Source organism: Hypanus sabinus, chromosome 4 (assembly GCF_030144855.1).
Source record: "Hypanus sabinus isolate sHypSab1 chromosome 4, sHypSab1.hap1, whole genome shotgun sequence".
Taxonomy (NCBI): Eukaryota; Metazoa; Chordata; class Chondrichthyes; order Myliobatiformes; family Dasyatidae; genus Hypanus; species Hypanus sabinus.
Genome location: NC_082709.1, coordinates 46955538 through 47243895, shown reverse-complemented (window position 1 = coordinate 47243895; position 288358 = coordinate 46955538). Strand labels below are relative to the sequence as shown.

Below are 288358 nucleotides of genomic sequence, written 5' to 3'. Positions count from 1 at the left end.
AACCACTCTGTAAGCTTTAGGTCAACATGGAGGAATGAAAGGGTTACTGTATGAGGAACGTCTGGCAGCTCTCAGCCTGTATTCCCTGGTGTTCAGAAGAATGAGGGGGGGGGGATCTCATAGAAACAATCCAAATGTTAGAAGATTAGATATGGCAAAGTTATTTCCCATGGTAGGGGATTATAGGACAAGAGGGCATGACTTCAGGATTGAAGGACATTCTTTTAGAATCGAGATGTGGAGAAATTACTTTAGTCAGAGGGTGGTAAATCTGTGGAACTTGTTACTGTGGAGGTTAATTGGTTGCAGTTATTGGGGTCATTGGGTGCAGTTAAGGCAGAGATAGACAGGTTCTTGATTAGTCAGGGCATCAAAGGGTACGGGGTGAAGGCAGGGGAGTGGCGATGACCCGAAGAACTGGATCAGCCCACGATTGAATGGCGGAGCAGACTCAATAGGCTGAATGGCATACTTCTGCTCCTATATCTTATGGTCTTATACAAGTGCTGATCTAATATAAAAACCCACATGAATGGATCTCCCACTAATAATTCAGTTGAACAATCTGCCTCAACTCTTGCACACTCTTTGGATGAAACAGCAATCACATGGAACATATGATGAAACTCTGTCAACAGATTTAAAACATGGAAAGTACGGAGATTTCATGTATGGTTTATGATTTAGCATTCTAGAGATGTCTTACAAAACAGGGTGGACATCAGGAATTTGGATAATGAGACTATTGTGTTGTCTGTGATTTTTGTTTTTGTTCAGTTAGCTTTATCAATCTGGATGTCTGGTGCTGACTTGGCCACTTTCAGTTCCCCTGCTTTGTCTCCAGTTAAATGAACCCACAAATACTACCTCATTCCTGGACAATGTTTCCCACCCTCTGCATACATGCCACTTTGGCTGAACAGAGGAGCACTTTTAGTAATAGACGAAGACAACTGCACTGCTCCAAAGAGCACTGTATAAAATCACTCTAACCCTCAGCCATTAGGCTCCACAATGAGTCAACCTATAGCCGGGAAAGTGATGGCCCCCTCCTGTTAGACTGTTCAAGATAACTTATTCTTTATTATTTTTTACTTCTCTTCTAATATTTATATCTGTGCACTGTAAGCCACTGTGACACTGTAATTTCCTTTGGGATCAATAAAATATCAATCTATCTATCCATCTATTATTCCTCTTCAAAGGTTCAAAGGTCCAACTTAATGTCAGAGAGATGTATACAATATACATCCCGAAATGTTTTTTCTTCGCAAAACATCCATGAAAACTGAGAAGTGCCCCAAAGAATGAATGACAGTTAAACGTGAGCACCCCAAAAGACCCACCCAGCTCCCCCCTCCCACGGGTAAGCGGCAGTGAGCAACAATCCCCCTCCCCCCACAAGCAAAAAAAAGCAAGCATCAGCACCAGCACCGAGCACTTGCGTGAGCAAAGACACAGACTTGCAGTTACCCAAGGGCTTTGCGTTTCACCCGACATTTGACATACCACAGGTTCTCTCTCTCCCTAGTAAGGGAGAAAGAGATGTCTCTGTTTTCACAGTGAGCGGGGAGACATAACAAACAACTCACTAGTTTACAATGTTAAAAGTCTTTATGTTGCTTTTTTTGACGCTTTTTGCACTATTTATTTATTTTGTAATTTATAGCAATTGTACTGCTGCTGCAAAACAACAAATTTCTCAACAGATTCAGTGATAATAAACCTGATCCTGATACTGACATGTTATACATTAAGCAGATGTATGAAATTCTTGTGAAAGGATGATATATTTATTCAGATATTGCAGCATTTGTATCCAGTCAATAATTTTTTTTTAAAGCACTCCACCATGGATGATCCCAAGTCCGGCTGAGAAAGGAGGAGGGCTGGGGATGTGGCTTGCAACCTCATCCTGTAAAAGCCCAGAGCTACAGAAATGCCAACAGATGCTCCAAAGACATCATTCCTAGGAGAGGAAGGACCGTCACTTAGAAGAACTATAAAGTCATGTGGTGAAAGCGGAAGCAACTGAGCCAATAAACATTTGGCCCAGGACAGCTGATGTCATTGACCTATGCTCCAGTAGAGGTGATAGGATTAAGCAGTTGAAGACACTTAAACTATCACAACATGGCTAGATGAAACACGGTTAATCAGCCTTTTAGATTGAAAGCTATTTCCCAAGTCACTGGCATGGTTGACTAGTATGCGTCTTACTTTAGAATAAAAGACCAAGAAGCAGGGTATGATTTAAATGTCACAGATAGTAGCAATTAATGGGCCACTTGCTTGCAATACTATATTATACTTCTGGTATTGTTCCTTTATAGCAAGGAACCCAGCAGGGAATCCACACAATTAAATATTTCAAAGACAGCATTGGCATTTCTTCACTAAAGTAAATCAAGGTAATAATGCTATATTCTCTTCAGAGAATCATCAGAAGTTATGCAGCCTTGGTACCACAAACAGCCGAAAATAGCCTACTTCACCAGCCAGAAACATTTTTACTACAGTAAATATAATGGAATGCAATGTTTGCAGGCAAATATCTTTCCAGATTTTTATAATAACTTCCATCCTTGGTTGATTTCAGTGTAATCATCCCACTAACAAATTATTTGTGGTAACACTCTTTTGAAAAGTTGCTTCTAAAGCTTGACAATCCTTTTAAAATTGTCCTCACTTAATAGCTTTCTTTATTGAAATGGATCATGCACTACAAGTTTCCCCCCTTTAGTGCAAGCAACCACCAATTCTTCCATCTTGTAATCCTCACATTGAAAATAGTCTTTCCAAAGTGACACCAATAACCTAACCAATGCACTCTAGTATTTGATTCTCCAATATAACCGCTCATAGCTGGAGTATCACTGGCTGTGCATCTCTTCCTATGTAATACACATAAAATGTTGGGAATCTCATTGGGTCAGGCAGCATCTATGGAGAGGAATAGAATCAACATTTTGGATGGTGACCCTTCATCACTTCGTCACCCCTCCCTTGCCCACCTACCATCCCTCTCTCCTAGCTTCACCTATCATCTGCCATCTTGTAACCCTTCCCCACTCCTCCCCCCACCTTCTCCTTCTAGTCCTGATGAAAGGTCTCAGACTGAAATATTGACTCTTTATTACTCTCCATAGATGTTGCCTCACCTGCTGAGTTCCTCCAGAATTTTGTGTGTATTACTGTGGATTTCCAGCATATGCAGAATCTCTTGTGTTAATGCATCTCTTCCTAGCCTATCCAGAACATCTGGCATCTCATAAGAATCCATTCTTGATATCTTCCTCTTTTGTACACACTACATCATCTTGTGATAACAGGTCAGGTTCCGTTTCTGTACTTGCACGAACCAGCTCTTCACCACCACTACCTCTTTTGACCCTTTTGTAGCTTCTGTATGATATCTAGATTTGGACATTATGTATTTGCCTTTGATCAAACCATTGCAAAACCAAAATGCAGATCTCCAGTTTCCTTTCACATTACTCCGCTACTTTCCATTATTTCAAAACTTCTGTTTGCAGCCATGATGTATCCAGCAGTGACTATGAAACTGCAGGATTATTGTGAAAAAACCCCTCATATTCGCTGATGCATTGTTTCTCTAAAGCCAGTTCACAGACTGGTGATCATCCACAGCATTGTCAACACAGGTTCATGAGAGTAAATAAAAAATATACTTTTAAAGAAAAAATGGCAAAAACTTCTTAGATTTCTGAATTCAATGGTTCATTTATTATAAAAAAAATAACAAATAGGGAAGTTATGGAAACTGTGACAATTAAAGAGGAGGAAGTACTGGTACTTTTAAGGAATATAGAAGTGAATAAATCTCTGGGTCCTGACAGGATATTCCCTAGGACCTTGAAGGAAGTTGGTGTAGAAATAGCAGTGGCTCTGACAGAAATATTTCGAATGTCATTAGAAACGGAGATGGTGCTGGAGGATTGGTGTATTGCACATGTGGTTCCATTGTTTAAAAAGGGTTTTAAGAGTAAACCTAGCAATTATAGGCCTGTCAGTTTGACGTCAGTGGTGGGTAAATTAATGGAAATTATTCTTAGAGATGGTATATATAATTATCTGGATAGACAGGGTCTGATTAGGAATAGTCAACATGGATTTGTGCGTGGAAGGTCATGTTTGACAAATCTTATTGAATTTTTTGAAGAGGTTACGAGGAAAGTTAACAAGGGTAAAGCAGTGGATGTTGTCTATATGGACTTCAGTAAGGCCTTTGACAAGGGTCCGCACGGAAGGTTAGTTAGGAAGGTTCAATCGTTAGGTATTAATATTGAAGTAGTAAAATGGATTCAACAGTGGCTAGATGGGAGATGCCAGAGAGTAGTGGTGGATAACTGTTTGTCAGGTGGGAAGCCGGTGACTAGTGGTGTGCCTCAGGGATCTGTACTGGGTCCAATGTTGTTTGTCATATACATTAATGATCTGGATGATGGGGCAGTAAATTGGATTAGTAAGTATGCAGATGATACTAAGGTAGGTGGTGTTGTGGATAATGAAGTAGGTTTTCAAAGCTTGCAGTGAGATTTAGGCCAGTTAGAAGAGTGGGCTGAACGATGGCAGATAGAGTTTAATGCTGATAAGTGTAAGGTGCTGCATTTTGGTAGGAATAATCCAAATAGGACATACATCATAAATGGTAGGGCATTGAAGAATGCAGTAGAACGGAGTGATATTGGTATAATGGTGCATAGTTCCCTGAAGGTGGAATCTTATGTGGATAGGGTGGTGAAGAAAGCTTTTGGTATGCTGGCCTTTATAATTCAGAGCATTGAGTATAGGAGTTGGGATGTAATGTTAAAATCGTACAAGGCATTGGTAAGGCTGAATTTGGAGTATTGTATACAGTTCTGGTCACCAAGTTATAGGAAAGATATCAACAAAACAGAGAGAGTACAGAGAAGATTTACTAGAATGTTACCTGGGTTTCAGCACCTAAGTTACGGGGAAAGGCTGAACAAGTTAGGTCTTTATTCTTTGGAGCATAGAAGGTTGAGGGGGGGACTTGATAGAGGTATTTAAAATAATGAGGGGGATAGATCGAGTTGACGTGGATAGGCTTTTTCCATTGAGAGTAGGGGAGATTCAAACAAGAGGACATGATTTGAGAGTTGAGGGCAAAAGTTTAAGGGTAACACGAGGGGGAATTTCTTTACTCAGAGAGTGGTAGCTGTGTGGAATGAGCTCCCAGTAGAAGTGGTAGAGGCAGATTCGGTATTGTCATTTAAAGTAAAATTGGATAGGTATATGGACAGGAAAGGAATGGAGGGTTATGGGCTGAGTGCGGGCCAGTGGGACTAGGTGAGAGTAAGCATCGGCACGGACTAGAAGGGCCAAGATGGCCTGCTTCCGTGCTGTAATTATATGGTTATAAAAGTATACAACTTGAAATTCTTCTTCAAATCCCTCCTCCTGCACAAAAAAAAAGCAAAATGGAACAGGCACATCAACCCCCAAATTCCTCCTCCTGCACAAAAAAAGGGGAATGAACAGAACAGGCACATTGACCCCCCCCCCCCCAATCCCTCCTCCTGCATAAAAATCAAACAAACGGAACGGGCACATTGACCCCCAAATCCCTCCTCCCTCACAAAAATAAGAACAAAAACAAACCGGACACATTGACCCCCAAATCCCCTTCCCTGCAGAAAATAAACAAGAAATCATGCATAAAACACAGAATATAATAAACTGTAAGACTGAAAAAAGTTTATAGTCCAATACCACATCCAAAACGCAGAAAACCTATGGAATACACTCTGGGCACAGTGGCAGAAATTTCCCTCTCTATAGCAGCTCAATCAAAAGATGGGCAGGTGGTATTCACCATCTGCCTATGTCTTGATGCTTCAATCTCCCTTGTCGCTTAAATTGGTGAACAGTTGGCAAAATGGAATCAAACATCGGCTTGCACCCCTTCCAAAAGCCTTCTTGCAATGAAGTTCACGCATTTTTCTCTTTTTTCTGGAATCTTCTCAGAGACTGCAGAGCACTGAAACAATCTCCAAGCATCTGCGTTTGCTTCGATGTTTCAATCTTCCTCGTCACTTTAATCAGCGAACAATGGAAGCTTTAATTGGTGAAATGGAGTCGAATATCGGTTTGCAGCCTTCCCACCATGAGGTTCACGGATGCTGCCTCTGTCTCCCAGAATCTTCTTAGAGACTGTAGAGTGCTAGAACACCCAAATGATCTCCAAACTGCAAATCACAGGCTCCAACAGTTCCAGAATCACATCCAAGATGAAAAACAATTTAACAGACATAAAAGAAGTGAAATATATGGTTTCATGATCTATCCAGGAGATTTCAACCAAAAGAGGATTGTACACCAGTGCTGTCTTGATCAGTTTGGAGAATTAAAGAGAATTTCATAAAATCACAAAAATCTCACGGTAAGTTTGCATTCCAACCCATTGCCTGCGTACTTTCGATGTTCCATTTCAAATTGTGTTTGGTAATCTAGATCTAGAGAACTTAGTTACCCATTTACAGTATAGATGAATAATTTCTGGACAGTAAAAACACAGAAATTAGACTACTGTTTATTGACTACAGCTCCACCTTCATAGTTGCAAGCAAACACATCTCCAAATTCCTAAACTTGGGACTCAACACCTCCCTTTGCAGCTGGATTCTTGAATCCCAAAATGGCAATGGCAATATGCGGCGACATTTTGAAGGCAGCTAACAAAACTACTAACTAGTCTACCAATATACCTTTTCTGGACTACAATCATTGTAATCCACAGCCTATAATTTCCCTTTGTGAGTTGTGATTTTGAACAATCTGAACTATCTGGTATTTTTGCAGTATCGACAAACCAGACTCACAAGAATGCAGGCAAGGTCATGGTGGCCATTGCTGGTGTGGACTTTAGGCTATGTAGGAGCCAAGCCTACTTTCTGTCTGTCTGCTTCGTATTTTGCATTACATGTTTTTATTATGGGCTATGGTAATTTGTCACGTGGCTTGGTGGGTGATTGAATCAAGTGAGCATAGTCATGTGTTCATGCTTTGTTAGTTTAAATTAGTTTAATTGAAAGGGGTGAGCCAGAGATGAGTATTTTTTATTGACTACTTATCACTCTTATTCTGCTTATATCATTAATATTGTTAATTTCACTATCAAAAATTTGGATACACTAATTTGATATCACTAATTTTTGATTGCTTGTCTTTGCTGGTCTCGTAATAAAGGATCAAATGTACTTGACTTGGAACTCAGTTACTTGGAAGTGCAGTGTTAATTACCTCACTCAACCTCTCAGCAGTTTTGGTTTGTTTTTCAAATTCAGGCTGGACCAAAACTTTGGGCTGGATTGAAGCAGCAGCAGCCAGGCCCAAGAGCAAAAAACGAACCGATGTTTAGCACCAAGTCAGATTAAAAAGATTAAGGTGTCGAAGACAAGAGGAGCCTACTCTGTATCAGTCAGGATCCATTACCTGAGCCTCAGCACTGAACTGATTCCATGGCTGTGGGACTCAAGAGGCTACAGTTTTTCTTCTGCATATTATTTGTTTACTTTTGTTTTACTGCTTGTACAAATTGTTCCTTTTTCACATATAGGGTGTTTGACTGTCTTTGTTGTGTGAGGGTTTTCATAGATTCTATTGTGTTTTTTTGCCTTGTAGCTGCCTGCAAGAAGATGAATCTCATGGTTCTATGCTTTATACATACTTTGATATAAATGTACTTTGAACATTGACTTCCTGACCAATTTCCTGCCTTCAGTAAAGAGAGACTGCAATACCTCTGCCATTATTATCCATAATACTGGTGCCCCACAATGCTGTGTCCTCAGACCTTTACTCTATTCCATATACACTCACAAATGCATGGCCAAATCCGCTCTAACACTATCAACATATTTTCAAATGGCACCATAGTGGGCCAAACCTCAAGTAACTACGAGTTGGAGTACAGGTAGGAGAAGGAAAAAGCAAGTGACATGGTGTCATCAAAAACCTTTCCCTCAATGTCAGCAAAATAAAAGAGCTGGTCAACACATAAAATGATGGAGGATATCAGCAGGCCAGGCAACATCTATGGAAAAGAGAATGTTTCGAACTGAGTCCCTTCATCAGGACTGGAGAAAAAAGGATGAGAAGTTAGAGTTAGAAAGTGGGGGGAGGAGGGGATATCACCTTGATAGGTGATAGGTGAAACAGAGAGGGGGGAAGGGAGAATGGAATGAGCTGAGAAATGTTGAAAGAGATACAGGGCTGGAAAAGGGGGAATCTGATAGGAGAGGACAGAAGACGTTGGAAGTAAGAAAAGGGGGAGGAGCACCAGAGGGAGGTGATGGACAGGTAAGGAGATACGGTGAGAGGGGTAAAAAGGGAATGGGGAATGGAGTGGGGGGGGGGCATTACCATAAGTTCAAGAAATCCATGTTCATTCCATCAGGTTGGAGACTACACAGCTGGAATATAAGGTGTTGTTCCTCCAACCTGAGTGTGGCCTCATCACGACAGTAGAGGATGTCATGGACTGACATGTCAGAATGGGAAGTGGAATTAAAATGGGTGGCCACATTTTCCGGCAGATGGAGCATAGGTGCTTGGCAAAGTCATCTCCCAATCTATGTCAGGTCTCACCAAAAAACAGGAGGCCACACTGGGAGAACCAGATACTGTAATGACCCCAACAAACTCAGAGGTGAAGTGACGCCTCACCTGGAAGGACTGTTTGGGGCCCAGTGAGGGAGGAGGTGCAGGGGCAGGTGTAGCACTTGTTCCATTTGCAAGGTTAAGTACCAAGAGGGAGATCAGTGGGGAGGGATGAATAGACAAGGGGAGTCATGTAAGGAGTAATCCCTGCAGAATGCAGGAAGTGGGGGGGGGGGGGGGAGGGATTCTCCTAACTTCCGCCATCTCCTACAGGATCCAACCACCAAGCGCATCTTTCCCTCCCCCCTCCACTTTCTGCTTGGTGCCACCTGACATAGATTGGGAGACTGTTTTGTCGAACACCTATGCTCCGCCCATCAGAAAAAGCGGGTTCTCCCAGTGGCCACCCATTCTAATTGCACTTCCCATTCCGACATGTCAGTCCATGGCCTCCTCTACTGTCGTGATGAGGCCACACTCAGGTTGGAAGAACAACACCTTATATTCCATCTGGGTAGCCTCCAACCTGATGGAATGAACATTGATATCTTGAACTTCCGGTAATGCTCCTTTCTCCTTCACCATTTCCCTCTGTCACCTTTTCTCCTTATCTGCCCACTACTACCTTTTGGTGTTCCTCCCCCTTTTCTCTCTTCCTTGGCCTTCTGTTCTCTCCTATCAGATTCCCCCTTCTCCAACCCTGCATCTCTGTCACCAATCAATTTCTCAGTTCTTTACTTCACCCTCCCCCTCCTGTTTTCACCTGTCACCTTGTGTTTTTTCCTCCCCCTCCCACCTTCCAATGCTGACTTCTCATCTTTTATTCTCCAGTCCTGATGAAGGGTCTCAACCTGAAACATCGACTAAACTCTTTTCCATAGATGCTGCCTGGCCTGCTGAGTTCCTCCAGCATTTTGTGTGTGTTGTTTGAACTTCCAGCATCTGCAGAATTTCTTGTTTGTAAAAGAGCTGATAATTGACGTTAGGAAGAGGGTTGGTGCGGAGTTCTGGTGTGTTGAGTTTCAAGCTCAAAGTTCAAAGTTATTATCAAAGTACATAAACACCACCATATATAACCCTGAGATCTGTTTTCTTACAGGCAAACTCAGTAAATCCAAGAACTATAAGAGTATCAACTGCACCAACATGGCAGACAAAAAAACCAATGTGCAAAAGACAAGAAGCTGTACAAGTACAAAAGAAAATACAGTAATAATAAATAAGTAAGCAATAAATTTTGGGAACATGAGAAGAAGAGTCTTTGAAAGTGCATCCATAAGTTTTGGGAACAGTTCAGTGAGGGGGCAGGTGAAGCTGAGTGAAATTATCCCCACTGGTTCAAGAGCCTGATGGTTGAAGGGTATAACTGTTTCTGAATCTGGTGGTGTGAGTCCTGAGGCTCCTCCTGTACCTTCTTTCTGATGGCAGCAGCACAAAGAAAGCATGAACTGCATGGTGGGGGTCCTTGATGATGGATGTTGCTTTCCCATGACAGTGCTCCACGTAGCTGACCTCAGTAGTGGGGAGAGATTTAGCCATGATGGACTGGACCATATCCACTACTTTTTGTAGGATTTTCCATTCAAGGGCATTGGTGTTTCCATAACAGGGTGTAATGCAACCAGTCAATATACTCTCCACCACACTTCTAGAGAAGTGTGTCAAAGTTTTAGATATCATTCTGACCCTTCACAAACTCCTAAAGAAGTTGAGATACTGCCATGCTTTCTTCATAATTTCACTTACGTGTTGGGCCAAGTACATGTCCTCTGAAATGATAATGCTGAAGAATTTAAAGTTGCTGACCCTCTCCACCTCTGATCTGATCAAGAAGCTGAGTTAAGAGGCTGTTGTTATGGCACCACTCAGTCAGATTTTCAATCTCCCTTCAGTATGATGAATCATCACCACCTTTGATTGGGCCTAAGATAGTGGTGTCATCAGCAAAGTTGAATTTGGCATTGAAGCTGTACTTAGCAACACAGTAATAAAGTGTAAAATGCTTATGGAGATTGTGGACGAGCTGTTGTCAATCTGAACTAACTGGGGTCCGCAAGTGAGGAGATCAAGGATCCACTGTACAAGGAGATACTGAGGCCAAGATCTTGAAGCTTATTTATCATTTTTGAGGGTATGATGGTATTGAATGCTGAGCTGTACCTGAACCTAGAACATAGAACAATACAGCACAGTACAGGCCCTTCAGCCTTAAGCCCTCCACCTTAAATTCGCAAGGCTCACTGGTCTATAATTACCCATGACTATCCCTACTACCTTTTTTTGAACAAGGGGACAACATTCGCCTCCCTCCAATCCTCCGGTACCATTCCCTTGGACAACGAGGACATTAAGATCCTAGCCAGAGGCTCAGCAATCTCTTCCCTTGCCTCATGGAGCAGCCTGGGGATATTCCGTCAGGCCCCGGGGACTTATCCATCCTAATGTATCTGAACAACTCCAGTACTTTTTCTCCCTTAATATCAACATGCTCCAGAACATCAACCTCACTCATATTGTCCTCACCATCATCAAGTTCCCTCTCAGTGGTGAATACCGAAGAGGACCTCACTCACTTCCACAGCCTCCAGGCACATCATCACATCTTTATCTCTAATTGGTCCTACCTTCACTCCTGTCATCCTTTTGTTCTTCACATAAATTAAGAAAGAATGCCTTTGGGTTTTCCTTTACCCTACTCGCCAAGGCCTTCTCATGCCCCCTTCTTGCTCTCTTCAGCCCCTTCTTAAGCTGCTGCTTAATATTCCCTGTATTTATTGTTTTTATTCTAGTTTTTCACCATTTGCAGTTTTTGTTAAATTTTCAATCTACCTGACAGTCAATGGTTATGGGGAACAGATAGCAAAATTGGACCAAATTCAAATCGGCCAATATCTTACTGAAAAGCAAGAGACTGCATGAATAACTCCCCATTTATGATATCCTTTTCTGTTAAAAGAATCGTAGCTCTGTTGTTGGTACTGCTGTCTATTTCGAAAGACTGAGTAAAATAAACTCCAACACCTTTCTGTAATGGTGCAGTACTACTACCGGCAAGAGATTGCGCTGCGGCGCGAACCAAAGCAAATACGTCATGGCGTTGAGCCGGTTTCCTTTTTATTGCGCAGGCGCATTCCTCGCAGGCAGTGCGCATGTGCAAATCTCGGCCGGCCTCCCTAGCTGTGGGCATGCGTCGAGCCTGTTGCGGCAATGAGCTTGCGGGATGGGAGTGAGGAGGGCCACCCAGTCAGCGCCTTAAATAAGAGATGCAGGAGTAAGAAGCAGGCCGGGAAGGATGCAGCTGTGAGTGATGGTCGCTCTGTGATAAAGGGCGGGATTGCAAGTCCTTTGGGCAGATTTCACTTCAGTCCCTGTGTTTAAATGGGCCAGCTCCAGGCGCCTGGGTGCTCCGTAGAGGGAACATAAGGTGGAGGTACAGCACAGTCGAAGGGATGAGTTCTGTTTTTAGGGAGTCAGAGGGTGAGGGCAAGGCTGTGCACTGAGACTGGTTGAAGATTCTTTCCACTGATGATGGAGCGGAGTGTATAGACTGCAGTGCAGGCCTTCTCGATCTTCTGAGCTCCAGTGAATGTAAATCTAGTTAACATTAACGTCTCTGCACATGGCAGTCACACCATCCCCGGAATCAATTTCTAGACAGTATGTTATTCTAGGAATATGGGAATATTGAAGCAACATTGATGCAGTGGTAAATGATCAGCCATGATCTTTATGAACAATGGAGCAGGTTTGAGAGGCCATGGGACCTTCTCATTTCTTTTGGGAGTGGGCATCGCTGTTCAGCATCTCATCTGAAAGATGCATCTGAGCGCTGCAGCGCTCTCAGTACTACCCTACCTGCATCGTTCACTTAGTGTATGTGCTCCTGTCTCTGCTGAGAAACTCGTGATTTGAATTGCAGTGATGATGAAGGCTGTGGATTTTAGCAGAGAGATCTGGAATCTGACTGGCAGGTCAAGTGTAGATATAATGTAATTAGGGATGTGTTTTGATAAGATGGGGAAATATTGTAATACTGACAAAAAGCTCTATGTAATAATCCGTTTTGGATCAGAAAATCTATTAAGATTACACATAATCTGAAGAAAGTGCAGAAGAGGTTCACCAAGATCTGGGTTAGATGTGAGAGTATTAGCTATAAAAAGTTGGGCAAACTTGGGATTGTTTTCTCTGGAGCTATGAGGCTGGTGAATTGATAAAATTGTATAAAAATTTTGGAAAGTGTAGATAGAATAGGTTGTTAGGTTCTCTTTCCTGGGGTGGAAATGTCAGGTATATTTGAAGTGATAGTTATATAATCATACTGCAGCGAAACAGGCTATTCAGTCCAGTTTGGTTCATGCTGAACTAGGTGTCTTTTCCAAGCTTGTCCCATCTGCTAGTGTTTGGCCCATAAACTAAACCTTTCCAATTCATGCACCTGTCCAACTGGCTTTTTTAAATATAAATGCACCCTACAACCATCAGACTACTGAACCAATGCGGATAACTTCACTCAGCTCAATGCTGAACTGATTCTACAGGCTCTCTTTCAAGCACTCCACAACTATGTACTCAAGTTTATTTTTATTTGCACTATTTGTCTTTTGCACAGTCTTTGTAGTTTTTCATCATTTCTATTGTATTTCTTTATTTTCCTGTAAATGCCTGCAAGAAAATGAATCTCAAGGTTCTATATGATGACACATATGTGCTTTGATAAGAAACTTACTTTCACTTTGATGTTGAAATGTTGTTGTACTTCCCTCAACCACCTCCTCAGGTAGCTCATTCCACATAGATGACACGTTCGGTGTTATTTTTAAGTTGCCTCTTGAATTAATATTAAATCTTTCTCCTCTCACTTTAAATTTCTGTTTTCTAGTTCTGGGTTCTCTAACCATGATAAAAAGAGTGAGTGTACTTATCCTCCTCTCTAGGGAGAAAGTTGAAGGCAATGTGCTGCCAGGAAAGTGCTAGAAGCAGATATGATAACCACATTTAAAAGACATTTAGAAACACATTCACAGCCAGAGAAGGCACAATGGTGATTGCATGTAGGCAGATGGAATTGTTGAAATTGGCATCATGGTCACCTTAGATAATTTCAGACAAAGTGTCTCTGCTTGTGTAGTACTGTTCTATTAAAGTGTTTTGAATTTGTGATTGCTGTATGTCATTCTTGGCAGAACTAAAAGAACACTTGTTCGTCTTGTTCTGTTGAAGAAAGTAGGGGTTTTCTTCAGACTGTGATTGAATCAGATTAGCATACAGCATAGAAATGGGTACACACCTACACTAATGCCATTTACCTGCACTTTTTCTGTAGTCAGATTTGTTTTGGTGATTCAAGTGCTTGTATAAATACTTGAATGCTGTAAGAATCTCAATTTTTCATCAGAGTGTGTATTCTCAACCCCAACAACCTTGCTTTCTTTTGTATCACCTCTAATTCTCTTGCCCCTTACTACAAACCTATGCTCCCACTTATGGACAACAGAATTTCTCACAGTTTAGTCTACTTCTGCCCATCTTGATTTAATACACCTCTATCCCCACTCCTTTGAGCTTTGTGAGGTGGTTAAAAGGAAACCATGTACAGATAGCCATAAACTTTTCCCATGCCAGCTGTCTAAAAGTGGATTTACCGTGAAGAGTGAGAGGTTTAACAGAGACCTGAGGACGAACTGTTTCACAGGGGTAGTGGTTGAAATCTGGAATGCACTGCCTGATCAGATGGTAAAAGCAGATATTTAAGTATTTAGATAAACATCTAATTCACCATCACATAGAATGAAGTGCTAGTAAATGAGACTAGTATACATTGGTATTTGAGTGGTTAGCATAGATGTGGTGGGCTGAAAGGCCTACTTCTGTGGTTCCATGAATCGTGTGTGTGATATCAGAAAGATAAAATCCAGAATGTTGAAATAAGGCAACTTAAATTGCATAAAACCACCAGGATTTGGATCTAGCACTGCCCATTAAATGCATGTGACCAATTAGCATGCACATCTTTGGAATGTGGAAGGAAAATAGAGCACCCGGAGGAAACCCACACTGTAATAGGGAAAATGTATAAACTCCTTACAGTGGCGGATTTAAACTGCGGACCCTGATGGTGTAATGGTGGTGCATTAAACTCTATGATGCTGTGACACCCCACGACGATAGCCAATCATTTGGAGTTGGGTCAGGGGACGTAATTGAATCTTTCGTCGGTCTTTCTGTCTGTGGATAGCTGATGATTCGGGCAGTGCCAAGATGAGTCAGTGCAAAGGGACTGCTAAATAATAGGTCAGTGAAATGCCAAGGAACAAGGTCTCTTGATACTGGGTATCTTGGTTAGTTAGGGGAACACAAAGGAGGTTCTGTGGACAAGGACCAAGATTCCTGGATGGTATGTTGCCTCCTGCATGTCAGGGTCAACAACACCTCAGGATCAGCACTCTTAAGTGGGAGGGTGACCAGCTAGAGGTTGTGGTCTATGTAGGTACCAATGACATAGATAGAAAGAGGGACGAAGTTCTGCAAAGTAAGTTCAGGGAATTAGGTGCTAAATTAAAAGACAGGACCTTCAGGGTTGAGATCTCAGGATTGCTACCCATGCAGGTGCTAGTGAGGCCAGAAATAGAAAGATCATACAGTTTATCAGGTGGCTAACGAGTAAGAGGGAGAGCGTAAGATTTTTGGATCTTTGGGCACTCTTCCAGGGAAGGTGGGACCTGTGCAGAAGAGAAGGTTTGCATCTAAACTGGAGGGGATCTAATATCCCAGAGGAAGGCTTGTTAGTTTACGTGGGGGTGGTTTAAACCAGAGTTGTAGGGGGATGCGAACCAGAGTGCCAGTGGAGTGGTTGTGGAGACATGTTGTTTAGACTTCAGACAGAGACAGGAAGAAAGTTGAGCGTGGTGTGATTAGTGTCCTGAGCTGCATATATTTCAATGCAAGTAGAATTGTAGGAAAGGCAGATGAGCTCAAGGCATGGATCAACACATGGAATTATATTATAGCCATTAGTGAGACTTGGTTGCAGAGGGACAAATTCAATATTCTGGAGTTCCGTTGTTTTAGATGTGATAGAGTAGGAGGGATTAAAGGGGCAGGTGTGGCATTACTAGTCAGGGAAAATGTCACAGCAGTACTCAGTCAGGACGCACTGGAGAACTCATCTAGTGAGGCTTAGAGGTTGGAGCTAATGAATAAGATAGGTATGACCATGTTATTGAGTCTGTATTATAGACCATCCAACAGTCCATGGGATTTAGAGGAAAAATTTGTAGTGAGGTCTCACACTGTTGCAAGAAATGTAAGGTGGTGATAGTAGATGATTTTAACTTTCCATATATTGACTGGGACTCCCATACTGTAAAGGACTGGATGGGATAGAGTTTGTCAGATGTGTTCTGGAAAGTACATAGAAGTCCCAAAGAGAGTGTACAATATTTGATCTATTAAAGAACGAGATAGGGCAAGTGACAGAAATTTATGTAGGGGAACACTTTGCATCTAGGGTCATAATGCCATTAGTTTCATAGAAAAGGATAGGTATGGTCCTCAGGTTGAGATTCTAAATTGGACAAAAGCCAATTTTGATGGTATCAGAAAGCATTTGACAAGTGTGGATTGCAACAGGCTGTTTTCTGGCAAAGGTGTACTTGGTAAGCGGGAGGCCTTTAAAAGTGAATTTTTGAGAGTACAAAGCTTCAGACTAAAAGATAAAAATAACAAGTGTGGGAACCTTGGTTTTCAAGAGACCCTGGTTAAGGAGAAAAAGGAGGTGCAGAGCATGTAAGATCAAATGAAGAGTATGAGAAATGCAAGAGAACACTAGAGAAAGAAATCAGCAGAGCTAAAAGGCATGAAGTTGCTGTAGCAGATAAGGTGAAGAAGAATCTACAGGTATGTTAAGAGCAGAAAATTGGTCCTCTGGAAGATCAGAGTGGTAATCTATTTGTGCAACCAAAAGAGATGGGGGAGATGGATTTTTTTGCATCTGTATTTACTTGGGCTGCTATGGTGGAGATACATCTCGACCAAAGGAGGTGTAAGGTGCTCCTTCCCTCCACTAATCTGCAGGTTACACTTAGACAAGGTGTAGCACCTGCTTTACCCCCTAATCAGGGTCACATGAAGTCATGGGAGCAGGCGATGGATATCACAAGTTCTGGTTATGTGACCACTGATGCCAGGCAGACAATCCTTGAAGAGTATTGATAATAAGCTGGGGTCATCCGTCTCATAAAGGCAGTGCCCAGGAGAAGGCAATGGTAAACCACTGCTGTGAAAAAAATTGCCAAGAACAGTCATAGTCATGGAGTCCATGATTGCCTACGTCATATGGCATGGCACATAATGATGCTGATGGTGATTCACTCAAGAGATGGACACAGAGTCTATAGAAGTGAGGGAAAACAACAGCAAGGTCATGTACCCTATACAGATTACAGAGGAGGAGGTGTTTGATGTCTTGAGGCAAATAAAGGTGGACAAATCACCACGGTCTTACAAGGTGTTCCCTTGGACCCTGTGGGAGACAGGTGCAGAAATTGCAGGGGCCTTAGCAGAGATAGTTAAATTATCCTTAGCGGTAGGTGAGGTACTGAGGATTGGAGGATAGCCAATGTTGTACCTCTGTTTAAGAAAGACTCTAAAGATAGACCAGTGAGCCTGACATCAGTAGTGGGAAAATTACTGGGAAGTATTCTAAGGGACTGGATCTCTGAGTATTTGGATAGACGTGGACTGATTATGAATATTCTGCATAGCTTTGTGTGTGGTAGTTCATATCCAACCAATCAAGTTCGAAGAACTTACCAAGAAAGTTAATGAAGTCAAGGCAGTGAATATTGTGTACATGACTTAGCAAGGCACTTGACAAGGTCCAGCATGGGAAGTTAGTCATGAAAGTTCAATCACTTAGCATTCAAGATGCAGTAGTAAATTGGATTAGACATTGGCTTTGTGGGAGAAGCCAGAGAGTGGGTAATAGATGATTGCCTCTGACTGGAGGCCTGTGACTAGTGGTGTGCTGCAGGGATCGGTGCTGGATCCATTGTTGTTTGTCATCTCTAGCAGCAATCTGGATGATAATATGATTAACTGGATCTGCAAATTTGCAGATGACTCCAAGATTAGGCTCTAGTGGACAGCAAAGAAGATCGTCAAAGCTTGTAGCGGAATCTGGACCAGCTGGAAAAATGGGCTGAAAAACGGCAGATGGAATTTAATGTAGACAAGTGTGAGGTGTTGCACTTTAGGAGGACCCGCTAGGGTAGGGGCCGTGAGGAGTGCGGTAAAACAAAAGGATCTAGCAATACAGGTCCATTGAAAGTGGTGTCAACAAGTAGATGGGGTTGTGAAGAAAGCTTCTGGCACATCGGCCTTCATAAATCAAAGCATTAAGAACAGGAGTTGGGATGTTATGTTCAATTTGTATAAGACATTGGTGAGGTTTAATTTGGAAGGTTGTGTACAGTTTTGCTTAACTACCTACAGGAAAGATGTAAATAAGATTGAAATAGTACAGAATACATTCACAAGCCCATTGCCTGGACTGGAGGACCTGAGTTATAAGGAAAGATTGAATTGATTAGAAATTTATTCCTCAGGACATAGAAGATTGAGGGGATATTTGATAGAGGTACACAAAGTTATGAAGGGTACAGATAGAGTAAATGCATTTAGGTTTTCTCTACTCAAGTTGGATGAGACTGCAACAAGAGGTTATGGGTTAAGGGTAAAAGGCGAAATGTATAAGAGGAACAGAGGGTGGTGAGAGTGTGAAACAGGCTAACAGCGCAAGTGGTGGATGCAATTTGGATTTCAAAGTTTGAGAGAAGTTTGGATAGGTACATGAATGGGAGGGATATAAAGAGCTATGGTCTGGGTGTAGATTGGTAGGACTAGGCAGTTAAATGGTTTGGCACAGACAAATGGTCAGTAGGGCCTCTTTCTATGCTGAGTTTTCTATGACTCTGAGCCAGTCTGGGAAAAGGGATGAAAGATCATCTATTTAGATGGGGATTTGGGTAGAGAAGCCACACATTAACACAGCTAGACAGATTTATCATTGTCATATTATTAAATTGTCATATGAATAATGTTCCCATCTTTTTTACTGCCTCATTGTATTCTGAGTTGGTTGAACCTCAGCACTTCAACCTGTTACTGAACTGTATTCAGTAGTTAATCAAAATCCTGCTCCCAAGATCCATCATATCTGCAGAACAAGAAGGAAAATACATTACAGAATATGATCTGTGATTGAATGTCCGTGGATTCATTGGAAACAATTTGACATAACATACTCCAGAGGTCAGGAGTAAACCTGAGTTGGATCTATGAGCCTGAAGTTCTATTTAGCTGCACCACTGTGCTATCCTACTTAATTTAATCCAGGAATATGGAGAATGCCACCTTCATTTGGTTTGAATGTAATGCATTGCAAAAATCATTTGATAAGAAAATTACTTTTATGCAGCTGTAACTGTGGCTGTTAACAGAATAAGCAGGTAGATTAATGAGATAGGGGAAAAATGTGCACTGAAAAATATTTTAGAGGTTGAAAGGTAATGGATCAAAACAGTAAAGGTTCTAAGGATTGTGAAACCAGCAGTGAAAAATAGCTGCATATCTTTTTCCTAATACATTAAGTCTCTTCCTCTTTTCAAGTGCTACCTTTCCAGAATTTTCTGTGATTTATGTATCACAGATTTCAAAACTGGGATAATGTATGGCTAAAGGGGTTAATTTTGCACTGTACAATGATACTTTGCAAATGAGTCCCTGTGAATGGATGTATGACGTGTCATAATTCCAGATAAAATCTTTGAATTAGCACAAGTCTACAATATTGACAGATCACACATTCTGTCATTATCAGCACAATGAGTAGTCAAGTGGAGTCACAGAATGATTATAGCATTCAAGGAGGTCATTTGTGATCGTTAATAAACATTATAAAAAAGCAACGGTTTATGGATTTCTGCAGAGTTCCACAATACTCTTTCCTCCAGCTCATAAAACAACCATTCACCATGACCCTCTATTGTCCGTAACACAACCAACTTCATTTCCAAGCTATTAATATCCTTTTCTGAAGTCTTGAACTACAGCTTTGCTGATAAACCTGTTATGTAGCACCTTATTGAAAGTCCTTTGGATGACTACGTACATCATTAGATATATTTTCTTCATCAACTGTATTACTTTATCAAATAATGCTATAGTTTTGATTTGGAAGATTGACGGAAATTGTCAAAAGTAAAAAAAAATGTGAATTGCAGCTATAAATAATTTGGAAATGGTTGTTGACCAGTTTGGGATGTCTATCAAATGTTTAATATCAAAAATTGTTGGAATGATTCAGCATATCTGTTGGCTTCCAGAAGCACCTTATTTTTTCAACTATTAATAAGCTGGTGTGTTGCATTATGTTTCTTAAAGCTAGTTTTTTAAAAAATCCGTTTAAGATAATCATTTTTGTTAGGATTAGCATATACAAGTGGCCCTGAGGTAAATGATCATTCAAAATCTAAGTAGGCACAAGGGGCTCAGTGGTCAATTCTTGCTCCTAATGGTTTGTTCTTATATTTGGTTATCATGGAAATTCTATTTTAGTCAGTGCTATATAACTTGGTGTGAAAATACTACATGCTGCAATAAACTATGCTGGAGCACGTGCACAAACTAGTAATCTGATGGAGTTCTTGCAGTAACTTGTACTTGCAATGATAATGTAGCAAGATTGGTGAAGTTGCTTACAAATTATAGATTAAAGAAAGGGTTGTGTAAGGCCCAGCAGATCTTTATGGATTGTGACAGTTTCTCAATATCTAGCATAGTAATCACTCATTGGTGCTGACAATCGTTCATTTTGATAAAATATTTGGCTTATTTATTTATTATTTATTAAAATGTAATGGATCTTTTTAGTTTTTTCATATGTTATCCTTGTTGATCATATGCTGCTATGTGTACAATGAGATGTGTATTACATATTCTGTACTCCCACATTCTTACAGTTGATTAATTCATAAAATGATGCAGTATAGAGAGACAGTTCAGTTTATTATACTTAAAGTTGGTTATTTGGAAGTGCTGTCCAATAAATCCCACTCCATTGCCTTTTATTCACTCATATATTTATTTCTGTTTACCCTTCAGCTATCTCTTCAACTCCCTTTTCAATGTTGCTGCTGCTTAGCTGTAGCAACTACTCTTTCAGATTTTGATTTCAAGGCTGATACACATGACTGAAAAAGTTCCTCATGTCTCTAGTTGTACTGCTAATCACTTTTAATCTCTGACTGGTTACTTATTTTTACAATCCAAGAGATAGTTTCAATTATGTGTGTGTGTGTGTGTGTGTGTGTGCGCCCTTAACTCCTGGAGGAGTCGTCGGGGCGCCATCATAACAAGCTTTTTGCACCGATCTTTTTGGTGATTGCTCATCGTACAGCGTGTCTTGGGCATCTGAAACCTGGCGAAGTCCATCCCTCTCCAGGTTTTTTTAATCAGCTAAGTCAATTTGCTAGCTCGACACTCAACCCAGTCACTGATGGAGAGCGTGCAAGGGAGCTGGCGGGATTCGAACTCAGGACCTCTTGCCCCCTAGTCCAGCCGGTTCAATTATATCCTCTGTAAAAAAAAAAGTTCTTGATTTTAAATAACTCTAAAAATTTCTCTTCTTGCCTGCTGTGAAGGTGACAACTCTATTTTCTATGATCACTCTACATAGCTGAAGTCCCTCAACCTTCTTATGGACCATTGTTACTGCACTGTATCATTATCACTTCATAAATTGTAATTCCCTCAATTTGAACAAGTTGTTCCTGCTGAGGCCTCACAATATTTTACAAAGATTGAAATCAATTGTCATTTTTTGGAACATTTTTCCTCCTTTAATAAAGCTAAAATTATATTTTTGATCAATCGGGCCAGCCATTAACTTCAAAGCTTGAGATGCTTGCCTGTTTCTCAGTTCCTTTAGAATGTTCAATTTAGTTCATTTATCAATTTAACAAAAACAGGTGTGGCAAGCACACAAAGGGGAGAATATATTAATATTTCAGCTAAGTAAGTAATCCTCCATCAGAATTGGCCAGATTCTCTGACTCAAAGCTTTAGCTACAATATGCTGCTTAACTTGCCTTTTGTTTCACTTTTGCTTTTGTTTTAGTTCACATTGGATGGCATCACACTTTTCTGTGCTAAATTTTACTTACCATCTTTCTGCCCATCTCTAATGTTGACATCATCCTAAAATATGTACAGTTTTTCTGAATGTCTTGTTATATTTCCAATTTTTATATTACCTACAAAATGAAATTGTGTCCCATTTGCACGACCTCACCGAGAACAGCAGTGGCTCTAATTGGAACCTGTGGGAAACACCACTGCACATTCCCTCCAGACTAAGAAATGATTGTTTACTAATACCCCGCCTTCTGTTCTTTGTCCTTGTTATAATCTTGCAATAAAACTTATGGAAATCAATCAGACATAGAGAATCAAAAGCCAAATAGCACAGCAACAAGCCTTTAGTCCATCAAATCTCTGCCAACTATCAAGTACACACTTATACTAATCCAACAATAATCTCATTACAATAAAATATGATAATTCACTCTCTGATTTTAGGAAATCTTGGCAGTTCCTCATCTAGCTACTGATGCTTGCAGTCCCTTTTAATTCACCTGGGCCCTGGTTGTCACAAGCTCTTCCGACTTACTGGGGATTTTATCATATGGTCGTGCAATATCTAAAAGAGAGTATTAAAAGTGTGTTGGAATAACATTCAGTTGTCTGGACAGCCTGCTAGTTCAGCACCACCACAGTGTTCTAGGTTAATCATGTTTAATGGTAATTCTGCCTGCATGCTCATGTGAGGAAACGACTATAAAACACCATTAACCTAGGGCGGGGGTCGGCAACCCGCGGCTCCGGAGCCACATGTGGCTCTTTTACGTCTATGCTGCGGCTCCCTGTTGCTTTGGGAAATAATTGGTTGTGGCGACCCTTTTCCTGGCACATCCAAACCGGCTCACAATTAGATAGCCTACGGGGGTTTGCGAGCACAGAGCTTTGGAGCCTCTGCGCCATGGGGGGGCAGGTTGAGGGAGGCTTAAAAGTGAGGCTGAGGATTTCGAATAAAGTTTTTTCCTTCGACGGCGGTTACCGACTCCGTGTCGTAATTTTAGCACTGCGTGTAGCACACTGCTACATGGTCAGTATTTAATTAAAATGTATTTTATGTTAGTTTGTTAGTTTTTGAAATGTAAATCTAAATTTGAAGATTATGGTGATCTTGTACAATCTAAATAAGACGTTGTGGCGACCCATTTCCTGACACATCCGAACCGGCTCACAATTAGCCAGCGTTCAGGCTAAGGGAGATAGCCTACGGGGGTTTGTGAGTACGTGTCTTTTGCAGCATCCGCGCCCATGGGGGGCGGGTTGAGGGAGGCTTAAAAGCAAGGCTGTTTAGTTCGAATAAAGCTATCTTTGACTGCAGTTTACTGACTGCGTGTAGCACACCGCTACAACGTGTTTTTATCGCTGGCTGTCCAGAGGGGAGGTGCTGAAATGCTTTGTCACGTGTCTGGAAGAAGTGAAAACTTTCCTGGGCAGCAAAGGGCTCAACTTTCCTGAGCTGGAACAGCCAGAGTGGCTGGAAAAGCTACACTTCATGGTAGACATGACAGCGCACCTGAACACGCTGAACACAGCTCTTCAGGGGTAAGGACGTACAGCCCTGCACATGTTGGAGGATGTTTTGGCATTCGAGCGCAAGTTGACGTTGCTTGCCAGAGATTTACAGAAAGGCACATTGTCTCACTTCCACAATTTGAGAGAGTTCAAACAAGGTCACGACATGATAAATTCGGAGTATTTACATTCTGCAATCATCGCAATGCAAACATCGTTTGGGAAACGCTTCTGTGAGTTCAGAGAGGGAAAAAAACACATTATCTTTCCCGGTCACTCCCCTAAGCATCGATCCATCCCTACTGAATACGACTGCATTGTCAGGTGTGAGTCAACCTGAACAAGTATGATAAATATTTTAATTGCCTATTACTTTACATATATTCATATGTTTTCATTGTTCAGTGAAATAGTCCTTTTATTTTTCAGGTTGACAGCTGGCTGACGTTATTTTTGGTTTGCTGCTGGCGGCAAATTTAAGTTTGGCGTTTTTCATAAATACAAGAAGGACTCAAATAGACATTGAGTATTTTACTTAAAAGTAACCTTCAACCCAACCTCTTTTTCGGAGTTCAAAATGTTTTTGTTGCATGCAGAAATGTAATTTCGTTTTCTCTGCAGGAGTTCATCAATTTCATAAATGCAACACATTGTAGTTTGTTTATACATAGCATAAAGGCAAAACAAAACGTTGTATGCGGTGTTATTTCATTTTAAATGTCAAACGGGTTTTGCGGCTCCCAGTGTTTTCTTTTCTGTGGGAAACGGGTCCAAGTGGCTCTTTCAGTGGTAAAGGTTGCTGACCCCTGACCTAGGGAGTCTCTATCACTGCAACACTCCACCCACCCCACCTCTGCCAATACACATAGGGAATGTAGAGAGAGGAAATAGAAGCACCATGGAGAATGTACGAGCTCCACAGAGATGGCACCAGTGATCAGGATTGAATCTGGATTACAGGAACTATGAGACAACTCTAAAAGTAAATTCATAATTATTCTAAAGGGGCCATTTATAGGAAGACAAGCAGGTGCTGTATGGAAATGCTTCGTGTAAGAAGACTAGGTATTCAGTGATCATAAAGTGATTGAATTCTCAGACTAATAATCCCGAGGCTGATCTAACAATCCAGAGACCTCCATCAAATCCCATCACCATCACTTTGGTATTTCAGTTAATAATCAACAATGCCCACAACACAACCAGATTATTGTAAAAACTCACTAATGTCCATTAAGGTTTGAAGGGATGGGGTGTATTCTGCTGTCTTTTCCTTATCTGGTTTGTATTTGACCATATCCACCAGCATGATTGACTCTTAAAGCATCTGTGAAATTGCTTATTAAACCACCACTACAGAATGCTGGTCAATAAATACTGGTCTTGCCCAGATCCTGAAGAATTTTTTTTTAAACTATCTTTGAAAATCTACTGCAGGAATATGCTGATGATAAAAGGGTTGACAGAAATGCAGCAATCTTACTTGCAGTTAATGCAGGCTCTTAGCTTGTATATTTTTAACATTAAATTTTAATGCAAAATAAAGGCTGCCAAAAAGAAACTAGAGCGATATGCAAATAGTGAGCTGTTATTACAATGTGCTTTTTAGGCAAACTTCACTGTATCAAAAAGATTTTACTTCGCTGTTCTCTAATCTGCACTGAACCTGCAGTCTAATTTCAGTGATATTTTGGGTTCTTTTGACTGCATCGCAAGGTCCATACATCAAGCCTTGGTTTTGCAGCTGCCTGTAAAAAATTCGACAAACCATACCATTCAAACCTAATAAAAAACATTGCAAAAGACACACACACACACACACACACACACACACACACACACACTCTCTCACTCAAAATTGACATTCATGTACGTGGGCAGATGTGTATGCTTATTTGCTTTCAGCATTGTGAAGTTGCCCATTTTCACTATCATTATTGATCTTCCTGCAGGTTCAGGGTACAAACGACAGCAGTATTGTCAGCAAGTATTCAATGGTCAATTTGGGCTACTTCACTGATGTATTCCTGAAAGGATTTGTACATAAAACCAATAGAAGAGCTCCACTCATAAATCGGTATGGTACTGTATTATATATTTTTAGTTACATTGCAAAATTATTTTGGCACCCTGAACCTTGCACATTGAGGGTGATGACTTTGGTATAATTATATTTGAGAGTTGCTTTGCTAACAAGTTGGTGCTTTTTAATGATTTCCTCAACCCTCTGAAAGAATTGACTGAGTACGTTCTATTGTGGATCATACCTGACAGAAGCAGCCGTTGCGGAGGTGTGAGTCAGATCAGGTTAGTTTATTATGAAATCCACCAGGATGCAGTGAAATCCCTAGCTTGCATGAAGCTCACAGAGTAAATGGTATACGTATAGTAAATAAATATGGTGCAAAACAATAGAGTGGTGGAAAGATTGTTGACGGCATGTTGTTCTGCTGAACATTGTGGGCATGCTTCAATAACGCCAAAATGTGTGGCTACATTTGTGGGCTGCCCCCACCACATTCTCATTGAGTTGATTGTTAATGCAAATGATAGATTTCACTATATGTTTTGATGTGTGTGTGATTAATAATAAATCTGAAGACTCTTGTGTAGCTCTGAAGTAGTACAAAAGATGCTGAAGTGACAACAGAATAGCCGAGAGAATCAGAGTTAAGAGAATGAGAACACACTAGGAAGGGGGTGTGATTGATCTGATTAGTTCAAACGTCTGATAGAAGAGGAGAAAAAAAACTGCTCTTAAGTCGAGCCATATGATGAGAGCATTAGCATGCTTTTCACAATGTAGTTATATCCCATACGGACTGCAGATAATCCCAGCAGGGAGAAGTGGAGTGGAAACTCAAGATGATTCAGCACATCCCTGTTGAAAGTGCTGAAGCCAGAGTAGAATTTAATGTACAAATTCAGGTGCTACTAGTTAATTCAGCAGAGTCTATGATGGTATAGCTTAGCAAATGCTTTTTAGCATGTCTAGTGAATGAAAAAATTCAAGATTGGTTAATGCCATTTCCTGTACACAAGCGCAAAGGAGAACAAAATAATTGTTACTCCAGACCAAAAGCACACAAAAAACACAAAAGGTAAAGAGCACAATAACAATAATAAAAAAAAACAATAAATATAAGTACAAAAGATAACTTATATACATAGATTGATTGTATGTCCATAAAGTGATGGTAGACACGGGAGTGTCTATACATAAGGAGACTGATAGAAAATAATGAAGTGGTGGAGATTGGGAACTTGGAGAGCTGGGTTATTGAGTGGAGCTGTTGATCAACTTTATTGCCTGTGGAAAGTAACTGTTTTTGAGTCTGGTGGTCCTGGTGTGGATGCTATGTAGCCTCCTTCCTGGTGGGAGTGGGACAAGCAGTCCATGAGCAATGTGGATAGGATCCTTTGTGATGTTACTGGCCCTTTTCCTGCAACTTTTGTGTATTTATGTCCTTGATGGTGGGTAGGCTGGTGCCAGTGATGTGTCAGGCAGGTTTGACTGCCCATTGTAGAGCCTTCCTGTCCGTAATAGTGCAGTGATGCAGCTTGTTAGAATGCTCTCTATGGCTCATTTGTAGAATGACGTAAGTATGGATGTGCATAGTCCAGTTCTTTTCAGCCACCTCAGAAAGTTATTAGTGAGCTTTCTTGACTGTGTAGAATGTGTTCTAGGACCACAAGAGGTTGTGTGAGATGTGACTTCCAGAAGTTTGAAACTGTTTGTAGTTACCACAGCTGTATCACCAATATAAAGGGGAGGGGGGTGTTGCAAGTTTTCATGAAGTCAGTAACCATCTCCTTTGTTTTGTTGACATTCGGAAGAGGTTATTTGCCTGGCACCAAGTCTCAAGCTCTTCCACCTCTTCCTCTACTCTCGTTGTTGTGGGGATGAGCCTCACTACTCTTGTGTCATTGGCAAACTTGACAATGTGATTATTTGAGTGTAATCTATGCCGTTTTAAAGTGAGAGTAAATCTATTCTTTGTAGGAACCAGTTTAAAGAACTATGAACATTAATAAAAACTAACGATATAAATGAAATTAATAATATAAAATTAGGATCCATTGTTAAGCTTTCCTTGTTTGATTTCTGGCCATATATTTTTATTAATGATGAGGACAGGCAGTTTTAGAAGGAAGGTAGTATTAGTCAGTTTAGAAGTCTGTAAGAAGTTAGATGATGCGATACAATGAAGATACATATTGCATTTGTGTCAATATAAGAATTTAGGGCATCTGTAATGTATGTTCTTATGAATGAAATACTTTAGAATACACCACAATATACAAAGCTAGTCATAATGGATTTTGTTTCTCTCTCATGACAATCAAAAGATTCTGCCTAATATTGTCTTTTGACATGATTAGAAATGTGCTAAGATATTCATAGATAATTAGAAGAAAATAAATTAAATTTGTAGCATTGTAACAATGGGTCTTGTCACAACTGTTGGTTATTATGGAGACCTTGAGCTACTTTTAACCTGGTGGTTATTCAGATAAAGTTCTCACTGATAGATGTCAGTCTTCTCCTTGCACTTCTATAGGTAAATTTGGCTGTTCTTGTATCCTGCTAGCCACCTTGTTGGACCACAAAGAACAGAGTCCTTGACATTGTGGCAGTATGTGAAAGCCAGTCACAGAATCTAGATCAAATATAAAGCAGCAAAAAAAAGGCTTCAGATGGGTAGTAATTTTTATGTGTTTTTTAGAACACTGCTAAGGCTGTTAATAACCAAGAAATCATGCAACATTTTGAGAGTTGTGAACCAAGCTGAGAAATGCTTTAAGCAATTAGGGTTGCTAGTTCTGTTTCAGGCTTAATGAATTCAGGCTTGAATGGAAGTTTGACATTTTGCAAGAAATTTTCAAACTGACAAGTGGTAGAGGGAACACCACCCTGGCTCCTGAAAACCACAAAGGATGCCACAGGAAGGAGGCCTTTCTGCCCGCAGAGTCCAAGTCAGCTAAATCTAAAAGATTTAACAATAACAACCTTGGGGAGATGTCTATTCAAATACATTGATATATATTTTTTGCATCACAGTAAATGGAAATTTTTTCTTTCCCTTTAAAGTGGCTACTATGTGAGGGCAAAGGCAGTGGATTATAGTGTGCGTTGCTTCTTAAAACATACCAAAGATTACCCTTACAGACAAGTGAGTACATTGTTTTATTCTATTTTTATTGTGTTTTATCCATGGAAATAACTTATTAAAGCAATATTAACATTATTTAGTTTAGCAATACTAAATGTATTGAGTTGATGAGAGAAAAAGAAGGTGAACCATGTGCAATGTACATTTCTTAATATCATTATGTGGCTCTTCTCACTGAATTAGTTTCTTTCGTCCCTCTCTGTTTCTGTGAGGAAACAACTAGTTTTCTGTTTAGTAGTTCCCTTGGGTAGACTATCCATAGTTGGATGTAAAGGAAACACAAATATAAATCTGCATTTTGTTACGGTAAATAGTACCTCATAGAACTAAAAATATGGTAGCAATTCAGATGTTAAATTATCAAGCTTGTAATCCATACAACCAAGTTCACTTCCCATTGTGGTTGCTGTGGGAATATAATATTTAGTTAATAGTCTGTACTTTAAAAAAATGTAAAAACTGTTGCAAAAGTCCATCTGTTTGACTAATGTCCTTCAAGGGAAAAATCTGTCCTGTTTAGCCTCATGTGACTCCTGGCTTGCAAACATGAATGTCACTTAAAGGCCTCCAAAATGGTCTTACTAACCGCACAGTTCAATGGAAGTTAGGAGACACATGGGACTGCTGATGCTGAAATCCAGAGCAATAAACAGTCTGCTGGAGGGAGTCAGTGGATTGGGCATTATCTGTGAGAGATGAGGCATTGCTGATGCTTTGGGTCAGAAACCAGCATGAATACTGAGCATGGAAGGGGGAGATAGTCATTATAAGTAGGAGAGAGGGAATGGTGAGTTAAGTGCCCAGGGTGGACTGAGGAAGGGTGCAAGATGACAGGTAATTAGCACCAAATAGGAGAGGAGAGAGGGAATGGGTGATTCCCTGAGGAATCACTGAGGAAGGGTGCACAGTGACAGGTGGGTAGCACCAAGCAGGTGACCGGAGAGCTATGATGGTAAGGGAGGAGATATAAGAACAAGTGTAAATTTCCTGTGATTACAAAGGAAAATGTCTTGAGGTCACGGAGCAGTGACTGGTTCAATCCTTCATCCATCTACCATGCTCCTAACTCCGCCTCACCTCCCATCACTACCTGATACAAACTGCTCAATATCTTACACCCCAGCTGAGTCCATCAATCACCTGGAACTCCTGTCTTATCACTTCCCCTCTCCTCTTTATACTGGCAGTCTGCCCTTTCCCTTGTCCACTCTCAGACTAGATGTAGGCCTTTGGCTTAAAATATTGACAGTTCTTTTTCTTTTACTGATGTTACTCAACCTACTGAGTTCTTCCATTACATTGTTTATTACAAAAAGAATGGGCCTTAAATGCTACCCCAAGCATTGATGTCCAGATCTTACAAACTGATTAAGGTGTGACTAGTAACTTGCACAGTATGAGTTTCAAGATCGAATATTCAAAATGTTCTATAATGTGTTGTCCATGCTTATTTTCAGGTACAAGCATCTGCTGCAAATTTATTCTTTTCAAAAGCATAAATGTAACTAAACTGTGAGACTTTGTATACTTAAATCAAAATCGGAGTTGTATGAACATTTGTGTTCTGACAGTGACTAAGGGTAGTACATTAGAGCTTGTTATGTGTTCTGCAGATCCTCTCACTTGGAGCTGGTTGTGATTCCTTGTACTTCCGGCTGAAGGCAAGTGGTGAGCTGAAAAATGTAATTATGTATGAGGTGGATTTTCCAGATGTCGTTCAACGCAAAGCCACTCTGATTAAGAACAAGCAGGAACTTGTGGAGCTTATAGGCTGCACTGACGAAATGGGACTTGCCCAAATGGGTATGATTGATTTGCAAGTACATGCTTCATTGAAAATGCTTGCTGACTTTGGTGCAGCTTTTGACACTGATACAATAGACAAGTTAAATAAGGCCCTCTTGCTAAACAGGTTTATTGTCAGCATAATACAATCACTGAGCTTTGTATTTTTTAAAGGAAAATTGCTTGGTGTGCTTTTTTCAAGTTTCATTATGTTATGTTTATTGGCAAGAGATGCAGAAAATGTTTAAATATAAAATTAACAAAATATGCACAATGAAAGTTCATTTTGTCTTTTATAGATAATGGATACTGATTTGTTCAGTGATGCAATAAACTGAATTAGAACAATTCACATTAAATTACAGTATATTACAAAAAATGTTTTCTTAATGCCTTTGTTTGAATGTCCAACTGTCTGGTGCACTTTATAATTGGATTTCTTTTTAGAAGTTGCAGGTCATCTGTACAGTATGGATTACAAGCTTCTAGGTATTGATCTCACTGAAATAACTAAGTTAGATAACACACTGATGGAAATTGGCCTAAACTATGCTTGCCCAACGCTATTGCTGTCAGAAGTTGTGCTGACATATATGAAAAATGAAAGGTAACTACAATGGATTTGTAAGTTTATTTGAAGGATTTGTCAATGACCATGCAACTATTTTTAGAAGGAGTAAGCAGCAAAGAAGTTTCTCATTAGAAAACTGTGGCAGCTTCTAAGCTACTGGACTGGTATTAAATTGAGAGAAAGTGGAAAAATATAGTTAAGGTGTTTAAACTTTGTAATTGGGTCAGTGGGAGATTTTCAAGCTTAAACTTCAATTAGTAGCTGAGGTTGGTGCTCATTGTTTGTTGAAGTTAATGTATTCCAGATAATTAGAAGCAGGTAGAAAATAATTGCAGTTTGATAAAATTCATTCTCCAAGCACAGCTGAGGAATAGTTTTGAAACTTCAGGAGTTGCAGCCAGCCACTTACACTTTCAATTAAAAGGACTATTGTAGATTCCAGGAAGAGGAACCCAGGTAAATAAAAATGCTATCCATTTCATAGATGTAAGAATGTAATCTTTTGAATGGCAGAGGATTTTGGTTAATTGGACCAATCGTAAATCAAGGTAGCTACTTATTTGGGATAACCCTTAAAGAACAAAAACTAATCAAGAAAATAGGCAGGATTCCCTTTGTTTATTTGGGACACTGCGTGCTTAAATGGGGCTGGAGACTGTTGATAAAGAGTTTCTAACTAGCATCAACCATGTGACTTGCATGGCCATAGACACAACACCATACTTCAAGCAAACAGTTTTTAAATTGCATCAGTTGTCTGCATTTTTGTTAAAAATCAGTGATTTTTGTCACTGATAGTTGGCAAGAATTGAGCAGTAAGACAATTTGGAACTGTTTAGCTCACTGCAGTTTCAAGCATTCTGGCTTGGAGGTGCCAGAAAAGGCCCGGTGTGAAGATGAAGTGATTTCACTACTTCAACAAATTAGAAACTTAAAGAATTTGACAGTCATCTTGAACGTACTATGAAAATGAAAATTTGGAGGATGCAATCACTGGCAGCATTGTATGAAGGCAGTCCATTATCTACACTAATTATATTGATTTTGTTCATTTACAGTTCAAAGAATGCAACACAGCTGAATTCCTCAGTGACAAGTATTGGGAACTAATACATAGTTTTATATTACTGTAGTAGTATCATTAGTCTTCTAATTTGTTTAAAAACATAAGTTGTTACTCAGTTTGTCATTTGTGTACCTTTTTAACTATTTCCATGAATCTTTGGCTAATTGGGATAGTCCCTTAATTGGGACAAAACTACTGGTCCCGAAGTGTCCCAATTAATTGGAATCCACTGTATTATGGTTTTTAAAGTCCTACAAATTTTTTAAATGTGTAAAATGAGCAATAGAAGAATCACAGATGTTAACTGGTATCAATTGCCACTGACAAAAGTCCATATTTCATTTTCTGAGAGAAAGAAAATTACAGTGTTTATCATCTTGGTGTGCCTGAACATCTCTCAGAACAACTTATCATTTGTAGTTGACCTTGACAATTCCAGCTATTTGTTCTTAGAAATTTCAAATCCAAACTCAGAGAAACAGCGGGCAGTTGTGAATGGAATGGTAATCTTTTCTAATAAATCATTTTTTGTATCAAGTTGGGCCATTTTCAGAGGATTGGTGTATTAAATGAAGAGTCTTAGTTTTCTGTTTGCTCACTGACGAAGTTAAACTATTATCTAGCTCTTCAGCTGTAATCCGTTGGGCTGCGGAGCGATTTTCGACAGCAGTGTTTGTTGTCTATGAACAGATACGTCCAAATGATCCCTTTGGTCAAGTGATGCAGCAGCACTTTGTGCAGTTGAACTCCACTCTGCATGCACTTGTTCAGTTCCCTGGAAAGGAGGCTCAGCAGATTCGTTTTTTGAAAGAGGTTAGTGGAGAATTGCACATTTTCCATTTATTATAATTATGACGGTGTAGGTGTTCTAAAACTAAATTTTTCACAGTATGAATCATTGAATTTCTTTAATTTGGTTCAGATGCAGGTGTTTTATTCATCTACAGGTTCTCTAACTAGTAGACGAAGGCATATCTATGACAGTGTGGATTTGTCCATTGTTTTATGTTGAGCAGCCTGTTTCATGTAACAGCAACAATTTCCTCCATGTATTTGTGAACTTCGACTGTTGACAGCAGGCAGTTTCACATAGCATAGTCACACAAATAGTAATGCATTTGTAGCCAGATGGCCTGACATAGTGGTGTTAGTTGAGAAGTAAATATTGGCCAAGACAGCTGGATACTGTTCTCCAAATTAGTGCTTTGGGATCTTCTGTGTCCACTTGAAGGACCAGTGAAGATCGTGGTTTAATGTCTCATGAGAAAGCTGGTGGCTCTGTCAGTATGCTCTCAGCCAATATTTGGTGCTCAGGATTCTGGAGTGGAACTTGAACTTATTGTTTCCTGCACAAAGGGAAAGTGCTGTGATTATTTAGTTAACACTTTGCTTTACTATTTGCTTTGTAAAAGTAGGTTAGATTTCGTTTGAAATTTAATGTAAGAGAAAAGAAAACTTGAGTCTCAGGTAGTTTTGAATTCCTGAACTCTTGGGAGAATTTTCTCTACATTTGGTGTTAGGACATTGGCAACACAAACAAATTGATATTTGGTATTCCAAGACTGTACAAGTCAACCATGTACTTTTGAACTGGAGACATATACCCCAAATCAGGTAGGGCTGACAAGTTCCTTTATGATGGTGTAAGTGGTCGAAAGGGCTGGCCAGTGGTGTAGTGGCATCAGTTCTGTGCTTAGAGGCAGATTGTCCTGAGTTAGAATCCGGCCAGGTCCCAAGCTGGGCAGCAGCAGTATCTGTGCAGAAGAAAGGCCTGGCAGTCTACTTCCGTATCTTGCCACGAAAACCCTATTGACAACTACACTATCTATAGGATCGTCATGAGTGGATGACGACCGAATGACACTCAACAACAAGTGCTCTAAAAGCAAATTTATTGCAGTATGAATCATTGAAGTTCTTTAAGTTGGTTCAGGTGCAGGAGTTTTATTCATCTACAGGTTCTCAAACCAGTAGGAGGCATATCTATGACAGTGCGGATTTGTCCAGGGTACAGTAGACAATTTGTACTTTCTCAGTAACTCAGCGCATTCACAATTTTTTCTCACAGCTGGCTTCCAAGTTATTGTTTTATTGAATTCAGTTAATTGCTGCAATGGGATTCTGACTTATGCACTGCTCAATCAATACAACACATTGATTACAATACCTATAACATGTGCATAATTTAAAATAACAGGTGGGAATGTACAGAGCTGATGAAGGGTCTTTATTGGAAATATTGACTGTTTATTACTCTCCTTGCTGAATTCCTCCAGCATTTTGTGTGTGTTACTCAGGATTTCCAGCATCTGCAGAATTTCTTGTTGTTAATAAACACAGCAGCTACCCATCAGTCAACTTGGGTGGTTGGGAAACCTCTAAAGAAAAAAAAAATAATTGGAGACAGAATTAATTGTTAAGTTCAGCATACTTTATTGAATTCTTTGACAAAGCAACAGAGAGGGTGGGTAATAGTAGTGCAGTTGATTTGTAGATGTGGTTTCATGTAGCATTTGATACCTCAAGTATCGCCTGGTAGACATTAGGAAAATTAATCCCATGGCTGTGTAAATATAATGTTGTCAAAGGGACAGAAAGCAGAGTATTAGGGAGTGGTGCTTTTTTTGTATTACATACAATAGTTTGTGTCTTCAGAATTTATGTCGGGATTAATATGCAGAAGCAGTCTGGTCAAAGTGATAAACTTATTTGTCTGCATTTCTTTATGTGTCTGTTTCAGGGCTGGGAGGAATGCTTTTGTATTGACATGAACGAATTTTATGTCAGATATATTCCAGAGCAAGAGAAGCAAAGGATAGAATTGTTGGAACCTTTTGATGAGTATGAGGTAAATCTAACCTTAGATATATCAACTGTTTGAAAAGATTAGAACTATGCTTTAATTTTCAAATAGACCAGCCTAACTCAAAACTTGTGTGGAAAATATTTGAAAATAAAATTATGAAAGGTGTAGACTGAAAAACTACTTAGTGATTTGTTTTTAAAAGGTATTTCACCCAGAACATTGGATCAGCAGTGGGATGTTTGGGGTCTCGAACTTATTCCATTATTCAGTGTGATCATCACCGATCTGTGGCTAAACTCAGATATTTGCCTTTTTCTTGCATCCCTTAATGTCTCACTTCATTCTTGAAAGGCCTGGCTCTAATTTTGTAGATTATGTCCACATGTCTCAGACTCCTCAGATAGCAAAAATAGTTTCTCTCATTTACCTTTCCTCTATTATCTTTAAAGCATCAGTCAGATCAACTCTTAACCTTCTAAATTCAAGGAAAATAGTCTAATTTATTTAACATGTCCTTGTTACTTTAACCTTTGGAGAGTTATCATCATTTTGATAAATCTGTGCTGCATTCTTTGCAAGACCGTAATATTTTTCCTAAAATGTGTTGCCTATAATCACTTCCAGTAGTCCAGCATGGGTCTAGCCAGGAAGTGCACTCTCATCCATTTTTTTAGCTTTCTGTTTCCTTTACCTTTCTATGACGTTTTAATCATTTTTGTACTTGAATCCTTATGTCACCTTGAATGAACATAAAACATAGAACTGTGCAGCATAGGAACAAGCCCTTCACCCCACAATGATGAATCGAACTAAATAAATGAGTAATCAAATGTCTAACTAATCCCTTCTGCCTATACAATGCCCTTATCCTTCCATTTCTTGTAAATTCATGTACATATAAGAACCTCTTGAATCCCTCTATCATATTTGCCTCCACTGCCACCCTGAGCAGCACATTCAGGCACGTATCACTGAGAAAGACGTTGTCCAGTACATTTCCTCTGAATGTGCCTCCTCTCACCTTAAATGGCATTAGAGGGGCTATTAGACTCAGAATTCAAGAGAAATTAGAAATAAAAGTAAATATATGCTGTTAATAAACACCTGCTAAAATTCACTTTGAAGAGGCCTAACTAATCAATCATTAATATTTATCCACATAAATCAGATAAATAATTCAATCCATATGTACCAGCAAGGATGTGATGGACATAATGGCCCCCTTCTATAAACATCTTTGACACTATTGTTACAGGTTTATTTCACAGAATGTTAAATATTTTAAAAAATAGATATTTTAAAGATTGCTTAACTTGACAAATGTTTCTTTTCATTCTCATCATCTCCTTTTGACCAAGGAATGGCATCTGAAGTGCTCTCACTATATGATTCTGTGTGCATCAAAAGGAGATTTGATAAAGTATCTGCCATTTACTCCTCATCCAGGTAAGGTCGGCAAAATTTCACATGGTAACAAACTAGAAAGGATAATAATTTGGATGTGTTCTTTGGTGCCTAACCATCTTTACTACATGCAGCTGTCAATCATAGAAAATCTGCCAAAGCACCAGCAGCAGTTAAAACGTCTTTCTTTAACTGATGTGTTGTAATATGATCGCCAGATGCCATGCTCCAGGTCTTGCCTGCTTTTAAGTATGTTAAGGGCTTTGAATGCTTCTGAATGTCCCTGATATTGAGAAACGTTTGATGAATGCAAAAACTATTAAAGTTCAGTGATTCAATAAAGAAAGGTTATTAAAACATTTTAACAATTAAAGTGCTAAAAATCATTAAAAATGTGACATTAAGTGCATTATCAACAGCAGACTGTAGGTAAGCAGTGGTCTAATATGTAAAAGAATGTAAAGACTGAAGAAGATACCGTATATTAATGGATCCGATGTTGATATTGGCAGGAGTTGAACCTGAGAAGTGAAATGCATGACATTTTCAGTATCAGGTTTCATGAAAAAAAAATCCACATCTGATGCAGAATTCAGCAAAAGATCTTAGTCTTTTGTGTTTGTGTCTGAGTAAACCTATGTTGTAATGTTCACAATAATTGCATTCCTGTGGGCATGGAATTAAATTTAAAATTGCTGGAAGATTCAACCTGGTGGGTGCCTGTTTGAAACCATGATGTGGAATGGTATTGCCATTCTTTTGAACATTGGTTAAATATTGTTTTCTTTTTCAGTCTATGTACACTTTTGTTTCCTCTTCAGATTTCTGCACCAAGTTAGATACTCTTGATTCATTGCAACTTTCAGTCTCTCTATGTGAGACAGAAACACAGAGCCCTCATCTGAGGAGATTTGCCCATTGCTCTGTACTAGTTGGCCCATATACAGTTGTTACCACTGGAGGATTTGGCAACAGAATTGGTCAGCATGGACGCCTTAAAGATATATCACTTCTGGCTAAAAGTGGGCCAGTTTGGAAATCTACCTCCTTTAGGGATGCAGATGGTTTATTGAGTAAGTTTAAAAATAATAAAATTTGCTTTAAATTATTTTTTGAATTATTGTTATCCATGTTGTACTATGAAAGCTTAAACTGCTAAAAGCAATAGTAATTTCTCTCTCACTCTGTGCTTGATATTAGGGCTTTGATGTTAATTTATCAGAAAAGCAGCAAGAACCATCAAAAGTTAAAAGTCTGTTCATTGTTGTCTCTTTTCATTTGAAGATATTTTCTTGGCTCAGCTTCACAGATGTCTGCAAAACTATGATAGCTTGTTCTTAATCTGCGAGCTCAGGCAATGAATCCCAGAAGCTATTTAGCTTTTGAAACCATTACAGATGAGTTTTTTTCATGATCTAGCCTGATGCCTTGACATTTATCCAACTTGCTAAAGATCTATGGTGATCAGAATCAGGTTTAATATCACCGGCATAGGTTATGAAATTTGTTGACTTTACGGCAGCAATATAACGTAATACATAATAGAGAAAGCAAGTTGTGAATTACAGTAAATATATATAATAGTTAAATTAATTAAGTAGTGCAAAAATAGAAATAAAAAAGTAGTGAGGTTCATGGGTCCATTGAAAAATCAGATAGCAAATGGGAACAAGCTGTTCCTGAATCGTTGAGTATTTATGTGCCTTCATGCTTCTGTACCTCCTTTCTGATGGTAGCAATGAGAACAAGGCATGACCTGGGTGGATGGGAGTCCTAAGTGATGGACACCTCCTTTCTGAGGGCAGTGTTCCTTGAAGACGTCCTGGATACTACAGAGGCTAATGCTCATGATGGAGCTGACAAAGTTTACAATCCTCTGCAGCTTACTTCAATCCTGTGCAGTAGCACCGCCCCCCCCCCCCCCCCCAATACCAGATGAAGAAGCAGCCAGTTAGAATGCTCTCCACGGTATTTTCAAATTTTCAGCTGGTTTGATGACATACCAAATCTTCTCAAGCTCTGAATGAAATTCAGCCAGCGTCGTGCCTTCTTTGTAGCTGCGTCGATACGCTGGAATATGTTATGATCAGAAGAATCATAACATGATTCAGTTGTGACCTTTTTCCTGGAGTGTATTTTTAGAATCCCAAGTATAAACTTGGTGTGCAATGGAAACATATTGAAAAAAATCAGTATATAGGTGATACCTATGTTAAGAGGTTGGGGAGGGATTTGCATTTCTAGAAAATACAGCATATTGCAATTTTCTGTAATATAAAGCCACATCACCTGAACATGCATCAAGAAACACAAATTGGAGAAATACATTTTGTTTTTTTTCACTTAAGTTATGTAAGAGCAATTTTTATTCTATATCTCAACTTTTTTGATCGTTATTTGTGAATTCTGTAAGGGTAGATTCTAAAACCTGAATGGCTATAATGTGAAGTTTGCCTGCACTCCATACATGACTATAATATTAAGTGGCAAAAAACACCTGTTTCTCAACATCATGGTTGCTGTGTTAGCTTAAAGTTGAACACCAATTGCAGATTTGTGTGAACTAACTGTGTGAGAGAGTCTAATCACTTCCCTTTTCCATTCAATAGGATTTCCATCAGAATCACATTCAATCAGTAAGTCCCTCACCATCGATAGCTTAGGAGTTACACTTAACCAGAAGCTGAACTGGACCAGCCACATCAATGCTGTGGCTATTAGAACAAGCCAGAGGCTGTTATCTTGCATTGAGTGACTCATCCCCCTGATACCCGAAGGCCTTTCCACCACCTACAAAGGAGCATTATGTAAAACTCTCCACTTGAATACAGCACCAACAGCATCCAATAAGTTTGATGCTATCCAGGACAAAATAGTCTCCTTGATTGACACCTCATCAACCTCCCTAAGTATTCATTCCAACTATCCCTGGTGCACAATGGCTACAATCTGTACCATCTACAAAATGCTCTGCTGTTAATCTCTTAGTCTTCCTCACCTATAGTTGCTCCCAGTCCTGCAATGTTTACCACCAAGAAAGGTAAGAGCTACATCTGCAATAGGTTCCCCTCCAAGTCGCCCACAATCCTAACTTGGTAACATATTACTGGTACTTCATTATTGAGTCTAAATCCTGGAATTCTCTGCCCAACAGCATTATGAGAGTCTCCTAATTGGAAGGACTGTGATGGTTCAAAGAACAGCCCATTACCACCTAATCATATGCTAGCCTTGGAAATAATACCCAAATCCTGAAAATGAATGTTAAAAGATTTATGGTGTAAATTGGTATGAGCATTTGCTCATAAAATGTACACATTTGTCACTATATTTATACTATAATCTCTAATGCGTGTGTGAATATGTCCTTGTTTGTATTTCTGACTTCCCTATGGGTTAGCAAGTTTATCTTGCTAATAACTGAGCTGTTACTAGGATACACTACTATTTCAGTTTCTGCTCCTCTCAATTTGTTGATGTGAGTGATTTTGGTTCTCCAGTAAATGAAAATCATAAAACTACAAATGGTGGAAACATTCAGCAGGTCAAGCGACATCTGTGGAAAGACAAACAGATTGATAAAATTAATTCTGTTTCTCTTTGCATAAGTACTGCCTGATTCGCTGAACATTTTCAGCAGTTTCTATTTTTAATTCTGGTTCTCCAGTTGGCTGTGTAGATTCCAACTTGGTTTCACTGATCTCTGCTGGAGGCACTTGTATGTGATTGCTGTTGAGAGCTCAGTTGGGCTTGGCTGCATTGCCCCCTGCTGTTAAAGAGACCAATCACTATTTTAAAACAAATTACTGTATTGCTATTTATTTAGTAATTGAACTTAAATGAACAAAACAGTAAAAGCTATTAGTAAACAATTTGGTAAGTAAACTTTAAAAAGTAATTCTTCTTGATAATCATACAATTCAATCCTTGTTTTTCTGTATCCAGTACATAATAGTCTGTTTCTAATATATTCCTAATTACTATTTTTAAAATCAAAAGATAATACAGAGAAACCTATTTAGAAACTGAATGTAAATTTGGTGAATTTTGCTAAAATCTGTCAGCTTTGATGGCACTTAGAGTCTTTATTCTTGATAGGTTAACTAAACATTCTTTTAAACTGCAACCTATTCTGTTTGTGCATTGAACTTGTAATTTTTTTGTTTATTTTCAGCTGAGCGAATGTTTCACAGCATGACCGCACTCAGTGATGGTCGTTGTATAATCATTGGCGGCCGCACGTCTCCACTGAAGCCAGTCACAAGTGTTCTTTGTTTGAGATGTGACACAGGCAATGGTGGCATCTCCAATGTCAGCTTGTCATTAAAGGCGATTGAATGCAGTGGCACCATGCCGTCACCACGCTGGCGGCACACAGCAACAGAAGTGATTTACAGAGGTAAAAATAAAACACCACAAGTCATGTAAAATATAAGGGGCCATTAATTACAAACAACGAAACAAAAGGTTGAAAGATTTCAAATCATTCTGTTTATTTCTCCTCTGATTTATGGTATAGCTTTATAAATGCTCACTGATAAATGGAAAAAAAAACAAAAAGGGGAAAGAAGTCAGCTGTTTAGATAGAAGAAATCTATTAAAATCCCTATTTGGTAATCTGGACAAATTTTAAGATACTGTCCTAGCAGATTAGTGGTAATGTTACTGTATTTAAAATTTGACCTGACACATAAAAAAGGAAAGTTAATTACATAGAAGGAATACTGTATGGAAAGACCCTCAGATTTTGTTTGTAAAATGTTATTAAAGAAAGATTTGAAGTTATATAGTGTGCTACACAAACTCAAGGCTTTATAAATTTCTTTACAGCCAATGAGATATTTTTGAAAAATTGTAATATAGGAAATCTGACACCCAGTTTGCACGATGCAATATCCTATTAAATAAAAACAGATTAACCATATAATCGATTCTTTGAAGTTTTGGTTTAAGAGATTAACATTAGCCAGAATACCAGGATTACTTCTGTATTTGAAATATGGTAGTACCTTAGGATCTATAATGTTTCAGAAAGGAATCCAAAACTTAGATCTCAAATTCCTCTATTTGCATCTGCCTACAAGGTACTTCTGATGGAGGTTTAGTTTTAGAGTCAATTCCTATTAGGGATTGGTGACTGAATTTCAAAATGACAAAGGGTTCTCTGTCGCCAAAAGCCTCCAGATTCTATTTTATTACTTTGATAAGGAACTCTAGAAAATAATAGACCTAAAGAATACATTTTATCTCTAATTGAAGGTCAATGCATTTTCTTTTAAAGACCAGAACTATCTGTTCATTTATGGTGGTCGCTCATCCAAAGAGTTGGTTCTAGATGATTGGCATTTCCTCAATCTGCAAGATTACAGCTGGACAAATGTAAGTTCAGAAATCAAAATGTGAACTGCTGCAAATGTTCAACATTACAGTGAGTTTATGTGGAGTAAACAAGATAATTAACATTTTGGGAATAGACTTTAATGAAAATCCAAGTAAATAACATCTACGGACTCTCCTGTGTCTATTCTGCTTGTTACTTCCTCTAAGAATTCCAACAGATTTGCCAGACAAGATCTCCCCTTAAATACACCATACTGAGTGGAATATTTTATCATGAGCTTCCAAGTAACCTGAAACCTCATCCTTAATAATGGAATTACTGACTGGTGATTCTTGAATGATACCTCCACAGTCTCTTCAGCTACCCCTTTCAAAACCCTGGTGTTTTGTCCATTAGATCCAGGTGACTTTTCCACCATCAGACCTTTCAACATCCTAAGTAGCTTCTCCTTAATAATGGTGACTCTACACACTTCTGCCCCCTGACTCTCAAATTTCTGGCATGTTGCTGGTATGTTCCACAGTAAATATTTACACAAAATACTTCTTCAGTTTATCCACCATTTCTTTGTTCTCCATTACTATTATTTCTCCAGCAACGTGTTCCAGAAGTCCAATGTCCACTCTTGCTTCTCATTTGCTCTTAATATATCTGAAAAAGCCTTTGGATTCCTCTTTTATATCTTAATATTTCATCTTTTCTCACCTGATTAATTTTTGGTGTGCCTTCTGTTGGTTTTTAGAATCCTCCAAATCCTCTGTTTTCCTGTTATTTGTTGTGCTGTTTTGAAGATAAAGTGAGCTTTTTTTTGTCATATGTACATCGAAACATTAAAACATACAGTGAAATGCATCAAACAAGAGAAAATCTACAGATGCTAGAAATCCAAGCAATACACACAAAATGCTGGATGTACTCAGCAGGCCAGGTAGCATCTATGGTAAAAAGTACAGTCAAAGTTTTGGGTCGAGACCCGTCATTAGGACTGGAGATAAAAAGATGAGGAGTCAAAGTTAGAAGGAGGGAGGAGGGGAGGAAGAATCACAAGGTGATAGGTGAAAGCTGAAGGGGGGAAGTAAAGAGCCGTAAAGATGATTGGTGAAAGAGATACAGGGCTGGAGGAGGGGGAATTTGATAGGAGAGGACAGAAGGTCATGGAAGAAAGAAAAGGGGGGAAGGAGCACCAGAGGTTGATGGTTGATGATGGGCGGATAAGGTGAGAGAGCGGGAAGGGAATGCGGAATGGAGAAGGTCTGGTTGGGTGGGGGGGGGGCATTACTGAAAGTTGAAGAAATCGATGTTTGTGTCATCAAGTTGGAGGCTACCCAGACAGAATATAAGGTGTTGCTCCTCCAAGCTGAGTGTGGCCTCATTGCAGCAGTAGAGGAGGCCAGGGACTGATGTATAGGAATGGAAATGGGATGTGGAATTAAAATGGGTGGCCACTGGGAGATCCCGCTTTTTCTTGGGATGGAGTGAAGGTGCTGGGCAAAGCGGTCTCCTAATCTACGTCGGGTCTCACCGATATACAAGAGACCACTCTGAGAGCGCCGGATACAATAGATGACACCAATAGACTCGCAGGTGATGTGTCATTTCACCGGGAAGGATGTTTTGGGGCCCTGAATGGTAGTGAGGGAGGAGGTATAGCACTTGTTCCACTTGCAAGGATAAGTGCCAGGAGGTAGATCAGTGGAGAGGGACCAGGGAGTCTGTAGGGAGCGATCCCTGTGGAAAGCAGAAAGTGGGGGGATGGAAAGATGTGCTTGATGGTGCAATCCTGTTGGAGATGGTGGAATTCATGGAGAATTATGTGCTGAATGTGGAGGCTGGTGGGATGATAGGTGAGGACTAGAGGAACCCTATCCCTGGTGGGGTAGTGAGAGGATGGAGTGAGGGCAGACGTGCACAAAAAGGAAGAGATGCAATTGAGGGTAGTATTGATGGTGGAGGAAGGGTAGCTCCCTTCTTTGAAGAAGGACGACATCTCCTTCATTCTGGAATGAAATGTATAATTTGCCTCAACACAAATCAGCAAGGATTGTGCTGAGCAGGCCACAAATGTCACCCCGCTTCCAACATCAACATAGCATGCCCACAACTCACTAATCCATCTATATGTCTTTGGAATGTGCCCACATGGCCACTGGGAGAATGTTCAAACACCTTACAATCAGTGGCAGGAATCGAACCGCAATCTTTCAGCTACTGCTGTAAAGCGATGTGCTAACTGCTGTGCTGCCGTCTCTTTTGCTTTTATGTTACCTTTGACTTCTCTTGTCACAGTTGCTTCATCCTCCCTTTAGAATGTTTCTTCTTCAGGATTAAAATGAACCTGTATCTTCTGAATCACTCCCAGAAACCCCTGCTTCTTCACCATCACCCTTGAATCAGCTTTGGCCAACTCCTCTGTCATGCCACTGCAGTTGCCTTTAGTCGATTGCAGTGCCTTTCTTCTATCCACTTGTTGCCACCTTCAAGGATTCAGTCTTTAATAAACGTTTCTAAAAATTGATTTATTTTAAGGAAATTAAAAGGGTCCATAAGGTGATATAATCTTACGTGACTAAGGAACGGGTGACATGTAAAATCAAGTCACATTCTTTGCATTTACAAAGGAAACTGGAAAGATGTTTGAGTGAAGGAAGTTATGAAATAAATACAAATGGAATATAGACAGGCTGGAAGTCAACCTAAACTGCTATTGCACACAGCTTGCACAGTATCCTTCAGGCCACTTGGATTTGCTCTGGGTGTGCCAGTTCATTCTCACATCCCAAAGACAAATATGTTGGTAAGTGTATATCTCCTCCACAGTACAGGTGAAAGGCAGAGTGCAGGAAGAGTTGAAGAGACTGATGGGAGAATAAAAACATGTTTAATGTAGGATTTGTGTAAATGAGTGGTTGATGGTTGGTGATGACTCAGTGAGCCAGGGGTTCTCTTTTTATGCTGTATATCACTGATTCTGTACTGCAATCCATTACAATAGACTTTATGTAAGAATACTCATGAAGTGACTAATAGGTATTTGACAATATATGTGGAATCTGGAAGAGGAAAAGTTGATTGGGAAGTTGTTAATATAACGTTGATATTTAAAAGATGACACAGGGATAACCCAATATAGTCTAGGGTAGAAAGTCTAATTCCTTTTGTGGATTAAGTTTGATAAAGCAACCTCAAAGAGAATAATGACATACCTAGACTCATTTACTATGCTGAATATTTCACAAGTGTCATCTATGGGAGCATAAGTATCCATTGGGAAGAACAGTTCACAGTTTGAAATCGGTTGATGTTCATATTCTAAAAACAAATCCAAACAGCCTGCTAATCTATTACACAATGTACGTGCTTTACAGATTCCAGTGGATGGTTCTCCGCCTGAAGGCCGTCATTCCCACAGTGCATGTACATGGAAGAGTGGTGTTGTGATTGCTGGTGGATTGGGAATAGCACAAGTTCCTTTGGGATCTGTTTTCTATCTTAAGCCAACTTTGTCTGGTTTTGTTTGGGAAAGAATACAAATGACTTCTGTCATTCCGCGGTAATAATATGAATTATTTTAATAGCAAAATAATATGAATTAATTTAATAGCAAAAAATGAAATTGCTATTTTCTCCCTCTCCCTCCCCTCTCCCTCTTCCCCTCTCTCTCTCTTCTCCTTCTCCCTCTTGCTGTCTCTGCCCTTCATACTTTTGCCTACATCTTCAGATGATGACAGGTTGATCAGTCTACAACCCACGTTCAGGTCTGAAGACTGGCTAGTGTTATGATATATTTGCTATATATCGTGACTCCAGAATACATCCTGACAGTCTCAAGGCTTTTAACTTCAGATTCTCAGATGAGTAAGATTTATTTTGTGTGGAAGACCTGGAAGGATTATGATGCATGTGAAATTTTACATTTTATGTGCTTTCAAATTGATACTCCACTTATAACTTTTTAATACAGAGTACCCTTTGTCAGAATGGTTAAAACTACAAGAAGTAAGCCTGAGTGTGTTTTTTACATTTTAGGGAACAGCAGTCATTATTCAAGTATCTATCATGTAAGCAAATTAACTGCTTCCTGGTAAATAATACAGTATAGGGGAAAATTGGAAGTTTACACAAATGCGTATGTGATGTGATTTTTAACAGCAGAGATTTTTAGAAACATAGAAAAACCTACAGCACAATACAGGCTCTTCAGCCCACAAAGCTGAGCCAAACATGTACATAAGTTTAAAAATTACATAGGTTTACCCATCGCCCTCTATTTTTCTAAGCTCCATGTATCTATCCAGGAGTCTCTTAAAAGACTCTATCGTTTCCGCCTCCACCACAGTCACCAGCAACCCATTCCATGCACTCACCACTCTCTGCATAAAAATCTTACCCCTGACATCTCCTCTGTACCTATATCGAAGCACCTTAACAATGTGCCCTCCCACATTAGCCATGTCAGCCCTGGGAAAAAGCCTATGACTATCCACACGATCAATGCCTCTCATCATCTTGTACACCTCTATCAGGTCACCTCTCATCCTCCGTCGCTCCAAGGAGAAAAGATCAAGTTCACTCAACCTCTTCTCATAGGGCATGCCCCCAATCCTGGCAACATCCTTGTAAATCTCTGCATCCTTTCTATAGTTTCCACATCCTTGCTGTAGTGAGATGACGAGAACAGTGCTCCAAGTGGGGTCTGACCGGGTCCTATATAGCTGTAACGTTACCTCTCAGCTCTTGAACTCAGTCCCACGGTTGATGAAGGCCAGTACACTGTATGCCTTCTTAACCACATATTCAACCTGCACAGCAACTTTGAGTGTCCTTTAGACTTGGACCCCAAGATCCCTCTGATCCTCCACACTAGTATTACCATTAATGCTATATTCTGCCATCATATTTGACCTACCAAAATGAACCACCTCACACTTACCTGGGTTGAACTCCATCTGCCACTTCTCAGCCCTGTTTTGCATCCTATCAATGTCCCGCTGTAGCCTCTGACAGCCTTCCACACTATCCACAACACCTCCAACCTTTGTGTCATCAGCAAATTTACTAACCCATCCATTCACTTCCTCATCCAGGTCATTTATAAAAATCACGAAGAGTAAGGGTCCCAGAACAAATCCCTGAGGCACGCCACTGGTGACCGACCTCCATGCAGAATTTGACCCATCTACAACCACGCTTTGCCTTCTGTGGGCAAGCCAGTTCTGGATCCACAAAGCAATGTCCCCTTGGGTCCCATGCCTCCTTACTTTCTCAATAAGCCTTGCATGGAGTACCTTATCAAATGCTTTGCTGAAATCCATATACACTAGATCTACTGCTTTTCCTTCATCAATGTGTTTAGTCACATCCTCAAAAAATTCAATCAGGCTCATAAGGCACAACCTGCCTTTGACAAAGCCATGCTGACTATTCCTAATCATATTATTTATCTCCAGATGTTCATAAGTCCTGCCTTTCAGGATCTTCTCTTTTTTGGATAAGAAAATTGGATAATTTTATATCCCCAGGTTTGTTATCACCCTAACACCAGCCATTTCCTGTCAAGAACAGATATAATTTGTCTGGAAGTGGCTGCTTCCCTTTGGAATCTTATATGACTTGCAGCTTCCCACTAGTACTGATGGAACAATATGGAGGAGGTCCTCCTCCTCTTCACCCAGAAAGGAGGCTGGAAATTCACGCCATTGTTATGTTACTATGATTCTGGAGAAAAGTCCAAATTGGTTTGCCTGCTCAAGCCTGGGTTAAAATTTCACTTGAGTTAGGGTCGCAACATTACTGGACCTTAACATACATGTCGAAAGAAGGACTTTCCAGTATCAGAGGGCAGGAGGAACAAGGAGTGGTTGATGAACAGTGACATCGAAATTGCCTTCAAGTTGTTTGCATTTATTTTTCAGATACTCGCACACAGCACATATTCTTGATGATAAACTTATTTTGCTTGGAGGGGTATCAATCCACACTGATTCAAATCCAGAAGTAACTCTTATTGATTTAAAAGCAGAACGGAGTTGTAACTACTACATCAGCACGGCAAGTAATCAGTGTTAGAGCAATATATCTGATAAAAACAAAACACCTGTTGTATTGTGCTCAAGAATTTTCCCCTCCAGCATATTTACGTATTTTACTTCCTGTCGGTAATAATCAAAGGTACAGCACACGAATGACCAAATTATTTCAAAGAAGCTCATTCCCTAAAATGTTGTCATATGACAGTGATATGACTTAACTGTAAACATATTTTTCTAGATTATGTTGAAACGGTGGGTTAGACTGTGAATAATGTATATTTGTATTCTCTTACAGATTTGTTTTATTAATTTTAATGGCTGGAGGAGAAAATGTCTAATTTTTATTCCCTCCTACAGTTGTTGCAATTTTATACCATAGCTTTTTAAATTGTGTTTTTTTTACTGCTAGTAACCTTATTCCTGAGTAGCTCAAATGTCTGGAGTAGAGAGGACAAGGATTTTTTTCCCCAAGATTAGGAATGAACTGTAATGGCAAATTACCCTTTGAAGACTGTGTATCCAGTGACTTTTCTTGTTGATGACAATTACTAGTGAAGGTAAAAGGATGTAGCTCTATATTTCAGAATAAAATAACCTACCTAATCAGAAAGAAAGCAAAAATTTGTCATTTAAGCTCTGTCCCTGCAAGACCTTGATATTGTTCCAGAAGCCCAATTGAAGTACAGATCAATTTGTTATTTTGTTGTAGCTACAGATTTTGGTGAACAGAGACCCTATCAGTATCTTGGTTTGGTATTAAGTGCCTCTTTACCTTTCATGATCCAGCCCATGGTCATTTGGTGGACGCACGAATGTTCAAACTGCCCTTTGTTAACACAAGTCTCTGAGCATGACAGATCAGTGAACAAAAAAATCTCAAATTATTGAGACTAAAAGTAACGATTTATTTGTTACCATTAGCAAGATAATTATATTTCTATAATATTGCTCTGAGTGCTTTAAAGCTGAAGTTTCAATTTATGACTATGCATATTGGAAACCCCAGGGGAAATAAAGGATGAAGCAATAAACCGGAGAAGTAGATAAGAGAGTGAGGAAATTGGGGGAGGAGTCAGGGGTTAAAGGTGAGGTGTAGAGCACAAGAGGAAAAATGTTCAACCATTCAAAGTTCAACCAGTCAAGCCTAAAAAGTTAGATTACCAAGAACATTTTGGAACTTGGTATCTAAAAGTGCATGTGTCTTTGCAGGAGTTCCTAAATGATTAATCTTTACTTAATTTAGTATTAAGTGAATAAGTAAAAGATATTTTTTGCCACTAAAAGTTGTAACCAGAATGACAACAAAATGTTGGCAGTGAATTTTTCATTTAATATATTTATGTCACATTACCCCAAGCACCAAAAAGGGTAAAATGGAAAGAAATTGCATCATATGGCAGACTATTATGTGTCATTAATCTCAAGATATATTGATTTTTTCCTCTATTACAGAACCTTGTGAAGTGGCCACTAATGTTACACAATCACAGTAGTCTGCTGTTGGCAAAGGAACGCCAGGTGCTGGTCATAGGTGGAGGAGGGAACTGCTTCTCATTTGGAACACACCTGAATTACCAACCAGTCTTGTTACAGTTACCAGAGATATACTGACCCAACAAAATATATAACCATATAACAATCACAGCACGGAAACAGGCCATCTTGGCCCTCCTAGTCCGTGCCGAACCCTTAATCTCACCTAGTCCCACCTACCCGCACTTAGCCCATAACCCTCTACTCCTTTCCTGTCCATATACCTATCCAATTTTACCTTAAATGACACAACTGAACTGGCCTCTACTACTTCTACAGGAAGCTCATTCCACACAGCTATCACTCTTTGAGTAAAGAAATACCCCCTCGTGTTTTCCTTAAACTTCTGCCCCCTAACTCTCAAATCATGTCCTCTAGTTTGAATCTCCCCTACTCTCAATGGAAACAGCCTGTTCACGTCAACTCTATCTATCCTTCTCAAAATTTTAAATACCTCGATCAAATCCCCCCTCAACCTTCTACGCTCCAATGAATAGAGACCTAACTTGTTCAACCTTTCTCTGTAACTTAATTGCTGAAACCCAGGTAACATCCTAGTAAATCGTCTCTGCACTCTCTCTAATTTATTGATATCTTTCCTATAATTCGGTGACCAGAACTGCACACAATATTCCAAATTTGGCCTTACCAATGCCTTGTACAACTTTAGCATTACATCCCAACTTCTGTACTCAATGCTTTGATTTATAAAGGCCAGCGTTCCAAAAGCCCTCTTCACCACCCTATCTACATGAGACTCCACTTTCAGGGAACTATGCACAGTTATTCCTAGATCTCTCTGTTCCTCTGCATTCCTCATTGCCCTACCATTGAAATGAAACACAACAGTAAAATCAGAGTACAGTTTGTAGCTTTTATGAAATAATACTTCTCCTGGAAGCCTAAAGCCAACAGCTGAATATCATGAAGGTGACAAATGAAATATTGTGAACTTAATTATCAGTGACCTTGGCTACACCTTGAGACTTTGCCAGATTTATAAGTATTGGTTTTATATTTCATCACAGTTGTCTTATCCTCACTAAATATGAAGGAATGTCAACCTGTAATTGTTTGAGTAATTAGACTTTTAACTGTGTCAACATTCATGATATTATATTTGAGCTACTTTCTAAATTAAATTGTCCATCATTTGGTGGCTGGCATAGATGTAATACACTAATACAGGAGGTACCTCCTGTACCTGATAAAGTCATCACTTAGTGTATGTTCATGTTTTTATGTTGCTGTAGCCCATCCACTTCAAGGTTCAATGTGTTGTGTGTTCAGAGATGCTCTTCTGCACATCACTTTTGTTATGGTTATGGTCGTGGTTACTCGTCTTCCTCTCAACTTGAACCAGTCTGGCCATTCTGCTCTGACCTCTCTCAATAACAAGGCATTCTCACCCACAGAACTGCCGCTCACTGAATGTTTTTTGGTGTTTCTCACACCATTCTCTGTAAAATCTTTCTCAAACCACCCTGTCTGACATCAACAGTCATTTCATGGTCAAAGACACTTAGATCACATTTCTTCCCCATTCTGATGGTTTGACCTGAACAGCAGCTGAATCTCTTGGCCATTATAAGAAGAACAAATAATTTTTACTCCAGATCCGAAGCAACATAAAAGAACAGAAAACATACTGAACAAAGAATAATAGAAAAAAAACACAATAAATATAAATGCATGATACCTTTTATACATAGTGATTTGAGTCCATAAAGTGACATGAGGCTGTACGTAATGTGACTAATGCAAAATAATAAAGCCATGGTGGAGTTAATGGGTGGAGGTGTTGATCAGCCTTACTGCTTGGGGAAAGTAACTGTTTATGCTTTGAGTTGCTGCCACATGCTTGGCTGATTAGATACTTCCATTAATGAGTGTGTGTGTGCGCGCGCGCAGGTGTACCTAATAAAATGGCCACTGAGTATATGTGAATGGTTTGAACCTGTGGATTTGATTTGAACAATGAGCTGTTGTGTTTTCAAGCAAGGTAACTATAACTACTCTCTCATGAACACAAAATTCTTAAAATTTTGCCTTTTGAAAATATATATTTTCTTATCTTTGGATTAATAATGTTATACTCTAACACAGGAACTGTTACCCACAACAGGCTGTTTCAAATTGATGTTAAGAATGTGACCAATTTGTAGGTGTGCAGGTGCAAATATAATTAAGAGAATCTCTTATGATTTTTATCTGTTGATAGCATGTCAGATATTCATTTCTTGACATATATGTCGTACAATTGAATACATACTTGTTAATGACTTGTGATAAATTATTAACTAACCCATCTATTAAAATTTGCATTGCCTTTCAAACAGTTATAATAAATTATTAAATTTAGAGGGAATCATTTCTGTACACATTCAAAGGAATAGATTTTAAAAGTGCTCCACATTGGAGGATATCTTGTACTTCCTTGCATTGTTTATTCTGTTAAGTGAAATTTCATTGGCATGTCGAAACAATACAATATGCCCACAGTAAATGAATGTGTTTTCTTCAAAGGGTCAGACAAATCAGGGTTACCACCATGATGGGCAATAAGTTTGTTTCCCTGAAACCATAAAACAGTGAAATTAGGAGCAGAATTACATCATTCAGCCCATCAAGTCTGCTCCACCATTCAGTCATGGCTGATTTATTTTCCCTCAATCCCATTCTCCTGCCTTCTCTCTGTAAAGCATCACAGTACAGTAATAAGCAAACTGAACCTTTTTTTAAAGTTTTGTTTGACAATTAATTCACCTTTCTTTCCAAAAAGGGACAAAAGTTTTATTTTTAAGGAGCTATGGGAAAACAGACTTTAGACCATAAGACATAGGAGCAGAATTATGCCATCTGGCCCATCGAGTCTGCTCCACCATTCAAGCATGGCTGATTTTTTTTTTCTCCTCCTCAACCCCAGTTCCTGGCCTTCCCCCCATAACGTTTGATGCTATGTCCAATCAAGAACCTATCAATCTCTGCCTTAAATACACCCAATGACCTGGCCTCCACAGCTGCTTGTGGCAACAAATTCCACAAATTCACCACCTTCTGGCTAAAGAAATTTCGCCGCATCTCTGTTTTGAAAGGGTGCCCATCTATCCTGAGGCTGTGCCCTCTTATCCTAGACTCTAGACCATGGAAAACATCCTTTCCACATCTAGGCCTTTCAACATTTGAAAGGTTTCAATGAGATTCCCCCTCATCTTCTGAATTCCAGCGAGTAAAGACCCAGAGCCATCAAACATTCCTCGTATGATAGCCCTTTCATTCCTGGAATCATCCTTGTGAACCTCTTCTGAACCCTTTTAACGTCAGCACATCTTTTCTAAGATGAGGGGACCAAAACTGTTCACAATACTCAAGGTGAAGCCTCACCATTGACGAGGCTTTAGACAATATAACAAATAAATTGGAAAGATTAAGATTTTCGCTTCTGGCAGTATCTTCAAGTATATAGTCTGATCTGTTGGTAATTACCCTGTCCTATCTATTCAGCTTTAACTTGGCCTTTCTTTATATTGCCTGACTTATGCATGAGACAATTGTGTTATCAATAAAGAGCAATGGACATTTCTTGGGCATGACTGAAATTCTGCAACAATAATATAATTAAGGGAGATTAATTTTTGCAAATGAATTGAAAGGAAAGGATTTGTCTATCTTCTGGACCAATTATTCTTCAATTGGGATCTGAAAGAATTGATGTCAAAGTGTAGAGATTGTATGTTCCTATTTGACTAGACTTTGTGTTAATAGCTGTTCTTTGATATAGTTGAGATGGGAGAAGTCCAGTGTTTTCCAATTGGAAACAAGTCATCCATTTTATCTAAGTACGACATGTCAACTATGATTCAATAATAGCATTCTCATCTCCAAAGAAAGCTAAGGGTTTATGTTCCACTTCAGCAATTTGAGCACAAGGTTACGTCAGCGCATCGCTGCAGGACCAAGGTGTGCTGTAGGTATTGTCCTGCAAGCAGAACTCTTACCACTCAGATATGTTTTAAATCTTTCCCCTCTCCCCTTAAATTTTTGCCTTCTCGTTTTAGACTTCCCTATCCTGGGAAGTAAACTGTGACCATTCACATTATCTGTGATCCTGCAAAAGTGAGGATAGGAATAGAATGAGGTGACAGATAATGCATGGCTGAAGAATTGGAGGGGGGACAAGGATTCCGATTTCTGGATAATTGGAACCTCTTCTGGGGCAGGGGTGACCTATACAAAAGGGACGGGTTGCACTTGAATCCGAGGGAAGCCAATATTCTTGCAGGCAGGTTTACTAGAGCTGTTGAGATTGGTTTAAACTAATATGTCAGGGGGATGGGAACCAGGATTATAGAGCAGAGGATGAGCCAGCAGGTTTACAAGTAGATGATGGGTGTAATATGAATGTAAGAAAGGACAAGCCAATGATTGGGTATAACTGCAGACAGAGCAAAGTGTTTAAGTTGTACCACAGAGGCAAAATTCATATTTTGAAGAATGCAGAACTGAAGGTGCTGTATTTCGATGCACATAGCATTCAGAATAAGGTGGACAAACTTGTAGCACAATTAGAAATTAGTTGGTATGGTACTGTAGGCATCACTGAGTCATTGCTGAAAGAAGGTCATAGTTGGGAGTTTACATCAAAGGATATATTTTGTATCAAAAGGACAGGTAGGAAGGTGGTGGTGTGGCTCTTGGTAAGAGATGGAATTACATCTTTAGAAGGAGATGACAGGGTCAGAGAACATTGAATCTTTGTGGGTGAGAAATTGCAAGGGTGAGGCAGCAATGCGATTGCAGAAGGACTTTGACAAATTGGACAAATGGGCAACAAAGTAGCAGATGGAATACAGTGTTGGGAAATGTATGATAATGCATTTTGGCAAAAGGAACGATAATGTGGACTATCATCTAACTGGGGAGAATATTCAAATATCAACGGTACAAAGGGAATTAGTCCTCATGCAAGACTCCCAGAAGGTTAATTCACAGGTTGAGTCTGTGGTAAAGAAGGCAAATGCAATGTTGGCATTCATTTCAAGGGGAATAGAACATAAAAAACAAGGATATAATGCTGAAGCTTTATAAGGTACTAGTCAGGCCACACTTGGAGTATTGTCTCAGAAAGGATGTATTGTTATTGGAGAGAGTCCAGAGAAAGTTCACGAGGATGATTCTGGGAATGAAGGGGTTAACAGTGGGCCTGCACTCACTGGAATTTAGAAGAAAGCATTGGGATCACTTTGAAACCAACCAAATGTTGAAAGGACTAGATAAGGTAAATGTGGAGAAGATGTTTTCTCTGGTGGGGGTATCCAGAACTAGAGGGCACAGCCTCAAAATTGAGGGGAGACCTTTTAGAACAGAAGCAATGAGGAACTCTTTTAGCCAAAGAGTGGTGAATCTGTGGAATGCTCCACTGACTGCGGTGGAGGCCAAATCCATGGGTATATTCAAAGCGGAAGTTGATAGATTCCTGATTGGTCAGGGCATTGAGAGATATGGTGAGAGGGCATTTTGTCTGGGTTTGAATGGGAACTGGGATCGGCCATGATGAAATGGTGGAGTGGGCTTGATGGATTGAATGGCCTAATTCTGCTCCTATGTCTTGTAGACCTGCTTGATGTCATACATGTTTACAATGTCACCTTTCAACTTCCTATGCTCCAGGGAAAAAAATTCCAGCCAATCCAACCTCTTCTAACTCAAGCTTTCCAGTTCTGGTAACACTCTTGTGTATATTTTTCTGCATCCTTTCCAGCTTAGTAATATCCTTCCTATAACTGGGCAATTCGAACTGTACACAATACTCCCAAGAGTGGTCTCAACAGCAGCTTGCATAGTTGAAACATCACATCCTAAATCCTGACTGATGAAAGCAAGCATGCCAAAAACCTTCACCTCTTGTACCATATCATTTCCCTGCACTGTATTCTTAGTGCATTAGGATTAACAATGCATTGTTCTTGTTATTGTTTTACCTTAGTTCAATGCACTGTATAATAATCTCAATGATCTGTATAACAATATGCAAGACAAGTTTTTCATGGGATCTTCGTACAACACCACTGTTTGATCAACTTTCCCAGTGTGTTTAGATTTCATTGCAATCTTAGATAGCCTTCTTCAGTGCCCACTATACCACCACTTTTATTGTCATCTGCAAATTTACTAACCAGGTCAACTACATGCTCATCCAATTTATTAATTAATATGATGAACAATACCCAGCACCAATCCCTGTGGCACGCCACAGATCACAGGCTTTCAATCTGAAAAATAAACTTCCACTACGACCTTCTTACTCCCACATTAAGCCAATTTTATAGCTCACCCTGGATCCCATATGATCACACTTTGCAAGCTAACCCACCATACTGGTCCTTGTCGATGCTTTGCTAAAGTCCATATAGACAACACTTACCACCTTGCTCTCATCAACCAACTGTCACCTCTTCAACAAGTTTAGATTTGTGACACAGGATTTTCCAGCACAAGGCCATGTTGACTATCCCTAATCAATCCTTTCCTTTCCAAGTGCAATTATTGTAGATCTTGTTCCTCAGAATCCCCTCCGGTAACTTTCCCACCTGGTTACTAAGTTAGGCTCACAGACCTGTAGCTCCCTCTTTTGTCCTTGTAACCCTTTTTAGAATAAAGATACTGTATTTGCCATCCTCCTCTTGTGGTATCACACCCATGGCTAAACATGATACAAATGTCTCTATGGGGCCCTGGTATTTCTTTTCTGCCTTCCCACAATGCCCTAGGATACACTTAGTCAAGCCCCAGGGGGTTATCCATCTTAATATAATTTAAGACCAGCAGCACTTTCTCTTTTGTAATGTAGATATGTTCCAAGATTTGTATTATTTCCCTTAGTTCCTTAGTTTCCTGCTCCATGGTAAATGTAGATGAGAAATATTCATTTAAGACTGCCCATCTCTTGTAGCTCCACACATAAATGACCATATCAATACGTAAGAGGAACTATCTTCTCCTTATTATCCCTTTGCCCTCCTGTTTTTCTGCTATCTCTCTTCTACTCAAAGGATTTGCTAAAGGGAGTGTAAGAGATACAGGAGTAGATTATGGGGATTTTGCACTCACTTGGATGGCTCATCCAGGACACTGTGGGATCTAACCTTCCGGATTAGCTAACTAACTGTCTATACCTGTCACATGCCTCCTTTTTCCTAACTAGAGGCCCAATATCCTTTGTCAATCAGGATTCTCCATTCTTGCCAGTCTTGCCATTCATTCTAAAAGGAACTTGCTGTCCCTGAATTCCATCTCATTTTTAAAAGCCTCCCACTTGCCAGGCTTCCACAAACATACTAGAACTAATAGAATCATTGTCACTGGTCCCAAAGTGCTCCCCCAGCCCCAATTTACCAATTTGTGTAGGTGAGTAGTTGAATTTGAGGGGCAGTTGATGAAAATGTGTCCAGTACATCTTACAGGGAAGAATTATTGAGGGAAAAGGTTACTCTGTGAATTGACATAGACAGGATGGTTTGAAGTATCTTAAGGAAATATGAAAGCCAATTTGATAAACAGATCATATCATTAAAATTTCCATATGTGGACTTTGCCATGCACAAATGGCAGCTGCCATTTCTACAATGGGACAATATCTAGTTTGCTGGAAATGGCCCTGTGTGCCCTGAGATTGTTCAAGGTACGATTTTATTCAGATTTTTAAAACTATTACCTTGCCAATTCTGGGATTGAAGATAACGACAATTTACAACAGAGGATAAGAATGTTCTCATGAAGCCGCAGGAGACTGCAGTTGCTGGAAACTGCAGCGACAAACAAGAAACTGGAAGAAATCAATGGGCCAAGCAGCATCCATGGAGATTCTAATGCCCAGCAACTGTATTCTTCACAGACCAGAGGAAGTCTGCAGATGCTGACAGTCTGAGCAACACACACAAAATGGTGGAGGAATGCTGGAGAAATGCTAGCCTGCTGAGTTCCTCCAGCATTTTGTGTGTGTTTAACTGTATTCTTCCACTGCATATGAATGAAGGTTTTTTTCTCATAGTTTATATGTTTCTTATTTATTTTTTTCTCTGGTTTGGAATGCCTGAAGAAACTAATTTACCATAACTCCTGCATTTGCCACTTTGAGTAATTGGTACAAAATTTGATAAAACTATATCAATAACTTAATTAACACAGCAAAGTCAATGCCAAAATGTTCATGTGTCATCCTATCCTTATTTTAATCCCATTTTCGTTTTATCATGACCTATTAATTGATATGTGATGTTTTAAATGGCTGTACAATATGCATCCTACAGGTAAGCTGTATTTTTTTCTATTCCTTGTATTTAAAGAAATGTGGTTGTTGCTCTCCTTGAACTGCTGTGTCATTGTCTTAATGTTGCTCCCTTAGTGTTATGGATATGTATGTCATGATATATTTCTATTAAACCAAATCAGACTTGGTAACCTTTTCTATTCCTGGTAATGATGCTTCCTTGTATCATAAGTTTAAAACAAAAATTAAATGAAATGTTTTAGAAGACAACATTTCAAAACAGACTAATGTAAATGTTTCATGAAATTAACCCTAGAAATTACTGGAAACAATGGAAAGTTACACACAATTTTTTTTTATTTCAGAAGAAATGCTGAACTTCAGAATCATAGAAAAGTACAGCACAGGAACAGGCCATTCGTCCCATCTAGTCCATGCTGAACCATTTGTAACTCCGTATTCGTTTTTTTTATCTACCAGGTTGCTATTGCAAATATCTAATCAGCCAATCATGTGGCAACAACTCAATGTATAAAAGCATAAAGACATGGTCAAGATGTTCAGTTGTTGTTCAGACCAAACATCAGAATGGGGGAAGGAATGTGATCCAAATGACCTTGTCAATGGAATTATTGTTAGTCTCAGATGGGGTTGTTTGAATATCTCAGGAACTCCTTCTCTCCTGGGATTTTCACATACAACGGTCTCTAGAGATTACGAAAATGGTGCAAGAAACATAAAACATGTATTGAGCGACAGTTCTATGAGTGAAAATGCTTTTGTTGATGAGAGGGATCAGAGGAGAATGGCCAGGCTGGTTCAAGCTGACAGGAAGGTGACAGTAACTCAAGTAACCACACATAACAACAGTTGTGTACAGAAGAGCATCTTAGAATGCTCAATGTGGTGAACCTTAAAGTGGCTGGACTACAGCAGCAGAAGACCATGAATGTACACTTACTGACCACTTCAATAGGGACCTGATAATGTGACCTCTGAGCATAGTTCCAGGTAATAAATCTAACTGCAGGAAGACTAGGAAAAGTTCCATTGCTAGCAGTACTTTAAAAAAAAATTATGGAAATCGGTTTACCTGATAATTGCTTTCACATTAACAAACAGAAAGTGCGGGGCTTGTTTCAGAAGATCTATTTTAATTTGAGTAAATGAGGTAGTTCCACAAATTTTCTATTTAACTTATATTAAACACATAATCATTGATGTTAACAGTTGATTGTAATAATGATGTTAATTAAGCATTTATCAGCTGTGCACTTTAAAGCATTGAAACTCCAGTTAATGTAGTTTAATTCTTTTATGCAGCAACTTGAACTTCAGAGTACAGTTGGCATTTGTTTCCACTGGTTATATCAGTACTATCAATTCGCTGAATTTTAAACCCAAGTGTGTTGCAACCAAAACTACTTGAACATAAGTTTTCCACACAATATCACTTGGGACCTCATCCACAAGCCTGAACATGTCTCCTGCATCAAAATATGAAGCCCTGGCAATTGTGTTGTTCCCACGGGCTATACATAGCTACTTAAAATGAATATTTAATTATTAAGTATTTATTTTAAGTAAATATGTATCACATGATTTTAAAGCTGGTTACTCAGAGGTTCATAATCACCTTTGTTGCAGATTCTGATCTGGTAATTACCTGAATCTGCCTGTAAATCATAAAGTGTTTGTGAAGACAGTGCCATTAATTAAATGGTAAAAACAATCCTAATCTCTGTGATCTTGGCCTTGTACAGTTAGTTTTCTGGATCCTTCAAAGGAACATCTCCTTGAAAGAGTGTGGGCTTTTGGTGCTCAAACAAATGCCACAGGTCTACGCTGCTGTATGTTAACTGACTACTTTAACAATGAGGGCATTGTAATATGAGATGATCTTATCAGTCAGTAATGAAGAGCAATGTCTTGTTGTCTTCCTCCTTATCCATCCAGGATACTGCTGGAGGGGAGTGACCTATCAGGCCAATGGCAATGATTTTTTGTGTGGTGTTTTCATCAAACTTGTCTTCTCATGACATTGAACACTGAACGATCAAATGTCATCTGTTCTATTTACCTAGGAAGTTATCATTCGTGATCCTCACTGGAGTTTACATACTGCCAGCGGCCAACTATAATCAAGCACTTGAGATACAGCATGATGCCATTGCCAAACAAGAAACAGTCCACCCCAATGCACTTCAGATCATAGTCAGGGATTTCAATAAGGCTTGTTTGAAGAAATCCCTGCCCAATTACCATCAGCATATAGTCTTTACCATCAGCATTAGGGCCTACTTCTACTGCCCTACTACTACCTGTACACTGGCAGAGGCTGAGCAAGGCTCCAAAGATTCGGACAATGAAAGTAGACACAGGAGGGAGTGCCTATGGGATTGCATTGAGTTGGCTGACTGAGCCGTGTTCAAGCACTCATCTGTGGATCTGAATGAATACACCATGGTTGTCACAGACTTTATAAAAATAGTTGTAGACAAGTGTGTCCACACAAATCCGCAGGATCTCATCAGGAGCCCTGGATGAACCAGAGAGCCCAGATCAGAGGCATTCAAGTTTGGTGACCAGAACGTTACAAAAGGTCCAGGTGCAATCTCTGGAAAGCTATCCTATGGGCAAAGTGGCAATTCTGGACTAAACTTGAATCAACAAAGGATGCTCGGCAGTTGTGGCAGGGTTTAAATACTATTGTCTCTTATAAAGGGAAATCAAGCGACAGAGGCAACAATGCTTCACTTCCAGATGAGCTCAATGCTTCTATACTCATTTTGACCATCAAAATAAGGAGGGACCATCACAAATTCCCACAGCCCCCGATGATCCTGTGACTTAAGTCTCTGAGGCCAACAAGCAGGCATCCTTCAGGAGGGTGAACCCCAAAAAAACCCATCTGGGTCAGAACTAAAGACCTGTGCTGATCAACTGGTCTCACTGATACCTTCAACCTCTCACTTTGGGAGTCTAAGAGGCTTCAATTGTACCGGTACCTAAGAAGTAAGTGGTAACCTGCATCTGTGACTATCATCCAGTTGCACTTACATCCATGGTGATGAAGTGTTTGAGAGGTTGGTGATGGAACATATCAAACTCCTTCCTGAGAATCAACTTGGATCCACTCCTATTTGCCTACAGGTGCAGCAGGTCCACAACAGATGCAATTTCATTGGCTTTTCACTTGACCCTTGAACACCAATATTTATTTATTATTATTATTTCTTCTGTTTGTAGTTGCAGAGTTTTTTCTGTCTTTTGCACAGTGATTGAATGCCTAATTGATTCTATCATGGTTATTATTCTAATTATAATTATGAAACTATTGAGTATGCCCACTGGAAAATTTACCTCAGGGTTGTATATGGTGATATACTGTATATGTACTTTGACAATAAATTTACTTTGAACTTTGAATGTGACCAGCTCTGAGGCTCAGCAGGGAAGGGTAAAGTCAGGCAGCACAGTGTTAATAGGTGACTCGATAGTTAGGGGGACAGACAGCAGATTCTATGCCCATGAAAGAGAAGCCAGGTGCTAGGGTCCAGGATGTCTCAGAGCGGCTGAAGAAGATTCTCAAAGGGAGGGTGAGCAACCAGAGGTCACGGTGCCAATGACTTGGGTAGAATGGGGCAAGTGGTCCTACACTGTGATTGTAGGGAGTTAGGGAGGAGGCTGAAGAGCAGGACCTCCAAGGTAGTAATTTCTGGGTTGCTTCAGCATAACATGTTAGTCAAGTTAGGAATAGGATATAGTACAGTTGATTGAGTGGCTGAGGAAGTGGTGCTGGGGGCAGAATTTCAGACCTCTAGATTATTGGGATTTTTTCTGCAGAAGGTATTACCTGTACAAAAAGGATGGGTTTCACCTGAATCCAAGGGAGGACAATATCCTTGTGGGCAGGTTTGCTAGAGCTGCTGGGGAGGGCTTAAATGAACTTGGCAGGGGGAATAGAAACCAGAGTGAAAGGGCTTTGGATGGGACAGTTCACATACAAGTTGATGCAGTGTGTAGTGAAATTGTGAGGAAGGACAGGCAGATGATATGGTAAATTTGCAGGCAGTGGGATGAGGTGAGGTGTAACATGGGGGCAAAATTGAAAAAGGTGATGGGAACAAGATTGAAGGTCTGAATGCACACAGTTTTTGGAATAAGATAGATGACTTTGTAGCACAGTTAGATATTGGCAGGTATGACGTTGTGTGCATCACTGAGTCACGGCTGAAAGAAGATCATTGTTGGGAGCTTAACATCCACCTTGTATCAAAAGGTCAGGCAGGTGAGCAGAGGGAGTGGGGTGGCTCTGTGGGTAAAAGATGAAATAAAATCCTTAGAAAGAGGTGGCATAAAATCGGAAGATGTAGAATCCTTGTGATGAAATATGGCAGAAATCAGTGGGAAGTTAGAGGATTGGGAGGCTTTTAAAAACCAATAGAAGGCAACTAAAAAAAACCATAAGGAGAGAAAAGATGAAATATAAAAGTAAGCTAGCCAATAATACCAAAGAGGATACCAAAAGTTTTTTCCAGATGTAGTATATAAAGGATAAAGGAAAGGCAAGAATGGATATTGGATCACTGGAAAATTACACTAGAGAGGTTGTGAATTTAAACAGCAAACACGAGGAAATCTGCAGATGCTGGAAATTCAAACAAATTTAGGCTTTTCATTCCAGGACGAAGGAGATATCTTCCTTTTTTAAACAAAGGGGCTTCCCTTCTTCCACCATCAACTCTGCTCTCAAATGCATCTCTCCCATTTCCCGCACATCTTCCCTCACCCCATCCGCCCGCCACCCCACTCGGGATAGGGTTCCCCTTATCCTCACCTACTGCCCCACCAGCCTCCAGGTCCAACATATAATTCTCCGTAACTTCCGCCACCTCCAATGGGATCCCACTACCCAGCACATCTTTCCCTCCTCCCCTCTTTCTGCTTTTCGCAGGGATCGCTCCCTACGCGACTCCCTTGTCCACTCGTCCCCCCATCCCTCCCACCGATCTCCCTCCTGGCACTTATCCTTGTAAACAGAACAAGTGCTGCTCCTGCCCTTACACTTCCTCCCTCACAACCATTCAGGGCCCCAGACAGTCCTTCCAGGTGAGGTGACACTTCACCTGTGAGTCGGCTGGTGTGGTATACTGCGTCCGGTGCTCCCAGTGTGGCTTTTTATATATTGGTGAGACCCGACACAGACTGGGAGACCATTTCGCTGAACACCTACACTTGGTCCGCCAGAGAAAGCAGGATCTCCCAGTGGCCATACATTTTAATTCCATGTCTCATTCCCATTCTGATATGTCTATCCATGGCCTCCTCTACTGTCAAAATGAACCCAAACTCAGGTTGGAGGAACAACACCTTATATACCAGCTGGGTAGCCTCCAACCTGATGGCATGAACATTGACTTCTCTAATTTCCGTTAATGCCCCTCCTTCCCTTCTTTCCCCATCCCTGACATATTTAGTTGTTTTTTTCTCTCTCTCTCTCTCTCTGCCCATCACTGTGCCTGTTCTCTATCTCCCTCTGGTGCTTCTCCCCCTTTCTTTCTCCTGAGGCCTCACGTCCCATGATTTTTTTTTCCTTCTCCAGCTCTGTATCACTTTTGCCAATCACCTTTCCAGCTCTTAGCTTCATCCCACCCCCTCCGGTCTTCTCCTATCATTTCACATTTCCCCCTCCCCCCACTACTTTCAAATCTCTTAGTATCTCTCCTTTCAGTTAGTCCTGACGAAGGGTCTCGACCCGAAACGTCGACAGTGCTTCTCCTTATAGATGCTGCCTGGCCTGCTGTGTCCCACCAGCATTTTGTGTGTGTTGTCTGGAGAGGTAGTAATGGGGGACCAAGAAATGGCGGATGAACTTAAATATTTTGTGTTAGTCTTCACTGCGGAAGACACCAGCAGTATGCCAGAAATCTGAGAGTGTCAGGGGGCAGAAGAGAGTGTAGTTGCTAGTGCTAAGAAGGTGTTTGGGAAGCTAAAAGGTCTGAAGGTCCACCTGGACCAGATAGACTACACCCCAGGGTTCTGAAAGAGATAGCAACAGAGATTGTGGAGGCACTAAAAATGATCTTTCAAGAGCCAGAAGATTCTGGAATGGTTCTGGAGGACTGGAAAATTGTAAATGTCAATCCACTCATTAAGAAGGGAGGGGGGTAGAAAAGAGGAAATTATAGACCAGTTAGCCAGACTCAGTGGTTAGGAAGATATTGGACTCCATTATTAAGGATGAGGTTTCAGCGTACTTGGATGCACATGGTAAATAGGCCAATGTCAGCATGGTTTCCTTAGGTGGAAATCATGCCAGACAAATCTATTGGAATTCTTTGAGAAAGTAACAGGCAGGTTAGACAAAGGAGAGTCAGTGGATATTGTTTACTTGGATTTTTAGAAGGCCTTTGACACAATGCCGCACATAAGGCTGCTTAACGAGATAAAAACCCAAGGTATTACAAGAAAATTACCAGCACATGGACATAAGACTAGAAAAGAGTCAGAATAAAGGAGGCTTAATCTGGTTGGCTGCCTGTGACTCGTAGAGTTCCACATTGGTCGGTATTGGTCCTGCTTCTTTTCAAGTTATACGTCAACGATTTGGGTGACGGAATTGATGGCTTTATGTCCAAGTTTGCGGTTGATACAAAGATAGGTGGAGTGGCAAGTGGTACTGTGGAAGCAGGGAGACTGCAGAAGGTCTTGAACAAATTGACAAAATGAGCAAAGAAGATGGGATATAGTGTAAGGAAGCGTATGGTCATGCACTTTGGCAGAAAGTGTATTCTATTTTCTAAATAGGGAGAAAATTCAATAATCAGAGCCGCAAAGGGACTTGGGTGTCCTTGTGCAGGATTCCCTGAAGGTTGAGGCAGTGGTAAAGAAGGCAAATGTAATGTTAACATTCATTTCGAGAAGACTGGAATAATATATAAGCAAGGATTTAATGCTGAGACTTCATAAGGCATTAGTCAAACAGCACTTGGGAGTATTGTGAGCAGTTTTGGGCCCCTTATCTAAGAAAGGATGTGCTAGCATTGGAGAAGGTTCAGAGGAGGTTCGCAAGAATGATTCAGGGAGTGAAAGGGTAAACATATGAAGGGCATTTGATGCCTCTGGGCCTCTACGTACTTGCTGAAGTTCAGAAGGATGAGAGGGGACCTTGTTGAAACCAATCAAATATTGAAAGGTCCAGATAAGAGTGGATGTGGAAAGGATGTTTTCTATAGCAGGTGTATCTGGGACCAAGGGGCACAGACTCAGAATAGGATATCCCTTTAGAACAAAGATTAGGAGAAATTTTATTGCCCAGAGGGTTGTGAATCTGTGGAGTTCATTGTCACAGATAGTGTAGAGGCCAAGTAATTGGTTATTTTTAAAGCAGAGTTTGATAGGTTCTTGATTAGTAAGTGCATCTAAGGTCACAGGGAGAAGGCAGGAGAATGGGGTTGAGAGAGATAATAAATCAACCATGATGGAATGGTGAAGCAGATTCGAGGAGCCAAATGGATTAATTCTGCTCCTATATCATTGTTTTAATTTGAAATTGTATGCTGTATTTGCAACTGGAAAATGTGAAAAAGCATTTTCTCAAACTCCACTTTTAGTACTAACAAGTTGGGCAAGAAAATAACAGGCTGTCAACTCCTTTATGTGATTATTGCAGAATTAAGTACTGACATATTTAGACAATTCATGCCAGATACTATTGATACATCAAAAAGACCATTATTTAACACTTCAAGTTCCTGTGAAAATACAGAGGTGAAATCGGCAGATATATTTTGGACATACTTACTTCCACCATCTTTGGAATCCTTTTGTGAACAATTGTGTTGCTAAATAAGTGGCGCCTGCTTTCATAGGCTGCAGTGTTTACAAGGAGGAACACTCTTGTTGTGGAAATTCAATTAAAATACTGACTCAGTCCTTTCAAATCCAATCAAGTTTTCTTGAATATTTGATGGAATAACAAAATAATCAGAGTATGAATTCTTCTTAATTGTTTGTTACACTAGCTGGATTAATGTGCATAAATTTTACTTGGTTTGCTGAGTTATTTCAACAAAATAATGCAGGTAATCTGGGAAAGAGTGATTACTGTAGTTTATTCCAACAATATTGCTGAACAACAATAAAATTCTTAACAGATTACCTGCTGGCTTATAGATAAAATTGTCATCAGTCAATTCTTTGTTTCTATTAGCAAGTCTGTTCTAAGTTTCTTGACTTAAAATAAAACAATTTGCCAAGGCAGCCCCGTTAGGGAACGGAACATTGTCCACAATACATAGATTAGTTGACGGAAACCTTAAGTATTGGTGATGAAGTTGAATATTTAATAACTCTACAAATTTATTTAATTGTCATTCCCTTATTTTTATCAGCTGTCATGCTTTAAATTGCCAATTTGGCACTGACCTGGTTTATCAGATAGCATGAGACTCCTAAGGCCCATCATCTATTGTTTCAGCAGGAAGTATAACTTCCAATGGAAATCTCAACTTAGTTTTTGACCATAAGAACATAGGAACAGAATTAGGCCATTCAGCCCATCATCTTCACCATCGTTCCATCATGGCTGATTTATCATCATGCTCAACCCTATTATCCTGCCTGATTTCAATAGGTCTTTGGAAATTGCTTCTTTAACTTCCAGACTGAGGCTCAACCAAAGTATCACCTATTTCTCTCTCTCTTACAAGATTTAGGCATCCATTAACTTGGTTCATTGCTCTGAATTTCTCTAGCTGTTGCTACCAGTTTTTGTAGAAGCTATGGAAATACAAACCTAACTGTTTTACTTACTATTTTTCTAAGTATGATGAAGTGAAAGGGAAGTGCCTGTGACTAACCTCACAGAAATGTACCCACAAAAACCCAGCAACATGAATGATTTTCATGTTGCCTTTCTGATAATTTGTAGACATATATCAGTTCAATGGAATACTTGTGACTCAGCTTGAATTGTGTCATCACACCAGACGACCTACTTTGAAGGATTCTCAGTATTAGAAACCAGGGAGCAAGAAGTCTTCATCTTTATATATATTTAATTCAATTAGAATAAAGGTTGGAACTTGCATTTGGAGGTTAAGATATAAATTGATATGTGATTACTTTAAACTCCTTTATTTTGAAATCTAAAACTATCTACTGCTGTGTGATTAGTATTTTGAGACTGAAGAGTTTGCTAAGCAATAATTTTAGTTTACCATTAAAACTCAAGTAGATGTCATTCAGCAAAGCATGTTTTTTTCTAGGCTTGCTAATAGAAGTTGAAGAGTTGAAGGTTGAATATTTTACATATGGGCCATTATAAATATAATAAATATTGAACTTGTCAATTTTGTCAGAGAAGGCTTTGAATTATACCCAACAGCAGAGCAGGAAGCACTGATTGCAATGTAGATTTACACCTTTAACTGTGCCCGTGTTCTTAAGAGTTTGCTGTCAGATATAGTCCACTGTTAATGAAATCTGAATATCCAAATCTTTTTTTCATGCTTTGTTGCCATATAATTTGGTATGAGTATAAAGATCATTCATATAATCAAGAACTGAATTTAAAAGGGAAGATGAAGGTGACATCCTTGATATCAAAGCAATATTGGGTTGAATGTGGCCTAATAAAACTGATGTCTAAAAGTCAGGGCAAAAATTCTCCACTGGTTGAAGTCATACTGTTGTTTTGGGAAGATATTAATATCAGTCCCAGGATGTTACTGTAGGCACTACTCATAGCTGTGTCCTAGATCAAACCATCTTCACCTGGTTCATCAATAACATTCCCTCCCTCATAAGGCAGAAAGACCAAGTATATGCTGATGATTACATAATATTCAATTCCAATAACCCACAGATGTGTTTTGTGTAGATAAAACTGAGTACGACTCCATATTTGAGAGTTAACATTTTGTATTTTGTTGAAATAATTTGAGCATTCATCTTTAACTTCAATTAATACTGAAACAGTGTTTTGTTTGCATTACAGAATGTTATTCAATATTTACAGTACAGACCAAATATTCACAAAATGACAGTCATCAAACATTACCAATACCAGTTTAAAGGCAAGTGCAGGAAATAGTTCTTTAAGTAAATGTTGAAGAACCTGGACTTCCAAATTGAATAAAAAAAATATTTGGAAGAGAAAGTTCAAAATGTGGTTTGCTGCATCAATGGAACTTGAAAAGACCAAATTTCAACCCCAGCAATAGAAATGATACAATTTCCACATCTGAATGCCAGCCATCAACTATACGGCAATATGCACATGTAGAAGTCAGGTAAAGAATACACCGAGTCTTAACATACAGAATCCACTGGTTTGCTAGTGTGTTGTCAAAGCTCAAGTGTGCCATAGGCACATGGAAAAAGTAACTGTTGACAAGACTGAGAATTGCACAGAGGTAAATTAATGAGAGAAAGAAACTGAAGCTAAAACGATCTCAATTGCTTTAAAAATTAAAAATATATGTGAATCAGCAGAAAAGTGAACAATCATAGGCAAGGATATGTGACAAGAACAGTTTGCTGTGGAATCAAGGGTGTATTCAAGTCACTCAGACCAAAAAAAGAGTTTCAGCAGAAACACATTATATGAGACACTTATTTTTTGTTAATATAAAAAAAATAAACTCAAGGCAAATTGATAATCATAATATCCTAAACTTAAGGAAATACAGTAAAGGCTTTCAAAATTTCCCTTGGAGCACATGGTGTCAAGAATCTAGCCAGACATTAATTCCAAAAAAATTAGCAAAGGTGGATTATGTAGGTAGGGGAAATGGTTCAGAAAGACATAAAAGTACTGAAGTTGTCATGTTAAATATTTTTCCCACATCTGTGTCCATAGCCAGAGGATATGTTCTCAGAGTTCCTCAAATGTAAAGTGAATTTCAATTAGACCCAAGCACAAAGTACAGCATGAATAAAAAAGTAAAACCTCTATGAACTTGTGCAAGCATACTAATGCTCAAAACAATAAACCTTTAAATATAATTAGAAATGTTTTAAAATTGTAGCTTAGTTCTATTTGAAATACAGTTATTAGCACACATTTCTGAATTGTGCCCACTACAACTATGTGTGCTGAGGAAATGAGCCCATTAATTAAATACTGGCCGTGGGCTTATTTCCTCAGCACAGAGCCCAGTAATAACTAAGATGTAGTCTGTTTTGGGGAAGGTATGGGAATAAGACTGTCCAGCTGCTGGCGATGCCCAGTTTGATCCAACCATTCACAGAATTTCTTCTCCACCAGGTTCTGAAACAACCTCCGATGTTCTCTAGAAAACAGGAGAAAATATTAAGGAAGATCTGATAATGTTATAATTTTTCAACTGGGAAAATAATAAAATGAAATCTGTTCCACCCTGACGGATTTAACCCATGCTTGATAGAATATAACCTGCTAATGGTCTTGAATTTAAATCTTTTCTTTTCCTTGAAATACTGGAGTGAAATTCCCATTAAAAAAAGAAATCAATTTAATAGGACACAGTATTCACTATCATTATACTGCAGAGCAAAAATAAATCAATACTTTTGTGCCAACACTCAGAATCTGAATGATTTAGTGATCAAGTTATGGAGCACCTTTGCATTTAAATGGCAGTATTTCAGACAATTTGGCACAAAACATGCAAATTACCTGAGAATAACATCAGGGATAAAGCTAGTTGAAGGCTTAGCCAAGATCAAAATGACTTAATAGCTCTAAATAATTCTACAATATCAACTATTTTTTTAAGAAACGTGCTGGGGTGATTTAATTCCAAAGGACTTGCCAGTGTGAACAAAAATACTTTATCATATGGATGAGTAAAGTATGAACAATTATGATCTTTTTTGGAAAGCTGCAATAAATGGAAAGATGCCAAAATATATTGTGGTTGAAAGCTAAACTCCTCCAATAATTACATAGAAATTCTTAACAGAAGAATTTTACTGAAACGATCACCACTGAATGAGGGACCTTTTCAAAAATGCCCGTTGCCTACAAGTGGTTATTCTCCATTCTCAGATGCACTTAATAACAATCAGAAAAGGAACCAATGATCTGAGACTTTATATTTAAATCTGACAGTTGCACCTGACCACATTACAACTGAAATCAACCTTTCTGTGAGAGAGCCTAGAGTATAGAATTACAGAGATATGAATTACTGAACTCCATTTGTGTCAAGACTCCAGTTCATTATCATTTTATATTGTTAATTGATTTCAGCACTGGTGTTACAAAGAACCTTGTAAAAATAATTCAGCAGAGTACTAAACTATTAAAAACAAACATGTTACATATCCTAAAGATATGATATTAGTAATTTTTATGGTTTTGCAAACAGTCCTGACAAGCATTACCAGGACTAAAATACTGCATTTAGAGTAACATACTTGGGTACTACTGATATACATAAAGCAGTTTTCAGCAAATTGCTACTTTCAAAAGGAACAGAGAAGACCTATGCCATTCTGGAACTAATAATCTGTTTTCAGTATACAAGTACTAACTTGCTAAGTCCTGCTTCCTTAACAGTCTTCTGCCAGTTCTGAATTTTCTGCTCTCTGTGTTTTATGGCCTTTTCATATGGCGGCGGCAGTCCTCCAGGAATCTCCATGGTGTCTCCCTCCATTTCAAATGGAATCACAAATACATAGAAGGCCTTGGGAGGTAATAGCTGATAGACAGGTATTTCATTGTTGTCCACACCAATACAAAATGGCTTATTCCAATAATTGGGAATTGTGGCTATCCCTGTTCGTGCCATGTGATCCTCCAATAAAGGATAATAGGTATGGTATGGGGCAAATGTTAAACTCGAGTTCCCAGACATTATAAGAGGGCAGGTAGTTGTGAGACAGTAGAAGGTACACGAAGATGACGATGAGACTGAAAGTCTGCGGCAGATAGCTATTACTTTCACATCATTACAGCCATGGATGTGGATGGTTGTTTGGACAGGGCCAAGAACAAAGGTGGTGTTTCTGCATTTCTCAATACTGACAGACCTGCAATGAGAAACCAATATACATATGATGTACATAAAACTACAAATCTTTATAACTATTCACCTCATTCCAATCTAGGTTTTCTGCTGAATATACAAAATAACTAAATTCTTTACTGCAAAACACTAGCTTCTATCCTGAGGATGAGCAAGTTACTTTCTTCAAGACCATATCTGGTGCTGTTATCTTGAACACAGTCCAAACTGATTTTGTGTATAGACCCCAATTCGTGCTGCCATCAGTTATCAGCAATAACTCACTATTTGGGGTGAGGTGGGAGTGTAGAGGTGAATTAAAATAGGCTCAAACTAAATTTTACCATGTCATGATATGTACAGTTCTTGTTATCTACCTTCAGGAAAAATATTAATAAGATTGAAAGAGTGCAGACAAAATTCACACGCTGGTGCCAGGACTTGAGGACCCGAGCTACAGGGAAAAGTTGAATAATACAGAATCTTTTCCCAGAGCATAGGAGTAAGAGGAGATTTTACAGAGGTATACAAAATTGTGAGAGGTTTACAACAATTTGGGTGGAAGGGGTATGGAGGGCTATGCTCCAGATGTGGGTCAATGAAACAAGCAGCATAACAGTATAGCATGGACTAGATGGGCCATAGGGCCTGTGTCTGCGCTGTCATGCTCTATGACTCCATGATGTAACATGTTATTGCATCAATTTTCTGTGCAGGGCAACTAATTAAAAATGAATTTTGTGCACATTTGCTGAGTTTTCAGATTGTCTATTTAAACTCAGTACTAATGACTTTTCCAGTAAAATGAAGTATAAAGATCCCTACACTAAAGTAGTTATCATTGACTGAAGACTAATTACCTCATTGACTATTTGCTTTTTTTAAAAAACTTTTTATTCAGACATTGAACCATAACACCAAAAAACTACAATTGCATAAAGTAATATAAATATACTAATGTAGCCAATGAAATTGCTGAATGAATCAGTCTTTTATTGGAATGAGTACAAAAATGTCCTTCTTCAAAACTTTTACTTCAGAAACACTAAACTTACCTTAAAGGAGATAAGAGATATATGAAGCAGTCATTGCAGCGATGAATTTTAACATGAGCTCCATCCAGCTGATCGGAACTCTTCGCCAGGGTCTGTTTGTACACTTGTGTCATTATCACCACCTTGTGGCCTTTAGGTGCTGTGTAAGTATTGCATGAAATCCTCGCCCGCTTTGTTGTACCTTCAACTTAGAAAGAGGGAAAGCAGCTGTTACATATAGATAGTCCAAATGTCTGGATGTCGCAAGTTAGTGATTAGACAGCTAAAGCAAACCTATTTTAATACCATGACACTACAAATTCAACTACAATAACGAAGTTATAAATCCAATCAACTAAATGAATAGCCAAATGAATGTCTGTTTTAAATGTTTCAGAAATATGAACATAATACTGATTCTATTTAATTTGATGAGCACTAGAACTACAGAAATAAAGATGATATTGCCCACTACAAACAATACTTTGCTGTAAGATTATTTCCAATAAGACTTCTGCGCTATTCCAAAAAGAGCATATATGAGGTCATGAGCCATTAGGCTGTACAATAGGTCAACCTATAGCCAGGGAAGTAATGACCTTGCCCCCTCCTGCTAGACTGTTCGAGGAAACTTATTTTTTATTCTTTCTTACTTCTCTTCTAATATTTGGATATCCATGCACGTGTAATTTTCTTTGGAACCAATAAAGTATCTATCTACTCACACATTCGGAAATTCTGCTAAAAAGACACCATCTTTATAAATATTTATTTACTGGGTCCATGCTGGCTCCAAGCAGACTAATCATCCCATTAAATCATTAATCCAAGTTTATTGTCATAGGCACATGGTACAAGTGCCAAGTAAATACATATTTCCAATATTCCTGCAACTTCTTCTATCATGCCTACTAACTCCCTTTTAATTTTTCTGCCACTAATTAACCTTTCCAAGGATCTTTGGTATATTATAATAAATTGGGGGAAACACTGGGGATAGTGTTCATTATTCTCTTAGAGAATAGAACTTCAGCACCTTGTCAAGATTGAATCAAGTTCCGTAGGGTACAACCTACTGTACCAAACCTTGAGGTAACATGCAAACTCCACCAACAGCATCGAAGATCAGAAGCAAACTGCAGCCCCTGGGGCCGTGAAACAGCAACATTAACTACTGTGCTACCACATTACCCAGTTCATTTAAGCTCATTTTCAGGAATTATGATTCGCCAATATGATGCTACATTGTTCCAGAAATGTGGACTATGCCTTCCCTACCACTGAGCACATCTACTGTTTACAGAGCCCTGTCACAGGAAAACAGGAAAGCAGCATCTGTCCTCTAGCCATGTTCTCCTCGCGCTGCTGCCACGGGGGCTTCAAGACACGCACCACCAGGCTCAGGAACAGTTACCCCTCAACCATCAGGTGCTTGAACCAGAGGGGATAACTTCACTCACCCCAGGACTGAACTGCTATCACAACCTACTGACTTACTTTCAATAACTCCATCTCATGTTCTCAATTTTTTTCTTTTTGTATTTGCACAGTTTGTCACCTTTTGTACATTGATTGTTTGTCCATCCTGTTGGGGAGGGGGGGGGGGGCGTCTTTCATTGATTCTATTGTGTTTCTTCTACTTGATGTAATTGCCGATAAGAAAATGAATCACAGGGTTGTGTATGGTGGCATATGTACTTTGATAATAAATTTACTTTGAACTTTATTGAATGTGCTCAGTCAGTGCTGTTCAGCAAGAATGATCATCAGGTTGAAGTAGTTGATGGATATGAGCAAGGTCAATACCTTCTTGAATAAGATAGTTGAGGACTAGCTATTTATTTCCAAATTTGGATGCCCTGTCATGCGGAGGAAAAAAAATATTCCTACACTCCAGCTTTAACTTTCAGCTACATTCTAGCCTTCTAAACTCGGCAGGGTGAGGGGAATAGTTTGATTGTGTTGCTGAAGCAACCTAGAGAAATACAGATATCCATCTGCGTACTGCAATTGAGATGTATCAACTACAAAAGAAGCAAACCAAGAGCGAGGTGGAGAAACAACTTCCGATTACTTTTGATGTGCTGATGCATCAGAATGCTCTGTCTGACATGGCTCCAACACATTTTGAAACTTTTGGAGCTGCACACATCCTGAGGCAGACCCAGTTCACTACAATGGAGACACAAGAGACTTCAGATGCTAGAATAGAGAACAAACAATATGCTGGAGGAACTCAGCTGATCGAACAGCATCTGAAGAGGAAAATAAATTGTTTTCTGTGGAAATCCTGCATCAGGACTTACCTCCAGCAAATTATTTGTTGTATAGTTTATTACAATGCAGGCTTGGGTCTTGTAGGTAGTGAAAAGATCCTGAGGAAGCTTGCTTTGCTGAACACTTAGTCACTTTTCTGCTTTGTAACCAGTTAACATGGACACAATAGTTAGGTTTCTTTAGATTATTGATATTGAGGAATATTTGTAACCAGTTAACATGGACACAATAGTTAGGTCTCTTTAGATTATTGATATTGAGGAATACAATGAGAATAATACCATTACATGTCAAGAAATTACAAGACTCTTATTCGAAGTGCACACAGTATTTAATGCAATAATCAATTAGCTGGAATGTAAATGATATGAGAAAAATTATCAGAAAAATTGTGAATGAAGTAAAAGACTGCAGTCATCAGCAAAATCCATGACCGTTTCTTGAACTTGATAGTATTCTATCCTCAACATCACTGAACTGTCATTATAACATTGCTGTTTAGGAGTTTACTGTACACAAAATAACTTCCATATTTCAAAGTGATCAGACTGCAGAAGTATTTAAATGGCTAAAAAAAACCTAGGACTGCACTGAAGTTGTGCAAGACACTATATAAGTTGTCTTATTATGGAGAAAAGATTATTAATAAATTAACTGGTAATTGTATGCCTACGACATTGTGTCTAAAGAATACCTGGAATAATGTATTTTTGTATTTTTAACTCTGAAAGCCAACAGGTTTTTTTCAGAAATTCATTATACTTAAATTTTAAAATATGTGACTAAATTAAAATAGATTTTCTTGCATATTTAAATACCTCATGCTTTACTGACTATTAGTCAGGTATGCTTGTTTTAAAACCAGAAAAGAATTGACAAGATGAACAGCCAACAATTACATGTTTGAGCACCTTAATCATTCTTGTGGTTCCTAATGATGGAACATGGACATTCAATTATGAAGTTAGATATTAATTATCACTCAAGCAATGTACTTTTCAATGTCCTGTGTGTTACTCAAAATGGCCTCTTTGGTTTGTTACAAGTAGGAATGTTTCTTTGTCGGATGAGTGTTTCTCTCGCCATTGTTTCACTTTAGAATGGCTGATATGGTAATTGTATTCATTTGTTAATCAATGGGGAATGTTATTGTGTCTTGTGATGCTGGGAACTTGGGGGAGGGGTTTTCGCGGGTTTTTTTTGAGGAGGCCGAGGAAGACGCTGAGGAAGGTGGACGTGTGCTGGACTGCTCGTAAGACCACCGGGGTGGTCCCAGGTGCGACGGCCGGATGGGTCGATTGGTTCGTTGATTGAGCTCCAACGAGTGCACTAAACAGACTGAACTTCGATAAGTTGGCGCCTTTTGTTTTTTTCCTTGTGTATATATGTATATATATATTGTATTGCCTACTACTCTTTTAATTTTAGTAAACTCTTTAAAGTGTATTTCATAACGGTATTTGTTGTGGGTTTGATACTGTTGGTGGGTGCGAGGCATAAAACTCGATTCTCACAGCACCTGCGTGTACGGGAGGTGGGTTGGAGAGTGGCTGGATCTCCTTTTTCCCCTAGACATATACCAGCCTGTTGGGTAAGGGTTACATTTGTGGGGTGCTCGTCCCGGATTGGATTGTCAGGGGCTGTGGAGTCGCGCAGGCAGCAGAGCGGAGATGGACAGAGATAAGTTTGTTTGTTGGTGCCAGTTTGAAGGTGTACCAGTACAGTACGCATTCGTAGTGAGCGGAGTGGATTTTCGAGTTTCGGGAGACGCGATAGTGCGGGGTCTAAGTTCGGTGAAGGGTATTGGGCAGGTAGAATTGGTAGCTAGACGGTGTGGTAAAGAGGTAGAGTCTAGCTGGGTGTTGGTTCGTACGAGTGCTGAAGTCAGGACGGTGGAACTGCCGGCGACGGTCAGTGTACCGGGGGAGGAGGGGCCGTGGGGGCTCCACTCCTACAAGGATGAGGCTGAGGAGACATCGGGGGAAGAGCTAGAGCTAGAGGTGGACCCCAAAGAGGTGCCCGGCACTAGTAAAGGGAGGTGGGAGGAGGGAGTCGTGACTAAGCCCCGCTCCCCAGGTAGGGTGGAAGCCTCGGAGCTGGCAGCCGCACTTAATTCCCTGGTGGGGGTGGCCGAGAGGCCACGGCTGAAGCTGGGGGTGTTCTCCGGAGCCAAGCCTACTCCGGATGGGGAGGTGGACTATGAGACCTGGATCGAGCATACGTCTTTGATGTTAGAGGAGTGGCCAGGCTCAGAGGAGGAGAAGAGGCAGCGATTGGTGGGAAGTTTGAGGGGTTTAGCAGCCAAAATCGTCCGGGAGTTGAAAGCTGAGAAGCCTGGGGCCTCAGTGGAGGAATGCCTAGAAGTTTTGGAGGGAGCGTTTGGGTTGTCAGGGGAACCCTGGCTGCTTTTAGCAGAGTTTCAACGCCTGGAACAATGGAGAGGGGAAAAGCTCTCCGAGTACATATTTAGGATGGAGGGGATGCTCTCGGGGCTGCGGCGTCGGGGGGTAGTGAAGGCGACTGACGTGGCTAGCGTGAGGATGAGTCAGCTATTCAGTGGCTCTCTGGAGGAGGACAAGGTGGCGTGGACTATCCGACAGGCTTATAGGAAAGGTCCCCCTCCATCCTTCGGGCAACTGATTAGAGAGGAAGAGAGAGCGTTGGGGCGGAAAAGGGGCACGGGCCTACGGGAGCAATCCTCAGCGATACAGGAAGTGGTGGCTGAGTGGAGGAATGACAATCCCCCGGGGAGGGGAGGGACAGGGGAGGTACCTACTCTCAGGGGCGATCAGTGCAGTGGATTGGGAGCAGGAGCCGTCCTGGGAGAGGAGGGGCGGCCGGCAGTGTGTGCTTTAACTGTGGGAAAGAGGGGCATTTCAGGCGGGACTGTGGAAGGCTGAGGGTGTGCTATAGCTGTGGAGAGGAGGGTCACTTTAGGTGGGATTGTGAGAGACAAGGAGTCCCACAGAGGACAAGCCCCCCTGCGACTAAGAAGGGAGAGGTGTCGGGGAAACTTAGGAGAGGCTCAGTGAGGGAATGGACTGGAGCCTCTGGAGGAACACGTTCCCAGAGATCAGCCGGAAGACCACCGGGTGCCCACGCCTCTTTTCCGGATGGGCTGGTAGGACCCCGTGCCAGTGTGGGTCTATGGATAGAGGGAATTTACGCAAAAGCTGTTCTTGATACGGGATCGCAGGTGACCTTATTGTACCGGTCTTTCTACAATCAATATCTAAAGCATTTGCCCGTAACCCCATTTAACGCCCTGCAGATTTGGGGTGTGGGCGAGGGTGACTACCCGTACGATGGGTACGTATCGGTGAGATTGGAGTTCTTGGAGGGCGATGTGGGAGTGTCAGAAGCTATTGAGACGTTGGTGTTGGTGTGTCCTGACCCGGTGGTGCTGCCCTCCTGGTGGGGACTAACCCCCCAGTTGTGCGACGGCTCCTGGGAGCTTGTAAGGAGAAAGGGGGGGGAAGACTTTCTGGAGACCCTCTCGGTGCATCCAGTGTTTCGAGCAGTGTTCGCAGAAGGGGTTGCCTCCCAAGGGCTGGACCCGGAGTGTAAACGAGGGACGGTGTGGTGTACGCAGGCGAGGCCCAAGGTGATCCGACCCGGGGAGGTAGCCCTAGTGATGGGGACCCCCAGATTCCCAGGAGTGCTGACGGGAGAAGCCCTGTTAGTAGACGCCCCAGACGATCTTGAAGGGGAGACACGATTTCCGGCAGGGGTGCTGGTGAGGCCCGAAGTGCAGAGACCAGGGGTGGTACATGCGAGGCGTATAGCTATAAGTGTCAGGAACACCACGGCAAGAGAAATCACCTTTAAGAGGGGAATGCCGCTGGCACATCTGTTCCCGGTGACGGTAATGTCCAGCGCACCAGTGCGGACCCCTAACGGGGAGGGATCGGAGCATCGAAGGGAGCTGACCGCTTTAACTTCGGGGATTCCCCAGTGTCGCCGGAGTGGAAACGCAGGCTAGTGGAGAAGATGCTGAAGATGGAAGCTGTTTTTTCTCGGGGCGAGTTTGATGTTGGCTGCTCCAAAAGCACTCGCCACACCATCCGGGTGACGGAGGACACCCCGTTCCGAGAGAGATCCCGGCGGCTAGCTCCGGCAGATGTTGAGGACGTGCGACAGCACTTGTGCAAGTTTGAAGGAGGCTGGAATCATAGCTGAGTCTCGAAGTCCTTAGGCGTCCCCAATAGTGGTGGCACGGAAGAAGAATGGGCGAGTGCGCATGTGTGTTGACTACAGGACGTTGAATCGGCGAACTGTCCCTGATCAATATACTGTCCCAAGAGTCGAGGATGCGTTGGCCTGCCTGAGCAGTGCGAAGTGGTTCAGTGTGCTGGATTTAAGAAGTGGGTATTACCAGATCCCGATGAGTGCGGCCGATAAAGAGAAGACCGCTTTTATCTGCCCGCTGGGGTTCTTTCAGTTCGAACGAATGCCCCAAGGCATATCCGGAGCCCCAGCCACCTTCCAGAGGCTCATGGAGAGAACTGTGGGGGATATGAATCTGTTGGAGGTGCTGGTGTACCTGGACGATTTGATAGTGTTTGGATCGACTTTGGAGGAACATGAGGAGAGGCTGTTGAAGGTGTTGGGCCGGCTTAATGAAGAAGGGTTGAAGCTTTCCCTGGACAAATGCCAGTTCTGCAAGTCGTCGGTTAACTACATTGGCCATATCATTTCACGAGAGGGAGTGGCTACTGATCCAACCAAGATAGAGGCCGTGACCACCTGGCCGAGACCCCAGAAAGTGGGTGCTCTGCGCTCATTTTTGGGGTTCTGTGGGTATTACCGGCGATTTGTGAAAGGATACGCCAAAGTGTGTCACCCGTTAACTCAGCTGTTGTGTGGCTATCCCCCGGTGGGGAAGAAGAGGACGGGGAACCAGAGGCAGGATGCTGGAGGATATTGGAACCCGGCGGAACCTTTTGGCTCGAGATGGGATGATCAATGTGAAGAGGCGTTCCGATCTTTGAAAAGGGCACTGACCCAGGCCCCGGTGTTGGCTTTTGCCGATCCCCAGAAGCCATATGTGCTGCACACGGATGCCAGCCGAGAGGGTCTCAGGGCTGTTCTGTACCAGGAGCATGGCAAAGCCTTTGTCAGCCGAAGCTTGTCGCCATCGGAGAGAAACTATCCCACTCACAAGTTAGAGTTCCTGGCGCTGAAGTGGGCGGTGGTGGACAAGCCAGGCGATTACCTGTACGGAGCCAAGTTTGAGGTGAGAACGGATAACAATCCTCTCACTTATATTTTGACTTCGGTGAAGCTGGATGCCACCGGACATCAGTGGCTGGCAGCCTTGTCGGTATATGATTTCAGCCTGAGGTACCGACCCGGAAGCAAGAATGTCGATGCGGATGCATTGTCTCGTCGGGAGCCGGGGGACGAGGAGTGGGAGAATGTCCCTGCCCCTGGAGTGAAGGCGATGTGTCAGTTTGCTATCACTGTGAGGGCCGAGGGAAGAGGGAGGCTGGAACGAGCCGTGGACCATTTGGGGGTTTTTGACGACGCCATACCCCTAGTTTACTATGACCTGACCGCACTGGGGACTAAACAGTTGCCGGAACTGAGTCCGGGGGAAGTGGCAACTGCTCAGCAAAATGACCCGGGCATTGGCACAGTGTGGAGAGCGGTCGAGAAGGGGGATGCGGCGTTGGCTGAGCCGGCGAAACACCCATGCGTGCCTCTGTTGTTGAAGGAGTGGTCTCGGTTGAAGTTAAAGAACAAAATCTTGTACCGGGTAACGACGCCTCCGGACCAACCCTGCTGTTGGCAACTGGTCCTGCCGGAGGAGTATCACCAGACTGTACTCCAGGCCTTACATGATGATTCTGGACACTTGGGGGTGGAAAAGACATATGGATTACTCAAAGACCGGTTCTACTGGCCCTGGATGAGGGGGGACGTCGAAGAATACTGTAGGGGATGCCGTCGTTGCATCCAGAGGAAGACCCTGCCAGCGTTGGCGGCTCCACTGTCGCACTTGCAGAGTGTGGGACCTCTGGACCTGGTATGTATGGATTTCCTGTCGATTGAGCCTGACACCAGCAACACCGCGAATGTATTAGTCATCACCGATCATTACACTCGCTATGCTCAGGCATTTCCCACCAAGGATCAGAAGGCGACGACAGTGGCGAAGGTGTTATGGGAGAAGTATTTTGTGGATTACAGCCTTCCCAGGCGAATCCATAGTGATCAGGGGCGGGACTTTGAGAGCCGCCTTATCCAGGAATTACTGACTATGCTTGGGGTTGAGAAATCCAGGACTACCCCTGGATAGAAATCCAGGGAGACCCTCAGCCAGAGAGATTCAACAGGACCCTGTTGGATATGCTCGGGACGCTGGAGATTGGGCAGAAAAGCAGGTGGAGTCGTCATACTGGACAATTGGTTCACTGTTACAATTGTACTCGCAATGAGGCTACAGGGTATTCACCCTATTATCTGATGTTCGGGCGGGAAGCGAGGTTGCCCATTGACGTGTGTTTTGGAGGTGGAGTGGGTGAATTTCCCGGGAAGTCCCATCTAAAGTACGTGTCCAACATGAAGAGGGAGTTACAGCGGGCGTACGAGTTGGCCGAGGCGGCGGCTACCAAACAACATCAGAAGAATAAGATACGGTATGATCGAAAGGTGAAGTTTGTACAATTATTACCGGGCGACCGGGTCCTTTTACGGAATTTGGGACTCCCTGGTAAGCACAAGTTGGCAGATCGATGGGCGGCCAGCCCCTATGTAATAGAGAGCCAGATGCCGAACCTGCCCGTTTACCGGGTGAAACCTGAGGATGGAAAAGGGCCTATCAAGGTACTCCATAGGAATCACCTGCTGCCACTGGGTCAAGCAGTGCAGGTGGATAAGGAGCCCGAGTGGGAGGTTAAGCCCAGTACAAGGACTCTGCGAGGGCGCGGAGAACAGGAAGAGCCCGCTGCTGAAGAGCGGGGACGGGTCCCTCACCCGGGAATGGCTACCGATTCAGAGGAGGACGACTCAGATGAGTGGGTCCTGTTCCCATTCGCTGGTGCTCCAGTACCAGGAGAGGAGGCTCCTGGCCCTTCCCATACTGAATTGGGTGAGAGGAGGGAAGGTCTTGAGGGTCAGATGGAGAGGCAGCCTACATTGGTGGGAGAGAGGGTGGAACCCGAGCGTGAGCCGGAGAGATCTCAGGTGAGGGAGGACCCCTGTGAGGAAGGGGGTGCGGGTCTGTCAGGTAGACCTGGGGTGTCCGAGACAGTGGGTTCGCAGGTGACGAGGGAGCCCAGTGGGGCAGAAGGGGTATGGAGATTTCAGAGGATTAGACGCCCCCCGGAGCGGTTGACATATGTGGTACCGGGAGAACCGAGTGTGATTTCTACTGCTCTGGGTAGTTATGTCACTGCTTTCTGCACCTGGGTTGGGTTTTGTGTGTTGCAAGAAGCTTTGGGGACCTCTAGTAATGCCATGAGGGCATGACATTTGCTGGTGGGGAGAGAATGTACAATGTCCTGGGTATGTTACTCAAAATGGCCTCTTTGGTTTGTTACAAGTAGGAATGTTTCTTTGTCGGATGAGTGTTTCTCTCGCCATTGTTTCACTTTAGAATGGCTGATATGGTAATTGTATTCATTTGTTAATCAATGGGGAATGTCATTGTGTCTTGTGATGCTGGGAACTTGGGGGAGGGGTTTTCGCGGGGTTTTTTTGAGGAGGCCGAGGAAGACGCTGAGGAAGGTGGACGTGTGCTGGACTGCTCGTAAGACCACCGGGGTGGTCCCAGGTGCGACGGCCGGATGGGTCGATTGGTTCGTTGATTGAGCTCCAACGAGTGCACTAAACAGACTGAACTTCGATAAGTTGGCGCCTTTTGTTTTTTTCCTTGTGTGTGTATGTGTATATATATATTGTATTGCCTACTATTTTTTTAATTTTAGTAAACTCTTTAAAGTGTATTTCATAACGGTATTTGTTGTGGGTTTGATACTGTTGGCGGGCGCGAGGCATAAAACTCGATTCTCACAGCACCTGCGTGTACAGGAGGTGGGTTGGAGAGTGGCTAGATCTCCTTTTTCCCCTAGACATATACCAGCCTGTTGGGTAAGGGTTACATGAAGTTAGATATTAATTATCACTCAAGCAATGTACTTTTAATTATAATTGATTAGCAGCATTTTCTAACAGCACAGAAACTAAATAGCACCCCTTCGGTCAGAGTTGGAAAGCAATTATGGAGTTTTTTTCCTCAGACAATTTCCCACAACACTATATTGACAGTAAATGGTTCCAGCTTTCATATTCCAAATAGAAAAAGTTGAGCTTAATTCTTGTAATTATGTTATAATTACCAGAATCAGCCTTTTTAGTAGGTTAGGGAAATGCTCAAAAAAGAATACATTTTTCAAAAAACAACCTCTGCTTGCTACTAGCACCTAACAGCCCACGTAATCTTAATACTTTTGAAAAAATATACAGTATCTTGTCACAGATTGCAATAAATGAAACATCAAGATCAAGTCCTCAAAAATTACCTTGCTGTGCCCATGCTAATTTCTTTCCTTTTTGGAAACAGAGGGCAGTGCCAAATGGATTGGGTCCAAGCACACTTCTCAGCCAGGCTTCCAGCTTATGGAAATGGAACATCTTGGAAAGCTTGGAGTAGCCAGTTGTACCCAGGATTGGTTGCCAACGAGCCAGTTCATGCACAGGGTATATTGCTTCATTCCGACCAATGCTTCCTTCAAAGAGAAAGTCCAAGGCTCTAACTGCTTCCGCAGATATCATGCTGTCATGGGTTGTGTGGGCCGAAATGGTAAGCTGTTCAGGGTCAAGCAGAAGTTCCAACAACTCTGACAAGTGGCTCAGAACAAATGTTAAATGGTTATGGTCATCCATGTTCTAGATTACACAAAAACAAGAAAAAAGGCTTTGAATGAATATTTCAGTACTAGCAGTTTTTTTAAACATTTTGCTACATAAGACATTGTTATGCAAAGTTAAGTTGCATTGTTTTGTGTACCAATGAATAGATGGTTGTAAAATTGACAGAAAGCAAAGGATGTTTTAAAATAGCTTTGTTTCCCTATTGGATTCCACCATAATGTATGCTGCCATGTCCTTTTCTGCTCTCTACAGTCAAAAATCTGGAGAAGTATGATAACAGCACTGTAAATCATTAACGATAACAAATTGCATGACAAGTCCAACTTTAAAAGTTGGTAGTAGACATAGGAGCAGAATTAAGCCATTTGGCTCAAGTCTGCTGACCTATTATCCCTCTCAACCCCATTCTCCTGCCTTCTCTCCGTAACCTTCAATGCCCTTGTTAATCAAGAACCTATCAATCTCTGCTTCAAAGATACACAATGGTTTGGCCTCCATAGCCATGAGTTTCACAGGTTCACCACCCAGTGGCTGAAGAAATTTCTCATATGTTCTAATGGGACGTCCTGGTATTCTGAGGTTGTACCTTCTGGTCCTAGACTCCCCCACTATAGGAAACACCAGCTCCATGTCCACTCTATCTAAGAGTTTCAACATTCGATAGGTTTTATTAAGATTACCCTCTTTCTTATAAACTCCAGTGAGTACAGGCCCAGAGCCATCAAATGCTCCTCATATGTTAACCCTTCATTCCCAGGATCATTTTTGTGAACCTCCTCTGGACTCTTCTCCAATGCAAGCACATCTTTTGTTAGATAAAGGGCCCAAAACTGCTCACAATTCTTCAAGTATGGTCTGAACAATGCCTTAAAAAGACTCAGCATTACACCCTTGATTTTATTTCCTTGTCCTCTCGAAACAGTGTGTTTGCCTTCCTTACCACCATATCAACCTGCAAGTTAATCTTTAGGGAATCACAAATGGAAATGGAAGTGTATAGACATAAGCATGTGTATTTAAAAAGGACATTCAATTGGAGCATAGAATATAACATGAGCAAGTGTTGTTTGATAACAATAGATGGAAAATTCATGATATCATTCACAGAAGACTCCTTTAAAGCTTCCAACACAAGCAAGTTTTGAAGACCATTCATAAGAATTTAGGACAAGCAATTGGAAGTACTATAACAGGGTTATACAAATACTTAATAAGACTTCACTTGCCAGCTTTATAAAATGCAGTGTTATTGATTCCTTTTAAATAGTTTATTATGAGTCCTGAAAACCATGTGCATTACACTGCAGTGCATTACAATGCAAAAAGTCCATTGTATCTTTGCTGGCTCTTTACAACAACAACACACCAAAATCCATACTTGAGCATCAAGACTTTCTCCCAATTTTTGTGGGGATTGCTTAAAAAGCCACCAGTTATGGTCCATTCCTAACTGCCCATGTGATGACAGGCCATGGTTACCGTACAAATGGATTATTTCCTCAGCCATTTCATGATGTAGTAAGAGCCTGGTCACACCAGAACAACAAAAGCAAAAGATTTATTCTCCTAAAGGCATTTGTCAATGAATTGTGTTTTTTTAATGTAAACCAGTGGTTTGATGGCCATAGTTTAATGGACTTTAAAATAATTAAGCTCTACAGCTGCTATGGTAGGACTTGAACTCTGATCATGGAATTTTTAGTCCAGAATCTTAATTACTAATCTGCTATTTTAAATATTGCAGTATCATGGGGATCTGATTCACATAGATGGTTAGATAGAAATTACAAAAAAAAGCACTGCTTTTAGAGTTGATGGAAAGAAGTTTAACCATATAAACAGGAATCAAGTAGAAAATTTGAGTGTCTAAAGATTGCAGTGACTAACCAAGGAAATAGAACTTCAAAAAGGTAAAAAAAAACACTAACTGCAGGGAAAATTGGCAATCACCAACAAATCATTCTGGATAATTAAAGACCTAGGACTAAAGTGAGCTGAATAAGGATTTCTCTGTAAAGTAGGGCAATAGCAAACTCTCAATGGGTCATACATTTTACTAGTTTTAGGTATATAATCTGCTTTGGAAAATTTTAATTTATATATTTAGAAATAGAACTACAAATTAGTAATGTTTATTTGATGATGATTTAGAATGCAATACATTTTAAATTGGCTCATCATGTTTGATCAAAATTCATATTTTACCTGAACAAACAGCAAACTAATATAATCTTAAATACAGATTTACCAAGTAAATAGCTTTTTCTATGAAATAAGATGCCAAGACTCCTGATTTTTGATTGCAGCTATTGACATTGAAAAACAACTATTTATTTGGACTCAAAATTAATGGAAGATTTCAGCAGTAGAGCCTTTAATTATTTTTTGGAAAGGAAGCTGGAAGAGAACAATCAGCAGGCGATAATTGGAGTTGAATTTTGGCTTGGAATTCCTGTATTTCTATTACTGTTACTGAAATGGGGAAATGAAGAATCGTCTCTTGCCGACTGTGTTACATTTTCTGCTCAAAAGCAAGTAAACAATGCACAATACAGAGGTGAAGTTTACATCCAACATAATAAAGTTAATTGCATTTTCTTTCATTTGGTAGGTGTATAGGCATTTTATTGGTAAGCCTACCTTGCTCTGAGAATTAGATTTTACATCCAGATCAGGAGATCGTGACCTGGGACTTGGCCATTCCTCTCCAATCAAGGATGTCCGTAGAGAAACTTTGTTCAGCTGTTGAACATAAAGAAACAGCAGGAACTGCAGTGTATCCACTGATAGCTGTGCAAAAAAATAAAATTATGTGTTTTAAAACTACACAATTAAAATATTGTACATTTTGTATCACATTTTTGTGTTACACAAGACATTGCAGCCTTTTACAAAACTCATTGTGTCAGTAAAATTATTCCAATATACTTAACTACCTTTTATATCAGAAATATTATCTTCCTTGTATAAAGTTAATGCTGTGAAACTATCTGCTTTGTGCTTTGAAAACTTCTCAACCATTATAGGAAATTAGAACAAAATGTAACAAAGTTCTTGATATTATTTCCTGCTCTTCTCAAAAAATCAGGTTATCAAGCTAAATGAACAAATTATTAATTTTTCATATAATGTTATATTCCTTAGCTTTCTATGCCTGCGCACTTTGCCTTCACTTGGTCCTCCTAACGTAGTAACTCCAAAAGTAGAAAGAGCATCCTAGTTCAAACCCTTACCAGCTTTCATACTTTTTCTAATGAGCATTCTTTGAAATACACTACAATACGAGTACCAATTTGCATGGGACAACTACTAAAGTGTATTTTTACAATCACAATCATTAATGGAAAGTATAAACTAATCAAAATGCATCTGCACTAATCAATGTTTTTCTAAGGTATCAGGTAGTATATGGAGGCAGCTTTAAATAAAGACATTCCCAGAATGTGCCAAGTCAGATAATCTGTCAGAAATTTCTGAGCCTCTGAAATGGACGAGCACAAAAGACTGAAGGAACACAACCATGAATGCCAATTACACTATAAACTGGATATATTGCAAATAATCTTTCTAAAACCATGTCAGTGAAGTAATTTGCAAACTTGCTCCATTATGACTCATCTAACAAGCCTGGTTCTTTAGCTACAGATATAGAATTGGTAAAACTGAAGCCTTTGCATGTCTTCTCCATCAGTTAACTATAAATGCATTTTCAGGAAATAGTAGATTCATTTCCGTACGCCACCAAGAAGAACCTGTACCGAACATTTCCATAGCCAGTGATGAATATAGGTGACTAGGATTTCAACGAGATTATTCTCCACGTTAGTAGGAGTCAAAACTATTAAGTGTTGTGTCACTTTTACTATTCTGCAAAAACGGGGATTTCAAAAGCTGCCTCATAATTCTACATATAACATATATATCCTGATAAGTTCATAAGGCAATAATCTTTGTTGAAGAATCCCAGCTAAATGGTAGACATTATTGAACACCGAAAACTATAACTTTAATTTACCTCTAAAAACAGTAAATAAAACTATGCAAACTTTAAGGTATCACTCAAGCAGCCTGTTACTGCAATCCACAATTATTGTGCCGGTCATACATATTATGACTAAATATTCATGAACAAGGTCTGTGGTAGAGCAGAGGGGAGTTCTATGATTGATTAAAATAATAGACTATAATTTCTCCACTACCAAAAAAGAATTACAAATTCTTAAAAGAAATTCATGCCTTGTTTTTAAGTTTGTCAATTTCTTCTTCCGATCTGCAGCAGGATACCTCTTCAGCCCACTGTAACCTCTCCTCTGCAGTTTTCTCAAGAAGAATGTCAAATGTTTCAAAATACAGCCATGCCAAATTTTCAGCTAGCTGCAACTTTCCACAGGCAATATGCCTCCACATAGGCCAGGAAAGCCTCGGATAACCACCTTCTCCTCCCTTTGTTCGAACGTACGTTGCCATCTTTCGAAGATAGTGCATGCTGAATTTTGATGGAGGTGGGACCTGCAAGATGCCGACAACAAAGGTTTCATATTTTGCCCACAGCCGGACACGTGGTCGCTCCATTTCTGTGTAAATGGAAATATACAGTATTTCACTTCACAGTTCACTTAATGACAAAATAACAAATATTTTTAAATAGTCATTACTCCTTTTGCTTAATTATTAAAAACTTGAACATCTCCCTCCAAGTCACTCACCATCCTGACTTGGAAACATATCACCAATCCTTCATTGTCGTTGGGTCAAACTCATGGAATTTCCTCCTGAACAGCACTGTAGGTGTACCTACACCTCAGGGACTGCAGTGGTTCAAGAAGGCTGCTCATCATCATCTTCTCAAAGGCAACTAAGGATGAGCATTAAATGCTGGCTTAGCTGGTGACACCCACGTCCCGTAAATGAATAAATAAATAAATTAAATATATACTGATTTCATTCAGGTCCAAATGATAAATGCAGTTAATTTGAACTTCCTTTTCTATGGATGTCCTTTTCTTTAGCTCTACCAAAAGATAATCTTCCTGAAACATCCCAAAACAAAAATATACGTAAAGCTGGTCACTTGAATGATCTGAAAAAAATAAATTGTACACCTGCCTAAAACTCAAACTGTACAGCCATTTAGATTACTTCACCCTTCACAAATCATTACCCAAAACTTGGGAGATATGGAAAAAATTCACTCACTGAATTTATGTGAAAAACATAAACAAATCAACACCAAATTTTATCTTTCTCAACTTGAACTTCTTCGCATTATGGAAGATTGTAATACAGTCCCACTTTTTAGTCCAAATAAGGTAGCAGCATTAAACGTGTTACGTGTGAAAAACACTTGTAACACTAGGTGATTTAAACTATGAAGCTTTTTTAAAGAGGAAAACGTAAGCTCAACATGCATTTGCAGCCATATGTAAATATATAAAGATTAATATTTATGGATAAAATGTTCCTAGTTTTTCTCTCACCCCAGTTATTTTCTTTTCTCTCTCTCCCCCACCCCCCCCCCCACTTCTGTCGGGCAGAACTGGCGAAGACAGTATTTGACAGCATCTACCACCACACTCAAGGGCAGCTTCTATCCCACTGATAACTGATCGCTTCTTGCTCGATCTCCTAATCTACCTCATCGACTTTGCATTTTGCCTAACTACTGTACGATTTCCTTTCACACCTCCTCAATCTAGCTAAGGATCAAATGACGTGTCTGGATTGCATGCAAAACAAGCTTTCCACTGTACCTCAGCACACGGGACGCAAATAAACCAATTGTCAGTATTCTAAAGTAAAACATAGCCAATAAAGTTCCTTGTCACTTTTGCGATGCCCTAGCAGTTAGCGGGCCAGGAGATGAGACCAAACAACACCTCCGACACCACGGTTCTCCAGTGACATTTGAACCGCGAGTTCTACGAGTAAATGCATCAGACAGGAGGGCAGAGAGACCGGGGGCCATGGCCTCTGCACCGTAGCAGGAACCCAGAGTGGCACGTATAGCCTGCGTTCCTCTCGCAGATGTGCACCGGGAGATACGCAGTCCTTACCGGCCAAGCCGCCGCCGCCCCCGCCGCCCCCGGCCCCTGAGGGGTCGCCACTCGGCCGCCCGTCGGTTAGCGCCGCCGAGCGCGCGCCAACAACTCGCCGCCCGACGGGAGCCGAGAGGCGCCGATGGGCGGGAGGAGGCGGCGCACAGCCAGCAGCGCCGATGGGCGGGAGGAGGCGGCGCACAGCCAGCAGCGCCGATGGGCGGGAGGAGGCGGCGCACAGCCAGCAGCGCCGCCCTAGTGGCGGCAGAGCAACAGGCCACGGCGGTGGCTCGACTCGGGAGGTCTGACCCCCGCTGCTGAATTCCACCCGCGGACAGAGCGAGACTAGTCCGGGCGTTTAGAAAAGTCCAACGACAAATTAAAATGGAGATCAAGAAACTGCAGATGTTGGATTCTAGAGCAAAAAATAAATCCCAACTGGTATCCTTTCCAGAGCTCAGCAAGTCTGCATTTTGGGACAAGGCTTGATTTTGCATCAGTCTCCTTACTGACACTTATAAGTGTCCCGACTGAGATGGTTTGAGTGGTCTCATTCACGACTTCCATCTCCTAACCATCTTGACACAAAGCTGTGAGTTCTCTGGTGCTAATGTAGGACCTGCGCACGCCGTCACAAAGTAGAGCAGAAGGTGTTTGATGAGACAAATGGGTGGGTAACAGGTTTTAATTATTTTAGGTATCCTGCGTATTCCTGATACATGTACTTGAGGTTCTCTATCAACATGAATGCATCCTTTGGTGATGGTCTAGGCTAGGGTCGAGAGTCAGTGGGGCTGCTACATATTTTCAAGAATGCTTTAAGAACATTCATGAATACTTTTCCTTGTCCACCCACCATGACAGAACTGGAGCTTCAAGAGTCTGATATTGGACACAAAGAAAGATGGCCTTGTAGCGGTGTGCTACACACAACGCTGAAATAACGACACGCAGTCGGTAAGTCATTTCAAGACTAGTTTATTCAAACTTGGCGGCGCTGGCATTTAATCCCTAGCGCCCGCCCTATGATATCAGAGGTGCATTACCAAAGTCTCCCCCTGCGTGCTGGCTATTTGTGAGCCGGTTCGCCTAAATAGAAAGTGGGTCGCCACATTACCCCCCCCCTCCCCAAAACCGGCGATACACCCCCCAGTGTCCACATTCTGGATCAGCCTCTGTTTGGGAGGTCTGCCTCTGCGCCGCGGTGCCTGAACCTCAACCGGCTGCGCCAAGTTCACATGGGCTGGTTTGAGACGGTCCACTGTGAAAACCTCCTCTTTCCCCCAATGTCCAGAACATGCGTGGACCCGTTGTTGTTGATCAGCTTGAACGACCCCTCGTACGGCCGCTGTAGCGGTGCCCGGTGTCCGCCCCTTCGTACAAACACAAACTTACAGTTCTGCAGGTCTTTGGGTACATGGGTCGGGGTCCATCCGTGCTGTGAAGTCGGTATGGGGGCCAAGTTGCCGAGCCTTTCGTGTAGCCTGTCCAGGACTGCTGCGGGTTCTTCCTCTTGCCCCCTTGGGGTTGGTATGAACTCTCCTGGGACGGCCAGGGGCACGCCGTATACCAACTCGGCCGACAAGGCGTGCTGATCCTCTTTGGGCGCTGTACGAATTCCAAGCAGGACCCGGGGAAGCTCGTCCACCCAGTTAGGTCCTCTCAGGCGGGCCATGAGAGCCGACGTCAAGTGTCAGTGGAAGCGTTCCACTAGTCCGTTTGACTGTGGGTGGTAGGCAGTTGTGTGGTGTAGCTGCGTTTCCAACAGGCTGGCCACAGCCGACCACAGGCTGGAGGTGAACTGGGCGCCTCTGTCGGAGGTAATGTGGGCCGGTACCCCGAAGTGTGCTACCCAGATTGTGATCAGTGCTCGGGCGCAGGAATCGGCAGATGTGTCGGTGAGCGGGACCACCTCTGGCCACCTCGTGAACCGGTCTACCATAGTTAGGAGGTACCGGGCTCCTCGGGACACTGGTAGGGGGCCGACGATATCCACATGAATGTGGTTGAACCTCCAGTGGGTGGGTTCGAACTGCTGCGGTGGGGCTTTAGTGTGCTGCTGCACCTTGGCTGTTTGGCACTGTGTGCACGTTCTGGCCCATTCACTGACCTGCTTGCGAAGTCTGTGCCACGCGAACTTGCTGGAGACCAGCCGGACGGTTGTCCTGATAGAAGGGTGCGCCAAACCGTGTATGGAGTCGAAAACTCGTCGCCTCCAGGCTGCCGGGACGATGGGGTGAGGTTGGCCGGTAGTCAAGTCGCACAGGAGGGTCCTACCACCTGGGCCTACGAGAAAGTCTTGCAGCTGCAAACCCGAGACTGTGGTCCTGTAGCTGGGCATCTCGTCGTCTGCCTGCTGCGCCTCCACCAGTGCTGCATAGTCCACCCCCAGAGATAGGGCCTGGACAGCTGGTCTGGAGAGTGCGTCCGCCACAATGTTATCCTTTCCCGAGACATGCTGGATGTCTGTCGTGTATCCGGAGATGTAGGACAGATGTCGCTGCTGGTGAGCCGACCAGAGATTGGACACCTTCATTGTCCGACAGCGTGATGGAGTCCAGGTGTGGGGCAGGCAACTTGGCTTCACCCAGGGAGAATGTCTGGAAAGTCTCGGCATGTACCAGTCTTTTCCCTTGCAAATCGACCAGCAGGCTGTGAGCGCGCAAGAAGTCCGCCCCCAGGAGTGGTTGGGCCATGGCGGCCAGTGTGAAGTCCCACGTGAACCTGCTGGCACTGAACTGCAGCTGCACTGTGCGGGTGCCATAGGTCCATATCGTGCTGCCATTTGCAGCCCTCAGGGTGGGGCCTGGCTTCCTGTTGCGGGTTTCGTACCCCATCGGGGGCAAGACGCTGATCTCCGCTCCAGTGTCGACCAAGAAGCGGCGTCCCGACTGTTTGTCCCAGATGTACAAGAGGCTGTCCTGGTGGCCAGCTGCCATAGTCATTAGCGGCAGCTGGCCCTGGCCCTTGCAGGGCAGGCGACAACGGCGGGCTTTTGTGCCCCACCACTGGTGGTAGAAACACCACTGTTCACTGTCCTCCTCACACCTGCCTCGGTGTTGTGTGCGCCCCCCTGCCGGGCCTGGTCTGGTCCGCTGTTGGGCGCGTGGCCTGGTAATCTGACCGACAGGTGCCATGCTCTCCCTCTTGGCTTTCCACAGCACGTCTGCCCGAGCCACCACCTTCCGGGGGTCACTGAAATCTGTGTCGGCCAGCAGCAGGTGTATGTCCTCGGGCAGTTGCTCTAGGAACGCTTGTTTGAACATGAGGCAGAGCTTGTGTCCGTCAGCCAGGGACAGCATCTCGTTCATCAATGCTGACGGCAGTCTGTCTCCCAAACTGTCCAGGTGAAGCAGGCGGGCACCTCACTCACGCCGTGAGAGGCCAAAGGTCTCAATGAGCAGCGCTTTGAATGCTTCATATTTGCCTCCTTCCGCGACTGCACGAAATCCGCAACCTGGGCGGCCGTCTCCTGGTCAAGGGCGTTCACCACGTGGTAGTAACACATGGAATCAGAGGATATCTGCCAAATCTGGAACTGGGCTTCTGCTTGGCTAAACCACATGCGTGGTCGCAGCGTCCAGAAAGTCAGCAGTTTTAGCGAAACTGCGTGAACAGATGAAGAGTCGGTCATCTTTGGTCCAAATCCCATTTGGACTGTCGGGGTCACCAATGTAGCGATGTGCTACACACAGTCGTTTCGAGACTAGTTTATTCAAACTTCGCGGCGCTGGCACTTAATCACTAGTGCCCGCCCTCTCTGGGCGGAAATGATGTCAGAGGAACATTACCAAAGTCTCTCCCCGCGCACTGGCTATTTGTGAGCCGGTTCGCCTACGCAGAAAGTGGGTCACCACAGTCTATCCATTGGAGCAGAGTCTAAATCAGTTCTTAAGTTGGGGAACCTGGGTGTGGGAAAGGACATTAAAGTTTCAGCACTTATCCAGCTAGTGGATTTGACAGGTTTTATGGAGGCAGCTTGGCTGATGTCTCTCCTGTGTTTTATTGCCTGTTATAAGTAGTGCTATCCCCAAGTATACAGAAAAACATGGATTACAGCTGCTTCAGAATTTAGATCATAATGGGCAGACATCCATGGGACAGTTTAACTGATAGGTCAGATTTATCAAGAAAGGCCACTCTGATGTGAAACTGGAATGGACAGAATTTCACCCTGCATTTAACCTGTTCTAATGAAACATTATTGATCTGAAACACTAACTGTATTTTTTTCTCTTGCCACCTACACTGTCTAGTTGAGTTTTTCCAGCATTTCCAGTGTTCTTTAAAATTTTGATTTCTAACATCTACAATGTTTTAGCTTTTTGATATTGCTGTGTTTTCTGTGTTTTGGTCAGCCCGGTTAATGAATGGGTTCTGTTTTTACAGATGCTCACAAGTTGATTTTTGTCCTGAAGTCAGAAAATACACAAAAATATATCGATATGACAATCCTCACAATGTTGCAAGGAATGGCATCAAAGGCACATAAGACTAAAGAAAGACCAATTACTAAAAAGCCAAGAATGAAACTAGTCCTGCAATTCATAGCAGTGAACGTAGATCAAACTTTTGAATTTAATAAAGATAAGAACTCACCCTTATGTAGGGATTTCCACAAGTTGGGTATTCGTAACCTGGGATGGCCACATGCATCATCAATACATTTATGGTGTTGATGTTGAATTTGAAAGTACTGAATTCAAAATGTTTGCACTGATCCCAAAATCTCCCTGTCCCCACCCACAGGGGGTTTGGGAAAAGTTCATCAGTGAACTTTCTGGAGATTTATAAGGATGATGTGCAATGGGATAGTTACCAGAGTCTAACATGTGATTTACTTACAGAATGCTTGCACAGGGGATGCAAGAATTATATCTCCCTTGATTGGAGAATCTAGAAGCAGGGTTCACAGTCTCAGAATAAGGCCATTAAGGCAGTGATGAGAAGTCACATGTATCAGTATTACAGTGGAGTAAAGGGAATTACAGAGGCACGAGAGAGGAGCTGGCCAGAATTGACTGGAAAAGAACACTGGCAGGAATGATGGCAGAGTAGCAATGGCTGGAATTTCTGGAAGCAATTCGGAAGGCACAGGAGGTAAACATCCCAGAGAGGAAGAAGTATCCTAAAGGAAAGATGACACAACTCTGGCTAACAAGAGGAGCCAAGGTCAACATAAAAGCTAAAGAGAGGGCATATAATAGTGCAAAAATTAAAAATTAGCAGGAAGTTAGAGAATTGCAAAGCTTTTAAAAACCACCAGAAGGCAACTAAAAAAAAGTCATTAAGAAGGTAAAGCTAGAATACAAAAATAAGCTAGTCAATAATATTAAAGAGGATACCAAAAGTTTCTTCAAATACATAAAGTGTAAAAGAGAGGAGAAAGTGGATATTGGACTGCTGGAGAGGTACTAATTGGGGACAACAAAGCAACAGACAAACTGAATAAGTATTTTGCATCAATCTTCACTGTGGAAGACACTAGCAGTATGGTGAAAGTTTCAGGTGTCGGGTGGGGGGGGGGCATGAAGCATGTGAAGTTACCATAACTAGACAGAAGTGTCTTGGGAAACTGAAAGGTCCAAAGGTAAATAAGTCACCTGGACCAGATAGTGTACATCCCAGAGTTCTGAAGGAGCTGGCTGAAAGGATCATGGAGGCATTAGTAATAATCTTTCAAGAATCACTAGATTGTGGAATGGTTCCAGAAGACTGGAAAATTGCAAATGTCACTCCACTTCAAGAAGGGAGAGAGCCAGAAGAAAGGAAACTATAGGCCAGTCAGTCTGACCTCAGTGGTTGGGAAGACGTTGGAGTCAATTTTTAAGAATGAGGGGTGACCTCATTGAAACCTATCAAATGGTGAAAGGCCTTGACAGAGTGGATGTGGAGAGGATATTTCCTGTGGTGGAAGATTCGAAGACTAGAAGATACAGCCTCAGAATAGAGAGGCGTCTTTTTAGTATGGAGATGAGAAGATATTTCTTTAGCCAGATAGTGGTAAATCTGTGGAATTCTTTGCCGTAGGCAGCTGTGGAGATCAAGTCTTTATGTATATTTAAGGCAGAGGTTGATAGATTATTGATTGGTCAGGGCATGAAGCAATACAGGGAAAAGGCAGGAGATTGCAGCTGAGAGGAAATTTGGATCAGCTATGATGAAATGGTGGAGCAGACTTGATGGGCCAAATGGCCTAATTCTCCTTCTATATCTTGTGATCTTTTTCACTCAGTGGATGGTAAGTACTTATAATTCCCTGCCTGGAGCGCTGTGGGAATGTTCAGACATTGAGTTCACTTAATAAAGAGAATGCTATTTTTCTAGATTTTAACGATAATAATGAAAAATAGAATATGTACAGGAAAATAGTGCTGAGACAAAGATCATCGGTAACCAATGTATCGTGGGGTCTATAAAGGGCCAAATGCCTACTCCTGAAACAAATTCATATGTTATCTAATCTCTACCAATTTCAGTCCTCTAAGAGCAGTGAGGCATAAGAAAACACTACTAAAAGCAATACTTTGATAAAATAAGAAAAATCAAAGTCAAGTTTATTGTCATTATACAAGTAAATGTGTACAATGAAAAACTGACCTGCAGCAAGATCATAGGCATATTACATCACAATTGTAAAAATCATCAGGTGTAAAACAGTATGAAATTGATAGCATAAATTCTGGATCTATATTATCAGTATTCCACTAAGGGCCTGCAACGCAAATGGCAAACTTAAGTGTTTTTGAAGATACAGTCAGCCTGCCTAAGCAGGTTGAGGATGTCTCTGACAAACTACCAACAACAGGTCACCTGTGAAACCAAACAAGCTAACACACTCAGTCACTGTTACACTACCATCAGGGTCACTTACCAAGCCATCCCATGCCCACACTTTGGCAAGTCTGATCCCCTGGCTGTACTTCTACACCCAGCATATAGAGAAGGACTGACGATAGCATCACCAGTGGAAGGGACCACAAAGGTTTGGTCAAGGAAAGCGGAAGAGCTTCAGGTTTAAATCAGTAGACTGGACTTGATTCAGGGATTCATCTTCGGATCAAAATGAATATGCTCCAGCTGTCACTGACTTCATCAAGACCTATGTTAATGAGTGTGTGCATTTGTGAACATACCAGGTCCTCCCAAACCAGAATTCCTAGATGCAGTCTGCTGAGAATTAGATCTGCGATTTTGAAGACCAGCAATTCAGAACCCTACAGAAAGTCGTGATATATGTTGGTTCCAACAAAAGGAAGGGGAAAGAGATGAGATACTGAAGAGACAATATAGGGAGCTAGGACCTCAAAGGTAGTAATCTCTCCATTATTGCCTGTGCCATACGCAGTTAGGGTAGGAATAGGATGATTTGACAGTTGAATGTGTGCAGAAGTTTCAGATTTTTGGATCATAGGGATCTCTTTTGGGGAACGTATGACCTACATAAAGGGGATGGATTACACCCGAACTCAAGAGAGACCAACGTCCTTGCGGGCAGGTTTGCTAGAGCTGGTGGGGAGGGCTTAAGCTCGTTTTGGCAGGGGGATGGAAACCAGAGTGATAGGTCAGAGGAGGGGGGACTTGGTGTAAAGGCAGATGCAGTGTGTAGAGAGACTGTGATGAAGGATAGGCCACGGCTAGGGCATAGTTGCAGTCGGATGCATGGGTTGAGACGTGTCTGCTTTAATGCAAGAAATATCTTGAACAAAGTTAACACACACAAAATGCTGGAGGAACTCAGCAGCTCAGGCAAGATGAGTTGACCTTTCAGGCCAAGAAACTTCATGAGGAAGAAGCCAGAATAAGGTGGGGAGAGGGAAAGGAGTACAAGCTAGTAGGTGATAGTTGAAGCCAAATCCTTCAACATCATATTCTGTCTGGGTCGCCTCCAACCCAAACATCAATTTTTACAACTTCCAGTAATTCCCCATACTGGCTCAACCCCACTGGTGCCCCTCCTCTTTCCCTTTCTCCAATGGTCCACTCTGCTCCCCTATCAGATTCCTTCTTCTTCAGCCCTTTACCTTTTCCACTTTTCACATCCCAGCTTCTCACTTCTTCCCCTTTTCCCCACCTAGCTACCTTCCCTCTCACCTGGCTTCACCTATCACCCAGCAGCTTGTAAGTCTTTCCCTCCACCCACCACCTTATTCTGCCATCTTGTCCCTTCATTTCCAGTCCTGGTGAAAGTTATTGGCTTGAAATGTTAACTGTTTATTCCTCTTCATAGCTGCTGCCGGACCTGCTGAGTTTCTCCAGCATTTTGTATGTGCTACCCTGGGTTTCCAGCATCTGAAGAATCGTTTGTTTGGGGTCAGGAATGAGGATGATAAATGCAAGGGAGTGGATTAGTACACAGAACTACAATGTTGTGGCCGTACAGAGACATGGGCAAGAATGGCTGCTGAATGTTCCAGGGTTTAGATGTTTCAAGAGGAGCAGAGAGGGAATTAAAAGAAGTGGGGGAGTGGCAATGTTAATTAAGGATAGTATCAAAGCTGTAGAAAGGGAGAATGTCATGGAGGGATTGTCTACCAAATCAGTGTGAGTGGAAGTCAGAAATAGGAAGGGAGCGATTACTCTATTGGGAGTATTCTATACCCAATAGCACCAGAAGCACTGAGGAGCAGATTGGAAAGCAGATTTTGGAAAGTCGGAAAAAAATAGCAGGGTTGTTGTCATGGGTAACTTCCCTAATATTGATTGGCACCTCCTCATTGCAAAAAGATTTAGATGGGGTGGAATATATGTTAGGTGTGTCCTAGCAAATACGTAGGCAGGCTGACTAGAGAAAAGGTCATACTAGATCTGGTACTAGACAAAGAACCTCATCAGATGACACATCTCTCAGTCAGAGAGCAGTTCAGAGACAGTGAGCACAACTCCCTGACCATTACAATAACCTTTTGAAGCAGAAGGTATGTGGAAGTATTTAATTGAGGGAGGGCAAATTATGATGCTATTAGACAGGAATTTGGGAGCATAAGTTGTGAGCTGATGTGAGCACAATGGTAATGTGGAGGTTGTTTAGAGAGCACTTGTATGGAGTTCTGGATAGGCTTGTCCCATTGAGATAGGGAAAGGATGATGGGGGTGAAGGAATGATGGCTGACGAGTGATGTGGATCATCTAGTCCAGAGGGAGAAAGCTAGTTACTGCCATTATGCTGCTGGCATTTAGGGGAGCACTGAAGGTCCTCCATCTCTGTCTGTCCTTCATTGCTATTTTTGCAATGATTTTTTTTACCAGTCGGGGTTGTTAGCCTGGAGCTGAACCCCCAAACCTGGATGACCGGAGGACCACTCTTTGTCTGACCTCTATTCTTTGACCTATTTGGCAAGGGTGATCCCACCAAGAGTCAAAGCCAACATAGCTCTCTGAGTCATTGAGGCATGCAAGCTTCCAAACCCTACGACAAGGTGTGGTCCTCTTGGAGGAAGAAGAAAAAAGAAGCGTACTTAAGGTTTGGGAAGCAATGATTAGACGGGGCTCTAGAGAGTTACTAGGGAGCCAGGACATAGCTTAATAATGGAATTAGGAGAGCTAGAAGGGTACATGAGAAGGCCTTGGTGAGTAGAATTTAGGAAACCCTCAAGGCATGCTACATGTATATGAAGAACAGGATGATGACTAAATTGAGAGCAGGACTAATCAGGTATAGCAGAGGATTCATGTGATGCACTTTGAAAGTTTGAATTTGAAGGCAGAATACAGGGTTAATTCAAAGTACGTTTATTGTCAACATACATATATGTCACTATATGCCACCCTGATATATGTCCATTTTCTTGTGGGCGTTTGCAGTAAATACAAAGAAACACAGTAGAATCAATGAAGAACCACAAACAACAAAGATGGACAGACAACCAATCTGCAAAAGACAGCAAAACTGCAAATACCCCAAAAAATAGATAAATAAATAAATAAATATGGTGGCATCCATCGGTCTCGAAAAACCATGGATCTGCGCCTGGAGTTTCCAGGGTGCAGGCCTGGGCAGGGTTGAATGGGAGACTGGCAGTTGCCCAAGCTGCAGGCCTTCCCCTCTCCACGTTGTCTCAGGGAAGGGCACTAGGACCCATGCAGCTTGGCACCGGTGACGTCGCAGAGCAATGTGTTGTTAAGTGCCTTGCTCAAGGACAGAAACACGCTGCCTCAGCTGAGGCTCAAACCAGTGACCTTCATGTTACTTGCCCACTAGGCAACACACAAATAAATAAATAGATACGCCATATCAAGTACGTGAGTTGTAGAGTACTTAAAAGTGAGTCCATTGGTTGTTGAATCAGTATAGTGTGTGGGGGGGGGGGCGGTGGGGGGGGGAAATGAAATTATCCCTGACAGTGCTCTGGAGGAACAGAGAGATCATGTCCATATATCCTTCAAAGTTCTATAAAAATTGATAGGGTGGTTAAGAAAGCATTCGATATGTTGGCCCTCATTAGTTAAGAGGACTGAGTTCAAGAGCCGTAAGATAATGTTATGGCTCTTTAAAATTCTGATTAGACCATTCTTTGAGTATTATGTTCAGTCCTGGTTGCCTCATAGAAAGGATGTGGAAACTTTAGAGAGAGTGCAGAGGAGATTTTCCACAATACTACCCGAATTAAAGAGAATGTCTTTTGAGGATAAGTTGAGTGAGCCAAGGCTTTTCTCTTTGGAATGGAGGAAGATGAGAGATGATTTGACACAGTGTACAAGGTGATGAGGGGGAGAGAGAGTGGACAGCCAGAGTTTCTCTCAAGGCTGCAATAGCTAATACGAGGAGGCATAATTTTAAGACGATTAGACAAAAGCATAGGATGGATGACAGAGGAAGGTTTCTTTTTAAATTTTAGTTTCTGAGGAAAATCCAAGCAGCCTTTAGGAGGGTCAACCCAGGAAAATCATCTGCCCCAAATGGGCTACCTGCCCAAGTATTAGAAACCTGTGCTGATTAACTGGCTGGAGTGTTCATTGAGATCTTTAATCACTCGCTTTGGCAGTCTGAGTTATCCACCTGCTTCAAGCAGGCTTCAATCTTTCCTCAGTGGTTGGTAAGTTGATGAGAAGATCCTGAGAGGCAGGATTCACGAACATTTGGAGAGGCATAATATGATTAGGAATAGTCAGCATGGCTTTCTCAAAGGCAGGTTGTGCCTCATGAGCCTGATTGAATTTTTTGAGGATGTGACAAAACACATTGATGAAGGTAGAGCAATAGATGTAGTATGTATGGATTTCAGCAAAGCATTTGATAAGGTACCCCATGCAAGATTTATTGAGAAAGTAAGGAGGCATGGGATCCAAGGGTACCTTGCTTTGTGGATCCAGAATTGGCTTGCCCACAGAAGGCAAAGAGTGGTTGTGGAGGGGGCATATTCAGCATGGAGGCCTGTGACTAGTGGTGTGCCTCAGGGATCTGTTCTGGGACCCCTTCACGTCGTGATTTTTATAAATGACCTGGATGAGGAAGTGGAGGGATGGGTTAGTGAATTTGCTGATGACACAAAGGTAGGAGGTGTTGTGGATAGTGTGGAGGGCTGTCAGAGGTTACAGTGGGACATTGACAGGATGCAAAACTGAGATGAGAAGTGGCAAATGGAGTTCAACCCAGATAAGTGTGAGGTGGTAAATTTTGGTAGGTCAAATATGATGGCAGGATATAGTGTTAATGGTAAGACTCTTGGCAGTGTGGAGGATCAGAGGGATCTTGGCGTCCGTGTCCATAAGATACTCAAAGCTGCCGCACAGATTGACTGTGTGCTTAAGAAGGCACATAGTGCATTGGCCTTCATCAACCATAGGATTGAGTTCAAGAGCCAAGAGGTAATGAACAGCTATATAGGACCCTGGTCAGACCCCACTTGAAGTACTGTGCTCAGTTCTGGTCAACACACTACAGAAGGATGTGGAAACTATAGAAAGGATGCATAGGAGATTTACAGGGATGTTGCCTGGATTGGGGAGCATGCCTTATGAGAATAGGTTGAGTGATCTCGGCCTTTTCTCTTGGAGCGACAGAGGATGAGAGGTGACCTGACAGAGGTGTACAAGATAATGAGAGGCATTGATTGTGTGGATAGTCAGAGGCTTTTTCCCAGGGCTGAAATGGCTAGTAAGAGAGGGCATAGTTTTAAGATGCTTGGAAGAAGGTACAGAGGAGATGTCGGGGCTAAGTTTTTTACACAGAGAGTGGTGAGTGCATGGAATGGGCTGCCGGTGGCAGTGGTGGAGGCGGAAACAATAGGGTATTTTAAGAAACTCCTGGAGGGATACACAGAGCTTAGAAAAATAGAGGGCTATGGGTAAGCCTAGGTAGTTCTAAGGTAAGGACATGTTTGGCACAGCATTGTGGGCTGAAGGGCCTGTATTGTGCTGTAGGATTTCTAATTATACCAGTGCCTAAAAAGGATGTGGTAACCTGAATGCATGAGTATCATCCAGTCACACTTACATCCATAGTGATGAAGAGTTTTGATAGGTTGGTGATGAAACATATAAACTCCTGACTGAGAAGCGACTTGGTTCTGTTCCAATTTACATACCAAAACAATAGATCCACAGCAGATCTCATCTCATTGACTTGTCACTCAACCCTGGAACATGTGGACAACAAAGATGCAAACATCAGGATGCTCTTTATCGACTATAGCTCAGCATTTAATACCACATCTCCTCAAAACTAATCAATAAGCCCCAAAACCTTGGACTCAATACCTCCTTGAGCATTTGGATCCTCAATTTACTCACTTGCAGACCCCGGTCAGTTTGGATTGGCAACAGCATCTCCTCCATGGTCTCCCATCAGCACAGATGCACCACAAGCCTGTGTGCTTAGCCTCCTGCAAAATCAAGGAGCTGATTATTGATTTCAGGTTAAGGTAACCAGAGGTTCATGAGCCAGTCCTCATTGGAGGATCTGAGGTGGAGAGGGTCAGAACTTTAAATTCCTCGGTGTTGTTATTTCGAAGGACCTGTCCTGAGCCCAGCACGTAAGTGCAATTACAAAGAAAGCATGGCAGTGCCTCTGCTTCCATAAGAGTTTGCGATGATTTGGCATGACATCTAAAACTTTGACAAACTTCTATAGAAGTGCAGTGGAGGGTATATTGACTTGTTGCATCACAGCCTGGGATTGAAACACCAATGCCCATAAATGGAAAATCCTACGAAAAGCAGTGGTTATGGCCCAGTACATCATGAGTAAAGCCCACCATCAGCACACCTAGATGAAACATCGTTGCAGAAAAGCAGCATCCATCATCAAGGACTCCCTCCACCCAGGACATGCTCTCTTCTTATTGCTGCCATCAGGAAGAAGGTACAGGAACCTCAAGACTCATGCCACCAAATTTAGGACCAGTTATTGCCCCTCAACCATCAGGGTCTTGAACCAAAAGTGATAACTTCACTCAACTTCACTTGCCTCATCATTGAAATGTTCCCACAATCTATGGACTCACTTTCAAGGACTCTTCATAGACTCATACAGAAACATTCCCTTCAGATTATCTAATCCGTGCTAAACCATTTTAACTGCCTAGCGCTTTCAACCTGCACCCAGACCATAGCCATCCAAAACACTCCTACCATGTACATATTCAAACTTCTCTTAAATGTTGAAATGGAAATCACACCCACCACTCATGCTGGCAGCTCATTCCACACTCTCAACAACATCTGAGTGAAGAAGTTTCCTCTCATGCTCTCCTTAAACATTTCACCTTTCACCCTTAACCCATGGCCTCTAGTTGTAGTCTCATCCAACCTCAGTTGGGAAAACCTGTTTGTATTTACCCTATCTATACCCATCACAATTTTGTATCCCCATATCAAAAATCCCAACCTATTTAATCTTTGTATATAACTCAGGTCTTCCAGTCCCAGCAACATCCTTGTAAATTTTCTCTGTCCTCTTGCAACCTATTTACATCTTTCCTGTAGGTAGGTGACCAAAGCTGCACACAATACTCCAAACTAGCCTTCAGCAATGTCTTGTATAACATAACATCCCATCTCCTGTACTCAATACTTTGATCTATGAAGAAGGCCAATGAGTCAAAAGCTTGCTTTAAGACTCTGTCTACTTGTGACACCACTTTCAATGAATAATGGATCTGTATTCCCATATCCCTTTGCTCTACCACACTCCTCAGTGCCCTAACACTCACTGTAGTTGGTCCTCCTAAAGTGCCACACCTCACACTTGCCTGCATTAAATTCCTGCGTGTTGCCATTTTTCCAGCTGGTTCAGATCCCGCTGCAAGCTTTAATAGTCTTCCTCACTATCCACTACACCCCAGATCTTGGTATCATCCACAAATTTTCTGGATTTGCGGATTCAGTTAATCACATTATCATTCAGATCGTTGATATAGATGACAAACAACAATGGACTCAGCCACTTCTCTGTGGCACTCCAATAGTCATAGGCCTCAAGTCAGAGGCAACCATTTACTACTGCTCTCTGGCTTCTCCCACAAAGCCAATGTCTAATCTAATATACTACCTCAAATTGACCGCCAAGCAACTGAACCTTCTTGACCCCCCCCCCCCCCCCACCACCAATGCAGGACCTTATCAAAAGCCTTGCTGAAGTCCACGTAGACAACATCCACTGCCTTGCCTTCATCAACTGCCCTGGTAACATCCTTGAAATCTCTTTTAGATTGGTTTGACACAACCTACCATGCACAAAACCATGCTGGTTATCCTTAATCAATCCTTGCCTATCCAAATAACCAAATATGATTAACACACATGTCAGACCGGTCAAAGGGTAGAGGACAGACTAGAGTGGTCCACCAGTCTTCCAGGCAGTAAGTAAGGAAGCATCCATCTAGTCCTTTTACAGTATGGGAATCCCAGCCAATATGTGGAAAATTAAAATCACCTACTATCACAACCTCACATTTCTCACAGCAGTCTGCGATCTCTCTACAAATTTGTTCCTCTAAATCCCACATACTGTTGTGATTTAGAGCCAATTAATGTGGTCATACCTTTCTTATTCCTCAGTTCCACCCATTATGCCTCTCTAGACAAGTTCTTTGACTGAACACCACTGTGCCATTTTGCTTGACTAGCAACACCACCCCTCCTTCCCCCTTTTATCCCTAATGCTCATTCACCTCTAAAACAACAGAACCCCAGGATACTGAGTTGCCGTACTGCTTCTCCTGCAAACAAGTTTCACTGATGACTGCAGTATCATAATTCCATGTGTTGATCCATGCCCTGAGCTCATCTGATTTTCCTACAATAGTTCTTGCTTTGATAGATATATATGCAACTCAGAACATTAGTCCCACCATGTTCAGCCCGGGAGGCAACACACCATCTGGGAATCTCATTCTAATCCACAGAACTGCCTTTCTGTTCCCCTAAATAATGAGTCCCCTATCACCACAGCTCACCTTTTCTACCCCCACCCTTCTGAGCCACAGAGCCGGACTCTGTATCAGGGACCTGACCGCTGTGACATCCCTCTCACCCAACAGCAGACAAAGTGGTATACCTTCTGTTGAGGGGGATGGCCACAAGAGTACACTTTCTTCTTTCCCCTTCCTGGCTGTCATCCATTTTTCTGTGTCTTGCACCTTGTGTATAACCACCTCTCTTTATGTCCTGTCTATCACACCCTCAGCCTCCCAGATGATCCGGGGTTCATCCAGTTCCATAACGCAGAGTAGTAGAAGCTGTAACTGGATGCACTACTTGTAGATGAAGTCGTCAGGGATACTGGAGGTCTCCCTGTCTTCCCACATCCCACAAGAGGAGCTTTCAGCTACCCTGCCTGGCATCCCTACTGCTCTAACTGTGCAATTATGAAGAAGGAAACAATAAATAAACTGAGAAAAATCTACCTACAGTATTCTGTTATCGATATTTATTGTTTAATTTAAGGCAGAGATAGGTTCACCTATCTAAGACCTAAGATAGGTTCTTTTTTGGACACGGCATCAAAGGTCATGGGGATAAGGCTGGGAAATGGGGTTGAGGAGGGGAAAGAAGGATCAACCATGATTGAATGGCAGACCAGACTTGATGGGCTGAATGGCCTAATGCTGCTCCTATGTCTTATGATCTTATTATTTATCATTTTTCTTTTATTTTGTATTTGCAGTTTGTTGACTTTTGCACGCTGATTGAATGCCCAAGTTGGAGCAATCCTGATTGAGAATTTGCAGAACCTGGGCTTCTGTACCTCCATCTGCAACTGGATCCTCGACTTCCTAACTGGAAGACCACAGTCTGTGTGAATTGGTGATAACCTATCCTCCTCGCTGACGATCAACACTGGTGCACCTCAGGGGTGTGTGCTTATCCCACTGCTGTACTATACTCATGAATGTGTGGTTAGGCATAGCTCAAATGCCATCTATAAATTTGCTGATGATACAACCATTGTTGGTAGAATCTCAGGTGGTGACGGGAGGGCGTACAGGAGTGAGATATGCCAATTAGTGGAGTCATGCTACAACAACAACGTCAGTAAGACGAAAGAGCTGATTATGGACTTCAGGAAGGGTAAGACAAAGGAACACATACCAATCCTCATAGAGGGATCAGAACTGAAGAGAGTGAGCAGCTTCAAGTTCCTGGGCGTCATTATCTCTGAGGATCTAGCCTGGTATGATGTTGTAGCTATCACTGAGTCATGGCTGTAAGAAGATTATAGTTGATGGCTTAACATACAAGGATACACATTGTATTGAACAGGCAGGAAGACAGAGGGAGTGGTGTAGATCTGTTGGTAAAAAAATGAAATCAAATCCTTAGAAAGAGGTGACATAGGATCAAAAGATGTGGAATCCTTGTGGGCAGAGTTAAGAAAGTGCAAAGGTAAAAAGACCCTGATAGGAGTTATATACAGGCCTCTGAACAAAAGGCAGGATGTGGGCTACATATTACAAAGGGTGATAGAAAAGGCATGTCAAATGGGCAATGTTACGATAGTCATGGGGAATTTTAATATGCAGGTAGATTGGGAAAATCAGGTTGGTGCTGGTTCCCAAGAGAGAGAATTTGTAGAACGCCTACAAGATGGCTTTTTAGAGTAGTTTGTGGTTGAGCCCACGAGGGGTTCAGCTACTCTGGATTGGGTGTTGAAACTATCAGAGATGACAGCAGTACAGTATCGGCTAGTGATTCTGGGGGAAATCCAGAAGGCGCAGGAAAGATACTTCCCAAAGAAGATGTATTCTAAAGGCAGAATGATGCAACTGTGCTGACAAGTGAAGTCAAAGCCAATGTAAAAGCTAATGAGAGGGCATATAATAGAGTAAAAATTATTAGGAAGTTAGAGGATTGGGAAACTTAAAAACTGACAGAAGGCAACTAAAAAGGAGAGGGGGAAAGATGTAAAGGTAAGCAAGCCAACAATATCAAACAGGATACCAAAAGTTTTTTCAGATATATGAAGAGTAAAAGAGAGGCAAGAGTAGATATTAGACTGCTGGAACATGACGCTGGAGAGATAGTAATGGGGACAAGGAAATGGCGGATGAAGTGAATAAATGTTTTCCATCAGTCTTCATCGTGGAAGACACTAGCAGTATGGTTTACAAGCAGAGGCAGTGTGCAGTGAGACTGGCAGATGATAAGTTTGAGAGCATCAGCGGACAGAAGTGAGTGCAGTTGCAAAAGGAAAAAGGTGTTTGGGAAACTGAAAGGTCTGAAGGTAGATTAGTCACCTGGACCAAGTGGACTACACTCCAAAGTTCTGAAAAAGGTAGCTGAAGAGATTATGCAAGCATTACTGATGACCTTTCAAGAATCACTAGATTCTAGAATGGTTCTGGAGGACAGGAGAATTGCAAATGTTACTCCACTCTCCACAGGGAGGAGCTCTGGCCCTCTGTTGTGTGGACATGCCCTGGTATTCATGAACAAGATCCCCAACTATGGGTAGATAGTCCCACTGCTTTGTGGGCAGCCTTGGGAGAAATGAAGGCTAGAGGAGAAAACCCAGACGGCAAATCCAGAGTGGAGTTCCTAAGGCTGCTGGACGTCATTGAACATCCTTCTGGCAGCTCCTGCAGACAGGCTGATACCAAACATGTTGCTTCATAAGCTTTTCTTTGGACTACACTGGTGAAGCCAAAAGGGCAATTTTGATGACTGAACATCTCAGGATCTCCATACCTCCTGCCCAGGCTTGTGATGATGATTATCATCACCCATTGTCCTTCGAGACAGACAGATGCCAACCGCTCCACTCTTCAAGAAGGGATGGAAGCAGAAGAAAGGAAATTAAAGGGCAGTGCCTGACCTCAGTTGTTCGAAAGATGTGGAGTCGATTGTTAAGGTTGTGCTTTTGGGGTACTTGGAGGCACATGGTAAAGTAAGGCCAAAGTCAGCATGGTTTCCTTAAGGGAAATCTTGCCTGACAAATCTGTTAGAATTCTTTGAGGAAATAACAAGCAGGATAGAGAAAGGAGAATTGCTGGTTGTTGTGTATTTTGATTTTCAGAAGGCCTTTGACATGGTGCCACACATGAGGCTGCTTAACAAGATAAGAACCTATGGTATTCCAGAAAAGGGACTAGCATGTTTAGAACATTGGGTGATTGGCAGGAAACAAAGAGATCCTTTTCTGATTGGCTGCTAGTGACTAATGGTGTTCCACAGAAGCTGGTGTTGTGACCACTTTTCTTTATGTTGTATGTCAATGATTTGGGCAATGGAATTGATGGCTTTGTGGCCAGGTTTGTGGACAATATGAAGATAGGTGGAGGGACAGGTAGGTGTGAGGAAGCAGGGAGACTGCAGAAGGATGTGGATACATTAGGAGAATGGGTGATTGCCAACAATCCTGACTGGCTGCATCACTGCCTGGTATGGGAAGCTTCAAAACCAGGACTCTGCTGAGAGTGGCGCAGACAGCCCAGCACATCTGTAGATGTGAACCTCACACTATTCTGGACAGCTATAGGACAGGTGTGTAGAAAGGGCCCGAAGGATCACTGGGGACCCGAGTTGCCCCAACCACAAACTGTTCCAGCTGCTACCATTCAGGAAATGGTACTGCATCATAAAAGCCAGGACCAAAAGGCTCTGGGACAGCTTCTTCCACCAGGCCATCAGACTGATTATTTCATGTTATATCGACTGTCCTGTTGTACATACTATTTATTACAAATTATTATAAATTGCACATTTAGACAGAGACGTAAAGATTTTTACTCCTCATGTATATGAAGGATGTAAGTAATAAAGTCAATTCAATTCAAATGGAATACGGGAAGTGTATGGTCATGCATCTTGGTAAAAGGAATAGAAGCATAGACTATTTTCTAAATGGAGAGAAAACTCAAAAATCCGAGGTGCAAAGGTACTTGGGAATCTTGGTGCACAATGGTTAATTTGCAAGTTGAGTCGATGGTGAGGAAGTACTAGAATATTAAAGCAAAGATGTAATGCTGAGGCATTAAAAGGCACTGGAGAGGTCTCACTTTGAGTATTGTGGGCATTTTTGTGCCTGTCATTTAAGAAAGGATATGCTGACACTGGAGAGGGTTCAGAGGAGGTTCATTAGAATGATTCCAGGAATGAAAGGCTTATTGTATGAAAAGCAATTGATGGCTCTGGGCATTTACTCACTGGAATTTAAAAGAATGAGGGGAATCTCATTGAAACCCAATAAATTTTGGGTTTCCATACAGTGGATGTGGAAAGGATGCTTCCAATGGCGGGGGAGTCTAGAACCAGAGGGTACAGCCTCATAATGGAGATACAAACATTTGGAATGGAAATCAGGAGGGATTCCTTTAGCCAGAGGGTTGTAAATCTGTGGAATTTGTTGCCACAGGTGGCTGTGGAGGTCAGATCTTTGGGTGTATTTAAGGTGGAGGTTGATAGGTTCTTTATTAGTCACTGCATGAAAGGTTACGGGAGAAGGCATGAGAATGGGATTGAGAGGGAAATGGCTCAGCTATATCGAAATGGCACAGCAGATTCAATGTGCTGAATGGCTTAACTCTGCTCCTATATCTTCTGGTTCATTGATTACAGCTCAGTGTTCAACACTGTCATCTTTTCAGTACTAATCAAAAAGCTTCAAAACCTGAGCCTCCATACCTCTGTCTGCAACTGGATCCTTGACTTGCTCGTCAGGAGACCAGTCAGTGCAGATCGATAATAATATCTGCTCCCTGCGCACAATCAACACAATTGTCCCTAAGGATGCATGCTTTGCCCACTGCTCTACTCTGTCTACTCTCAGCTTAAGTGGCATTTATAAATACCCCAATGATTTCACTATGGTTGGCAGAATCTTAGATGATGATGAGGAGGTACATAGCAGTGAAATTAATCAATTGAGTGGTTTTGCAACTACAATCTTGCACTGAATATCAGCAAGACAGAAGTATTGATTGTACACTTCAAGAAAGAGAAGTCAGTATAATATACACTAGTCCTCACTGAGGCATCAGCAGTAGAAAGTGTGACCAAATTCAAGTTCTTAGGTGTCAATATCTCTAAGGAACTGTCCTGGGCCCAATACATTGATGCAAACACAAAGAAGGCACATCAGCAGCTCTACTTCATTAGGAGTTTGAGGAGATTTGGTATGTTAACACAAACTCCTGGGATGGCTTCTTCCCCTCCACCATTAGATTTCTGAACAAGTCATGAACCCATGAGCATTACCTTAGTATTCCTTTTTTTATTGCACTATTTATTGATCATTTATTTCCTTAAGCCCATCACCCTGTAGACCACTGACTGCATCTCACCGGAGTTCTCTGGGATGAGCCCTTTGGAACCTCTGCTGGTGTTTCTGTTGGACTGTGTTTTTACAGGATGGGGATCCTAGCCCCATGCCCAACAATCCTCTTTTTTTTTGCAGCAGGGCATTGGACTATCCATGGTGGAGTTATTGATTATGTAATTATGAGTAATTATGTATCTTTGCACTGTACTGCAAAACAATTAATTTCATGTTATAAGAGAGTGATAATAAATCTGATTCTGAGTAACAGTATCAATTATGTAATTACAGTATAATAAATGGGCGACCCCCTCCTAACTCTCTTCTCCATGGTGCCTGCACTAATTCTTGAACAATCTTGATTTTGCACCTTACACACTTCATAATTTATTCGATTCCCCTTAAATTTCCATTTTCTGATGGTATTTTAAATTTTCCTGAAACAAAGCTTAATCAGGATAAAAGGTCAACCAACAGGCTACAAATATTGTCATTCTCCTATAGTGAACAAGTTATATTTTTGCCTGATTAAGTGAAACTTTTTACGATTCAGCTTGTCACATTAGATATCAGGAAACATTAATTTTGGAACTAAAGCGTAGAAGAAAATCTCTTTTTGGATTATTCGAATTATGCCCCCGCACAATTTCTGAGCACACGAAAGCATTGCTCGCTCCTCAGCCTGACGGAATGGGCGGCGAGGCTCCTCCCCCAGCGGGGGCATAGGCCATGAGGAAGCGGTGATGCTGTTTACGTGCTTCTGCCGGTAGTTGCCGCTCGCAACGAGCAACTTGAGCAGCTGAGGAAGAGAAAACGACAGGGGAAAGAAAAAGTGGGCAAGCATGGCGGTGGGCCTTCGCTCCGTCTGCTTTGTGTTGGTGTGCCTGAGCGGGGAGGTGTTGTCCGGGTGAGTTGGCCCAGGGACGGCGGGGTCTGGGGGAACATTGCCCGGATTGCTGCAGCTTCTACCCCCGCTGAATGGGAATGAATATCGGCGGCCCCGGTGTGACTGCCAGTGGGTGGGGGTCTTGTTCACTTTGTCATTTTTTTTGAGGGAAAACAAAGACTGTTACACGGATTACCGTGGCCCTTTGGGTTTGTCAGTGAGGTAATGGCTTGTTGTGTTAAATTACTCCTGTCTGAATCTTCCTTTTCTTCCCCCGGGAGGACAGGCGGGATTTCTACAAGATCCTGGGGGTTTCTAAAAGCGCCTCGGTGAAGGATATCAAGAAGGCTTATCGTAAGCTGGCCCTGCAGCTACACCCGGACAGAAACCCGGACGATCCGGCGGCACAGGATAAGTTCCAGGATTTGGGGGCTGCTTATGAGGTACGGAGTACGGCGCCGAGGGTCAGGGGCTGAACAGGGTCGAGCGGAGCAGAGGGTAATGGTTGTGTGTAAAAGTAGTGTAACGGTGAAGATGCTTCGCGTTTTCCACGTGAAGTCTCCGAGTCACTTTTTTTTCAGTTCTCGAGTTGTAACGATGACAAGTCAGGGAGAATGTGTGGCTTCTGCTCATTGGCTACGAGGAGGGAGGTGAGAGGGCGCTCACTATAATTTAAACCAACAGAAAGCTGCGGAAGGGTTCTTCCAATATGCATGCCTTAATCACATTTTTTTTTGTTGCTGTCTATAGCAAATGATGGCTTAATACTTGAATAAACTGAAACTCCAATTCTCGAATTCAGTGACTGTTAAATGAAATTCGTTTTCCTAACGTGCATTTTGTAGAGCGTGTCCATTTTTCAAGTCAGTTTATCCTAGTTCAGAAATGGTTGAAGTCTCTGTATGTGGTTGAATGAATACTGAAGGATACTGGTAAGCATAGGCATCAAGCATCTGCCATGTCATCTCCTACTGGGACCCAGAATTCTATTCCTGTGGAAAATGCAGTTTTGCATAGGCTTGGGTCAATATGGTAAGGAAAGAACTTGCATTTGTATAGTAACCTTTCATGACCTTGGGATATCCCGAAATTCTTGCATTTGGCACGAATCTTTATTTAAAAGAAAAATAATGTGTATACTGGAAATTTGAATTAAATACACTATGACAGAGAGTGCAAAACTGTTAATTTCAAAAGTATACCTTTACATCAGAGGTTTTGTATTGCTTATCGTGGGACCTTTTGCATTAGGAAATCTGAACGCATAGTATAACTGCGGAAGACTTCCCTGCTGCTTGTCATTTGGTGTTTGTTTATCTCTCCCATTCTGTACTTCATTTGAACAATGCATGATTAGCATCAACTCAGTGTTCTCAAAGCATTTTGCAGCCCATTTGGCCTTGATCTAATAATGTTAAAGTCAATGTTAGCTGTAGGTGTTGTTTTGTTCAGGGAATGTAGAATTTTACTGAGGAAGTGGATTTTTAAAAATGTTGTGATACCTGTTCAAACATTGGTTTTGTATGCAGAGAAAATCGTACTAGATTCTCAGGCTCATGCAGAATGCGCCACCTGACCTTGCCATTCTTAATTCCCTTCCTCTTTTAACTAGTTTCATGCTATTTTCCTTCATGGTTCTTTTCATGTAGTCATGCTTTTTCTGTCAAATGGTAATATCAGTTTAACATTCTGCACAAAAGTTGTTTTGAATATCTTTTTTTCTTATTTCTACTCTTACAGTTCTGTTATTTTAACTGGTGTTCATATTTTCAAACAAAGATGTTTAAGCTATACCATGTTCAGCTGTTCCTACTTGTTTTCAAATAAAATTTCTTGTAGCTTTGCAGCCCCTTCCATTAAAACATTGGAGTTGAATTGAAGAAACCTTGAGTATTCTCTTCCACTCTCTTTCTTTGCAATACTAATTTAACCGGAGTACTCTGTTCAGTAGATTGATTTGATTTCAATATTGTATCACCCAGTTCGATATACAAGTTTGGAACAAAATCTATGGTGTCTCCAAGTTATCACAGAATTACCTCACTCTTGAGAAACATTTTGAATGTATGCACATAATGATGTGTACAAATCCATGTATTTAATATATTGTTCCACAAGGATGTCGTAAAAATACATTTGTGATTGCATTCCGCAGTACATCTTTGGTACCCAGAACATTTATCAAATGGATCACATCCTGTACCTTAGAGGAGAATAGAAATCATGCCAGCATTTTTTAAAAGTTTACCTTTAGATTTATTGTTTCTCTCATTTAATTTTGTTTGAATACATTCTTAAACATGGTCTCTCTGTTTTAAGAAAGCAACCATAAGGAAATGTGGTTTCAGATAATAATCTTCCACTTTATTGAAAGCAGACGTGGACACAATAACTAAACATGCACAACTCTTAACTGCAGTAACTTGTCATTTCTGTTATCATCTTAATTGGAACAGAGGTTTCCAATTTGAAGGATGTCCATTTACCCACTTTGCATTTTGTTCACTTGTTAGAAGCATGAAAAATTTTGAGATGCATGAATGAATTGAGTAGGTGAAAGCATTTTGTGAATTATGTTATTTAATTTAATAGTGCAGCTAAGAAAATTCAAGGGCTTTCTTTTACCTTGCCAAGTCAAAAATTGTTTATTTTGCTTCATGTAACATCCGTGACCACTTTGTTCTCTTACTTTTTAAAGGTTCATATCTGAAGTTGGGCTATTAATCAGATTGAAAAGTGTACCCTAAAATGATAGTGTGTTGTAACCCAGGAAAACCAAGCTGATGTAATTGGAATCAATAAGTTGTTTTTCCAATCCACCTGTTGCCCTTTCCTTCCTGGAGGGTTTCATGGTTTGAATCTTTGTCTACATTTTTAATCTGGGAAAATTCTTCATTAATGGAAGCAAAAAAAAATCACTTCCTAGGATTGCCTGTTGAGTTTTTAAGGATAGGAGTATTCATGGAAACAAATACCTAGGATGAGTTTTGAATCCCGTTACTTTACACTTTGTAAAAGCTTATTAATAAAGTACAAACTTGGGTGCTAGGCTGCTAGTCACAAAGAATTCACTGAGTTTATTTTTCTCTCAAGCTTCTTGGCATTCGACGATGTGTGCAAGTCCATATGCCAAAGATGGTCTTTGCTTCAGTTTCCATTAACCTGGTGCAGAGTCATTCATAGTTTTATTCTAAGGATTTATGAAATGCTGAAAATACTTATTTTGCAAAAGGCAGATTGGTTAGCATCGATGAGAGGGGTAAAAGAGCACACTTCTATGGTGTATTACTCTTAATACTCTTACAAACCATCCTCACAAATATGAGTAACTGGAACTGCAGTGTTTCTTTTTTTTCCTCTTAAGTAGGCGAGGTAGTAATAAAGCACCTATTGATCAGTGCGATCTATACTTTGAATAGGTTTTGTCTGATGAAGAGAAGAGAAAACAGTATGATATGTATGGTGAAGAGGGCTTAAAGGAAGGTCGGCAAGGTTCTCATGATGACATCTTTTCACAGTAAGTCATATATTTTGCATTCTTAATGTCGGGTTTTGGAATGCAGTCTTGGTCTTGTATCGATAAATCATTCTCCACCTGTCAGATTCAACTCTTACTAATGTGCTTTCTGTCAATCTTTTTGCACATCTGAGATTCAGTTTACTCTGGATTTGAAAAGATATTGAATTAATTTTCACTTGTTATGGGAAAAACTAGCCATAAGAGTAAGTGAGAGTTTTACTCCTGTTACAGTTTAACACTTGACATTAAAGCTAACATTAGAGTTTACTGTATAGTGATATAGTGTTAACGTAGCCACTGAGATCAGGAGTTCTCACATGAGCAAATTTTGAAGTTGAGATCTTTAAGCATGAGAGCTGTGATACAGTTGTGATCCATTTGTGAAGACTGCTTTGACTAAATGGAAACTCATCTGAATATTAAATTTGAAAATGCAGAAACAAAGTACGATTATTTCTTTAACTTTTTGCTGGACAAATCGTTTTATTTTTAACTTGCAGCTTCTTTGGAGACTTTGGTTTTATGTTTGGAGGAAGCCCACGACAGCAGGATCGGAATATTCCTCGAGGAAGCGACATAATAGTGGACCTTGAAGTTACACTGGAAGAAGTATATTCAGGCAATTTTGTAGAAGTAAGTAATCAACAGAAACCCATAAATTTTTTTGTAATTAATGTATTTGCATAGCTACTAACTCCTTACTTAACCAAGTAGAAAGCAGTTCAGCCCTGCCCCGAGCGTAAAGTCAAAAGTGGACCAGGGCCTCATCAGTGTGTGTGTGTGTGTGTGTGTGTGTGTGTGTGTGCGCGTGTGTGTGTGTGTGTGTTTTTTTTACAGCTTCAACTGACAAATTTAAAAACTGCCAGTTACACATTATCAGTGCTACTTGGTGGTATAACAGCATCCTAGCCTATGACATTCTGCATCCTAATTTTGATAGCAAGTTGCTTCTGGTGACATCATCATCCAGAATGGCAGCTTAAGTCAATTGCTGCTCCGGCAAAAACACATATCTTGTCTGGTTAATCCATCAACTATAAGATCTTTTGAAAATATCTGAATTGATAAGGGGGGCAAGAATGGAGATTTTTTTAAAAAGCATCACTGCGGAGCCTATGGATGAGAGAGGTGCAGCGAGTGGCTCTCCTACCTAAACGATTGGTAGCGAGGCTGATGATGGGCCTCGTTCAGACGAAGCGGCAAATATAAAATTTCTGGAAAAGATACAGGGATTCCAAAAAGATAAAACGGCAACTAAATGAAATCAAGACAGAGCTCGCCAACGTCAATCAAAAAATAACGGTGGCAGAGACATAAATTGAGAAGGTGGAAGATCACGGGCAAAACATGGAACAGATACTAAGTAAGACAATAAAAATATTAAATCAACAAGAAAGTAAACTGCTTGACCGGGAGGGAATATCACGGCCGAAAAATATCACAATATGCAATGTTCCCGAAGGAGTGGAGGGTTTGTCTGTGATGGAATTTGTACAAAAGTTGCTGCAGGACGTGCTAGAGATTCCTTCGACTATGGAGCTTGAAATTGAGAGGGCGCATGATGGACGGGAAATTAATACATTTCGATCAAGATTACCCCCCTGGCGGTCTTGTAGAAATGTAAAGAATACTCTGAAGTAAAGCAAATATTAAAGCAAGGAAAGATTAGATTCCGAACTCCGTACCCTTCTAAACTGCGGGTGTTTTATGAAGATGGGATCCAACTGTATCAGACAGTGGAAGAGGCGATGACAGACGTGAAGGCCAGAGGGTTGCCCGTCAGCGGGATCAAACAGAGGGGAAGCCTGGCTGAGTAGTTATCCCACTGTGCTTGGGAAATAGTGAGAGAATCAAGAAAGCAGGGGACGGGAGAAGGACAAGAGAAGTATATCAGGAAGAGACTTTGAGTTTTCTGAAGACAGCCTTCACCCTCTCCAGAAGAGCCATAAGGATTGGCTAACTTTAGAAGTGTTGAGAAGCTAAACGGAAGCAAAAATAGACATTGCTATACCTATTTAAGAAATAGTTACTATAATGTGGATTTTATGTTACTCAATTATTTTTTATTCATTCATTTGTTCACTCCTTTTTCCTCAACTAAATGAGAATATTTGTATACGGGAGGAATACACAGGGAAGTATTTTCTTTCTTTCTTTTTAAATCTTTTTATTAATTTTTAAGCAAACATAAATGAAACATGAATACAAAGTTTGAGAGTACATAGTTAATAGTTTAAGTAGACTTTCAAATATATAATAATCAATATATATAACCTCCCAAACTCACAGTATTTATGAACAAAAGAAATAAAAAGAAAAAAAAACCCAAAGAAAGAGAAGAAGAAAAAAATTAACCAACGTGGGCAGTTGCATAATGTCAAATATATACAGTAGTGCCAATAACTCTGAACCTCCATCCAAATAATTAAGGATAATAAAAGTGAGGTTTAGGAGAAGACAATTTAACTCATATGAAAATGTTGAATAAATGGTCTCCAAATTTCTTTAAATTTAACTGAAGGATCAAAATCAACACTTCTAATTTTTTCTAAGCTCAAACAAGAGATAGTTTGAGAAAACCACTGGAAATATTATTGGATTAATTTCTTTCCAATTCAATAAAGTAGATCTTCTAGCCATTAATGTAACAAATGCAATCATTCGTCGAGATGAGGATAAACGACTATTATCCACCATTGGTAAACCAAAAATTGCAGTAATAGGATGCGGTTGGAAATTGATATTGAGAACTATTGAAATAATACTGAAAATATCTTTCCAGTAATTTTGCAAACAAGGGCAAGACCAAAACATATGGGTCAATGAAGCAACATCAGAATGACATCTGTCACAGGTTGGATTAACATAAGAATAAAATCGAGCCAGTTTATCCTTGGACATATGAGCTCTATGTACAACCTTAAATTGTATTAGGGCATGTTTAGCACAAGTAGAAGACAAATTGACTAATAGTAAAATTTTCTTCCACTGCTCAGTGGATATAAGACAATGAAGTTCTTTTTCCCATTCCTTCTTAATTTTTTCTGATACTTCTGGCTGTATTTTCATGATCATATTATAAATGACAGCTACTAAACCCTTTTGACAAGGATTCAGAGCTAAAATTCTTTCCGTAATGTCCAATGGACATAGTTTCGGAAAAGACTGTAACTCATTGTACAAAAAACTTCTAACTTGCAAATATCTTAAAAAAATGAGTTTTAGGTAAATTATATTTATTAGATAGCTGTTTAAAGGACATAAAGCTATCATCCAAAAACAAATCACGAAAACATGTTATACCTTTTGTTTTCCATAAAAGAAAAGCTTGATCCATGAAAGAGGGCCGAAAAAAATAGATATTATAGGGCTTGATAAAATGAACTTATTCAAACCAAAAAATTTATGAAATTGAAACCAAATTTGTAATATATATTTGACTATAGAATTAGTTATTTATTCAATTTAGATAAAAAGGAAGTGAAAATCCTAAAATTGAAAACAATGAAAAGTCTTGTACAGATTTACATTCCAAATTTACCCATTGTGGGCAAGCAGCTATAGTCAATTCTTGTGTCCAAAATATTAAATATCATATATTAACTGCCCAATAGTAAAATCTCAAGTTTGGCAAAGCCCTCTTTCTTGGGCTTCTGTAAATATTTTTTGCCTAGACTAGGATTTTTATTCTGCCACAGAAAAGAAGATATTTTGGAGTCAATAATATCAAAAAAAGATTTAGGAATAAAAATTAGTAATGCTTGAAATAAATATAAGAATTTGGGTAATACCATCATCTTAATAGCATTAATTTGACCAACCAATGACAAAGATAATGGAGACCAGCTGGTAGCAAGTTGCTTAATTTGGTCAATTAAAGGTAAAAAAATTAACTTTAAATAAATCTTTGTTTTTTTAGTAATTTTAATACCCAAATAAGTAAAATAATCTGTAACAACTTTAAATGGTAAATGTTCATAAATTGGAACTTGCATATTTAATGGAAATAATTCGCTCTTATTAAAATTCAATTTATAACCAGAAAAGTTACTAAACTGAGCAATCAAGGACGAAATAGCAGGAATAGATCTCTCAGAGTCGGATATGTATAGTAACAAATCATCAGCATATAATGATAACTTATACGTCCCCTCCCCAGGAGTAATACCCAAAATATTAGGTGATTCACGAGTGGCTATAGCCAAAGGTTCCAAAGCAATGTGAAATAGTAAAGGACTTAAAGGACAGCCTTGTCTTGTACCACGGAATAACTGAAAAAAAGGAGATCTTTGATTATTGGTAAAGACCGAAGCCAAGGGTTTATAGTATATTCATTTAATCCATGATATAAATTTTGAATTAAAATTAAAATGCTGCAATGTATTAAATAAATATGACCATTCAACTCTATCAAATGCTTTTTCAATGACACATCTTGGTATTTTGGGTGAAGGAGTATAAATAATAATTAATTTTCTAATGTTAAAAGATGAATAACGATTTTTAATAAATCCAGTCTGATCTTCAGAAATAATTCGAGGTAATATATTTTCTAATCTAGTAGCCAAAAATTTTACTAAAAATCTTAATCCGTATTCAGCAAGGATATAGGCCGATAGAATGCACATTCAATAGGGTCTTTATCTTTTTTTAAGAATTAAAGAAATAGAGGCTTCATAAAAAGATTGTGGCAATTTGCCTATAATTAACGCATCTTTAAAAATTTTACAAAGCCAAGGAGAAAGTATAGAGGAAAAGGATTTTAAAAATTCTGCAGTATAACCATCTGGACCAGAAGCTTTACCAGAATTCACTGAAAAAATAGCCTTTTTTATTTCAGTTTCCGTAAGGTGTATCTAGGAATACACTATCCTCTACTGTTAATTTTGGAATATTCAATTTCCTTAAAAATTCATCTATTATAGAAGAATCCTCAACAAATTCTGATTGATATAAGGAATTATAAAAATCTTGAAAGGCTTTATTTATCTCTCTGGTCAATCGTCAGAGTGCCATCTTGTTTATGAATCCTCGTAATCTGTCGTTTAACCGAAGCATTTTTCAATTGATTAGCCAATAATTTGCCAGACTTATCTCCATGTACATAAAACTGGGTTCTAGATTTAATTAACTGATTTTTCAATCGAAGAGGATAATAACAAACTATGCTCCATTTGAAGTTCCACTCTTTCCTTATAAAGTTCTTTGCTGGGGGTCACTGAATAAATCTTATCAATTGCTTTGATTTTATCAACCAATGTTAATATTTTAGAGTTAGTTCGTTTCCTAACTCCAGCAGAACATGAAATAATCTGTCCACAAATAAATGCTTTAAAAGTGTCCCATAAAATTCCACTAGAGATCTCTGCTGTAGAATTTGTTGAGAAAAATAAAATTAATTTGTTGTTTAATAAAATTAACAAAGTCTGTCCTGCAATAAAATAGAGTTGAACCTCTATTTTAGATGAATCCATTATCTTAATAGATAGCTTCGAAGGTGCATGGTCAGAAATGGTAATAGAGTCATATTTACAATCAATAACATCTGTAAGTAAACGGAGATCACTGAAAAAATAATCAATTCTTGAATAATTATGATAAACATGAGAAAAGTATGAAAACTCTTTGTCATTGGGGTGTAAAAAAACGCCAAATTTCGAAAATTGTTGGATCAGTCATAATGGAATTAATAAGAGAGACCAATTTATTCGGAAGAGCTTGGGTGGGCTTAGATCTATCCATTGAAGGGTTTAAACAACAGATAAAATCCCCACCCATTATCAACCTGTACTGATTCAAATTGGGAAAGGATGTAAATAGACACTTAAAAAATTCAGGACAATCAGTGTTTGGAGCATAAACATTAACTAAAGCAACTTTTTGATTTAAAAAGTAGACCAGTAATAAGCAAAAATCTACCTTGTGGGTCTGAAATTGTTTCATGGTGTATAAAGGAGGTTGAAGAATCTATAAAAATGGAAACGCCTCTTACTTTGGCTTGAGAATTCGAATGATATTGTTGGCCTTTTTCAAACCCTAAAAAAGTGTTGACTATCCACTTTCCTTACATGAATCTCTTGTACAAAGATAACATTAGCATTCATTCTATGGAATACTTTGAATATTTTTTTCGGTTTGATCGGATGATTTAAACCATTAGTATTCCAAGAAACAAAATTAATTATCTTAACCATATTGACAATATTTATTACAATTAACACACAAGGTTTAAAAAAAAGATGAACTCATGAATCCGGAAGAGGGAAGTAAGATCAAGGAGGAACCGGAAGTCATGACACTGCAACCATTTTTGTAGTTTCATATGAGCCCATGAAGTAAAACTAAGCATAAAATATTTTCTGTGTAATGGACATAGATTTGTTCACTTTTATGGGTCCTCAACTCAGGTAGGTGGGGCTATATCCCACAGCTAGACGTTTCCTGTAGCTCAACCCAGGGTCATCTACTAGAGACCTCATCCTTGGAGTCACACCTTCACTGACTTATTATTATTTGCATTTCTTGGTTCTTACTTGTTCAGGGACTAGATCAATTAAGTTTTATTCTGCTAATTTCAATGATATATTGACAGATAAATACACATGGCTAAGGACAAAGTAAAATTCATTTCTTTTAATGTCAATGGGCTATTAAATCCAATCAAGCGTAGTAGAATTCTATCCAAAATGGGAAAAAAAGAACAAGCCCATATAGTATATTTACAGGAAACTCACTTAAATGATAATGAGCATGGAAAACTAAAGAGAATGGGCTTCACTAATTTGTTTTTCTCCTCATATAAATTAGGACCTAGGGGAGGAGTTGCTATTCTTATCTCAAGCAAACTAAATTTTAAAAAAAGTATTCGAATTGGGAGATAAGGAGGGCAGATATATTCTGGTAAGGGGGAATATAGACAGCAATTCAGTTACTCTATTGAATATATACGCACCCCAGGAAGTGATATAGTTTCTTTCAGAAAATTACTAATATTATGGTAACGGAAACAGAAGGTCTCCTGATATGTGGGGGAGACTTAAATTTACAATTACAACCAAAGTTAGACTCTTCCAATAGAAAAAAACTATGAAACAAAATCCTTACATAAAGTTAATACATTTTTTGAGGATGTTGGTCTAATTGATATATGGAGAGACCTTTTCCCCAACAGAAGGGATTACACTTATTATTCTGCTCCCCATTCTGTATATAGAAGAATAGACTATTTCATAACATTTGGAAAAGACAAAGACAAAATAAACGCCTGTGGAATTGGGACAATAGATGTAAATGACCATGCACCTATATATTTATCTGTTGATTTTTGACTTACAACCAAAGAATACTATTTGGAAACTAAACTCAAGTCTACTCAATGATCCCTACTTTAAGAAACAAATTAAAAAAGGAATTGGTCTTAGAATTCAATGATAATGGAAAGGTTTCATCTCCCATTCTATGGGATACTCTGAAGGCTGTTTTAAGAGGGAAAATTATAGCGATATCTTCATATAAGGAAAAAAACAGGAATAAAACATTAGAGGAATTACAAAATAGGCTGAAGGAACTAGAAAAAAAACCAAATTGAATTTGGCACAGGATGCATTAGAGGAAATTAAAAAAATTAGGAATGAAAATAGTTTGGCTACGCAAGAAATCAGCAAATATTTAATGTTTCTGAAACAGACATTATGAAAGCAGATCTAAGTCTATGAAAATACTGGCGTGGAAACTGAGAAAAAGATAGCAGAAAATACAATTCATAGAGTTAGGGATCCAAGAACAAAACTGATTAAAAAAAAATAAGCTAAGTGAAATTCAAGAAGCTTTTGAAGTGTTTTACAAAACTCAATTCTAAAGTTCCAGGGGGAAGCATAACCCAAATTGACACCTTCCTGAATTCTCTTGAGTTACCCACTTTAAGCAAAGAACAAAATAGAACAATGACTGCTGACAGAACTGAAGTTGGTCTAAATGCTGCAATTAGTAGGCTTAAATTAAGCAAATCACCAGGATCAGATGGGTAAGAATTTAAAAATGAGTTGTTGTTGTTATTGTTCGTCCTTCGGTGTTGAAGACGACCATGACTTCTGTCAGGTGGAGGGTATGTGACTGTGGGTCCAGAGGTGACTGGTGAGGCCAATCTGGGCCCTGAAAGCTCGCTCACATGTGGGACACGTGAGGGTAGGTGCTGCAGTGGAAGTGGAGGTAGCTCGAGCCTTGCGCATGGCGCGTTTCCTCTGAACCTCAGTGGTACGTCTGATTTCTGCTGCACACGTTCCTTTAGTGGTCCTGCTCCACCAGGTTGGGCGGTCCAGAGCAAACGATTCCCAGCTACTGGGATTGATGTTGATGTCTTTGAGGGACACTTTGAGGCAGTCTTTGAAACGTTTCTTCTGCCCTCCAACTGAGCGCTTGCCCTGGCTCAGCTCTCCATACAGCAGCTGTTTTGGTAGTCGGCTGTCAGACATCCTGACGACATGGCCAGTCCATCTGGCTTGGGCTTTCTGTAGGAGGGTGTACGTGCTGTGGGTGCTAGCCCGCTCCAGGACCTCCGTGTCTGGGACTTTGTTCTGCCATCGTATGTGGAGAAGTCTGCGGAGGCAGCTCAAGTGAAAGTGGTTGAGCTGTTTAGCGTGTCTGCTGTAGACAGTCCAGGTCTCACTGGCATAGAGGAGGGTGGTGAGTTAATTCCTGTCTGACTCCCCACATTGAACTGGGCTCTAAAAAAGGCATAAATGCCATCCAGCTGGAAGGAAGCGATGATCTCAGCTGTACTGAAAGAAGGCAATGATAAAATGGAATGTGGGTCATTTGGACCAATATCCATTCTTAATTTAGATTCTAGATTATTTACCTCTATCATGGCCAAACGATTAAAAGAGTTTCTACCCATACTGATGCATAACGACCAGACAGGTTTTATACAACACCAAACACAAGACAATATACGAAGGACACTTCACATTATGGACCATGTACAAAAAAAAATCGAAACAATTGTGATAAGCATGGATGCTGAAAAGGCATTTGACTTGATTAATTGGAATTTTCTTTACAGAGTTTTACATGGATATGGTTTCCATGACAATTATTAAAACTATACAGGCACTATATGACAACCCTACTACTAGGATTAAAATCAATGGCTATTTATAAAATAGCTTGTCCCTAGAAAGGGACAGGAGACAGGGTTGTGTTTGGTCACCGCTACTCTTCGCATTATATCTGGAACCATCAGCTCAATACAGCAGACAAAATGAAGATATCAGGGGAATTACTATTAAAGGGACAGAGCATAATTTGGCTTATTACACGGATGACATCTTGATCTATCTAGGGCAAACAACATACTCTTTACCTAAATTGATGCAATCCTTTGAACAATATGGTCAATTATCAGGATGCAAGATCAATGTAGATTAAAAACCCAATTACTTTCATATAACTATAGCCCACCAAGAGAAATTGAAAGTAGATATCCCTGGGCATGGCAAACAAGAGTCTTTCAAATATTTGGGCATCATTATGCCAAAAGATTTGGCAAGATTATAAGAATGCAATTATCAGCCTATATATAAAAAAAAAATTAAGGAAGATATGGAACAAAATGGAACCTAATTCCTTTTTTTTTTGGTCTCAGTTCAAAGATTGAATCTATTAAAATGAATATACTGCCCAGACTGTTGTATCTCTTTCAGACCCTACCAATAGAGATTAATCAAAATCGATTCAATGAATCAAACAAAATGTTATCAAGATATATTTGGGAAAGTAAAATGCCCAGAGTTCATCTCAAAACTTTGCAATTAGCCAAGGAAAAGGGGGGATCTCTACCTTCTCTTGGAGATTATTATTTTGCAGCACAGTTGAGAGCTGTGATATGTTGGTGCAACCCATCATATGACGCTCAATGGAAAAACATTGAGGAGGGGTTACTTTCCATCCCCATAAAGGCAATTTTGGCTGATAACAACCTACAAAGGTACATAAATACTATTGCTAACCCCTGGGTGAAATGGACCCTTAAAATATGGAAAACTATTATAAAAGAATATAAACTAGAGGGAGATATTGCAATTCTTAAATGGTGTGCATATGACTCGGATTTTACGCCGAATAAACTGGATGCTAGATTTAAGGACTGGACAGCTAAAGGAATAACAGTTTTTTGCAATACAATGAAAGAAGGAACAGTGTTCAGTTTTGAAATGCTTAAAGAGAAACACTTACTAGAAAAATAAGACTTTTATCGGTATTGACAAATGTGACAATATGTTAATAGAACGGTTAAAAATGTAACCAAGGCAAGTCCATGTTTGATAGAGCTATTTAGAAAAGCATATAATTCGGATAACGGTAGTAGAATCATTTCAAGCGTATATAAGGGTTTGTCAAATCTTCAAACACATTTGATTTCATACATTAAAACAAAATGGGAGAAGGAAAAAATGCAAATCATGATCATATTTTCTGGGAATGCCGTTATCAAAGACTATAGGAGTGGGATACACAATGCCCTACAAGACATCTTTAAATGTGAAATACCCTTAGAAAGTAAGACCATATATTTTGGGTATATACCTCAAGAATGGTTGAAAAGAGATAAATATTTAATGAATATACTGTTGGTGGCTGGTAAAAAAACTTTTACTCGGAAATGGTTATCACAGGAGAACCCAACTTTAAATACATGGATGGAAATTACAATGGACATTTACAAAATGGAGAAGATAACAGCATCTGTTAGTCATAAGTTGGAACAATTTGATTCGTACTGGGAAAAATGGTTTAACTACGTAACACCTCATAGGCCTGATTTTATCCTCACAGATCAATGAATATGTTGTTAAAAAAATGATCACTCCCTACTTGTACATAGTTTTCTCCTTTCACTTGTTCTTTCTTTCCTCTTTTCTCTAAGTGTTAATATTTCTCAGATAAATATTATGTGGAGATTTGTGGCATATATGGCTACATGATACATATATAGAATATCTGAAATGCATCTTATGGAAATGTTTGATGATGAACTTCAATAAATAAATTACAAAAGAAAAAAAATTTGATAGCAAGTTCAGACTCTGCAGGGATGAGAGTGCCTGTCCATTATCGGCCAGAGGTGTAACAATGAGGACCTTGTGCATTTTGACTTGGCTCTTGGCGTAAGGTTAAACAGTTTTCTATTGGTTCTGGTGTATAAATAGACCTCTGTGAATAAGCTGAAGGCACAAGAAAATAACAGAAGAATTATGACAACAAGCATAGACATGTATATGACTCTGCTGTGATCAGGAAGAATTCCAATATGGTCTTGTATTAACTGACCCTGTGATCATGTGAGGAGTAGATCGCCCTGAACAGCTTAATCTTTTCAGCAGTTTAAATAACTGCTCCTGCTCACACAGTCTTCGATAAAGGCAGTATTTAGTGGTCAACTGCTACACTGAGAAGGTGGGTTAGGTTGTGAATGCTCAGTTCCAAAACAAGCTTGGGATTCGGGTAATTGCATTCTGCCGGATCTCTGCACTTTGACCAGGGAAACATAGACAAATACTCTGTCCTTGATATTCAGAGGGGACACCTGGTAGTTGTTACAATTCCTGCAGTTGCTCCCACTTATCCTGGGGTACAGTGCTTTCCCTTTAGTGAGGACAGAGTTTTAGATGCTGCAAGGACGTCAACTTTGTGTGTGAATTGAATCCATTATCACCTGGAACTTTCCAGTGACGAATACATTGACCACCTCATTAGCTTTTTCTTGACATGGAGATTATCTCTGATGTCTGGAATCTATTGATTATGATAATTTCTCTGGAGTACAAGGCAGTGTTCCACCAATCTGTATGGCTGTTTATTGGGCTCTGTGATGACCACATGACCTATGTTTTTTTTTCATAAAACTGGCCTTTTGGTTGATTGGTCATTAACCATCGATTCTATTCTCCTGTATTAGGAGAACATAAGGGGAAATTTCTGAACTCAGAATGGTGAGAGTGGAATGAGCTGCCAGCACAAGTAATGGATGTGATTTTGATTTCAACATTTAAGAGAAGTTTGGTTAGATACATGGGATGGGAGGGGTGCAGAAGGCTATAATCCGGTCAATAGGACTCCCAGGTAAAATGGTTTGGCACAGGCCAAAGGGCATGCTTCTGTGCTCCAATTTTCGATAACTCTTATGTCCCCGACCCTGACAACCTGCTCTCATTCTCGTCCACATAACCTCTTATCTGTCCTCCAACCACTGAATCCCCTATCAGTTCTACTCCCCTTGTGCCACAATGTATAATGCTTCTGGGGTGTTCTAGTTATGATGACAGCTGTGAAGAGTGTAATCTGTCAAAGACCATTTGATAGCAGTTTGGGATTTCTGTGCCAAGCTGCTCCTGCACAAAAATCCCAGTGTTACTGTCTGATGTGTGGCTCAGATGTGGCAAGTGAAGGTTTTCCATTAAGATCATTTCAAATTTTCAAGTTAGTGATGCTGGTTGAATGTGCTCTCACTCCAGTGAACTTACTATTCTTAAAATGCAAAATAGGCCACCGTTATTTCTAACAACATTGTTACGAGAGTCTTGGACAGGTGGAAACCGTACTTTGTGGTTACACCTGCGATCTGTTGTTGAGTTGTAAAATTACTTGAGTCACTAATGTGTTCCGGTTTATTGCCCCTAACAGGCTTTAAAAGGAAGGGGTTAGTTACTAAATTTACTCAAGATGAATGATTTTGAATTGGAGTAAAAACTTGCATTAATCTATGATTCCTGCTGGTCAAATGGTTACACTCAAATTTAGCAAAACAAATCTAATTACATAATATAAAATTCATGAATCTGGGATTGGATCATGTCAGTGTATTTTAATTTTTTTATCTCACCAGTTTCTTTTATCCTTCTACCTTTATTTCCTCCACAATATTGACTCTTTGCTAGAGAGTATTTTGATAGTCATATTCAATTACTGTCCTAGTTCAGCATAGCTAATTTTCTAGTCTGTCTATTTTAGTGCTAACTACATACAGTGGTGCTAGAAAGTTTGTGAACCCTGTAAATTTTTCTAATTCTGCATAAATGACCTAAAATGTGATCAGATCTTCACATAAGTCCTAAAACTAAATGTGAACCTAATGCATTCTACAAAAGCTATTTAGATTTCAGTGTTCCAATCAATGAGATGAGATCGGAGGTGTGGGTTGTGGAGGTGCCCTGTCCTATTGAAACCCCACTGGTTTCCTTGGCTGTGTATGTCTGGGGAATACACATTCCAGTCCCGCCAAACCCATGAGATTGAGACAGCCCTTCCACCCTAAACTTCAATTTGTGTTTTGGCTATTTAACTGGTCTATCATACCTAGATATTTCATACGGGATTAGACCAGTCGTGGACAGACTTCCATTTGGGCTGCAGGAAAGGTGGGTATCTGTTGGCTCGGAGTACAAAGAAGAGAACAATGTGTAATTTCTACTCTGACAACTCAGTACCAAGAAACAATAGGAAGCACACTGCATATGATTGAAGGAATTACCAATCTTAACTTGAACTTGACTAAAGGGTTAGTAAAGAAAAGAAAGAGAAAAAACAAAAAGGGCCCATTATTAAACAGTCAACTGTTCATAAGTTGGCACTCAACTCTTCTGAAAATTCATATTCACCAATCCTCAGTCAATTTCGTCTGAATCACGTTCTCCCACCGGGTCAAATCCTACAACTGGTTCTCTCCAGTGCCTTCTCTCTTCATCTGCCGCCAAACAGAAAAAAAAAACCCAAGACCAACCTTCCTAATTGGATGACGCACACTCTTCAGCATCCCTTATATTCAACAAATACCTGAACAGGCTGAAAGCAGAACAGACAGCTTTTGCAGAACTATCAAAATGAAATACCTACAACGTTGTAGTAAAAAGGTGAGCCAGTTTGTTATATATAAAAAAAGACACAAAATCAGGTTACTGACAGAGCCTACTCTTAAGAAAAAATAGTTTATGTACACCATGCCTCAATCAGAACAACTTTCAGAGGACCTTAGAAGAATTTGTAGAGATGTATGAGGCTGGAAAAGGCTACAAAAGTATTTCCAAAGACCTGAGTGCTCATCAGTCTTCAGTAAAAGAAATTGTCTACTAATGGAAGAAATTCAGTACTGTTGCTACTCTCCCTGGGAGTGGGCATCCTGCAAGGATCACAACCAAGAGCACAATGTGCAATGCTGAAGGAGGTGAAAAGGAACCCAAGGGTAACTGCAAAAGACCTGCAGAAATCTCTAGAACTTGCTGAAGTCTCTGTTCATGTGACCAATATAAGAAAGCACTGAACAAGAAAGGTGTTCATGGAAGGACACTACCCTCCAAAAAAAATTACTGTATGTCTCAAGTTTGCAAAAGACCACCTGGATGTTCTACACTGTTTCTTGGACAATGTTCTGTAGACAGATGAGATAAAAGTTTAACTTTTTGGCAGAAATGCACATTGCTATGTTTGGAAGAAAAAGATCATTTCACGCCAACACCAAAACTCCCAACTGTAAAGCATGGTGGAAGGAGCATTATGGTTTGGGCCTGCCTCAGGGCCTCGGGGTAGTGAAACCAGACAGCCATCCAATTGTAGCTGCAGCCTCGTCTGTGCATATTCCAGCACAAAATGACCAGTTCAGTTTGCCTGACATGTAGTCATTCAAAGACTTGAATAGTTCTGCCCTCGGTTGTTTTTAGTTGACAGCGGCAGTGCACACAATATATCCTTATGCACATCGTCTTGAGATATATATCGCACATAAACCAGCAGTATTGCCTTGTTGTCGACATTGGTAGACTCGTCGACCTGGATAGCATACCATGGTGACTCGTTAAGCCGTTCCAACAACTGTGCTTCGATGTCCTCCGCTATGTCATTGATTCTTCTTGAAACTATGGTAGCTGAAAGAGAAACCTGTGCCATTTTGTTAGCTGCAGATTCTCCCAACAGTTCACGGCACATCTCCTTGGCAGCAGGCAGAATCAATTCTTCACCAACAGTGAAAGGCTTCTTGGCCTTAGCAATATGGCTAGCCACCAAGTACGATACTCTCAGAGCAGCAGCATTTGTGGAGGTGGTGGCTATCAGAACTTCTATCCCGCTTGCTCACGTTTTTTCTGCTCAAAAAACTCAATGGATTTGTCTTTAAGTGCAGGGTGCTTGGACTCAAAGTGCTGGATCAGTTTTGAGGGCTTCATTGCCTCATTAGGCAGCTTGTCTCCACATATCACACACAGGGGGCTTGGAGCATGCGAGTCACTGGTTGCATTAAAGCCATATTTTATGTACGACTTGTCATATTTTCTGTTGAAGGAAGCTTTTTTTTTGGCAGTCTCGCCTTCAGTGACTCTGTGTTATCATCGTCTTTGGGCCTTTTATGTCCCCTACCCACTCAAACGACGTTTATTTTTTACTCCTCGAGTATTTGTAGGTTAATGACTGCCTGATGACTTCGCATGCATTCAAGTTCAACAGTGGGTGTGACAGGGAATGAGTAAAGGTGCAGCTAACTCGTATCATTTCATTTCACCAAATCATATTGTTTCCTCTCGGCCCGGTAGCAGTCTGTGGCCCGGTGGTTGGGGACCACTGTTTTAAACCACTGATACTTAGATGAATCTGGACTATTGTGTATTTTACAGGTCGTACGAAACAAGCCAGTGGCAAAGCAGGCTCCAGGAAAGAGGAAGTGCAATTGTAGACAAGAAATGAGAACAACACAGTTGGGTCCTGGAAGATTTCAAATGACCCAGGAGATGGTTTGTGATGAGTGTCCCAATGTTAAGTAAGTATTAGTCTTAATACTTCACATACTCAGATTGAGGAGAATGCAGGGCCAGTTCAAAAGAAGATGGCAAACTTCATGAAACCTGTTGTGAACAAAAATGATAATTGTTGCTCCTGGAGTTTGGATTTAACTATTAGGGCCATTGCTGTTCTACACCTGTCTCTCTTCTGTGCATTGGGTCATATGAAAATATACTAAGTTTGGTCCTGAAGGGTTTAGAGTGATGGTTGTTATAAATTTTTTTTAAAGTGGGAGCTATTTTCTGAATAAAGCACAACCCACATATTTTAGATACCATTTGATAAACTTTGTAGGGGCGGTGTAATCACATATCTTGAGTCTTGATAGCAAACAATGGAGTGAATAATTTTTAATTTAAATTTTAGGCTTGTCAATGAAGAGAGAACACTTGAAGTGGAAATAGAGCCTGGAGTTAGAGATGGAATGGAATACCCTTTCATTGGAGAAGGTATGATCATGTACCATATTATGGCTTCATTCATTATCAACAGAAGGCTACATGGAAAGTTCTTTGGATTTGTAACTTGTGCATACCTTTCAAAGTTAAAAGTTAGTTCATGCTGACAGGTATTCTTCCTTTGTTTGAAAATGATAGGAGATAGAATAACTGGGTCGTGACTACATTTAATTCACTGGAAGAAATCTTTTTGTCCTCTGATCACTTCAAAAGGAGAGGCTAACAAATGCATTGTGCTTGTTTGACTAACTGAATATGCAAATAATCTCTTATTTGTATATAATTGAGGACTTTGTATTGCTATACATTTCATTCATCAGATGACATCCCCAATTCCTCTTCTGAGTAATGCACTGAGCCATTTTTTGTAAGGCAGTGATGTGTCAATCACATGATTGTAAGACTGGAAATGCATATTAGATTGGATGAACATTAGTAAGCAAATAGGTTTTACTATAATCCATTAGATGCATGATTATTGTTAGCCATAGATTAATACAGCATGGAGGCAGGTCCTTTGGCCCAACTCATCCATGAAATGAGTTTGATATTCATAATTTAAATATATAAAAACATATTAGTTTCCTGCTAGATTCCCAGTTCTCGTGCTTTCCTTAATTTGCATACCACAGTCATAAAATTAAGCAGGGTAGAAACAGGCCCTTCAGACAACTGTAGTTATGCCAGCAATCACAATTAACTATTCAATCTCATTTGCCTGCATTAATTCCATATCCATCTATTCCCTGTTCATTGAACTACCAATTATGATACTTCTTAACAATACTATTTCTGCTTCACTCTTTCACATGGCAGCTTATTGCAGATACCAGCTACTTTTTTGTGTGTATGTGGCCAGGTGGAAAAGGAAATTGTACGTCTGATCCCCATGAAACCTTTTCTCTTTCACCCTTAAACCTGTGCCCTCTAGCTTCAAACAACATTATCATGGGAAACAGATACTGGCTGTCTCCCGTATCATATTATATACAAATCATCCTTGCATTATGAATACCTGATTTGTATACACGTGATGAGTGTTTGGGAGGATGGTGGTTTGAGTTTGCCTGCTGCTGCAGACCTGCGGGCATCTTCTGCCATGTAGGAACTTGGCTTGTGGTTGCATTTTTGACTTGCAAACAGTTGGGGTTACGATCGATTCACAGGAACAGAATCCTGCCTTGTCCTGGGGATGCAAGCGCCTTCTCTCAAGCAAATTGTTCCTTCCACTGAATGAGATTAAGATAGAGTGAGTACTGAAAAGATTTACAGGGGTGTTTCCTGGATTGATGGGATTGTCCAATCTCTTCTGATAACTCAATGTTGCCCAAAAAATAATAATTGAAATAGCTCAATTTCTGTGAATGATGAGTGTCTAGTTCATTTTTCACCAGACTGCTAATGAGTTTTCTGTATAATAATGGAGTTTTGGTACAAGCAAAATTCCATCAGTCTAACATTGGGAGGACAGTAGCATTGCTTGAATTCCACTAAACAAATTCCATTCCCTCTCCCAACTGCTAGTTGAATTAAAACCAAACCATTTACAATTCAGTCAACTGTAGAAATTGCATCTTGCATGTCGCTAAAACCACTTGCTTTATTGCTAATTGCCCTTATTTTCAAAAATCCTTGTTTTATTCACTTTCTATTTTACTGAAATTCTGTCACTGGTTCTCTTATTCCAGCTTATTCAAAATCCTGCCAACATTTTCCATGCATGCACCTCTTGTCTGTTGATTCCAGTTGTTCATCAAATAAGGTGTACATTCACTGTAGCTTCCCTTTCTCTACCAACTCCATTTTGTATTAGTATTTAATTTCAGTTACATAAAATATTATCCATTGATTTTAAAAAAGCATGTGGGCAAAAGGTACTCTAGGTAACTGTAGGTCAGTTATCTTAATGCTTGTTGTCAAGGAAATGCTTGATCTATCAATAAGGGAGAAATAATGCTTATCTGGATAGGAGTGATAGGTGTTGGGCCTGCAACTGCTTACGAAACTACATTAATGATCTGGAAGAGTGGGCCATATTGAAGTTTGCTGATGTCACTAAACTGAGTGGAAAAATAAATTGTGCGAAGATGCAGAGAGTCTGCATAGAAATATAGATAAAGTACGTGGTCAAGGGTCTAGCAGATGGGTAACAATGTTGGTAAATCTTAACCACTTTAGAAGGGAAAATAGAGGATCAGATTATTACTTAAATAGCGAAAGATTGTAGTATGTTGTGCAGAGGGACTTGTGTGTGCTTGTGCATGAATCACAAAAAATTGGTTTGCGGGTGCAGCAGGTTATCAAGAAGGCAAAAGGAATGTTGGCCTTCATTGCTAAAGAGATTAAATTTAAGAGCAGGGAAGTTATGTGAGTAAACTTTGGATGGAAATGAGGAGGAACTATTTCTCCCCCACCCCCAGAGTAGTGAATCTGTGGAATGCTCTTCCCAGAGAAACAGTAGAGGCAGCCCCATTATATGTATTAAGACAGTGTTAGAATGATTTTTGCATGGGAATAGGTGGATCTGAGTCCATGGCCAGATCAGTCATGATATTATTGAATGGCAAAGCAGGCTCAATGAGCTGCTACTCCTTTCTTGTGTTCTAGTAGCTTTTCAGACCCATTGAACATCTTTAGTCTTCATTGTTCCAACATGTGGTGGAGGGCCAATTTGCCAATTTGTTCATTGTAATGTATTCCTCCTTTAGAATCCCTGTAAAATTTTAACTTTTTAACAATACTTTCTGGTCCCTTTTTTTCCTTCTCTTTGTACGTCTTGTATATTTTGCTTTGTTTTCATTGGTATAGACATAAGTGCTCCAATGTTGCATTTAGACTTTTAAGAGAAGATCATCTGAAATCCTATTCCTAGCAGTTCCTGAGTTGATAACAATTGAGTCTCTTGCTTTTAAAATGGGAATTGTCTAAGAAAATGCAATTAAGGAGCTAGGTTCTCCATTTGTAACCTGATATAAATTCAATCAAGCATTTGAGTGCTGCACCTTTTCAAAGCTGAGACACAATTCTGGGGTGTGCAACTCTAAAGCAGGACTAGTGTGAATTGTCAGCCTTTGAGTATAATTTCATAGCAAAATTTATGGAGCATGTGAGACATCTTGGTCTTATCAGGTACTGAGCTGCTAAATAAGAGCTCGTTATTGATGGAAACCATAATGAAAAATGGGTCTACTTTTGGCAGCCCAGAAGACTGGTGTTTTTCTTCCTGGTTCAGCAAAACATTTCTGCTTTTGGATCTCAACCAACCCACCTCACCCAAACTCGACTTGGTGATGTGTAAAAGAACTTCAGGGTCTGGGATACTGGTACAAGCACATTTCATTAAAAAAGAAACAATCAAGTTCCATGGGTTCTTCAGCACTTGGGTGTCAACCATTCCACCAATGGGAACAGTTTATTTTTACTTTCTAAACCCTTCATGGTTTTTGAATACTAGTATTGGATTTCAGCGGTAAGCATAAATCATTTTCTCATCGATCCATATAAATAGTTTGTCATTTTATTTTCCATTTTTCAAAATATTTTTTTTCTTCTATGATGAATAGCCTTCCAAGTACTTCCAATGTTTTACATTTAAGGCAGAGCTTGATAGGTTCTTGGGGGGGGGGGGGGTGGAAGGATTGCCATGATTGAATGGCAGAGCAGGCTCAATGGGCCAAATGGCCTAATTCTGCTCCAATGTCTTATGGTTTTTATTTCTGAATTTCTGGAGTCCAGAGTCGTTTTAGATTTATAGATGTTATTTTAGCAGCATTGATTGGGATGAAGACAAATTTGCTTTCCCTTAGTGGAACAATGCTGCAATATCATTTGAATCCATCTGATAAAGCTTATTACACCATACTTTGCCTTATCTGAAATATGGCAGATGGCACTTCTATTAAGCTTGAATTCTTCACACCAACTCAGTTGAGTGCCAGTACTGAAATGAGTTGGTACATAATCGCATTAAAATTTTCAAAATGGATGAATGTATTTATAAGTGTTAAAGAACAATTAATCTTTTTTGCTATTGTAAATTTGATGAATAATAATTAAATCTGCCAACTTTATTGTGCATAGATTAAGTTGTACATTCTGTTTTCCATATAGGTGAACCGCATATAGATGGAGAGCCTGGTGATCTTAAATTCAGAATTAAGGTTTTAAAGTGAGTAGTGACTGAGTTGGTGGGTTTCCTTTGTTTCATCCAAATATATGAAGTATTGAATTTTATTCATCAAGGTTGAAGAGTGGAGTGCTGGACTCCCCATAAAACCAAGCCCAGTCTGATGGGTAGAGGCAAAATAAATTGTATAGTTCTAAATTAAATGCAAGAATAGATGGAAACTTAGTCAAATTTGTATATATATTTTCAGACGTTGGATGGCAGAGCAAGTTGTTTGGGCTATTTTATAAAATAAAACAAATGGCTTGTCTTTGTAAATAGAATACTTTATAAAGAAAAGAAATTGTATCACTACTTGGGTTTCTGCTGGATAAATGTTCCTTTCTGAGAACAACATTTTATAGATATCAGTTTTTAAATGGCATAGGGGAGGTTTACTTGAGTGATTGAGATCAAGGCCTTGAGTTATATGGAGAGACTAGAGAAGTTGGGATTGCTCCCTTTGGGGCAAAGGTTATGAAAGATCCAGTATTTTAAATTGATTTTAATATATTTAAATGTATTGCACTTTTGGACTGTACTACACTTCTGAGATCATTGAAGTACATCAAGGAACCAACAGCCAATGGGCTGAGTAGTCTATGCTGCACGATTTTATGAACTCGTATATGAATTATGCATTAAAGTGTATTAGGAAGTAATTGCTGAGGAACATTTCTTGAAATTAGATGTGTAAATTGTAAACTCTATGCTATAGCAATAACTAGTTTGCCTAAGCCAGCAAAGTCCACAACAAATTGGCTGACTGCCGCTCATTTTATATAAAAAAAAATTGAGAACTGATATCTCATTTAACGGGATTAAATATTCCCGTTTCAGCCTGATACAGCTAAAAAGCACAACGGCTTCCAAGGTTAGTACAGCTAGCAAAGATGTCTTACTGTGTTTAAACAAACTTTTGCTACTCAAAACTGACAGAAATAACACAGATTGTGGTCAGAAGTGCCCATGTAGGATACCTTGGAGGAAGCACAGGTACAGAGCGAGATTACAAGTGCGTTTAAGGAGATGGGGTTTTAAACTCCCTGTACCAACTATCTTGCTGGCAAATGTGCACTCTCTGGTGAATACAATTGATGATCTCAAGGCTAGGGTGCTGAATCAGAGGGACACTAGGACCACATGTGTCCTTTGTTTCACGGAATCCTGGTTAACCCCTTCCATACCAGATACAGTGATCCAGATCAACGGGTTTACTATACACTGTCAGGATAGATCTCTAGAGTCTCCCAAAAGCAGAGGTGGCGGAGTATGCCTAATGATCAATTCTTCTTGGTGCACAAATATATCAGTGCTGTCCCAATTCTGCTCACCAAACCTGGAGTATCTAGCAGTTACATGCCATCCTAAGCAATTACCATCAACATATCACTTGCAATACCAGAAGAATTAACACAGTGGACCATTGCTACACCACCATCAAGAATGCCTACCATGCTGTTCCTCGCCCTCACTTCAGTAAGTCTGATCACCTGGCTGTACTTCTACACCCTGCATATCGGCAGAGACTGAAGACTGCAGCACCAGCAGTGAGGACCGTGAAGGTATGGACAAGGGAAGCACAGGAGCGCCTACAGGACTGCTTTGAATCTGTGGACTGGACTGTATTCAGGGATTCATCTTCAAACCTGGATGAGTATGCTGCAATTGTTACCGTCTTCATTTAAACCAGTGCGGATGAGTGTGTGCCTACAAAGACTTACTGTACATTCCCAAACCAGAAGCAGTGGATGAATCAGGAGGTATGTCGTCTGCTGAAAGCTAGGTCTGTGGCATTCAAGTCTGGTGACCTAGGCCTGTATTGGAAAACCAAGTATGATTTGTGGAGAGCTGTTTCAAGGGCAAAGAGACAATTTCGAGGAAGGTTGGAGGTGACATTGGATGCACGGCAACTCTGCAAGACATTACTTCCTACAAAGCCATCCCAATAGCATTAATGGCAGCGATGCTTCACTACCAGATGAACTCAACACCTTCTATCCATGCTTTGAAAAGGAGGACACAGCTACAGCTGTGAAGATCCCTACTGCACCTGATGACCCTGTGATCTCTGTGAAGGCAATATACTTTAGGAGTTTGAAGAGATTTGGCATGTCAACAAGTACACAAAAAAACTTATGTAGTTGTACCGTGGAGAGCATTCTGACATGCTGCATCACTGTCTGTTGTGAGGGGGGGGGGGGGCTACTGCACTGGTCTGAAAGAAGCTGTAGAAGGTTCTAAATCTAGTCAGCTCCATCTCGGGTACTAGCCTACAAAGTACCCAGGACATCTTCAAGGAGCAGTGTCTCAGAACAGCAGCGTCCATTATTAAGGACCTCCAGCACCCAGGCCAAGCCCTTTTCTCACTGTTACCATCAGGTAGGAGGTACAGAAGCCTGATTCAGGAACAGCTTCTTCCCTTCTGGCAAACGATTCATAAATGGGCATTGAACCCTTGGACACTACCTCACTTTTTTAATATACAGTATTTGTTTTTTACACATTTTTTGATCTATTCAGTGTACACATACTGTAATTTATTTGTTTATTTTTTTGTTTATTTCTTTTCTCTACTAGATTATGTATTGCATTGAACTGCTGCTGCTAAGTTAACAAATTTCACATCACCTGCAGGTGATAATAAACCTGATTCTGTTTCTGTGCTGCAAGTTCTATGCAAAACCTGTTGGCAAAATTGTTCTGCTTATTACAATTTAATCTCATTGGTAACTTTATTTTACTTTAGGCACCCAGTGTTTGAAAGACGGGGTGATGACCTCTATACTAATGTCACAATTTCATTAGTGGAAGCACTGATAGGTTTTGAAATGGATATTTCTCATTTGGATGGACACAAGGTAAAAAGTTTGAATTCATTGTTACAAGTTCTGTTATTAAGTGTAGAGTTTATGACTTCAATGATGATGATACAGTTATAGAACATAATGAATTTTGTATATTCCTTTACAATGGTGATAATTTTCACAATTCATTTTCTGTAAAGTAGAAAATACTGGTACTTTAATCTTGCATTTGGAAGTTTAACATTACCTGTGTAGCAAATTGTTTTTAATTTTATCTACTTTTCTCAGGTTCATATAGTTAGAGACAAGATTACAAAACCTGGTGCAAAACTATGGAAGAAAGGAGAGGGGTTACCAAATTTTGACAACAACAACATCAGGGGTTCACTAATAATAACCTTTGATGTGGATTTCCCCAAGGAAAAACTTACTGATGATCAGAAGGAGGGCAAGTATTAATTTGTTAAATTGCTTTCTGTACTGTATCAGGTCATTTTCCTGCTATTACATTCTGGTTATGTTCAAAACAGATGTAATAATCGTATTTTATTGCTCAGCAATCATGTAAGTTTACTACTGCCATCTAGAAAAAGAAAATACCTTTGTCAATTTTATCCAGTCTTTATCATCTTTGCTCTACTCCATTGTCGAAATCACTATCTTTTTCATGTGACTCTGTTATTAATTTATCACGAAGGGTGAATCTTGGGGGAAGGGGGCAGAAGGGCCATTTTCTATCTGATATGACTTTTGCATTGTGTTAGAAGCTTAGAAAACCTATATCACAATACGGGCCCTTCGGCTCACAAAGCTGTGCTGAACATGACCTTACCTTAGAAATTGTCTCAGGTTACCCATAGCCCTCTATTTTTCTAAGCTCCATGCACTTTTGGATAGGTACATGGAGTTTAGAAAAATAGAGGTCTATCGGTAACCCTAGTAATTTGTAAGGTAGGGACATGTTTGGGACAACTTTGTGGGCCGAACGGCCTGTATTGTGCTATAAGTTTTCTATGTTTCTATGTGTTTTTTTTTACCTATCCAGGAGGCTCTTAAAAGACTCTATCGTATTCGCCTCTACTACTGTCGCCGGCAGCCCATTCCACGCACTCACCACTCTCTGCATAAAAAAAAATTACCCCTGACATCTCCTCTGTACCCACTTCCAAGTACATTAAAACTGTGCCTTCTTGTGCTAGCAATTTCAGCCCTGGGAAAAAGCCTCTGACTATCCACACGATTAATGCCTCTCATCATCTTGTACACCTCTATCAGGTCACCTCTCATCCTCCGTCACTCCAAAGGGAAAAGGCCAAGTTCACTCAATATATTCTCATAAGGCATGCTCCCCAATCGAGGCAACATCCTTCTAAATCTCCTCTGCACTCTTTCTATGGTTTCCACATCCTTCCTGTAGTGAGGTGACCAGAACTGAGCACAGTACTCCAAGTGGGGTCTGACCAGGGTCCTTTATAGCTGCAACATTACCTCTTGGCTCCTAAACTCAATCCCACAATTAATGAAGGCCAATGCACCATACGCTGCCTTAACCACAGACTCAACCTGCGCAGCAGCTTTGAGTGTCCTATGGACTCTGACTCTGAGCCTCTGAGCCTCCACACTGCCGAGTATTAGTTGGATTATACAGCCATAATAAGATGATAACCATTGATGGCAACTAATCTGCCAGATAGCATTGTTCTTTGTAGTAATGCCTTGCCATTTCTCCTGGGTGAAGAAGGGTATTCTGGGACTCTGATTTCTTGGGCATCAATTAACTATTAGATCCTACAAGGAAATGGTCCGTTGTATTAAACATTACGATGTAGGTAATTCAGTTTCTGTCTAATTCAGAGAACCAACTAGTTGTACTAAGAAATATTTTAGAGAAGCAGATGTTTGTTCTACTTGATAAAAATCCTGATGGTTTCTGCAGTCACCTTTTCTAAGTTGCATTCATTTTGAATGTTTAAAAAGCAAATTTAAGTTGTGGTTGTTGAAATTCAGGTAAGTAGTGGATTCCTTTTAAAATGTTAGAAGATTAACTTTGTAAAAGTGTATCTTTATAGGCTGAATTTTAGCTCCAAAAATGGATGGGTAGAATGTCAGAGAACTGGGACTAAATCATCCATTTGACTTTAACAGGAATACCAGCTTTTAGGAAAGTTGGCATTTGAAAGGAAAAGTGTTGAAATAGTAATGCAGGCCCCTTTGTAATACTCAGTCATCAGGTGTGTCCCTTCAAACATAAGCTTCTTGGTGTCACCATACCACTTGCTATTAAATACCATAAGACATAGGAGAAGAATTAAGCCATTTGGCCCATTGAGTCTGCTCCGCCAGTCATGGCTGATACTTCTTCCCCCCCCCAGCCACACTCCCTGACCTTCTCCCTGTAACCTTTGATGCCATGTCCAAACAAGAAACTATCAAGCTCTGCCTTAAGTACACCCTATGACCTGGCCTCCATAGCTGCCTGTGGTAATAAATTCTACAAATTCACCACCTCTGGCTAAAGAAATTTCTCTGTATCTGTGTTAAATGGACGCCCCTGTAACCTGAGGCTGTGCCCCCTTGGCCTTGACTCCTCCATCATGGGAAACATCCTTTCCACATCTACTCTGTCCAGGCCTTTCAATATTTGAAAGTTTTCACTGAGCTCCCCCCTCACCCTTCTAAATTCCAGCAAGTACAGACCCAGAGCTATCAAACGTTCTTCGTATTATAACCCTTTCATTTCCCGAATCATCCTTGTGAACCCTCTCCAATGCCAACACATTTTCTTGGATGAGGAGTTCAGAACTGTTCACAATACTCAGGATGAGGTCTCACCAGTGCCTTATAAACACTCAGCATCACATCCCTGCTCTTGTATTCTAGACCTCTTGAAATGAATGCTAACATTGCATTTGCCTTCTTCACCACCAACTCTACCTGCAAGTTAACAATTAGAATGTTCTACACAAGACCCCCATGTCTTTTTCCATCTCAGCATTTTGGATTTTGCCCCCATTTAGAAAATAGTCTGCACATTTATTTCTACTACCAAGTGCATGACCATGCATTTTTCAGCATTGTATTTCATTTGCCACTTTCTTGCCCATTCGTCTAATCTGTCTTAAGTCCTTCTGCACCCTACCTGTTTCCTCAACACTACCTGCCTCTCCGCCAATCTTTGTATCATCTGCTAACTTGGCAACAATATTATCTATTCTATCATCTACATCATTTATTTACAGCATAAAAAGAAGTGGTCCCAACATCAACCCCTGTAGAACATCACTAGTCACTGGCAGCTGTCCAGAAAAGAATCCTTTTATTCCCACTCGCTGCCTGCTACCAATCAGCCAATGTTCTAACCATGTTTGTAACTTTCCTGTAATGCCATGGGCTCTTAATTTGGTAAGCAGCCTCGTGTGGCACCTTGTCAAAGGCCTTCTGAAAGTCCTAATACACAACATCTACTTCATTTCCTTTATCTATCCTACTTGTAATCTCCTCAAAGAATTCCAACAGGTTCATCAGACAGGATTTTCTCTCAAGGAAACTATGCTGACTTTGTCCAATCTTATCCTGTGTCTCAAAGTACTCCATAACTTCATCGTTAACAATTGACTCCAGCATCTTCCCAACCACTGAGGTCAGGCTGACTGGCCTATAATTTCCTCTTACAGTATGTTCTAAGGCAGGCTTCCTGCTCTGTAATCTCCAGACTATTAATAAGCCTTATGGACTAAGATACCACCTTAAAGAAGTCTGGAGTTAAACTCTGCTGGTTTTTTGGGAAGACAGTGTTGTAGTTACCAGAGTGGAAATGGATAGGGAATTTGTCAATAAAGGATGGTAATCATTCTGCTTTTTATGACTATTTTTATGAACATAATTTGCTTGTGATAATACTAAACATACATTTATCTGGAAAAATACTTTTATAAGGAGAAGATATTGTAGTTCTAGACAGACAGACTTTATTGATCCCGAGGGAAATTGGGTTTCGTTACAGTTGCACCAACCAAGAATAGTGCAGAAATATAGCAATATAAAACCATAAATAATTAAATAATAATAAGTAAATTATTTCCCAGTGGAAATAAGTCCAGGACCAGCCTATTGGCCCAGGGTGTCTGACACTCCGAGGGAGGAATTGTAAAGTTTGATGGCCACAGGCAGGAATGACTTCCAATGACGCTCAGTGTTGCATCTCGGTGAAATGAGTCTCTGGCTGAATGTACTCCTGTGCCTAACCAGTACATTATGGACATTAACCATTATGTACACTAACCAGTGCACTATACCTTGTACTTCTTGATTTTACAACAGACCTGGTTCTACAACCCCAAGCAGAACCCACTTAAATTAATATCCAAACTTGTGACCTTTTCATACATATGGAGTCTTTATTTTTTGCTTGTGTAATTTAAAACAAAATGAGGCGACTTTGGTAGAGAAATGTGGGTGAATTTCTGATCCTTGCCCACCAGAGAGCCTTGTGTGACTTCACAATGATATCTTGGATTAACAGAAGCAGTAGGTCCACAGCAGACACCATCTCATTGGCTCTTCACACAACCCTGGAACAACTGGACAGCAAAGGTACATACATCAGGATGCTCTTTATCAATTATAGCTCAACATTTAATGCCATCATCAACTCAAAACTAATCAGTGAACTCCAAGACCTGGGCCTCAATACCCCTTGTGCATTTAGATCCTGGATTTCCTCACTTGCAAACCCCAGTCAGTCAGTTTGGATTGGCAAAAACACCTCCACAATCTCCATCAGCACTGATGTACCACAGGGCTGTGTGCATAGCCCCCTGCTCATCTCACTTTACACTTATGACTGTGTTGCTAAGCACAACTCCAACACCATATTCAAGTTTGCTGATGACACCACTGTTGTGGGCCATATCAAAGGTGGTGACAAATCAGCATACAGGAGTGGGATTGAAAATTTGGCTGGGGTCATGACAACACCCTCTCACTCAATGTTAGCAAAACCAAGAAACTTCAGGACAGGGAATCCAGAGCTTCATGAGCCAGTTGTCATTTGGAGGATCAGAGGTGGAGAGGGTCAGAAACTTTAAATTCCTGCATGTCAGTATCTCAGAGGACCTGTCCTGGATGCATCATATAAATGTAATTGTAAAGAAAGCATGACAGTGCTTCCGCTTCCTTAGAAATCTGTGAAGATTTGGCATGTCATCAAAAACCTTGACAAACTTCTGCAGATGTGTAGTAGAAAGTGTAATGACTGGCTGCACTATGGCCTGGTATGGGAACACCAATGCCTTTGAACAGTAAATCCTACAGAAAGTAGTGGATTTGACCCAGTACGTCATGAGTAATGCCCTCCCAACCATTGAGCACATGTATATGAAATGCTGTTGTATAAAAGTAGCATCTATCATCTAGGATGCTCACCACCCAGACCGTGCTCTTTTCATGCTGCTACCATCAGGTAGAAGGACAAGAGCCTCAGGACTCGCACCACCAGGTTCAAGAACAGTTATCTCCCTTTGGCCATCAGGCTCTTGGAACAAAAGAGGATAACTGCACTCATTTTTTGAGATGTTCCCACATCCAATAATCTCTCTTTAAGGACTCTTGAATCTTGCTATTTCATGCTCTTGCTCTTTTATTCTATAGATTTGCTGAGTATGCCTGCAGGAAGAAGAATCTCATGGTGACTCTGATAATAACTTTTACTTTGAACTAAAGTGTATGCTCTCTAGTAAAATCGTTGCCCATCTCTAGTAAAATAAATCAATATAGATTATGAATTCAAAGATAAATTTATAATCTTTTTCTTAAATCCTGTAGATATCAAGAATCTGCTTAAACAAGGACCAGTGAAGAAAGTCTACAATGGGCTTCAGGGATATTGATGTAAACACAAATGAAACAGACTTTTATGTGAAAATGAAATTTTAATTATTTATTATCTGAGGTTTCCAATGTTGAATGTTTTCCTTATTTTGGGTTTGGGGAAGGTGGGAAATTGCTCATCTTTTAAAATTTTAAATCTGTATATTTGTGCTTCCAAACAACAGTTTCTTTTTTTATTTGCCCTTGTATCTCTCTCCTTCCACATCTTTCCTCTTGCCCTCACCCATTAATAAAAAAAGAAACAGTTAACTGGCCAAAAGAGAAAAGGTATTTAAGGTGAATGGATGTTGTTAGTTGCCTTTACTCTAAGCAGAAAGGGCTTCTCTTCACCTTTTTAAAAGGTGCTCTTTACTTGGAAAACTGTCAAGTTTTTTTTTGTCCAATTTTGAATACGAGGCAAATATACAGATTACCGCACACTGAAAATTATTTGCATATACTTCATTAAACTTTGTTCTTGTTTAGAATTATTAGCCATGTGCTGCTCCAGAGGTTACAGTAATTACTTCTGTAGTCTCTTGTGGGCTGTGGAAAAATCAACATTATTTTTCTCAGATATTGTTTGGGATTAATCTATTCCAATCCAAAAGGGTTGTGAATTGCTTTTGACAGTTTCTGAAACTTTGAGGGAACAGTTTGAGTATGACCGCGATACAGCTAATTTACTGTACAGTGCTTTCATGAATAAAATTATCAAATTGAAAATTACATTTATGGAAATGTGCAGTGATGAAGACAATGTTATAAATTCAATTAATTAGAAAAAAATATTGAGAAGGAAAGTCCTATTCAGCAAAAAAAGTTGCATCAATTTTTGTGTATGCTGGAGAATGGAGTACTCTTTTTTTTTTCCCCCAGAAATGGCTTTCAGAGTGCTTAAAGTACTACTTAAAAATTTAAAAAGCTGGACTGCAATTTAATTTGGATATCAGAAAAGACACACTGACTAAAGTGCTCTTTACAGACATTGTAACAGGATTTTTTACAATTTTAGTTTCATACTGATCTTCCTTGCAAAAGTTATAACAATAGCAGAATGAAAAATAGCAAAAATATTGGGCAGTTCTTTGTCATATTTTGAAGTAGAAAAATGTTTATTAGGCACTTGATTATTTGACTCAGAGGGACACAATTTGAAAAGATTTGTATGGTTCAGCTGTATTTCCATGTAATACTCCATTTATATATTAAAACTTTAGCAATGCTATCTATTCATTATTTAATTGAAACATACGGCTTTTTTATATATTGCTGTTTTCATAATTCAGGATTGCAACATTGTGATCTGCTTTTGAATCAGTAAAATGCTGTACGTTTCTATTGATCATTTCTCACACATCCTCCTGTTTTAATGCAAATGTTTCCTCATAATTTCTACTTCTGAACAAAAATACCAAGAATTTTATTTTTGAAAGTTTTTGGTGTGGACAATAGATATGCTTTAAGATGAAACAAATTTTTTTTGTATATATGTAGTGAAGTTTAAAAACTGTTAAGTGTTCTGTTAAGACATCTTTATGAAGCTAACATAGTTTCACAATTAAAATCACTAAACATGCATTGAAAATTTCCTTGTCTGGATAATGTAGATCTATGAAATGACAAATGGTTTGTTGTGATTTTAAACATGGATTTAGTTCAGGTCACTTTCAAAATGTTAATCCTTTTTAGACAATTGGCAATTGAAGTGTGCATTTCTGTTTGAGTGTAGGTTTTCTAATGTGCTTCAAATGAGTGAGTGAATTAATTCAATAGTTGATTACCTCTATAAACAACCTGATTTTATAATTTAAAACAATTGATTGTTTAAAATTATAAAACTAGTGTTCTTATCATTTTAATTAAATCTTTGATACTGATTGATCTTAAAAATCTACAGTAAATTCAGTCCATTGGAATATAATCTGGATAACTAGAAAATAAAAGTATAATTTTTAATTTTACGAGTATCTGTTGCGTAAACTGTATGTTAATATATTTTTTGAAGCAAGTGTGTTCTTAACACCAAAGTTCAACATTTATTTTGCTTTCAGACTACAGATAGTTGAGCACAGACACTTTGTTTTAACAGTCAGTTCTAGTGAGGGTTGAATGTGCAACAAATTGTAAGTGAGAGAACAAGAGACTGAACCTGTATGAAAGAAAATTACAGGTTAAAAACTTAGACATGAAGAAAATTTTGTCAAGAGCAAACAGCTATGTAATGAAAGAAACCTTTATCATCTAGCCTTTGTCTTGACTAAGTAAATGTAAATACTGACAGTCATCGAATCCTCTCCCATCTATTATTATGGAATGAACATTTATATCATAGCCCACTAAGTGATTGCAGAGTGCAAATGCAGTTTGAGTTTTATGTTTTTGGCTTGACACCAGAATGATGCAGCAAAATCTTTTGCTCTGCTTTAGGTATAGGAATAAGAACATTCAGCTTCATCCTTTATCTTGTTTGTATTGGATTGGAATTGGACAGAAAAGGAATGAGAGATTTTAAAACTAATGCTTTGGTGTGCTTGCATTTAACAAATCTTGTAACCAACTTTTCAGTAGAAATATTGACCAAATCTTTTCAGTCCCTCATCTGGTTATATATTTTCTTACATGTTGAACTGTCATTGGTCTTATAATATTGCTAGAGAACTTGAGGGGAAAAATGTATCATTAAAATTTAGTTATTAGTCAAGATTTTTTCCAAGTCATTATACCCCTAAAATTTGTGCATATTGACCATAAAGCAAAGGTTTGTTTTAATGTTTAGGGAAATAATTAGATGTGTTTTAAACTGAGCAATTGAGCAAAGCTCTGCATGTGTGAAAAGAGAGTTGAAATGTATTTCACAAGTTATGCAAGCTGTGTTGTGCAGATACTAATCCAGTGTGGTGTGTCCTGATATGGGCTTATGTTATCCATGATTACATTTGATCTTGATTAAGTTACTGGTAAACTTGCATGAGGTTTGAAGTTTTTGTGATGCTGTATGGAGACTGTTTCATCACAAGCATAATTTCCAAACTTCTTGCCTTGTATCAACACTACATCTAAATCCTGTTCAAGATGTTTTAAAGGATGATTAAATAACAGCCATTCATTTGTATATCACATGCACCAAAAAGTCCATTGAGGCAATTCACCTAGATCAATATCAAAGGAAAAAAAAACTATCCCTAACCTTGGAGGAGATGACCAAAATCTTGGTCAAAGATGGGCTTTAAACATTAAGTGGAAAGGGAAATCAGAGGTAAAGGGAAGGAACACCAGTGTTTAGTGTTTTGTTAGTTGAAGCACAACTGTCAATGCTGCAATAATGAAGTTTGGCAATGTTCGATTTAGCTAGAATTAAGGCACTGCAGATGGTTGAAGGGTGAGACCATGTAGGAATTTGAAAACATAGGATTTGGCAAATTCTACCCATTTATCGTGTTTTTTTTGTCTAGTTTACAAAAATTGTCAGATGCTTTTTGGATATTATTAGAAGTTAAGAGCCTGTATCTATATAGCACTTGTGTTATCATTCTAATAAAGGAAAAATTTACATTTTTTTTCCTTGGGCAATGTTTTTAATCATTGGAGTAGATATGAGGTGGATCTGAATGAACAGTCCTGTCCAGAGGACCGGATAGAATGGAATGTAGTCATTGCCAGAATCTGGGTAGCTGGGGATTGTAGTTGACATTTTAGTGTGATATATCCATTATTGGTCCACTTGAAGATCATTGTGGTCATCTATCCGTGGAGCCGAAAGAGATGGGAGAGATTGTAAATGGATTTGTATCTACTCGTGAGACAGACACAGGCAAAACAGTGATCATAGGCTGTATTGATAAACGGAGGTGCTTGCTGAGTTGAAGCAAATTAGGGTGTATAAGATCCCAGTGCCTTCACACCTTGTAGAAGGATAGCTAATGTTCCATTGTTTCAATAAAGACTTTTAAGGATAAACTGAGAAATTATAGACTGGTGTCAGCAGTTATTGGAAGGTACCCTACGGGACAGGATATGAGTATTTGGATAGACAAGGCCTGATTAGGGATGGTCAACATGACTGTGTGCATGGTAGGTTATGTTGAACTAATCTTGGAGTTTTTTGAGGAGGTTATCAAGAAGATTGATGAATGAAAAACAGTGGACCTTGTTAATATGGGCTTCAGCAAGGCCTTTGACAAGGTCCTGCATGGAAGTTTGGTCCAGGAGGTTCAATCTCTTGGTATCCAGCATGAAGTGCTAAATTGTATTCAACATTGGCTTAGCAGAAGAAACCAGAGAGTGGTAATAAATAGTTGCCTCTCTCACTGGAGGCCTGTGACTAGTGCTGGGTGCGTTGTGGTTTGTCATCTATATTATTGATTTGGATGATGTGTAAACTGGAAATTTTCAGATGACAGTAAGTTAGGGGGCAAAGTGAACAGTAGAAAGACTATCAAAGTTTGCAGCAGGGATCTGGATGAGCTGGAAAAATAGGCTGAAAAATGGCAAATTGAATTTAATGCTGACAAGTGTGAGGCGTTGCACTTTGGGAGGACAAACCAGGGTAGGATTTGCAGTCAACAGCAGGACACGGGAGTGCAGTAGAACAAAGGGATCTGGGAATACAGATCATTCATCCTTCCAAGTGATGTCACGGGTAGATCGGGTTGTAAAGAGAGGTTTTGGGGTGTATTGAGTACAGGAATTGGAATATTTAAGATGTTAATGAGACCAAATTTGGAGTAGTGTGCAGTTCTGGTCATCCATCTACAGAAAAGGTATCAATAAGATTGAAGGTACAGACCAAATGTACAAGGGTGTTATTGGGACTTAGGGACCTGAGCTAAAGAAAAGGGTTGAATATGTCAGGACTTTATTCTCTAGAATTAAATTGAGTGGTATAGGTAGGGTAAATGCACACATACTTTTTCCATGGGTGAAACTAGAACTAGAAGTCATAGGTTAAGGGTGAAAGGTGAAATATTTGAAGGAAACTGAGGGGTGAACTTTACTGGAATTTGCTACCAGCAGAAGTGGGGATGTGGGATAAGTTGCAACATTTAAGAGAAATTTGGATAAATTGGAAGGAGTAGGGATAGCTATGGTGCAGGAGGGGTGGGCGTGGGGTCATTAGGAATAGGCAGAATAACAGTTTAGCCTGTTTTGTACTGTAGCACTCTAACTATATCCTGTGAGATGAAGACATGCATGAGGGGAAGAACTGGACATGGATGATGAGAACCTAAGAGCAGATTGGAAATGTACAGCAAAAGTACTAATTTTTTAATTTCTGAGTGCAGGCACTAACCGTCATAAATATGCTGGGGGAAAAAGTTGAGGGAGAGGCCATCAATAGGACTGAAACAATATTGCTGCACATGTTCCATGAAGTGATGTGTCACAATATATGGGGTACTTCCAAGTCTGCTTCTCTTCCCCCCCCCCTCCCCCCGATACTCTGACTGCTTATCTATTATGCTAATTTCTGCATAAAGACCACTGATTAAACTAGTTCAAGGGGAGGAAAAGACCTGGCCAGAAGGTGCAACCTCAGTATTACAGGACTGGATATGTTCAGGGAGGTGGTTGGCTACCCACAACAATCATATTAACATAGATGAATATGTGGGATCTTTGGCTATATAGAGAAGTGTACTGAGGACAGTTATTAAGCACATCACTGTGCAAGCAAATCAGAAGCCATAGTTGACAGCAGAGGTCCGGCCACTGGTGTGAGATCGGGATGGTGCCTTTAGATCAGGGAATATGATGAGTCAGCAAGAGCTGCACTTTCCAGTGCCATAAGGAAACCAAAAACAGCTATTCACAAGGAATATATAACTATTTCTGTGACACCAGGGACATGACGTGCACGTGGCAGGACATCCAGATGATAAAAGACTACATGTCCATCCTACTCATCAGTGACAGTGGTGTCCCTCTTTCTGATAGTTTGAATGTCTTTTATGCACAGTTTGATGCATGGAACAATGAGCCAGTGAAGGAGGCCTCCCCTCCCTCATCCCCGAGGAGCAGGCACTCTGTCTGGTCGCAGCTGTTGTGAGGAAGACCCTAGCTAGGGTCAATCCATGTGAAGTTGTGGAGTCTGCTAACATACATGGTCAGGTGCTGAGAAACTGTGCAGCCCAATTAACAGGTTCTGACTGACATCAACATTGCTCTGGAACAGTCTACTGTCCCTGCAGGTTTCAAGTCAACAAACATCATCCAGTGTCCCAAGTGGATGACAGTAACCTGCCTTAACAATTACCGTAGAGTGGCATTGACCTCAACGATAATGAAGTGCTTGAGCAGTTGGATGTGGAGCGCATTAAATTTCTGCTACATTGCACCCTTTTGCTGGTTCACTGATGATGCCACAGTCTGTGCCCTCCACTCTATCCTGTCCCACCTAGAAAATGGTACCTTAAACACCAGGATGCTGTTTGTTAATGTCGGCTTGGCATGTAATACAATCGTCCCTCAGAAGCTGCTGGATAAACTGTTTTTGTTGGGTTTCTTGACAGAAAGACCACAGTCTCTCTGTGTTGGCTGCAACAAATCTAGCTCCATCATGTTGAGCAACGGTCCCAGCTACACTTGCCTTTCTGTTGGCTATGTGGAATAGTCTGTTCCAAGCCTACACTTGCATCACTCCCTAACTTTTCCTACACTACATTGATGACTGCATTGGTGCTGCTTCCTGTGCCTCTACAGAGCTCATCCAATTCATCAACTTTGTCTCCAACTTCTATCCTGCCCTCAAATTTACCTGGTCCATTTCCAACACCTGCCTTCCCTTTCCTGATCTCTCTGTATCCATCTCTGGAGACAGCTTATCCAATGATGTCTTTTATAAATCCATTGACTCTCACAGCTACCTAGACTATACCCCCCCCCACTTGTAAAAACACTATTCCCTTCTCTCAGTTCTTCCATCTCCGCCACATCTGCTCTCACGATGAGGCTTTTCATTCCAGAACTAAGGAGATGTCCTTCAAAGGAGGGGGCTTCCCTTACTCCACCATTAGTGCTGCTCACATCGGCATCTCTACCATTTCCCATATGCCTGCCCTCGCCCTATCCTGCCATCCCTCCAGGGATATAGTTCCTTTTGTCCTCACCAGCCTCCACATCCAGCACATAATTCTCTGTAACTTACAGGATCCCACCACCAAGCTCATCTTTCCCTTTCCTCACCCCCCACCCCACTTTCCACTTTCCGCAGGGGTTGCTCTCTATGTTGACTCCCTTGTCCATTGGTCCCTCCCCACTGATCTCCCTCCTCGCGGAACGAGTGCTACAACTGCCTCCACACCTCCTCCCTCACTACCATTCAGGGCCCCAAACAGTCCTTACCGGTGAGGTAACACTTCACTTCTGAGTCCTTTTGGTTCATCTGCTGTATCTGGTGCTCCTGGTGTGGCCTCCTGTATATTAGTGAGAACAGACATAGATTGGGAGTCTGCTTTGCTGAGCACCTATGCTCCATTTGCCAGAAAAAGTGGGATCTCCCAGTGGTCACCCATTTTAATTCCACCTTTCATTCTGAAATGTCAGTCCATGGGCTCCTCTGCTGCCGCAATGAGGCCACACTCAGGCAGAAGGTGCAACACCCTTTACTACGTCTGAGTAGCCTCCAACCTGATGGCGCAAACATCGACCTCAAACTTCAGGTAATGGCCCTCCTCTTTCACCATTCCCTATTCCCATTTCCCTCTCCCCTTATCTCCTTACCTTTCCATCTCCTCCCATTCTGTTTCTTCTGTGGCCTTCTGTCCTCTCCGATCAGAGATGCCCCTTTCCCCAGTCCTTTACCTTTTTCAACAATCGACTTCCCAGATCTTTACTTCACCCCTCCCACTCCCGGTTTCACCTATCACTTTGTATTTCTTCCTCTCCTCCCCAACCTTCTTTCTCTGACTTCTTCAGTCCTGATGAAGGGTCTCGGCCCGAAACGTTGACTGTTTACTCTTTTTCACAGATGCTGTCTGGCTTCTGAATTTTGGGTGCGTTGCTTGGATATCCAGCATCTGTGGATTTTCCCTTGTTTGTGAAAGAATTACAGGGACTGCTGAGGATCAGAGTTTCTCTTCCAACTGTCCAGGATGGACTATATCTCAGGAGCTTTGTGTATGCAGGACCTTTAACATTGTCAAAAATCCCTCCCATCCATCCCACAATCTCTTTTACTCCCTACCATAAGGCAAGAGATTCTGTAGCATTAGAATGAGGACTGTTGGAATGGGAAACAGCTTCTTCTCCCAGGCTGCAAGTCTGCTGAAGTCCCTGCCATGACCCAGGTCTCATCACTTATGAAGCGCCAGTAGCGTTATACTGTTTACTTTTTAACTTGTGTTGTAGACAATAGACAATGGACAGTAGGTGCAGGAGTAGGCCATTCGGCCCTTCTAGTCAGTACCGCCATTCACTGTGATCATGGCTGTTCATACACAATCAGTACCCCATTCCTGCCCTCTTCCCATATCCCTGGACCCCGCTATCCATAAGAGCTCTATCTAACTCTCTCTTGAATGCATCCAGAGACTTGGCCTCCACTGCCTTCTGGGGCAGAGCATTCCACATATCCACCACTCTCTGGGTGAAAAAGTTTTTCCGCATCTGTTCTAAATAGCCTACCCCTTATTCTTAAACTGTGGCCTCTAGTTCTGGACTCACCCAGCAGTGGGAACATGCTTCCTGCCTCCAGTGTGTCCAATCCCTTAATAATTTTATATGCTTCAATCAGATCCCCTCTCATCCTTCTAAATTCCAGTGTATACAAGCCCAGTTGCTCCAATCTTTCAACATATGACAGTCCCACCATTCCCGGAATTAACCTTGTGAACCTATGCTGCACTCCCTCAATAGCAATTACATCCTTCCTCAAATTTGGAGACCAAAACTGCACACAATACTCCAGGTGGGGTCTCACCACGGCCCTGTACAGCTGCAGAAGGACCTCTTTACTTCTATATTCAATTCCTCTTGTTATAAAGGCCAGCATGCCATTAGCTTTCTTCACTGCCTGCTGTACCTGCATGCTTGCTTTCATTGACTGATGTACAAGAACACCTAGATGTTGTTGTACTTCCCCTTTTCCTAACTTGACTCCATTTATATAGTAATCTGCCTTCCTGTTCTTGCCATCAAAGTGGATAACCTCACACTTATCCACATTAAACTGCATCTGCCATACATTTGCCTACTCACCCAACCTGTCCAAGTCACCCTGCATTCTCATAACATCCTCCTGACGTTTCACACTGCCACCCAGCTTTGTGTCATCAGCAAATTTGCTAATGTTACTTTTAATTGCTTCATCTAAATCATTAATGTATATTGTAAACAGCTGCAGTCCCAGCACCGAACCTTGCGGTACCCCACTGGTCACAGCCTGCCATTCTGAATTCACATACCTAAAGAAGCTTTTACTATCCTCCTTTATATTCTTGGTTAGTTTACCTTCGTACCTCATTTTTTCTTGGCGTATTGCCTTTTTTGTTATCTTCTGTTGCTCTTTAAAAGCTTCCCAGTCCTCTGGTTTCCCACTCATCTTTGCTATGTTATACTTCTCTTTTATTTTTATACTGCCCTTTACTTCCCTCGTCAACCACGGCTGCCCCTTACTCCCCTTAGGATCTTTCTTCCTCTTTGGAATGAACCGATCCTGCACCTTCTGCATTATTCCCAGAAATACCAGCCATTTTTGCTCCACTGTCTTCCCTGCTAGGGTATTGTTCCATTGAACTTTGGCCAGCTCCTCCCTCATAGGTCCATAGTTCCCTTTGTTCAACTGTAATACTGACACTTCTGATTTTCCCTTCTCCTTCTCAAATTGTAGGTTAAAACAGTTGGTCTAATGCGGTCACTACCTCCTAATGGTTCCTTTACCTCGAGGTCCCTGATCAAATCCGGTTCATAGCACAACACTAAATCTAGAATTGCCTTCTCCCTGGTAGGCTCCAGTATAAGCTGTTCTAAGAAACCATCTTGGAGGCACTCCACAAACTCCCTTTCTTGGGGTCCAGTACCATTCTGATTCTCCCAGTCTACCTGCATGTTGAAATTCCCCATGACAACTGTATCATTACCTTTGCAACATGCCAATTTTAACTCTTCATTCAACTTACACCCTACATCCTGCTGTTTGGGGGCCTGTAGATAACTCCCATTAGGGTCTTTCTACCCTTAGAATTTCTCAGTTCTATCCATACTGACTCTACATCCTCTGTTTCTATGTGCCCCCTCGCAAGGGACTGAATATCATTCCTCACCAACAGAGTCACCCCACCCCCTCTGCCAGTCAGTCTGTCCTTTCGGTAAGATGTATATCCTTGAATATTCATTTCCCAGGCCCTGCCTGCTTGAAGCCATGTCTCTGTTATTCCCACAACATTGTACTTGCCATTTTCCAACTGAGCCTCAAGCTCATCTACTTTATTCCTTATACTTTGTGCACTCATATATACTATTAATTTGTTACTCCCCTCTCCTTTCATATCAATTCCTATTTCACTTGGCCAGAATGTATGATCTCTTCTTGAGCTTTCTACTCTATTGATTCTGTTGTCCTTTTTAACTTTTTCTTATTTTCACTTTCCCTTCAACTCCATCCTTATATTTCCAGTTCATCCCCTCCCCCCACTACTTAGTTTAAACACATCCGTGTTGCAGTGGCAAACCAGTCTGCCAGAATGCTGGTCCCTCACCTATTAAGGTGCAACCGGTCCCTTTTGTACAATTCATCCCTACCCGAAAACAGATGTAAATGCACTTTGTGCCTAATGTCAACATTTTGGAATATATCTTATAATTCATTCATTTGTTTGTGGTAATATTACTTGGTGTGTGTGTTTTATGTACTATGATGTGCACCTTGGTCAGAAGGAACATTGTCGTTTGGTGGTTTACATACATACAGTTGACTAACAATAGACTTGAACATGAGCTTGGGTCCATATGTGTTCACATAACTGTGCTTTGAAGAGAATGAATGGAGTTGGAAAAGTTCAGTCTGAGAATGTATTTAGCCAAGTGGTGGGTTGGAATTGGTTGGGTCTCCATTGAAAGAAATGGACATCCCCCAGGCTTTTCTTGTGTGGAATGGAGATGTGTGGAAATTATACATCCATGGTAAAGATGAGCTGTTGAGCTCAGGGAAGCAGAAACTGCTGAAGTGATAAAGGGCAGCAGGAGTGTCTAGGATGTAAGTGGGAAGAGACTATATGGGGTGGGAGGTGGAGATGAAGCCAAGAATGAATGAGCTTAGTGAGGCAAGAGCAGACTGAAATAGTAGTTGTGGACAGTTCAGCTTGTGGATCTTTGGTAGAGCAGACTCTGTGGGAGTGGATGGAGGTTGAGTGGAGAAGTTCATTCGAGCAATATACTAAATTGTGCTGATTCTCCCACAATCTTAAGTCGGTCTTTAGGTGAGTCATTTGCTCACTTATGGAGAAGCGCTGCTGGCTTAAAATCAAAATGCTAAAAACATGAAGCAAGTCAGGCAATATCTACCGAAAGTGAATCAGTTAATTGCTCCCTTTTCTATAGATGGTGCCTAACGGTGCTGAATGTTAACTGCGGATGCTGGAAATCTGATTTAACTTGATTTTCATTTGCTATTTTGCCCAAGCATTTTATAGTGAGAATAATTGTGAGGAGAAATGTTAACAGTCTGTGCTCAATGCATACTCTGCTTTAGCAGGAGTGCCTCGCAGGTATACTACAGCTGACCCGTGCGATTTTGCCCACTGCTTCCCTCTACCTTGCGTGTCTGGCCAGCTTGGCGACGATGGCCTAGTGCTGGACAGGTCGCCAGCCCGGCCCCGGCGGGAGAGGCGAGAGCGCGATTGCGTCAGAGGGGGTTGGCGGGGAGCCAATGGGAGAAGCGAGCGGCGCAAGGAAGGCGCGGGAAAGTGCGAGTGTTTCCGAGCAGGCTGGGGCGCGCGGCGGCGCGGCGGGTAGGGCGTTCGGAAGGCGGGGGCGCGCACGACAACAAGCGCGGAGCCTCGGCGGTGGCCGGCACCATGGACAACTTCCAGAAAGTGGAGAAGATCGGGGAGGGCACCTACGGAGTAGTCTATAAAGCAATGAATAAAGTGACGGGAGAGATGGTGGCTCTGAAAAAAATAAGGCTGGACGCGTAAGTTACTGCCGTAAGGCTGCAAGGGTTAGTGACAGGTCACCTCTTTGCTGACAGTCCGGAGTTCGTGATGATTTTGGGAAATCTTGCATTTGGAAAAAAAATTGCTTATTCACGCATATTCTTGAAGTTGCCTTTCCACAGGATGATGTGTGCACTGTGGTAGCAGAAGAATATGAAAGTCAAGCATCTGTTTTAATTTGTATTCTCAAAATCGATGAAGTGGCTCCTGATGTAGTCAAGAGTTATCAGCAGGACATCTCATACCAGGATCACACTGGTACTTATCGCTAAACCAACGCTCAGCAAATATGTAAATAAAAATGGTGTTTTATTCTTTGGAACGAGCACATAGGCAATAAAAGCTGTCATCATAACGGCAGGGTTAATATTCTGCAGAGTACTAGATTTGGAGATATAGAACAGTAACTGCCCAGAAGTATTTTAAATTGGTATCCAGTTTCAAATAAAGTTTTAACAGATACAAGTTGATCACTATTTTCCTGTTACCCTGAAGCAATAGTTAGTTATTCTCTTAATTTAAGACAATTTGTTGGAAGTTGGCGTTTAACTTTTATTTGTGGAGGGAGCATCAAAAGAGCCCGTGAAAGGGAAGTTTTAATACAGAGCATTTTCTGTATATAGACAAACGTTCTTATGACTTACTACAGAGTAAAAATAAATTCTTGAAATGTAACCTTTACCTATTTAGGACTTATTTGATGGCCAGCTGGTTAGAGAAACCACCAGTCCTAGTGTAGTGCATGTTTTTGGGTACAAAGTGGCAGAAGTTAGACACATAACTAAGAAACAGGAACTTATCAGTACAGAGGATGCACTTTGAAGTGGAAGTAGAGGGTGGTGTCTCTGGAGACTTTTATCTTCTTGCTGGTGTATTTCAATGATTTGCAAAGTGCTGTCAGCCAACCCAGCTGTGCAACTAGCCCAATTCATAGATAGTACCTTTGCAACTATAGTGCACCTGTGATATTGGGAATCAAAGTTTTGGGAGCAGATGGAGTATCAGTCAAGCAGGTTGATTTGGCCTTATAGTGCAGAATGGCTTGACTGTTGTAGGGGCTGCATTCCTCCAAGTAAGTAGAGCACTCCTTCACACTTGCACTGTGAAGGATGTTCAGCTTTAGAGTTCTGCCAGCTGCAGGTTAATGAGCCTCTGGCCTGCTCTTGTAGACATTGTATTTCTGTGGCTCCTCCAATTGAGCTTTTGCAGAGCTCAAGGAGTTAGGAGGTATCAGTAGCTTAAATATATAACTAATGTGAAATTTGTAGAAGGAAGCAATTTCAGTTATAAATTTAAAACTGAATATTAAAGAATATAAAAGAAATTTGCAATGCTATCAGATAACTGAAGGTGGGATGGGTATGGATGATCTAAATAACTTCTTAATGTGCTTTATCATTCTGTGGTTTAAACCTTGTAAATTTCTCAAGTCAATCTTAATTTTATTTCATTTTATGGCGGCTGATTTGATTCTTGTGGAGGTATGAAATTACACATTTAGTTTTTAGAGAGAGAGATTGTAAAAGATTAAAATAGTTCCCACCTTTTATTTGGTATTTATTTTAATTCTGTTTAAAATATATATTATAAATATGAAAAAAATCTGAGAACTTCTGAGTAACTTCTGTCAGCCATTGTAAATTATTACATATCCCATTCTAAACATTATCAAGATGTAATTGAACTGTCTTGCCACTGGAGTGCTGTACAATCTTAGTTTTGGATTTCCAGGTTCTTAAGGCTGTACTGAACAGGAGCCATTGTGAGTTAAACAATCAAGCTTACTTCACAAACAGTGAAATAACTATTACTATTGAATTGTTTTTTTTGTTTTATGCTGCATTTTTATTAAACAAGTATATGAATTTAGGAATATGAAAAGTATATGAATATGAAGGGAGATGAGGCTGAGTACAGGGCTACGGTGGGAAACTTTGTCACATGGTGTGAGCAGAATCATCTGCAGCTTAATGTGAAAAAGACTAAGGTGCTGGTGGTGGACCTGAGGAGGGCTAAGGCACCGGTTACCCCTGTTTCCATCCAAGGGGTCAGTGTGGACATGGTGGAGGATTACAAGTACCTGGGGATACAAGCTGACAATAAACTGGACTGGTCAAAGAACACTGAGGCTGTCTACAAGAAGCATCAGAGCTGTCTCTACTTCCTGAGGAGACTGAGGTCCTTTAACATCTGCCGGACGACACTGACGATGTTCTACGAGTCTGTGGTGGCCAGTGCTATCGTGTTTGCTGTTGTGTGATGGGGCAGCAGGCTGAGGGTAGCAGACACCAACAGAATCAACAAACTCATTCGTAAGGCCAGTGATGTTGTGGGGGTGGAACTGGACTCTCTGACGGTGGTGTCGGAAAAGAGGATGCTGTCTAAGTTGCATGCCATCTTTGACAATGTCTCCCATCCACTCCATAATGTACTGGTTAGGCACAGGAGCACAATCAGCCAGAGACTCGTTCCACTGAGGTGTAACACTGAGCGTCATAGGAAGGCGTTCCTTCCTGTGGCCATCAAACTTTACAACTCCTCCCTCGGAGGGTCAGACACCCTGAGCCAATAGCCTGGTCATGGACTTATTTCCACTTGTCATAATTTACTTATTATTATTATTTAATTATTTATGGTTTTATATTGCTAGATCTCTACACTATTCTTGGTTGGTGCGACTGTAATGAAACCCAATTTCCCTCGGGATCAATAAAGTATGTCTGTCTGTCTAGAGTGAGAAAGAAATCACCAGTGCACTGGTCAATTTCACTTATTCACAAGCCTTAACTCCACTTCAGCTGAAGACTGGATTTGCACAAGTCCATTCATGTAATATTATTTCAGGAACGTAGAAGAAACAATGAAGTTTTTTAAAAATATGTATACAAGGATAATTAATGTTAAAGTAGGATTGTTAGAGACTAAGAGATGCATCATACGTAGTAATATGGATAATTCTGATATTGAGTTATGATTTTTTTGTATTTGTCTCCACAAAGAAGATATTGATGTCAGAATAATAGAAGAAAAGTTATGTAAATTGGTGAGGTGAAAAATGAAGATAAACTACTTAAAAAAAAGCTGTCATTGTTTTGGTCTGAATTAAGTAGAAACCAGGGTGGAAATAAGAGGTTCTTAGCTGCAATTTTTCAATCCTTTAATACGACAGTTCTGCCAAAAGACAGGAAAGTTCAAGGTGTTATTTTCAAACAAAAAGCAAATGGGTAAACTACAGAGGAGTAAGCCTGATATTTAGGGAAAAGTTGTGGAGACTATAACTATTCACTTAGTAAAACATAGATTAGTAAGTGACAACCAAAATCACTTCGTTAAAGACAAATTATGTCTAACAACCTTTATTCAATAATGAGAGGGTCATAAGATAGTGTAATTGAGACTCTATAATCACATTCCAAGGTATTTGATAATATGCCACATAATTGTCATATTGGCTGAATGGAGCCCTAGGAAGGAAACAACCGTTAGCTGTGACATTTTGAAACGTTTTGGCTTTGAAATGTTTTGGCTGCAGGAAAGAAAACTATATAGTGGTAAATGGATGCTCTTCAGTTTGGAGGCTGGTATTTGCACATTACTTCCAATAACACAAACCTAGCAAAAGTAGCATCTTGTGAGGAAGAAAAGTAGTTTGATTGGCATTGACTGATGACCTAAGTGAGCAGATAGCTTGTGAAATGTAAAATTGCACAGAGTGGTGATGCAACTTGAAGGAATATATGAAAAGAAGAAATATAGACCAAATCCCTCCTGGAATTGTTTGACCTTAGCAAATATATGAGGGTGGGAATTGGTTTTCCTCACTGTCCTCTGATATGCACAAAGAGTTCTTATCATGATTAATATTTTCATTGTTTAGTTAAAATTTTAATAATCAGGAAAGTCAGCGTAATTGATATTTGGTGAATTCAGTAGATAGAATTTAAGTAAAGAGGAAGAAGGGAAAGGAAGGTTATTGCTTAAGACCATAGTATGAAAGTTAATTTTAAATAATATATTTACATTTCAAAACTTAGGGAAATGGAAGGAGTGCCAAGTACTGCTATTCGAGAAATATCATTATTAAAAGAATTAAATCATCAAAATATTGTAAGGTAAGAGATATTACTTTGATGAAAAAACACTGTTGAACATTACAAAACAAAAAAGTTAATATGTTATGATTTTAATTATTCTCTAACTTAAATTGTTATTTGCTTCATTGAATTGCTTAGTTTTGAATCATCCTTTATTAAAAATTGCTGCTCTTGAGCAACAGAAAGAAATAAATATTTAACATACCTATCATTTCTATTGTCTTCACATTTATCATTAGCGTTAGAGAGAGATACACCCTAGAAACAAGCTCTTTGGCCCACAGATCTGTGCCAACCATAAAACACCTATTCCCATTAATCCCATTCTCTCCATCCATTAACTGCACCCCTACCCAGGTTATGCCACTCATCTGTACATGATTGATAATTTACATTGGCCAATTAATTTACTGACCTATACATTTTAGAGATGTGGGACGATACTGGAGCACCAGAGGAAACTCACTCAGTTACTGGGAGAGCATGCAAACTCCAGACAGAGTCCAAGGCTAGGCTTAAACCTGGGACTCTGGCACTGTAAGCACGTGGCTCTACTAGTTGTACCACTGTACCGTCCTCATTCTTTTTGACTGTTCCTTCTTATTCCTACTGGTCTGGTTCTTCCTACACTGTGGTTAGACTCCAAATGTTTTGAAGAAATGTAAACCAGAACCCACACCCTATCCTCATTATATGCGGGGGATACGTTCCTTGCAGTTTACGCATAATGTGAATAATTATATAAATAGAGAAAATAGGGATGCGTTTTGGAGGGCTTCCTAAATAAGTTTTATCTGTAATTTATTCACATTTTCATACCAATACGACACAAACACAGTACCACAAGGCAACATTTGTATTGATATTTCATCAATATAATATTCAATGTAATAAATCATAGAAAGTTAACATACTAGGGTGTACAGTACTCACCAACAGTGGCAGGTGTGTAGGCTTCGGGAGATGAGAGGTTGTTGTGGTGTTGGGCAGCTTTACATGGATGAGGTGGATGGTTGTGTGTTGTCAGGATCATCAAGGACAGCAAGGGGTGAAGGAAGACTCACAGAACTCTCAGTACAGCAGGCAGCAGGAGATGACACCAGTTTGAAGAAAGTGGTGAGGGTTGGTTGTTTGCTTGGCAGCATTTTGTTTTTCAGCATAAATTTGCTTGTAGGGAAGAAGGCTTGACTGCAGGGAACCACTGAAATGCTGACTCCATTCTAAACGTGGGTCCATGTCTATCGCCATTTATGGCAAGTGTTTCGCAGCCTTAAAAAATTCTGCCAGTTGCTTCACCATAAAATCCTTCACCTGCAAGTCTACACTTTCTTCTTCATTGTTATCACCTTCAGTCTGAGTTAAATGCAGGAAGTCATCCATACTTAATTCTTCATCATGAGAATCCAGGAGTTCTACCACGTCAGCAATCTTGAGATCTGAGAACCCTTCCCCATCAGTCTTATGGCCCAGGGCCACACAATCCTGGCCAGCTGCAGTGAAGGCAGGAAACCCCTTGAGGGTGTGCACACACTCTGCCCAAATTGATTTCCATCTCCATTGAGAGTGGAAGACCTAACCTCTTTCCAGGATTCATCAATGTTGTTGATGGCATTTCTGATGTTGAAGGACTTCCACCATTCCCTCACCGTTGGTAATCTCCCGGGATTTTCAAAATCGTATGTTGCTTGCAGCATCTGAGAGATAGTTCGATGTAAAATATACACCTTGAACATGGATATCACACCTTGGTCAAGTGGTCAAATCAGCGATGTTGTGTTAGGCGGCAGGAAATGCAGTGTTATGTTAGGATGAATGCTGTCCAATTGTTTAGGATGGGCTGGCACATTGTCAAGCAACAAGAGAACTTTAAAGGCAAGATTCTGTTCCTGGCAGTAGCGTTCAACCTCAACAGCAAAATGATTAGCAAACCAGTCTTCAAAGATTCGACCAGTGACCCATGCTTTCTTGTTAGCTGCCCAGTGGACAGGAAGCATATTCTTACTCAAACCCCTAAGAGCACGGGGGTATAGTGAATGGTAAACTAAGAGAGGCTTCATCTTACAGTCTCCTTCGGCACTGGAACACATAAGCAAAGTCAATCTATCCTTTGCTGCCTTGAAACCTGACACAGTTTTTTCATCCTTACTTATGTAAGTGGGTTTTTGCATACACTTCCAAAAAAGCCCGGTCTCGTCTGCATTAAACACCTGCTTTGGTGTGATGCCTAACTCAGCTATCATAGCCTGCAACTGCACAGGGTAGCGTTCAGCAGCTTCGTGGTCAGCACTAGTTTGCTCACCATGCACAGCTAAGCTGTGAAGCCTATGATGATTAACAAACTTTGAAAACCATCCCCTACTTGCATTAAAGCTAACAATATCACTTGACACTTCCTCACTAGCCTCTGAACAAAGGTGACCATAAATTTCCAAAGCTTTCACACGAAGATTATCAGAACTGAGTGTTGTTTTTTTCTTGGTTTCATGCTCAATGTGCAAACTCAACATTTTCTCCATTTTTGTCATCATCGAGTTACACACTTTGGTAACAATCTTTGAAGGCACTTGTGATGAATCAATCACTGCACTTTTTATTTTCTCAGCATTTTTCTTTACGTTTCTGATTGTGGGCTCACCCAGGCCAAAGTAGCTTCCCAGAACTGTGTTACCTTCACCTGATGCTGCCCTCTTTTGTAATTTCCAACTCTTTTTCAAGTGTTAAGGTGGCTCTCTGCTGCTTGGCTGATGGCCCAGGACTTGACATTGGATGCTGAGGAGGCATAGTTCAATATTTCAATCACAAAGTTACTGCACCGTAGGTAAAAAACAACAAAAGTTTAAGAGCGCAAGATTGCACATCCACATGTTGCCAAAACCAATGCAAGACCAGCGGGAGTCAGACTGTGAGGCATGCGCACGTAACTTGTATTGGCGGGAAAGTGGTGCTTCTCATCCCAACAGTGAGACTGTGAGGCGTGTGCACGTGACTTGTATTGGCAGGAAAGCAGTGCTCCTCGCATAAATGAGTTTTGGACGCATATAAGGAGAAGTTGGTAGAAATAGGTTCCTTGCATAACTGTGAATCTGCATTGTCTGAAGGCGCTTATAACAAGGATGGGTGCATTTTGTAGGCCAAAATGCCAACATATTGATCATATAAGAATCTTACTTATCCACTTGATTCCTACATTCACTAAGACTTCAGTTTTAATGAACAGTATGTGAAGTACTGGAGCTTTAAAACTGTCAGTACATCTGACTGAAGAAGGTTACTCTGATGAAGAAGTAGGTTGATCTTGAGGTGAAGAGATCCTTTATACAGCACATAACTATTGTAATCCAGACCTTATTTTTGGATGCTGAATATGTGATAAATTCAGGTATTTCATTTCCTTTGCACAGTGATTAGGATGATGTGGTAAGCCCATCAAAATAATTATGAATAATATGTGTGCATTTATTCTAGACTGCTAGATGTTATCCACAGTGAAAAGAAATTGTATTTGGTGTTTGAATTTCTCAATAAAGATCTGAAGAAGTATATGGACTCTGCTCCTCCGACTGGGCTCCCCTTGCAATTAGTTAAGGTAATTAAGAATGTAGTCACTTTTGAAATATTATGTTTCCATAACTTATTGCAGATTTATACATAGACACACATATACATGCACGTACACATACACATCAATTGAAATTCTTCCTCTGCTTTGGTAATTCCAGGCTGGTTCCTTTTTATTCCGGATGACAAGCAGTTGACCTTTTTCTAGATCTGTTAGGAGACATAATTTGGAACTTGTCATGTAGAAAATATTGAAAATAGACTAAATTATAATGTCCTTTGACTTTGGACTTTAGAATATTATTATGTTTAAAAGACAAAGACAAAAAGAATACGGAGTTTGGATTTCAGTTTAAACCAATAGGACTCTTGTTGCTGGCTGAAATTGGTTTGCATAATTGTGCATTCACCTGTCTATTTGAGCTAACAACTTTACATCTGTTGAAATGATTTACAATTTTTGTTGATTGATGCTATTTATTGCTTTTTTTCTTCTGATGACTTTCTGCCTTGGTTCCTATTTATTGATCCATTACTATAAAAGAAAAGTTCCCCCCAAAAATACTGCCCATAGGAGCACTAGGCATCAGAGAGGAATTCCAGTCAGATTGTGGGTGGGGGAGTGTTGGTGGTGGTAGGGGTTGTTGGGGAAGGTTCTAGAGATTTAATTCAACAGCATGCCGGAATTATTTGAGCAGATCTACCATCTGGAAAGTAGCCTGACTAATGGGCTCTGATAGGGAATACTCCAGGAGAGTTCTGGAACACAAAGAGAGACCAATGAAGATACAAAGTAAATTAGATGTTTGGCTAGAGAAGATTTGGTGATAGGGGCAGGGAGTTTGGGAGGGGAAGACTTTTGAAGGAAGGCAATGAGAAGGTACTTTGGTTTATGGGGAACAAGTGGATTTGCTTGGGCATAAGTGGGAATTATCACTGGTCATCCTTACTCAGTATTCCAGGGAAATCTCACCTTCCGTGCCTTCATGAATCTTTAACTGCCGAGTTTCCCAAATCCTGGGAGATCTGACTTGCCAGTATTAAGCTGAAAAATAGATAAAATCTAAGACACAGATCATTGTTAAAATAAGTAATGAATCATCATTCTCCAGTGAGCAACTTAGTTGCATGCACCCTGTTAAATCAAAGGTGGACAGATTGAAATAAATTTGAGTTTGGGGAATTAAAAATTGCCTATAACAACAGTACCTTAGACTATGGGGCAGGACCATCTTGAAGTACTTTTCATCAGTGGAACAGAGAGCTCTTTAATTTGCAGGAATAAGAAAGCCATCCAATAAATAAAAAAATCAGGTCTGCAGGGACAGGTATACATGTGTTCTTATTCTGTGCCACAGTAATATTTGTGTGGATTTTTATATGCAATGGCAGTAATTTTTTAATAGAAATGTAGCAATTTGCCTGTAGTCAATGCCTGAATTGTTTAATTTTGGATGAAAAATGTTTATATAATGAAACACCTCTTTTGGCAGAGTTATCTGTTCCAGCTCCTTCAAGGTGTCGCATTCTGTCACTCTCACAGAGTTCTTCATCGAGATCTGAAACCACAAAACTTGCTCATTAACGATGGCGGTGCAATCAAATTGGCAGATTTTGGATTGGCAAGGGCTTTTGGGGTTCCTGTGCGCACATATACGCATGAGGTAGTTAAGATTTATGCAATTTTAGAAGATAAGGTATTTAGTTACTCCTGTCTATTACCTTTGTAATGATTTAGCCCCTGCTTACAACAGACTTATTTAAAAGTAGTTGCTTGTCAGTTAATGTGGATTTTCTAAGGACAGAAAGCATTGTTTTATAAGAAAATATGATAGGGTGCCTTAAGAAGAAAACATTTTTATTAGCATTTACAGTTTCAGTAAGGAATAATGTTAATTTTTTTTTTGCATTTCTGGCAAAGAATGTTGTATGAGTGTTTCTCTTTCTCTGCCCCACCCCCAAAATATGTTCTACAGTTTGCAATACACACTCCTGAATACAGTTGGAACAATAAAGGTGTACCGTTTAGACTTGGGGAAGCAGAAGCATTTCAGGAATTACTTTTAGGCCAACAAAATTGTCCTGTTCTTGAAAATCACCTTCATCTATTTATTCTAAGATGAGAAAATCTAGGATTTAAAAACTGATTTGGAAATACAAAATTCAAAAAGAGTAATGGGCCAGATTCCTGCTGATCTGACCTCCCCAAATTGTTGTCTGCCAGTCACACATGCTGCACTTAGCTCAGCATAAGCACAGCAGAACGGTGTGGGCAGTTCCTCCGAATTTGGCATTGAGGTGAGAAAGACCCCTCCTCAAAACACCTGATACAGCCTTTGACAACAAGTAAAAGTTTCTGTTGGTGCTGATAGCTTTTATCTGCCTCTAACATTTCACAGATGTTTAGAAATGATAAAGCAAAGAAATTGAGAACAAACATAACTTTCTCCTTTGCCTCCTGTATTTTTTCCCACAATCTTATTGAAGTTAGTTAGATCTGTAAACTTGCAACAGGTCTCTTGTGGCATTTTCCAGTATAATGCTGGGGAATCTGAATGGCTAGGCACTGCCCATTTGATACCTGTAACAAAAGCAAATCAGTGAATGTGACTTTCTGATTCTGTTAGTAAAGCTCATAGGACATAAAATGCAATGCTTATGATAGCTTACATAGCTCACTGAGGTGAATGGTATGTTTGGACTTGTTCTTTGGCAGTGTATCTGTGGAAGTCCAGAATTTACTTCGGTTTCAAGGGTTAAAGCCAGAGTGATGCTGTCCCTTGGATCTGTGAATGAGAATTTCAGAATTCTCACCAAACTTGTACTTCCAGCAGGAACTAACCTCAGGACAAAATATTGGTACCTGTGTGGCAACCATATTTCTGATGGCTTCCCCTTTGACTCTGAGTCACTGTTGAGAGCAGTTGACAATTGAAATTTTCATTATGACAGAACAAAATTCATTATTAAGTAATAAAAAATACTTACAAGTTCATTGCTAAATGAATAAATTGATCAAATGTCTCTTTGGTAATGACCCTTGTTAACTCATTACCTGGTAAGGCATTGACCCACATGGAGCAAAGTAGTTTTAGATGTAATCACATGTCTCAGTTAAATCAATTAATCTTAGCCAGCATAATAACACTTTCCAACAACCTGCTAAAGAGAAATAGATTAGAAGTGGTTTTAGCATCACTAACTTAAAGAGATGTGGCCATGCTTTCCAGTCGGGATCACTTGCTGGTGACACTTCTGAGATATTCCACCAAATGGAAATTAGAGCAAAGTCAGCTGTAATGCTTCCTGAAACAAACCCAGAGAGCATTTTTAGGCTGAATTGACAGTTAAAAGGAAATTTTAAAAATACAGGAAACTGAAAATGATATGTTATTTACCATCACCAGTAATTCACAGATCTTGGTGTACCATACCATATGTTCAATAGTATCGAATGTTGGTTTGTTTAATCAAAACAAATGGAAGTAGAGCTTCAAAAATGAAGAAAGTGTATTTATCAAGTCATCCAAAATAAAAAGAGAATCCATCTTTTTGTTACTAAAATTTTTAAACCACTGAATTTAAGGAAGTTTTATCAGTACTAATGATCATAAATGGAAATAGATGGTGCCAGTTAAACATTCTGGAGAAAACAGCATGGCAGTACAAAGGTAGAGTGCATAATTTTATTTATATAAGTGCCAGGCTGCATATAAACTCCTTTTGCCTTAAGTAAGTACACATATAATCAATTAAATCTGTCAATATTTTTTGCTCTAGTAATAAACACTGATCAGTCATGTACATCTATAATATGCTTATGTTTTAATTATTTGGAAGATAATGGTTTCAGAATATTTATTACTGAAATATTTGTTTTCTGTTCTTAATTATTTTGTTTTTAGGTTGTAACCTTATGGTATAGAGCACCAGAAATTTTAATGGGATGTAAATTTTACTCAACAGCAGTGGATGTTTGGAGCATTGGATGCATTTTTGCAGAAATGGTATTTATCTCAGATATGCAGTTCTATCATTTTTATTTGTTTATAATTGTTTATAATTTTTATTTGTTTTCTACATTGACACTTTACAAACATGTTCAAATTGTTACACAAAATCTTGATGTGGAAAATGTTGCAAAAAGCTGACAGTAATTAAACTGAATTTCCATTTACATTTCCTCTAAAGCTTTTGTATAAGATTTGTAGTTACTTATTCTCTGTCATTTTTACAAGTGGAAATCCCGGGTATTAATATGTTACATCTCGTGCAAATATTTATGATAGGGAAACCTAAGTCATTGTAGTACTATTTTATTGTTACTTTCTTACTGAATCAATTAAGTTACTTAAATTGTTTAATGAAAAATTTCTTACTGGATCAACTAAATCATTCAAATTGCTTAATATCACCCAATGTTTTCAGTAACTAGAATGTTGCTACCCAAATAAGATTTGATGCAAATCCAGATGCAAGAGATTATTTGTTAAATATTTACACCAGATTGTCTTGTTACCTTCAGTGCCTTAAAGGAAGTTTGATTGTAAAACCTCAGAATTTTCTCAAGAGCAATGAAACTATAAACCAAATATATAAATTGTGCAGTTTCTCAAGGTCAATGATTAGTATTCAACTCTTTGAAATTCCTCAGATAGTGCAGAAATTCATACCTGTAACTTGATATCTAGATAACACACAGGCAGAATACCTCACAATGCTTAGCAATGACCATCTCCAACAAGAGAGAATCTAACCACCTCCCCTTGCTAATCTGTTGTATTACCCTCATCAAACTCTGCGCATTCAACGTAAACGTTAGCTGGTAACACAAAATGATCAATCTTATAAATTTTCTGATTACAAGAGCTTGCTGGAGGCCCGATATTCCATAGGAAGTGGTTCACCTGGCTCTTAATGCCTGTCTAAGATAACTAAAGCACAAATAAAGCAGATGATTGAATAATTTCCTTTTGTTTCAATATTTGTATCTCCAAGAACATTAATACTAGTTTTTGGAAAGAAAAGGCTGACCTTCAAAAGTAGCAAAAGAAATTATTTTTGGAACTTTGGAGAATAGTGGTAAACCATAAAATCCTTAAGTGACATGCTGAGGGAGGTGGAGGGATGGAATGTCAAGCTGTCTCCACCAGTGGGAGAATCTTGAACAAGGTGACAAGGGGCAGTCGGATAACACTGAGGTGTGTACACTGAGGAATTTCTCATGGGGGATGGTGAATTCTCTACTCAGATAGTTTATGGAGCATCTCTAGAGAAAGTAGGTTCATTTTTGAATGATCTAAAATTGAGAACTATGGTAAACTCAGAAGAGGAAACAGTGCCTGGGGCAGATTAGCCATTGTCGCAATAGCAGGGAAGGATTGAGGAGTCATGGTGACTAATCCTGCTACATTTATGCTTCCTAACATTATTTAAGAAGATAAACATGATTTAAAACAAAGCTATCTATTGGATTTTCAACTTTACCACTAGTTTTTTGAATCCAACACTCTCTAGAGCCTGTACGTTTTGTAATATGCAATACAGAATCTTACTGAAAGTTTCTTAACAGCATGTATTTGCCTATAGTTGGATCAGTAAGTATACAGTTTCCGCTTAGCGAGAATATATGTATAGATAACATGTTACAAGTTATTTGTTAAAAGTGTGACCAAAAGTGAAAACCATAAGTGTCTAATATATTTTAGTTTGAACACAATAAAATGTAATAGTAGTATAAATATTCCTATACTACATGCTCTATATAAATTATAGTTAAGGGGATAGGCCTTTCAGCTTTTCAAGTCTATTTTGCTATTCTTCAAATATGTGCCTGCTCTATAACCTGTCCATACATCTGCCTTTTTTGTCAAGATCCTACTTGTGCTCCTCCTAAGTTATTACTTCTTTTTGCTTTTCCCTGTCAGATTTCTTTAAATTTGATTTTCACATAGTCCTTGTATATCTTTAACAATAAAAATAATTATTTTAGAACTTATCAGTGATTCAGTATTCAAATGCATTACCTTGTGATATTAATTCACAAAGATAAAACCATGTGTAGTTTTTTGGTGCATTGGCTAATTTGAATTGCCTCTTTGATTGGTATAATATTAATATCGCTAGGTTAGAAAGGGAACAGAAAAGGCGGGAGTTCCAGCATGGTGTTTATCTAGCAGTAATCACTAACAATGCATAATTTGGATATTGGGGAGACAGATCTGGGCATGGTTATAATTTTCCGTTAATGTGCAAGTAATGTATTCATGTCTACACGTAAAGAATGTTCAGCGGGAACCTTTGGAACTAAGACAATATAGAGCATCATTTTCAGCAGAGAAGGAGTAAAAGGAAGAGAAAGTATTCACTATAATTTCTTAAAAATATGTCATTTAACAATTAACTTCACTTGATGTTTCTTTCAATTCTAGATTACAAGAAAACCCTTGTTTCCTGGAGATTCTGAAATTGACCAGCTTTTCAGGATTTTCTGCACACTTGGTACACCAAATGAGTTTGTGTGGCCTGGGGTTACTCAACTACCTGACTACAAAGCAAACTTTCCAAAATGGAACAGACAAGATTTCAATAAGATACTACCCAATCTGGACATAGATGGCAGAGATCTGCTAATGGTTGGTAGAAGTCCTCAACTTTAAATAGTAGTATTTGTAAAGTTGTGTCACATTCAAGTGCCAACGTTTAAGGGACAGGTTTATATCATTTACTGACACAGTCCCTCTGTAATCATGTTTTCAGAGCAGACTGAAGTGTTGGGTTGAGTCTTGATTATTGAGTATGAATCACCATAGGTTTGAATCATGTTGCTCTTACTTCAAGTCACTTAATATAGAAGTGCTCCCTTTTAAAAATGAAATGGAATAGTGGCAGTAGCAAGGGGAAGCAGTGGAAGTTTTGAAAAGCTGATAAGTTTACAAAATTAGGCTCTTGTCCTAATATCTACTTCAACCAATTCTCTTCACAGTAATGCTTTATTTCAGGAGATCTCTTAAAAACAGAAATGCTCATATGGAAGGTTCCAGTGAAAGATCATCAGCCTGAAATGTTAATTCTGATTCCCCCTCTGGAAAATCTGCCTCATCTTTAGTCATTGTTTTATTTCAAATTTCTAGCACCTGTGGTCTTTTTTTTGCCACTCAATATATTTAATTCCGTGGACAATGATCTAAAGGAGCATTTCACAAGAAAGTACATCATCCTATGTTCAGATGACATGGATATTGTGTCAGTGATAAAAAAAAAACACTAGAGGCCTTGGTAAATTTCAAGAGTGGTGCAATATGACCCATATGTAACTGATTTTCAGATGCATATTGCTGAAAAAAACATGCTGCACATCTGTATTTTGAGCTGCTTATGTTTCATATGTTAAATGCTTATTATAAAGATTAATTTATTATATATTTGTGTGAGAATTAGATGTTTAGAGATGTATTATATGCTGGTTAAGAACTTCTAATTAGCGTAAAGTTCTTGGTTGAAGTACTGAAAATGTTCCTGTTACCTATCCGGTGACACATCTGGGAAATAGGTTATGAAATATTTTCTTGTTTTTATTTGTAGCAAATGCTCCAGTATGATCCTAACATGAGGATTTCTGCAAAACTTGCCATAAGTCATCGATTTTTCAATGATGTGACCATTCAGGTGCCACATGTACAGCTATAGAGTGATCTTCAATTGGAAAATAAAGGAAAAATCTTAGTTTTCTTTCTTTAAAAATTTCTTTCAATGCACTCTTTTCCTAGAGATTATGATATTTATCAGAAAATGAAAATTACACTGGTATTTTGTAGTGTCTGGGTTTAATAAAAATTAATAACAAGCTCTGAAGGGAACAAAATACACATATATGTATTGTATTGTGGGCAGTGGTTTAACGCATTTAAATTGTTTTGTTCTAGTTTTATAAAATGTTATCTCTGAAATTACATTTATTGTAAATAAAAAAGCTGGAAATATGACATAAAATGGGTTGATATTTAACAGTCAGTGTAAATCAATGTGGAAGATAAGAGTTTACTTTGTGGTGTACTGTGCCATCAATTTTAGAGTTTATAATCCTTTTAATCTGCTTATTTCAAATACCCAGCAACTACTTAATCATGATGCCTACCTCATATTGAAAGACATGGATTTGAATCCTAGCCTCAATGAGTACAATTTATTTACTGTTTCTGTGCATCTTTTCCTAGTTCTTTCTTGGGCTTCCCAGATTTTCCAATTTCAGATCAAGGAAGAATCTGTGAGATGTAAGTAGTGTGAGGTGGACTGTGATGCATTTTTTATTTACTACCCCATTAAAGGGATGTACAACATTGATATCAGTATTAAGCAGATGCAAAAATAATACAGGTGGTCCCCAGGTATAAGTAAACTCAACATATAAATAAGCTCCAGATACACTGGAGAGTAAATTTTTTTTCAAAAGTGGTGCTTCCTTTGTGATCATGATAGACCACCTGAAGATGAACACAAACATAATTTTAGACTACTAGTATTATGTAGCAATTTAGAGAAACAAATTATCTTAATGAACATAATGCATTTAATTGCAAACCAGTGCTGACACTTTGCAATAGTTAAGCTAAACTGAAACTGTTTTGTTAATGATTTTCTTTTGTACTCATTGACTGAGGCTTCTTGCTTAAGTATCAAACAAACAATCAGCCAGGTCGATGCAGCAATACCTTATCTCCCACCTAGGTAGCCTCCTACCTGCCGGCATGAACACTCAACTGAACATCAACATACCCCTGACCCCCCCCCCCTTACCCCATCCCTATCTATAATTTTAGTCTGGTTCTCTTTCTCTCTCTTTTCCCCCCTTCACTACAATCTCCCATCAGCTCTACCTTTCTTTCTTTTATTTCCCATAATTCTCCACCTTCCCCCTAGCCCATTTCCCTCCAGCCTATCACTTCCCAGCTCTCTACTTCATCCCTCCCCCCACTTCTTATCATACTTTTTGTATGCTTGAAGCATGTTGTCAACCAGTTGCATGTAGTTTGGCAATTGTCAAGAAAAATTTCAACATCATCTATGAATATCTTCCATGTGATTTTCTCTCATCCCACTAGGAGTTCTTGGAATTGCCTGTCATTGATGACCTGTTTGACTTGTTGGACCAAAAATGCCTTCCTTAATCTTGGCATCAGTTATTCTGGGAAACATCTGTCTCAAATGTTGAAATCCTTCACCTTGCTTATTCATGGTTTTCACAATTTTTTATAAGCTCAAGTTTTATATGAAGAGGAGGCAAAATATCTTTGTTGGGTCTACAAGTGGCTTATATGCCACACTTTTCTGCCCTGGAACCAACTGTATACAGAGTGGCCAATCCCTTTTAATGTAATGAGATTCTTTAGCATGATGACAGCAGATTCCACCCTTGCAGTCTTGAACCCAGTAATTCTTTCTTTGCTTTTGACAAACCCAAGTCTCTGACCTGATCATTTAACTTAGATTGAGTTATCAGATTAGGCCGAATTGACATAAAGAGTTTAAAATTTATAACAGCGTTGTTTTCCATTCCCAGCATGTGCATCATGGCATCTTTGTCTGCCTCCTCTAGACTCCATGTCTCTGGTGGCTTTGATACTGGAAGACTATCATCATGTGGTACAGGCTGAAGGGTATTTGGGGTATTCAATGGATTTCTTGTTTTTAGCAGAGAAACCAGACTTAAGTAGCAATCTGTCACATGATCCTGCTCTCACAATTTCATTGGGACATTGATTTCCTCGTACCTCTGAGCTGACCTCTAAGATCAACAGCGCATGTTGCACAACAAATGTGACGAGCCCAGGCTTTGCCTTGGTCACTGATTTTACACCCAAAGTGGAGCTTGTAGGCTTTCTTAATAAGATATGTTCTGTCTTTGAGATTTAACCATATACTTGCCACAAATATAACAAAGTATCATAACTGTTGCAACATTAGTGAGACATTTTACTATCACGATTCTGAAAATATAATTTATTAATGAGTACACATAATATGCTATGCACATCAATGTGATCACAAACCGATATACATGTAAACGCAATGCATAGAACAGTGCTTGATGATTTTATTGCCTTTCTATAACCTGTCCTGCCGTGCAGCCTCCACTCTGCCTGGGCAAGATAGACGTAAACCCAATACATAGGACAGTGTGTGTGTAATGCTTTTAGAGCGTTTCTAAAACCGGTGCTGCCATGCAGCCTCCACCCCGCCTAAGTATGCCCAGGCATGTCTGGACACGATAGAAAACTTCTTAGCTTGCATTGTGGGCAACATTTTAATTGACTTGAATTATGAATTGAAATAACAAATACAGATGATTTTTTAAAAAAATGGTGCAGAATAGGGAAATTTCATGATGTTCATGATCAGCAGCCCAAAAGCCATAAGATACACCCAAAAGTATCCAGGAAGCAAAATGTTTGATTTCCAGTGATATTATTAAAAAGTCTGACATATATGGGCATTCCCGTGTACAACAGAACTAGTTATCCTTTTTCACCCTTCAGAATTCTTCTTTCATATCAGTCTTGTGTGCTTATGATGCCATTCTTTACAATGCTGTGGAGATAATGGTTACCATAACAAGTGATTTTTGTGAAATTAGCATTTATGGACAAAATCGACTTAATGGTTATTTAGAATCTGTTCATTAGCTGGAAGTGGTCTCTATATAAACTTTTTACAGCAACTTTCATAATTTGTCTTTTGACTTTTAAAATTCAAATGATTAATCCATTAATCCAAATAACATATCTAGATATTGAGCAAGTATACGGTTAAACTTTTTTAATGTTTTTCAAAAAAATCAAATGAAGTCACATGTTGAGAAAAAAGTCATGCCTGTTTGGTACCCATCAAATTGTACATGTTCATGCTTAATAGAATGAGAAAGGAAATAAACTATAAAGAATAAATAATCATAAGTAACCTTCTGATCATTGCCTGAACCCAGTCTGTGTGAAATGGTTGGGTTTGCACTTGGACTTTTCTTTCTCTGTCTGCTAGAATGAGTCTGAAAGTCTACCGAATATGTCACAATTTTTGCTTCAATTTATGGTTTCCCATTTTTATTTAGTATATAGGAGGTGACCAATTTTCCCAGGAAAAGTGTTTTACCAGATGTTTTTTAGTTAATTGATTTTGATAATAAAAATAAAAGTTGGTGATTGTAAAAGCTGATTTGTTAACCAATAGTTTCTACAAGTTGTTTAGTTTTCATGATCCTCTATTATTACTATGACAGTATCTATATATAATGAGAATCAAATGGATTTTCAGTTTTCTTTTAACCACTCTTGGACTAAAGTTTTGTATAAAATGTATTTCTACAAGTGATCTTTGGACAGTTCACCAAATTGCTGGATGAATCAGAATAAAACTCCATTACTGCATAACTATTACAAATATATTGCATTAACATATTGCACTATGCCTTCTAGAACAGTGACTTTTTTGGAGCAGTAGGATATTTGTACACCTGCCCATTTGCTCCATAGTGGGTAATCTATTATACACTGCTGAAGTTTGAAATGGAATTTTCAACAGTACAATAAACTAGTACACTGGTGATTTTTCAATGTTTCTTGGGTGTACTATTGCTTTCAGTTTTCAGCTAGGATTCTAAAGAGAGAGAGGTCATAGCTGCAATTATTTTCCTATACTTTGGGTTAGAATGCTTCACAACTTTAATATCTCATTTAATGTTTTGTTGAGTAGGTAATTGGCATTTTTTAAAATAAGCAGTGTATGATTCTTTTTAAAAAAGATCCCTTTTGGAATATTCTTGACTAGAAGCTAACAATAGTAAATTTGTTGATGGTGACATGAACATGTTATTTTGTTGTTTGGTTTCTGACTGAAGTTAAAAGCTCAAGTTCAAATTCATTGTCATAGGCAATTATATATGTACGTGGGGTAGAACTACCATGAAAATCAATTTCTTGCAGCAGTGGCACCGTACATAACAATAAGACAAATATTAATTACACATACATAACTTACAGAGCAAAATAAATAATGTAGATTGAGAGGGAAAAAAATAAAATATAGTCTGAGATACTATTATGGTTTTTCAAGTCGGCTCAAGTATCAAGAAGAGGGTATGGCTCAGATAGTGACAGTATCAGTGTTGAATGCTGCCTTCCTGAGATATTGCCTCTTGTAGATGTTCTTGATGGTGGAAAAAGTGGTACCCATGATGAAACTGGCTGAGTTCATTACTTTGTAGCTGTGGTGAAATACATATACCTGTCCGGACATGCCCCCCACCCCTCTGCTGACTGCTCCTGTGGCTCCTCCCACAGACCCCGGTATAAAGGCGATTGGGGCCTGAGCCCTGCCTCTCAGTCTCCAGGATGTAGCATGGTGGTCAATTGCTGCTTGTTCTTTCTCCCAGTCAATAAAAGCCGATATCCCGCCTCACGTCTCAGAGAGTTATTGATGGTGCATCAGTAGCCTATTGTGTTCCTGTGCAAATGAGTTTCCATACCAGGCTCTAATGCAACTATTCAGAACGCTTTCCACTGCACATCTGTAGAAGCTTGTCGGTCTTTGATGACTTGTTGATTCTCCTCAAAAGTTCTAAGAAAGTAGCACTGGCATGTGTTCTTCATGGAAAGTAAGCAACTAACACATTAATAAATAGCCGTAGATATCATTTAAAAATGAAAACTATTAATATTTCATGCATGAAGATTGATCAAGAATTCACAATGAGTTTTACAGTAATATTTTGTAAAGTAAGAAAATATGATGGTAAACTCTGGAAAATTAAAAGGCACGGCTAAATGTGGAATCTTAGTTGTCAGTTACTACCCTAATCAGAAAGTTGTACTGTTGCAGTTTACCAAATAATGACAGAATATTTCAAATAAACTATTAAAAATGTATCTTCTTTTTCTTAAGTTCATGACATTTGACCCGTTACTGTAACTCATGTTTATATCCCTATATTAAGTTTGCTTTCTGTAAAATGTTTAAAATCATATATACAATTAAAGGATTTTAATTCCTGATTTAATTCAGTAATTTTATTCTGGATTAACTACCCTAAAGTTGTATAATATGGCAAAAAAATAAAGCAGAATGGAAGGAAAGTGCACAGAGCCTGTGCTGTTTCTTTGAACAAGTTAGTCAAAATTTATTGTACTTGCCCTTCTCCCCATGACAGCTTTTTTAATGTGATTATTGTTTTCCTTATGATGCTTGGAGAGCAATTTCTGTTTTTCTCATCTCATATAACAATTTTTTTCTCTCGGATAACATGCCAAGAATTTACTTTGTGTCCTCTCTAAACTATGGTTTTCCAAAATTAGCCACACTCTTTAATTTGAGGTCTAATCAGTATTACATGAAACTTGAATGTTTCTTCTTATTGGGTGGTGGGTGAGGTGGAGATAATGTCTCTACTAAAGGAGGTGTAAGGCACTTCACCAGCCTTCAGGTCATCCTTGGGCAAGGTGTAGCACCTGCTTAGCACCCTGATGAGGGCCATATCAAGTCATGGGAGCAGGTGGTGGATAGTCGTATGAGCAGCTAGTGTATATCACAATTCTTGATTATGTAACCGCTGACATTAAGCAGACAATCTCTGAAGACATATTGATAATGGCTAGGGTCACCCATCTTGGAAATACACCTGCCAGAAGAAGGCAATGGCAAACCACTTCTGTAGAAGCATTTGCCAAGAACAGTGATGGTCATGCAAAGACCACGATCACCCACGTCATATGACATGACATATAACGAATGAACATTGTCTTCAGTGATAAGATCTTGTTTTAACAACCTGTTTAAAAAAAAAATACCTCCGTTATTCAAAGTCAGTGGCCATTAGCTCCAAGTCTGTCTGTTAATAAAACCATCAGTAGTTGCAGCAGCACAGGAAGAAGCTATTCAGCCCATCAATTCTAAACCAATCTTCTACCAAAGCAACTCAAATTCCATTCACCAATCCTTTTTATTGTACATGAACCTGGAATGTTTTCCACCATGCTGTATATTTATCCAGTTCCCCTCGAAGGCCTTAATGTGTCCACCACAGCTGTGGGCTGCACATTCCAGATTCCAGTGATATGTTGCTTTAAAATATTTACCCTTAAGTTACTCTTAATTCTCCTAACCTTTTCGCCTGTGATTGCTAGTCCTTGACTGTCCTAGCCATTTAAAACTACTTAATGTACGTTTATTCATGTGTGATCTATTGAATTACATTACTTTGGAATGTTTTACAGTAAAATTCATCTTTCATGCGCTTGCTGCTTTCATCTTGTATTACTTTAAAGACTTATTATTGTCACTATTTAATATCCTTTAATGTTTCAAGTTATGCACAAATGGAAAACGACTTGGAACTAACAACGGGGAACCAACTCCCCCGACTCAACGGATTGGCCTCATAAAAGACCCGGGCAAGTTTAAAACCGTCTCTCTTAAACCCAAAGAGCTGCAGCTTGAAAGGACAGTGACTTTTATCTTTCCATTGGACAATACAATATCCCCTAGACAAAGAATAGAGCTATTGCTTAATTGATGATTATTATTATACCAGTGTTTTTAGATTGAGTATTGACGACGTATATTATCTGAATGTCTGTATTAATCTTATTTTGTGCCCCTTTATAAATAAAGACTTTTAAAAATAGTACCATCAGACTTCAACGGACTTCTCGATCTTTGCTGGTAAGTGACCCAGTTATGGGGTTTGTAACAATATCTACTTGCAGATCATTTATCTAACAGGCTAGCGGTACAGCATGGACTCATGCAGACACAGCTTTTGAAGAGTTTTGTTTCACGTTTTATTATTTTTACAAATTAAATCAATTATGTTTCCAGTCTTCAATTATTCACAGGTGTTTACAATAGTTTTGAATACCTTGTTTTTATATCCTTTAGCCTACATTGTTGGTATTTGTAAACTATTTATTTAATACCTACTTAACAAATCCTTCAAGTTCTTAACGTAAATATTCTTATTTCTGATCTTCCTTCTGACTTGTTAATAAGCTGTGAGCTAACATCCATCCACCCCTCCCAATTTTGGCTAAGGTCCATCTAGGATGCCACAAGTTCCAGCCTCCCTCACTTTTATCTGTTCTTCAACAACTCCAACAACTATCCAACCTCACTACTTATTTGTAACCATGACCTGTCCTGCGATATTGTTTGCTGATGACATTTAACTAACTATACTATTTTTCTGCCTTCCTCTCTTTTAATGCCTTATTTAAATATATATGTATAGCTCAGAGCAAGCACTTAATTATACTGGTTTAAATATTTCTCTATGACAGATATGTTTTTATTTTTAACAAACATATTCTATCATGTTGAAACTTTTCATTCTTTTAAGTAAATGACACCAACTCTTGTTTATAGGAGTTCCACTCTGTGATAAACTCAGATGTAGTCAGGAATATTTTGATGCCATCTTTATCAAAAACTTTGACTGGACCATATTAACTGGTGCATGCTCTGTTGATCTATACTGCTTTTAGATCCCAACCATCGAGCACATCTACATGAAATGTTGCCGTCATCAAAGATCCTCACCTCCCAAGCCATGATCTTTTCTTAATGCTGCCATTGGGTAGAAGGTACAGGCGCCTGAGGACTAGCACCACCAGGTTCAAAAACAGTTACTATCCTTCAACCACCAAGCTCTTGGACAAAAGGGGAAAACTACACTCAATTAAGGACTCTCTTGTTATTTCATGCTTGTTATTTATTTATAATCTGCATTTGTAGTTTGTTTACAGTTTTCAGAGCCTGTTTACAGTTCTATAGATTTGCTAAGTGTGCCTGCAGAAAAAGAATCTCATGGTTGTATGTGGTGACATGTATGTACTCTGATAATAAATTTTACTTTGAAATTTATTACTGGAAAGATAGGTGGTGGGCACAGGGTCAAAGATGACAGTATGGATGGAAGGTTACTGGGAGCAGAAGAGGACGGATGGAAATGATGGGTATTGCTGAGGAAGCCCTGATTTGTGCTGTAGAATTTTGTCCACATTGTTGAGAGAGGGAGCGGAGATGCCGTTGGAGGGGCAGTGTAATGGGCGCATCTGTTACTGGAGGGAGAACAGGACACTTGCTGGATGGAGAGGGACGTGATACTGGGGCTGGACTGCAGAGCCGAGCGCCGGGTGGCGCTGTCGCAGGAGGGTGAGTCCCGCACAGTCGAGCTGCGGCTGTGATCACCGGCTGGCTTGTGGGCAGTAGCTGTTCGCCTGGAAGCATTATGGCTTTCGTGACAGCGAACTGGAACCCTCTCGGCGACGTGTTTTACAGGTCGGTGTCGACGTCTGCGGCTGAAACTCCCGGTTTGGCCAGTTCTCATCTTTGCCCCCTACCGACCCCTTACTTCCTTAAATCCCCTGGCTCTTTCGTCCTCGGCCCTATCTTGAGCAGGGAGCTTTCCCCTCCGCCGTCTCCCACCTACCTCGCTCTTCGCCACCCTCTCTGTGGCCTAACCCTTCATCTTCCTGCTTCCTTCAGGGTTCTGGCTTTCGAACACTGTTTAATGGCTGCTGCAAACAGTTTGTTGTGATGGTGTAACAGCTTAAAAAAGCAATACTTCATGTTGTGACTCCTTCCTGAAGAGCTGAGATGTGATTGAGCTGGATGTAGGTGCCTGACACAGACTTTGTCACAAAGAGTTTCCAGTGATTACAATTTAAGGAAATTAATGATTGTTCATTAGAATTAACACAGGAGAATTAGAATTGGGTTTATTGTCACTGACAGTAGTCATAAAAATTGTTTTGTGGCAACAGTACAGTGCAGTCATAACAAATTACTGTAAGTTGCAGTATAAGAGTGCAAAGAGGAATAGCAAGGTACTGTTCACGGATTCTTGGACCGTTCAGAATGTGATGGCAGAGGTGGATGTGTTCCTAAAACATTGAGTGCGGATTTTCAGACCCCTGTACCTCATCCTTGATGGTAGTAATGAAAAGAAGTTTCGGGCCTGTTGGGAAGTGGCCTGGTCAAGGGAAGTGCCTGGTGTGAAAAGTGCTAGTCTTTGGCACGAGCGTCTTCAGCAAGGAGACTACGCCAGGCACAATTGCAGAGGGTGAAGACATGACCGCTAAGCTGATTCAGTGTGCTACGTGCATGATGTGGGAGGTCAGGGACACTGATGGTGCCCCTGGCTGCTACAGCTGTGGAAAGTGTGTCCACATTCAGCTTCTGAAACACTGAAGAAAGAACTGGATGACCTCAGGTTCAATCACGAAAACGAAAGTTTTCTGGACAGGACCTACAGTGAGGTCATTACACTGAGGATACCGGAAGAGACAAAGGGGGCGACGATGAGGAAGGAAAGGATGCTTGAAGTACAGGAGACCCCAGGGGATGTACCTCTCGTAAACAGGTTCACCTTCTTGGAAGTTGTCAGGACAGAAGATACTGCCAGTCTGAGAGGCGGACAGGTCTGCGAGCTGAAAATTGGTGCAGAATCAGAGCCGAGGAGTCAGACATCAGGAAGAGCCGTGGTAGTAGGGGACTCCATAGTAAGAGGTACGGAAAGGGGTTTCTGCAGCAACAGGCGAGATTTAAGGATGGTGTGTTGCCTCCCTGGTGCTAGGATCCAGGACATCACGGACCGATTGCAGGGAATCCTCAAGGGTGAAGGTGAACAGCCGGAAGTGGTAGTGCATGTCAGCACAAATGACATCGGGAAAAAGAGGAAGGACATTCTGCAGCAGGACTTCAGAGAACTCGGAAGAAGGCCGAAAAGCAAGACTTCCAGGGTGGTTATCTCTGGTTTGCTTCCAGTTCCTCGTGCTGGAGAGGGCAGGAACAGGGGATAATGGATCTGAATGTGTGGCTGAGGAACTGGTGCAGGAAGCAAGGATTTACATTCTTGGACCACTGGGATCTGTTTTGGGGTAGGGATGAATTGTACAAAAGAGACGGGTTGCACCTTAATAGGCGGGGGACCAGCATTCTGGCAGACAGGTTTGCCACTGCAACACGGATGTGTTTAAACTAAGTAGTGGGGGGGAGGGGATGAACTGGAAATATAAGGATGGAATTAAAGAGAAAGTGAAAATAAGAAAAGTTAAAAAGGACAACAGAATCAATGGAGCTCAAGAAGAGATCATACAGTATGGCCAACTGAAATAGGAATTGATATGAAAGGAGAGGGGAGTACCGAATTAAAAGTATTATATATGAATGCACGAAGTATAAGGAATAAGGTAGATGAGCTTGAGGCTCAGTTGGAAATTGGCAAGAACGATGTTGTGGGAATAACAGAGACGTGGCTTCAAGCGGACAGGTCCTGGGAAATGAATATTCAAGGATATACATCTTATCGAAAGGACAGACTGACTGGCAGAGGGGGTGGGGTGGCTCTGTTGGTGAGGAATGATATTCAGTCCCTTGTGAGGGGGGGACATAGAAACGGGATGTAGAGTCAGTATGGATAGAACTGAGAAATTCTAAGGGTAAAAAGACCCTAACGGGAGTTATCTACAGGCCCCCAAACAGCAGTCTGGATGTAGGGTGTAAGTTGAATGAAGAGTTAAAATTGGCATGTTGCAAAGGTAATGATACAGTTGTCATGGGGGATTTCAACATGCAGGTAGACTGGGAGAATCAGAATTTCCTGGACCCCAAGAAAGGGAGTTTGTGGAGTGCCTCCGAGATGGATTCTTAGAACAGCTTGTACTGGAGCCTACCAGGGAGAAGACAATTCTAGATTTAGTGTTGTGCAATGAACCGGATTTGATCAGGGACCTGGAGGTAAAGGAACCATTAGGAGGTAGTGACCATAATAAATGTTTTTTTTAAAATTTTTTTATTAGTTTTTCAAAACATTTTACAAATTAAAAACCCCAAATCCCAATGAGAAACATTAAAACAGTGCAAAATTAAGCATACAATAACAATATGCTACAAAGGAAGAGAATTTAGCAAAAAAAAGCACCTAAATTAAAGACAAGTAAGCTTAGTGTCCTCCCCAAGCCCCACAACACAAGAAAAAACAACAGCAACTCCAGACCAACCACAACACAATATAGAGAGAATAAGTCAGGATAGCCAAGCTCCCAGACTGTGAATACACTCAGCAACAGAGGATAATAATGCCTTCTACCAGAAAAAAAAAGGAGCTGAAAGCAAGGGACCAAAAAGAAAAAAAACCCTAGTCAAGAGGAAGGTTATGAAAGTACTCGACAACAGGTCACCAGACCTTATGGAACTTTAGATCTGAATTGAGAACTGAATAATGAATTTTTTCAAGGTCCAAACAGGCCATGATGTCGTTAAGCCATTGAGCATGAGTGGGCAGGGCAGCATCTCTCCATCTGAGGAGGATCAAGCGTCTAGCCAGGAGAGAGGCAAAGGATAATATTCGGCATTTGGTCGGACCCAGACATAAATCTGTCTCGCCCCAAAAACCAAACAGAACAATTAAGGGGTTTGGTTCTAGGTGCTGATTCAGAATACACGATAACGTAGTGAAGACATCTTTTCAGAATTTCTCCAAGCTAGGACAGAACCAGTATATATGGATGAGAGAGGCCATGCCCCTCTTGCATTTACCACAGAGCGGACTAACGCTAGGGTAGAATTGAGATAGTTTAGATTTAGACATAGATATGTTTTAACCTACAACTTGAGAAGGAGAAGGGAAAATCAGATGTGTCAGTATTACAGTTGAACAAAGGGAACTATAGAGCTATGAGTGAGGAGCTGGCCAAAGTTCAATGGAACAATACCCTAGCAGGGAAGATAGTGGAACAAAAATGGCAGGTATTTCTGGGAATAATGCAGAAGGTGCAGGATCGGTTCATTCCAAAGAGGAAGAAAGATCCTAAGGGGAGTAAGGGGCGGCCGTGGCTGACGAGGGCAAGTAAAGGGCAGTACAAAAGTAAAAGAGAAGAAGTATAACATAGCAAAGATGAGCGGGAAACCGGAGGATTGGGAAGCTTTTAAAGAGCAACAGAAGATAACAAAAAAGGCAATACGCCAAGAAAAAATGAGGTACAAAGGTAAATTAGCCAAGAATATAAAGGAGGATAGTAAAAGCTTCGTTTGGTATGTGAATAGCAAAAAAATAGTTAAGACCAAAATTGGGCCATTGAAGACAGAAACGGGTGAATTTATTATGGGGAACAAGGAAATGGCAGATGAGTTGAACAGGTACTTTGGATCTGTCTTCACTTGGGAAGACACAAACAATCTCCCAGATGTAATAGTGGCCAAAGGAACTAGGGTAAAGGATGAACTGAAGGAAATTTATATATTAGGCAAGAAATGGTGTTGGATGGACTGTTGAGTCTGAAGGCTAATAAGTCCCCGGGACCTGATGGTCTGCATCCCAGGGTACTTAAAGAGGTGGCTCTAGAAATCGTGGATGCATTCGTAATCATTTTCCAATGTTCTATAGATTCAGGAACAGTTCCTGCTGATTGGAGGGTGGCTAATCTCCCACTTTTTAAGAAAGGAGGGAGAGAGAAAACAGGGAATTATAGACCGGTTAGTCTGATGTCAGTGGTGGGAAAGATGCTGGTGTCAATTATAAAAGAGGAAATTACGACACATTTGGATAGCAGTAGAAGGATCAGTCCGAGTCAGCATGGATTTATGAAGGGAAGATCATACTTGACTAATCTTCTGGAGTTTTTTGAGGATATAACTATGAAAATGGACAAGGGAGAGCCAGTGGATGTAGTGTACCTGGATTTCTAGAAAGCTTTTGATAAAGTCCCACATAGGAGATTAGTGGGCAAAATTAGGGCACATGGTATTGGGGGCAGAGTACTGACATGGATTAAAAATTGGCTGGCTGACAGGAAACAAAGAGTAGTGATTAACAGGTCCCTTTCGGAATGGCAGGCTGTGACCAGTGGGGTACCGCAAGGTTTGTTGCTGGGACCGCAGCTGCTTACAATATACATTAATGATTTAGATGAAGGGATTAAAAGTAACATTAGCAAATTTGCCGATGACACTAAGCTGGGTGGCAGTGTGAAATGTCAGGAGGATGTTATGAGAATGCAGGGTGACTTGGACAGGTTGGGTGAGTGGGCAAATGTATGGCAGATGCAGTTTAATGTGGATAAATGTGAGGTTATCCACTTTGCTGGCAAGAACAGGAAGGCAGATTACTATCTAAATGGAGTCGTTAGGAAAAGGGGAAGTACAACGAGATCTAGGTGTTCTTGTACATCAGTCAATGAAAGCAAGCATGCAGGTACAGCAGGCAGTGAAGAAAGCTAATGGCATGCTGGCCTTTATAACAAGAGGAATTGAGTATAGGAGTAAAGAGGTCCTTCTGCAGCTGTACAGGGCCCTGGTGAGACCCCACCTGGAGTATTGTGTGCAGTTTTGATCTCCAAATTTGAGGAAGGATGTAATTGCTATTGAGGGAGTGCAGCGTAGGTTCACAAGGTTAATTCCGAGAATGACGGGACTGTCATATGTTTGAAAAATTGGAGCAACTGAGCTTGTATACTCTGCAATTTGGAAGGATGAGAGAGGATCTGATTGAAACATATAAGATTATTACACACTGGAGGCAGGAAGCATGTTCCCGTTGATGGGTGAGTCCAGAACAAGAAGCCACAGTTTAAGAATAAGGGCTAGGCCATTTAGAACAGAGATGCGGAAAAACTTTTTCACCCAGAGAGTGGTGGATATGTGGAATGCTCTGCCCCAGAAGGCAGTGGAGGCCAAGTCTCTGGATGCATTCAAGAGAGAGTTAGATAGAGCTCTTATAGATAGCTGGGTCAAGCTGGGTTATGGGGAGAGTGCAAGAACGGGGTACTGATTGTGTATGATCAGCCATGATCACAGTGAATGGCAGTGCTGGCTAGAAGGGCCGAATAGCCTACTCCTGCGCCTACTGTCTATTGAAGGCGAGGGTCCCTAATAATGGATGCTGCCTTCTTGAGACATGGGCATTTGAAGATGTCCTCAGTGGTGGAGCAGCTTTGCCTATTATGGAGCTAGCTGAGTCTACAATCCTCGAAGCCTCTTGTGTTCCTGTGCATTGATGTGTACATATCAGACGGTGATATGATCAATCTGAATGCTCTCCATGGTATTTCTGTACTCATTTGCTGGAGTCTGTTGACCTACCAGATCTCAAACGCCTAATGAAGTACAGGTGCTAGTGTGCTTTGTTTGTATCATGATTGTACATCAATGAGTTGGGCCCAGGATAGATCCTCTGAGATGGCGATGGCCAGGAACTTGAAGCTACTAACCCATTCCTCCACTTAGGACTCGTGTGTGTTATTGGGACTTCCCCTTCCTGAAATCCTTGGTCTTGCTGACATTGAGTGCAAGGTTGTTGCGACACCACTTAATTATCCAATCTATTTCTCTCCTGTACACCGCCTCATCACCATCAAAGTGTCTGCCAACAACTGTGATATCATCAACAAGTTTATAGATGGTGTTTGAGCTATGTCTAGTCACACAGTTATGGGTGTAGGGTAAAGCAGAGCAGTGGGCAAAGCACGGATCCTTGATGTGCGCCTGTGTTGATTGTCGCTGAGGAGGATATGTTATTACCGGTCCATAGTAACTGTCGTCTCCCAAAGAGGAAGTGAGGTATCCAGGCCTAGAAGTACCAAGTACTTTAGTACTAAGGGGATGATGGTGTCGAATGTCAAATAGTTATCAATAAGCAGCATCCTGACATTGATATTACTGTTGTCCAGGTGGTTCAAAACCCAGCTGAGAGCTAGTGAGATTATGACCTGTTGTGGCAATAGACAAATTGCAGTGGTCCAGATCCCTGATGAGGCAGGAATTAATTATAGCTATAAAGAACAACAAAAAAAAATGTAAAAATAAAACAAAAGGAAAACTTAGATGTTAACGGGCATACCTGCAATCACCAAAGTTACAGAATATTTCTGGAAATATTAATTCTTTTTATGAATCAGTGACATGCCATGCAAAATCAAGGCACTTATTTGCTTGATGCGCACAAGGTTTATTGATTTGTTAACTGTGTTTTGCACCCTGTGTAGGAAGTTCGACCTGTATTCTGAATGGATGATTAAGGAGGATATAAATAACTGTTTAATTGCAGCTGCACCATATGGTGGTCCGATTGGTAAGATATTCTCTTAATAATTAATGCACCTTTTTTGATCCTTTCTCACTTTTTACCAATGTTTTGTTCCCCAACTGTTGTTAATAATGTCATTAACATCTTTTACAGCGTTGATCAATGAATCCCGCAAGGAAAGGTCTCCAAGTTTCCGTCCTGCTATGGAAATATACTCCTCATCGGGAAATAGGATAGTCTCCTTTCCAGTGAGCTTTATCTTTTTTTTATTATTATACAACCGTTTGAAATCAAGTTTGGCAAATAAATGGCAACAGATCTCAAGAATAGTCTATACCAGTATCAACATTTATGTTTTACTATATAATAAAATTTGTGAATTAAATAATTATTGCTTAAGGAACTTGAGGAAATTGGTGGTGTGTTCAGTCCCAAAACAAACCTGTCGAAAGAGAGGGGGAAGAGACTTCTTAGCAATTTATGAGCCTTCTCCATTGTAGGGGGCTTTTAATATCTAAATTAAAAGTTAAGTAAAAAAATAATTAGCTAATGATTATTATGAATATATATTGTGTATGGTACATTTTACTCTTCGCCTGGAAGGTCTTTTATCCTTTTTTGTTTATGTTTGTATTCAACTGTAATTCAGAGAACCCTTCTGTTCCTTTTGTCACTGCAGTGGAAGAGTGGTGTAGTGGTTCACATTGGGTGGACGACGGATGAGGACCTACTCTGTATACAAGATGATGGGACTGTTCTAATCCACAACATTTTTGGCACTTTTAAGAGACACTTTAGCATGGGTAATGTAAGTTGCTGTCAAACGTTACTACATAAAAAAACATCACCCCCATAAAGAGATTGTATGTAGGATTAGTGTATATACAGTATTTACCCCTCCCATGAATCTTCATCTTTTTCATTTTACATGATTAAGTCAATATTTAGCAGATTGGCATTTTATCTGCAGTAAAGACTTGCGTACTTTCAAGCTTAATTACTAGGTGTTGCATTTCAAAGTTGGTAAGCTAAATCGACTGATTGGATCATGAGATCGCATTCAGTTTCATTATCTGGTCTGCTCTAGCAAGATCTGAAGAGCTGCTAAAATTCTCTTTGAGGACAGTAATGGACTGGAGGCAAAATCATGCTTTCCTGTCGCTCCTGAGAAGAATGCACAGGATCAGTAATGTAAGTTATGTTCCAAAGTGGAAAAGAGCAATCGTTCTATAGGACTGAAGATGCTCAAATCATATAGAAATATAGTTTCTTGATCATTAGAGGTGGGAAGAAAATTATGAGGGAATGGGGTTGAGGGAAAATGAGTGGAGGAATTGTCAAGGAGCCAGGCTGGTGGCTGATGGATTTTAATTTAAATCACAGTTGGTATTTTAGCTCATTGATCAGACCAGAAACCAATGTTTTCCTAAGCACTTACACTGTGGCCAACATTACCATAAATAGGTTGATTGTTTATTCACCTCATTGCTTTCTAGATTGTCCTGTGAACTCTGGATGCTGATTTAAGTTGAAGTGTTGTCATTGAGTGTAATTGTACAATGAGGTGAAATGTTATTCCTTTGGTCCATCCCACTCCAGTCCTTAAGGAATGCATTCAATAGTAGAGAGTGCTTTGCTTTGCCTACAACTTGTACCATTCTGATTTGGAAGGCTTAATGGTGAAAGTTTATAAAACTGTCCTTTCAGCACAGAAATGCTTGCGTTTGAACACAAGGAATTGTTCTTAATTCAAAGGAAATTTGAATAAGTTCAACTTAATTTTGACCCAGATAGGCAAGTTAGAAATTGCTGTTTTTGAAGTAGGATGGAGATAATTTAAAAAGTATTTTCATCCATAGGTATAGTGGAAGCCAGTTACTTTTCTGTTATTGGATTTAAAGAGGTTCTTACTCTGGTATGAGGTAATAACAAATGATGCATGGAGTCATGAAAACATATAATGCATTTAGATCTTCTGATACCAATTTAATGCGTTACAACTCTATCTCAAGCAGGCTTTATTGAAATGTTAAATATGCAGCATTAATGTTACTGATTTGCTGTCCAAAACAATGAAGTTTCGTGATTTTTTTTGAAGGAGGTGTTACAGAATCAAGTTATGGAGGCCAAAGTTTTCCATTCTGCTTATGGTTCGGGAATCGCTATACTGACTGGGTCTTTTCGTTTCACACTTGCCACAAATATAAATGACCTCAAACTCCGACGACTTCCTGAAGTTCCAGGTAAGTGCCAACCTTCAACTGTGGAATCAGGCTTCAATGTTCAATTTAAATTTATTACTAAATTTAATTTATAAAAAATGTTAGTAGATTACTTCTAAACCGCTACATGCCAATTTGACTACCTTTTTGTCAATGAATGTAGTTGTCATCCTTCCTGTTTGAACGCCAAAAGAAAAATGCATTATTGAGTTGACTCATCAGGAAGTGAAATGGCTTCAAACTAATTAACTGTGGTGTAAGTTACATCCCATGCAAGCTTTTTTGGGTTACCGCCCCCTTGACTCCCAGACCATATCACCAGCTATTAAATAAAATCCTTGAAAAAAATCATTGATATACAATGCAGTGAAAGAAAATAGGAACAAATGCAAAGCTAGTGACAAATAATTGAAAAAGTTATTTGAAGCTACAAATAAAATGATTCTTTAATTACAGTAAGAACAATTTTCTTCATCAATTTTAGAGGGAACATGAATAGTCCAACTATTCACTACTTAGCAAACACGAGGAAATCTGCAGATGCTGGAAATTCAAACAACAACACACACAAAATGCTGGTAGAACACAGCAGGCTAGGCAGCATCTATAGGGAGAAACGCTGTCGACGCTTCGGGCCGAGACCCTTTGTCAGGATTGGTCCTGACCCTTCATCACTGCTTAATTGCTTTTTCAACTTTCAGTGAGATAGATGGGCTTGGTGCAGTGATATCTGCTTTGAACATGTTGAATATAACTCAGTTCAGTAATTTGAAGTCTTGTTTTTTTGCTTTGAAAGAAGTTGGGTGACTGCACTGAAAATGCACTCCACTAAATATGAGGTTTGAAAGGCAATAAAGAGTATCTTCACCCTTTTCCACAGTGCAGGAATGCATTCAGAGATTTCTTTCTGCGTCCAAAAGTCTTAATTTCAATTTTTTGACCTTCACTTCAGCTGTAAGTTGTTTTGTAGCTAGATCACTTTTTTCTCCATCCTTTCTGTTAATTCCGATTTATAAGTGCTCAGGAATGGATTTATTAGCAATATGGAATTTGGATTGAGAGAAGATCCTGAAATCTCTATGACATGTCCTTATGCACCTCACACAGGTAGGCACAGTATACTTGATCATCATCTGGTGTCCTTTCTTTCTCTTCCAACTCAGAGAGGTTCAGAAGTTGGAAAAGGTGGTGACGGCCAGTGTTGCTCTTAAGTAGGGCTTGCTTGGACAGAAATGTGGAGGCGACTGAATTGACTGATAAGATTCACATTATTTCCTTGCAATTGAAAATTAATTTCATTAAACTTTGTGAAAAATTCTGACAAAAAAATGTCAGAATTTTTGAATTGATTACTGACTGAAGCATTTGAGTCTTCAAAGAATTTTATCACTGTTTCAAGAAGAACTTTAGAAGCATCTCAGGCAGTTTCCTTTTGAGAGCTATCTTGCGTTGTGTATGCAACATCAAGCATTCGAAATGTTCATCATTCTCAATACAAAGCTCTTGAAAGTGTTGAGACGAGAGCATGGGACGATTTTATTTACTGCTGTGATAACAGTATTTAATGATATGTGCAACAATCAATTAGGTTTTTTGTGACAAGATGTTGTCTGTGAACTACACAGTGAATGGTAAATATGTTATGTGCAGCTTTTTTCAAGGAAGTAGTAACTTTATGGTGGCATCCTGTCATTGATGGTGCCCCATCTGTTGTACAAGCAAGAATGTTGGTAAGCGGAATGCCCTCTGAAAAATTGCTCAAACAATTCAAATATTGACTCCCCCTTTGTACCTGTTTCTAGTCCCCTTGGAAGTAACAAACTCTTGAACCATGCTTACATCTTTTATGAAACAAACAAAACCATGATGCAACGATGTTTTGCTTGGCAAAGTTGACTCGTTCAACTGCAGAGCAAATCCTGTTCTAAGGATGTTGCACATTTTCGAGCATTTCATCTATTTGTCTTTAAACAGTGTAGTTGTAATTGGACTCGTAACTTATGTAACACAAGTGAATCTGCAGATGCTGGAAATAAAAAAAAACACAAAATGCTGGCAGAACTCAGCAGGCCAGACAGCATCTATGGGAGGAGGTAGTGACAGAGGAGGTAGAGCTAGGAAGTGATAGGTTGGACTAGCTCTCTACTTTATCCCTCCCCCCACTTCTTATCCCCCCCCCCCCCTTGACCATCCCATGTTACTTCACTCCTGATGAAGGGTTTCGGCCCGAAGCGTCATCACTACCTCCTCCCATAGATGCTGTCGGGCCTGCTGAGTTCTGCCAGCATTTTGTGTTTTTATGTAAAACTGTACATGCTTTCTTGCTGGTGCCATCAGGAAGAAGGTGCAAGAGCCTTCGGACTCACCACCAGGTTTAGGAATAGTTTCTGCCCGTCAACCGTCAGGCTCTTGAACAAAGTGGATAACTTCACTTGCCCCATCCCAAATGTTCCCACAGCCATTGAACTCAATTTCAAGGACTTTTCATTTCATGTTCTCAATAGTTATTGTTTATTTATTTATTTATATTAATGTTTCTACTTTTTGCATTTGCACAGTTGTCTAATGCACTGTGGTTGATAGCCTTAGTCTGGTGGTCATTCATAGATTCTGTTTTAGATAATATACAGATTTGTTGAGTATGCCCACAAGAAAATGAATCTCAGGGTTTTACATGGTGACGTATTTTGTCTTTGATAATAAAATTTACTTGAATTTTTCTTAGAACCTCCCTTTCTGATAGCAGAATCAGTTCTTCTCCAATTGTTTGGGGCCTTCCAGATTTGGCAATGAGCAATGAAATGTTGCAAGAATCACACAGGCCATCACTGTTTTATTGTGAAGTGCTGGCAAACATGTTTTGAAGTGTTTTCTGTTATTGAATGGTTTCATGAAGTGACTGAAAATAAGAAAAGTTCTTGTTTGCTTTATCAGACTGTATTCTCTTCAGATGTTCAAGAAGTCTGGACAGTTTCATTGCTTCATTTGAAAAACCATTTTCATGCAACAGACATTTATATTTATATAAATTTATATTTCAGCTACTCCACACTACACTGCACTTCTTTTTCATTTGGTCTGCTACTGCCATTTTTGTTATGGATTAATAAGCTATTGTTTAAGTCCAACCTCAAGCGCTGCGATCAATAAAGGGGAAAGGTATCATGTCATCTTAGTTCAGGCAAAGCCTGACCCTCTGCCTGAAGGTACATAAAGTGGGGCAATGATATCTCAATTAGGCTGTGGGCTAGAGAAATGCGGTTAAGACCATTTGAAAGGACAGATTCTGAACTTTACCCCATTGAGTGCCATTCCCTAATTCACAGGCATTGTGTGATTAGAGTACGGGAATCATACTACATGGCAATAATGCATAGGCCAGGCCCCGAAATAACACAATTTCTTCTGTCCAGATTTCTCATGGTATGCCAAATACAGAAGTGTCACATTGTTTTTCAACAACTATAACTCCTTTGAGCAAAATTTAAGAGAACAGTGGGTTAGCAAGAGACGATATGATTATGTGATCAACGTTATCAATTATGAGGCACTGAGGATCCAATGATTGTAAGTAACTCATTTCTTAAATTAAGCCTGTAAACCCTTAGCTTCCTCCTTACAACTGAGCATACCCCCTACTGTCTGCTTTATCTTTATTGCCCCCTTAAAAGCACCCACCACCTCCAAGAAGGTGATATCTCCCACTTAGGGATCAACTGTTTTGTCATAACATGAATGAACTCTGATAGAATGTTGATAGTTACATGTTTAAAAATAATTGGGCCCTTTGTAGCGCAATGGGATTTATTGATTTTTAGTTTGTGATGTAATCATTAATATCTATAGATTATGTTACAAGTTATTAAAACATTGTAGAAGCTGCTTGATACAATTTCAGTTCCAACACACATAGGTTGAATTGTATTTGAACAACTGAAATATTTGTAGAAGTAAGTTTTAAATAGATTTAAATTAATGGAGAGACCCAACATTGAAAAGAATTCACCTGTAAAAAGGATTTTGTACTTGATGACTCAAAATGTATCAAAATTAAAGTGAGGCTGATTGGTAATCGCCATTAGCTTCATGAAAGGTCGAAATGCACAACCAAACTCAGAAATTGCAAAGTTGCTGCAGGAAATGCACTGCTCCCCTGTTAACATGAAACTATCTTGTCATCTGCCTTCCCATTGAAATGATTGAGCATTGATTGTCAAAGCACTCTTACAATGTGTTATGCATCAACTCAAGCTAGTTCAGTTCCTTTGGCACTGAATGGCAAAAAGCTGTAGATGCGGGATTTCTGAAATACAAATGGATATAAAGCTGGTCAAGAAGAATCTATGACGACAAACAGAAAGGTCAGATTGACCTTTCATCTCTATTAAGAAAATCTATAAATTAAACATTAATGACAGATGGAGTTCAGGCCAGGTAAGTGTGATGTGGTTCATTTTGGTAGGTCAAACATGATGGCAGACATGATAGTAGTAATGATAGACTCTTGGCAGTGTAGAGGTTCGGAGGGATCTTGGGGTCCGATTCCATAGGACTGTCAAAGCTGCTTCATAGGTTGACTGTGTGGTTAAGACGGCAAACAGTGCATTGGCCTTCATCAGCCTTAGGATTGACTTTAAGTACCGAGAGGTAATGTTGCAGCTATATAGCACCCTGGTCAGACCCCACTTGGAGTACTGTGCTCAGTTCTGGTCACCTCACTACAGGAAGGATGTGGAAACTATAGAAAGGGTGCAGAGGAGATTTACAAGGATGTTGCCTGGATTGGGGAGCATGCCTTATGAGAATAGGTTGAGTGATCTTGGCCTTTTCTCCTTGGAGCGATAGAGGATGAGAGGTGACTTGATAGAGGGGTACAAGATAATGAGAGGCATGAATATGTGGATAGTCAGAGGCTTTTTTCCAGGGCAGAAATGGCTAATATGTGAGGGCACAGTCTTAAGGTGCTTGGAAGTAGGTGCAGAGGAGATGTCAGAGGTAAGTTTTTTGCGCAGAGAGTGGTGAGTGTGTGGAATGGGCTGCTGGCGACGGTGGTGGAGGCAGATATGATGGGGTCTTTTAAGAGACTCTTGGATAGGTACTTGGTGCTTAGAAAGATAGAGGGCTATGGGTAACCCTAGGTAATTTTTAAAGTAAGGACACGTTTGGCGCAGCATTGTGGGCTGAAGGGCCTGTATTGTGCTGTAGGTTTTCTATGTTTCCCTACGTTTCTAACATGTTTTAAGATGGAGAGAAGGGAGTAGAAAAAAGTATTCTCTGTGAAAGGGGAAAAATTGTAGAGACTGAATAGCACAAGTGGTGATGCTAGCTGAGAAAAGGTGATAGTTATTTTTATTACAAATGATCCACGTTGAATCTCATCTATATTTGATAGGACAAAATTGATTAATCTTTACCTTACAAATCTAAATGTGTATTTAGTAAACTACTTAAAAAAAAGAAAGGAACAAACTGCTGGAGGAATTCAGCAGGTCGAGCAGCATCTGTGGAGAGAAAGGGATGGGTGATGTCTTTCAGCAAGACCCTTTGTCAAGACTTGCTCTGGATTCCTACAGTTTGCAGGCTGTTGTATCTCTCTTTCTGAAAAGGAAGTTGTCTAACAATTGGGAAGAAATCCAATGGAAAATTAAAAAAAAATAAAAACAAAATGCTGGCAGAACTCAGCAGGCCAGACAGCATCTGTGGGAGGAGGTAGTGACGACATTTCGGGCCGAAACCCTTCATCCTGATGAAGTTATTTTTATGAATGAAGGGTTTCTGATGAAACCCATTTCAGCCAGAAACGTCGTCACTACCTCCTTCCGTAGATGCTGTCTGGCCTGCTGAGTTCTGCCAGCATTTTGTGTTTTTATTTATTTCCAGCATCTGCAGATTCATTCGTGTCGCCGGAAAATTAAAAAAGTTATTATTTGTTATCAATTGCAAGGCTGTTGATAACAAGATGTGACTATGTCTAGTCCAGCTTTTCATTGTTTTATTAATTACCTATCTGAACTGCAAGTAGCCATCTACCACAATTTTTCTTTGGCATGAATCATTGATGCTGAATACTGCTATTTACTCCTCTCAGTTCCAGCTATTGGAGGAAGAGACAGCAGCCAGTTGCAGCAACAATAAAAGGACAGTTTGGTATGGGTTAGGACATAGTGAGTCAGTGCTGGAGAAGATATTGAGAACTAGTCTATCTAGCTGTTAAATGCAATCATTAGACTGGAGGAACCCGTCCAACTGGAGGTTGGATTGGTCTGGCTGCAGAGGCCCAAACATGAGAGGAAGCTAAATGCCACACGTGCAGCAAATCACACACACTATTTGCATTGACTACAACTTATCAATAATCTCCATGTTATTTTTCTACACATTTTTCTGTGTTGTCCTTTACTTGGCTGCAATTTTAAGGTTCCTCTTGGAATTTAAGAATGCTCGTAATCATATTATGATTGGCCTAGTGAAACCATCAGGTAGTATTTCATCATTATTCATAGAGATTATAAAGGAGAACATCATTACATATTTAAAACATCTGATTCTGAAAGCTCTGAATGCTTTTCCAACAGGATTAAAATGCCCACCATCATGCTGGGCTGTTTTGATGGAAGATCGACAGACTAAAATTATTCTGGCCAATGGAAAGGATTTGTATGTCTTAGATAATGGATCCTGGCAATCTGTGGTAAGCAGAAAATCGGCCCGAGCATTGTAGGAGAAGCTGGATATCTAGTGCATTTCACACATGAAGCTAAATGCTGATTAAATTGTATTTCAGTACGTGCCATCTTAGTGGTATCTAAGTAGCCTGGGCAACCAAACAGAGATGTAAATCTGAATGTTGCTATTAAATGATTGGTTACTGAATAGGTAGGATCTGAGCACTGAGATATTCATACCCAAAATAACACTACATCCTGAGTCTAGATACTGCACTGACCTGAGGCTAGAGAGATCACTGGGCTCTCAATTCCTTTAGATCAAATAAGATGCAACTGAAATAAAATGGCATTGTTATTTGTCATTCCGGATTTGTATGCTTTAGCATCTACTCCTGAAATTACATTGCAACATATTTTAAAAAGAATTTGTTATTCTGAAGTTATGAAAGTTACAGATAAAGAGACATTTATTTATTCCCTGTCTTCCAGAGATATTGAATCAGAAAGAAATAAATCCATTTATGATCTTGAAGTGGGAATGCCTCTCTTAAGGTTATAGTGTAGTTTTGAAGATATATTTCACATTGTAATTTAAGAAATACAACAATCAATGTCTGGGTAAAGCTGACTACATTGCCTGGAGCTTGGGATGCTTGTCCAGGAAGAGAGCTAATAGAATCAGTACTAATAGGTTCACTATAGCATAAGGAGACACTTTAATGAGCACCATTGTTATGTGAACTGCTCTTCCTATTGCTGCACCAGGAATTTTGCGCAATCCCCTCTCTCTTGTTGCTCCAGATACCTGGTGTGACCCCTGCCTGCTTGCTGCAGTAATGAAGTAGTGATCTTATCACTCTATGGTTCAGTGTGGAGTGTACCACAATCAAAATGTGTTGAGTCTGAGTGTTTGGGCTGGTAATGGGTGGGGCTGGAACGAGTTGCGCAGCAGCTTGGCAGTTAAATGTGAGGTTCAGGACTGCCCTCTGGGTAAGGGACTAGTGGTGACTACTCCATGTGTTTTGAACCATCCAGATCCCACAGTTTCTCTTTTCCACTCAGTGGCTAAATTGGAAACTGCTGCTATTTCAACCTCTGTTTGGCTTCATGCCCCCCCATCAAAGATTTCTATAGATTAGTTTTCATAATCTTTCTGAATTGACTTAAACTGTTAAGTATATTACACATGATTACTAATTGGAAGAATGTTTACTACACATAATGACACATAAAATAATTATTTTGTGGCACATTGCAGTCGGTCATAAGTTGGTAAGATATGGGCTCAAACCAAAAAATGGTATGTCGCTATTTTCCATTGTTAACTGGTCATAAAAAAAATCAGATTATTTTACAGAAGAGAAAATTGGAGAATAAGCCAAACAACAGCACTTATATGGCAAATAGGTGAAGAGAAATATTTTTTTCTGAATGCCAAAATATTAGAGAGAAATGTTACAAAAACATACAAAAGAATAAGTAAATATAATTTACTTTAGGTAAGCTTTTTCTTTTACAGAGTCCTCCTGGTCTTGGGCCTCAAGTATCTGGATTTACAAAGATTGCGATTTCATTCAATTATAAACGGCTTGCTCTGTTCACAGACACTGGCAGCATTTGGATGGGTTCTTCTTCTTTGAGGGTGAGCAATCTAAATGTGATTGGACATTTTGCGGCATTCAGACTTGTATTGAATTCTCCAACTTTAGGTAATTTTGGGATGCCACCTGATCTGATTATTTCCAGCATTTTCCGTTCTTATTACAGGTTTCCAGCATCTGCAGGTTTTTTAAATTTGATATTTGAAGCATGATTGTAAAGATTTCTTAGTTATCGTGTTCAAAATTTTAAAAACTGCAGATACAAGAAATCTGAAACAAAAGTGAGTCCTAAAACACTCTGCAGATTAGTCAACATTTTTGGAAAGAAAAGTAGAATTTACATTTTTGGTTGGTGACACTTCATTAGATTGAGGGCAATTATGAAAGCCTAATTTTACAGTGAGTGATCTAATGCAACAACATGAGCTTGTATGTGGCAAAACCTGTAAGAAATAAAATATGATGTTGAACTTCATAATGTAGTGAGGTCAGCAAAAACGCAATCAGAGGGAGGCCATGAGGTATGGAGCTTATGGCTCAGAAGGCTTAAAAGCATGGCTGCCAGCTGTAGATAATTAAAACTGGGTCACCCAGGAAGCCAGAACTATAGGAGCACAAATATTTCAGAAGATTGAAGGGCTTAAGATTACTAAGATAGGCTGAGATGAGGCAGTTCGGGTTTTGGAAAATAAGGATAAAAATTGTAAAGTTGGGACACAGGAGCCAATGTTGATCAAGTAACTCATGGAAGGAGGGTCCAAGGAAATTGGTGGGACATGAGCTATAGTCAACAGGAAGCAGAATTAATGAGGTTGGCCAGGACTGCATTGGAATAACTACAAACCCCATTTCCAAAAAAGTTGGGATATTTTCCAAAATGCAATAAAAACAAAAATCTGTGATATGTTAATTCATGTGAACCTTTATTTAACTGACGAAAGTACAAAGAAAAGATTTTTAATAGTTTTACTGACCAACTTAATTTTATTTTGTAAATATACACAAATTTAGAATTTGATGGCTTCAACACACTCAACAAAAGTTGGGACAGAGGCAGGTTTACCATTGTGTTCTATCACCTTTCCTTTTAATAACACTTTTTAATCATTTTGGAACTGAGGATACTAATTGTAGTAGATTTGCAATTGGAAATTTTGTTCATTCTTGCTTGATATAAGACTTCAGCTGCTCAACAGTCCGTGGTCTCCGTTGACTGATTCTCCTCATCATGATGCGCCATACATTTTCAATAGGAGATAGATCCGGATTGGCAGCAGGCCAGTCAAGCACACGCACTCTGTGTCTCCAAAGCCATGCTGTTGTAGCCCGTGCAGAATGTGGTCTGGCATTGTCCTGCTGAAATAAGCATGGACGTCCCGGGAAGAGACATCGCCTTGATGGTAACATATGTCTCTCTAAAATCCTAATATACACCTCAGAGTCAATGGTACCTTCGCATACATGCAACTCACCCATGCCGGAGGCACTGATGCACCCCCATACCAGCACAGAGGCTGGCTTTTGCACCTTTCGCTGATAACAATCAGGATGGTCGTTTTCATCTTTGGCACGGAGAACTCAACACCCATTTTTTCAGAAAAACTAGCTGAAATGTGGACTCACCTGACCACAGCACACGGTTCCAAGTCTTTTGGTCCATCTGAGATGAGCTCGGGCCCAGAGAACTCGCCGGGGTTTCTGCATTGAGTTGATGTATGGCTTCCTTGCGTAATACAGTTTCAAGTTGCATTTCTGGATGCAGCGACGGACTGTGTTAAGTGACAATGGGTTTCCGAAGTACTCCCGAGCCCAGGTGGCTATAATTGTCACAGTAGCATGACGGTTTCTTAGGCAGTGCCGCCTGAGGGCTCAAAGATCACGCGCATTCAACAGTGGTTTCCGATCTTGCCCTTTACGCACTGAGATGTTTCTGAATTCTCTGAATCTTTTCACAATATTATGTACTGTAGATGTTGTAAGACCTAAATTCTCTGCAATCTTGCGTTGGGAAATGTTCCTTTTGAACTGACTAACAATTCTCTCACGAATTTTGGCACAAAAGGGTGAGCCACGACCCATCCTTGCTTGCAAAGACTGAGCCTTTGATGGACGCTACTCTTATACCCAGTCATGATACCTCACCTGCTACCAATTAGCCTGCTTAATGTGGAGTCTTCCAAACCCGTGTTACTTGAATATTCTGTGCACTTTTCAATCTTATTTTAACTCTGTCCCAACTTTTGTTGAGTGTGTTGCAGCCATCAAATTCTAAATTTGTGTATATTTACAAAATACAATTAAGTTGGTCAGTAAAACTATTGAAAATCTTTTCTTTGTACTTTTGTCAGTTAAATAAAGGTTCACGTGAATTAACATATCACAGATTTTTGTTTTTATTGCATTTTGGAAGATATCCCAACTTTTCTGGAAATGGGGTTTGTATCTTCAGGTAGCAAAGTCATGTTTGTGAATGCTGAATTAGGTGATTATATGTGTGGAAATAGACAGCTTTAGTAATTGTGGGTAGGTGACTGGCTGTTTATCTTGTGTCCTGATACAACACGGGTTACACAAAACAGTTGAGCCTTGGTTGGCATGGAGACAGATTGATTTTTTGACTCAGAACAATAGATCTGATAGGCAGTAACTCCTGACAGTCCTGAAAAAGGGTCTCAGCCCAAAATATTGACTGTTTACTCTTTTCCTTAGATGTTGCCAGGCCTGCTGAGTTCCTCTAGCAGTTTGTGTGTTGCTTTGGATTTCCAGCATCTGCAGGTTTTCTTGTGTTAGTTAGACAATAATGTTGACAGCTTTAAACATCTAACATTTTGGTTGGGGGCAATTTCTGTTCATGGCTAGTAGATAAGCTGCCAGACAAGTTGGAAAGTTTGGGGTATGAGATGAACAAGGTGGCCTCTGTTTGCATGTGGAAAATAAATGAATTTCTTTTTGAAAGGACAATATATGAAGGAGAAGAAGGGGAGTGGGACCAGTTGATCTTTAGGGTATTGGAAAGACACAGTGGAGCAGAAAAGGAGAGAAGCTTCTACAGGTTGTTCTTTGGCAACTAATAAACTAAGAATGGAATCAGACATCTGTGACCCAACTAAAGTTGACAGTAGGTCAAGGCGCTGATGGAGAGAAGTCTGTTCTGATGTCAAGGGTTACAGTTGGATCAAGAAAACGAGGGAAGACTTATTTAGGTTTTTCTATTGTCAATAGCCATTGGAGAATTGTGCAGCAGATTTGACTGATGTAGAAGCCCACAAGAAATTTGGGCATGGTTTGAGTGACAACATCGCATAGGAAAATATTGGAGAGTGAATGAAGAAATGGGGCAGTTTTCAAAAATGTCTGGCTATAGCAATTGGTCTGTTCCATTTTGGGCAGAAACCTGCTGAGAGGTGTTGCGGCCTTGACAGCAGGAAAACCAGGCCTGGATTTGAGGGAGCAGCAAGAGTGTTCGTTGGCTGTGTTGAGAAAAGGAAGGCTGTAGAATATGACTGCATGGACAGAGTGGTTAAGGTTTCTGAGACATGAAATTATTGATGCTAGAATCCCGAGCAAAAAGCAAGCTGCCAAAGAAACTGCAGGTGAAGCAGTTTAAGTCAGTGAATGTTTTTATGCTTTTTTGTGTTCTTTAGGTTGCAATTACTGCAGGTATATGGATGGAATGCTTGATGTTTTGTACTGTATCTTAAAAGGAGGCCAATTTACCATCAGAATCCATCCTATCAGTGTCGTTTTCTTCCTCTCCATAGCTCTACAACTTATTCTCTTGCAAACCTACCCTTTAACTCCTCTCTTTGGTTTCCTTTGCCATTATCCTACACTGACAGGTCATTTACAGTAACCAACTGAGAGTGCAATAGTTCAATAGTTCTGCTTGATATCAGAGAAATGTATACATTGTACAACCTGAAATTCTTATTCTTTGCAGACATCCATGAAAACAGAAGAGAATGTGTGACAGTAAAAACTTTAGAACCCCAAGCCTCCCCTTTTACCCACCTTCCACACACAAGCAGCCACAAAGCATTGGCCCTCCCCCACCCCACTCCTGCTAAAAACAGCATCATCACCCTCCACTCACCAAGCAAGTAGCAAAGCCACTAAGAAAGACCATGATCTGCAGTACAACAAAAACTAATCGTTCACTCCGACAATTCAAAGTACCACTGTCTCTCTCCCTCTACCCCTCCTCCCCGCCCAATACAAGGGCAGAGAGGTGTCACCCTTTCACAAAAAGGGAGACATAGCAAGACTGCTCACTGATTTGTGATGATAAAGTCTGCAGACGTGCTTTTTTCCCTGAGTTTTCCAACTCAAGAATCAGCAAAAACTCTCCCTGACCAATGTGTGAGAGAGAGAGAGAGCACAATTCACTGAGTACAGAGCCCCTGACAGCCGATCCACAGTTCCCAATGTTCTGTTTTCTCCCGGGACGCTTCAGTCAACAGCACTGGCATAGAGTCGGCTTGTCCACAGTTCCGCAAAGCCTTGAAATCCTGAAGGTGTGCCTGTCTTCTAGGCTGTGTCCTTGGGATATAGAAAAGCGGCCATTTGTGAGACTGCAGCAGCAGGTCCCACCACCACAAAAAAACGATGTCTGAGAGTAACTCTAGGTCAGGGTCTCTTGACAGATCTGTTGTCACCTTGAAAAGCAAAGGCGAGACATTCAAGTTAAAAATCAAGCTGTTTCTGCGGATGTGCTCAAAGGAGTCACTGTTCGGTGCCATTGTAGCTCCACCTCTGCTATCGTAGCTCCGCCCCACTTTGAGAGGATATTCTTCCATTTGCAAAAGAGTTACAAATATTGTAAGAGCTGCAAGTTTCACCTCCCAAGTTTCATTCCCATTTTAAATAAAGTACAATGTCTAGCTACTTCCATATTGCATATTTCACATAGTCCACAGGGGATGAATTTCTATTCTGTTTTTACTATCACTCTAGTTGGTAATAAAAATTTTATAATTAGGTATTTCACAGTTAATTGTTATTGTATTTTGAGCATGAACAGCTGTTCTGTGGAATGCACATATTGTGTACTTTGGAGGAATGAATATAAGTTAGATGGTCTAAAAGAGATCCATATGGGAGGAGTGTTAACTGAGAAAAATGAAATAATAATACAAGGGTGTTTGGTTGAGATATTGTCTAATACTCAGTGTACCTTTTTTATTAATCTAGTTATATAAATTTGTAAACAGGGTTTCTATTTAAAATTTCTCCTGCATTTTTCCAGGACATGTTGTGTGTGATTGACACAAATTTCCAAACGCCACCGAAGCAGTTTGTTTGGTAAGTTGTAGAGTGGCATTGTATTGCTACTTGTGATTCATTGATCAAATGAATTAATTTATTTTTACATCTGTTTATTGGTAAACATAAGTTGATGGTGCCCATTTGAATACTTCTCACCAAAAGCAGTTCAACATCCTCTGAATAAGGATATTGAGGAAACGGGTGGGCAATCTAAAGTGAATCCTCCATTGCTCCCTGCAGAAAAGTAGCTAAAATTTGCACAGCTATAATTTCAAATTTCGCAGTACTTGAAAAAGGATCTAGTGCTTTCCCAGGTTATATGATAGAAACATAGAAAACCTACAGCACAATACAGGCCCTTCGGCCCATAAAGTTATGCCGAATGTGTCCCTACCTTGGAAGTTATTAGGCTTACCTATAGCCCTCTATTTTTCTAAGCTCCGTGTACCTATCCAAGAGTCTTTTAAAAGGTCCTATCATATCCGCCTCCACCACTGTTGCCGGCAGCCCATTCCATGCACTCCCCACTCTCTGAATAAAAAACTTACCCTTGACATCTCCTCTGTACCTACTCCCCAGCACCTTAAACCTGTGTCCTCTTGTGGCAACCATTTCAGCCCTGGGAAAAAGCCTCTGACTATCCACAGGATCAATGCCTCTCATCATCTTATACACCTCTATCAGGTCACCTCTCATCCTCCTTCGCTCCAAGGAAAAAAGGCTGAGTTCACTCAACCTATTCTCACAAGACATGCTCCCCAATCTAGGCAACATCCTTGTAAATCTCCTCTACACCCATCTATAGTTTCTACATCCTTTCTGCGACCAGAACTGAGCACAGTATTCCCAAGTGCGTCTGACCAGGGTCCTATATTGCAACATTACCTCTCTGCTCCTAAATTCAATTCCACAATTGATGAAAGCCAATACACCATACGCTCTCTTAACCACAGAGTCAACCGGCGCAGCTTCTTTGAGTGTCCTATGGACTTGGACCCCAAGATCCCTCTGATCTTCCACACTGCCAAGAGTCTTACCATTAATATAATCTGCCATCATATTTGACCTTCCAAAATGAACCACCAAACACTTATCTGGGTTGAACTCCATTTGCCACTTCTAAGCACAGTTTTGCATCCTACCAGTGTCCCGCTGTAACCTCTGACAGCCCTCCACACTATCCACAACACCTCCAGCCATTGTGTCATCAGCAAACTTACTAACCCATCCCTCCACTTCCTCATCCAGGTCACTTACAGTATAAAAATCATGAAGAGCAAGTGGCCCAGAACAGATCCCTGAGGCACTGCACTGGTGACCAACCTCCATGCAGAATATGACCTGTCTACAACGACTCTTTGCCTTTTGTGGGCAAGCCGGTTCTGGATCCACAAAGCAATGTCCCCTTGGATCCCATGCAGGAGTGATAGGGGGACTGGCACATGTAAATAGTTTGCATGTTCTCCCCATGACTCTGTGGATTTCCTCTGGGTGCTCTGGTTTCCTCCCACAGTCCAAAGACGTACCAGTTGGTAGTTTATTGGTCAGAGTACTTATTGTCAAGGGGTACAGCCACAGCGTGTAGTACCTGATTCTTCCCCTTCCCCCTCTTGACTGTGACCCACTTGTCTGTCTCCTGTGGCCCTGGTGTGACCACTTGCCTATAACTCCTTTCTACCGCCTCCTCGCTCTCCCTGACCAGACGAAGGTCATCAAGCTGCATCTCCAGTTCCCTAACTTGGTCCCTTAGGAGCTGCAGCTTGACACACCTGGTGCAGATATGGCTGTCCGGGAGGCTGGGCGACTCCAGGACCTCCCACATCTGATACTGAGCACAGAAAACTGGCCTCACACACATACTTCCTTCTTTCTGTAAATAACACCTTGCCAAAGCCCCGTCACTCTGCTGCCTGCTCTGTACGCTGCCCGCTGGATATGGCAGTCTTTTTAAACCTTTCGCACTCTACTGGCTGACATCACGCGCCTGCGCAGTCTTACCTGTCTTTTACCCCGAGTAGTAAAAAAAAACGCCTTCGCTCCAGAAATCAGCCATTCACTCGCAGCCTTCTTGTTCCGAATCAAACTCTTCTCGGACTTCCAGTGTCAATTAGGATCCCTGATGAAGATGGTAGAGTTTGTCATCAAAATGTCAATTATAATCGATACCTGTACCCAGCTGGAAGCCTGAAAAGAGTTTATTCTCAGTCCTTCACTGAGAATTTCCTCCATATAAGAATTCATTTAAAACATTTGCCATTCTTGAAAGTGTTGAGAATATAAAAGATGTACCTGACTCCTTTTAAATTTGTGAGGTCCCTATGAAGACAGAGTCTCTATTTTATAATGTATTCAAAGGCAGACAATTTGGCATTCTTCCTGATCAGCCCAAATATGAGAGACTTGGGCTGCCATGTGACTTATCCAGAGAGCTCTTATCACTCATACAGGTCACAGCTTCAGAAAATGTGAGCAAAAGCTTCTTTTCTTCATCCCTTAAAGGTTATGAAGTGGAAATTGCTTGGGGTTAACTGCTTGGCTGTACGCATGAGTTGAGAAGATGCAAGAATTGTAGAATAATTCCTGCACAGTAATAGGCTTTTTGCATATTTTGTCAACACCAGCTCTCTCTTTCTCTCTGAACAACTCTTTGATTCCACTCTGGCCTTTTCTCAAAGATCAAAGTAAAATTTATTATCAGAGTAGATGCACCTCACCAAATACAGCCCTGAGATTCTTTTTCTGCGACATACTTAGCAAATCTATAGGACAGTAACTGTAAACGGGATCAATGGACAACAAACTGTGCGAATGCAGATATAAATAACTAGCAATAAATAACGAGCATGAAATAACAAGATAAAAGAGTCCTTAAATTAGTGTAGTTATCTCCTTTTGTTCAAGAGCTCGGTGTTTTGAGGGGTAGTAACTGTTCCTGAACCTGATGGTGCAAGTCCTGAGACACTTATACCTTCTACCTGATGGCAGCAGGGAGAATAGAGCATGGCCTGGGTGGTGAGGATCTTTGATGATGGATGCTGCTTTTCTAGGCAACGTTTCATGTAAATGTGCTCAATGATTGAGAGGGTTTTACCTATGATGTACTGGGCTGAATTCATAACCTTTTGTAGGATTTTCCACTAAAGGCATTGGTGTTCCCATGCCAGGTTGTAATGCAGCCAGTCTGCACACTTTTCACCACACAACTATAGAAATTTGCCAAGAATTTTGATGACGTGCTAAGTCTCTACAGTCTCCTGAGGAAATAGAGGCACTGTCATGCTTTCTTTCCAATTATGTTTATATGATGGATCCAGGACAGGTCCTCTGGATAGTGACACCCAGGAATTTAAAGTCACTGACCCTCTCTACCTCTGATCCTGCGATGATTACGGGCTCATGGATCTCTGGCTTCCCTCTCCTGAAATCATTTCCTTGGTCTTACCGACATTGAATGAGAGGTTGTTCTGTAGTCTTTCAAATTTTCCTCATTATTTGAGGGTACTTTGCAAAAAGTAGTAGTGTTCTAATTCTGTTTTAAAGGAAAGGATAATGCATGTTTTTTATTGAATTGATTTGTTTAATCAGTACAAATTATACGTTTTGATTGTGTTACAATGTTCTTTGAGGAAGATTTTTTCTTGTCCATTCTGTGATTTTCAGAAATCAACAGGTAGTTGAACAAATGTGTAAAGTACTCCATCCCTCTTTATTCAGCCAATTATAAGCCTTCATAATCAGTATGAATTAACATACTTTTGTATGGTCATTTCAGGTATTATACAGATTAAATTTACTAACAACAATATATAATAATCATCCGTGGTACATTTTTTTAGATTTGCGAAATGGAAATTTAAATTGAAAATTTTTAAACTTCCTTAACATGTTGATATGGATTATCTTATAATTTTCTGTGGTGTGTTTTACAATAAATCTTAAATACTAAACTTCGTTCTGCCGAAATTTATAGGGAGCCATTTTGAACAAAAATGGCAGAAAACTTCAACATTTTCTCATTTAGCATAAGAATACAATGTTCATTTTGATAACTTCTTGTCTTCTTAGGTGTAACAGACCAAAAAGCACGAATCCTGCTGTTGTTGGTGTGTGGGATAAATTACTTCTCATAGCTGGAAGTTCAAAGGAGACCATCAAGTATCCTTTGGTGCTACCGCTGTCATTGATCCATCTAACATTTATGACTTGCTTTTAGAACATAGGAATATAATAGCGTAGCCTATCAGGTCAATGCAGAGTCCAAAAATATATGGTGTGTATTCATCACACTCCTAAATTTATCAAAGTAACCTGGTGGCAGTGAGTCTACAGGTTGTGGGATCATTTCAGTTATGGGGCAAGTAAAGTTAAGTGTAGTTATCCCATTTGGTTCAAGAGCCTAATGGTAAAAGGGTAATAACTATTTCTGAACCTGGTGGTGAGAGTCCTGAGGCTTCTGTAACTTCTTCCTGATGGCGGTAGTGAGAAGCCAGTATGTCCAGGGTGGTGGGGGTCCCTGATGGTGGATGCTTGGTTCCTGAGACAGTGTTCTGTGTACACATGCTCATTGATGGGAGGACTTTGCCCATGATGGACTGGGCCATATCCACTACTTTTTATAGGATTTTCCATTCAAACAAAATGCTTATGCTTGAAGAATATTTATGATGAGGTTTCAAACCTGAGAGCTTATCAAATGAAACAAATTTGAAATGGAATGATGAAAATATGCAATTGGTTTTTAAAATTTATTTCAAGAAAGAGAAATTTGTATTGGTTCAAATTGACTTCCACATGAAATAGCTTGGTAACTGAAAAAATAATAAAATGTAGTGGGCTGGTATTCATAAGCACTGCGTATATTTAAATCCTAAACTAAAGATCAGATTTTACCTAGATGAAGACGTTCATTTAGTACCTGAGATAGATGGGGTTCGTATTATCAGCTCTAACAGTCATGAGTTTCTACATGAGGTTCCACGTAAGTACTGTGTTTATGATCATTTAAATATTACAAGTATGTTATGTGTAAAATGGGGATTTTCTAGTAAAAGTAATGCCAGAAGTGTTGAAAGAGAATTCAGACAAAATACATTAATGATTTGAATGCAGGAAAAGATTTTTAGTGCCAAAGACTTTACATTTGAAATGAGATCCTATTTTCATTTTTTTTTCTAATTCTGCCAGACTTGATAAATATTTTCAGCATGCTTTGTTATTTTAAGTTTTTGTAGTGGGTAAAGCAAGGAGTGATCACTGATAATAAACAAAACTTTTTCACAGAATGGTTATATATTATTTAATACTCCCAGTCCTCATTTGCAGCCTGAAACTTTTTCTCCAACCCCTCTGTTTTCCACTTTTTTAAGACAATAACCTCACTATGGAGAGGAGGGGTAGTTTTCCTGGAAAACACATCACAGTGTTCCATAACATGAATGTGTGTCACTAGTGCATGAGCTGAGAAATGCAAGTTGAAACTAAATAAATTTTGTGTACTCTATACCTGTGTACCTTTTCCTCATGTAAATTCTGTGAGAACAAATTTTATTCCATATTTCAAAGTTTTGTGTCTTGTTTATTTTGTAACAGCATGTTTCCATTACCTAAATGGGTTTAATATGGGGTTCATCTTTATTTGGATCATCGATCTCATATTTTAAAATATAGTTTCTTTGACTTCATCTTATGCCTCTGTAAAATGCCCTGAGGCCTCAAAAGTAAAATAAAGTGCAGCATATTGTTCTAGTTTCATGTATTCTGTGGAAGGAAGAGATACACCTTTTAATTGTAAATAATCTGATTCAATTTTTATAATCTATCTTTTTTATTGACAGTTAAATATCACCATCTAACTCTATAATAAAGAATCTTACTGTTCCTTTCAGTCTCTTCCATTAGCTATCCATTAGTTTTTGCTGCAACTGGCATTAGAAATTGCTAGACAAGACGATTGCAATTGCTCTTTTTCAAAGGGGTAATGTACTAATTTAATGTAAGATGCTCTTCATCTCATTACACCATTATGATTGGGGATGGAATGCCTGGCATGTAAAGAATCAATAATGTAGTATCATCAGATAGCACTCATGGTCTTACTGCGTAAAACTAACAATTTATTTCACAGTAAGCCACACATTTCCTTTATTTAAAAGAAGTGTGTGGTTAACACTTGTTCCCCTTAATATTATTACCGTGTCCCAAATCAGACATTTATTGTGATTTTACCATTTCTTTATCATTTTCAGCTGCTTGCCAAGATATTTTCAAAATTGCTTCAATGGCACCTGGTGCACTTCTACTGGAAGCTCATAAAGAATATGAGGTATGCTTTTCTGTTGGCCTTTCCATCAATTTTAAATTTAAAGTAATTTGATCTTAATCAAAAGGTACAGCTATTCAGTTTTGGCAGATCATAGTTAGGACAAAGAATGTAACTATTGTCAGACAAAGAACCTTTACTTTTTATCTGCAAATAGACTTAATCCTGCACGAAACCATGCTTGCATATCTCCTTGATGCCCATGCTTTTCATCTTCAGCATGATATCAGGTTTTTCACACACCTCTCTGAAATGCCTTGTGTCTTTTTTTTCTAGCTTTTCTTTCTGCACCTTTTAAAGATCTCTCTATTTGTGTAAGTTCTTTGTTAATAAATTCTGTTAGGAACTGTAACTGCTTTTATAAGTTCTCTTCACTCTGGTTCACTAACCCAAATCATTCACTTACCCACTATAACTCAATTTAACTCTATTTTCTTTGCCCTTGCCATCTCAACAAGGTGCATCAGTTCTTTTACTATTGTTTCTAAATTTCCAATAATTCATCTACTACAATCCTTTAAAATTAAAACAAGTCTATATTACTGAAATATGGTTGCAAATTTAGGTCACATCTTTTTAAGTACAGATCCTCCCCAGATTACAAATGCCTGACTTATGATACAGCCCCTATATATGAACAATTGTTGGGGAGACTGATGCTTTCGATTTCCTGGCCACAGCAGCCATCTTTTGACTCTTGTAAACTTGGTTCACGGCTGCGTTTCCAACTTGCAAACAAATCATGTTACAGGTTATGCTGCCCCTTAACCTGGGGAATCAATGTGGTAATCCTAAATCCTGCACCGCACCAACTTCTCTAAATCTCTCACTTGTATAGATTCAATAAAGGACAGTTTCCATTAAACAAGCTCACAAGAATGAGTCAAATGGCCACATCTCTCTTTCATTGCCGATGTTTCCTCTTGTTGCACCATTGCCCTGGATACTTTTTTTTATGTCCATTGACTTCAGAGTGTGAGCACAGGAGGTGATTTAGAAATGTAGGCTCTCAATTAACTTCAGGGCATTGTGCCAGAGTGGAGTGTCGCAAATATTGAGCCCACAGTTGTATGTGATGTTTCTGTTTAGCTCAGTCTCTACCATCTGGTTTTGGCAAGTGAAGTGCAAATATTAAATCATTTGATTCAGTGTGCCATTTGACTCATTATCAAAGAATCGGAGTTCACAGAATGAGATTCAGCAATGAAATATTGTCTAATATCGCTTGGGTTTTTTTTCATAAAGCAATGCAACACAAATGGAAGCCTTTCAGTCCATGCTGACCATGATGACCAACCAGCTAGTCCCAGTTTCCTGCATTTAGCCCATATCTAAACCAGCCTCTCCATGTACCGATCCAAGTGCTTATTAGATGATTCTATTGTACCTGCCTCAAGCACTTTCTTCGGGCAATTCATTCCATATACATACTACCTTCTGCGTGGAAAAAGTTGCCCCTCAGGTCCCTTTTAAACCTTCCCCTCTCACCCTAAATCGGGTTCCCAACCTTTTTTTTATGCCATGGACCCCTTTCCCTAAATCTATGCCCCTTTAGTTTTGGTTTCCCCTACCTTCAGGAAAAGACTGTTGCTATGCACCTTGTGTCCTGTCCTCTTCACATGCCTTGCATGAACTGACAGGCAGATGATCTCCATCCCCAATTACTACACTGTTATGTGTCAGGCAACAATGAATATAGAATTGAGTTAGGTTTTATAAACAAACATAAACATTTATTAAATTCTGCTCAACAAAAGTGAAAAGTAAACAAACGACTAACTTAACCGGAAGTTAACTGCTATACAGCAACTTAACAAACAGCCAAACTCTGGAATAGTTCTTAAAGTGGTAAATTCGAACACTGTCTTAAAGTGGTTTATACAGTCAGTAAGGAGAGACTTTACTGCAGCAACAATTTCTCCAAAGAAAATGATGAAGCTGCTGATCACAGTCGAGAGATGCCTTGTCCAAAGGATTCATGACGAAGGAAATAAAACGGCTTAAAGGAACTGATCTTTTTGCTGCTGGGAAGTGAGCACTGCACTAACCTTCCTGATCTTGCAGGAGTTATCTCCGATGCAGGTCACTATTTCTGAACGAAGATTCAATAAGGTCGATCTTGTATTAAACCGCCGAATGACACCAACTTTACTCGATCCTTCGGGTTCCCGTACTTTAATAAAGTCTTCACTCTCCAATATTTAGATTTTAAAGCTAAATCAAAGAATGCAACAAACCAGAACCAGCAGGGACTCACTCTCCAATATTTAGATTTTAAAGGTAAATCAAAGAATGCAACAAACCAGAACCAGCAGGGACTGGCAAAACTGCCGGCACAACGGTTTTTGCTCCTTACAATAGAAAGTAGAAGCTCCACTTTAAAAATAAAACTGCATCATGAGATGAATACGCAGCAAAACTATCTAACAAACTACCCTGTACTAACTGTGTCACAGCAGGGGTTTCCCTTATATATCGGTTGGAACATTACGTCATGTGACCACACACTGGCGGGAAAATTATGTCATGTGTCCTCACATTGGCGGGAAAATTACATGACAAAAAAATTACATCATGTTCACAAGATACTCAATTACATTATGGTCATAAGACAGTCACAAGATACCCACAGGGTATGTAACAACACTGACAAAGATGTTCCAAGTTGACTTTCTTTAATGTAGCAACCGAGAGTAGGGTAAAACTGACAGAAAGAAAAATATACAACCAAAAAGTGTCCAAATTCCCATTATGGTATATACAAGGAAAGTATTAAGTATACCACAAATGATACAAAATAATACACAAGATACTGTATACAAATAAGTTCCAAATGTATCATAAAGGTAGGCTACTGGTAAGCAAGGTATTGCTACATATAATGTATCTTATGCACATTTTCTCATTACAAACTAACCAGAACATATGGCCCCCATGAATACTCCGTGTTTTTATCTGCACACAAACTGTTCAAATATCTCTGATTTGAGGAAATATGCATATATATCAATAAATGATAAACCCAAAGGTTACTTTGACATACTGACGATGCTTTCAAAGACTTGAACATCAGAATAATGTCGGATGAAAAGGCATGAGCTTTCCCTGGGCTCTGACATGGAGAACTGCCTAGATGCCTACTGATGATGTCATCAACTAGAGACACAGGTCACATGACTCCTAAGGCAGCACACCTTATCTATGCCTCTCATAATCGTAAGCATTTCTGTAAAATCAATCCTTAGCATGGCCAACCTCTCCCTGTAACCCAGGCCCTCTATTTACAGAAATATGCTCAGAAATCATTTCTATATTCTTTCCAGTTTAACCACGTCTTTCCCATGGTACACAGTACTCCCAATACCTCAATGATTCATACAACCGCAACATAACATCCCAACTTCTATACTCGGTACCCTGACTGACAACGGCCAACATGTTAAATGCTGTTTCCACCACCCTGTTTACCTGTGACATTGCTTTCAATGAACTATTGAACTCCGTTCAATCACACGTCCTAGTATCCTACCATTCATAATAAAGTCCAATGCTGGTTTGACTTTCCAAATGTATCATCTCATGCTTATCTGCACTGAAATCCATTTGCCATTCTTTAGCCCACTTCCCTGTACACTGTACACAATACCTAATTTCATGTCATTCATAAACTTAGCGTTGTGCCTTTGCATCCAAGTCCTGCAGCACATTCCTAGTCCCTAACCTCCATTCAAGAAACAGCTTTCCGCCATCTTTCGCTTGCTACCTCTGAGCAATATTGAATTCACCTGACTAGATCTCCCTGTATTCCATGGGAGCTAGCCTTCAGACCATCCTACCATGAGAGACTGTCAAAAGCCTTGCTCAAGTACAAATTGACAACATCATCGCCCTGCCCTTGTTTACCTTTATTAAGCACAACTTTCCAAACAGAAGCCATGCTGACTCCAACAGATTCTTTATATACAAATGCTGTTAGTTCCTGCTCCTCAGAATTCCCTCCAGTAACTTCCCCACTACTGATGACAGGTTGACCAGCTTTAGTTTCCTGATTTGTCTTTATTACCCTTCTTAAACAACAGAACAATATTAGTTACCTTCCAGTATTTGTTAACTTTACCAGTGGCTCACAGTGAAGCAAATATCTCCCCAAAAGCACTTGCAATTTCTTCTCTAGCTTCGTACAAAGTTCAGGAATGCAGTTGGTCAGGCCTTGGGGATTCATCCATCTTAATGTGTAGCAAGAATGCAAGTACCTACTCCCTGGTAATATGAATTACCTCCAAAACATTTCCATTGGTTTCCCTTATCTCTTGAGCCACAACAATTTTACCCTCAATAAACACTAAGGAAAAAACGTTAAAAATTCTACCTATTTCCTGTGGCTCAAGACATAGGCAGAGCTGCTGACTATGTGAACCCTCTCCCTGCCTAGTCATCCATTTACTTTTTATTTAAAATAATATAATTTTGGAGAGCATGCAACTTTGTTGCATCGAAGGATCCATCGAAGGATGAAATAGCTTCGCCACGACACACGGCGAAGAAAGTGTCCCGGGGGTGTGGGAGGTACGAGGAAAGGGAGGCCAGGTATCTCCTCATCGCAGAGATGGTCGCTCTCACAGCCCAGCGGCAGAGTCAATTATATGTGAGTACCTGTGATTAAAATTCAATTTTCATTTCTGTTCACAGAAAGAGAGCCAGAAAGCTGATGAATACTTACGAGAGATAAAGGAACAAAACCTCTTGTCTGAGGCTGTACAGCAATGTATTGAGGCAGCAGGCAATGAGTATAAACCTGAGATGCAGAAAGCTTTGCTAAGGGTAAGATTCATCTGTATACCTCTGTATTCATAGCACAAATGTTGGAGGAAGTGAATTTTTATGTACTTTTTGAAGTAGACTATTTTATCGTCATGTACACCAGAATGCGGTGAGATTCTTGTTCATATGAACCTCCATAGAGAAAACGTACATTGTAATAATAAATACAGTAAGTATAACTGAGTCCAAAATAACAGAATGGTATAAAGACTGTTCTGGAACAAAAAAAGATGTAATATCACAGTAGCAGAACAGCTAAGAGTCATTGAATATGGTAGCACCACTAGAAATGGTCTGTGAAAGAGGCGATTGATTTGGAGACTGTTAAGAAGCTGTTCTTAAATCCACTTAATCCTTAAGGGCCATCTAATAAATCTTCAATCGCTCTGATGGACTGTAAACCAATGTTTGTGTTCCACGTCCGATTATTCTTTAATATAATTTATTTTGATGCAAGGTTTACCCAAGTTAACAAACTGCAAATATGTGTCTAAATTGTGGGTTATTTCTAATTTGAATTTTGTAGCTTAGTTTATTTAACCTAATAAACATTCAAAGAACACCACTAGCATTTCAAACTAAAATTGTGAATTTTAAATGCCCTGTACTTTTAGGAATCCTCTGAATTAAAACTTTAATGTTGATACCTTAAAATGCAAGTCAAAAAAGGGATTCGCTTCTGTATGGGCTTTATTACTGTTTGAAAAAGAAACCAAGTAAAACTGATTAGTCTAGGCTTTCAAAAAGTGTTCAGATTCTTTTCAGTTATCAACCAAACTTTATTTTACTGTTGTTTTATTTCCTTAACAAATTAAACACAAACATATTTGATGATGAAGCAATGTTTATTTAGCTTTGCACTAACATTGCATTTCTAATGTGTTAATGTAAAGGATTTCAGTCAGCAGGGAAACAAAAGGAAATAGAAAGGGAAATAGTTGGCTTTTGTTAGTAAACTTGTGATCCAGCTAGTCATCCTAACTAGCAATTCTCCATCTACTTCTCCTCTTAGATAATTAGTTTGTTTCAGCTTGTGTGGCAATGAATGCCGCGGTGGTTAAGTGTGTTGAGAAGAGAAGCAGAAATACATTAAGGTTGGAACAAAATAAATATACAGATTAAGGACCTTTTGGAAGATAATGACCATTCTGTTGTAACAGTGATTTTAAGTCAACTTCTTCTAAGATAATAGTGTAGCAAAGTAGAAGACTTCTATGTGTTCATTAGTTTTTCTTTGAAACTTTGATTGCAATTTTGTGTTGTGGTGCTTCTACTCAGCTTTATTGAAAAATTTTCAATAGTTAGAAAGATAGCACCATAGAAAAACTACAGCACAATACAGGTCCTTCAGCCGACAATGCTGTGCCAAACATGTCCTAATCTTAGAAATTACCTTAGGTTACCCATAGCCCTCTATTTTTCTAAGTTCCATGTACCTATCCAAGAGTCTCTTAAGAGACCCTATTGTATCCGCCTCCACCAGCAGCCCATTCCATGCACTCACCATTCTCTGCGTATAAAAAAAAACTTATCCTTGACATCTCTTCTGTACCTACTTCCAAGCACCTTAAAACTGTGCCTTCTTGTGTTAGCCATTTCAGCCCTGGGAAAAAGCGTCTGACTATCCACACGATCAATGCCTCTCATTATCTTATACACCTTTATCAGGTCACCTCTCATTTTCTGCCACCCCAAGGAGAAAAGGCCAAGTTCAGTCAACCTATTCTCATAAGGCATGCTCCCCAATCCAGTCAACATCCTTGTAAATCTCCTCTGCACCCTTTCTATAGTTTCCATATCCTTCCTGTAGTGAGGTGATCAGAACTGAATACAGTACCCCAAGTGGGGTCTGACCAGGGTCTTGTACAGCTGTAATATTACCTCTTGGCTCTTAAACTCAATCCCATGGTTGATGAAGGCCAATGCACCATATGCCTCCTTAACGCAGAGTCAACCTCTGCAGCAGCTTTGGGTTTCCTATGGAATCGGACCCCAAGATCCCTCCAATCCTCCACTCTGCCAAGAGTCTTATCATTAATACTATATTTTGCCATCATATTTGACCTACCAAAATGAACCACTTTACACTTATCTGGCTTGAACTCCATTTGCCACGTCTCAGCCCAGTTTTGCATCCTATTGATGTCCTGCTGTAACTTCTGACAGCCCTCCACACTATCCACAACACCCCCAACCTTTGTGTCATCAGCAGATTTACTAACCCATCCCTTCATTTCCTCATCCATGTCACTTATAAAAATCATGAAAAGAGTGGGTCCCAGAACAGATCCCTGAGGCACACCACTGGTCACTGACCTCCATGCAGAATATGACCTGTCTACAACCACCCTTTGCCTTCTATGGGCAAGCCAATTCTGGATCCACAAAGCAATGTTCCCTTGGATCCCATGCCTCCTTACTTTCTCAATAAGCCTTGCATGGGATACCTTATCAAGTGCCTTGCTGAAATCCATATAGACTACATCCACTGCTCTACCTTCATCAACGTGTTTAGACATATCCTCAAAAAATTCAATCAGGCTCGTAAGGCATGAGCTGCCTTTCACAAAGCCATGCTGGCTATTCCTAATCATATTTTGGCTCTCCAAACGTTCATAAATCCTGTCTCTCGGGATATTCTCCATCGACTTACCAACCACTGAAGTAAGACTCACTGGTCTAGAGTTTCCTGGACTATCTCTACTCCCTTTCTTGAATGACGGAACAACATCTGCAACCATCCAATCCTCTGGAACCTCTCCCATCCCCATCAATAATGCAAGGATCATTGCCAGAGGCTCAGCAATCTCCTCCCTCAGTAACCTGGGGTACATCTCATCTGGTCCCGGAGACTTATCCAACTTGATGCTTCCCAAAAGCTCCAGCACATCCTCTTCCTTAATGTCTATATGTTCAAGCTTTTCAGTTCATTGTAAGTCATCCCTACAATTGCTAAGATCCTTTTCCATAGTGAATACTGAGGCAAAGTATTCATTAAGTACCTCTGCTATCTTCTTTGGACTTTTTCACTATTACACTTGATTGGTCCTGTTCTCTCATGTCTTATCCTCTTGCTCTTCATATACTTGTAGATTGTGTTGGGGTTTTCTTCAATCCTGTCAGCCAAGGCCTTCTCATGGCCCCTTTCAAAATTTCAATAATGTTACAGAGCAATGGATGAAGTTAGCTGAAAACCTACCATAAAAGTTGGGAGTTTTCCATTATTTTGTCATGTCTTTTCTTTCTAAATCTTTTTATTAATATTAGTAATATGGACAGAATACAAATGATATATTGATAAAGAAATTACCAACATATAAATTCCATTACATATGAAAAACAGCATACATAATAGTTACAATATAAATGAGTTTACCAAAACATAAGCCATAAAATATATGTATGAACATAGTAAGTCTAAATATTTCATAATATATGATATAAAGAAAACAGAAAAAAGAAAGAAAAAAAAACAAAAAAAAATATAATGCCAAACTAGCTAATCTAATCTAATAACTAATATAGAAGAAAAAAGAAGCAAAAAAAAGAGAGAGGAAAAAAAAGGGGGCTGTTTATAATATCTCACAAAAATAAGTATTCATCAATGCTGTCACTTCCGGTCCTCTCAAAATACATAAGCTGAAAACTGGGAAATCAAATGAACGGCACAGGGTCATATTACATCATATGAAAATGTTGAATAAATGGTCTCCATAACTTTTCAAATTTAATAGACGATTCAAAAGTACCACTTCTAATTTTTTCTAAATTTAAACATAACATAGTTTGAGAGAACCAATTAAATACAGTGGGAGGATCAATTTCTTTCCAATTCAACAATATAGATCTTCTAGCCATCAGAGTTAGAAATGCAATCATTCGACGGGCTGAAGAAGATAAATGCAGTGAATCTAACATTGGTAAACCAAAAATTGCGGTAATAGGATGAGGTTGTAAATCAATATTCAAAACCGCAGAAATAATATCAAAAATATCTTTCCAATATTTCTCCAAAAATGAACACGACCAAAACATGTGAGTTAAAGATGCAATTTCAGAATGACATCTATCACAAATAGGACTTATATGAGAGTAAAAATGAGCTAATTTATCCTTGGACATATGGGCCCTATGTACGACCTTAAATTGTATTAGTGAATGTTTGGCACATAACGATGTATTAACTAATTGAAGAATTCTATCCCAATTCTCACTAGAAATACTAAAACTAAGCTCTCTTTCCCAATCCTGTTTAGTCTTATAAAGAGGCTCTGAACGTATCTTCATAATTATATTATAAAGTTTTGAAATAAGCCCTTTTTGAAAAGGGTCTAATTCAAATAAACTCTCCAAAGTATCTGAAGGCACAAAATTTGGAAACGTAGAGAGTACAGAACTTAAAAAATGTCTAATCTGTAAATATCTAAAAAAATGAAATCTCGGCAAGTTATATTTGTTGGATAATTGTTCAAAAGACATGAAACAATTATCTAAAAATAAATCAGAAAATCTTAGTAATCCCTTAGTCTTCCAAGCTGAATAAGCTTGATCTATAATGGAAGGGTGAAAAAAACAATTAGATACAATAGGACTATTTAAAACGAATTGAGTCAACCCAAAAAATCTCCGAAATTGAAACCATATACGCAATGTATGTTTAACTATCAGGTTGTCAATTCGTTTCGGCAATTTAGAAAGAGCAAAAGGGAGAGAAGTCCCTAAAATAGAACCCAAAGCATAAGCTGATACCGATTTAGTTTCTAAACTCACCCAACAAGGGCCAAAAGATCCACCCCCATCTTTCAACCAACATAACAAATATCTAATATTAACTGCCCAATAGTAAAATCTGAAATTAGGTAATGCTAACCCGCCTTCCTTTTTTGTCTTCTGTAAATATGTTTTACCTAACCTGGGATTTTTATACTGCCATATATATGAAGAAATTCTAGAGTCAACATTAGTGAAAAAAGATTTCGGGATAAAAATTGGTATCGCTTGAAAAATATATAAAAACTTAGGTAAAATAACCATCTTAATAGCATTAATCCTACCTATTAGGGATAGAGACAAAGGTGACCACTTAGTAAACAAACTTTTAATCTGATCAATTAAGGGTAAAAAATTAAATCTAAACAAATCTTTATGGTTTTTTGTGATTTTGATCCCTAAATAAGTAAAAGAGTCATTAACTAATTTAAAGGGTAAATTTCCATAAATTGGGACCCGTTTATTCAATGGAAACAATTCACTTTTATTAAGATTTAACTTATACCCAGAAAACTCACTAAATTGAGCCAATAATGATAAAACTGCTGGAATGGATTTCTCCGGGTTAGAAATGAATAATAATAAATCATCTGCATACAAAGATAACTTATGAATATCTGTCCCACGATTAATACCCAAAATATCCTGTGATTGTCTGATGGCAATTGCCAAAGGTTCTAAGGCAATGTTAAATAGTAATGGACTAAGAGGACATCCCTGTCTAGTGCCCCGAAATAGGCGAAAAAAGGGAGATCTTTGATTATTGGTAACCACTGAGGCTACTGGAGTATGATAAATCAATTTAATCCATGATATAAATATCAGACTAAAATTAAACTTCTCCAACACATTAAATAAGTAAGGCCATTCAACTCTGTCAAATGCTTTCTCCGCATCTAATGAAATCACGCATCCTGAAGTATCATGTGAGGGAGTATAAACAATATTCAACAATCTCCTAATGTTAAAAAAAGAATAACGATTTTTAATAAAGCCAGTTTGATCATCTGAAATAATCTTGGGTAATACCTTCTCCAATCTAGATGCCAGTAACTTAGAAAAAATCTTGGAGTCTACATTCAATAAAGATATAGGTCTATAAGAAGCACAATTAGTAGGGTCTTTATCTTTCTTCAATATTAGAGAAATGGAAGCTCTATAAAAAGATTGTGGCAAATTCCCTAATCTAATGGCCTCCTCAAAAACCTTACCTAACCAAGGGGAAAGAGTAGCGGAAAAAAATTTAAAAAATTCAACTGTATAACCATCTGGACCCGGTGCTTTCCCAGAATTCATTGAGGAAATAGCCCCCTTAATTTCTACATCCGTAATAGGAGTATCCAATATCAAAAGATCATCAGATGATAACCTTGGAAAATTTAATTTTCCAAGAAAATCAGACATGGTATTATAATCTTGAGGAAATTCAGATTGATACAGAGAGGTATAGAAATCTTGAAATACCTTATTTATCTCATCATGATTAACTGTCAGATTCCCATTCTGCTGACCAATCTTAGTGATTTGACGTTTAACCAGAGCATTCTTCAATTGACTAGCTAACAGTTTACCAGATTTATCACTATGTATATAAAAATCAGATTTAGTTTTCATTAATTGATTTTCAATCGAGGATGTAAGTAATAAACTATGTTCCATTTGAAGTTCAACCCTTTGTTTGTAAAGCTCCTTACTAGGAGCAATCGAATATTTCTTATCAATCTCTTTAATTTTATCAACCAATAAAAGAGTTTCCATCTTGATACGTTTCCTCAAACCAGCAGAATAAGAAATAATCTGTCCACATATATAAGCTTTAAAAGTGTCCCAAAGTGTTCCGCAGGAAATATCATCTGTAGAATTAGTTGAGAAGAAGAAGTCGATCTGCTCCTCCATAAATTTTATAAAGTCAGAGTCTTGCAACAAGGTAGAGTCAAATCGCCATTGTCTAGCATTAGAAGCTGTATCCGTAAATTTCATAGAAAGTAATAACGGAGCATGATCAGAGATAGCTATAATATCATAGTTACAACCGATTACCAATGGAATAAAACAAGAGTCTACAAAAAAATAATCAATTCTTGAATAAGAGTGATAAACATGTGAGAAAAAAGAAAATTCTTTGTCTTTAGGATACCGGAATCTCCAAATATCAAAAACTCCATTGTCAGTCAAAAGAGAGTTAATACAAGTGGCCGACTTATTAGGTAAAGTCTGAATAGATAAAGATTTATCCATCAGAGGATTTAAACAACAATTAAAGTCACCACCCATTATTAACTTATATTCGTTTAGATTGGGTAAAGAAGTAAATAAAGACTTAAAAAAGTCAGGACAATCCACATTTGGAGCATAAACATTAACCAAAGCAACCTTTTTATTACAAAGTAAACCCGTAATTAACAAAAATCTGCCATTCGGATCCGAAAAAATATCATGTTGAACAAATGAAATAGAGGAGTCAATAAAAATTGAAACTCCTTTTACTTTAGCATTCGAATTTGCGTGATACTGTTGACCCCGCCAAAATCTAAAAAAACGAAATTTGTCCTCCCTCCTCACATGAGTTTCTTGTACAAAAATGATATGAGCATTAAGTCTTTGGAATACTTTAAAAATCTTCTTTTGTTTAATTGGATGATTTAAACCATTAGTATTCCAAGACACAAAATTAATGGTCTGAGCCATAATTCTAAAATCAACCCTTTGGTATAGAAAGGGTTAACCAACTTATAAACTCATGCACCCGGAAGAGGAACAAAAGTAGTGAGAAGACCCGGAAATGACGACAACACAGACATATTTGAAGTTCAAAAACAGCCCGAATAAAAAAACTAACACAAACTGGTACAAAAAAAATAGAGTTAGAAAACAGACCATCCCCCCACCCCCCGAGAAAAAGAGAAAAAGCCAAAATATGACTTAAAAAGAGAAAAAGTAAGACTAATCCTACCCCCATGTCAGCTGAAGAACACTCCATATAAAAAGGATATATATAAAAGAATCACCCTAACTTTAAAAATAAAATCGCTATAATAAAAACCATATTTCTAAGTATAGTTAGTTGTAAAAAGAATAAAAATATAATCACTAAAAAACAATTATAACTCGGGCTCTGGCCCAGACAAAACAAAAAATATTTAAGCTAAGATAAGCGATGCATTGTACGGAAGAAACGCGAAAAATATAAACATAATGCCATCTTAAGCAAAACCAAAAATCTTTCCCAAAAAACCACCATCTTAATCAAGGAAAAATTTACCTTCAAAGAATTAAAAATATACCTTCGAAGGAACAAAATTAATAGACAAGTATGTAGTTAAATGATTAAAGTGTATAAGGCAAAACAATTAACATGACGCAAACACACTTTAACTTGAGTATAAAGTGTAGGATGAACCTACACCAATAACCAGATTTTAATTCTGGTTTAAGAGATTGAGAACCATCTTACACGATCAGAATCGTTCATTTATTAGAGACCGGTACCTGTAGCAGTAGGGAAGTTCTCCTCCAGATATTTTCTCGCTTCTGAAGTTGAAATGAAAACCTGTTGTGGAGCATTCGACGGAGATATTCGAAGCTTCGCAGGGAATAGAAGCGCAGGTTTCAGATTTTTCTCATAACATTCAGCCATCAACGGTTTAAAAAGAAGCCTTCTTTTTAAAAGATCTGAACTAAAATCTTCGATCAGGCGGAAGCAAAAATCTTTGATTTTAATCATTCCTACCCGACGAGCTGCTCTTATAACTTGTTCTTTGTCATGTACATAATGGAACCGGACAATTACCACCGAAGGTTTGTCTGTAACACTCGGTGATCGACGCCGAATTCTATGTGCCCGATCCAATAAAGGGGGGTTATTCGGGAAAATCGCCGGAAACGTTTCTTTTAAAAGTTGAGCAAAATATTTCGAAGGGTCATCTTTTTCTATGCCGTCTGGAAGACCAAGTATACGTAAGTTCTGTCTTCTGAACCGATTCTCAAAATCGTCACTCTTGGCTTTAAGGGCTTCCATCAGCTTAATGGTCGAAATTAAATCCTGTTGCAGTTTTCCAATAGTCAAATCTCGCTTCCAAGCTTCTTCTTGCAGAGACGCAATAAGAGCTTGTTGCTGTTTAATTACTGAATCCGTCTTAACCATGTACTCTTGAAAAGCCTTTATATCTTCTTTAAAAAATTGTTTTAGTTCAGCAAATTTTTCATCCAAAACCTCCATAAACAATTCAAAAGTTAATTGTGTTTGTTGTGTCGGAGCCTGCTTTTTTCCGTTACCGTTCGGATTACGTCCGGGATCCCGTCCCTTAGACCTGAGAGACATTTCTGTTTGCATATCTTCAAAAGTTCACAACAAACTCTTGGCAGTAAATCCAAAAAAAAGAATAAAGAAACTTTCGATATAGGTAAAAATAAGCTGAATAAGGGTGATCAAAGGTTAAAAAAAGTAAAGGTTATGGAGCGAATCCAAAACGGTACTCACTCCATGAGCGTCTCCAGCTGACTCCGCGAATGACATCTATCACAAATAGGACTAATATGAGAGTAAAAATGAGCTAATTTATCCTTGGACATATGGGCCCTATGTACGACCTTAAATTGTATTAATGAATGTTTGGCACATAACGATGATGTATTAACTAATTGAAGAATTCTATCCCAGTTCTCACTAGAAATACTAAGACTAAGCTCTCTTTCCCAATCCTTTTTAGTCTTATATAGAGGCTCTGAACGTATCTTCATAATTATATTATAAAGTTTTGAAATAAGCCCTTTTTGAAAAGGGTCTAATTCAAATAAACTCTCCAAAATTGACAACCCGATAGTTAAACATACTTTGCGTATATGGTTTCAATTTCGGAGATTTTTTGGGTTGACTCAATTCGTTTTAAATAGTCCTATTGTATCTAATTGTTTTTTTCACCCTTCCATTATAGATCAAGCTTATTCGGCTTGGAAAACTAAGGGATTACTAAGATTTTCTGATTTATTTTTAGATAATTGTTTCGTGTCTTTTGAGCAATTATCCAACAAATATAACTTGCCTAGATTTCATTTTTTTAGATATTTACAGATTACACATTTTTTAAGTTCTGTACTCTCTATGTTTCCAAATTTTGTGCCTTCAGATATTTTGGAGAGTTTATTTTGTCATGTCAGTTATATGAAAAACATTCATTTGGTAGGAATAACTTCAGATGTTTTGGAATCAAGGCTATAATATGTTGCAACACATACTGGGGGAGCCCAGCAGCTCAGGCTGCGTCTGTGGAAATGATTAAGCAGTTGAATGGGCAGGTGTAGCATTTCAGGAATAAGTGCCAGGAGGGAGGTTAGTGGGGAGGGATGAACAGACAGGGGAATTGCAGAGGGAGTAATCCCTGTGGAATGCTGGGGGGTGGGTGAAGTGAAGATATGTTCAGTGGTGGAATCTGTTTGGAGATGGTGGAAGTTGCAGAGAATGGTATGTTGGATGTGAAGATTGATGAGTGGTTGGTAAGGACAAGAGGAACATTATCACTGTTAAGGAGGTGGGAAGATGTGATGAGCGTGGATGTTCAGGAAGTGGAGGAGAAGCAGGTGAGGGCAGCATCAATAGTAGAGAGAGGGAAATCCCATTCTTTGAAGGAGGGCATCTCAGATGTCCCAGAAAAGAAAGCTGCATTCTGGGAACAGATGCGGCAGAGGCAAGGGAACTGAGAGAAGGGAATAGCATTTTTACAGGAGATATGGTAGGAAGAGGTATAGTCAAGATAACCGTGAGATCCAGTAGGGTTATAAAAGATGTCAGTTGACAGTTTGTCTCCAGAGATGGAGACAGAGAGATCGAGAAAGGGGAGAGAGGTGTCAGAAGTGGACCAAGTGAATTTAAGGGTAGGGTAGAAGCGAGAGATAAAGTTGATGAAATTGACGAGCTCAGCTTGGGTGCATGAAGTAGCACCAATGCAGTCGTCAGAGTAGCGGAGGAAGAGTTGAGGAGTATAACTGGAGAAGACTAAGAAGATGGACTGTTCTACATTGGCTACGAAGAAGCAGGCATTGCTGAGTCCCATGTGGGTGCCCATGACTACCCATTGAGTCTGGAGAAAGTGTCAGAAGCCAAAGGAAAAATTGTTGAGGGTGAGGACTAGTTCTGCCAGACGGAGGATGGTGGTGGTGGAGGAGAACTGGTTGGTTCTTTTGTCAAGAAAGAAGAGGAGAGCTTTGAGGCCTTCTTGATGGGGGATAGAATTGTATAGCAATTGAACATCTATGGTGAAATTGAGGCTGTCAGGGCCAGGGAATTGAAAGTTACAAGGAGATCGAGAACATGTGACATGTCACGGATGTAGGTAGGAAGAGGCTGAACCAAGGGGAATAGAATGGAATCAAGGTATGAGGACATGAGTTCAGTGGGACAGAAGCAGGCAGAGACAATAGGAATTGAATTGATTTTGTTACATATATCCTTCATATACATGAGGGGTAAAAATCTTTATGTTACGTCTCCATCTAAATGTACACTGCGATTTGTAGTAATTTCTAATAACTACTATGTATAACAGGACAATCAATGTAACAGAAATACAATTGTATCAGCATAAATTAATCAGTCTGAAGGCCTGGTGGAAGAAGCTGTCCCAGAGCCTCCTGGTCCTGGCTGCGGTACCGTTTCCCAGATGGTAGCAGCTAGAACAGTTTGTGGTCGGGGTGTCTTGGGTGCTGAATAGTGGGAAATTCAAATCTACAGATGCACTGGGCTGTCCGCACCACTCTCTGCTGGATCCTGTGATTGAGTGAAGTACTGTTCCCATACCAGGCAGCAATGCAGCCAGTCAGCATGCTTTCAATTGTGCCTCTGTAGAAAGTTCTTAGGATTTGGGGACCCATACCAAACTTCTTCAACAGTCTGAGGTGAAAGAGGCGCTGTTGTGCCTTTTTCACTACACAACCAGTAGGTACAGACCATGTAAGATCCTCGGTGATGTGTGTGCTGAGGAACTTAAAGCTGTTCACCCTCTCAAGCCCCCAGATACATTGATGTCAATAGGAGTTAGCCTGTCTCCATTTGGTCCTATAGTCGACAACTATTTCTTTTGTTTTTGCAACATTGAAGGAGAGGTTGTTTCCTTGACACCACTGACTCAGGGTGATGACTTCTTCTTTCTAGGCATCCTCATTATTTTTTGAGTTTAGGCCAATTAGTTTAGTATTGTCAGCAAATTTTTTAGCAAATTAAGCAGGCTGGATAAGAAGGCCTACCCAGAAAGTCAGTATTTTGTTTAATTTAGCTAGTATTTGCTAGTTTCCCAAACTAGCTAAATAACTTACTGAGCTCTAAAGGATTATGGAACTCTGAGCATAATTTTAGAATTGGTCATAATGATTAAAACTAGACCCTCCCATCTTTGCTTTGTCCACAATATTTAATTGCAAGATAAAATGCATTGTCTCTTACCAATAAAGTTCATCAGTTTTCAGAGCTATCCATTTCCCTAAGCAGTGGTTGATGTTACACACTAAAATATTTTTTTGTTAAACATTGTATGTCCTAAGGTTCTGTAATTTCTCTTGATCTTGTTTAAATATTAGCATCTGAAAATGAAATGATAGTTCCTTTTCATGAACAAAATTCAAAGTCACGGAATAATTAGGCCTTGTAAAGTTCACATGGTCTGGTTCACATCAGATTTAATTATAATGTATATAATTATGGCCACCTATTGAATTTGTTTCTTAATCGGAAAAACATAAAATGTGAAGCTCAATGTACAATATATATTGACCTTCTTTTGTTTTGGCACAGGCAGCCTCTTTTGGTAAATGTTTCATCAGCAACTTTCCTCCGGATACATTTGTGAAGATGGCTCGAGATCTACGGGTGTTGAACGCCATTCGTGATTACACAGTTGGCATTCCTCTCAGTTATCCCCAGTATCCTTGCATTTAATTTGAGATTAGGTTGGTCTGTCACACAAATGTCCTATAAAGATTTTTACAATTTTTAGTGTGTATTTGGAACTACAGAAATTGCAAGTAGTGTTTGTTTCAAATTATTTATTTAGTTGAATGTATTAATTTTTGAGTTCAAAACTAATTTCTAGAGATAGAAATCAAAATGATTTTCAACTTTACTGATTATTATTCATATTGATTTTAATTTTGTTCATTTGGAATTTCAAGATATATTAAAAAAATGAAAAAAAAATCAACACTTCATAGTGAGCCAACAGCCTTTGTAGCTAACATGAGGAAATCAAGCAACACACACAAAATGCTGGTGGAACGCAGCAGGCCAGGCAGCATCTATAGGGAGAAGCACTGTTGACGTTTCAGGCCGAGACCCTTTGTCAGGACTAACTGAAAGGAAAGATAGTAAGAGATTTGAAAGTAGGAGGGGGAGAGGGAAATACAAAATGGTAGGAGAAGACCGGAGAGGGTGGGGTGAAGCTGAGAGGCAGAAAGCTGATTGGCAAAAGGGACACAGAAGTGGAGAAGAGAAAGTATCTTGGGACGGGAGGCCTAGGGAGAAAGAAGGGGGGAGGGGAGCACCAGAGGGAGATGGAGAACAGGCAGAGTGATGGGCAGAGAGAGAAAGAAAAGAGGTGGGAAAACTAAATATTATCTGGGATGGGATAAGAAGGGGAGTAGGGGCATTAACAGAAGTTAGAGAAGTCAATGTTCGTGTCATCAGGTTGGAGGCTACCCAGCTGGTATATAAGATGTTGTTCCTCCAACCTGAGTGTGGCTTCATCTTGACAGTAGAGGAGGCCATTGATAGACATATCAGAATGGGACGTGGAATTAAAATGTGTGGCCACTGGGAGATTCTGCTTTCTCTGGCGGACAGAGCGTAGGTGTTCAGAGAAGGTCTCCCAGTCTGCTCCTCCTCTTCTTATCCCATCCCTGATATATTTAGTTTTTTTTACCCCCTCCTCTTTCTTTTCTCTCTCTCTGCCCATCACTTTGCCTGTTCTGCATCTCCCTCTGGTGCTCCCCTCCCCCTTGCTTTCTCCCTAGGCCTCCCGTCATGATCCTTTCCCTTCTCCAGCACTGTATCCCTTTTACCAATCACCTTTCCGGTTCTAAGCTTCACCCCAACCCCTCTGGTCTTCTCCTACCATTTCGGATTCCCCCTCCCCCCTACTTTTAAATCACTTACTATCTTTCCTTTCAGTTAGTCCTGACGAAAGGTCTCGGCCTGAAGCGTCAACAGTGCTTCTCCCTATAGATGCTGCCTGGCCTGCTGCATTCCACCAGCATTTTGTGAGCCTTTGTAGCTATATTGTTTCCTGACTGAGAACGAACTGCTCGTGAAATAGCTTTTTCTTCAAAAGGTCAATGAAATTTTGATAACTGTTCCTATGACAACAATATAATGGATATACTGATGCAAGCTAATATTACTGGCGTTCGTTGTGTCTATTGAGTAATAGTTTGCCAGTCAAACAGATTAGCTACTATTGTTCAACATTATAGAATTTTATTCATGATTTATCTTCCTGAATTTGTGATTTTCTTAAAAAAAACATTGCATATCCTAACATTTAATTCTTTGGTATCTCAGCTGGGTTTCTCATGTGATTGAAATATAGTATTTGTTTAGGGTCCCTTGTAGTTGGGCTTTTATTGTCTTTTAAAGCAAATAAATCTTTTTCCATCTTGATTGCATTCAAATTGATCTTTGACTCATATTACAGATATAAGCAGCTAACTATTGAAGTCCTAATTGACAGGTAAATAGAGCCTTCAGTTTTTACAATAATTTTCAAGTTGAAATGAGGAATAGTGATGCCACTTTTGTCTGAAATTCTACTCAAATAGCAACTCATAGTTTTGACTCAGCTCTCTTCCAATGAGCTAATACTAAAATATGTGAATGTGCTCTTCGATAACATACCTAGCTTTTCTTATGGTTTAATAGGGAATATTTTTCTAAATCGATGTAGTTAGCCAGAATCCTGCTATACAGTTATTCTCAAAAATTTTCTGAATGAACAAGAAAAAACAAGCATGAGTAAGGTGTCTAGCTTCTTGTGGCTACTTCAGTAAAATCCTGGCTTGACCTTTTTACTATTTTCTCCACCTATTCCAGATCCATTGATTCTCTTAATATTTAAAAATACAACTGGTCTCAAATGTTGTCTGTGTTGCTCCCTTCTTAGTTAATCCACATTCAAGTTTGCTGACTACATCACTGTCATTGGCTGAATCAAAGGTGGTGACAAATCAGCATGTAAGAGGGAGATTAAAAATCTGACTGGGTGGTGCACAACAACAACCTCTTGCTCAATGTCAGCAAGGCCAAGGAGCTGATTACTGACTTCAGGAAGAGGAAACCAGAGGTCCATGAGGGAGTCCCTGTTGGAGGATCAGAGATGGAGAAGGTCCATAACTTTAATTTTCTCGATGTTGTCATTTTAGAGGACCTGCCCTGAACCAGCTTGTAAGTGCAATTACGAAGAAAGCACAACAGTGCCTCTACTTCCTTGGGAGTTTGCGAAGATTTGGCATGACATCTACAATTTCAACAATATGTGGTTGAGCATATATTGACTGGTTGCATCACAGCCTGGTATGGAAACACCAATGCCCTTAAATGAAAAATCCTACAAAAAATGGTGGATGCAGCCCAGTCAATCACAGGGAAAGCCCTTCCCAGTATTGAGCACACCTACATGGAACGTTATTGCAGAAAAGTAGCATTCATCATCAGGGAACCCTGCCACCCAGGTCATACTGTGTTCTCACTGCTGCCATCAGGAAGAAGGTACAGGACCCTCACCAGCAGGTTCAGAAACAGTTATTGCTCCTCAACCATCAGGCTCTTGAACCAAAGGGGATAGCTTCATTCAACTTCACTTGCCCCATCACTGAGGTGTTCCAACAACCTATGGACTCACTTTCAAGGACTATAATCTCACATTCTCAATATTTATTATTTATTTATTACTTTTTAAGTTATTTCTTTGTTAATGTATTTGCACAATTTATTGACTTTTATACACTGGTTGAACGGCCAGTTGGCGTGCTCTTTCATTGGGTTATTCTTGTTACTATTCTATTATGGATTTACTGAGTATGCCCGCAAGAAAAGGAATCTCGGTGTTGTATATGGTGATATATATGTACTTTGGTAATAAATTTACTTTGAACATCAAAACTTTTAAGATGTGAACTTGTATTTATAGGCAATAGGCAGTAGGTGCGGGAGTAGGCCATTCGGCCTTTCTAGCCAGCACCGCCATTCACTGTGATCATGGCTGATCATACACAATCAGTACCCCGTTCCTGCCCTCTCCCCATATCCCTTGACCCCACTATCTATAAGAGCTCTATCTAACTCTCTATTGAATGCATCCAGAGACTTGGCCTCCACTGCCTTCTGGGGCAGAGCATTCCACATATCCACCACTCTCTGGGTGAAAAAGTTTTTCCGCATCTCTGTTCTAAATGGCCTACCCCTTATTTTTAAACTGTGGCCTCTAGTTCTGGACTCACCCATCAGTGAGAACATGCTTCCTGCCTCCAGCGTGTCCAATCCCTTAATAATCTTATGTTTCAATCAGATCCCCTCTCATCCTTCTAAATTTTAGTGTATACAAGCCCAGTCGCTCCAATCTTTCAACATATGACAGTCCCGCCATTCCAGGAATTAACCTTGTGAACCTACGCTGCACTCCCTCAATAGCAAGAATGTCCTTCCTCAAATTTGGAGACCAAAACTGCACACAATACTCCAGGTGGGGTCTCACCAGGGCCCTGTACAGCTGCAAAAGGACGTCTTTACTCCTATACTCAATTCCTCTTGTTATAAAAGCCAGCATGCCATTAGCTTTCTTCACTGCCTGCTGTACCTGCATGCTTGCTTTCATTGACTGATGTACAAGAACACCTAGATCTCGTTGTGCTTCCCCTTTTCCTAACTTGACTCCATTTAGATAGTAATCTGCCTTCCTGTTCTTGCCAGCAAAGTGGATAACCTCACATTTATCCACATTAAACTGCATCTGCCATACATTTGCCCACTCACCCAATCTGTCCAAGTCACCCTGCATTCTCATAACATCCTCCTGACATTTCACACTGCCACCCAGCATTGTGACATCAGCAAATTTGCTAATGTTACTTTTAATCCCTTCATCTAAATCATTAATGTATATTGTAAACAGCTGTGGTCCCAGCACTGAACCTTGCGGTACCCCACTGGCCACAGCCTGCCATTTCGAAAAGGACCCGTTAATCACTACTCTTTGTTTCCTGTTTAGTTGGAGAAATATGAGGGAATTGTTTCAGTCCTGTTTTTTTTCTCTTATTTCCTCAGATTAATTTTACGTAAGCTGTATCCTCTTGCAATAAAAATTTGTGAGTATATGAAAATATCAGAATTACAAGGAGCAAGTCGGATTTTGGCTCACTGGGCTTGTTATAAGGTAAATGACGTCTTTATTTTCCTGCTGAAATTAAATATTCAGTAATCATCCTTCAGTTAAATGAAAAAATGTCTACTTTTCCTTTGTCCACTTTGTTCTGACAGTAGCAACATTGTGATATGATTTTTCGTTAAATGCAGTTCTGTAATACTTTGTGAGACTGGTCATTTTTCTTGTTTACCCTTGGACAGTAAACATTGTTAGGTGTCCAACCATTGGATCATTGAAAGCTGAGGCCATGTTGCGCATTATGTGTTAGGACTAGTGATCAGGAGTACAACTGTTTTTGTTTGAAATTCCCTGACAGCAGTTATGTCAAGTACCAAAGTTTTGATTGCTCTGTAATACACCTCCGATTTGGACATATACTTCTGTTCTTGGCATAGAACAGAACCAAACGCAAATTGATCCTTTTTTTACACCAGCAACATGGGATTAAAAGGAAATGGCATTATATATCTGACCCCAGACACTTGTGGTATCACAGTACACTGTTCTGGCTTAAAGCATATAATTTCCTGGGAGCGATTAAAAGAGATAAACGCTTCCTGGGAGAGAAACCCAGGGTTATTGCTGCAGAACTTGGAAAATGCCCTTCAGGTTTTGAAGGAAGAACTTTTAAGTGGTTCTCATTATCACAAAACAGAAAAAGGCCATTTACTCCAGGATTCTATACCAGCTCTCTGGAGTTTTAAAAATTAACTTTCCCATAGTCCTGTTATTCTACCAACACCCCCATCCCCATCCGCCCCCACCCCAAAAGCATACAGCGATATTGTGTTCTTTCTGTGATAAACATCTGTAATCCATAGGTTCAACAGAAGGAAGAACCTGATGATAGTATTGCTCGTGCAATCAACCACAGACTTGGGGACACCCCTGGCATTTCTTATTCCGAAATTGCTGCTAAAGCTTATGATTGTGGCAGGACAGAGCTAGCAATAAAAGTGAGTAAAATTCAATCCTTTTTTCCTATGTTGTGCTGTAATAGAGAATTCTACTGGAATTCAGCTGCCTTATTTGTTTAATGGTGTGCTTTCTTTTAGAACTTTGGTTAAAAAAATCAGTATTGAACGTGCACAAATTAAGTGATGATAATGAAACAGTAATAAGCTACTTCAATGATGACTAATGAGAAAAGAAACTTTAAAGAAAATGAGGTTTCTGGAAGTTATTGTAATACAGTTGAAATATTCGTAAACATCAGGAATCTTAAATGTAGTGTCAATAATAGTCAGAGGCTTTTTCCCAGGGCTGAAATGGGAACAGGTTTAAGGTGCTTGGGAATAGGTACAGAGGTGATGTCAGGGATAAGTTTTTTACGCAGAGTGGTGAGTGCGAGGAATGGGCTGCCGGCAATGGTGGTGGAGTTGGATACGATGGGGTCTTTTAGGAGAAGTTTGGATAGGTACATGGACCTTAGAAAAATAGAGGGCTATGGATAACCCTAGTAATTTCTAAGGTAAGGAACATGTTCGGCACAACTTTATGGGCTGTATTGTGCTTTAGGTTTTCTGTGTTTCTAATGGGGCTTTCTTACTGTTACATTAAATTATGTCACTTCTCAGCATTCATTAATCCTGTAATTTCTTTTTTCAAGAGTGGTTTTCTAGTTAGATTATTAATTTTTTTTCTATACGTGGTTTATTCTATACAGCTACTTTTTTGAGTTTAGCTTGAATCTAGCCAAGTCTACTCAAATAGTAATCTCAACAGTAATGTTATTTTTGATGGAAAAAAAATCACATGTTGCAAAATACAAGTCTTATTCACATCTCAACTGATTATTGAACATATGGTGAAGAAGAAATAGTATTGGGAAATGAATCTGGAAATAGTATTGGAAACTGAATTTTAAATGTAATCTTCAGTAGATTTCTGATATAAATCTAAGGTAAGGCTGAAATGTGTTGAAAAGCATTAGTGCATTAAAGGATACAGATGAGATAAATAATAATGGAAATACTTTAATATAAGTAGAAAAGGTTGAAAGTGATCGACAATACATGCAGCCACTTTTGAGAGAAAATTAAAGTTAAAATTTTGAATTCATTAGGGACATAGCTGTAATTAAATGGGTATTGAGTTAAAAGAAGCTTTAGTAGATAATCAGTGACATTGATGCTATCTGATGTGTTTGGCATCTTTAAAATGTCCTCTCAGATACATTGTAGGTGATGATCAGAGATAGTAATTTCATGAACTATCAACCTATTGTGATTCAAATTATAATTTGTAGTCAAGTTGGCACAGAAAGTACTTTGACCCTCTTTAATAGTAAACTTAATAAGTATTTTGCATCAGTCTTCCTGGTGGAAGACATTAGCAGTATGGTAGAAGTTGCAAGTTCAGGGATCTTGAAGTGTGGTGAAGTTACTATAACTAGAGAGCAGTTTCTTGGGAAACTGAAAGGTCTGAAGGTAGATAACTCACCTGGGCCAGATGGTGTACACCCCAGGGTTCTGAAAGAAGTGGCTGAAGAGATCATGGAGACACTAGTACTGATACTTCAAGAATCATTGGATTCGGGAATGGTTCCAGAAGACTGGAAATTTGCGAATGTCATTCCACTCTTCAAGAAGGGAGAGAGGCAGAAGAAAAGAAACTTTAGGCCAGTTAGTTTGACGTCAGTGGTTAGTTAGATGTTGGAGTCAATTATTAAGGATGAGGTCTCGGGGTACTTGGAGGCACATGGCAAAATAGGCTGCAGTTAGCATTGTTTCCTCGAGGGAAAATCTTTCCTTACAAATCTGTTGGAATTCCTTGAAGAAATAACAAGCAGGATAGACAAAAGAGAATTGGTTGATGTTGTGTACTGTACTTGGATTTACAGAAGGCATCTTCTGTAAGAGAGTGGACAAAAGAAATGGCAGATAGAATACAGTGTTGGGAAGTGTATGGTCATATACTTTGGTAGAAAAAATGAAAGGGTTGACTATAAATAGAAAGAAAATACAAAAAAACTGGGGCAAAAAACGGACTTGGGAGTCCTTATACAAGATTTCCTAAAGGTTCATTTGCAGATTGAGTCTGTGGTGTGGAAGGCAAATGCAATGTTAACATTCTTTTTAAGAGGACTAGAATATAAAAGAAAGGGTGTAATGTTGAAACTTCATAAACCACTGGTGAGGCCTCACTTGGAGTATTGTGAGCAGTTTTGGGCCCCTTAGAAAGGATATGTTGAAACTGGAGAGGGTTCAAAGGAGTATCATGAAAATGATTCCAGGATTGAATGGTTTATCATATGAAGAGCGTTTCTTGACTTGTATTTGCTGGAATTCAGAAGAATGACGGGTGACCTCATTGAAGTTTATTGAATGGTGAAAGGCCTTGGAAATGGAGAGGAAGTTTCCTTTGGTGGAAGAGTCTAAGACACAGCTTCAGAATAGAGGGATGTCCTTTTAGAATAGAGATGAGGAGGAATTTCTTCAGGCAGAGAATGGTGAATCTATGAATTCTTTGCCACAAGCAGCTGTGGAGGCCAAATCTTTATATATAATTAAGGCAGAGGTTGATAGCTTCTTGAATGGTCATGAAGGGACAGAAGGAGAAGGTAGGATATTGCTGCTGAGAGGAAAATTGGATCAGCCATGATGAAATGGCGGACCAAGCTTGTTGGGCAAATGGCCTAATTCTGCTCCTATATCTTATATTTTATGGTCTTATGGTACAAAAGCCAAATTTCTTGTACACAAATCAAAATGAGAGCGATGCAAGCTTGCTGAGTTATGTTTTATGATTGGGAATTGGTGCCCAATAGCAAGTATGTAGGGAGGTTGTCTGGGTCCTGAAGAAACTGACAGCTCAGTTCAAACTTTAGCTGGTACTATATGAAACAAGAGGCATTGCTGACCTAAATTAGTCTAATGATTGCAGTCTCCCATTCATTGAAATATTGCGAAAACTTTAAAGATGAGCAGTGTTAGAATAGCATCTGATTACCTGCTGAAGAAGGGAAGTATAAATTGATTGTCAATATGGTTTCGAGACAGAAATTAAACTTTTGAAATGGATAATTTAAAACCAGCAAAGATTAATCAGAAGTTAAATCAAGGTGTAGCAGTTAATACATCTGCTGCAATGCTACCCATAACTCAGCAATTCAGGCAGCATCTATGGAGGAGAATAAATAGTTGATATTGCAGGCTGCGGTCCTTCATTAGGATTGGAAAAGAAGACGGCAGAAGCCAGAATAAGAAGATGGAAGGGAGGGGAAGAGGTACAAGATTGCAGGTGATACATGAGACCAGGTGGGAGGGAATGAAGAAAAAAACTGAGAGGTGATAAGTGGAAGAAGTAAAGAGCTGAAGAAAAAGGGGACAATGGACTATGGATGAAAGGAAAGCAGAAGGGGAACCAGAGTGAGGTGAGGAGACTGGATGAGAGGGGGATCCAGGACGTCACACAGAATGAAATAAAGAATCATTTCTATGGTGAGTTTAGATCATGTCTTTCATTCAAGTATAGATAAATCATAATATTTAGTTAATTTTCAAGGTGAAACAGAGAGGTGTTTTTGCAGAAGCTAATGGTAAATTCCAGGTAAATATGCTATTGTATGTTTCATATCATGTCTGCATTTGCTCTTGTTTAATATACCTTGAAATTGTCACTGGTATAGAACCTCATTAGCCTTAGCATATCAATAGTAAATTCTGAATGAAGTAAATTACTTTTTCAAAAGTACAATTTAGTTACTTGGCATGAGATGCACGTCGAATATCTCTGAAGAAAGCTGCTATATTGTGTTTTGTTCCAGCTTCTAGAGTATGAGCCAAGATCTGGTGAGCAAGTACCCTTGCTGTTGAAGATGAAAAGAAGTCAGCTGGCACTACTTAAAGCAATAGAAAGTGGAGACACTGATTTAGGTAAATGCAGATGTAACCAGCAGCCTCCAAGCTGGTTGAATTTTGTCATATTTCAATTCGTTATCATAGCTGGCAATTCCTTAAATTGATCTTAAAAGATAAAGGAAGCGATTACATAGCTTCCGGTCTTGGTAAAATCTCTATTCTATGGAAGAAAATTGAGGGTATTATCGTTCCAGTTTATTTTGAACCTCATACCCACCTGCCCATATTCAGAGGACGCTTATCAGGCTGACACATCCGTCTTGCATCCCCCACACTCCATTTGCGCCTCCTGTATCTGACGAGCGTCCAATCGTGCTGAGTGGGTACCTGGCTATCGAGGTTTTTAACTGTAGTGAAATCTCTCTTGATAATCAGAGACATAACACTACAAAAATGGATTTAATAATATTGTTTTTAAATGCAGTTCAGTTTAATCAAAAGTACATTAAAATACTAAAAATTAATGGCATTGCACGTACGAAAGAAAATCAGTTTTCAGCATCATTATCCATGGTTTTGGCAACCCCATTCTTGTAAATGGGATATTTCTTCTGATGCCAAGCTTCCCTGGCCTGAAACTGAGGACCAGATGCAAGATAAATCTGTGCCCCCCCCTTTGGTAAGTCACCACTATGCTTCAGGTCTGCTGTGGCGTCAGCATCAGAGGAGACTTCTGCCTTTTATCTCGTATATGTTGAAGTCAAGGGGAATGTTCTCTCTGTCAGGTTGCACTGAAAGAAGTCAACATTTTTTTGTTTATTGCTTTTCTACAGTGCAAATTTTTCTTGTTAGCCTATAGGTTGTAATTCATCCTTAAAGGTTAGCATGGTATTCAGTGTGCACGTAGCATGCATACTAGTCTGCTAGGATTGGAGTGATGGGAAATGATTATGATGATTTAACAGAGGTCATTGAGGTTTGTAAGAGTAACAGATGTCAAGTCCATTAAATGTGGGAGATGATAAAGTATTTGCTACGTTATGACTTCTCTTGGCTATCGACTTAACTGAAATCACTTATGTTGTAATTTCTAAAAAAGGCTTCTGACTTTTTAAAAAGCGATCTGTAATTCATACATCACCACTTCTTGGGATTCGTCCCATTTTTAATGCACCTGTTTCTTGAATGGAGTCCACAATGTCATTGTAATTGTGAGTGCTCAGCATAGCAGTGAAAATCACACTAGTCAAGTCTTTGAGGGAGAGGGGGAATACTTGACTGATGAATCTAAGAGTGACTTTCTAACAAACAATCTCATTTGTATAATATCAGTGGTTTTGAATATATGCAGCAGTGCTGTTAGTGCAAATTCCAGCATTTACAGTGGTGCTAGGATGTTTGTGAATGCTGTAGAATTTTATCTATTTCTGCATAACTATGACTCAAAATGTGGTTAGATCTTCACGTAGTCCTAAAACTAGATAAAGGGAATCCAATTAAATGAATGACACAAAAAACATTATACTTGTTCACTTACTTATTGAGAAAAATAATCCAATATTACTTGTGTTTGTTGGAAAAAGCATGTGAACCTCTGGGGTAACGCCTTCTATAAAAGCTATTTGGAGTCAGATGTTTCAATCAATGAGATGAGATTGGAGGTGTGGGTTGTCGAGGTGCCCTGCCCTATAAAAAAGACACACAAAGTCAGGTTACTGACAGAGCCTGCTCTTAAAAAAGATCCGTTCGTGTGCACGATGCGTTGATCAAAACAACTTTCAGAAGACCTTAGAAGAACTGTAAAGATGCGTGAAGCTGGAAAAGGCTACAAAAGTACTTCTAAAGTCCTGAGTGTTCATCAATCCACAGTAAGAGAAATTGTCTCCAAATGGAGGAAGCTCAGTAGTTGTTGCTACTTTCCCTAGGAGTTGGCATCCTGCAAAGATCACAGTAAGAGCAAACATGCAATACTGAAGGAGGTGAAAAAGAACCCAGGGTAATAGCAAAAGACCTGCAGAAATCTCTAGAAATTGCTAGTCTCTGTTCATGTGTTCGCTATAAGAAGAACATTGAACAAGAATGATGTTCATGGAAGGACACCACAGAGGAAACCACTGCTCTCCAAAAAAACATTGCTGCATTTCTCAAGTTTGCAAAAGACCAGCTGGATGTTCTACACGCTTCTGAGACAATTTTCTGGGGACAGATGAGACAAAAGTTGAACTTTTTTGGTAGAAATGCACATTGCTATGTTTGGAGGAAAAAGGCCACTGCACACCAACACCAAAACCTCACCCCAACTGTGAATCATGTGGAAGTCATGGTTTTTGGTGTTGGTGTGCAGTGGCCTTTTTCCACTGAGGCTGCTTTGCTGCCTCAGGGCCTGGATAGTGAATTCAAAATTGTATCAAGACATTTTAAAGGAGAATGTCAGGGTAGCAGTCTATCACCTGAAGCTTAATAGATGTTAAATAATGCAACAAGACAAAGAATGATCCGAAAGACAAGAGTAAATCAACAACAAAATGGTTTAAGAATGTTCATGTTTTGGAATGGCCGAGTCAAACTGCTGGCCTTAATCCTATAGAAATGTTTTGGAAGAACCTGAAGCAAGCAGTTTGTGCAAGAAAGTCCACCAGCATCCCAGAGCTGAAGCAGTTTTGTAAGGAGAAATTCCTCAAAGCTGATGTGCAGGACTGATCAGTTACTGAAAATGTTTGGTTGAAGTGTTTGCTGTACAAGAGGCTCATACCAGTTACTGAAAGCAAAGGTTCATAGACTTCTTCCAACAAATACATGTAATATTGTATCATTTTCTCAATAAATAGATGAACAAGTATACTGTTATTTGTGTAATTTATTTAATTGGGTTCTCTTTAGCTTCAGGAGGCTACTTTGTAGCCTCACTGTATCATCCAGAGAGAGATGCAAAGTGTTGGTCAGATGTGGAGTGTGGACCGGTGACAGTTTTACTCCTTACGGTGTTGGAAAATATTTGCTTCTGCACTGCTTCATTTTTCTGTACTTAGCACATCATACCTTGTTCTTGGGCTCAGGGGTTGTTTGCCCACCTTTTAGTTTTAGATACACATCCATATATAACTGGTTTTTCACTGTAAGATTTTGATTGGTGGTACTTGGCAGAGTTCTTGAAGAACATCTCACTCTAGTTATATTTTAATGTGTGGAAAGGTTAACAATTGGCCAGATAACTTATATTAAGTTTTATGCTATTTGTTGATGGGCTGGTGTAATTTGGGCTCTATTAAAAAGAAGGAGAAATTCTCAATGTCTTTTGAAAAATTACTTGGTCACACATCTATGCCAATTGCTTCAGAGATGCTTTCATTAAGAACAGCAACAACATTATGGAGAGATGTCATCAATTTCACAAATTTCTACACTTGCCCAGCCATTCAGAAATCTGAAGGACAGGCTATGTAGGAGAGTAAGTTAAAAAGATCCAGTCTCCATCCATAATATAGCAGCTCCATTTGAGAAATGAGAATTGCAGATCAATACATTATAGCAAAGGTGTTCACCATTATTTCTGACTCATACTATAGGTAACTGAGGACTATTGTAACATGACTGGATGAAGTATGTATGGGGAGGTGGGGATGGGTGGGGTAGTGATAACTACAGTTTGCCACTGTGTTTTATAATAGTTCCTGTTTGGTTGCTATCTGTTGAAGGTAAAGTCTGTTTCATTCTCAACTTTTACGTGAAGACTTCTCAGAAATTACCTTTGATCCTGGGGTCAAATAGCTAACCACCTCATAGGTCTCCAGCAGCATGGCACCTTTACACAACGAGCCATTGCTTAATGAGTTGGTGTTTTTTTTTGTTCATGTCTGTTAGTTTTATTGGTAAAAAGTGGCTTGATTAGGGTCAAGACGACTAGTTGCTTGTATGATTGTTTAACTTTGAATTTTTTTCCCCATAGTGATTGTTAATGTTTATTTAATTACCTGGTAAGTTTAGCAAGCTTTTCACATGAGCATACTGCAAAGCTCTGTACGGAGTAAATGCAAAATTATCAACATTAGGTTTGATATAGTTTCTGATCTCATTAGTAGATGCAATGAGATTCAGACTTCCAGTATGTACAGTGGTTTTGATTACTATTTCATAATAGTTATGAAAATTAAATTATGTAATTTCTCTCTCTCTCCCCCCCCTCTCTCCCCCTCTCTCTCCCCCTCTCTCTCCCCCTCTCTCTCCCCCTCTCTCTCCCCCTCTCTCTCCCCCTCTCTCTCCCCCTCTCTCTCCCCCTCTCTCTCCCCCTCTCTCTCTCCCCTCTCTCTCTCCCCCTCTCTCTCTCCCCCTCTCTCTCTCCCCCTCTCTCTCCCCCTCTCTCTCTCCCCCTCTCTCTCTCCCCCTCTCTCCCTCTCCCCCCTCTCTCCCTCTCCCCCTCTCTCCCTCTCCCCCTCTCTCCCTCTCCCCCTCTCTCCCTCTCCCCCTCTCTCCCTCTCCCCCTTTCTCCCTCTCCCCCCCTCTCCCTCTCCCCCCCTCTCTCTCTCTCTCCCTCTCTCTCTCTCTCCCTCTCTCTCTCTCTCCCTCTCTCTCTCTCCCCCTCTCTCTCTCTCCCCCTCTCTCTCTCTCTCCCTCTCCCTTCCTCTCTCCCCCACTTCTTTTGGGCAGATAGAGAATAGCTAAAGTTAGAGCAAATAGCTTCCTTAACTAAAGTGAATATTTTAAGGACTGTTATGTTTATAAAACATTGATCATGTAATATTGATATTTCCCTGATGTGTTTTCATTCCAGTGTACACTGTTGTGATGCATCTAAAAAGTGAGATGAACAGAGGAGATTTTTTTATGACTCTACAGAATCAGCCTGTTGCATTGAGTCTTTATTGCCAGGTACGGTCAAATGTTTATCAGCTGTGACATCATAGGATTTACAATTTCTGGGGGTTCAGCTCTGTAGTTGTATTTTACAAGGCAAATTTGTTAATAATATGACCTTCCACACTGGATATGCCGATTGCAATCTGCAAGTATGACCTCAAGCTTTTGAGCATTTGCCACATTGAATTCTCAGCTCCACCCTCACTTTCTGACTTCTATGTCCTTGGGCAGTACATTGTCAACAGTAAAGCTTGTCATTAGATAACACCTGATTTTGAATGGGTATTGTACAGAATCAGTATTGAGCTTTTTGGTAATGAAGTTCAGTAACAATCTTCCTGTTTTTAAGTAAACACCACAGCCATTGTGGACTATTTGTTCTGTTACTCCTGGTACACACCTGGTTTTTCTACACCATCAATCTTTTTATTATTTCATCTTTCCTGCATTGTATTCTATCACAAACCTTTTATTTACAGTACTTTTTATCTTTTTTTTATTTTCCTGTATGTTAGCACTTCTTCAGACTCTCAGTTTTCTGGTTTTGATTAAAAAGTCATTCACCTTGTTGGATTCTGGTGTTTTAATCCAAGGTTCTTTCAGAAGCCTGGGAAGAGGCACAAAACCTGTTTCTTCACGATCATTTTACAAAGCATTCATCGAACAAAGGATACAGGAGCAGAAGCTAGAAGCAGAAGGCTTAAAGGCCAAAAGACCACAATGCTAATATTTAAGATGGCGATGTTCAGCGTTTTTTATACCCATAAAGATTCAAATTTGTCTATAATAGTTAATTAATGAGAAAGCACTTATTCAAATACTGCAAAGCAAAGAAACTTCCAGAGCTTTCCAGAATGATATTTTGTATAGCCACTAAAGGCATATTAAACTGTTATATACATATAAGAACTAGTTAAAATACAAATAGATAATTAATTGTTAAACTGCAAAGAAAATTACAATTAAAACATTAGTTTCAATGGTCTCTCATTTGTTTCTAAGACACAGGAGCACAATTAGATCATTCAGCCGATTGAGTCCGCTCTGCCATTCCATCATGGCTGATCCCGGATCCCATTCAATCCCATTCTCCTGCCTTCTCACCATGTCTTTTGATGCCCTGACCAATCAGGAAATAATCACCTTCCGCCTTAACTATACCCACAGACTTGGCCTCCACTGCAGTCTGTGGCAGAGCATTCTACAGATTCACCATTCTCTGGCCAAAGAAAAATTCCTCCTTACCTCTGTTCTAAAAGGTTGCCACTCAATTTTGAGGCTGTGCTCTCTAGTTCTAGATGCCTGCACCATCAGAAACGTCTTCTCCACATCCACCCTATCTTGTCCTTTCAACATTTGGTATATTTCAATGAGATCCCCATACAGTCTTCGAAATTCCAGTAAATACAGGGCCAAAGCTGCCAAACAATCCTCATGTGTTAACCCCTTTGTTCCTGGAATTATCCCTATGAACCTCCTCTGGACTCTCTAATGACATCCTTTTTGAGATATGGGGCCTGAAACTGTTGACAGTACTCCAAATGCGGCCTGACTATTGTCTTGTAAAGGATCATGCACGAGGTGTCCCAAGTCACTTTGCACCTTGGATTTTTGCATTTTCTCCCTGTTTAGAAAGTAGTCTAAGCTTTTATTCCTTTTACCAATGTGCATGACCATATACTTCCCAACAATATATTTCATTTGCCACTTCATTGCCCATTCTCCTAATCTGTCGTAAGTCCTTCTGCAGCCTTCCTGCTTCTTCAACACTACCTGTTCCTCCACCTGTCTTTGTATCGTCAGAAAATTTGGCTACAGGGCCATCAATTCCGTCATGGAATTCACTGACATACAGCATAAAAAGAAGCAGTTACAGCATCGACCCCTACCGATCACTGGTTGTCACTGGCAGCCAGTCAGAAAAGGCTTCCTTTATTCCCTTTCTTTGCCTCCTGCCAATCAGCTAAAACTCTATCATTGTTGATATCTTTACTGGAATAGCATGGGCTTTTACCTTGTTAAACAGCCTCATGTGTGGCACCTTGTCAAAAACCTTCTGAAAATCCAAGTACACAACATCCAATGATTCTCCTTTCTCTGTCCTGTTTGTTATTTTCACAAAGAATTCCAACAGTTTTGTCAGGCAGGATTTCCCCTTAAGGAAAGCAGACTAATGATTGCCTATTTTACTACCCTGAAACCACATTCTTAACTATCAACTCCAACATCTTTCCAACCACTGAGGTCAGGCTAACTGGCCTATAATTTCCTTTCTGCTGCCTTCCTTCCTTCTTGAAGAATGGGGTGACATTTGCAATTTTCCTGTCCTCTGGAACCATGCCAGAATCTATTGATTATTGAAAGATCACTATTTTGCCAAATGGTGCAAGCTGAATCATCTGAATTATCTGCATCTTAAAGTAAGGCAAAGGAGATGGTGGTGAATTTTAGGAAGACTAAGCCTGCACTGTTCCTTATAACTATTGACAATGAAGAATGGATGTGGTGAGGACCTACAAGTACTTGGGTGGGCACGTGAATGATAAACTTGAATGGAGCATCAACACAGAGGCTGTATACAAGAAGGGCCAGAATCACCTCTACCACCTGAGGAGACTGAGGTCCTTTGGACTATACAGGCCTCTCCTTCGCATGTTCTATCAGTCTGTTTCTTTTTCTTTCTTTTTCAATCTTTTTATTGAATTTCATATATAAAAAAACATATTGTAATATTGAATAGGTTATGAGTACATTAGACTTAGTTAAATTAGTAATAGAATAACAATATCATTAAAATATCAGCAAAAAAAAGTACATTAATCAATCTAACCTATATTGATTATACATGAAAAAGAACAAGAATAAATGAAAAAAGAATATATATTGAAAAAAAATAAAACCTAAACTAAACTAACATGGGCAATAATAACAGTTTATATGTATATGGTAGTGTCAAAAACTCCGGAACTCCATACCAGAACAAGAATAAAAAGAGAAAAGGTCTGGAAGAGACCAAATTAATTCATATGAAAATGTCGAATGAACGGTCCCCAAGTTTCTTCAAATTTAATTGATGAGTCAAAAATAGTGCTTCTAATTTTTTCTAAGCTCAAATAAGAAATAGTTTGAGAGAACCACTGAAACGTGGTAGGAGGATTTACTTCTTTCCAATTTTGTAATATAGACCTTCTGGCCATTAATGTTACAAAGGCGATCATTCGTCTAATTGAAGGGGAAAACCGGTTACCATCCTCATTTGGTATACCAAAAACTGCAGTAATAAAATGAGGTTGTAAATCAATATTCCAAATTGAGGAAATAATAGCAAATATGTCCTTCCAATAGTTATGTAAGGTGGGACATGACCAAAACATGTGGGTCAATGAGGCCACATCTAAATGACATCTGTCACATTGAGGGTTAATATGAGAATAGAATCGAGCAAGTTTATCTTTAGACATATGGGCTCTATGTACAACCTTAAATTGTATTAAAGCATGTTTAGCACATATAGAAGAAGAATTAACCATTTGTAGAATTTTTTCCCATTTTTCTGTTGATATATTATATTGAAGTTCTTTTTCCCATTCTTGTTTAATTCTACCTGATATTTCTGGTTGTATCTTCATAATCATATTATAAATAAGAGCCACTAATCCCTTCTGACAAGGATTTAAGGTAAAAATCATATCTGAAAAATCTATCAAAGTTGAATTGGGGAAGGATGGTAGAACTTTATGTAAAAAATTTCTGATTTGTAAGTATCTAAAAAAATTAGATTTAGGTAACTTAAATTTGTTGGAAAGTTGGTCGAAAGACATCAAACTACCTTCAAAAAAAAGATCTCGAAAACATATTATACCTTTCCTTTTCCATATGCTAAAAGCTTGATCTGTCAAAGAAGGTTTAAAAAAGAAGTTAAGTAAGATAGGGCTATCTAGAACAAAGTTTTTCCAGAGTAAAAAACTTACGAAATTGAAACCAAATTCGTAATGTGTGTTTGACAATAGGGTTGGATATCTGTTTATTGAATTTAACTAAATCAGCAGGAAGAGAAGAACCAAGAACAGAGAATAGAGAATATCCTTGTGCATCATTGCATTCTAAATTTACCCACTGTGGGCACAATGGTGAATCCAAATCTAATTTCCAATATATTAAATTTCGAATATTATTCGCCCAATAGTAAAATCTAAAGTTAGGTAAAGCTAAGCCACCATCTTTTTTAGATTTTTGTAACTGCCTTTTACTTAACCTGGGGTTTTTATTTTGCCACACAAATGAGGAAATTTTTGAATCAATGTTATCAAAAAAAGATTTAGGAATAAAAATTGGTAAGGCTTGAAATAAATATAAAAATTTTGGTAAAATCATCATTTTAATAGCATTAATCCGGCCAATTAATGATAAGGATAAAGGAGACCATCTTGTAGTAAGTTGTTGAATCTGATGAAGTATAGGTAAAAAATTCAATCTGAATAAATCTTTATATTTCTTGGTAATTTTTATACCTAAGTAAATAAAGTTATCAGTAACAACTTTAAATGGTATCCTGTCATTCAATAAAGTTTGCGCATTTAAAGGGAATAATTCACTCTTATCCAAGTTTAGTTTATAACCAGAAAAACTACCAAATTGAACCAATAAGGATAAAATAGCGGGAATAGAATAGAAATAGCGGGATCAGAAATATATAACAACAAGTCATCAGCATAAAGTGATAACTTGTATAACTCCTCATTACGGGTAATACCAAAAATATTAGGGGATTCACGAATAGCAATGGCTAAAGGTTCTAATGCAATATTAAATAATAAAGGACTTAAGGGACAACCTTGTCTCGTACCACGAGATAATTGAAAAAAAGGGGATCTGTAATTATTTGTAAGAACAGAAGCAACAGGTTTATAATATATTAATTTAATCCATGATATAAAATTAGGACTAAAATTAAAATTTCTCAAGGCATTAAATAAGTATGTCCATTCAACTCTATCAAAAGCTTTTTCAGCATCTAATGAAATAACACATTCTGAGGTTGTGGGTGAAGAAGTGTAAATTATATTAATCAATTTTCTAATATTAAAAAAGGAATACCGGTTCCTAATAAAACCAGTTTGGTCTTCTGAAATAATTTGTGATAGTAACTTTTCTAATCTAATAGCTAAAATTTTTGTAAGAATCTTAAAGTCTACATTTAATAGTGATATAGGGCGATAAAATGCACATAGAGTAGAATCCTTATCTTTTTTAAGAATTAGAGAGATAGTAGCTTAATAAAAAGACTGGGGTAATCTCTTCTTAGTAAATGCATCATTAAAGATTTCACATAACCAAGGGGAAAGCAAAGAAGAAAAAGTTTTTAAAGATTCTATAATATCACCATCAGGACCAGGAGCTTTCCCTGAATTCATTGATGAGATAGCCTCTCCTATTTCAGCCATAGAAATAGGAGCATCGAACAAGCTCCGATCTTCATCTGTCAGTTTAGGAATATTCAAATTGTTAAAAAAATTATCCATCATGGACAGATCGCCATCAAATTCTGATTGATATAAAGATTTATAAAAATCTTGGAAAGTATTATTGATTTCTTTATGATCAGTGGTCAGATTTCCGTCTTGTTTACGAATTTTAATAATTTGTCGCTTAGTCGAAATAGCTTTTAATTGGTTAGCTAACAGTTTACCAGTTTGATCACTATGAATATAAAATTGAGCCCTGGTCTTAATTAATTGATTCTCAATTGAAGAAGATAATAGTAAACTATGTTCCATTTGAAGCTCAACTCTCTTCTTATAGAGTTCTTTGGTAGGAGTCACGGAATAAATCTTATCAATTTCTTTAATTTTATCCACCAATAAAGCAATATCTAAATATCTTTGTTTTCTTTTACCGACAGAATATGAGATAATTTGTCCACGGATAAAAGCCTTAAAAGAGTCCCAAAGTATTCCTCTGTCAATCTCTTCGGTATAGTTTGTTGAAAAAAACAAGTCAATTTGCTGTTTTATGAAGGTGATATATTCTGGATCTTGAAGCAAAGTAGCGTTAAGTCTCCAAGATCTAGTATTATTGAAAGAGTCCGAAATCTTGATAGATAACTTCAAAGGTGCATGATCCGAAATGGCAATAGAGACATATTTACAATCAGTAACATCTGTTAATAAACGATGATCAATAAGGAAATAATCAATTCTAGAATAACTGTGATAAACATGTGAAAAAAATGAAAATTCTTTATCTTTAGGGTTCAAAAACCGCCATATTTCAGTAATTCCCGAATCAACCATAAAGGAATTAATAAGTAAGGCTGATCTATTTGGAAGAATTCGAATAGGTTTAGATCTATCCATCGAAGGATTCAGACAACAGTTGAAATCTCCACCCATTATCAGCATATATTCATTTAGATTAGGGAGGGAAGTAAATAAACGTTTAAAAAATTCAGGGCAGTCAAAGTTTGGAGCATAAATATCAACTAGAGCCACTTTTCGATTAAAAAGTGAGCCAGTTATCAACAAAAATCTGCCCTGTGGATCAGAAATAATTTCATGATGTATAAACGAAATTGAGGGGTCTATAAAAATAGACACACCCCTAATTTTGGTGGTACAATTCGAGTGAAATTGTTGACCCTTCCAGAACCTAAAAAAGCGTTGATTATCCTCCCTCCTAATATGGGTCTCCTGTACAAAAATAATATTAGCATTTAGTCTATGGAATACTTTAAATATTTTTTTACGTTTAATCGGATGATTTAAACCATTAGTATTCCAAGAGATAAAATTAATAGACTTATCCATCATGCCAATACTAATTGTATATATCATAAAAGGTTAAAAAAATACATAACCAATAATTCAGGAAGAAGGAAAAATGATTCAGGAGCAACCGGAGAACATGACACTTCAACAATATTAATAATCTAAAGTTGGCCCATAAACTAAAAGCAAAAAAATAAAAAGCAAAAGCGTGAAAAAAGATCCCTACCCCTCCCCCAACCCCACGAAAAAAAGCCAAGCGGCAGGCGCACAAACTAATACTAATATTACCCCCATTTCAAGATGGCAACTTCATGAAAAGAAAGAAAAAAGTCTATATAACACCCGGATATAAATACAGGGTTGTAAAAAGAAAGAATATATCAATCAAAATGAAAAAATAATATAACAAAGCAAAAGAACATTAGTAAAAAAGGATAAACATTAAAGTTTAAAATAGTGTAAAATACCTTTAAGAAAAGATTCCATATTCAGATACAAAAAAATGACTTTTCAAAACCAGAGACTTATGGGAAGAAGAAACGACATTTTGAAAAAACCATATCACAGAATATAAGTGTAAATTCACCAATCTATTAAAAAAAGGTCATCAAAAAAGGATTAAAAAAGGATTCAATAATCACTACAATATATAAAAAAAAGGTCCAAAACATTCGTCCCATTTTCAAGTACAAGCAAATGAATGCTTACGGAAAGCAAAGTCTTATGGGAAGAAGAAACGACATCTTAAAAAATAAATCATTATTACAGAGTATTAACATGTATATCCAATTCAGAAGAAAAGAATTAAGAAAGAAAAAAAAACATTATAGTAAAATTAGAAGCGCTTCTTATAAACCATGATAATAAAAAAAGACCAGGTCTACAGACCAAAGTAAAAAGCTATACCGCAGTTTCATAAGTTAAAGCCCAAAACGAAATGGCATCTTCTCTCCAAAAATTCTTCAACATAACACATAGTTCAACTTGTACTAGAAGACTGATATTCTTCAACGAATTTCTTCGCTTCTTCCAGAGTATTAAAGAAGCGCTGACTGTTGTCACTCAATGTAATTCTGAGATTCGCTGGGTATCTTAAAGCTTGTTTAAGTCCAATCAAATGAATCTCTGCCATCACTGGTTTAAAAGCGATTCTCGCCTTCATCACATCAAATGAATAATCTTCAACAATTTGAAACTTGATGTTTCTGTGAGAAATCATACCTTTCTGACGAGCTAATCGGATTAAAAGCTCTTTCTCCCGAGGATAATGGAGGCGAACAATCACAGCTCATGGCTTATCTCTCGAGATCGAAAATCTCGAAACTCTGTGAGCACAATCAATAGTAGGTTTAGCCCGCAAAGCGTCCTCACCGAAAATTTCCCACAATAAGTTAGAGAAATATTCAGTTAAGTCACCAGACTCAACATTTTCGGGAAATCCGATAATATGCAAGTTTTGTCTGCGAGATCGGTTTTCAAGATCGGTGATTTTAAACTTACTCTGCTCCACTATTTTAATGGTCGACCGGAACTTCTCCTCCAAAGTTTCAATAGTACATATTTTTTCACAAATTAACTTGTCAAGAGCTGCAAACTTTTCTTCATGCCGTTCAATATCTGCTGCCTGCGATTGAAGCTTGGTATCAAACGATCTAACGACTTCTTCAAGCTCAGACATTTTCGCAGTAAGCTTATTTTCCAGACTTGCAAGTTTAGTATCCAGAAGACTGGAGATTGCCTCAAGAGATGGAGGGTCTTTAGACGATTTCTTAGATACAGACATTTTAAGTTTGAAAAGATTAAATCAAGTATTATTTTAAAAAAGAAGTAAATCGTGAGTATCAACCCATGTAATTAAGTACGAAAAGATTTGATTAAAGGGTGATTATAGTTTAAAAAATGAAGAGCGCCCGAAGGCAGATGTCTACGTCGCCATCTTGAAACTCCGCCCCCGCTATCAGTCTGTTGTCGCCAGTGCAGTCTTCTGTGTGGTGGTGTACTGGGGCATTGGCTCACTAAACTGATTAGAAAGGCTGGCTCTGTTATAGGAGTCAAATTGGACACACCGGAGGCTGTGGTAGAACAAAGGATCCTCCAGAAAATCCTGGAAAATTTTTACCCTGTTATTAGGGTCTATAATGAGTCAACCTATAGCTGAGGAAGTGATGACCCACTCCTGTTGGCCTGTTTAATGTAGCTTATTTTTAAAAATTTTTTTATTTCTCTTCTAATATCTCTATATTTGTATATATGTGCACTTATAATGCTGCAGTGACTACAGTTGCCTTTGGGATCAAGAAGTTATTTATCAGTCTATTAATTCCAACACAATTTCTTCAGCTACCTTTTTCAGAACCCTGGTCCATCTAGTCTAGCGGACTTATTTACCATAAGACCTTTCAGTTTCCCAAGCACCTTCTCCACAGTAATAGCAGCATTATATCAGCTCTTTCCCCTGACACTTTCAAATTTCTGGTATACTGCTAGTGTTTTCCTCAGTGTCTTCTGCAAAATACTTAATCAGTTTGTCCACCATTTCCTCGTCCCCCATTACTACCTCCCCAGCATTATTTTCCAGCAGTCCAATTCCTATTGTCACTTTTTTTTACAATTTGTATATCTGAAAAATCCTTTAGTATCCTCTGATATTATTGGATATTATTATATTACTTTCATATTTCATCTTTTCCTCCCCATTTGGCTTTTTAAGTTGCATTCTGTTGGTTTTTAAAAGTTTTCTAATCTTCTAACTTCCCAATAATTTTTGTTCTACTACATGCTCTCTTTTTGGCTTTCACGTTGTCTTTGACTTCCCTTGTCAGCCATAGTTGCATCATCCTGCCTTTAGAGTACATCTTCTTTGGGACGTATCTGTCCTGCCCTTTCCAAATTGCTCCCTGAAACTCTAGCCATTACTGCTGTGCTGTCATCCCTGCTCATGTTCAATTCTAATCAACTTTGGCCAGTTCCTCTGTAATTTCCATTACTCTGGTGTAATATGGATACATGTGACTTTAGCTTTTCCCTCTCAAATTGTATGGTGAATTCTATCATTATGATTACTGGCTCCTAAGTGTTCCTTTACCTTAAGCTCCCTAATGAAATCTGGCTTGTTACACAACACCCATTTCAGAATTGCCTTTCCCCTAGTAGGCTAAACAACCAGCTGCTCTAAAAAGCCATCTTCTAGGCATTGTACAAGTTCTCTGTCTGGAATCCAGCACCAAAATTATTTTCCCAATTTACCTGTATATTGAAATCATTTATGACTATCATAATATTGCCCTTTTGACAAGCCTTTTCTATCTTCCATTGTAATTTGTTACCTACATCCTGGCTACTATTTAGAGGCCTGTAGCATCAGGGTCTTCTTACCCTTGCAGATTTTTAACCCTACCCACAAGGATTCTACATTTTCTAAATCAATGTCACCCTTTTCTAAGGATTGATTTCATTTTTAACCAACTGAACCACACCAAATCTATCAGCCTACCTATGTGTTCTTTCAATACAATGTGTATCCTTGGATGTTAAGCTCCCATTTATAATTTTTATAATTTTCTTTCAGCCATGACTCAATGACACCCACACATCAAACCTGCCAATCTTTATCTGTGCTACAACATCATCTATGTTCTATATACTATAGCATTCAAATATAATGCCTTCTGTCCTGTATTTGTCACCCTATTCAATTTTGCCCCCCTTTTACACCGCAAGTCAACCCACTGACTGCAATTTTGCTCTATCATCCTCCTCCTTCCCGACAGTCTGACTATTTCACTATATGCTGTCTCTGTGTGTAAACCTGCAGCCCTCTCTTCAGCCTTGTTCCCATCCCCCTGTCACATTAGTTTAAATCCTCCTCAACAGTTCTAGCAAACCTGCCTACAAAGGTATTGGTCCCTCTCTGGTTAATGAATCATAGCCATGATGTCAACATCACTGTTGCTAGAATGTTTAATAAAGAGGGCACGGGGGGTGGAGTTTCAAGATGGCGACGTAAACATCTGCCTTTTAGGCGCTCTTCATTTTTTCAACTATAATCACCCTTTAATCAAATCTTTTCGAACTTAATCATATGAGTTGCTACTTCTGATTAACTTTTTTTTTCCTAAAACAATATTTGATCTAATCTTGTCAAACTTACAATGGCTACAAGCAAGAAATCGTCTAAGGATCCTTTATCCATCGACATAATTTCTAACCTTCTGGATGCTAAACTTGCGGGTTTGGAAGGCAGGTTAGAAGGTAAATTGGAAAGTAAACTGGCAAGTTTGGAAAATAAGCTTACCACGAAAATATCTGAACTTGAAGCAGTTGTTAGATCACTTGAAACTAAGCTTCAATCGCAGGCATCAGATATTCAGCGGCACGAAGATAAGATCACGACTCTTGAAAAATCAATTTGTGAAAAAGCACGTACAATTGAAGCACTGGAGAAGAAGATAGAGTCGACTGCTAAAACTATAGATCAGTATAAGTTTAAAATTACTGATCTCGAAAACCGATCTCGTAGACAGAATTTGCGTATCATCGGATTTCCCGAAAAAGTTGAGTCCGGTGATTTAACTGAATTTTTCTCTAAATTACTGTGGGAAATTTTCGGTGGTGAAGGTTTGCAAGCTAAACCTGTTATTGACCGCGCTCACAGAGTTGCGAGGTTTTCGTCTACGAGTGTTAAACCACGAGCGGTGATTGTTCGCCTTCATTATCCTCGTGAGAAAGAGCTTCTAATTCGATTAGCTCGTAAAAAAGGTATGATTTCTCACAACGACAACACATTTCGAATTGTTGAGGATTATTCATACGAAGTAATGAGAGCGAGAATCGCTTTTAAACCAGTGATGGCAGAGATTCACTCGATTGGACTTAAACAAGCTTTAATGTATCCAGCGAAGCTTAGAATTATGCTGAACGACAACAGTCAACAATTTTTCAACACTCCGGAAGAAGCGAAGGAATTTGTTGAAGAATATCGATCTTCTAGTGCAACTTGAACTATGTGTTTTTTCGGAGAGAGGATGCCATCTCATTTTAAGTTTTAACCTATGAAGCTGGGTTACAACTTCTTATCCTGATCTACGGGTCTGGTTCTTTTTTTTTACTACTATTATCATTGTTTATAGATGCTCTTTTAATTTTTATAATATCCTTTTTTATACACGTTTTTATTTTGTAATAATGAATTACTTTTTTTTCAAAATGTCGTTTCTTCTTCCCATAAGACTTTGCTTTCTGTAAGCGTTTATTTGTCTGCCTGTACTTAGAAATGGGACGAATGTTTTGAATTTTTTAGTCTTTTTTTATATATATTGTAGTGTCTATTAAATCTTTTTTTTAATTCTATTTTGATAACTCTTTTTTACTAAATTTTTTTAATAGATTGCTGAACTTACATTTATATTTTGTAATATGGCTTTTTCAAAATGTCGTTTCTTCTTCCCATAAGTCTTTGTTTTTGAAACGTCATCTTTCTTGTATTTGAACATGGAATTTTTTTTAAAGGTATATTACACTTTCAAATTTTAATGTTCATACTCTTTTTTTATTAATGATTGTTTGTTTTATTATATTTGTTTTTTCATTCTGATTGATATATATTTTCTTTTTGCAACCCTATATCTTAATCTGGGTGTTATATAGTTTTTTTAAAATCTTTTTATGGAGCTGCCATCTTGAAATGGCCTGCCGCTTGGCTTTCTTTCGAAGGGTGGGGGGAGGGGGTAGGGATCTTTTTTCACGCTTTTGCTTTTTATTTTTTTGCTTTTAGTTTATGGGCCGACTTTAAATTATTAATATTGTTGAGGTGTCATGTTCTCCGGTTGCTCCTGAATCAATTTTCCTTCTTCCTGAATTATGGGTTATGTGTCTTTTTAACCTTTTATGATACACACAACTAATATTGGCATGATGGATAAATCTATTAACTTTATCTCTTGGAATACTAATGGTTTAAATCATCCGATTAAACGTAAAAAAATATTTAAAGTATTCCATAGATTGAACGCTAATATTATTTTTGCATAGGAGACCCATATTAGGAGGGAGGATAATCAACGTTTTTTTCGGTTCTGGAAGGGTCAACAATTTCACTCGAATTGTACCGCCAAAATTAGGGGTGTGTCTATTTTTATAGACCCCTCAATTTCGTTTACACGTCATGAAATTATTTCTGATCCACAGGGCAGATTTTTGTTGATAATTGGCTCACTTTTTAATCGAAAAGTCGTTCTAGTTAATATTTATGCTCCAAGTTTTGACTGCCCTGAATTTTTTAAACGTTTATTTACTTCCCTTCCTAATCTAAATGAATATATGTTGATAATGGGTGGAGATTTTAATTGTTGTTTGAATCCTTCGATGGATAGATCTAAACCTATTTGAACTCTTCCGAATAGATCAGTTTTACTTATTAATTCTTTTATGGTCGATTCGGGAATTACTGAAATATGGCGGTTTCTGAACCCTAAAGATAAAGAATTTTCATTTTTTTCACATGTATATCATAGTTATTCTAGAATTGATTATTTCCTTATTGATCATCGTTTATTAGCAGATGTTACTGATTGTAAATACGATTCTATTGTCATTTTGGATCATGCACCTTTGAAGTTATCTATCAAGATCTCGGACTCTTCCATTAATACTAGATCTTGGAGACTCAACGCTACTTTGCTTCAAGATCCAGAATTTATTACCTTCATAAAACAACAAATTGACTTATTTTTTTCAACAAACTATACCGAAGAGATTGATAGAGGAATACTTTGGGACTCCTTCAAGGCTTTTATCCGTGGACAAATTATCTCATATTCCGTTGGTAAAAGAAAACAAAGATATTTAGATATAGCTTTATTGGTAGATAAAATTAAAGAAATTGATAAGATTTATTCTGTTACTCCTACCAAAGAACTTTATAAGAAGAGAGTTGAGCTTCAAATGGAACATAGCTTATTATTATCTTCTTCAATTGAGAATCAATTAATCAAGACCAGGGCTCAATTTTATATTCATAGTGATCGAACTGGTAAATTGTTATCTAATCAATTAAAAGCTATTTTGACTAAGCGACAAATTATTAAAATTCGTAAACAAGACGGTAATTTAACTACTGATCATAAAGAAATCAATAACACTTTTCAAGATTTTTATAAATCTTTATATCAATCAGAATTTGATGGTGACCTGTCCATGATGGATAATTTTTTTAACAATTTGAATATTCCTAAACTGATAGATGAAGATCGTGGCTTGCTTGATGCTCCTATCTCTATGGCCGAAATAAGAGAGGCTATCTCATCAATGAATTCAGGGAAAGCTCCTGGCCCTGATGGTTATATTGTAGAATTTCTTAAAACTTTTTCTTCTTTACTTTCTCCTTGGTTATGTGAAATCTTTAATGATGTGTTTGTTAAGAAGAGATTACCTCAATCTTTTTATGAAGCTACTATCTCTCTAATTCTTAAAAAAGATAAAGATCCTACTTTATGTGCATCTTATCGCCCTATATCATTATTAAATGTAGATTCTAAGATTCTTACAAAAATTTTAGCCATTAGATTAGAAAAGGTACTATCACAGATTATTTCAGAAGACCAAACTGGTTTTATTAGGAATCGGTATTCCTTTTTTAATGTTAGAAAATTGATTAATATAATTTATACTTCATCACCCACAACCCCAGAATGTGTTATCTCATTAGATGCTGAAAAAGCTTTTGATAGAGTTGAATGGACATACTTATTTAATGCATTGAGAAATTTTAATTTTAGTCCTAATTTTATATCATGGATTAAATTAATATATTATAAACCTGTTGCTTCTGTTCTTACAAATAATTATAGATCCTTTTTTTTCAATTATCTCGTGGTACGAGACAAGGTTGTCCTTTAAGTCCTTTATTATTTAATATTGCATTAGAACCTTTAGCCATTGCTATTCGTGAATCTCCTAATATTTTTGGTATCACCCGTAATGAGAAGTTATACAAATTATCACTTTATGCTGATGACTTGTTGTTATATATTTCTGATCCTAACAGGTCTATTCCCGCTATTTTATCCTTGTTGGCTCAATTTGGTAGTTTTTCTGGTTATAAATTAAACTTAGATAAGAGTGAATTATTCCCCTTAAACGTGCAAACCTTATTGAATGACAGGATACCATTTAAAGTTGTTACTGATATCTTTATCTATTTAGGTATAAAAATCACCAAGAAATATAAAGATTTATTTAGACTGAATTTTTTACCTATGCTTCATCAAATTCAACAATTTACTACAAGATGGTCTCCCTTATTCCTATCATTAGTTGGTCGGGTTAATGCTATTAAAATGATGATTTTACCGAAATTTTTATATTTATTTCAAGCCTTACCAATTTTTATTCCTGAATCTTTTTTTGACAACATTGATTCAAAAATTTCCTCATTTGTGTGGCAAAATAAAAACCCCAGGTTAAGTAAAAGGCAATTACAAAAATCTAAAAAAGATGGTGGTTTAGCTTTACCTAACTTTAGATTTTACTATTGGGCGAATAATATTCGTAACCTAACATATTGGAAACTAGATTTGGACTCACCATTGTGTCCACAGTGGGAAAATTTGGAATGTAGTGAGGTAAAGGGATATTCTATATTCTCCGTTCTTGGTTCTTTTCTTCCTGCTGATTTAGTTAAATTCAATAAACAGATATGTAATCCTGTTATCAAACATACACTACGAATTTGGTTTCAATTTCGTAAGTTTTTTACTCTGAAAAACTTTGTTCTTGATAGCCCTATTTTACTTAATTTTTTTTTCAAACCTTCATTGACAGATCAAGCTTTTAGCATATGGAAAAGGAAAGGTATAAAATGTTTTCGTGATCTTTTTTTTGAAGGTACTTTGATGTCCTTTGACCAACTTTCCAACAAATTTAAATTACCTAAATCTAATTTTTTTAGATACTTACAAATTACAAAGTTTTTACATAAAGTTCTACCACCTTTTCCCAATTCAACTTCATTGGATTTCTCAGATTTGATTTTCACCTTTAATCCTTGTCAGAAGGGATTAGTAGCTTTTATTTATAACATGATTATGAAGATACAACCAGAAATATCAGATAGAATTAAACAAGAATGGGAAAAAGAACTTCGATACAATATATCAACAGATAAATGGGAAAAAATTTTACAAATGGTTAATTCCTCTTCTATATGTGCTAAACATGCTTTAATACAATTTAAAATTGTACATAGAGCTTATATGTCTAAAGATAAGCTTGCTCGATTCTATTCTCATATTAACCCTCAATGTGACAGATGTCATTTAGAAGTGGCTTCATTGACCCACATGTTTTGGTCATGTCGCACTTTACATAACTATTGGAAGGACATATTTGGTGCCATTTCCTCAATTTGGAATATCGATTTACCACCTCATTTTATTACTGCAATTTTTGGTATACCAAATGAGGATGGTAATCAATTTTCCCCTCCAATCAGACGAATGATTGCTTTTGTAACATTAATGGCCAGAAGGTCTATATTACAAAACTGGAAAGAAGTAAATCCTCCTATCACGTCTCAGTGGTTTTCTCAAACTATTTCTTATCTGAGTTTGGAAAAAATTAGAAGCACTATTTTTGACTCATCAATTAAATTTGAAGAAACTTGGGGACCGTTCATTCGACATTTTCATATGAATTAATTTGGCCTTTTCCAGACCTTCTCTCCGCTTATTCTTGTTCAGGTATGGAGTTCCGGAGTTTTTTTTGACACTATCATATACTTATAAACTGTTATTATTGCCCATGTTAGTTTAGTTTAGTGTTTTTTTTCAATATATATTCTTTTTTATATATTTTCAAATTTTTTTTCTTTTCTTTTGATGATTATTTTTGTTTTTTTTCATATATAATTATATAGACTTGACTGATTAATGTACTTTTTTTTGTTGATGTTTAATAGGATATTATTATCCTATTACTAATGTAATTTCAAGTCTATTGTATTTATAACCTATTCATTATTATGTTATGTTTTTTCTTTTATATATATATATATATATATATATATATATATACACACATGAAACTCAATAAAAAGATTGAAAAAAAAAGAGGGCACATATTTGTTCTGCATCTGCGTGAATGCCTAGCATTGGTAAATATTTTGAAGAGTGCGGTATACTTTGACATATCCAACAGCTAGAGATGTTAATTCATGTGATACTTGCCTGTATACGTTATCAGTCATCTCAGCTGGCACATTATGAGTAGTGAAAATTGGCAAAAAATATAACAACAAATCATGTTAGGATAAAGTTCATAATTTTCAGTAGTTGTCTACTTGCTCGAAGTCTTTTGGCTGGTTAGTGATTTGCTCACTGTAGCCCAGCAGCGTAGGCATTGTGATCAAGAGGTTACTAGTATGTTAACCACAACGCTTATTGTCCCTTGTCAAATACCACTTTGGCTTGCTTGCAGTGGCTGGTATGTATCGCTTACTTTTTACTTCTTTCACTGCTAAGTTAGTAACAAACAGCACTTGATAACAGCTCGCAGTGGATCCTTAACTGGTTTCTTAATCAGGACCCACTCATCAGGACTAAGGAGTGGGTCCTTCATCAGTTGGTTCTTCCCAAGTGTCAGAAACCTGTTCAGAAGCAGATTAGACAGCTTGCGTTAATTTCACACAACAGTTAACTAAACTCCCGCCATAATGTGTAAATCAGTCTCTCTGAGATTGAGAGCTCCCAGGAGTGACATAGGACGCCATGTTACCACCTCGAATGGACTTCATTTAATTTTATCATTTGGAGTTGCTCTGATATTACGTAAGACCATAGGAAGAACCATAGGGCATGGTACACCTCCCTCATGATACTTAGTCAGTTGTTTGATGGTTCCATTCATTCGTTCAACTTGTTCTGATGACTCCTTGTGATGTGGACAATGTAAGTACCATTCAATGTTCATCAATCAACATAATTCCTAACAAACTCTCCCAAGTGAAATGTGTTCCTTGGTCAGAGTTGATGTGACATGGCATTCCCCATATAGGAATATAGTCCTCAATCAGAGTTTTTCCTTGTTTGTGGCAGTGACTTCCCTTACAGAACTAGCTCCACTCACCTTGAAAACTTGTTCACTATTACCAGTGTGTCTGGGTATCTTTGATACTTCAGTAAAGAAATGTAGTCCTCTTGTAAATGGACCAGATCGGGCAGGAGCACGATATTGTAGTAGCTTTTTCACTACTCCAGAATTCTGTTTCTGGCATGTCATGCATCTTTCAAATGTTCATTGAGCTTGTGCCATGAATATTGGATTCCACCGCCAATGGGAGAATCTGTCAATCTTTTCTACTCCAGTGCGTCCGAGAGAGAGTATTTGCTGTGCCAGATGAGGAAGCAAAGTAATTGGGGCTACCAGCCTACACCAATACATTTCCACAGCTTTCCATTGTAGTCATTTTGGAGTGGCTTTTATATTTTAATTAGGTGACTTCTGAAGGCGATTTTGTGACATTCGTGAGCTCTTGTACTAGTTGGCCATTCTTGATTGGGATAAGAAACTCTCTGTGCCTCCATAAGTTTCCAAAAACATGAACAAGTCCAAAAGCATATCGAGAGTCAGTGAAGATGTTAGCTTATCTTCCTTCTGCCAACTTACAGGTTTTAGTTCTACCTATTGCACAGACGTACCAGGAGCTATGCTTCCTGATGCTAGCACTTCAGTTCCAGAAACAACTGTCCTTCTAGCCAATTGAATTCCTTCTCAATCATTGTACAGAGTATTAACCAGCAAGACCTTGTTGGTCCATGTTCTTCAGTTAAGACTGCCATCATGTGTTTTTCTTGACATATAGGGTAAATGGTATACGTGGTATCAGGGATTCTTAATGCAGGTGCAGTACACAAGGTCATCTTTTAAGTTTAACTTGCTTTCAGCTGTTCTTCATCATCAAGAGCCACAGAGTTGTCTGAGTACTTACTGCCTTTCAGCAGATTGTTAAGTAATAATTGATTAATCTGCCACTAGCTTGTCAATACATTGATTAACAATGGTTTCAGACAACAGTCCTGTGTGTTTTCTCTTGGTCTTTATTGGAGCAAGCTGTCACACAGCTGTTAGTCATTGTTCTATCACTGTGATCCTTGCCTGAGTCACTAGGGGGCTCTGTAGTCTATGTCATGCCCATCCTGTAATTTTTCATCTCTCCGGGGACTGCTTGATGTGGGCTTCAGAAGTATGAGTTTCCCAAAAAGGAGCACTGGCATCACTTGCACCATCACTACCAGGACTGCCCAGTTCTGAGCTCTGCATGATGCACTTAAATTGAATTACCGTGTGCTTCTTTCACTCATTCAGCTAATGCAAAGGTTTGCTCTTTAGATTTTTTACTGTTTCTATCATGCTATTTTTGTATCACAAGTTTTATGTTTCTTTCAACTAGAAACATTTTACTCATCCTATTAACTCTTCCAATCGCTCACAGATTTAATCAAACTGACCATGCGGTCCTATCTCTAAACAGTAGCAGGCATTTTCTAGATCTTATGCCATACTTACACAATATTATCTAGGAGCCATATTTCATTGGATTCAACATTGATATCAAACCGCAATGTTTTATTCAAGTAGGAGTTCAAACCTTCAGTTATCTGTTCCCATGTAACTGGAGATTCTGTGATTGGATTCATGACTTTGACCATTGTTTTGATGTGATCTTAATTCATACATATTTATTACTTCAACTGTGATCTTGAACTATTCACAGCTTGTAGCCAAAATTTTGATAGGTTGTTCAGCAACCCAGATTTAATTTTTTCCCCATGCTCTGCTAGTTTGCATGTATTTAAGTATTCCCTGCATTGTACTAGTTTGCATGAATCTTTTTATCTGCGCTCCACTGCTTTTGCGAATTTAATTCCATTTTTGACGCTCTACCAGCTAGCATATTTAATCCGCACTCCACTGATTTGTATGTGGCTCTGCTAGCTTGTGTTTTTTTCACAAATTTGTTTTCTGAAAAAGCCGTTCCTCACTCCTAACTCCTATCAGATGATGTAGAAGTCAGAAACATAAGAGGACGTTCTTACCCTTTTTGGTGCATGCTAAAAATTCCATTTTGTCCATGTGGTTCTTCCAAGTTCTAAACTTTGTAATTTTTGCCAATTTACTGGATTCTGCTGTTTTAATCCAAAGTTCTTTTGGAAGTCAGGAAAGAGGCACAAAACTTGTTGCTTCTTGGTAGTTTTATTAAGCCTTGCTAGAAAAAAGGAAAGAGGAGCAGAAGCTAGGATCAAAAGGCTTAAAGAGAAAAAGTCTAAGATTTAAGATGGTGATGCTTGTGTCTCACTATTTTATACACAGATGAGGAAAATTCCATTCAAATTTGTAGATAAGAGTCAACCAATGAGAAAGCACGTATTCAAATAATGCAGAACAAAGAAGCTTCCAGAGCTATCCAGAATTATTCTTTGTATAGCCACTTGAGGCATATTAAAATGATATATGCATATAAGAACTACTTAAAATGCAAGCAGATGATTAGTTGTTGAACTGCAAAGAAAATATCAATTAAACAATCAGATCCAACAAGCTGAAACTTTAACTCTTTTTCTCACTGGACTGTTGCTGCCTCACTTGTTGAATAGTTCTGGCATTTTCTGCTTTTATGTTCTTAATTTTTTTGTTTGTTACTTCAAAATGAAGTTGAAGAGATGGGATACTTTACTACTTTTGATATCCAATGTAAGGATAGATGAATGGTATCATGTGCTCTGGATTGGGGCAGAGTGAATCTCCTACTAATTTAACCAAAAATCTTTTGATTTTTAAGAGGCATGTAACTTTGAATTTGATATTTTTGTCCATTACCCTGTGAGTATTAATGGCTCCTGACTTGCTAGAAATAAATAATTTCAATGTTGATGGGATTTTCACTGTGCTTGGATCATTTTATGATATAATTTTTGTTACATGACTATAAATGGGAATGATTATTCTTTTTGCAGTTGTGCAGATTTTTGACTGGTAAATGTTTGTTCATAGTTCTGTAAGCACCAGGAGCCAGAAACCCTCAAGGATCTGTTCAATCAGGATGACAACCATCAAGAACTTGGCAACTTCTATGTGCGTTCCAGTTATTGCAATGAATCGGTAAGAACAGAGTCTCATTCACTGATATCTAGTGGGGCCAGTACAAAATGGATTTTCTCATTGACTGCAGAGACAGTGATAAAGTTCACTCTTTGAGATACTGAGTAAAGTTAAGTCCCAATGGTATTATAAAGTTTATAGAAATGGAAAACACATTCCTGAGGACAGAGGTGTTGAAATTTTGTTTCAACAGGCCAAATCCATGTGTTATACTGTAAGTTTTCTCAGTTTGGTTGAAGCATTAATTTGAAGAAAAGGTCATTCTGGATTATTGATGCAAAGAAAGTAATTTTTTTAAATTCTCTCATTGTCCCTTCTCTCTCTGCCACCCTCCTCAGAATAAACATAACCAGAAATCCAACAGGTTAACTAGTAAGCAGGCATTAAATATCCTTGTGAGAATGGATCTACTCATTATTGCTTGGCATAGAGATTTTATGTAAGATTGCATTACTTGGCCTAAAGCCAGTAGATAATGAAACTGCATTCTCTGTGTGAGTTTTAGCAAGTGAGTTTGATGGCTGTTATGTTTTTGGCTCTCCTCTTCTGACACACAGTAGATCAAGTGAACGGCAGTGGAAAGCACCCTTTTAACTCTCATCACACCTACTGGGGCATTGGCTGTCCACAGTCTTGTGCTAGTCTTTCCTCTCCCAGGGATGCGGTCTTTGCAGCTTCTGTTGGTGTTTCTATAGCTCTGGGCTTTTTTTTTTAATTAGTTTTTTTTATACATTTTCTACATAGCTACAGATAAAAAAACCCCAAATCAAAATGAAGAACATTGATACAGTGCAAAAATAAACATACAATAATAATATGATACAAAGAAAGATAATTGAGAAAGCACCCAAATTGAAGACATGTAAAATTAGTATCCTCCCCAAGCCCCGCAACAAAAAAAACTCCAGACCAACCACAACACAATATAGAGAATATAAATCAGGACATTCAAACCCCCAAAACTGTAAATACACTTAGCAACAGAAGATATTAATGCCTACTACCAAAAAAAAAGGAGCTGAAAGCAAGGGACCGAAAAAAAAACCCTAGTTAAGAGGAAGGTTGTGAAAGTACTCAATAAAAGGTCCCCAGACCTTATGGAACTTTAAATCCGAATTAAGAACTGAATAATTATTTTTTTCAAGGTCTAAGCAGGCCATAATATCGTTAAGCCATTGAACATGCGTGGGCGGGGCAACATCTCTCCACCTAAGGAGGATTAAACATCTAGCCAGGAGAGAGGCAAAAGATAATATTTGACACTTAGTCGAACTCGGATGTAAATCTGTCTCACCCAAAAAACCGAACAAAGCAATTAAAGGGTTAGGTTCTAAGTGGTGATTCAGAATATACAATAACGTTATGAAGACATCTTTCCAAAATTTCTCCAAGCTAGGACAAAACCTGTACATATGAATGAGAGAGGCCTCGCCCCTTTTGCATTTATCACAAAGCGGACTAATGTTAGGGTAAAATTGAGATAATTTAGATTTAGACATATGGGCTCTATGAACAATCTTAAACAGTAAAAGGCAACGGCGAGCACAAAGAGAGGTTGAATTAACCAATTTGAGAATCGAGACCCAAGTCTCATCATATAAGGAGGTATTTAAATCATGCTCCCATGTCATTTTAATTTTATCCACGGGGGCATGTCGTAAGGCTGCTAATTTATCACGAATAAATGATATTAAACCTTTACCTAGTGGATTAATAGAAAGAAATAAGTCCATAACATTTTTCTCAGGCATTTCAGGGAAGTTAGGAATTAAAGGATTAATAAAGTGTCTAATTTGGAGATATCTAAAAAAATGAGCATTAGGCAGATTGAACTTAGCAGAGAGCTGTTGAAAAGAAGCGAAGCGATTATCAATAAAAAGATCTTCAAAATGTCTAATGCTCTTCCCATACCAATCCTGGAATGCTGAGTCATACATAGTAGGTAAAAAAAGGTGATTATGTAAGATAGGGCTAGAAAAGGAAAAACCATGGAAACCATAAAATTTCCTAAACTGAGCCCATATACGCAAAGTGTGTCTAACAAAAGGATTAACTATTAATCTGGACAAACTACTGGGGAGTACAGAGCCAAGAAGTGCAGAGATAGATAATTCTTTAGTGGAGCTCAACTCCATTGCCACCCAATTAGGGCACTCAGGTTGGCCATGGAAAAAGACCAAAAGGTAGCACAACATATATTGGCTGCCCAATAATATAAACGAAAGTTAGGTAAAGCCATGCCACCCTCTTTTTTTAGATTTTTGGAGATAAACTTTATTAATTCTAGAGCGCTTATTCTTCCACAAATATGACAAAATAATAGTCTAAGGAATCAAAAAAAGATTTAGGAATAAAAATTGGGATTGATTTAGGGAGAACATACATTTTAACAACATTAATACAACCTACCAAAGACATAGATAGAGGTGACCATTGTAACAGACTCTGTTTTATAGTATATGAAAGATTGGCAAAATTTTCACGAAAGAGATCTTTAAACTTCCTTGTGACTGTAATCCCAAGATAAGTAGATTGATTATGAACTACTTTAAAAGGGAGATCAGAAAATGTTAATTCTTGTGCTTCTTTATTAATTGGGAAAAGTTCGCTCTTATGTAAATTAAGTTTATATCCAGAGAACTGGCTAAACTTGTCAAGAAGTGAAAACATTGGAGGTAAGGATGTAGACGGATTTGAAAGAAAAAGTAATAAATCATCAGCATAAAGAGAAACTTTATGCTCAACTCCCCCTCTCCAAATCCCGGTCAATTCAGGACAATTTCGAAATGCTATCACCAAAGGTTCCATAGCCAAATCAAAGAGAAAGGGACTTAAAGGGCATCCCTGGCAGGTGCCATGTTTGAGGTTAAATAACTGGGATTTCTGAAAATTAGTTAAAACAGAGGCAGTCGGACACAAATACAGTAATTTGATCCAAGAGATAAAACTTTGACCGAAGTCAAATTTTTCTAAAACTGCAAAAAGGTAGTTCCACTCTATACGATCAAATGCTTTCTCCGCATCGAGGGAAATAACACATTCAGGAATCCCAGTTGGAGGTGAGTATAAAATGTTAAATAAACGCCGAATGTTAAAAAAAGGAAGATGGTTTTTAATAAAACCAGTTTGATCATCAGAAATAATAGAGGTAATAACAGTTTCTAATCTATAAGCCAAAACTTTGGCCAAGATTTTAACATCAACATTAAGCAGAGAAATCGGCCTATACGAGGAACACTCTGTTGGGTCTTTACCCTTTTTTAATAAAAGAATAATAGATGCCTCATTAAAAGAGGGTGGCAATTTGCCGTAATTAAACGAGTCAGATAATACTGAGAGTAACTGAGGAGAAAGAAATGGAGAGAATGATTTATAAAATTCTACGGGGAACCCATCAGGTCCAGGAGATTTCCCTGAAGACAATGCAGAAATTGCAAAAGATATTTCTTCTGATGATATCGGCGCATTAAGTTTGGCTTTAGAATCAGATGAAAGCGAAGGAATATTCAGATTATTTAAAAAATGATCAACAGAGATATTGTCATTCAAAGATTCAGAGGAATAAAGTTGAGAATAGAAATTTTTAAATGCGTCATTGATTTCTAAATGATCCAATGTAAAGTCTCCATTCTCCTTCCGGATGTTGTTTGGCTTTGGAACACCTCAGCTGACTGGCTAGAAATTTACCAGATTTGTCACCATGAATATAAAAGCGACGCTTACTTTCAAGAAGTTGGCATTTGACAGGTTGAGTAGACAGAAGATTAAATTTAGTTTAAAGTTCTACACGCTTCTTGTATAATTCAGGATTCTTAGTTTGAGCATACAGTTGATCCAATTCTTTAATCTGATTAATGAGATCTAATCAATCTGCACAGGACTTTCTATTAAGATTTGCTGTATAGGAGATTATTTGACCCCTCAAATATGCTTTCATGGCATCCCAGACAATCTGGGATAACACTTCAGGTGATGTATTGGTGTTAAAATAAAAGGTTATCTGATCCTTAATAAATTTTAGAAAATCATCATCCGATAATAAAGTCAAGTCAGTGTTTATTCCTCTGAGGGAGACCAGGAAAATTTAAAGACAGAGTAATTGGGGCATGGTCAGAAATCAGTATACTCTGATAATCACAAGAATAGACAAATGGAATGAGTTGATTATCGAGTAAGAAGTAGTCAATTCTAGTAAAAGTATGGTGAACATGTGAAAAGAAAGAATAATCTCTCTCAGTAGGATGAAGGAAATGCCATATATCAGAGATACCATAATTAGAGAGAAACGATTGAATAGCTAAGGCAGATTTAGTAGGTGGTCTAGTAACAGAGGACGATCGATCCAAATTAGGATCTAACCAACAATTGAAATCACCACCCAGTATAAGGGAGTATGAGTTTAAGTTGGTAGTGAGGAGAAAAAACGTTCAAAAAAATTAACATCATCAAAACTGGGGGCATACATGTTTGCTAGTACAACTTTAGTATTATATAGTTTACCAGAAACAATAATAAAATGGCCATTTGTATCAGATATCTTATTATGGAGTTCAAAAGGAATATTTGAGTTAATAAGGATGGAGACCCCCCCCCCCCCCCCCCAGCTTTGGCGGCAAAGGATGAATGAAAATGAAAACACTTTGACAAAAGCCGAGAGTTATCAAAACAACGAATATGAGTTTCTTGGAGGAAAGCAATGTCAGCTTTGAGTTGTTTAATATGTGAGAAGACCTTCCTTCTTTTAACAGGGTAATTCAATCCCTTTACATTCCAGCTCACAAATTTAAGTGTATTAACCATTATCAATTGTTAGTGCAGTGCATAGAAGGCAGCAGGCATATAAAAAGTCAAGCAGTACAATAACAGTTCTGGGAGCAAAAATGTAAACATGGATTCGTAGAATCAAAACAGAAACATGTCCTGAGTAACAAAGGAAAGCAAAAGAAACAGTGAGTAGTGTTGGAACTGGAGAATCTACCCCACCCTTGCAACCCAAAACTAGACGGCTACCAAAAAAAGCAGCTAGCTCTACCAAAAAAAATTAACCCAAATATGACTTCCAGTTCTGTGTCATTAACAACAGTTCCATATAAGTACTATAGCAAATGGTAACTAGATTATACACTAGGAAACATAGTTACAAATAGGAACAACTTCAACAGAAGTATAAAACTTAATACAAAGAAAATAAGAAGAAAACCAAAACTAACCTACCCGCGAAAAATTATAGAAGATTAAAAGAAAAAAAAGGGAGGGAGTAAAGGGGGAATTATAGATTCGAAGAGAGTACTTATCAACCATTTACAGAAGAAAAAAGCAAAACTTAAACTATGAATCAACCAATAGGGAGGCCTTCAATAAATACTCCAAACCTCCAAAACAAGTTAGAGTCAATTGTAGATCTCTGTAGATAAAAGTTATACAAGAATAAAATAGATTATACAAGTACAATCTAAACGTCCGCAGGGAAACATTAAACTCAGATTATCTATTTAGAAAAACCTCACCAAGTCCAGGGAGAGATTGTCTACAGCCCTTAGAGTTTCAATAGATAATATCTGAATTATTCAAGTAAAGTCTGAGTCTGGAAAAAATAGCTTTACTGCGAGAGGTACTTATCCACCATTTTAGAAGGTCAGACCGATTCCGAAGAAGATGAGATAGCCAAAAGACTTCCAACAAATGCCTCAGCCTCCTTCACTGATTTAAACCACTTATATTCTCCAGTAGTAAGCGTAATTCGGAGATCATCTAGGTTTCAAAGGTAGGGTCTGAGTCCGCGACCAAAAAGCACTTTCATTACACCTTTAAACTCAGCACGCATCTTCAGAACCTGGGGGGCAAAATCCTCCACAAAACAAATGACTGTATTTTGAAAAGCAAAAGTACCTCCGCAGCGTGCCTCCATAATCAAACGTTTTTTCACCTGGTATTGATGAAAGCACAAAATTACCGGCTGTGGGCGGGAACCCAGAATTGCACGGGGAACGTAGATCCTGTGAGCCCTTTCAAGCTCAGGTGGAGTCGGAAAAAATTCTTTCCCAAAAATCTCACAGAGAAAATCGGAAAAAAATTTCGTGGGAGAGCTCTGTTCGGTGGCCTCTGGCAAACCAAGAATTCGTAGATTGCAACGTCTGCTCCGGTTTTCAAGATCCACCATTTTGGAAAAAAGTTTACAATTCTTCTCCTCTAGGCTGGAGCAGAGAGATTCGAGATATTGAACACGGCGTTTTAAATCTTCAGAAGTTGAGTCGATGCGAGATAAATGTTCAGCATGTTCATCCACCCTAGCGTTGATACGATCCAATTTGACATCCAACTGTTTGAAAGGAGTTCTAAATTCCTTTAAAATATCTTGTCGATGCTGTTCCAAAGCAGCGAGAATGTCAGCCGGCAAAGCCGTAGAAGTTTCCTTTTTCCCAGTTTTAGTAATTTTGGTAGCCATTATAAGATAGATGTGTTCGCAGGCAAGTAAAAGAGACCTAATAAAATACCTACCTAAGGTTTAAGAATGGAGACATATAGTGCAAAGATAGGGAGAATGACGGAGCAGAAGTTCGGAGCAGCTAAACAATCGCCATCTTACCGGAAGTCAAAACCACAGACTCTGACCAGCTCTGGGCTTTTTATGGGATGAGACTGCTAGCCCTTTGCCCTACCCTCCTCCTCTCACAACTGGGCTGGTGACAATTTATGGCAGAGTTAGGAAATACCCAGATTGGAAATATTCCTGTCCTGAATCAGTTAACACCAGTCAACCACAGCTCACTTGCTGCTGACATTGACAACTTGCTTACCTGTGCATGTGACTATTTCAGTATCTGCTCCTCTTCACACCTATGATCATTCAAACTCTGCTGCTAGTGTATTACCCATGCACGTTTGTCCATCACTCCTGTAATTGTTGTTTTTCAGTGGCTCCCAGTTAAGAAAAGTGGTCATTTTAAAATTATTAACTCAGTTTTCACATCACTCCATAGACTTGTTCCTCTTCCAGCCCTACAGCCCTTCGAATTATCTAATTTACGTCAGTTCTTGCCACTTATCTATCTTGGTTTAAATTGCTACAGTATTGACAATCAAGTCCTTAGATGCCAAGGCACCTAAATGCTGGAATTCCATGCTTAAACTCTACCTTTCTTTATTGCTTTAAAACCTGCCTATGTGACCAAACATTCAGCCTGATATTCCTTATGTTGCATGAAATTAAACTTTGTCAAACATTTTATAATAGATTTTAGTCCTTAGTTTTAAACTAAAACTAAACTCCACGCTTCAACCAAAACTCCTATCATTTCATGTCTGTCACCTTATGTACAGACACTTCTGTGCCTAGCATTAATTTATGGATATATAATCAATTTATTTATATAAGCTATTTTATGTATTTATAGTTATTGTGTTTGTATTATTATTATGTTCTTTTTAATATACTGGTTTGGATACTGTTGTGGGGGATGACCTCCCAAGGGAATACCCTGGAGACCGGGTTACTGACGCTGAGCATAGGTGTGTGTTACAGAAGAGGAAGAGGGTCAGGGACATTTTCGATCGCATCCACAACATTTTGGAGAGGGAGAGAGAGCAGCCAGATGTCTTGGTGCATATTGGTACCAGTGACAGAGGGAGGAAAAGAAAGAATTTAGAGAGCTAAGTAGAAAGCTGAGAAGCATGACCTCCCAAGTAGTAATTTCTGGATTGCTGCCTGTGCCACGCGCCAGTGAGAGTAGAAACAGGGTGATTTGGCAAATTAATGCGTGGCTGAGAAGCTGGTGCAGGGGGCAGGGCTTCAGGTTCTTGGATCATTGAGATCTTTTCTGGGGGAAGTACGACCTGTTCAAAAGTAACAGGTTGCAACTGAACCCAAGGGGGATCAACATTCTCGCAGGCAGCTTTGTTAGAGCTTTTGGGAAGGGTTTAAACGGGAGTGGGAACCAGAGTGAAGGGGCTTATAAAAAAGATGGTAAAAATGCAATGTCCTAAATGGATGTTGAACCCTTGGACACTACCTCATTTTTTTAATATATATTCTGTTTTTGCACAATTTTTAATCTATACTGCAATTGATTTACTTATTAATATTATTTTATTTTGTTTTTTTCCTCTATATCATGTATTGCATTGAACTGCTGCTGCTAAGTTAACACATTTCATTACACATGCTGGTGATAATAAATGTGATTCTGATTCTGAGATAACATGCAGTCAGACTGTCAGGAAGGGCAGGTAGATGAAAGCATATAATTGCAGCCAGCAGGGTGAGTATCAGTGCATTAGTGATGTAGAATCAAAAAGGGTAGCAAATAGAGTACTCAAAAGTGTTATATCTCAATCCACTGAATATAAGAAATAAGGTGGATGATCTTATTTCACTATTACAGATTGTCTAGTATGATGTTGTAACCATCACTGAATCACTGTAGTTGGGAGCTGAATGTCCAAGGTTACAGGTTGTATTGGAGGGATAGGAAAGTAGGCAGAGGGGGTGGTGTGGCTCTACTGGTAAAGAATGGCATCACATCATAGAAAGATGTGATATATGATCAGAAGATGTTGAATCCTTGTGGTTTGAGTTAAGAAACTGTAAGGGTAAAAGGACCCTGATCACAGTTATATACAGCCCTCCCAACAGTAGCTAGGACGTGGACCACAGACTACAACAGAAAATAGGCAATGTTGTGATAGTCATAGGATATTTCAACATTCAGGTTGAATGGGAAAATCAGGTTAGTAATGGACCGCAAGAGAGTGAGTTTGTTGAATGCCTACAAGATGGCTTTTTAGAACAGTTTGTCATTGAGCCTAGTAGGGGATCAGCTATACTAGATTGGGTGCTATCTAATGAACCAGAGGTGATTAGGGACCTGAAAGTAAAATAACCCTTGGGAGACAGTGGTCACAATATGATTGAGTTCAACTTGAAATATGATAAGGAGAAAGTAAAGTCTGACGTAGCAGTATTTCAGTGGAGTAAGGGAAATTACAGTGGTGTGAGAGAGGAGTTGGCCAAAGTAAATTGGAAGGAGCTGCTGGCAGGTATGTCAGTAGAGCAGCAATGGCACTTCTGGGGATAATGAGGAAGGCGCAGCGCAGATGTATTGCAAACATAAAGGAATTCTTAAATGGCAAAATAGTACAACTGTTGTTGATGAGGGAAGTCAAAGCTAATGTAAAAGCAAAAGAGAGGGCATACAACAAAGTAAAAATTGGAAGCCAGAGGATTGGGAAGCTTTTAAAAACCTACAGAGAGCAACTAAAAGAATCATTAGGATAGAAAAGATGAAATATGAAAGCAAGCTAGCAAACAATGTCAAGGTGGATAGTGAAAACTTTTTCAGGTATGTAAAAAATAAAGGAGAGATGAGTGTGGATATAGGACCGCTAGAAAATGAGGCCGGAGAAATAATGAGGAGGAACAAGGAGATGACAGATGAGCTAAATGAGTATTTTGCATCAGTGTTCACTGTGGAAGGCACTAGCAGTGTGCCAGGTATTGAAGGATATGAGGGAAGAGAAGTGAGTGCAGTTCCTATTGCAAGGGAGAAGGTGCTCAAAAAGCTGAAAGGGTACATAAGTCACCCAGACCAGATGAATTGCACCCTAGGGTTCTGAAAGAGGTAGTGGAAGAGATTGTGGAGGTATTAGTAATGATCTTCCAATGATCATTGGACTCTGGCATGGTGTCAGAAGACTGGAAAATTGTAAATGTCACCCCACTCTTTAAGAAAAGAGGGTGGCAGCAGAAAGAGAATTATAGACCAGTAAGCCTGACCTCAGTGGTTGGGAAGATGTTAGAGACAATTGCTAAGGATGAGGTTATGGAGTACTTGGTAACTCAAGATAGGACAAAGTCAGTGTGGTTTCATTAACCTGCCTGACGCACCTGTTGGAATTCTTTGAGGAGATTACACGTAGGATAGATAAAGGGGATGCAGTGAATATTACATACTTGGACTTTCAGAAGGCAGCAAGTGGGAATAAAAGGTTGGTTGCCAGAGAATAGTAGTGTTCCAAAGGGCCAGTGTTGAGATGGCTTTTTATGCTATATGTCAATGATTTAGATGACGAAATAGATGGCTTTGTTGCCAAGTTTGCAGATGATACAAAGATTCGTGGAGGAGCAGGTAGTGTCGAGGAGATTAGGATTAGGAGAATGGGCAAGAAAGTGGCAAATGAAATTCAGTGTTCCAAAATGCTTGGCCATGCACTTGCTAGTAGAAATAATGTGCAGACTATTTTCTGAATGAGAGAAAATCCAAAAATCTGAGATGCAGAGACTTGGGAGTTCTTGTGCAGAACATCCGTAAGGTTAACTTTTAGGTAGAATTGGTGGTGAGGAAGGCAAATGCAATGTTAGGATTCATTTTCAAGAGATCTAGAATACTATGGCAGGGATGTGATGCTGAGGCTTTATGAGGCACTGGTGAGGCATCAGCTTGAGTATTGTGAGCAGTTTTAGTCTCGTCATCTAAGTAAAGATGTGCTGGCATTGGAGAGGGTTCAGAGGAGGTTCACAACGATGATTCCCAGAATGAAAGGGTTATCATACAAAGAACGTTTGATAGCTCTGGGTCTGTACTTGCTAGAATTTCGAAGGGTGAAAGAGGATCTCACTTAAACCCTTTGAATGTTAAAAGGCCTAGATAGAGTAGATGTGGAAAGGATGTTTCCCCATGGTAGGGGAGTCGAGGGCAAGAGGGCACAGCCTCAGGATAAAGGTGCGTCCATTTAAAACAGAGATGCAGAGAAACTTTTTTAGCCAGAGGGTGGTGAATTTGTGGAATTTATTACCACAGGCAGCTGTGGAGGCCAGGTTGGATGTATTTAAGGCAGAGCTTGATAGGTTCTTGATTGGACATGGCATCAAAAGTTACAGGGAGAAGACAGGGGACTGGGGCTGAGGCGGGGAAAAAGGATCAGTGGTGAATGAATGGCAGAGCAAACTCAATGGCCAAATGGCCTAATTCTGCTCCTGTGTCCTTTGTGCTTGCTGCATCAGATCCAGAGTAACAATTATTTTGTTCTCATTTTACACTTGTGTAATGGAAATGAAATTAAATCATCTTGAATTTTGAAAGTACACTCATTTCACTTTTTTAAAGTTTTTAAATAATATTTTTGTTCAACAGACGATTGAGGCACGCATTGCCACTTTGCAGAGTGCTGTGGATGAATACAATAAAGCTAAGAATGAATTTGCTGCCAAGGTTTGTGTTGAAGTAGCTGAAAAGCTCAAGTGTCTTATTTTTAATCTGTTGGAATGTAGTTTCAAAATTGCAATATGCTTGCATTTCTGGAGCTATTTGAAGGTTTTCAGTGAAGCGGTGAGACCACATAAGGAGGCTACTATAGGCGTTCATTCTAAGGTGGTCTGTAGGCTTCACTAAACAGGATTCAAAGTTTTAAACTGAGTCATCACCTTTACTCTGTGGTGGCAACAGGATTCAAATCCAAGTCTGTTCAGTATTGTAGATCATCTCTAGTTCTCTACTTCACACTTTTCTTTGCTAGACTGATGATTTTATTTATTTTTGCAAAGGAGAAGATTATTTTTAGTATCGTACTATATCTGTGCTATTTTTCACCGGGCCATTTACTCTTGTCATCCTCACCCTGCTCACCATTTCCTCCTCAGCACACGGTCTGTGTATCACTGGGCTATTCAGATGAAGTCAGTAATTTTCTGTTGTGGAAGAACTCATCACTTCAATTAGCTGGTGTACTCTTATTGCTTTGGCACTGAATAGCCTTTGACCATGAATATTGTTTGGAAAGTGTACATAAATTTCAGACTATACTATGATTTTTGAAGTAAAACAGAATTTATAATGTTGCAGCAAATTTCAGCAGTTTCAGCAACTTTGCTAACCTGACTGAATTGCAGAGCCTTGAAGCCTTAAATTTCAAATTCTTGTTGTTATTCAATAATTTAATAGCATTGCCATTTCATTTCCATGACTTTTGCCCTTATCTTTTTCTGTGACTCGCATCTCTTGATCTGTATTGGTTGATCTTGTCGATGTCCATTAAAGCCCTGTGCATTAGAATGAGCTTTCTAAATGGCTACACCTCCCTCCTTATTTCAATCACTTGTGCTCCCAATCCCACCTGATAAACTGCGTCTGTGAATTGTCTTGAAGTGCTTTTCTATGTGTATTGGATAGTATGTCAGGTCTGTTATCACCATATTCGCAGCCCTGCTTCTTTCCCATCTTGGTGCAGGGACCTGATCCTGCTGTGGGCCTGTAAACTGTCCCAGGGAAACCCACCTGACAACAGGCTGGCAGCCAACTGGCTCTGAGTCCAGGCCCCAGGCCTGGGACCAGGGATCATTAACAAAAACAGATTGTGTTTGAAATACTTAGCAAGTTAGTCAGCATTTATTGAGTGAGAAAAGCTGAGTTAATATTATAGATAATTGATTTTGTATCAGAGTTGGTTGTTTCTGAAACAGCAACATTTGAAGTCATTAGTATAGATTGTAAATGCCCAAGACCACAGCACTGAGCTCAAAGGCTTTCACTCCTCATTATTTTCTGAATCACTCTGTCTCCATCCGAGGGAATAGACTTGTCATGAACTTCCTCTATAAACTCTCCATCTTCCACAGCCACCTCCCACTCTGATGATGCCATTCCCTTTCATTAGTTTCTCTGCCTCCACTGGTTCTGCTTTCAAAATGAGGCATTCTGCTCTGGGGCTTCTAAAATGGCCCCTTACTGGAAGCATGGGCCCTCCATAGCTGCTGCCGGAGTTTCTTCAGCACTTCATGTGTTGAGATTTTCTCTGCTGTAGTTGATAGAGCACACACACAGATTTCCTCCATTTCTTCCACAATCACTCCACTCCCACATCCACCACCACTCAGGCAGAGTGTCTTCACCCCATTAAACACAGCATCCTCCACTATTTTTATCATCTCGAACACCCTTCCTCTCCCCCCCCCCACCCCACGCCAAACCTTTCCACCTTTATGTTTTTGACAGGGATTCCCTGGTCCACTCATCCCCATCCCCCCCCCCCACCACCCCAGCTACCCGATGGTTCTTTACCCTGCAACTAAAGGAGGTCCATTTACCTCCTCCCTCACCAGCATCCAGAGACCATACCAGCCATTCAAAGTGAGGCAGAGGGTCTGTGCGTTCAGTGCTCCCAGCTTGGCATCCTCTTCATTAGTGTAGACTAGAGAATCCTTTGGTGCAGCAACTATACTCTGTCCTGAATGGCCATTTTTAACTTCCAGCTGCATGTTATTTTGACTCTCCAGTGCCATACCAACCCACCCCCGGTCTTCTCCACTGCCACAGAGATTCCAAATGCAAACTGGATTCTATTTGGGTAACTTACAACCCATAGTATAAATATTCAGTTTTCCAGATTTAGGTATCATATACCTCAACTGCGTTTCCTCCCACGTATTCACTTGTCCTCCTAGTTTTCTTTTATCTTTGATCATCCATCCCACCCTTTCTCCTGACCTGGTTCCACCTATCGCCTACCAGCCTGGCGATATTCCTGACGCAGAGTCACGATCCAATATTTCAACTTACACCATTTGCCTTCACAGTCACTGTTTGACCCACTCAGTTTTTCCAGCAGTTGCTATTCCATTTGCACTCTTTTGTGGTTTTGCTATACATTGTTGATTGTCAATATGAGAATGACTCATTTATTTCTACCCTGGTTTTCTGTTAGTTAAATCTCCAATCCTATGCACTGTTCCTGTGCAGAAATCTTTCATGTGCTGGATGCATCCAAATCATTACAACTACTGGTTTCACTTTATACACCCTGTTTATTACAAGTCCCAAGAAATATTGCAAGTTTGTTCACTCTGTTTTATTCCTTATGATTTTCTAAATGTGCTGCTGTGAACTCTTCAATAATGAAATATAGTATTTTTCTCAGGAAAGATGTTAGACTAACTGGTCTATAGTTTCCTGTTGGTGAGTAGTGGGCACATCTGTTACCATATAACACTGGGGTACAGAGCTCATGGGCAAACGTTGGTCACTGATTGGAATTAATACAGTACCAGAGATGAGGCAGTGATTGAGTCAGTGAAAAGGCAGTAGCGAGCAGCGGAAATGAAACTGCGATATTTGCAATTTTAAATGTGACTAAAAATAAGTATTGTTTTTATGTGCAGTTCAAACAAAAATGTTTCTTGTATGTGATCTCAAAGTAGTTTGAAAATAAAATACTGGTCCTCCATGCAAAAAGATTGTATACACTGCGAGACATGAAATGTGCTCTATCAAATGCAAGTTGTGTGGCTTATAACAGAGATACTTTACAGAATGTGTTATGTGCAGAATTGCCTTAAAGTTTGGGAGAACATAGAGGGATTGTCTTGCAGAATACTGAAATAAATTGAAGTCATTATTAAATGTATTTTTGCATAATTGTAAAAAGTGTGGGACTTTTTTTAAACTACCCTCAAAATTTGCTGTGTTGTAGTGCTCAATTTATTTCTTTCTACTTTGGCAGTTTATTTAGAGACGCTTCAGAATATCAGATTAAATAATTTTAAAAATTTGCTGTTGGAAATTCTTGAAGAGCTATTACTTTTCGCATCAAACTCCTGCAAAGCATCTGATTTCCAAATTTCCTTCCAATGTAATAGGAAGTCGTTTCGGCACATTCAGACTATGCTGACCCCCAGAGCAATCATTCACCCCTGCTAATTTTTCCCCATTATTTGCCCCCATTCCAATTAACTCTCTCTTGATGTTTTTTAGTATTTTGTAAAAATAAAATTAAGACAGACACTAAACACTATACTGTTTCAGGATAACCATATCCTTTCGTATTATTGTGGCAAATGGTTACCTGTTCTCTTTTTCTTCCTTTGTAAAGACACATTCTGCTGAGCCATGGAGTCTTACATTAACTTAGCCTTTCAGCCCACCATGTAAAAACCAGCTATGCATCACTCTTCTGCACCAATCCCTTCTTTCCTTTTGCATTTCCAGTAACTCTCCAATCCTTCTGCCGCCTATTTTACATCATGGATAATTTTCAGTAGCCAAATGACCTGCCACCCAGCACATTTTTGATGTGGGAGGAAACCAGTACACCAGGGATGAAACTGGTAAACTCCACACACAGCACCCAAGGATAGGATCAAAACCAGATCTCTGCAGTCATAAGGCATAAGGCATATGCTGTTTCAGTTACCATTTTTATCAGTACACCAAGGGGCACCAGAAAGAAAATGTCCCAATTAAAAGCTGTGAAAATTGTAGACTTTGTACAATTCCTGATGCACTTTCATATTTCATAGACTGAATAATAAGACAGATTTACTGGAGCATGGTCATTCTCCAATCACCTACTCCCATTTCTTTACTGACTGGCTTTTGCAAAAAAATTAGGATGATAATAAAAATATTGCACTTATATGGTTTATTTTTATATAGTCATTGCTCCATAGCTAACTAATTATATTGAAAAGGTATCAGTTTTCACATAGGAAGATCCCTAATGTGACCATTGAAAAGGTGAATTTAATTCCTGTTCTGTATTCGTTTTGTTTGCACAACATATGAGGATCTATTGTGATTGTGGTTATGCATGACAAAGATCCACTTTGGGATTATACTGAACAGGATGAGGGCTTATCCCATTTCCCTTTGTAGATGCTGCCCTACCTGCTGGTAAAACTGAACTGTCTCACAGCTGAAAGTTTTTGGATAAAGGAGGCAGGAGCATTGGAGGGGGTGGAGGTGTGAGGTTGGGCGAAATCTTTTACATCAGTAATGAGCAGAGGAAGGTCCTTTGTGTTGAAAATTGTAAGTACATTGTAGAAGTGTATCTAAGTCTTCCTGTTGCATCAAAATTCTAGATCACAGAAGACCAAATTAAATTACTGCGATATCAGTATCGTTTGCAGAAGGAGACTGGTAAATCGTACCTGGATTTGTCGTTACACGACACTGTTTCCAGACTGTTACTGGAAAGCAAGCTCAAACAAGCTGAACAGCTTTACAAAGACTTTAAAATTCCTGACAAAAGGTAAAATTAAAACATGAAATCCAGTTTAAATTATTCTTTTAGATTTTTCTACCAGTTTACATAATGTGCAAATTAGGAAAATGGACTTACTTAACTTGAAGAAAAATAAAGTATATCTAGCATTTGGGGCTCACAAATATAAAATGAGATTTGGAAAATATATGCAAAGAAAACCTCCAAGATCCACTTAAATGGAGGGATACCTATGGCACAGACAAAAACTGTTAACTGTAATCTAAGAGATCACAGCAGCTTGACAATCTCTTTTTTAAAAATATGTGAAGAAATTCTTGACTTTAACCTGATGAGGTCCCAAGGTGATACTGCTGAAATTCAAACTCTGGAACGTAGATGGGAGACAAGGAACTATAAGACCTGTGTTCATCACTTTTCATAATTGTCCTCGGGCTACTAAGTTCACCTGTAATACCAACTCTTAACAGCCCATGAAGAGAACGGTTTAGAGAGTGTATGAGAGTTGATCGTGTAGTTTATTTATTTATTTAGAGACAACAGACCCTTCTGACCAAGTGAGCCTGATCCACCGGGTTACAGCCATGTGACCAATTGTCCTCCTAACCCTTGTGTCTGGAATGCGGGAGGAAAGTGGAGTAACTGAATGAAACCCACACAATCACAGGGAGAAAGTACAAACTCCCTACAGACAGTGGCGGAATTAAACCCTGGTCACTGGTGCTGCATTAGAGTTATGTTAACCACTATGCTGTTGTGCCATCCCTCATACTACTCGTTAAACTGAGTAAGGAAACCAATTTCCCTCCATTAGAATATTAATATAAGGGACACTTTCAGGGGGCGGAGTTTCAAGATGGCGACGTAAACATCTGCCTTTTAGGCGCTCTTCATTTTTTCAACTATAATCACCCTTTAATCAAATCTTTTCGTACTTAATCATATGGGTTGATACTTACGATTAACTTTTTTTTCTACAACAATATTTGATTTAATCCTGTCAAACTTAAAATGGCTACAGGCAAGAAATCGTCTAAGGATCCTTTATCCCTCGACGTAATTTCTAATCTTCTGGATACTAAACTTGCAAGTTTGGAAAGTAAGCTGGAAAGTAAAATGGAAAGTAAAGCAACAAATTTGGAAAGTAAACTGGCAAGTTTGGAAAATAAGCTTACCACGAAAATGTCTGAACTTGAAGGAGTTGTTAGATCACTTGATACTAAGCTTCAATCGCAGGCATCAGATATTCAACGACATGAAGATAAGATCACGACTCTTGAAAAAATAATTTGTGAAAAAATACGTACAATTGAAACATTGGAGAAGAAGGTACTGTCGACTGCTAAAACAGTAGATCAGTATAAGTCTAAAATTACCGATCTTGAAAACCGATCTCGTAGACAGAATTTGCGAATCATCTGGCTTCCCGAAAAAGTTGAGTCCGGTGACTTAACTGAATTTTTCTCTAACTTGTTGTGGGAAATTTTCGGTGCTGAAGGTTTGCATGCTAAACCTGTTATCGATCGTGCTCACAGAGTTGCGAGATTTTCGGCTGTGAGAGACAAACCACGAGCTGTGATTGTTCGCCTCCATTATCCTTGGGAGAAAGAGCTTTTAATCCGATTAGCTCGTCAAAAGGGTATGATTTCTCACAGAAACTACATGTTTCGTATTGTTGAAGATTATTCATTTGAAGTGATGAAAGCGAGAATCGCTTTTAAACCAGTGATGGCAGAGATTCATTTGATTGGACTTAAACAAGCTTTAAGATACCCAGCGAATCTCAGAATTATGTTGAATGACAACAGTCAGCAATTCTTTAACACTCCAGAAGAAGCGAAGAAATTCGTCGAAGAATATCGACCTTCTAGTACAAGTTGAACTATGTGTTATGTTGAAGAATTCTTGGAGCGAAGATGCCATTTCGTTGTGGGCTTTAACCTATGAAGCTGTGTTATAGCTTCTTACCTTGATCTACAGTTCTGGTTTTTTTTTTGATTATTATCATGGTTTATAGATGCTCTTTTAATTTTTCTATAATGTCTTTTTTCTTATTCTTTTTTCTGTTTTGGATATACACGTTTATATTTTGTAATAATGATTTACTTTTTTTAAGATGTCGTTTCTTCTTCCCATAAGACTTTGCTTCCCGTAAGCATTTATTTGTTTGCTTGTACTTGGAAATGGGACGAATGTTTTGGATTTTTTGGACTTTTTTTTTATATTGTGGTGTCTATTAAATCCTTTTTTAATCCTATTTTGATAACTTTTTTATTAAATTTTTTAATAGATTGCGGAACTTACATTTATATTTTGTAATATGGTTTTTTCAAAATGTCGTTTCTTCTTCCCATAAGTCTTTGCTTTTGAAACGTCATTTTTCTTGTATTTGAATATGGAATCTTTTTTTTTAAAGGTATATTACATTCTTTCAAATTTTAATGTTTATCCTTTTTTATTAATGATTGTTTGCTTTATTATATTAAATTTTTTCATTCTGACTGATATATATTCTCTTTTTGCAACCCTGTATTTAAATCTGGGTGTTATATATATAGTTTTTTTTATATCTTTTCATGGAGCTGCCATGTTGAAATGGGGATAATATTAGTATTAGTTTATGCGCCTGCCGCTTGGCTTTTTTTCGAGGGGTTGGGGGAGGGGGTAGGGATCTTTTTTCACACTTTTGCTTTTCATTTTTTTGCTTTTAGTTCATGGGCCGACTTTAAATTATTAATATTGGTGAGGTGTCATGTTCTCTGGTTGCTCCTATATCATTTTTTCTTCTTCCTGAATTATGGGTTATGTGTTTTTTTAACCTTTTATGATATATACAATTAATATTGGCATGATGGATGTCTATTAATTTTATTTCTTGGAATACTAATGGTTTAAATCATCCGATTAAACATAAAAAAAATATTTAAAGTATTCCATAGACTAAATGCTAATATTATCTTGCACAGGAGACCCATATTAGGAGGGAGGATAATCAATGCTTTTTTAGGTTCTGGAAGGGTCAACAATTTCATTCGAATCATACCACCAAAATTAGGGGTGTGTCTATTTTTATAGACCCCTCAATTTCGTTTATACATCATGAAATTATATCTGATCCACAGGGCAGATTTTTGTTGATTACTGGTTCACTTTTTAATCGAAAAGTGGCTCTAGTTAATATTTATGCTCCAAACTTTGACTGCCCTGAATTTTTTAAACGTTTATTTACTTCCCTTCCTAATCTAAATGAATATAAGTTGATAATGGGTGGAGATTTTAATTGTTGTTTGAATCCTTTGATGGATAGATCTAAACCTATTCGAATTCTTCCGAATAGATCAGCCTTACTTATGAACTCTTTTATGCTTGATTCGGGAATTACTGAAATATGGCGGTTTTTGAACCCTAAAGATAAAGAATTTTCGTTTTTTTTCACATGTATATCATAGTTATTCTAGAATTGATTATTTCCTTATTGATCATTGTTTACTAGCAGATGTTACTGATTGTAAATATGATTCTATTGCTATTTCGGATCATGCACCTTTGAAATTATCTATCAAGACTTCGGACTCTTCCATTAATACTAGATCTTGGAGACTCAATGCTACTTTGCTTCAAGATCCAGAATTTATTACCTTCATAAAACAGCAAATTGACTTATTTTTTTCAAACTATACTGAAGAGATTGACAGAGGAATACTTTGGGACTCTTTTAAGGCTTTTATTCGTGGACAAATTATCTCATATTCCGCTGGTAAAAGAAAACAAAGATATTTAGATATAGCTTTATTGGTGGATAAAATTAAAGAAATTGATAAGATTTACTCTGTGACTCCTACCAAGGAACTTTATAAGAAGAGAGTTGAGCTCCAAATGGAACATAGCTTATTATTATCTTCTTCAATTGAGAATCAATTAATTAAGACCAGGGCTCAATTTTATATTCATAGTGATCGAACTGGTAAATTGTTAGCTAACCAATTAAAAGCTATTTCGACTAAGCGACAAATTATTAAAATTCGTAAACAAGACGGTAATCTGACTACTGATCATAAAGAAATCAATAATACTTTCCAAGATTTTTATAAATCTTTATATCAATCAGAATTTGATGGCGATCTGTCTATGATGGATAATTTTTTTAACAATTTGAATATTCCCAAACTGACAGATGAAGATCGAAGTTTATTTGACACTCCTATTTCTATGGCTGAAGTAGGAGAGGCTATCTCATCGATGAATTCAGGGAAAGCTCCTGACCCTGATGGCTATATTATAGAATTTTTTAAAACTTTTTCTTCTTTGCTTTCCCCTTGGTTATGTGAAATCTTTAATGATGCATTCATTATGAAGAGACTACCCCAGTCTTTTTATGAAGCTACTATTTCTTTAATTCTTAAAAAAGATAAGGATCCTACTTTATGTGCATCTTATCGCCCTATATCGCTACTAAATGTAGACTCTAAGATTCTTACAAAAATTTTAGCTATTAGGTTAGAAAAGGTACTATCACAGATTATTTCAGGAGATCAAACTGGTTTTATTAGGACGATATTCTTTTTTTTAATGTTAGAAAATTGATTAATATAATTTATACTTCTTCACCCACAACCCCAGAATGTGTTATTTCATTAGATGCTGAAAAAGCTTTTGATAGAGTTGAATGGACATACTTATTTAATGCCTTGAAAAATTTTTATTTTAGTTCTAATTTTATATCATGGATTAAATTAATATATTATAAACCTGTTGCTTCTGTTCTTACGAATAATTATAGATCCTCTTTTTTTCAATTATCTCGTGGTACGAGACAAGGTTGTCCCTTAAGTCCTTTATTATTTAATATTGCATTAGAACCTTTAGCCATTGCTAATCGTGAATCTCCTAATATTTTTGGTATTACCCGTAATGAGAAGTTATACAAGTTATCACTTTATGCTGATGACTTGTTGTTATATATTTCTGATCCTGATAGGTCTATTCCCGCTATTCTATCCTTGTTGGTTCAATTTGGTAGTTTTTCTGGTTACAAACTAAATTTGGATAAGAGTGAATTATTCCCTTTAAATGCACAAACTTTACTGAATGATAGGATACCATTTAAAGTTGTTACTGATAATTTTATTTATTTAGGTATAAAAATTACCAAGAAATATAAAGATTTATTCAGATTGAATTTTTTACCTATGCTTCATCAAATTCAACAACTTATTGCTAGATGGTCTCCTTTATCCTTATCATTAGTTGGACGAATCAATGCTATTAAAATGATGATTTTACCGAAATTTTTATACTTATTTCAGGCCTTACCAATTTTTATTCCTAAATCTTTTTTTGATAACATTGATTCAAAAGTTTCCTCATTTGTGTGGCAAAATAAAAACCCCAGATTAAGTAAAAGACAGTTGCAGAAATCTAAAAAAGATGGTGGTTTAGCTTTACCTAATTTTAGATTTTACTATTGGGCGAATAATATTCGAAATTTAATATATTGGAAACTAGATTTAGATTTACCATTGTGCCCACAGTGGGTAAATTTAGAATGTAATGATGCACAAGGATATTCTTTATTCTCTGTTCTTGGTTCTTCTCTCCCTGCTGACTTAGTTAAACTTAATAAACAGATATCTAACCCTATTGTCAAACATACATTATAAATTTGGTTTCAATTTCGTAAGTTTTTTACTCTGAAAAACTTTGTTCTTAATAGCCCAATCTTACTTAATTTTTTTTTAAACCTTCTTTAACAGATCAAGCTTTTAGCATATGGAAAAAGAAAGGTATAATATGTTTTCGTGATCTTTTTTCTGAAGGTAGTTTGATGTCTTTTGACCAACTTTCTAACAAATTTAAGTTACCTAAATCTAATTTTTTTAGATATTTACAAATTAGAATTTTTTTATATAAAGTTTTACCATCCTTTCCTAATTCAACTTTGATAGATTTTTCAGATATGATTTTTACTTTAAATCCCTCTCAGAAGGGATTAGTGGCTTCTATTTATAATATGATTATGAAGATACAACCAGAGATATCGGGCAGAATTAAACAGGAATAGGAAAAAGAACTTCAATACAATATATCAACGGAAAAATGGGAAAAAATTTTACAAATGGTTAATTCCTCTTCTATATGTGCTAAACATGCTTTAATACAATTTAAGGTCGTACATAGAAGCGCATATGTCTAAAGATAAGCTTGCTCGGTTTTATTCTCATGTTAATCCTCAATGTGACAGATGTCATTTAGATGTGGCTTCATTGACCCACATGTTTTGGTCATGTCCTACTTTATATAATTATTGGAAGGACATATTTGCTACCATTTCCTCAATTTGGAATATTGATTTACAACCTCATTTTATCACTGCAATTTTTGGTATACCAAATGAAGATGATAGTCAACTCTCCCCTTCAATTAGACGAATGATTGCCTTTGTAACATTAATGGCCAGGAGGTCTATATTACAAAATTGGAAAGAAGTAAATCCTCTTACCACATTTTAGTGGTCTTCTCAAACTATTTCTTGTTTAAGTTTAGAAAAAATTAGAAGTACTATTTTCGATTCATCAATTAAATTTGAAGAAACTTGGGGACCGTTCATTCGACACTTTCATATGAATTAATTTGGCTTCTTCCAGACCTTTACTCTTTTTATTCTGTTCTGGTATGGAGTTCCGGAGTTTCTGACACTACCATATACATATAAACTATTATTATTGCCCATGTTAGTTTAGGTTTATTTTTTTTATTTCCTTAATATACATTTTTTCCTGTATTCTATATTTTTTTTCTTTTGATGATTATTTTTAATCTTTTTCATGTATAATCAATATAGGTTAGATTGATTATTGTACGATCTTCATTTTTTGCTGATAGCTTAATAAGATATTGTTATCTTGTTACTAATTTAATTCTAAATTTAATGTATTCATAACCTATTTAATACAATACTATGTTATGTTTTTTTATATATGAAATTTAATAAAAAAATTGAAAAAGAAAAAAAAAAGAATATAACAGGGTACATGTATGACAGCTGGGTAGTCCAATACTAACTCTTTTTCCAGGTTTGCGTACTTAGCCTCATTGGATTCCCCTTGCTGTGATGTGATTTGAACCTTGATCTTCAGTGCAGTAATAACTTTGCTGTATTTGCTTTATTGTCTAATTTTTGGCTGGTAAAACATGACCCAGAGCTGTAATAATATAAATGGCAGGATAGGAAGACAAAATGGAACTGGGGGGTGGGGGGGAGAAGGGTAACGGACTGATTATGTGAAGCAATATTGTTACAAAATATAACAAAAACCACAGTTTAAGAAATACTTTAAGTATATCTATGTAAAAGGGGATTAGATAGGCAAGGACTAAATGTAATTTGTAATTAAACGATGCTGTGTAGTCATTCAGCCTTGTCGGCAAATAATACACTTAAGTGTTTCTTCATCTCAATCTTTTAAGTGTATAAAACCTAATTTCCTTGTAGCATTACAGCTTTTGTTCATTACATTTAGGTTTTGGTGGCTGAAGATTGCTGCATTGGCAGAGAAAGAAGACTGGGAGGAACTTGAAAAATTTTCCAGAAGCAAGAAGTCCCCAATAGGTTACATGGTATATTTCTGTTATCTTAAATAAAAGTGTTTCTCATATTAAATTGATAAAAGATTTGCACTTTTAACTGGTTTAAAGCCATTTTTCTTTCAATTTATTAGCCATTTGTAGAAATCTGTGTCAAGCATCACAACAAATATGAAGCTAAGAAGTATGTAGTGAAAGTCAGCCCAGAGCAGAAAGTGAAAGGATATATAATGATTGGGTAAGTAGAAATATACTCAATATTTTTAAGAATCAAAACTCCCTGACAAAGGATCATCAATCTGAAACGTCAACTGTGTTCACTTTGCAACAGATATTGTGCAACCTGACAGATGTTTACTTGCGTTTTCTGCTCTTATTTCAGATTCTAAAGTCTGCAGGTTTTTTTTAATTCCTAATCCCCCTCCTGCTTATGACAGGTTTATTCGACACCCCTTCCTAATATCTAAATCATTGACCAGGATTTTCAACATCTATCCTTCGTTGTATTAATTACACATTCATTTGGCTCCATTGAAATAGGAAATTCTACTCATCATGATTCATGTTAGGACGAATAGTTTTAATACATGAGTCCAACATTGATAGTCCCAGGAACTAAATCACAGAATAGGACAATCAGAATCAAGCTTAATATCACTGACATATATTGGAAAATCTGTTGTCTTGTGGCAGCAGTACAGTGTAATATATAAAAAAAACTATAAATTACATTAAGAAATATATACAGTATAAGAAATAAATGAAATAAGTAGTGCAAAAAGAGAGGTAGTGTTCATGGGTTGGTTCATTGTCCATTCAGAAATCTGATGGCAGAGGGGAAGAAGCTGATCCTAAAACGTTGAGTATGTGTTTTCAAGCTCCTGTACCTCTTCTCTGAAGGCAGCAATGAAGAGAAGGCATATCCTGCCTAATAGAGATCCTGGGTGTTATAATCTCAGATAATTACCCAAGCAAATTTGTATAGAGATAAATAGTTTGGGAAGCTGAACCTTTGGCTGAAAGAGTTGTATGGGAAAAATAACTTCATTTTATAAGGTAATGAGACTGATACTAGGGCAGAGAGGCGTTTTACAGTGGAATGAACTCCATCTAGACCAGGCATCTACCAGAAATTATTGATACAGATGACTCAAGGGGCTTTATTTTTAATTGAATGATATGTTTGAGATGTGTTATTTGCTATTTTCTTTATAATATGTCCAAACTTTTTCAATAGTTTCTTAAGATTTGTTTATGTAATGCAGCCTGTAAGTGACCAGCTTTGAAGCCTTGCTTTCTTTGTTGTTGGTCTGCAGTAGCTAGTAATAGAGAGATAGAATTAAATCTCTTGAAAAAATACATATGGATATCTTTGGGAGATATTGAAATAATTAACTGTTTATCTTAATTTTAAGATTCGTTTGGCATTCCCATAATTGTTTTTTCATCTTTTTAGTTTTCTATACTTGTGTTTCAACTTAAAGGATAGAAAGCACTCATAATTGTGCTTTGGATGTTGCTCTAATCTGTTTTATTTTTGTTCTGTCTCAGAGATCTAGACCAAGCTGTGGAAGTTGCAGCAGAACGCAAAAATGAAAGCGAGTTGAACAATATTCTTTCCAAGTGTGTATCAGCTACTGATCAGTCAATTGTGGAAAAAATTAACCGAGCAAAAGCACAGCTATTAAAGAAGTAAAATACTTCTCAGAGATGACAAGCGATCAATTAAGTATTAGTTCCCTGTCTTCAGAATATGTATGTTTGTAAATATGTTTATAGTTAGTTTACCATGAATTACAAAAAAAAGATGAAAAGTTATACAGTTTGTTACCAGAAAAAACTGCAGTAGCCTAGTTTAACTATTTGTTGACATGGAAGTGTACTTCATTCAATATCTTAAATGCTACATCTCATATGATTAAATATTACTTAAGTCTAATGCCTCAGTATATACACTATGTAAATTATTTGGTGTGGCATTACTGTACATCCATCCCAAAACAAAATTGATAAGATTAAATGCTAAGTTAAATTTACTTACACAAGCTCTTTAAATTAATATTCTTTTGATAGACTTGATTTAGCAGGAGATGAAAATGTACTTAAAGTCATAGAGTTGTACAGCGTTGAAACAGGCTCTGTAACCATCACATCCATGACAACCTTTTTGCCTATCTACATTAGTAACATTTGCCCACATTAGTTCTGTATTTTTCTCTGCCTTGCCTATGCGTGACTGTCAAATGCCTCTTAAATGTGATGATTATAGTTGATACCACCACTTCCTCTGACAGTACATTCCAGATGGCTATCACTTAATAATCTGTGTTTTAAAAAAAAAACTTCCCTCTCAAGTCCTCTTTAAAACTCCTTCATCTCACTTTAAACCTATGCCTTCTTATTTTTGATATGATCACTATGCAAGAAAGGTTCTAACCATCAACTCTATCTTATGTCCCTTATAATTTTATATACTTCTAGCAGGTCACCCATCTTTTGTGTTACACCCATCCTTTGTGTAACAAAGCCCACACCTTCCAATCTTTCTCCAAAATTTAAGTCCTCCAATCCAGGTAACATCCTAGTGAATCTCTTCTACACTCTCTCCAACACAACAATATCATTCATGTAGTGTGTCAGGTAGTAATACTCCAGTGTTTGGTAAAGTTGTGACAACGTATCAACTTTTATATTCTGGGCCCTGGCATATGAAGTCATGAGTGCCTTATGAGGTCTTCACCAATATCTTAACTGTGTTGTCACATTTGAGGAACTATGAACCCTAAGATTTCCCTGATAGCAACACTGTGTAGCACCCTACTATTTGTGATTTGTGTCCTAGCCCTATTTGACTATAAAACAAATATATCACTGCAATTTCTGAGATAATTTTCCATCTGGTCTATATCCTGCTGTAGTCTTAAACTACTTCCCTCACTATTCACAAAAGCATAGATGTTCAAGCTTCAAGTTTAGTTATCGTTCAACCATACATGAATGTAGCCAAACGGAACAGCTTTCTTCCCAGGCCAAGGTGCAAGACACATTACCGACCTCACACACAGCACGCTGTACATAGCACAGATAGCACATATGGTTACAATATCATAAAAACAGTCACAGAGATGAAAATAAGTATAGCCCAAGTCCCTGAGTTATCCTCATTTAGCTTGTTATTCCACCTTGTGAATACTGGAAGGCAGCACTGATAGGAGGGGCCAGTTCCCAATAACAGTACAAAGTCCGGGAGCACACAGCCAGCTCCGGCATCTCCTTCGCTGGCGACTGCATTAGGTGATTCCAAGGCATGAAGGCCTTGCTGCGCAACATCAGTCTCATCAGTGAACTGGACTTACAGTATTCTACATTACCAATGTCCAACAGGGTCTTGTGATCATAATAATGATGTCCAAGGCAATTACTCACACCTTTTGTTTGGACTGTGCACCGTCTCAGCGCAACAGTACAAAGTCTAGGTGACAACACAATGGTACACGGTAAGTCCACCTCCATCACTATCAAAAAACTTTCTGATGGGATACTTCCGCAGTACCTTATGTTCTTAGTATCCAGATCATAAAAGAGACATACAGGATGAACAACTACACCTTTGACTGGACCCAGAGTAACCGCTGTGTCCAGGCATGACACTATCTTTCCGTTTCATATTATTTGCAAGGTCATTCACTGTATATCATGCATTCACATCCAACTTGTATATATCAAAAGGAGCAAAGGTCTCAACATTAATTCCTGTGTTACACCACTGGCTGCTTAATTTTTTTCCAAACTAGGGGGAAACTGTCACAGTATTAAAGATGCTCAGAAATGTAGGAGGAGGAAAGCATTCCTAACTGTACTTATCTACATTGCCCTTATCTGGAGCCTGTAGCTGACGCTGATGTCCCCTCACTGCCTTTTTTCTTTGCAGTAGCTTACATCTCCCTTGGGCAAGAATATTTTGCTTGCTTAACAAACTTGTTGTTAATATGTACTCAAATCCTCTTCATTAGTAATGGGTAATATATGGTGACAGTAGAATCCTTGTGGGTAGAGTTAAGAAACCACAAGGGTAAAAAGACCCTGATATGAGGTACAGTATGTTCGAGCATGATGTTCTCCTCAGGGGTTTCTATTTATGGGTCCTCAGGTGGCTGAGGCCAATCCAGGGTCTGCATATTTTGGCATAGTGTGAGCCACAGTAAGGGGGTGGTTGTGGTTAGTGTTCGGGTCTTTAGGTTGCAGCTGCTGCTTGTTCTCTGCAGCACAGTGGAGATCGCCCTCATGTAGTGCAGCTCCCTCTTGAACAGATCTCCTGCAGGTATATCTATTGAATGCAATGTCTTCCCAGCTTTTAGATGTAAATGAATTTCTTCAGGCTGATTTTAATGTTATCTTTGAAGCACTTCTTTTGCCCACCACGAGCTCACTGACCTCCCTTCAACTGAGAGTAAGGGATCTGTTTGGGAGACATGAGTTAGGCTTCCAGA

The 288358-nt window shown here is 39.2% G+C and overlaps 5 protein-coding genes and 1 long non-coding RNA gene across 13 annotated transcripts; 4 read left to right on the top strand and 2 right to left on the bottom strand.

Moving 5' to 3' along the window:
* The first annotated feature begins 11809 nt into the window (after positions 1–11809).
* Positions 11810–65258, top strand: lcmt2 (leucine carboxyl methyltransferase 2). 5 transcript variants are annotated; one of them, XM_059967014.1, is made up of 15 exons: positions 11833–11946; positions 25308–25432; positions 28448–28529; positions 30143–30332; positions 30762–30921; positions 32575–32764; positions 34692–34799; positions 36116–36203; positions 36983–37234; positions 40336–40560; positions 41443–41540; positions 44868–45052; positions 47415–47550; positions 48984–49049; positions 59418–65258. In XM_059967014.1, the coding sequence occupies exons 1-15, from the start codon at positions 11854–11856 to the stop codon at positions 59472–59474; spliced, it is 2055 nt and encodes a 684-aa protein (XP_059822997.1). In that variant the 5' UTR covers positions 11833–11853; the 3' UTR covers positions 59475–65258. The 5 variants fall into 5 exon arrangements, with proteins under 5 accessions (XP_059822995.1, XP_059822997.1, XP_059822998.1 ...); XM_059967012.1 differs by lacking the exon at positions 59418–65258 and having other exon boundaries at positions 11810–11946; positions 48984–59405; XM_059967015.1 differs by lacking the exon at positions 48984–49049.
* A 1969-nt stretch (positions 65259–67227) lies between these two features.
* Positions 67228–88701, bottom strand: tbccd1 (TBCC domain containing 1). Of its 3 annotated transcripts, XM_059967009.1 has the most exons (8): positions 88573–88676; positions 87226–87374; positions 86756–87093; positions 85160–85309; positions 82168–82534; positions 71387–71573; positions 69859–70356; positions 67228–68633 (listed from the first exon to the last, which is right to left on the bottom strand). In XM_059967009.1, the coding sequence occupies exons 2-8, from the start codon at positions 87242–87244 to the stop codon at positions 68507–68509; spliced, it is 1686 nt and encodes a 561-aa protein (XP_059822992.1). In that variant the 5' UTR covers positions 87245–87374; positions 88573–88676; the 3' UTR covers positions 67228–68506. The 3 variants fall into 3 exon arrangements, with proteins under 3 accessions (XP_059822992.1, XP_059822993.1, XP_059822994.1); XM_059967010.1 differs by lacking the exon at positions 87226–87374 and having other exon boundaries at positions 88573–88701; XM_059967011.1 differs by lacking the exons at positions 87226–87374; positions 88573–88676 and adding an exon at positions 88270–88288.
* Positions 88702–109974: 21273 nt separating this feature from the next.
* On the top strand, positions 109975–145482 carry dnajb11 (DnaJ heat shock protein family (Hsp40) member B11). Its single transcript, XM_059967007.1, has 10 exons — positions 109975–110159; positions 110425–110581; positions 113558–113655; positions 114159–114291; positions 129315–129457; positions 129847–129929; positions 134049–134106; positions 136853–136964; positions 137199–137358; positions 142734–145482. The coding sequence occupies exons 1-10, from the start codon at positions 110095–110097 to the stop codon at positions 142796–142798; spliced, it is 1074 nt and encodes a 357-aa protein (XP_059822990.1). The 5' UTR covers positions 109975–110094; the 3' UTR covers positions 142799–145482.
* On the bottom strand, positions 137858–154599 carry LOC132392725 (uncharacterized). The gene is made up of 3 exons (XR_009511635.1): positions 154531–154599; positions 150123–150193; positions 137858–141490 (listed from the first exon to the last, which is right to left on the bottom strand). It is a non-coding gene; the product is annotated as an uncharacterized LOC132392725 (long non-coding RNA).
* Positions 154600–154745: 146 nt separating this feature from the next.
* LOC132392244 (cyclin-dependent kinase 2-like) lies at positions 154746–170562 on the top strand. Of its 2 annotated transcripts, XM_059966080.1 has the most exons (7): positions 154746–154908; positions 158965–159042; positions 162490–162610; positions 164076–164246; positions 166488–166589; positions 169014–169217; positions 170167–170562. In XM_059966080.1, exons 1-7 carry the CDS (start codon positions 154793–154795, stop codon positions 170269–170271), a joined length of 897 nt encoding a protein of 298 aa, XP_059822063.1. In that variant the 5' UTR covers positions 154746–154792; the 3' UTR covers positions 170272–170562. The 2 variants fall into 2 exon arrangements, with proteins under 2 accessions (XP_059822063.1, XP_059822064.1); XM_059966081.1 differs by lacking the exon at positions 162490–162610 and having other exon boundaries at positions 164126–164246.
* Positions 170563–178783: 8221 nt separating this feature from the next.
* vps16 (VPS16 core subunit of CORVET and HOPS complexes) lies at positions 178784–285907 on the top strand. The gene is made up of 24 exons (XM_059967006.1): positions 178784–178905; positions 185610–185695; positions 185804–185898; positions 186330–186458; positions 187749–187893; positions 194448–194563; positions 196060–196182; positions 201387–201442; positions 205472–205561; positions 206290–206384; positions 207652–207728; positions 212415–212546; positions 225100–225227; positions 226994–227029; positions 229618–229726; positions 230539–230673; positions 234486–234594; positions 239288–239385; positions 260187–260294; positions 271424–271501; positions 276142–276311; positions 283805–283901; positions 284003–284106; positions 285420–285907. The coding sequence occupies exons 1-24, from the start codon at positions 178856–178858 to the stop codon at positions 285562–285564; spliced, it is 2511 nt and encodes an 836-aa protein (XP_059822989.1). The 5' UTR covers positions 178784–178855; the 3' UTR covers positions 285565–285907.
* The last annotated feature ends 2451 nt before the right edge of the window (positions 285908–288358 follow it).

What these genes read in the sequence shown, in the direction of transcription:
- tbccd1 (XM_059967009.1), bottom strand. An exon ending in TATCTCTTATCTCCTTTAAG is followed by an intron (nt 70,357 to 71,386) that starts GTAAGTTTAGTG and finishes TTCTCATTGCAG; the next exon opens with GTCTGTCAGTATTGAGAAAT. An exon ending in AAGGAAGCAGGACTTAGCAA is followed by an intron (nt 68,634 to 69,858) that starts GTTAGTACTTGT and finishes CCTGTTTTCTAG; the next exon opens with AGAACATCGGAGGTTGTTTC.
- lcmt2 (XM_059967012.1), top strand. Translation starts at nt 11,854, where the DNA reads ATGAGCTTGCGGGATGGGAGTGAGGAGGGCCACCCAGTCAGCGCCTTA. An exon ending in AGATTCGTTTTTTGAAAGAG is followed by an intron (nt 32,765 to 34,691) that starts GTTAGTGGAGAA and finishes TGTCTGTTTCAG; the next exon opens with GGCTGGGAGGAATGCTTTTG. An exon ending in GCCATTTACTCCTCATCCAG is followed by an intron (nt 36,204 to 36,982) that starts GTAAGGTCGGCA and finishes TTTCCTCTTCAG; the next exon opens with ATTTCTGCACCAAGTTAGAT.
- dnajb11 (XM_059967007.1), top strand. Translation starts at nt 110,095, where the DNA reads ATGGCGGTGGGCCTTCGCTCCGTCTGCTTTGTGTTGGTGTGCCTGAGC. An exon ending in ATTCAGGCAATTTTGTAGAA is followed by an intron (nt 114,292 to 129,314) that starts GTAAGTAATCAA and finishes TGTATTTTACAG; the next exon opens with GTCGTACGAAACAAGCCAGT. An exon ending in CTCATTTGGATGGACACAAG is followed by an intron (nt 136,965 to 137,198) that starts GTAAAAAGTTTG and finishes TACTTTTCTCAG; the next exon opens with GTTCATATAGTTAGAGACAA.
- LOC132392244 (XM_059966080.1), top strand. Translation starts at nt 154,793, where the DNA reads ATGGACAACTTCCAGAAAGTGGAGAAGATCGGGGAGGGCACCTACGGA. An exon ending in AAAAAAATAAGGCTGGACGC is followed by an intron (nt 154,909 to 158,964) that starts GTAAGTTACTGC and finishes TTCAAAACTTAG; the next exon opens with GGAAATGGAAGGAGTGCCAA. An exon ending in AATCATCAAAATATTGTAAG is followed by an intron (nt 159,043 to 162,489) that starts GTAAGAGATATT and finishes CATTTATTCTAG; the next exon opens with ACTGCTAGATGTTATCCACA.
- vps16 (XM_059967006.1), top strand. Translation starts at nt 178,856, where the DNA reads ATGGCTTTCGTGACAGCGAACTGGAACCCTCTCGGCGACGTGTTTTAC. An exon ending in ACGACTTCCTGAAGTTCCAG is followed by an intron (nt 187,894 to 194,447) that starts GTAAGTGCCAAC and finishes CTTTTCCAACAG; the next exon opens with GATTAAAATGCCCACCATCA. An exon ending in AGAATGAATTTGCTGCCAAG is followed by an intron (nt 271,502 to 276,141) that starts GTTTGTGTTGAA and finishes TCAAAATTCTAG; the next exon opens with ATCACAGAAGACCAAATTAA.